Here is a 288,358-nt window from a genome sequence, read left to right on the forward strand (position 1 = left end):
TAACGCAGTGTTGAATCGCAAAAAATGGCCTGGTCATTAGGGGGCAAATCCTTCCAGGTCCAGAACTGGTTAAACACTATATAAATATAGGGACACTGTGATGGGGACACCTGATGTAAGATGGCACTGTGATGGGGACACCTGATGTAAGAGGGCACTGTGACGGGGACACCTGATGTAAGAGGGCACTGTGACGAAGACACCTGATGTAAGAGGGCACTGTGACGGAGACACCTGATGTAAGAGGGCACTGTGACGGGGACACCTGATGTAAGAGGGCACTGTGACGGGGACACCTGATGTAAGATGGCACTGTGACGGGGACACCTGATGTAAGAGGGCACGGTAATGGGGACTCCTGATGTAAGAGGGCACTGTGACGGGGACACCTGATGTAAGAGGGCACGGTGATGGGGACACCTGATGTAAGAGGGCACTGTGACGGGGACACCTGATGTAAGAGGGCACTGTGACGGGGACACCTGATGTAAGAGGGCACGGTAATGGGGACTCCTGATGTAAGAGGGCACTGTGACGGGGACACCTGATGTAAGAGGGCACGGTGATGGGGACACCTGATGTAAGAGGGCACTGTGATGGGGACACCTGATGTAAGAGGGCACTGTGATGGGGACACCTGATGTAAGAGGGCACGGTAATGGGGACTCCTGATGTAAGAGGGCACTGTGATGGGGACACCTGATGTAAGAGGGCACTGTGACGGGGACACCTGATGTAAGAGGGCACGGTGATGGAGACACCTGATGTAAGATGACACTGTGACGGGGACACCTGATGTAAGAGGGCACGGTAATGGGGACTCCTGATGTAAGATGGCACTGTGACGGGGACACCTGATGTAAGAGGGCACGGTAATGGGGACTCCTGATGTAAGATGGCACTGTGACGGGGACACCTGATGTAAGAGGGCACGGTGATGGGGACACCTGATGTAAGAGGGCACTGTGATGGGGACACCTGATGTAAGGTGGCACTGTGATGGGGACACCTGATGTAAGGTGGCACTATGATGGGGACACCTGATGTAAGATGGCACTGTAATGGCCCAGTTCATTGGCCCTTCAATGTGGCAAAGTCGGCCTTTACCTTTAGCAGAGAAACAGCCCCAAAGCATCAGGTTTCCACCTCCGTGCTTGACTGTAGGGATGGTGTTCTTAGGGTCAGAGTCAGCATTTGTCTTCCTCTTCCTCCAAACATGGAGGGTTGAGTTAATGCCAAAGAGCTCAATTTTGGTCTGCATTATAACATTCCCAAAAATGGGGGGAAGGCCTGCGCTCTGTCCTTGTCTTCATCCCGCACTCAGTAGGTCAGCAGTGGGGACTTTTTACTTCTCTTCACCAGGAATCCTTTAGGCATTTCTGTGGCAGAAGCGGTGCAGACTTTTTACAGGGCATCAGAGCGGCCCAGGGGGCAATTGCCCCCCTGCCCCCTGGCCCAGTCCTCCCATAAAGCTCATTATTCAAAGTAGATGTAAACCCTGATTTGATTACATTTAGTTTGCTTAAATACTCTCTATCGCAAACAATCACCATTTTAATTTTCTTTAGGAAAAAAAAGATTTTCACAGTTTTTCTCATTTTTATGTTTGTATATCTAAGTGCTGCTGATCCCCTGCAGCCTCTTTCAGCCAAGTTCCTTTCTTTATGGCCTCATTCCAACATTGGCTGCATGTCATTGTTCTGGACTGACTTCCTGATAACAACAGTGCACCATGCCTCCCCAACGTATGCCGGCACAGCTGCTTTTACTCTGCACCAGGTAAGCATTTGACAAGGTGACACCGCAGGACAGCCATTGTGGGACATGGCGGGAGTGTTGTCCCCCTCTAACAGGAAGGCCCAGAACCTGGATCTTCACGGCAGAATCACCAGGTATTATTTTAATGAAAGCTGCACATTTAAAAAAAGACTGAGAATGACTTTAGATATATCTTTAACCAATTCAGCTCTGGAAGATTTACCCCCCTTTATGACCAGGCCATTTTTTGCGATACGGAACTCCGTTATTTTTACTGACAATTGTGCGGTTGTGCAACAATATACCAAATCAAAATGTATTTCCTTTTTTTTATTGGATTTGATCATCTCTGCAGTTTTTATTTTTTGCGCTATAAACAAAAAAGGACCAACAATTTTGAAAAAAAAAACAATATTTTTTACTTTCTGCTATAAAACATGTCCAATAAAAGTGTTAAAAAATAAAATTTCTTCATCAATTTAGGCCAATAAAAGCACCACTCCCGCGAACTGACGTACCCTATACGTTGAGCCTGCCGCAGTATACGGGTGGTCGGCAAGCGGTTAAAATTAAAAAATCTAAATTTTTCATCATTTTAGACCAATATGTATTCTGCTCCATTTTTTCTGTTGTAAAAAAATCCCAATAAGCGTATATTGATTTGTTTGCGCAAAAGTTATCACATCTACAAACTATGCAATATTTTTATTTTTTTAATTTTTGTTTATTTTTTACCAGTAATGGTGGCAATCAGTGACTTATAGCGGGACTGTGATATTGCGGCAGGACACTATCTGACATTTGACAATTTTTGGGGACCAGTAACGCTAAGGGCTTATGCACACTGCAGCTCAAAGAAGCGGCTCCTTCAGGATTTTGAGCTTTAATTTTTTTTCTTCTTGGAAACTCCCCTCATGTTAGCCAATGTGTCCATGCACACTATGGATTTTTCAGGAGTTTAAAGGCATATGCTCTTTCCGGCAGAACCCCCCCCCCCCCCCCACCAAATTTTAGAGCTGTCTAAGTGCCCAAAAACTTGTGAAAAAGCGCAAATGAGCATAAAATTAAGCTCAAAGAAGCTTGAAAACACACAAACAAAAAAAAAAAAAAAAAAGAAAGAAAGGAAAAATTAACTGAGGGGAAGGGTTTATGAAAAAAAAAAAACGCTTATGCTCAAAAAAGCTCAAAGGAGTTCACTCTCTATTGTATTCAACCAATATGTATGACTATACTGTATGTAACATTATTTACATTCAAGTTCATGTACCTTTACTTAAAGCGGAGTTCCACCCTGGTTATACATTTTTTTATAAAAATACCCCCGGGACAGTCAGGGCTAGCACATTCCACAATGGATAGCCTCTGATCTGTCCCGGGTTGCACTTACCTTTTGGGAGAAATACTTACCTTGAAAAGGACTTGTCTAGGGCTGCCATCTCAGGTGTGGGCAGCTTGAAGCCAGCGCGACCCTCTTCCGCGTCCTCTTCCGTCCTCTTCCTTCTTCTTCGGTCCCACGATGCACTGCACCGGCCCCGACGTCACTTCCGGTGCGCGCGCGTCATCCCTCCACAGCTTCTGGGCATGCCTAGAAGCTGTTTAGAAGGGAATGACGCGCGCGCCCCGGAACTGACGTTGGGGCCGGTGCAGGCGCAATGATTCCTGGGAGCGATGACGTTCAGCTCCCAGGAATCATTGCAAAAGCCAGGAAGTGACGAATCGCCGTGGCCGCCGAGGGGAGGAAGAAGGAAGTAAGGTAAGTATATTTTCTCTACGATGTAAGTAAAAAAAAAAAAAAAAGTTGCGATTATCCATTTGTTTTTCAGGTGACCCGGAGCGAGAAGATGGAGGTAAGTATCAATTTAGGGTGGAACTCCGCTTTAAAATTCCAATAAAGCCTTGTGAAAAAAAAAAAAAGCTCAAAGGAGCTCAAAGAAGCTCAATAAAAACGTGCAAAAGAGCCCAAAAAAGTACAAGCTCAAACAAAAGCTCAAATGCCTGTAAAAGCAGCTTTTTTTTGTGCATGGGCCCTAATACAGTGATCAGGGCTAAAATAAAAAATGCACTGTCACTGTACTAATGACACTGGCTGGGAAGAGGTTACCATCAGGGGAGATCAAAGAGTTAAATGTGTGCCTGCCATGTGCTTTACCACTGTGAGGGAGGTGCTTGTACTAGGAGAAGGAAAAAATCGGTGCTCCTGCTTAGCAGAGACTCAGGATCCATGTCTTCTGTAGTGACAGAACAGTGATCTGCCTTGTTTATATAGACAGACCGCCGTTCTGTCAGTGTATGGAGGCATCGGCGGGTGCCGGCGGACATCGCATCCGCCGTACCAGCCAATCAGCTCCCACTGTGTTTAATCACAGCGGGAGTGGACCGGCGGCAGCGCGTGTGCGCGCCCCAAGCCCGGATGTGCAGGATCACCTACTAGGTACATGATCCTACGCAGGAGAGCCACCATGCTGCAGTATACGGTCAGCAAGCGTTTTAATGGTGGGGTAATGTTAGCAGGCATGTAACCATTTTATTACCGACTATTTCTATTTTTTTTTTTACTCCACTTATATTAATAGACAAAAAAAGGCTGTTTTTACAAAGCGTTATTCTTACAATGGGTGACCACAGGAAGGGGATGTGCATATCTTCAATGTGCTATAAAAAAAAAAAAAAAAGGTAACAGTATTCGCAGGCTCAAAACCTCTAAGAGGTCTAAAAATAGTATATAGAACACTTAAAATTAAAACTGTCACATAAGGCCCTCATAACCACAAACAGCGCCCTGCCTTGTTTATGCTGACCCAGAATTCCAGTTTGTGAATGGAAACCAGAGTCAGTTAAGTGAGGCCTACAAAATAATTAAATAAAAAAAATAAAAAAATAAAGCTACATAGTTACATAGTTAGTCAGGTTGAAAAAAGACACAAGTCCATCTGGCTCAACCAATTAAAAACAGTAAAGAAAACCCAACCATACAATCCCTTATACACAATCCTATACCCAGAGGAAGGCAAAAAAACCCCAGCAAAGCATGATCCAATTTGTTACAGCAGGGGAAAAATATTCCTTCCTGATCCCCAGAGAGGCAATAGGATATTCCCTGGATCAACTTTACCTATAAATATTAATAACCATTTATATAATGTACACCCAGGAAAGAATCCAGGACTTTTTTAAAGCATTCTACTGAGCTGGCCAGAACCACCTCTGGAGGGAATCTATTCCACGTTTTCACAGCTCTTACTGTGAAGAAACCTTTCCGCATTTGGAGACAAAATATCTTTTCCTCTAGACTAGGGATCCTCAATCTACGGCCCTCCAGATGTTGTGAAACTAAGCATCCCATGAGGCATTGTAAAACTCTGACATTCACAGACATGACCATGCATGATGGGAATTGTAGTTCCCGAACAACTGGAGGGCCATAGTTTGAAGACCCCTGCTCTAGACATAAAAGGTGCCCCCTTGTCCTCTGTGATGACCTTAACCACTTTCAGACCGGAAGGATTTTGCCCCTTAATGACCAGGCCCTATTTTGCGATTCTGCACTGCGTTACTTTAACGGACAATTGCGCGGCCGTGCGACACTGCACCTAAATAAAATTACTGTCCTTTTTTTTTAGAGCTTTCTTTTAGTGGTATTTGATCACCTCTGCGATTTTTATTTTTTGGGCTATAAACAAAAAAAGAGTGACAATTTTGCAAAAAAAATATTTTTTCACATTCCGCTATATAACATTCACAAAAAAATAAATAAAAAATCTACCTTTTTTTTACATTTTAAGCCAATTTGTTTTCTGCTACATATTTTTTGGGGAAAAAAAAGTGCAATAAGCGTATTTTGATTGGTTTGCGCAAAAGTTATTGCGTCTACTAGCTACGGGAAAGATTTATGTCATTTTTATTGTTTTTTTTTTTTACTAGTAATGGCAGTGATCTGCGTTTTTTTGTGGGACTGCGACATTGCGGCGGACAGATCGGACCCCTGACTGAGATTTTTGACACTTTTGGGGATACCAGTGACGTTACTACAGTAATCAGTGCTAAAAATATGTATTGTTACTGTAATAATGACACTGGCAGGGAAGGGGTTAATACTATGGGTGATCAAGGGCTTAAATGTAAGCCTAGGGTAGTGATTCTAACTGTGGGGGGGGGGGGGGGGTTGGGCTTGTGAGATAACCATAGAGACATGTGATCCTATATAGCAGGATCACATAGCCTCTGTGATCATCCGAGGGAGAAGAACGGACGGCTGTGTTTAGATCAGCCGTCCGTCCTTCTCTGTCAGTGGGGGGAGATCGCCGATGTCAGGCGGCAATCAGAGCCACCTGGCTCCCGCACTGGCTTCCCCGCTGCCGATCGGGGGCGGGAGCGCACCGCTGGTGGCGCGCGCTCGCCCCCTAGCTCCTTCCAGGCAGATGACGTTTATTAACATGATTCTGCCTGGGGCTGCCACTTTGCCGACGTAAATGTACAGTGACTGGTCGGCAAATGGTTAAAGAGGTTGTAAACCCACTCTTATAACTTGTACCTATAGGTAAGACTTTAATAAGGCTTACCTATAGGTACTGCAAATATCTCCTAAATTTGCACCGTTTAGGAGATATTCACATTGCATGCAGCCAATGACGTCATCGGCGCATGTGTTTTGAAGGAACAGCTGCCCATGCCGTTCCTTTAGAGCCTTGTGCTGTGAACGGTGGCTTCCACGTGCATGTGCGGCAGTGATGTCATCGCGCCTCAGGGCAATCAGATGGCCGGAGGACGTGAACCAGGAAGCAGGACGCCAAACATGTCGACCGTGTCACCCGTGAGCGGGCAGCACTGCGGTGGCTTCGTTCTAAGGTAAGTATTTCATAATGAGCTAGTATGCGATGCACACTAGCTCATTATGCCCTTGTCTTACAGGGGTTTTTTTTATTTATTTTTTTCTGAGGTTTACAACTTCTTTAAAGCGAAGTTCCACTCAAAAGTGGAACTTCCGCTTATCTGTCTCCCCCCCCCCCCCTGGGGCCACATTTGCCACCTTTTGGGGGGGAACGGGCACCTGTTTTTCACCCACTTCCGTTGTTTATTGGGACTGCGATATTGTGGCCGACGTTAGAGCACTAACTGTCACTTTTTGGGGACCAGTGAGACTAGTACAGTAATCAGTTCTAAAAATATGCACTGTCACTGTCCTAATGACACTGGCTGGGAAGGGGTTAACATCAGGGGCAATCAATGGGTTAACTGCGTGCCTAGCCAATGTTTTATTACAGTGTGGGAGGTGCTTTTACTAGGGGAAGACATGGATTCTAGTCCCTGCTTGGCAGAGACACAGGATTCATGCCTTCCCTACTGAGAGAACAGTAATCTGCAGACCGCACCATTCTACCTCTCTGCTGGATCATCGGCGGGTGCCGGCTGACATCATAACTGCGGTACCCGCCGCTGGGCTCCTGCTGTGTGTGATCAGGAAATAAATACTTACTTACTGTGATCATCAGCTCCATCTAGTGGCCACCATGCCGCATGGTCTTGATTCACTCTATTTTATAAGAAGGAAAAACATCCCGCCTTGCAAGAAAATAGCCATTTTGGTCTAATTTCAAACAACTAAATCACCCAAGCACTCACTCCAATGGGGAGTCGTGCCGCTTTCCTCAGGCTGGGAACTCCAAACATAGGTACATGAAAGAGAGAAGGAGGTGCAAACATTGGTGCATTACCCTTGGACACCTTTAAAAAGTTTATCAAATTGTCAAAAACATACTCACAAACATGAAGAGTAATAATCGCATACAGAGAATCCACCGCATGTGGAATTGGACATGTCCCTGTATTTGGACCGTTGACACGTTTCAGGAGTCACGCTCCCTTCCTCAGAGCCTTGTTCATATTTTGGAATTCCCTTCCTCTCTTTAAAATTTTGGTCTAATTCCCCTAGAGCAGGGGTGGGGAACCTATGGTTCGGGGGCCGTATGCGGCCCGCGAAGTCATTTGGTCAGGCCCCCTGTGCAGCTGAGTCTGTGTCTCTCTCAGCTGATCTGTCAGAACAGAGCCAATGCTTCCTGTATAGTTCCTGCTTCGTTATGACAGTCTGAGTGAGTCACAGGCGGAGTGATATCAAATGCACTCCGCCTGTGACCAATACAAGAAACATCACCTCTTCCTCCAGCGTGGCACTGCTACACTTCTCCTAGCCAGCATTTCCCTCCAGCAGCACACACAGCAGTACCAGCCAGAGCCAGCAGTACTCACAGCGATAGCAGCCAGAACTAGCAGTACCCACAGCAGTACCAGGCAGAGCCAGCAGTACCAGCCAGAGCCAGCAGTACTCACAGCAGTACCAGCACTACTCACAGCAGTACCAGCACTACTCACAGCAGTACCAGCCAGAACCAGCAGTACTCATAGCAGATCCAGCAGTACCAGTCAGAGCCAGCAGTACCAGCCAGAACCAGCAGTACCAGTCAGAGCCAGCAGTACCAGCCAGAACAAGCAGTACCCACAGCAGTACCAGCCAGAGCCAGCAGTACCCACAGCAGAACCAGCAGTACCCACAGCAGAACCAGCCAGAACAAGCAGTACCCACAGCAGTACCAGCCAGAGCCAGCAATACCCACAGCAGAACCAGCAGTACACACAGCGGTACCAGCCAGAGCCAGCAGTACTCACAACAGTACCAGCCAGAGCCAGCAGTACCAGCCAGAGCCAGCAGTACCCACAGCAGAACCAGCCAGAGCCAGCAGTACCTACAGCAGTACCAGCCAGAGCCAGCAGTACCCACAGCAGAACCAGCAGTACCCACAGCAGTACCAGCCAGAGCCAGCAGTACCCACAGCAGAACCAGCAGCACCCACAGCAGAACCAGCAGTACCCACAGAAGAACCAGCCAGAGCCAGCAGTACCCACAGCACAGTACAAGCCAGCAGTACCCACAGCAGTACCAGCCAGCTGTACCCACCAGCAGTACCAGCCAGCTATACCCACCAGCAGTACCAGCCAGCATTACCAACCAGCAGTACCCGCCAGCAGTTCTTTTCAAAACTTACCACCACACAAAGTCGACTGCGCTCCAGACTGACCAACGCAAACCTGGAAAACCAGTTGCGAGTAGCAACATCATCAATACCAGCTAACATCACATACCTCACCAAAGAGAAGAAGTTGCAGCCATCACATTAGGGGTGAGTTAATTAAATGTTTGACCAAATATAACAGGCTAATTTTTAAGTTGATAATTTTGTACGGCCCCCGAATGATTTTATAAATACCCGAAATGGCCCTTGGCAGAAAAAAGGTTCCCCACCCCTGCCCTAGAGCGAATGTACATGCAGTTTCGCAGCACGAATAGCTCTGCACTTTTTTATAGATACGCCCCAAAGTATGCAGTCATTTACAAATCAAAATGATTGAATAACCATGTTGAGTTCATCCCAAGCATTTCCGATGAGTGTGTGGTTATGCGCAGAGTCTTCTACTGGACCTCCTGAATGGAGAACGCCATGCGTAGTCCCTAGCAAGGTATCTGATTCCTCAATGTATTTTCTGACTTGCACCAAAGACACAACAGCTGGAGTCCAATGAGATAATATCCATTCTGTCAGATACCTCCAGAGCCTGTGGCCCAGTGCGTGGACAGTATTTCCTGCGTGTCACCACATGGGACCGTACCCGTTGCTGATTTGATTGCCAGTATCGGAAAATTTAGGTGGAAACCAAACAGAAAGGTGAGACGGATAGCTTCACTAATATCTGACTGGCGGAATTTAATGATTGCTCCATCAGCAGAAAATGTCTCTTGAAACTTCAAAAAGGGAGGCATTTATCGCAAGCACCCTGGAAAGAAATCAGTGGGGCCGGGGTATGTGTAGGCTGTATTTGAACACTCTGCAGTCACTTTAACTGGTTTTTAGGCAGTTGCTTTAACCCTTTCGCTGCCAGTGCCATTTTTGCAATTTTTTTTTTTTGTACACATGTTTAACCACTTTGAGACCGGAAAGGATTTGCCCCCTTAATGACCAGGCCATATTTTGCGATTCGGCACTGTGTTACTTTGCGCGGTCACTGTACCTAAATAAAATTGATGTCCTTTTTTCCCCCACAAATAGAGCTTTCTTTTGGTGGTATTTGATCACCTCTGCGATTTTTATTTTTTGCGCTATAAAAGAGCAACAATTCTGAAAAAAAAAATATTTTTCACATTCTGCTATGTAACATTTAAAAAAAAATTTAAAAATCAAACTTTTTTAACATGTTAGGCCAATTTGTTTTCTGCTACATATTTTTGGTAAAAAAAATATCAATACGTGTATATTGATTGGTTTGCGCAAAAGTTATCGTATCTAAAAACTAAGGGAAAGATTTATGTCATTTTTATTGTTTTTGTTTTTACTAGTAATGGCGGCGATCTGCGATTTTTAGCAGGACTGCGACATTGCGGTGGACAGATCGGACCCCTAACTGACATTCTTTACACTTTGGGGGGGGGGGACCAGTGACATTACTACAGTAATCAGTGCTAAAAATATGCACTGTAACTGTAATAATGACACTGGCAGGGAAAGGGGTTAACACTGTAGGTGATCAAAGGGTTAAATGTGAGCCTGGGGGAGTGTTTCTAACTGTGGGCGGGGGGGGGGGGGGTTTGTGAAATGGCCAGCTCTGTGATCATTCCACATAATGTGATTTATTTTGTGCACAATTCCACCTTATATGTGTTTATTTTTTATGATTATTTGTTGCAATATTGTATTTTTTGCACATATTTATTTGAACACTTATTTCTTTGAAGTGTTTTTGCGCAGCTCGTGGGAGTTTATTTTTCACACTTTTTTATATTGATATTGTTTTTTAAGCTGCAGCATATGTCTTTATACATCATTTAATATTGAATATTTATTTGATCCACACACTGGTATTACATTTATATTTTGTTTGATTTAGCGCGAGAGCTATCCTATTATCATAAAATAAAGAAATGCTTGAAATATATCACTCTGTGTGTATTGCATCTATATAAAATATATGAGTTTACTTTTTGAATGGAATTACTGAACTAAACTAACTTTATGATGATATTCTAATTTTATGCGATGCGCCTGTATAACTTGCGGCAGACATCACACAATGGGGGACAAGCAACAAGCAAACATCCCCTATAAACATGGTAAAATTAAGCATATGTTGCCATTACAGAGCTTTTAATAAGAGTAAAGAAAAGCCACTAAGCTGCACTGGACTTCACAGTTCCGGGCAGCAAGCTAGCATTATTCTATGACTCAGCCGCATTTGTATTGAAACGCGTCGATAAAGTATAAGCAGGGTCTGGCAGAGAGCTATGTGCTTTGGCTTGCTGTGTGCCAATAAAGCTTTTTGAAAGGTAAAAAAAAATTGATGGCAGTGCAGCTTTTTTCATCTAAATGCAAGGAAGACAGGGCAGCCATGTTCCTTGTATTAATTTAGCAGTAATCTTTCCTGGCACCATCATGACAGCATACTACCACATGTATGCTGCCATGGATTGGTGCCAGGAATGGAAAATATGCTGATTATTTGATACAATTTTCCATTTCGTTGCCCATATGAAAGCCACTAGCGCTCACAGGTTCTCGCTTTTAGCTGTCAATGTGTGTTGTATCTGATGACTGCAGTTTTTACTAACAATGGGGGAACCAATCAGTGTGATTTCCAATTATGCAATCATTTGTAATCTGTCTAGATTGGTTACATATTGTTTACAAATATAACATTTGTCCAATGATCTCCTTCCTTCGGGATCCCCTGGGTGGTGGCGGACAGTCTGGCTTCATGTTCACTATGATGCGCAAGGCAAGAGGGCAGCACCCAATGAGGGGATTAATAGAGACGGACTGAAGCAGAGTTTTGGACCACTAATCATGCACTGGTGAGTTGTTTATAAGCCAAAAAAAATTGTATTTGGCAACAGTTTTTTAATCACTTCTGGACCGGAAGATTTTACCCCTTAATGACCAGGCCATATTTTGCGATTCGGCACTGCGTTATTTTAACGGACAATTGCGCAGTCGTGCGATGCTGTAACCAAATAAAATGGATGTCCTTTTTTTCCCACAAATAGAGCTTTCGTTTGGGGGTATTTGATCACCTGTGCAATTTTATTTTTTTGCGCTATAAACACAAAAAGAGCGACAATTCGGAAAAAAAACCCAATATTTTTTACTTTCTGCTATACAACATTCTCAAACAAAAAAAATGTAAAAATCTAAATTTTTTAACATTTTCTGCCAATTTGTTTTCTGCTACATATTTTTGGTAAAAAAAATCGCAATAAGCGAATTTTGATTGGTTCGCGCAAAAGTTATCGCATCTACTAACTATGGGAAAGATTGATGTCATTTTTATTGTTTTTTTTACTAATAATGGCGGCGATCTGCGATTTTTAGCGGGACTGCAACATTGCGGCGGACAGATCGGACCCCCTAACTGACATTTTTGACTGTTTTGGGGGGACCAGTGACATTACTGCAGTAATCAGTGCTAAAAATATGCACTGTTACTGTAATAATGACACTGGCAGGAAAGGGATTAACATTGTGGGTGATCAAGGGGTTAAATGTGAGCCTAGAGGAGTGTTTCTAACTGTAGGGGGGCGTGGCTTGTGAAATGATCATAGAGACATGTGATCCTATATAGAAGGATGATCATTCCAGGGAGAAGGGTAAACACAGCTGACCGTTCTTGTTTCTCAGCAGGGAGCAATCGCGGGTGTCAGACAGCAATCGGAGCCACCTGCTTCGTGCATCGGATTCCCCGCTGCCGAGTGGGGGCAGGAGCGCACCGCCGGCGGCACGTACTCGCCCTCTAGCTGCAGGTACGCGTCCGACGTAAGTCTACGTCGGTTTTCGCAGGGGGGCCGCACTGCCGCAGTAAAAATGCAGCGGGTGGTTGGGAAGGGGTTAAGCATTGGCATAGGAAAGGGTTTATGTTTATTCCCAATTTATTTTACATTTAGTTTTGGAAAGGTGAAAGGTAAAGACCTCTATCAGTTTTAGACACGGAAGCTGTTTTACCTGCCAAAGGATTTGTATTTCTGTCCATCCAGTCCTGAGATTTACACAGCTCTGCCGCACATCACAACTGTTTCTGGCAGGGGAGGAGAACGTATCTTTCTCTGCTGCCGTTTCACTTTCACTTACAGGTCCCCTCTCCACCTCCACACAGTGACTGAACAATGAAGGAAAAAGCAGTAGACTGATGAGCTCTACTCTCTCTTCCTATCAGCATGCTCCAGGTACTTTACTTGTTGTATGATGATGTATTGTTGATTGGATTTTTGCATTCGTTTGTATCTTTTAGGCCTCTTTCTCACTTGTGCGACTTGTCATGCAACTTTGGACATCAGAGTTGCACGACATGTCGCTCCCCGTGTTTTCCAATGATACCCATTCATGTATGCACAACTTAAAGTTGCAGCAACTTTAACCCCGGAAGATTTTACCCCCTTCCTGACCAGGCCCTATTTTGCGATTCGGCACTGCGTGATTTTAACGGACAATTGCGCGGTCGTGCGACGCTGTACCTAAACGAATTTGACGTCCTTTTTTTCCCACAAACAGAGCTTTCTTTTGGTGGTATTTGATCACCTGTGCGATTTTTTGATCATGCGCTATAAACAAAAAAAGAGCGACAATTTTGCAAAAATAACAATATTTTTCTAATTTTTTTATATGAAATTCCCCCAAAAAAAGCAGGGAAGGGGTTAACTTTATTGGAGAAGGAGGGGTTAAGTGTGTCCCTAGGGGCGTGCTTCTAACTGTGAAGAGATGTGGAGATACGTCACTTTGCCTGCACGGGGCTGACCGCCGCAGTATATGTACTTGCGGCGGTCGGCAAGCGGTTAAAGTAGTTCATGCACTACTTTGGTTCGACTTTCATGCAACTTGAGACTTCAATGTTAACCCTCAGAAATTGCATGCAAGTCATACCTAAATGTTATACAATGCAACTTGTGTGCAACAGTTGTCCATTAAAACTGGTCAAAACCAAAGTCGTATCCAACAGTGACGTCCTGTCCATTAGTAGGGGCGCCGCCCCCTCTATCCAATCGAATCTACATGCAGGGCAGCGGATGCAAAGATTCCAATGGGGATTTTTTTCTTTGTGAAGCAAGTGATTAGAGCCAGAGGCTCTAATAGGCTTCAAAAAAAGGGTGGGCTTGAGGCGCAGAGCACTGCGCCCTGAACCCCCCCAGTTGTGTGACAATAGCGAATGAATATTCGCTATTGTCACATGGATTCTCCTCCTGGCCAATCAGGAAGCGGGTCCTGAGACCCATTTCCCGATTGGCCGAAAGGAGAAGCCATCCTATTGGCGAAGGAGGAGGAGGGAGGAGATGCAGGGGAAGCCCGACCAAGGAAGAGGGACACGGAGGAGACTGAGGGGGAAGCGCCACCGCCGCCTCCCTATGTCAGTCCAGGGGCAGCACAGGGGGAGTGAGCCGGCGACCGGGGGGAGTATGGTGTGCAGTGCAGGCTGGAGCTGGTGTGGTCTGTGGTCAGGTCCGTCTGCTGCCCATCCCTGACCCATGGAGCGCCAGCCGCCACTGGTATCCAAGATGCACCCATCCAAAGTTGTGCCAAAGTTGCATCAAAGTGGCACCAAAGTTGCATTCCAAAGTCGGCGCAACTTTGGAGTCGTGCAAGTGTGAAAGGGGCCTTAGTGCCGGTTCACACTGATCCGACTTGTCAGGCGACTTGGTCGCCTGACAAGTGGCTTCCAATGCTGTGCAATGGAACCGTTCTAATCAGAGCAACTCAAGTCACTCCGACTTAGAAAAAGGTTCCTGCACTATTTTTTTGCAAAGTCGGAGCGACTTGCATTGACTTCCATTATGAGAAGTCGTTGCAAGCCGTGCCGAAGTTGCGGTACACGGGCGACTTCATTAGTCGCCCGAAGTCCGGGCGACTTCCAGTCGGATCAGTGTGAACCGACACTTATATCTACCTGGCGTTCAGCTTCAATACTACTTTAGTACAGGCATATTTTAACCCTTGAATGCCAAGATAACGCAAATTTTCATCCTTTCTACTTCAAAGGGTTGTACTGGGGTAAAGCCTGCAGCTGTAAGCATCAGTACCATTTTTTTAGAGCGGACAATCGGCTTTCTTGTAATAACAACTGATGCCATTATCACAAGCAGCAGGAAGGGATGCATCCCCCCCTCACCGCCTTCCACTGCTCAGGCCCGGTTCTCCCGTCCTCCTGGGAAACCCGAGCGTCCAGCTGGCTCATCCCCTGGCTGGCCAAAGTCCCAAACAAAGCCAGATTTGGCTCTGATTGGGTCTCTGATGTAGAAACCCGGAAGGGATGTCATGACATCACTTCCAGTTACTGGAGCCTTCAAGGCGCAGATTACAAAAAAAAAAAATGACAGCATTCAAAACAGCCAAACTTGGTCTTTTTAAGGCCCCTTTCACACGGCTCTGTTCTGTCGACGGAGTCCATTCTGCTCAGCAGGGGATCAATCCGCCGAACAGACGGATGACAGCTCTGTCTCCGCGCTGTGTGCAGAGATGGAGCTGTCATCCCCGCTGTTCTCTATGGGGGAATTGGATGAGAACGGTCCGCATGTGTCAAAAGGGCCTTATGCTTTTAGGTGCAAAGGAGAGATTTGGGGTCTCATAGACCCCAGATCCCTCCATAAAGAGTGCCTGTCACTGCCTATTGAAAGTGATTAAAAAAATAAATAAAAAAAAAGGTAAAGTGTAAAAAAAATAAAACAGTAACATAAATGAAAACAAAAAAGTAAAGTGCCCCATCCCTCCGTGCTAGTGCGCAGAAGAAAACGCATACATGAATCACGCCCACAAATATAAACACAGCTTCGGCCCCGGCAGATGTAAACACAGCTGTTTTTTTTGGCTGGGAAGCTGAGATCCTAATTTGTTTTTTTCATCTCAGGCTTTCCAGTCTAAAAACGAGATCTGGGGACTTACAGACCCCAGATCTCACTGTAAAGAGGACCTGTCATGTCCTATTAATATTACAAGGGATGTTTACATTTCTTGTAATAGAAATAAAAGTGTTCAAAAAATAAATAAACAAAATTAAGTCCCCGTTCACACTAAGGCGACCTGTGAGGCGACCTGGTCGCCTCACAGGTCGCCGTAGGTCGCCTTCCATAGGGAAGCTGCGGACCCGTTCTAATAGGAGCGACACAAGTCGCTCCGACTTAGAAAAAGGGTCCGGAGCTTCTTTGGGGCGACCCGGAGGCGACCGCCATAGACTTCAATGTTATGAAGTCCGTGGCGGCCGCTCCGAGGTCGCGGCGCGCTGCTCGCACCGCGACCTCGGAGGTCGCCCCCCCCCCAAGTCGGATCGCGGCAATGTGAACGGGGCCTAAGGGTAAGTGTAAAAAAATAAATAAATAAATAAATTATAAAATAAACAATTAAAAAAAAATAATAATAATTAAAGCGCCCCTGTCCTCTTGTGATTGCACACAGAAGCAAACGCATATGTAGGTCGCGTCCACATATGTAAACAGTGTTCAAACCACACATGTGAGGTATTGCCACGATCGTTAGAGCGAGAGCAATACTTCTATTACTAGACCCCCTCTGTAACTCTAAACAGGTAACCATTAAAATCATAACTATGGAGATTTTTAAGTACCATAGTTTGTTACCATTCCATGAGTGTGCGCAATTTTAAAGTGTGACATGTTAGGTATCTATTTACTCCGCCTAACCTCATCTTTCACATTATACAAAAAAATTGGGTTAAAGTTACTGTACTTTTTTTTTAATTCATGAAAGTGTATTTCTTGCAAACAAAATTGCATTTGAAAGACCGCTGCGCAAATACTGTGCTACCTAAAATATTGCAAAGATCGCCATTTTATTCTCTAGGGTCTCTGAAAATATATAAAATGTTTGGGGGTTCTAAGTAATTTTCTAGCAAAAAATACTGATTTTAATTTGTAAGCAACAAATGCCAGAATAAGGCCCAACTAGGCATGAAGGGGTTAAAATATAGTCAATATGCAACATGTTACTCAAGAGAAAGCATTCTCTCTTGTGTGTAGTATAATGTCTGATATACTATTTTATTATTCAATGCTGCCCCCTACTGGAAAGTAGAGAAACTGCATAAAAAGGTAATGTTTTAGCATATTTAATACAAAGTATAGGAGATGTATCGGTTTAAGCAAAGGTTACCCTACCTTATACACTTAGTCCCCGTTCACACTGGGGCGACCTGTCAGGCGACCTGGTCGCCTGACAGATCGCCGTAGGTCGCCTTCCATAGAGAAGCTGTGGACCCATTCTAATAGGAGCGACACAAGTCGCTCCGACTTAGAAAAAGGGTCCGGAGCTTCTTTGGGGCGACCCGGAGCGACCTGCATTGACTTCAATGTTATGAAGTCCGTGCCGGCCGCTCCGAGGTCGCGGTGCGAGCAGCGCGCCGCTACCTATGAGGTCGCCCCGGCAAGTAGCGTCGCCTCAGTGTGAACGGGGCCTCACTGGCCACTTTATTAGGTAAACCTGTTCAACTACTTGGTAACAAAAATTGCTAATCAGCCAGCCATAGGGTAGCAACTCAATACATGTAGGGTATCAGAGGCATAACTAGAACCTTCCGGGCCCCGGTGCAAGAAACCAGGAAGTGCCCCCCGGACCCATGGCCGGAGCCCTTCCCTTCAAGCCTGGGGCTCTTCCCACTGATCCTGGGGGCTTTTACTTTCATTGCGGGGTCCTTTATTATGGCCCCGCAGCGGGCCCCCTTCCTGCCATCTTGGGGCCCATCATGGTGGTGGAATGCCAGGGCCCGGTTGCAAGTGTGACCTTTATGATCCTGGAAGTTCACCCTCTGGTGTCAGTACTTTTTATTTTTTTGGTATTTTAATTGTAATAAACTTTTTTTTATTATTTAATTTTTTTACAATGTCACTGACTATGACTCTGTCCAAAAGGAAGTAGCTGGTGAATTACATTTTTACCGACCCTCTTCCTGGTTTCCTGTGTTTTGAATGTGGGAGGAAACTTACGCAGGCACACGGAGAACATGCAAACTCTGTGCAGGTTGTGCCTTGGTTGGGATTCAAAACTGACGACCCCAGTGCTGCTAGGCCAAGTACTGCCAAGTACTCCCAGTGCTGCCTTATCTTCTGTATACAGTGCCTTGAAGAAGTACTCATACCCCTTGAGATTTTCCACATTTTGTCATGTTACAACCAAAAACTTAAATGTATTGTATTGGTATTTTTCGTGATAGACCGACACAAAGTGGCACATTATTGTGAAGTGGAAGGAAAATGATAAATGGTTTTCAAAACTTTTTACAAATAAATATGTGAAAAGTGTGGTGAGCATTTGTATTCAGCCACCATTTACTCCTGATACCCCTAACTAAAATCTAGTGGAACAGAGGCGTAACTAGAGCCTTCAGGGCCCCGATGCAAGAAACCATGAAGGGCCCCCCCAGATCCCTGGCCGGGGCCCTTCCCTTCAAGCCCAGGGCTCTTCCCACTAATCCTGGGGCTCTTTATTCTCGTTGCATGGCCTTTTATTACGGTCCCGCAGCAGGATCCTTTCACAAGTTCTGCAGTGGGCTCCCTTCCTGCAATCTTGGGGCCTCCCCACAGTGGTGCAATGCCAGGGCCCGGTCGCAAGTGTGACTTTTGCAATCCTGGAAGTTCACCCACTGGTTTGCTACTGGGCCCCCTGGAGCATGGGGCCCGGTAGCAATCGCAACCCCTGCAACCCCTGTAGTTACGCCCCTGTAGTGGAACCAATTGCCTTCAGAAGTCACCTATAGGTAAAGGTTGCAGAGGAGGGTTTACTTCCTCTTTAAGTTCCAAATAAAGTCAGCACCATCTAGTGGGCGTAATTTGGTATTTTTTACATTTACACATTCAAACATCAGAGAATAATACCTGGGAACTTTAGATTTTGCCTCATTTGTACAGAATTAATTGACATGCAGTTTCAATAAAGGTTTTCAGGCTATATTCTCTGCAATTTGAATGCATAAATGCTGCTAATACTGCATTATGATCACTAGATAGTGCTAAGGAACATATTAAAGCGGAGTTCCACCCAAAAGTGGAACTTCCGCTTTAGGGAGTCCTGACCCCCCGACATGCCACATTTGGCATGTCATTTTTTGGGGGGGGGAGCGGGTACCTAGTTTTGACAGGTACCCGCTCCCACTTCCGCTCGGAGCGCCGCGGCGCCCTGAGCGGAAGTTCTCCTCTCCCCCTCCCTCCCTGCAATCTTCTGGGACACGTCAGAGGTCCCAGAAGATTGCCGGCCAATCACGGCGCGCAGCGCGACTCGCGCATGCGCAGTGGGTACCCGGCTGTGAAGCCGCAAACTGTAACAGCCGGGTGCCCACAGCAGTGATGCCGGCGCCGAGGGAGAGGATCGAGGCTTCCGGCGGCCGCATCGCTGGACCGTTGGACAGGTGAGTAAATGGCTGGAACTCCGCTTTAAGTTCCAAATATAGTCAGCACCATCTAGTGGACAAAATATGGTATTTTCGCATTGACACATTCAAACCTCAGAGAATATAGACTACAAAAAGGAGTGCACCGCCATCACGTCACCAAGGTCCACACAACCCGGGACCAGGCTTTTGGCACGAATCGATGCCTGAAGGATGGTAACTAGCAAGATATGTATGTTTACCAACTGATGTTTTCTGAGTGACTTTCTCATCCAAGCAGTATATGACGTTTTGGGAAACCTTTCTATTCAGCAAACCCTCATTGTTTGCCTCCAGTTTACTATTACCTGTTCTTACCGGATCTAGCTACCCCGATACGGGACCCCATACCTTTACATCTATTCACCCCATGTGGTGACCTCCCTTAGGTGGGACTGTATCTGCTAAGAACTTTTCAACGACCTTATTAATTACTGATTACCGGCATTGGGACTGTGCAATTCACTCCTTAGCCTCATCTGCTACTACATATCATTATTGCTCCACTATTTATTATTACTAACTCTTGCATTCAACCCGGGTTGCTGTTCCTCCTTTGGATGTTGCCTTGCTTTTATCCTGTTTTTATCCATGCTATGCCTCACCTGTTCACACTGTTTTTTGTTTGTACTGACATATGTGCCAAATAAAGTTATCACTTTTTGAATTTCATCCAACCGGTGTCCCTAGTTGACTCCTCTTGGGGGGATCTCAGGTCTCCCTACCCTTTTTGTAGTCTACATTGTATATGGTCAATGGCCACCTCAGTTGGATTTATTAGCCTGGGCTCACCTACTCCTCCATCTAGGCCCTTTTCTATTGCAACCTTTGGGAATTCACTTTAGTTTTATTAATACTCAGAGAATATAGCCTGGGAACATTTGATTTTGCCTCATTTGTACAGAACTAATTTACATGCAGTTTCAATGAAGGTTTTCAGGCTATATTCTCTGCAATTTGAATGTGTAAAAGCTGCTAATACTGCATTATGGCCAATAGATGGTGCTAAGGAGTATATTAACTTCCAAATATAGTCCGTACCATCTAGTGGGCATAATGGGGTATTTTTCACATCTACACATGCAAACCTCAGAGAATATAGCCTGGGAACATTGGATTTTGCCTCATTTGTACAAAACGAATTTACATTCCGTTTCAATTAATGTTTTCAGGCTATATTCTCTGCAATTTGAATGCATAAATGCTGCTAATACTGCATTATGACCACTAGATAGTGCTAAGGAACATATTAAGTTCCAAATAAAGTCAGCACCATCTAGTGGGCGTAATTTAGTATTGTTTACATTTACACATTCAAACCTCAGAGAATATAGCCTGGGAACTTTAGATTTTGCCTCATTTGTACAGAACTAATTGACATGCCGTTTCAATAAAGGTTTTCAGGCTATATTCTCTGCAATTTGAAAGCGTAAAAGCTGCTAATACTGCATTATGGCCACTAGATGGTGCGAAGGAACATATTAAGTTTCAAATATAGTCAGCACCATCTAGTGGACAAAATATGTTATTTTCACATTTACACATTCAAACCTCAGAGAATATAGCCTGGGAACATTTGATTTTGCCTCATTTGTACAGAACTAATTGACATGCAGTTTCAATGAAGGTTTTCAGGCTATATTTTTTTGCAATTTGAATGTGTAAAAGCTGCTAATACTGCATTATGGCCAATAGATAGTGCTAAGGAGTATATTAACTTCCAAATATAGTCAGTATCATCTAATGGGCATAATGGGGTATTTTTCAATTCTACACATGCAAACCTTATAGAATATAGCCTGGGAACATTGGATTTTGCCTCATTTGTACAAAACAAATTTACATGCAGTTTCAATGAAGGTTTTCAGGCTATATTCTCTGCAATTTGAATGCATAAATGCTGCTAATACTGCATTATGACCACTAGATAGTGCTAAGGAACATATTAAGTTCCAAATAAAGTCAGCACCATCTAGTGGGCGTAATTTGGTATTTTTTACATTTACACATTCAACCCTCAGAGAATATAGCCTGGGAACTTTAGATTTTGCCTCATTTGTACAGAACTAATTGACATGCAGTTTCAATGAAGGTTTTCAGGCTATATTCTCTGCAATTTGAATGCGTAAAAGCTGCTAATACTGCATTATGGCCACTAGATGGTGCGAAGGAACATATTAAGTTCCAAATATAGTCACCACCATCTAGTGGACAAAATATGGTATTTTCGCATTTACACATTCAAACCTCAGAGAATATAGCCTGGGAACATTTGATGTTGCCTAATTTGTACAGAACTAATGAATAAACAGTGTTGCAATTTTTTTTTTTTTTACAAATGCACCCCTTAGTCATTAATCCAGTTTTGCATTTCTGTGGTCAGATCAAAGCAGGAAAACTTCCGCTTCCCCAACCCAATCCTAGTTAGCGCATGTATGTGTGATAGCTTCAGCAGATTACGCCCCACTGACGCGTTTCGTCCCACCCATCGAGGCTTAGTTATGTAGTCAGACCAAGCACATGCCCAGTGTACATCTGTGCAGGTCTGATCCACAGATCAGGACACAGGCAGACATCGGACCTGTGCAGATGTACAATCAGGAGTGCTTGGAGATCCATGCAGCCGGTTGGCTGTCATTTATTTGGACAGGCTGCCTGCACGGGTCTGCGTGGAACAACTGTGCATCCTGTACCGGTGAAGATGACCCTTCACAGGGGTGTACAGATCGATATGCCTGTCAATATGACCTTAGGGCTATGTCACATGGGTGTTTCTGCTACCGCTAATTCCCTGGCCCAGGACGCTGCTGAAACCCCCTCCAGGGGTAGTGAGGAAGAGTCATCTGACTCTACAGCCAGCGAGGGAGCCACTGTATAACCACAGGTAAGTGATCTCTTAGAGATTGCTGATAAGAAATGGCTCGTAGCAGATAAAATATCACTTCTCAACATAAAATATAACAATAACAAGCAGATAAAGACTTTTCAAACCAATTCTGAATAATCACTGTGTATGAATCAGCCATAACTGCCTTTAATTACCGCGCAATAAATAACAGATAGACAAAATTCCAGCAAATCAGCCTGCAAATCAGCAAGCGCACAGTGATTTTCTTCTTCAAATGAATTTGTGTCATCTGATAAGTTGATTTTATAAAAGGTGAATCACAGTTATGAAGGAAATTGCAGGCTCAGCCCACTTCCTGGTGTAAATCAATAAGACAAAATCCAATAGATTCTCTAGTTTGGTACTATTGCGGAGGAGTATTAAAGTTACACAACAATCAGCGGAAAACGAGAGAATATCCGATTAAATTCAACAGAAGTTAAAGCTGAACACCAGGCAGATGTAAAAGACACACGCAGAGCTTTGTATTCAGTAATACATCATCAAATGTATTTTTTAATGCAAGCAGTGTATTGCAATCCACTGTACAGCAGAGCTCAGAAATGGAGAAGGAGAGGTAGCACTAGGAACATACTGATAGGAGGAGATAGCAGAGTGACAGAGAGATGCACTCATCAATATTCTGCTTCTCTCCAGTGACCGGCTGGGGGAGGGACGAGACCTGTAAGGGATACTGAACTGAAGTTCCCGTCCGCTGCCAGACAGGGATGCGCTGTGTCAAAGCTGTGTTAATCTCAAGACAGGATGGACAGAAATACAAATCCTTTGACAGGTAAAGCCGCTCTCATAGTCGTTAATATATCTTTAAATGGGTTCTAAAGGCTCAAAGTTTTTCACCTTCATGCATTCTATGCATGAAGGTGAAAATCCTTCTGTTTGCAGCAGCAACCCCAGCCACCCTCATACTTACCTGATCCATTGTGATCCAGCGATGTGCACAAGAGCCTTGACTCTCCCTTCTCATTGGCTGAGGCAGCAGCAGGAACCATTGGCTCCCTTTGCTGTCGATCACATCCAGGGAGCCAATGAGAAGAGAGAGGGGGGCGATGGCTGAGATGTGGCTCTGTGTCTGAATTTACATACAAAGCAGTGGTTTGGCTCGGGTGCCCCCACAGCAAGTTGTTTGCTCTGGGGGGAATTGGCAGGAGGGAGGGTCCAGAAGCGCCAGCGGGTGACCCGAGAGGAGGAGGATTGGGGCTGTTCTGTGCAAAACCAACTGCACAGAGCCGGTAAGTATTACATGTTTGTTATTTTTTTTTTCTTAAACTTGCCTTTATGATCCCTTTATATTGATTTTTTTAATGCAAGCTGTGAAGGATCCTGAATTTGACAAGGAATCAACCTCTTAGAGTAGCACTGTACAGCAAAGCTTAGAATGGGAGAGAGAGAAGCAGCACAATCAGGTGTGCTGTGGTGCAAAGAGCTAGCTGATAGGAGGAGAGATTAGAGTGACAGAGTGATGAGTCCATCAAGGGTGCTGCTTCTCTGTTCACCTCCGTGACCTGTCCAGTCACAGGTCAGGGGAGGGATGGGATCTGCCAAATTACAGCCCCCCCCCCCCCCCCCCCCTTCAAGATGTATGGGCATTATGTGTCAGCAAAAATCTCCCCACAGAAACACTGTGCACTAATCTGTATGCTTACCCCCCTAAGCATAAATTCCTCCTCCTCCCAGTACAAATCCACCCCCTGCCGAAATCCCCCATCTCTTAAAAAATATTTCTCCCCCCCCCCCCCATCCCCCAAGCTGAAATTCCCCTAAAAAATTCACCCCTCCTAGCACAAATCCTCTACACCAAGGGTCTTCAAACTATGGCCCCCCAGTTGTTCAGGAACTACAACTCCCATCATGCCTAGTCATGGCTGTGAATGTCAGAGGTTTACAATGCCTCATGGGATTTGTAGTTCCACAACAGCTGGAGGGCCATAGTTTGGGGATCCCTGCTCTACACCTACAATTTCCCCTATTAGTATACACCCCCCCCCCTCCCAGCACAAACTCCCCCTAAATACCCCCACCTATCACAAATCTTCTTCCCCCTCCCAACACAAATCTCCCTAAATCACCACTCTTAGCACACCCGTCCCCCTTTCAAATTTCCCCTCCTAGAACAAAACTTACTGCAGTCCCCCAAATTCCCCCTTCCAACACAATTCCCCTCAACCCCAATCTCCTTGTGGTGCCCCCCAACCTCACATGACACCACAGTGCCCAGGGCAGCTATGCCTTCTGCCCACCCCTTGTCCCAGCCCTGCCTGTAAGTGTTAAATAAACTGCAGCAGAACAAAATCAGGTCTCATGCCCTGCCAGACAGGGCTATGCTGTGTGGCAGAGCTGTGTAAATCTTAGAAATGCATGGACAGAACTGCAAACCCTTTGGCAGCTAAAACCACTTCCAGATATGCATTTCATCTGTGTGTTTAGCTGTTTGGCTGGGGTTTAACTTTAAAGTGAACCTAGACTCAAATATTAATATGTTAGATGTATTGCCAGGATGGATAAAGTAATACAGGAGCTGAAAGGCTTCTCTTACCAGGAGAAAATGCTGCTTCAACTTGCCACTGCTCATATAACCAAACCCCACACATCCTCCTAAGAGAAACATTGGGCCTACTGATATGTAAGCAGCACTGAAGGGAGTCTGCATTACATACAAATACAGATATATACAGTAAATCCAGTCCCATCATACAGCGCACCACTCTGAAACAAACAGAAAATCAAGAATGCAATAACTACAAATATATATTTATATATATACATACATATATATATATATATATATATATATATATATATAGAGATATATACAGTATATATGTGTGTATATATAAATGTTTCTTTATTCCGAAATGGCTGCCTAAAAGTCAAGCCTTCTCAATCGACAAGTAAAAATATTAAAATTGTCCCCAGCTATGTGCTCTCTGAGTGTAACCCTTGCAAAATATTTAATAAAATGTAATATTTAAAAATTAAAAAAATATATATTAAAATGTATTATTAAACAAACGGGGCATCTGAACAGCAGATTGAATATTTCCACCCCTATTTTTGACCCCCTAGGCTCAATGGTTTCTAGCAGCCAGAAACTTGTTGGAGGGGCAGAGACACAAGACTACCGAGGGGCAGGGCTGAAACAAGGGGCGGTTTCCCTGGGCCCGGTGGTAATATGGGGGGTTGTGCTAGAAGGGGTGATTTGGAGGGGGGGATTTGTATTAAGAGAGTAAACTTCTGTTAGGTGCATTACTGTTCCTGTGCATTGTCTGATATGAAACAAACAGAAAAAAGAATGCAGTAAATATATATATATATATATATATATATATATATATATATATATATATATATATAAAATTGTTATATATATAAAAAAAATTCTTAATTTCAAAATGGCTAAAAGTCAAGCCTTCTTAATCGACAAGTAAAAATATTAAAATTGTCTCCCAGCTGTGTGCTCTCTGAGTGTAACCCTTGCAAAATATTTAATAAAATGTAATATTTCAAAATTAAAAAAAATATGTATTAAAATGTATTATTAAACAAACGGGGCACCTGAATTGCAGATCAAATATTTCCACCCCTATTTTTGACCCCCTAGATTCAATGGTTTCTAGTAGGCAGAAACCTGTTGGAGGGGCAGAGACACAAGACTACCGTGGGGCAGGGCTGAGACAAGGGGTGTGGAGAAGGGGCGGTTGCCCTGCGCCCGGTGGTAATATGGGGGGTTGTGTTAGAAGGGGTGATTTGAAGGGGGGATTTGTATTGAGAGTAAACTTCTGTTAGGTGCATTACTGTTCATTGTGCACTGTCTGATATGAAATAAACAGAAAATTAAGAATGCAATGAATTTATATATATATATATATATATATATATATATATAGATATAGATATCTCTCTCTCTCTCTCTCTCTCTCTCTCTCTATATATATATATATATATATATATATATATATATATAGATATAGATATAGATATAGATATAGATATAGATATAGATATCTATCTACAGTATATATCTCTGAGTGTAGCCCTCGCAAAATATTTAATAAAATGTAATATTTCAAAATGATTAAACCAATGAGGCATCTGAACAGGAGATCGAATATTTAGAGGAGAGGATTTGTGGAAAGGGGCCATTTAGAGAAGAAGAGGATTTGAGCTGGGAGGGGGAATTTGTACTGGGAAAAGGTGATTTTTTGTTTAGGGAGAATTTTGGCTCGCAAGAAGAATTTATGCTTTGGGGGGTAATGCCCCATACACACGTGCAGATTATCTGCAGACTTTTGTCTGCAGACTTACCAAAACCATATAATATGAGGTCAAACCTAAACACTTTCAATTTGTATGCAATCCGGCAGGCCCTTGCACTACATAGAAAAGGTAAGTCTGCAGACAAAAGTCTGCAGATAATCTGCACGTGTGTATGGGGCATAAGTGTGAATATTAGCACTCACGTTTTTTTTTATTGTTTTGGAGGGGATTTTTGCTGACACATAGGGGTTGATTTACTAAAACTGGAGAGTGCAAAATCTGGTGCAGCTGTGTATGGTAGCCAATCAGCTTCTAACTTCAGCTTGTTCAATTGAGCTTTGACAAAAAAAAAAACTGGAAGCTGATTGGTTTCTATACAGAGCTGTGCCAGATTTTGCACTATATAGTTTTAGTAAATCATTCCCATAGTGTTCATACATTTTGGCGAGGGAGCCATTTTGTCATCTGGCGCCCTGGACGCTAGATGACCTTGTCCCAGAACTTCCGAGGAATGTCACTGGTGGAGTTTCCAAGAGATAAAATAAGTCCCCTGAAGTTGGACTTAAAGCGGAGTTCCGGCCACAAAAAAAAATTTCAATGAACATACCCCCGGGACTTACTTTTAAAATTTCTTCTCCAGCGCTGCCATCTCAGGTGTGGGCAGCTTGAAGCTAGCGCAATCCTCTCCCGCGTCCTCTTCCGTCATCTTCAGTCCCACGATGCACTGCACCGGCCCCGCCGTCATTTCCAGGTCTGCAGCGTCATCCCTGCACAGCTTCTGGGCATGCCCAGAAGCTGTTTAGCAAGCTATGACGCGCCTGCACCGGAACTGACGTAGGGGACGGTGCAGGCGCATTGATTCCTGGGAGCGATGACGTTCAGCTCCCAGGAATCATTGCAAAGCGGAAGTGACGGCGCGGCCCGAGCGGCCGAGGGAGGAAGTGGAAGACAGGTGAGTATTTTTTTTTTCTGCAATTACAAGGTAAGTAAAAAAAAAAATCCTAACTACCCATTTCTTTTTCAGGTGAGCTATAGCAAGTGGATGGCCCAAAATCGACTGTCGATTTTGTGGCCGGAACTCCGCTTTAAAGCCAAACTCCAGGAAAACAGCTAAATAATCATGGCCAGGACACTATCTGCATGGGGTCTGCATGTTCTCCCTGTGCTTGCATGGGTTGTCTCTGGGTACTCTGGTTTCCTTGGGAGGTTAATTGGCTCCTTTCTAAATTAGTCCTAGTATGTGTGTATGCATGTTAGTTAGGGACCTTAGACTGTAAGCTCTTGGGGGCAGGGACTGATGTGAATGTACAAAATGTAAAGCACTGTGTAAACTGCAGGCGCTGTACCTGTAATAAATTATATATACATTTGTAACCAGGCTTCTAAGTATTGATGCCAATAATACTTCCAGCTGACAACCAGCCAGACACCATGCCCCATGGATGATCGTGGACACATTTAAAGGCAAGTCTGTTCCAACAATACCATGAGTGGCGATTTTGGCTCTGAGGAAGAGGGTCCTCCCTCGAAACGCGTAAGCCACATCAGGTTTTGAGGACGCCATCACGCTATCCAGCAGTAGAGAAGTGTCCTGGAAGTGAGCGGTGCCCATTTCCTATATGCTTGTTCATATGCTACGTTTGTGAGTATATTGTACGCTACCCTTCTTTGATTTTAATAAACTTTTAAGTGGTAATGCACAAGGTCGGTGCGCCCTTCTCTTGTTGCTTTCCAACAATATCATGGCCAACAGCGCTAATATGGGGCTTGGGGGTATACCAAGGCCAACCAATCAGATTGAACAGTTAATTTAGCCTTATATATGGATTGCAATGACTTTATGGCTGATCATTATCAAATAATAAGGTCCTTGGCAACCATGCGGACTGCAATTTAAAAAATATATTTAAGCAAATATTCGTTTTAAGGTTGATGCTGAAAGCCCAAATATATAAAATTGATTATCATCTTTGGTTATCAGTTTGAAGCACATACAAATCCAGAAGTTGAAATGAAAGGATGTTTGTGAAGTGACTTCACAAGACTCTCTTGCTCTCAGGTGGCTATTTTTTCTTTCTGAGCACCTATAGAGCTCTACACATAAATGTAGGCTCTGCACGTAAAGCAGATATCATATTGCCTGCAATAGTCCATTCAGGTTTTAATTACTTTTCATGGTTACAGAAGAGGTGGAATTTGCATGATTGGTGCCCTTCACATAAGCCGGGGGCACAAGTCAGCAGGTTCACACTATCAGCAGCTGCATACCAACTAAATTCTGAAGTTTTAAAGCTGAACTCCGAACAGATATGAAAGACACGATTTATTGCCATTCTGTATTCATTAATACATCACTGACCTCTGACTTCCGGATCCCGCTGGCTCTTTAATGGGTTCTTAATGGCAAAATAATTTCCTAGACTTCCTGACCATGTGATCACTGTGATTGGCTGTCACTCAGATCACCTAATCAGAAGCCCATCCTACCAGCTCCCAATTGGTGACAGTGCAGTCCCAACACAGAGGGGTGCAAGAATGAGTGTGTTCCCAGCACCAAACAGCCATGACAACTGTACCCAGTGAAAAGCTCACTGTTATGGTGCCACATACACTATATTGCCTGCCTTTACACACACATGGAATTTAATGGCATCCTATTCTTAGTTCGTAGGGTTCAATATTGAGTTGACCCACCCTTTGCAGCTATAACAGCTTCAACTCTTCTGGGAAGGTTGTCCACAAGGTTTAGGAGTGTCTATGGGAATGTTTGCATTCTTCCAGAAGCGCATTTGTGAGGTCAGGCACTGATGTTGGATGAGAAGGCCTTGCAGTCTCTGCTATAATTCATCCCAAAGGTGTTCTATCGGGTTGAGGCCAGTAAAGTTCCTCCACCCCAAACCTCCTCATTCATGTTTTTATGGACCTTGGTCCAAATCATTTGGTGGAGGGGGGATTATGGTGTGGGGTTGTTTTTCAGGGGTTGGGCTTGGCCCCTTAGTTTCACTGAAGGGAACCAAGACATTTTGGACAATTTCATGCTCCCAACTTTGTGGGAACAGTTTGGGGATGGCCCCTTCCTGTTCCAACATGACTGTGCACCAGTGCACAAAGCAAGGTCCATAAAGACATGGATGAGCGAGTTTGGGATGGAGGAACATGACTGGCCTGCACAGAGTCCTGACCTGAACCCGATTCTCTTTCTGTATGTAATTGGGATGGAGGCTCAGCACTTATGGTGCCTCGGATGGCATCCTGTTTTTCTGTAGTATTGGGTGGAAGACACCCTGGTCGTTTGGTGGTCTGTCGCACCATACAATATCTGGTCAGAGCCACTTGGCACAATGGGGAGCCTAGGGTGTCTATACACGTGCCTGGGGTGTCTACACACGTCCCTGGGGCCTACATATGTTGGGTATTGGTTCCCCCTGCCCCTTTATCTTCCCTGACCTTTATGTTATACTTAATCCATATTAGGTTAACATTTCCTCCTCCCCCTGACGGCAGCTGTGGATGCTGGGGTGCCTTGGGCTCTTCTGCCCCAGGGGCTGCGATGCGCTACTGGTTGGGCCCCCCCTCCTTATTCCCCTTTCCCCAGTTGGTTTGGGCGGTGGGTGTGGGGGTCCCCGGCGGTGCATCGACACCATGTCTTCACGCCCAACACATGACGTCATTTACATCATGGCGCCAAGGTGATCTCTGGTTTCCATCTGACACCGCCGGGTGAAAGACACGCCCCCTGGTTTCTGGCACTACTGCCAACCAGCCATGGGTGTCACTCCTCCCCACATTCCACACCATTGGCACGCACATGGCATTGGCGGTGGGCCCATTTCTTACCTCTGGGCTTGGGTGTAGGTGGCACACGATGAGCACCCCATGTCTCTTTGTCTCTCACAACAATGGACATGACAAACCTCTACTCACACCAAGGACATGTAAGATTCTGTGGGATCTTTTCTGTCTCTACTTTTATTTTGAGCACATTTATTTCTCTGACCACTTCGGTCAATTCACGCTTATCTTTCTGAATGTCATTCTCTTTGTTTCTATTCTCTCTATCAGTCACATAATTTCTTCTTTGGGTTTGGTTTTGTTACTCTGTTTCTCTCACTTACCATGTCACCCTATACTAGGGATTGTCAAACCCATAATACATAGTTATTTAATGAATATTTCACAGATCACTGCTGGCTATTAGGTAGTGATCGACCGATATCGTTTTTTTATTGCCGATACCGATATCGATATTTTGGTCATCACGTATCGGTATCGGCAGATTTTTTTTTTTTTTTTACACAGGTACTCTTGAGGAGGGATATGGGGGTCTAAAAGACCCCAAACCCCTCCTCTGCACTTAAAAGCATTCAAAACGCCAAGTTTGGCTGTTTTGAATGCTGTCATTTTTTTTAATTTGGCGCCAAGTACCCGGAAGAGATGTCATGACATCACTTCCGGGCCAAATGCGGCTTTGATTGGGTCTTCGGCGGCCGTGCAGGCAGGATGCCCGGGTCTCCCGTTGGGACGGGAGGCCCGGCGAACGGCGGAAGGTGGCGGGGAGGGGGGGGGCGTCCCCTCCCGCTCCTTGTAATGACAGCTGAGCGGCTTCTCAGCCGCATCGGTTATCATTACAAGACAGCTGACCATCGGTTATAGACACCGGTACCGGGGTGATGCCTCTAGCTGCAGGTATCACTCCAGTACAGCACTTTCCCGAAATATCGGTACCCTCAGGGGCCGATTCCGATATATCGGAGAAAGTGCAGATTGGCCCTCGATATATCAGCTTTGCAGATAATCGGTCGATCCCTACTATTAGGCCATTACTCTTGCACAGCATTTATGGACTCATTTGGACATGGATGCCTGGTCTGCTCCTCCTCCGTTCTTTGTGAGTTTCTTTTTAGTCTTGCCACCTCAGCCCCCAGGGTAAACATTCCCTGGGGCCCCCCACCTGCAGGGCTGCCAGATTCTCACTCCCCCCTAAATTGAGCTGACATGTAAGTACTAGGGCTTCAGCCCTTTTACTACCTCCCTTTAAGGATATATCCACTACATATATGATACTACTTTGATCCCTTTTTTACATCTTTCTAGACTCTGTTTACTGCATCTACTCCTGAAGAAGTGGAGATCAATCCACGAAACGCGTAGAGTTACAGGATGCACAGAAATGTTTGGATTACTATATCATCTGCCATTTTAATTGTTTGGTTACGCTATGTAATGTTATTACCATCATATGAACATACATACAGTTCCATGATAATCACGATGATCATCTAGTAAGATGCAGCTCAATTAAATGTTTTTTACCTATACGTATCTCTTGTAATAAATTTGCTATCATGCACACTGTTGATTTTTTGAGTGATTAGCCTCATCCAAAGTACCCTTAATCAATGTTTTTCTCTTTCTGTATATAATTGGGATGGAGGCTCATCACTTATGGTGCCACGGACCGCATCCACTTTTTCTGACCTCAACCCGATAGAGCACATTTGGGATGAATTAAAGCGGAGATTGTGAGCAAGGCCTTCTCGTCCAACATCAGTGCCTGACCTCACAAATGCACTTCTGGAAGAATAGTCCAACATTGCCATAGACACACTCCTAAACCTTGTGGACAGCCTTCCCAGAAAAGTTGAAGCTGTTATAGCTGCAAAGGGTGGGCCAACTCAATATTAAACCCTATGGACTAAGACTGGGATGCCATTAAAGTTCATGTGTGTGTAAAGGCAGGTGTCCCAATACTTTTGGTAATATAGTATATATGCATATGGCCGATGACAACATTTTTGAAGATTTTGAAATGTAATTGAGTGCCTATATCTGACCTAATATCTGTGTATTGCAGTCCATATTTAGCAGGGCTGAGGGCAAGAGTAAAAAGCAGTACAAGGAACCAATCAGTTCATATGACAATAAGCATGCACTGAGCACTGCATTGTAGTTACAGAAGCGGATGTGTCTGTACTCTTCATGGCTAAGAGTTTCCTATGAGCTCTGATAGAATTCTGAAGACTCTTGACCATCCAAGATGTCCTTATGGTGCTACATGTCCGGCAATGTCCCTAAAACTGAATCCCAGGCATATATAAAAGACACAAAATAATGCAGCCCTGTATTTATTAAAGTGGAAATCCTGCCTAACCATAACTATTCTTAAAAATGTCCCCCCCCCCCTCTTTGATACCAATCCGGCCCAACATATGTAAAAAAAAGATCTATAAACTTACCTTTTTCAGCCTGCTCCGGCCTGGTCACGTGACCCCACAGCTCTGGTTCCCCTGTGTCACTGAGCAGCCAGCTGCAGGGGAGAGGAGGAAACGCCAACAGCGGAGGGGCTATGGAAGCCTATGAGTGACGTCAGCTCTTCCAGAATTCCCAGCTGCGGGAAACCAGAGCTGCAGGACTGCGTGACCTGTCCAGAGCAGGCTGAAAAACAGCAATTAAACATAGGGTGGGCAGGATAGGTAGCAGGAGGGGGGAGGGGCCATTTTTAGGAATTGTTATGGTTAGGCAGGAATTCCACTTTAATACATCATTATTTTTTTTCTTTAATACAAAAAGTGTAAGTCTCTGAATTCGACTTGATATCAGCCTTTTGAACGCCCCTGTACGGCAGATCTCAGAGAAAGGAAGAGAGAAGCAGCACAAAATGCCCATCAAGTGTGTTGTAGTGCAAGAAGCCTGCTGATAGGAGGAGAAAGCAGAGTCATAGGGAGGTGAGTACATCACTGTGCTGCTTCTTCTTACACTGTCCAGTCACAGAGTGCAGAGAAAAGCTGTAAGTGAAAGTGAAACTGCAGCAAAGAAAAACAAATTAGGTCCCCTGCACTGTTAGTCCAGGGAGCTTTGTAAATATCAGGACTGGATGGACAGAAATACAAAACTTTTGGCAGGTAAAGCAGTTCATCTGTGTGCCTGGAGTTCAGTTTTAATTTACAATTTTTTTTTTTTTATTCTTCAAGTAAAGTAAAAGCCAAGTCTTTTGTATTTTTGACTGGAAATAAAGAAATGAAGTATAATCTCTCCAACCACTTTAATCTTTTTTGCCATAACGCTAAGGAAAAAAAAAAAACACAGCGAGAAGAACAGATACATCCCAATCTAGCCATATAACTTCATTGCTTATAATCCTGCTTAGTATGAAATTAATGGCTGGTGGGTGGCGCAGCTTTATTAAAGTGAATCATTGAATTGAATATTTAATATTCCTTCTTAAAAAAATGTTAACAGTGTGTACATTGTAAGAAATACATAATACAACCATGTCAGTCCAATCTTACACCCACTAGTCCATCATTTTGATTCATTAAAGATAAACAGAGCATTAGGTAAGATTCATAGATGATATTTTTTTTTCTGTCAGTTAATCATTTATCGAGAAAAGTTCTATTAAGCTCAACTTTGATCCCACTGAAAATCAAGATACAGGCCTAAAATGAAGGGCTGTAAAAAATCACAAAATGCAAATAATTTACACTTTTAGACTCCTAAAAAGGGGGAGATAATATGTGGAAAATGTTGTGTCCATGCCTTCCCCCTCGTCCCCTCGTCTACATCATACAGCTAACATAGAGCATAACATTAATACACTATTATATTACGAGAGCTGACCTTCATTTTTTACCTAATTGTGTCCCGCATAGATTTGACATGCCAAGGAAAGACCTCACACAAGACCTAGGATTCAGATCTCTGCACATGTAACTTTCAGCTAAAGTTAAGAAAGTTAAAGTAAAAGAAAAAGAAAAAAGTTAGGTAAATAAGGCAGCCGTTCTCAGCCCAGGTTCAGTGGAACCCTAGGGTTCTTCCAGAGGTTGCTAGGGGTTCGCTGAGTTTTGGCTGATTGACCTCCTATTTCATGTTGCCTACAGAGTTCCAGGTCCAACGCCAATTGGCAAACCAGCAGCATGGCACTAATATTCTTTTTCATATGTTTAAGGATGGCATTCTGGCCATCACTGTTAAGGGTATATTTTCCTACTGACCACCAATCTAAGTGGTATTTTTCCCATTAAGACCAGTTCATCTGGGGTTCCCTAGAACCTTAAAAATTATTTTAAGGCAGGATCTGGCGTAAAAAGTTCACCTTTTTCCAACGTCCAGGGAGCCCCAGGTGACGCACACTTTTCGTTTTTTAAAATGACTGTTGGGTGGTAATATGTGCTCATTTTAGATACAAATAATGCTTTTCTTTTTACCAAATTAGGATAAGTGCACTTTTTAAACACATTGGTTCCTTTATTGTAACTAGGAAAATTAGTGATTTGCGGCTTAACGTACAAAGCTATAATGATCGTTATTTGCCATAATTGTTATTTTTTCAGCAATGAGACCAGTTCATCACAGCTCAAAAACAGTGCTCATGGCAGATATCACATGTGGTATTATAAAATTGTACATTAAGACTATAATCACCTAATTTATGCCCTTTTCTTCTGGTCCTTTGAGAGCTGTCCTACTAGCTTAAGTTTTCCTTGGTTTAAATTAGCCTGCCTTTAGACATGTGCAAGAGATCCTAACCTGTCTATGTATTGAGTTATCACAAAGAAGGCATCTCTAGAACCTCTGGAGCTAGCTCCCAGTTGGCTGCCGGGGTTGTCTCTGGAATTAGCTCTTAACTGACTGGTTCTGCTGGGGTTCCCTTATTGTTCACCTTCAAAGAGGACATCTCCAGAACCTCTAGAGCTATCCCCCAACCTGCTGTCAGGGTTCATCTGGGGTTCCCTTTTTGTTTACCTTCAAAGAAGGCATCTCCAGAACCTCTGGAGCTACCACCCAATTTCCTTTCAGGGTTCACCCGGGGTTCCCTTTTTGTTTACCTTCAAAGAAGACATCTCCAGAACCTCTGGAGCTATCCCCCAACCTGCTGTCAGGGTTCATCTGGGGTTCCCTTTTTGTTTACCTTCAAAGAAGGCATCTCCAGAACCTCTGGAGCTACCACCCAATTTCCTTTCAGGGTTCACCCGGGGTTCCCTTTTTGTTTACCTTCAAAGAAGACATCTCCAGAACCTCTGGAGCTATCCCCCAACCTGCTGTCAGGGTTCATCTGGGGTTCCCTTTTTGTTTACCTTCAAAGAAGGCATCTCTAGAACCTCTGGAGCTATCCCCCAACCTGCTGTGAGGGTTCATCTGGGGTTCCCTTTTTGTTTACCTTCGAAGAAGGCATCTCTAGAACCTCTGGAGCTACCACCCAATTTCCTCTCAGGGTTCTGTTGGAGTTCCCTCTTAGTTTACTTTCAAAGAAGACATCTCCAGAACCTCTGGAGCTAGCTCCTAACTGGCTGTTATGATTCTGCTGGGGTTCCCTCTTCATTTTTGCTCACTGTACTTCCTAATTCTACAAATATGTGCCATACAGAATATTAAACTTAAAGGCTGACTTTCTTATCAAGGGTTCTGTGAAACATTTGGGTTCTTCCAGAGGTTGCTTGGAGGTTCCTTGAGCAGTGAACAGAGATGGAATAACCTCCTGCCTAATGGTGCCCTAGTAGTTCTGGCATCAATGCCATTTGGCAGAGCTAGAAATATGGGACCATTGAGGCTTTTTCTTTTGTTTCTCATGTAAGTGACCCCTGACACTAATGATTATGTTAGTTTCCTGTGGGGGGGGGGGGGGTTATTCTTCCTAATGACTTCTAATGTAGGGAACATTCTTTCCACTGTCCTGCAATGCATGGGGGTCCTAGACAGACAACTATATTAATGGGCATTCTTCCCATTGACCATCAGTGTAACAGGGTACTCTTCTTATTGACCACTAGTTTAAGGGAGCCCTTCTCTCACTGACCACCTTTGTAGTACGGCCATTGTACCATTAGGTTTAGCTACAATAATTTTAGCAGGTGTTCCCTGAAAAATCAAGGGTTCCTCTGAGGGAAAAGAGTTGAAAAAGCTGCTTTAAGGACTCCTGGCACTAAAGTAATCAGACACGAGGAGCAATATAGTTTTCAAAGCTGAACTCAATCTGGTTATAGCCTTGTGAAGGATCAAACATTTTCTCAGGTAAAATGATCAAGTTGTAGAGTTTAAGGTTAAACTAACCCATCAAATGTATTTTCAAAAGAAAAATGTTTTTACATAGCTATAGATATATAATAAGAAATACTGATATTTAAGAAAGCATTAATTTTCTCTAATCTGCCCAATACTATATATAGATATAGCTCAAAAAAAGTGGAAACAATCTTTATGCAGAACATTTTTGTTATGCCTCTTCTTATATTTTTATTCCAAACACTCACATATAGGTATCATAGAATCAAAGGGTGACCAGTAAATTAAAATGGTAAAAGGTTTCTCTGTTTCTTCTGTTCTCTTTCAGCTGTTGTGTTTCTATCTCAGCTTCCAAAAAATGGAGACAGTTAATCATAATACAAAAAAGTTCTGTCAATTAAATTATGGAGACTGTTACTTAGAGGCAACCCTTCAGCTGTTTCGAGAGACAAGTTTTCTCAGAGAAGTGTAAATTTCCGAATATTTACAGCTAAGCTTATTGCTGCATTGGTTTCTTTTATTTATTAAGTATAAAGCTATATTTTATGGCAGATTTAGCTACAGCTCCCTATCTGCTCATACAATTTTTTTAATTTTTATTTTACATCCAAAAATGCTATTTTGAGAAATGATGTGTTCATGTGTAAATTATAAGACCTATGCAAAAATTAAAGAAATTATCAACATGCATACCGTCATATAAACTGTATGCATGTACATTGAGAATTAAAAAGTATACTTGCAAAAAATAAAAAACAGTATACATGCACATTATGCTAAATCTGCAATTCAATTATTTGCGATAAACAAATATCATAAATCACTGGAGAATATGCAGAAATAAATATTTTTTTTTCTAACACATAACAGACTCCATGTCCATTTAAGATTGGACTGATTTATTAAAAAATAATTAAAATGTGGCAAGCACAAAAACTGAAAGCTTTATGGGACCAACAAATTCAGCAATCTTTCAAGGTCTTCTTTAAACATGATAAAAAAAAAAAAAAATCACAAAATCTATTAATATTATTTATCCTGATTGTCCACAATCAGAAATAAATATTTACTCTTACATATTAAGAGTCATAAAAAAATCCAAGCTGTTTCATTAAGAGATGAAAAGCTATTCTTTACTAAGAAGCATGTCCTTAACACGTGACATTCAACAAAACAATTTTGTAATGTCATGTTTTGTTTTATTAATCTTTCCGTTTATTTTTTTTCTACATGAGTACAACATTTACCAAATATCGCCGTTGGGTGAACAGGTATTTCTTTCATACTCTGCTCTCGGCGCCACGTGAAACCAGCAGGCCGAGATCGACATCCTTTTAAAACGTTTACAACAATTCATTAATGCAGGCAGAGAATGCCAAAAATTCGATAATCTATATTTAACAACTTTTGTATGTAATAATTCTGACCAGCAGGGATTGAAAAAAAAAAAAATGTTTCTGTGCATTAAATTGGCGAGCCCATCCAAGGAACAACTGTTCTGTCAAGACCTTCCAGCAACGATTCTTTTGCCTTCCAAGAGAAATAGGTGTGCTTCATCTTCTTTTTGTGCTCAAATTGTCGTAAGAAACAAGTCTGAATGTAGCTGACTTCAATGGAGAAAGCTGGTTTTTAAGACAAGTCATCAGCCAGTTCTATTCGTCGTTGTTTTTTTTTTTTTTTTTTTTTTTTTGTGAAGAAAAACTCCAAGCAAGTTTCGGCCGGTGCTCACAAAGCAAACCCCGGAAATGGCACACTAGAAAAGGTATGAGGCAGTAAGAATGAAAGAGGCTCCATTGTGTAAGGCCATCTTTGTAATCCTTGAAGTCTTTCCTTACTGGAAAAGCCGGGATCCACAGTGAGAAAAAAAAATAGTCTGTTGCCAGTCCGATCAATGGACTTGGGATCCCAGAATCTTTTTAGCCCTCGTGAAAACTAAAAAGAAAACACGAACGTTCCAGATCTTGTCATACCCATTCTTGCACCGGCCGTTTGTAATAGGTCACGTTTTGTTGCACCCCTTTGTTCTTAAACTGAAAAATAGTATATACCAAGACCAAGATGCACAGGGACAAGATACAGGGAATGACCACCGCTATAGCGTTGACGGTGCTGGGAACGTCATTTATTGTCACCATAATATCCACATCGTCATGCGGTAAGTGGCGGTCTTTGCTGTTGTCCACTTCTTTTTGGTTGCAGCCCATCCAGTCTTTGACAATCGACCTTGGGTAACCCATTTCCACTAAAAGCTTTTGATTATCAAACTTCCAGTATTCCTTTCCTTTGTAGAAATATGTGTAAGCTGTGAAAGACAAAAAATTTAGAATTATGCAGTGAATTAAAGCCCAAATCCAGACATTTTTTTATTATAATTATTATTATTAAATTAGACTCCTTGGAGTTTTTAAAGCTGCTATACTCACCCTAAAGCGGTTGTAAACCGCTGAGTGCCTATTTTTTTGCAAGGTAAATAATGTGCTAGGATGCATCACATACTGGCACATTATTTAAAATTTACCTGAAAACGAGGCATTCCAGTGATGCAATGTCATCGCTGGAGGCCGCTTCCATCTTCACCTGACTTCCTTTCGGGTCTGTTAACTGGCCAGAGCCCCGATTACGTCAATTCCACGCATGCGCAAGGGAGCCGCCATTTATGGCACAGGATTCTGAAGGAATGGCCCGGGTGGCCGTTCCTTCAGAACGCATGAGCCGATGATATCATCGGCTGCATATATAGTAAATATCTCCTAAACAGTGCACATTTAGGAGATATTTACAGTACCTAAAGCAGGGGTGTCCAAACTATGGCCAACCAGCTGTTTAGGAACTACAATTCCCATCATGCCTAGTTATGTCTGTGAATGTCAGAGATTTACAATGCCTCATGGGAACTGTAGTTCCTGAACAGCTGGAGGGCCATAGTTTGGACACCCCTGACCTAAAGGTAACCCTAAAATAGACTTACCTATAGGTACAAGTACAACATTGAAGTTTATAACCACTTTAAATCCGTAGCTTCCCCTGCAGTACTTATATTTGACTACAAGATGTCCTACAAGATGTTATTCTGGGTTGAATGACACCCAACATCACACTGAGGAGATACTTTGAATGTAGGGCATCATAGCCTTGACTGCTTGGGGGGTATCACTATGGTGCCCTTCATTCTTGGGTGAAGAATGCAGTAAGCTGACATGAGGACGTCAGCACTGCTAATCCAACACCACCCATAGCCAGGAGACGATTGGGAGAGGGAGAGGACCCTGCTTGGCCTGAAAACATCACAAAATAAAGCAAAAAATAGTAGAGTTGGAAGGCATTGGATGGAGGGAAAGTTTGCACTTTGTGGAAAAGTGGCATTGGGTGACCCCAGAGTTAGGCTTTAATAATACGCTTTTTTACTAGCAATGGCATACTGTAAGCCACCTGTATAGGAAAGAATTCTCTACAGTAAAAAGGCTTTTACTGCAAAGTACCAACATCAAAACACAATTGTAAAAAAATGTTAGATGGTTTCTTATAGTATCCATAGTTAAGATTGATAAAAGAGAATATGGTTAGATTTTAATTAAGGGATTTGATACGAATATCTTTGAGGAGTCAGGAAGGGATTCTTTTACTCCATAGTGTGGAAAATGCAGTCACTGCTGCTTTGAGGGTTTTGTTTTGTCTTCTTCTTGTGAAATCTACTGGACATATTGTGTTATCTAAAAGTTACATATCAGATTGTCTTTAATCCTGAAACATCATCGATCTGTAGATCACCCTTCTTGGGTAAGTTCCTTATGCCAGAAGAACATGAATTTATGTTCCAGCAGTGAACCAGGTCTCTGACATTCAAAAGACCCCCAAATAATGATCAGGAACCAATCAGGATAGTTCCTGATCACATGATCATAATATCAACCGATCATAGTATTTACCTGCAAGCTGGAGAAGTAGCCTACACATGACACAGTGACTCTCTCTGTACACTGTGTCCCTCTCTCTCTCTCTCTCTCTCTCCCTCTGTACATAGTATCTCTCGGTATTTACGTAGAATTTTTATGGGCACCAGCAGCCCCTGAGCATGGTGAAGGAAGCAGACATATTAAGGTGAAGCACAGTGTAGATCTTACTTTGAATCTGTTTACAGTTCAATTTAAATATACAACTCAGAAGTGTCCATATTTCCACCCTAACAGATTTCCTTTATGTCACGCTTACCCCTAACCCAGGTAGTAAGACACTATAGCTTGCTTCTGTGTTCTTCTTAACTATAGCAGCCCCCTTTCAAATAAGGCAAGCAGGCCTACCGGTACTCGGGTGCCCCCAGGACTTATATACAATGCTATAATGCCTGGCCAACACGCCAGTGCATTCATGAACTCAGTGAAGTAAACAGGTACTTGCGGTTGGCAGACAGGCAAGGTTTAAAATAGTCAGGGTCAAAATCCGAAGACAAAAGGTAGGCAGAATTCAGAGAATAGTCGATATCCGATCCAAGGTCGTCAACAAGGTAATCCAATCTAGCAGAGCAGGGCAGACAAACAGGTAGCTTGATCAGATATTACACGCGCTATCGCAAGCATAAAACTGCAGGCTAGGCTGGCTTAAATCAGGTTTGGTCTCCACCCAAGGGCTAACCACATCAATCACCTTGCAGGTGGACAGGCAGACAGGGATGTATCATAGTTAAGTCCAGGGTGCTGGAATGAGACCAGCAGCTATCAAAAAACAGGAACATTTAAATGCTCCTGACATCACCCCCTTTACCCCCTCTGAGCAGAGACCCCGGCCCCTTAGAGGCATTCTGGACATCGGGCACCAGATCATCAGGTTGGGCATCCAGCACAGGACGATCATGTTGGACAATGGTCAAATAATCAGCAAGGTTAGGTTGGTTAGCAGGTGACATGTCACTGGAGTCAAGCTGGATAGCTGGAACACAGGCTGGATGCAGAGTGGTCTGCAGAAAAGGTTGAAGGCCCCACCCAGCCGAATGAGGCAGTCTATTCAAAGGATGGATGGAACTTCTTAGACAAGTTTGAGCAGATGTAGTTGCAGTAGGCTGAGACTCAATTGGCATGGGCTGGACCAGAAAAACTAGTGCAGAGGCAGACTGGGCTACATCAGCAGATGTAACGACAGATTGAATCACATCGGCATTTATAAAGGCTGCAGAACTTGAAGACAACTAAGCCTGGATGTGCGTCCAAGAGCATCTAAGGACAGCAAAGGCGGGGGTAATCCAGACGGCTTGGCTTTTGCTGAGTACAGGTTTTGCAAGCTTTTACATGGGGTCAGGAGTCCTTATTGAGAGAGGGCCACTAAAGCCCACGAGAAACCAAAGAAAAAGTTTTAGTAATCCCTGGGTGCCCGGCTGTCATAGCATCATCATCTTCTGAAAGCACGTTAAGCCTAAGGTGGAGGGGAAAAAAACGCTTTCCAGGGGGTAAATTGGGGGGAACACTAGACTGAGCCTTTAAATTAGAGTCCAATTGGTCAGGGGAAAAGACCCCCATAACTTGTGCTGGAGGTAAGATACTGTGAAACTTAGAGGAAATTTCCAAACAGGGCTCAAAGCTGCGGGACAGCGGGTAAGTTTAGACTCTAGGAGGAAAATATTTAGACTGGCAATTGGCTTGAGAGGTGGCCTGTAGAGGATTCAATAAACTTGTCAGTGGCTTCCGGTACAGCAGAGTCATAAAAAGGCAATTGGTTAAGTAGAGTCACAATTGTAAAAGTTGTCATGATGAAGACCTGAATAGGACTGTAATAAAGGCAAGTATCTGTCATTGGCCACAAAAGAGTTACAAATGGGCCACTGGTTAACACTTTTAATGCAGTTCTGGAGGCAGGTCTAGGACCAGGACAAAATCTTCCCTGTAGCCCAATCTATGTGCGGGTTATAAAGTTTAAGCCAACGATAACCTAGGATAAGAGGATAAGTAGGAGTTGATATCAAGTAGAGGCTGACTGTCTCCCTATGAAATTCCCCAATGGTCAGAGTAATAGGTACAGTGCATAAGGTAACCAGCCCCATGGACAAAGGAGAGTTATCAACAGCTAAAACTGAAAAGGGTTTGTGCACATTAGTCAAGGGAATCTGTAGAAGGTGTGGTAGGTCCCTATCAATGAATTGATGAAAGCTGAGAGGTGACGAGAAAATGTGGTAGAACTAGGTTGTGTAGAAACAAAAAGTTTATCTCGGGGGGAACCTGGCACTGTATAGTCTAAAGAAGCAGGCCCCACCCGCACTAGACTCTTGGTGTTTCCCGGCCTATTGGGGCAGCTAGCGACAAAGTGGCCGTGGTTCCCACAGTATAAGCAGAGTCCCTGGGATCTGCTTCCAGCCTTATACACAATGCTATAGTACCTGGCTACAATGCCAGGGCATGCACGAACTGAGCAAAGCAAACAGGTATTTGTGGTTGGCAGACAGGCAAAGGTCAGAATAGTCAGGGTCAAAGTAAAAAGGCAGGCAGAGAGAATAGTCGATACCCGATCCCAGGTCATCAACAAGGTAATCCAATCTAGCAGAGCAGGGCAGACAAACAGGTAGCTTGATCAGGTATTACACACGCTATCACAAGCATGAGACTGCAGGCTTGGCTGGCTTAAATCAAGTTTGGTCTCCACCCAGAGACTGACCACATCAATCACCTTGCAGGTAGACAGACAGACAGGGATGCATCATAGCCAAGACCAGGATGCTGGAATTAGACCAGCAGCTGTCAAAGCACAGGAGCATTTACACGCTCCTGACACTTTAACTGGGAACGTTAATGGTTTTGAGCCAGTAGACGCTGTTTTGTAGAGCATTCTGGGTTTTCTAAAGATAGATCACAACAGAAGCTTCTCCCTTTCTGATTGTGCCACAATAACTGATTTTTTTGTAGGTGTAAACAGGAGCAGTGCGTTGGGATAATGGGGAAACACATTAACTCATTTACCTTAGCATGTCACCTGAACTGACACTTTTTGGCTCTGTGGACAAATTGCAAATTGCCTTTAATAATATCAAACTTTGTTAGTTTTAAATGGATTGTGGAAGGGTTAATATGGATTTCTATGTACTGGAGGGGGGTGGAGATTCACTCTCATTATTTGCTATGTGTTTCAGAGCCGCCTGGCCAGGCTTGAGAAAGGAGCCAAGCAGCTCCGAAACACATAGCCACGCCTCTTTCTGCGTATGACATCACTTATGGCCGGCTCTGTATTCTACAGAGGTCCCTGCTTCCTGGCTCCAAGGCTCTTCCTGACTACACTTCACTACCCAGCCAGCGGTGATGATTCAGTTTCCTGCTGATACGTATATGCATACCCCCAGATGGCAGAGTTGCCAGCACTAACATTTTGATAACAAGTGCTGTTTCTTATTACCTTTATCTGAGTTTCCATTGTCTCTCTCTTTATTAGGGTTTTTTTTTAATGCCACCCTTATTCTGGCATCTTCTGGTTTTCCCATGCATTTTACAGAGATTTCTTTAGTCTTTTGAGGTGCTGCAGCAAGCGTACCAGGATGAAACAGATAACCATTTATGAAATTTGATGGACATAATGAGCTCCTGTTTTTCCATCCCTTTATCACTTTCTTTTTATAACTCCCATTTTTAGTTGCACTAAATCTATCTTCTACGCAAATCTTTATTTTAATACTCCTGTTCAATGTCTGCATCCTCTGACTATCTATTTTAGAATACAGTACCTGCAGTCCCTGACCATCTCTTGTAGCAAAGTTATAGTCTCAGACCATATTCTGATCCATATCTGACATCTCTATAGTCTCTATCCATCTCCTGTTCAATGGCTGCAGTCTCTGACTATCTCCTGTTCCATGTCTGCAGTCTCTGGCCATCTCCTGTTCCATGTCTGCAGTCTCTGACTATCTCCTGTTCCATGTCTGCAGTCTCTGGCTATCTCCTGTTCCACGTCTGCAGTCTCTGACCATCTCGTGTAGCATAGTTATAGTCTCAGACCATATTCTGATCCATATCTGACATCTCTATTGTCTCTATCTATCTCCTGTTCCATGGCTGCAGTCTCTATCTCCTGTTCCATGTATGCGGTCTCTGGCCATCTCCTGTTCCATGTCTGCAGTCTCTGCCATCTCCTGTTCCTGGTCTGCAGTCTCTGGCCATCTCCTGTTCCATGTCTGCAGTCTCTGGCCATCTCCTGTTCCATGTCTGCAGTCTCTGACCATCTGTTGTAGCATGCCTATAACCTCTGACTATCTTCTGTACCATATCTGTAGTCTCAGACCATCTTCAGTTCCATGTCTACAGTCTCTGTACAGTCTTATATTATGTGCTGACCTTTGGTGATGTCAGGGACTGAACTTGAGTCCCAACACTTCCAGTAAGTTGACCACCACTGTATTAAAGTATCATCAGAATAAAATCTGTACTTACTTCCTTCTTTGCTCACAAAGGCTCCTTGTGGTGCTTCTGGGATTCCTTTCCAAACGGTTATAGATTTTGGGTATCCGGGATCGGCCGTTTTCTTTTCTTCATTGTATCTCCAGTATCGGTCCCCTTTAAAGAAGTAGGTCTTGCCAACTGACTCCCATCGTAGAGCTGTGTCGATTCCCTCCCGTGGTAGACAACTTCCCAACTCAACCAAGCTATGTGGATAACCTGGTTCTGCTGTCACTTCCTTAAAGACCCAATATTTGTCACCTACAGTAAAAAGAGAAAATGTTTTCACAAAGCATTGCTACATAATATTTTTCACTTCCTGTTGTGCAATAAGGCTTCATTCACATGGGCAATAAAATGTGCTGTTTAGGAGATATTCACAATTTTAGCAGCCGGTGTCATCAACGATGTATGCTCTCTGCACTCTGCATTGAGGACCAGTGCTGGGACAAGGTCATCTAGAGCAGTGGTTCTCAAATCCGGTCCTCGGGACCCACTAACAGGCCAGATTTTAAGTATTACCTTGGGGGATGCAGACTAGAATACTGCAATCACTGAGAAGCAAATGAGATCACCTGTGATGTAATTTAGTTATCTTGCAAACCTGGCCTGTTGGTGGGTCCCGAGGACCGGATTTGAGAACCACTGATCTAGAGCAGTGTTTCTCAACTCCGGTCCTCAGGGCACACTAACAGGCCAGATTTTAAATATTACCTTAAGGAGATGCAGACTAGAGTACTGCAATCACTGATATCACCTGTGAGCAGCAAATGATATCACCTGTGATGTATTTCAGTTTTCTTGCAAATCTGGCCTGTTAGTGGGCCCTGAGGACCGGAATTGAGAAACACTGATCTAGAGCAGTGGTCCTCAACTCCGGTCCTCAGGGCCCACTAACAGGCCAGATTTTAAGTATTACCTTGGGGAGATTGCAGACTAGAGTACTGCAATCACTGAACAGCAAATGATATCACCTGGGATGTATTTCAGTTACGGTATCTTGCAAATCTGGCCTGTTAGTGGGCCCTGTAGGCCAGGGTTGAGGACCACTGATCTAGAGCCCTGGGTGAATATATGCCAAAAACACTGAGCACTAATCTGCATGCTTACCCTCTTAGCATACATTTCCCTTCCTCCTAGTACAAATCCACCCCTGCTAAAATCCCTCCTTTCAACACAAACCCCCCCCCCCCCCCCCGCCACAAAAAAAGGTTTACTACTTCTAGCACAAATCCTCTACCCCTACAATTTCCCCTACTAGTACACATCTTCACCACCCCCCTCACTTTAAATCCCCCTCTCCCAGCACAAATTTCCCCCAAATCCCTCCTCCTTGCATAAATCTCCTCCCCCCTCCCAACACAAATCCCCCTAAATCACCACTCTTACCCCCCTTAAATTTCCACTCCTAGAGCAATATTTATCCCCTGATGCCCCCCTCCCCCAAATACCCACTTCCAACACAAACCCCCACCCCCAATCTCCTTGTGGTGCTCCCCCCACTTCACGATACAACAGTGCCCAGGGCAGCTACCACTCCTGCCCACCCCTTGTCCCAGCCCTGTTGGGGACACACTGAGTGCCTTCAATTCAGAGCCATGTGCCGTAAACATGACTCTTGTGCACATGTGCGGGAATGACATCATCACAGCTCTGCCTTTCAATGGCCAGAGTGCATGAACCCAGAAGGAAGATCGGATGAAGATGGAAGTGCCAGCAGCGGTGACAGCGTGGAGGGCTTTGTTTGAAAGGTAAGTCTGCCATAACGTGCTAGTAAGTCGTACATACTAGCACATTATGGCATTAACCTGCAGGGGGACCAGATTTTTGTCTTTAGACTTTACTACCTCTTTACCTGACCCAGGGGTCTCTAGTCCCAAAGCAGAAAGTTGCAAAGTGACCCCACTGGCTGGCAGATACTAATTCAAACTTTTAATAAATAAGCAGTGATACATATAAAAACATATGTCTGTAAATTGTGTATTTAGCTGTTTGCCTGGAGTTCTACTTTAGCAATGGTACAGATATATATATTTTGCAAGTGCAGTTGCTCCAGAGCTTAGAAAATGAGGTAGTGGGGTTGATTTGCTAAATGCAAAAAGACTGTGCTCTTCTCGAAGAGCAGTTGCTCCAGAGCTTAGTAAATGAAGTAAAGCTTCACTTTGCAAAGAATATCCAATCAGGTGCAAGGAAAAAAAAAAAAACTTATTTTTTGCTTGCACATGATTGGATGATGGAAGTCAGCAGAGCTTCTGCTCATTTACTAAGCTCTGGAGCAACTGCACTTGCAGAGTACAACTGCACTTTGCAAAGTGCACAGTCTATTTGCCTTTAGTAGATCCACCCCCCAAGCCGCACTTTGCAAAGAACAACCAATCACATGCAAGGAAAATAAAAAAAACTGCATTTTTGCTTGCACATGATTGGATGATGGAAGTCAGCAGAGCTTCTGCTCATTTAATAAGCTCTGGAGCAACTGCATTTTCAGAGTACAACTGCACTTTGCAAAGCGCACAGTCTATTTGCTTTTAGTAAATCCACCCGAAGCTGCACTTTGCAAAGAACAACCAATCACATGCAAGGAAAATAAAAAAAACTGCATTTTTGCTTGCACATGATTGGATGATGTAAGCCAGCAGAGCTCTCCCTCAATTACTAAGCTCTGCAGCAACTGCATTTCCAGGGTGCAACTGCACTTTCAAAAGTGCACAGTCTATTGCCTTGTGTAAATCAACCTTTATAGGGGTGAATTGAAGCAGAGGGACAGTCTGATACACATTCTAAGGGAATAAAAAAAAAAAAATACCTTTGAAGAAGACAAATTTGCCATCGGATCGCTCATACGCTGCATCTATTTTAGGTGGCAACCCTTTCCAGAACTGTTCAATCTGCATTGGGTATCCTTCCTGGACTTTATTATTACGAAGCCGCCAGAACCACCGATCCTTAAAAAGGAAAGTAAAATGACTTATTAATGATCTTAGCCTGTTTGCTTCTAAGGCCCCATTCACACTGGCACTACTTTGTTTAGCTTTTCTAAATTCAGGAAAACTCACCTGAGAAGTATAAATGACTTCAATGCATCCCAAATCACTTTTTTCTACACTTAGATGTTTTTTCTTAGCCACGTCTAGGTACATTTATTTTTTAATTTTTTTACCATACAGGATGTCTTTATTAAAAGACAGAAAAGCAGTATATGGGTCAAACAAGGTGGTATTATATGGATAGAAAGAGTATATTAACCACTTAACCCCCGGAGGATTTGGCTGCTAAAGGACCAGGGGTTTTTTTGCGCTTTTTTACTGCGTGACTTTAACGGACAATTGCGCGGTCGTGCGACGCTGTACCTAAACGAATTTGACGCCCTTTTTTTCCCACAAACAGAGCTTTCTTTTGGTGGTATTTGATCACCTGTGCGATTTTTTGATCACGCGCTATAAACAAAAAAAGAGCGTAAATTTTGCAAAAATAACAATATTTTTCACATTTTTTTATATGAAATTCCCCAAAAAAAAAAGTAAAAATCAAAATTTTTTAACATTTTTCGGCCAATTTGTTTTATGCTACATATGTTTGGTAAAAAAAATCGCAAAAAGCGTATTTTGATTGGTTTGCGCAAAAGTTATCGCGTTTACTAACAAAGGGAAAGATTTTTGTCATTTTTGTTTTTTTTTTTTTAACGCGTAATGGCGGCGATCTGCGATTTTTTTTTCGGTACTGCGACATTGCGGCGGACAGATCGGACCCTTGACTGACATTTTTGACACTTTTGGGGTTACCAGTGACATTACTGCAGTAATCAGTGCTATACATATGCACTGTTACTGCAAAAATGACACTGGCAGGGAAGGGGTTAACTTTATTGGACAGGGAGGGGTTAAGTGTGTCCTAGGGGCGTGATTCTAACTGTGTAGGGACATTCCTATTGGTGTAAAAGCAAAGATCAACCGTTCTACATAGTAGAACGGTCAGATCTCCACTTTTACACAGGGAGAACTGACAGGCAGCTTGTTTACACAAGCTGCTCTGTCTTTCTCCCTTCACAGGAGCGATCGCAGTGTGACTGGCGGACATCGAGTCCGCCGGTCACACGCACTGACTTGCCTGTGAACGAGCCGCGGCGGGCGCGCGCCTCGGCGGGCGCGCGCCCGCCCGCGATAGGCTCGCAAGTCAGTGACAGGCGAGTGACGTACCGATACGTCACTCTGCCTGGCCGGGGCTGACCGCCGCAGTATATAGTCGTGCGGCGGTCGGCAACCGGTTAAGACACAATCCAGAAGTGCCGGTTCACACATATGCGATGTCAGGCATCGCATGTGATTCGCAGCGCACTGCTCTGATAATCACAAGCAATGTCAGTGCGTTGCAAATTCAGCCATACAGATTGCATGGCTGAATTCGCATCACATTCAGACCAAAGTCGCACAGGACTCTTTTTTTGGTCCTCACCAGAATCGGATCGCATGGGTGTTCACCAAACCTGCGCCCTGAGAGGTGATCTTCATGCGGCTACCAGAGACCTTCTAGGGCAGATACAAAATATGATCATCGGATGGTCCTACTGGGACCTCCAGGGTAGCCAGTATCATACCTCTAAGCACAATTCTGGTTAATATGTATCATCTTATGTAGAGGTAAAGGAGCATTAATCATTGATTCCCAAGACGGCACGTTTAGTAGCGTTTAGGTGCATTTAGCTGCATTTAGAGTGTGTCAATCCTGAATGTACAGAATTCTATTTTCCCTAAGCAAAAGCAAACTGACCGCACCAAAACACAGGGAAACGCACAGTGTGAATGGCATCATTGAAAAAGCATGACATGCATTTATATGCATTTAGAAGTAATAGAACCTGAGTCATATTTCACTGCGTGTCCTCAATAGAGAGATTTCTCCACATTCTCTATCCCAGGAACCAGACAGAAAGTTAGGGTATGTTTGCTCCCAGTGGGGAGAAAGACGGGAATAAGAGCATGGCAGGGGTTCTAAGTAGTGATTGACCGATATCGTTTTTTTAACACCGATACGATACCGATATTTTGGTCATCGGAATCGGCCGATATTGGCCGATATTTTCGGACATTAAAAAAAAAAATTAGTTTTTTTTTTTTAATGTCTACAGGTACTCTTGTGGAGGGATCTGGGGTCTAAAATACCCCAAACTTCTCCTCTGCACTTAAAAGCATTCAAAACGCCAAGTTTGGCTGTTTTGAATGCTGTAAGTTTTTTTAATTCGGTGCCGTCAGTACCTGGAGGTGATGTCATGTCATGACATCTCTTCCGGGTACTACTACCGGGTACTCGGCGCCAAATTCAAAGAAATGGAGATCGGGTCTTCTCATCAGCGGCAGCGACGGTGCAGGTAGGATGGCGGGGGGGGGGGGGACGCCCCCTCCCGCTCCTTGGAATGACAGCCGAACGGCTTCTCAGCCACATCGGTTGTCATTACAAGACGTGGACGCCGGTTCCCGGGGTGATGCCTCTAGCTGCAGGCACAGAATTTTCCCAAAATATCAGCAATATCGGTAAATCAAAAGGCCAATTCCGATATATATATATGGAAAAGTGCAGATCGGCCCCCCGATATATCAGTGTTGCCGATAATCGGTCAATCTCTAGTTCTAAGGCTCTATTTACACCTATGCATGTTGTTTTTGAGCGTTTCTGCTGTGCTTTTTGCAATTTTGTCGCAATTTGCGTTTTGCATTTTTTTAAAAATGTTTAGGCAAATTTGTTGTTGGCAGATCTAAATATGCAAATTGTGGAAAAAACGCTGTAAAAATGCGGTATAATGCACTACATGCTTTTCTGCAGCTTCTCCATTGAAGTCTATTGAACCAAAAAAATAATAGTTTTGCGTCCAGTCACCCTGCACAAGAAGTGAGAACCTCAGTGACCTCAGTGACCGATCTTTATTTCAGGAATCTGCTGCACAAAAGCAAAGGCTACTACAAAGTGCACCAAGATTTAAACAAGCAAACACATCCCATTTAGATAATATTTGCTGTTCCTAGAGTTTGGCTTTAAAATGATTGTAAACGATCACCTTGTAAAACAACTCATTTCGTTTAAAATAGAAATGAAAGGCAAAATGTTTGTATAGATATAAAAAAAACATTAATGCTTTTTTTCCCCCTTTTTTTATAAGTGATCACATTCCCTCTGTTCTCAGCTGCAAAAGAGCTAGGTGGGGGGAGGAGGAGAAGCAGCAGTACGCTGTGAATGGCTGTGTCAGCACAAGTCTGATCATTGGAGGAGAGCCCACTGAGTTCCCAGCATAGCTAGAGAACTAAAAGAACTAGTGTGCTCTCCTGCTTAGTGTGGTCAGTTTTTAATAAGAAAACAGGGGGGCTAGCAGGAACACCAGGGATTTCACCTAAAGGAAGTAATACAAAGAGAACAGGATATTTTCTCATACCAGTACATGGTACAGTGGGCACATATCAGGAATATGAAATGTTGCGGCAACAAATGCTTTAAGGCTCGGTTCACACATATGCGATGCAGGAACCCTGCGAATCCACTGCGGGTTCCCGCATCACATTTAAATCACAGGCAGTTCACACTGCAATATGCAATGTCTGCAATATGCAATTGTAAACAGCTGACCGTTCTTCTCTATGGAATGATCAGAGAGCCCCTGTGATCCTTCTGTATAGGATCACATGTCTCTGTGATCATTTCACAAGCCACGCCCCCCACAGTTAGAATCACTCCCCTAGGCTCACATTTAACCCCTTGATCACCCACGGTGTTAACCCCTTCCCTGCCAGTGGCATTAGTACAGTAACAGTGCAAATTTTTAGAACTGATTACTGTAGTAATGTCACTGGTTCCCCCAAAAGTGTCAAAAATGTCAGTTAGGGGTCCGATCTGTCCGCCGCAATGTTGCAGTCCCGCTAAAAATCGCAGATCGCCGCCATTACTAGTAAAAAAAAAAAAAAAAACAATAAAAATGGCATAAATCTTTCCCGTAGTTGGTAGACGCGATAACTTTTGCGTAAACCAATCAAAATAGGCTTATTGAGATTTTTGTTACCAGAAATATGTAGCAGAATACAAATTGGCCTAAAATGTTAAAAAAAATTGATTTTTAATTTTTTTTTGGGAATATCATATAGCAGAATGTGAAAAATATTGTTTTTTTTTTCAGAATTGTCGCTCTTTTTTTATTTATAGCGCAAAAAATAAAAATCGTGATCAAATACCACCAAAAGAAAGCTCTATTTGTGGGGAAAAAAAAGGACATCAATTTTATTTAGGTATAACGTCGCACGTGTGCAATTGTCCGTTAAAGTAACGCAGTGCCAAAGCGCAAAAAATGGCCTGCTCATTAAGGGGGGGCAAATCCTTCCGGTCCAGAAGTGGTTAAATGAGCTCTGTTCTGCGTAATGCTGTGACTCTGTAAACTTGTAAAAATAAGAAGTGACTCAGAGACTTCTGGAGCCAGGCCCACAGACACTAGAGAGTAGGATGTTCCTGGCACTGACACTGATATACCTCCTATGTGTAATTAGTAAGGGAAAGAGCGGCCTCACTATACCAGATGAATAGCAGCACTGTAATTATATCATTATGCAAATATATTCAAATAACTTGCTTTCCATAAGCTCTATGAGTAACTCTTCAGGTGGTAGGAGACGCAGTTATGTAATATAAAACATTCGAGAAGTAAAATACCTTAAAGACAAACATCTCGCCTCTGAACAGAGCCACGGTATTAAAGTTCCCATCACATATATTCGGCCTGTTGCCTGGGTGGGCGGGCTTTTCTCCGGATGGGGGGCGGGGTCTTGGCTGCCTCTCGTGCTTTCTTTCGGACGTCGACTGTATCCTGCGTGGTGGAAGTGTAGGCAATGGGCGAGTAGGCTCTAACGTTTCCGCAGGGGGACCTTGAAATAAAAAAATATAAAATGTAACATAAACTATGGAGGAAGGCTTTGGCTGTCATTGTGGGAGGAGTTTCCCCATTGAACGTGCAATATATACAGTGGGTACGGAAAGTATTCAGACCCCCTTAAATTTTTCACTCTTTGTTATATTGCAGCCATTTGCTAAAATCATTTAAGTTCATTCTTCTTCCTCATGAATGTACACATAGCACCCCATACTGACAGAAAAACACAGAATTGTTGATATTGTTGCAGATTTATTAAAAAAGAAAAACTGAAATATCACATGGTCCTAAGTATTCAGACCCTTTGCTGTGACACTCATATATTTAACTCAGGTGCTTTCCATTTCTTCTGATCATCCTTGAGATGGTTCTACGCCTTCATTTGAGTCCAGCTGTGTTTGATTATACTGATTGGACTTGATTAGGAAAGCCACACACCTGTCTATATAAGACCTTCCAGATCACAATGCATGTCAGAGCAAATGAGAATCATGAGGTCAAAGGAACTGCCTGAAGAGCTCAGAGACAGAATTGTGGCAAGGCACAGATCTGGCCAAGGTTACAAAAAGATTTCTGCTGCACTTAAGGTTCCTAAGAGCACAGTGGCCTCCATAATCCTCAAATGGAAGACGTTTGGGACGACCAGAACCCTTCCTAGAGCTGGCCATCCGGCCAAACTGAGCTATCGGGGGAGAAGAGCCTTGGTGAGAGAGGTAAAGAAGAACCCAAAGATCACTGTGGCTGAGCTCCAGAGATGCAGTCAGGAGATGGGAGAAAGTTGTAGAAAGTCAACCATCACTGCAGCCCTCCACCAGTCGGGGCTTTATGGCAGAGTGGCCCGACGGAAGCCTCTTCTCAGTGTAAGACACATGAAAGCCCGCATGGAGTTTGCTAAAAAACGCCTGAAGGACTCCAAGATGGTGAGAAATAAGATTCTCTGGTCTGATGAGACCAAAATAGAACTTTTTGGCCTTAATTCTAAGCGGTATGTGTGGAGAAAACCAGGCACTGCTCATCACCTGTCCAATACAGTCCCAACAGTGAAGCATGGTGGTGGCAGCATCATGCTGTGGGGGTGTTTTTCAGCTGCAGGGACAGGACGACTGGTTGCAATCGAGGGAAAGATGAATGCGGCCAAGTACAGGGATATCCTGGACAAAAACCTTCTCCAGAGTGCTCTGGACCTCAGACTGGGCCGAAGGTTTACCTTCCAACAAGACAATGACCCTAAGCACACAGCTAAAATAACGAAGGAGTGGCTTCACAACAACTCCGTGACTGTTCTTGAATGGCCCAGCCAGAGCCCTGACTTAAACCCAATTGAGCATCTCTGGAGAGACCTAAAAAATGGCTGTCCACCAACGTTTACCATCCAACCTGACAGAACTGGAGAGGATCTGCAAGGAGGAATGGCAGAGGATCCCCAAATCCAGGTGTGAAAGACTTGTTGCATCTTTCCCAAAAAGACTCCTGGCTGTATTAGATCAAAAGGGGGCTTCTACTAAATACTGAGCAAAGGGTCTGAATACTTAGGACCATGTGATATTTCAGTTTTTCTTTTTTAATAAATCTGCAACAATGTCAACAATTCTGTGTTTTTCTGTCAGTATGGGGTGCTATGTGTACATTCATGAGGAAGAAGAATGAACTTAAATGATTTTAGCAAATGGCTGCAATATAACAAAGAGTGAAAAATTTAAGGGGGTCTGAATACTTTCCGTACCCACTGTATATATATATATATATATATATATATATATATATATATTATAGAGTATGGAAAGATAGCAACCCTTGTCAAGTTTTCCTTGCTATATATTTGGGTTTATAGTGCGGCTGTTTTTAGGGTGTTTTGTATAAACATTAGCAGACTGAGATTAGAAAATCATCATTTATTAGTTTACAATATTAAAACCATTCCATTATAAAATCATACATATTTGTTACATGCCCAATAAATAAATGGTTGAACAGGTTGAACTGGATGGACTATTGTCTTTATTCAACCTCAACTACTATGTAGCTATGTAACTAAATGCAAAATAAATAATGCAGCACCAAAGGTTAAAATAACAATAAGTGAATATTAATCAATGATATGTCATCAATCATAAAAATCAATCAAGTAATCTAATTTATTTATTTGTGATTACACTGATTTTTATTATATTTATTTCTGTCTTTTTGTTCTCAATTTTTATTTCATGGTCTTGTTGTTCTCAATTTTACAGCGGTATGACAGTAGAAACTCCCAACATGTTTCGCCCTGTGGGGCTTCTTCAGGGAAATAATAACCGCTAGTGATTTGAAAGCCAGAGTCAGGGGTGTCAAACTGGTGGCCCTCCAGCTGTTGCGGAACTACAAGTCTCATCATGCCTCTGCCTGAGGGAGTCATGCTTGTAACTGTCAGCCTTGCAATGGCTCATGGGACTTGTAGTTCTGCAACAGCTGGAAAGCCGCCACTTGTAGTAAGGAAAGGGATGGTCAGCACTCAGGATGACATCCAAAAAGTATTTTTTTTTTTACTAAAGTGATTGTAAAGTCTCGTGTTTTTTTTTTAATAACAAACATGTTATACTTACCTGCTCTATGAAATGGTTTTGCACATAGCAGCCCGGATCTCTCAGGTCCCCCTTTGCTGCTCCTTGCCCCTCCCTCCTGTCGAGTGCCCCCATAGCAAACAGCTTCCTATGGGGGCACCTGAGCCGAGCTGCAGCTCCCTGTATTCAGACACGGAGCTGTCATTCGGCCCCGCCCCCTCTTTCTCCTGATTGGCTAACCGACATTGACTGCAGCAGGAGCCAATCGCGCCACTGCTGTGTCTCAGCCAATCAGGAGGGACAGTTCCGGACCACCGAGGGACTCGTGAACATCGTTGGATAGAGATGGGGTTCAGGTGAGTATTAGGAGGTGCTGGGGCCGCTGCTACACACAGAAGGCTTTTTATCTTAATGCATAGAATGCATTAAGATAAAAAAAACCTTCTGGCTTTACAACTCCTTCGTACATGTACAATACTGTAAAACACCCTACGTGTTTAGTCATGACTAAAGACTAACATCAGAAATGCATAGGATGTTTTACAGCATTGTACATGTTTACTTAATAAAGTAATACTTTTTTGGTGTCATCTTGAGTGCCAACCATCCCTTTCCTTACTCTGGTATATTGGAGGTGTCAGCAGCCTCAAGGTCTGAGCACCGGGCAGAGTTTTATGTGGGAAGCTTGTGGTGTCTATACATCTTTTGTCCTCTGAAGTTTGACACCTGTGCCTGAGTCTACAATTTCGTTAATCAATGGACGCTTTCCTACAGGATGTCAAACATCAGGTTTGCGTGTGACCACAGGAGGCATAAAAGGACCAGAAATGTGTAATATTACGAAAAACCACATTGGGGGCGGGGGGTGCCTAGTCACTGAAGAAGAGGATTGCAACCAACTTTGTGCCAACTTCAAGAAATGTCCACTCTACAGTATATGGATTGCCGGAGCCACATGGGCAGCCTACATGAAGAGTGGACACTTCTTGAAGTTGGCACAAAGCTGCTTGTCATCCTCTTCTTCAGTGACTAGGCGCCCCCATGTGTTTTTTTCGTAATATTATACATTTCTGGTCCTTCTATGCCACCTGTGGGCACACGCAAACTTGGTGTTTGACATTGTGTATAAAAGCGTCTATTGATTAATAACGATATTGTGGAGGCTTTCAGATCACTAGTGGTCATCATTCCCCTGAAGAAACCCCACAGGACGAAACATGTTGGGAGTTTATACTGTCATGCCACTGTGAAAATGAGAGCAACTTTCCTGGAGCTGAGGTGGTTAAAGGCCCTAAAAATCAGATTTTAATGAACTTGTTTTTTACTGTTTTTCTGCAACCATGTGCAGTGAATGTTAGTTGCAATGATGTGCACTCCTCTATGCACACTATAAATCCCATACATCGCCCATCTCGGGAGCGAGCAAGGACAGGAAGTCAGATCACAGACGCAAAAACAAAGATATTTGGAGATTTAGAGGAGGCTGGGAGTAATAGAAGGACTTTTTTGAGTTACCATACTTCAACCAGAGTTTAGTGTCACTTTAATAACTGTCAGTGCAGTGAATTTCCATTTTACTTTTAGTTTTTATGCTTATTTGCTGCAGAAACAAAACCCTGCCAGGACAATGTGTGGTGTTTTGTTCCTGATTTGTGAGTCAGACGGGTTGGTAAGGCTGGCTGCGTTGGCAGTCACGTTGGATTACATGCGAGGCATACGACGGTGCGTGCCCACCAATGCAACTACTGAAAGTGCCAGGCTTCCCAGATCTGGAAGTAGTAGGAAATAAGAAGCAATGCTGCCAACGTAATTTTTTTCTCCGATATCAGTATTCCGATACGATTTATGTGCATTCACCTATGTCCCATGGCATTCCCGAAGAACTACTGCTCAGTAAAAAAAAAATGCTAAACACATCAATTCAAATTACAATTACTGCTACCATTGTTGGTATTGATCTTCTATAGTGCTATACAATGTGGGGACACACAGGATAAATACAATAACAATACGACTGACAGCCCTGACCAAAAAAGACCCTCAAGCAAGGCTTTACCCATAACAACTTGATAAAAAAATAATGTTCTTTAGCAAGGAACATACATTCCACATTTTAAACCGTTAAATCATTGGGTTTAGTCCTGCTTTAGGATTTACTGCTTCTCAGGGGTTCTGGGCTTCAGCAAAATGGCAGCCTCCAGCAAGAAGAAACAGGAGCAATGCAGGAGGCAATATACAGCACACACTTATTTTGGTGGCATAAAATAAGTGAGTGCTGTAAATTGCCTCCTGCATTGCTCCTGTTTCTTCTTGCTGTAGGCTGCCATTTTGCTGAAGCCCAGAACCCCTGAAAAGCAGTAAATCATAAAGCAGAACTAAACTCAACAATTTTAAGGTTTAAAAAAATTGTTTCATTCCTGGAATGCTGGGATTGCTAACTGTCACATTTGCTTGTGTCCTCAACCAAACTGTCAAACCATCAAATGGCTGGTGTCATAACTGATCACATGTGCAGCACCATGGTAGTTACAGATCCAACAAAAGCAGCTTTCTTGGCTGTAAAGGATAGGAGAGTTTAATTCTGCTTTAAGCCCTCGTTCACACTGAGGGCGGGTTTAAAATCGCTGAAATCACACAATTTCAAACCGGCTTTTTAGTCTTCTGGGGCGATTTCACAGACATCTGTGGAAATCGGTGCGGCGCAGCAAAGTCAGTGGGTTGGAGGGCGCCGTTGCCGGCAATGGGCTCCGATTTGGCATGCGATATGACATGTCAAATGAGCCCGATGTGAACAACGGCTAAAGCTGTCAGCCAATCGGCCTCTACAAACTCAGCAGTGCCTAAAAATGGAAAGCAACTGAGCATGTGCAGAGCAGGGGGAACCCGTGTATTACTGGATTTTACACAGTACAGGCGCTTATTTTTAATGTTTTACATATCTATACCTGCAGAAGGGGCCAACCTGATGTGATCCAGCAGGACTTCATTTTCTGACTAAAGTTCCACTTTAATCACTTCCAGACCTACTATAGCAGATACTATAGCCATAGCAGCCTACGAGGCCCTACAGTATATATTAGCAGATACTATAGCCATAGCAGCCTACGAGATCCTACAGTATATATTAGCAGATAATATAACCATAACAGCCTACGAGGCCCTACAGTATATATTAGTAGATACTATATCCATAACAGCCTACGAGGTCCTACAGTATATATTAGCATATACTATAGCCGTAGCAGCCTACGAGGCCCTACAGTATATATTAGCAGATACTATAGCCGTAGTAGCCTACGAGGCCCTACAGTATATATTAGTAGATACTATAGCCGTAGCAGCCTACGAGGCCCTACAGTATATATTATTAGATACTCTAGCCATAGCAGCCTACGAGGCCCTACAGTATATATTAGCAGATACTATAGCCGTAGCAGCCTACGAGGCCCTACAGTATATATTAGTAGATACTATAGCCATAACAGCCTACGAGGCCCTACAGTATATATTAGCATATACTTTAGCCGTAGCAGCCTACGAGGCCCTACAGTATATATTAGTAGATACTCTAGCCATAGCAGCCTACGAGGCCCTACAATATATATTAGCAGATACTAAAGCCATAGCAGCCTACGAGGCCCTACAGTATATATTAGCAGATAATATAGCCATAGCAGCCTACGAGGCCCTACAGTATATATTAGCAGATACTAAAGCCATAGCAGCCTACGAGGCCCTACAGTATATATCAGCAGATACTATAGCCGTAGCAGCCTACAAGGCCCTACAGTATATATTAGCAGATACTATAGCCGTAGCAGCCTACGAGGCCCTACAGTATATATTAGCAGATACTATAGCTGTAGCAGCCTACGAGGCCCTACAGTATATATTAGCAGATACTATAGCCATAGCAGCCTACGAGGCTCTACAGTATATACTGTATTAGCCAGACTTGTATAAAGTACTCAAAATTTCTACTTGAGTAAAAGTACAAGTGCTCGCAGAAAAAGTTACTTAAGTAGAAGTACTAAAGTATTCAACATTTTTTTTACTTAAGTATTGCAAGTAGTTTTTTCAAAACATTTGCTACTTAAGTACTAAAAGTAAAAAGTACCAGTAGTTTTGAAAAAAAATTCTACTCAAGTACTGAAAGTAGAAGTACAAGTACTGTGTTATGTAGTTATTAAAGAAAGAAGTCAAAAGTTTGAACATCATATTGTTTTTTATTATTTCAAATGATTTATTCAAATGATTAACCTGTGTTTGTTAGTAGTTTCTTGATGCACTTTAAGCGCTGTAGCACCATTTATTTGTTTGTTTCATATTTTCTTTTTATTGGAAAGATTTGGTATAGCAGCTTTTATTATACACAGCCTTTATTTTCGTATGCGCTGATTTACAAATGACATTATACACATTTTTTTGAGCTTTATGTAACCTGCCATCTACTGTTCTGGCAGTGGTAATTTTTTTAAAAGTAACGAGTAACTATGCAGCACAAAAAAAAATACTTGAGTAGAAGTATTGAAATCATCGAAAAAATGTAGTGAAGTAAAAGTAGAAGTAGGAGAAAAAAATTCTACTCTAGGAAAGTACAGATACCGCATTTCGGTACTTAAGTACAGTACTTAAGTAGTTCTACTTCGTTACTATACATCTCTGGTATTAGCAGATACTATAGCAGTAGCAGCCTACGAGGCCCTACAGTATATATTAGCAGACACTATAGCCGGAGCAGCCTACGAGGCCCTACAGTATATATTAGTAGATACTATAGCCATAGCAGCCAACGAGGCCCTACAGTATATATTATTAGATACTCTAGCCATAGCAGCCTACGAGGCCCTACAGTATATATTAGCAGATACTATAGCCGTAGCAGCCTACGGGACCCTACAGTATATATTAGCAGATACTATAGCCGTAGCAGTCTACAAGGCCCTACAGTATATATTATTAGATACTCTAGCCATAGCAGCCTACGAGGCCCTACAGTATATATTAGCAGATACTATAGCCGTACCAGCCTACGGGACCCTACAGTATATATTAGCAGATACTATAGCCGTAGCAGCCTACGAGGCCCTACAGTATATATTAGCAGATACTATAGCCGTAGCAGCCTACGAGGCCCTACAGAATATGTTAGCAGATACTATAGCCATAGCAGCCTACGAGGCCCTACAGTATATATTAGCAGATACTATAGCCATAGCAGCCTACGAGGCCCTACAGTATATATTAGCAGATACTATAGCCATAACAGCCTACGAGGCCCTACAGTATATATTAGCAGATACTATAGCCATAACAGCCTACGAGGCCCTACAGTATATATTAGCAGATACTATAGCCATAGCAGCCTACGAGGCCCTACAGTATATATTAGCAGATACTATAGCCGTAGCAGCCTACGAGGCCCTACAGTATATATTAGCAGATACTATAGCCGTAGCAGCCTACGAGGCCCTACAGTATATATTAGCAGATACTATAGCCATAGCAGCCTACGAGGCCCTACAGTATATATTAGCAGATACTATAGCCATAGCAGCCTACGAGGCCCTACAGTATATATTAGCAGATACTATAGCCATAGCAGCCTACGAGGCCCTACAGTATATATTAGCAGATACTATAGCCGTAGCAGCCTTCGAGGCCCTACAGTATATATTAGCAGATACTATAGCCATAGCAGCCTACGAGGCCCTACAGTATATATTAGCAGATACTATAGCCATAGCAGCCTACGAGGCTCTGCAGTATATATTAGCAGATACTATAGCCATAACAGCCTACGAGGCTGCTATGGGGCCTGGGGTGAAAGCTGCTGAGTCAAATTAAACTGTGAAATCTGCAGTGTAGAATCATCAGGATAAAGGAAGGGAAGCTCTGTTGACTTCAATCCAATCATGTGCAAGCAAAATGCGTTTTTTTTTTTTTCCTGCACGTGATTGGGTATTCTTTGTATAGTAAAGCGTTATCCCATTTACTAAGCTCTGGAGCAACTGCACATGCTATTTGCCTTTAGTAAACCAGCCCCTTTATGTCAGGATCGGTGATGGTATTGTCACAGTGGCACTGCTACAGATAGAGGACACCGGGTGGTCACATCAAACTTTTGCCACAGGGCCCCATGGTCCCTAGTTATGATCTGTATATTAGAAATAGTACCCTGAACAGTGTGTTGTGAACTATTGCAAAATTATTATTACATTTTGCAGCAAGTCCCATAGACACACAGATAGGCAGAAATTGTAGGCGAATGGTTCAGAGCATATTTGCATGCTGTGTATATGTACACTAAGGCTGGGTATAGACGGTTCATTTTTTCTTTCATTCAGCTGGTGGGCTGGAAAAAACAAACAAAAAAACAATTGACTCCCCCATCCGCACAAGCAAGGTGGACGGAGGGAAGGTTTCAAACTTGGGTCTGTAGGTAGACCATATTTTGCTGTAATTCCTTGCAGGGCCACAAGAGGTCTCACTTTCCTACGCTGCATTTTTCAACGAGTAATAACTAACCTAAATAGGCTTAGGAAAATATAATTATTATTATTATACAGGATTTATATAGCGCCAACAGTTTGCGTAGCACTTTACAATATGAGGGAAGACAATACAGTTACAATACAATTCAATACAGAAGGGATTAGAATTGATATATATAAATTAGAGGGCCATGCTCCTTAGAGCTTGCAATCTAGAAGGGAATATAAAAAAAAATATATATATATATATATATATATTTATATATATATACATACATACATACATATATTGATATATAAATATAATCTAAAACTAAGATATCATACCAAATCATATCAACAAAGATAACACGATATCATTTTCATGTAAATTATTGTATCTTCTCGTTTCTAAGCATCATTTTTAGGTAAAAGGTTCTGCATATTTGTTCCAAGTCAGGCTCAGAAAGCACTGAAGTCAGAGGATCAATGTGACAGCCAGGCAGTTGGCATTTTCACAAGGAGAGATTATTATTATTATTACACAGGATTCATATAGCACCAACACAGTGGCGTCACTAGGGTTGGTGTCACCCGGTGCGGTAACTCATATAAATGTCTGGGGAGTGGCCCTTGCACACAGAGGAGGAACAGCAAATTCACACTGACACTAAGGGCCCTTTCACACTGTCCGTCCATCGGACGGACTCAGTTTATCTCAGCAGGGGATCGATCTGCCGATCCCCTGCTGAGCAGGAGGATGACAGCTGTTCTCCATGCTGTGTGCGGAGACACAGCTCAGGGCCGGATTAAGAGCATCATGGGCTTGGTGCTGAGGATTTTGAAGGGCCTTAAGGGCCATGCCTTGGCATGCACCCAGAGGAGGAAGGGTGCAGCCATGCATGCCTAATTCAACATGGGATGCTGTCTCTGAAGCCCATAAACACATCCATGCATCGGCAACTGTCCCTCCTTGTCCGGCCTTCGTGCTGTGTGGGGAGGTTCTGAGGGAGCTGCCTGGGGAAGCGAGCATAGAAGCCAGACTTCTGTGTTTACAAGTGACAGAAGAGCGGTAACAGTGAATATGGCCAACCCGGGGCCTATATTAAGGTAGGGGCCTGGAGCTGCAGCTCCAATAGCCCCTATGTTAATCTGGCCCTGACACAGCTGTCAGGTCCCCATACATCTCTATGGGGAAATCGGATGGGAACGGACCGTCGCTCAGTTCTCATCCGATCCGATCCACTGGAAATAGGGTTTCCATCTGCCCAGATTTGATGGATCGGATGTCAGCGGACATGTACATCCGATGCCCCATAGGGATGCATGGGGGGTCCGTTCAGATCCGCCTGTCCGTTTTTTTGGCGGATCTGAACAGTCCCCCCATGCATCTCTATGGGGCATCAGATGTCAGCAGAGACATGTCCGCTGATATCCGATCCATCAAATCTGGACCGATGGAAACCCTATTTGCCATCCATCCAGCGGATCGGATGAGAACGGACCGACAGTCTGTTCCCATCCGATTCCCCCATAGAGATGCATGGGGAACTGACAGCTCTGTCTCTGCACTGCTGTCTGTCATCCTTCTGCAGGGGATCGGCGGCCTGGGAATAACGCAGAGAGACGGTCTGGATGGCATTTTTTATATTTCTCTCCCCAGTGCATGAAAGATGAAACAGGGGGGACCCACTAGAAGGACATGTATACTGTCTGTACTCAAAACACAGGGGGTCCTTGCAAGCCCAAATCTGTCTGGGGAGTGGCCCTGGGCTGGGCCCTGGCTTGCACACACAGAGCAGAGGAGGAGGAATACAGTTACTTCACATGACTGACACTGTCTGTTGAGAGAGTGAGAGTGAGACAACAAGCACTATGATGATGATGATGATGATCTGCTGCTAAAACATACTGACCGGTGAGTGACCAACATAATGAAGTTCAAGGTAAGGCAAGCTGCCATCATTTATGGCCATAATCCATCCGATCTGTGATCTGCTGTGTTCAAGCACTATGATGATCTGCTGGCTGCTGCTAAAACATAGTGACCAGGTGAGTGAGTGACCGACATAATGAAGTTCAACTCAAGACAAGCTGCCATCATTTATGGCCATAATCCATCCTATCTGTGATCTGCTGCATATTTAACCACTTTAACACTAGCCACTGTGCTGCTACTGCGGCACAGTGGCCCGTTATCGTCTAGCGACGTAGACCTACGTCGCTAGACTCCTCCCCCTGTAGGCGGCGCGTGGCCGGAGGTGCGCTCCCGCTGTTTTCATTCACAGCAGGAGTCCGGCCAGGGGAGGAGAGGCGGCGATCGCCGCTGCTCTGCCCCAATCATCGGGGAATCGAGTTTGGAGATCCGCCCGCCTGTGTAAACAGAGCGGGCGGATCTCCTAAGTGACAAGGAGTGACAGATCGGAGTGTTCAGCATAGCTGAACATCCGATCTGTCCCTGGCTCACTCAGTCACCTCCCCCCCCCCCCCCACACGTTAGTAAGCACCAGGCATACATTAACCCCTCCCTCTCCAATAAAATTAACCCCTTCCCTGCCAGTGTCATTTTTACAGTAACAGTGCATTTTTATAGCACTGATTACTGCAGTAATGTCACTGGTACCCCCAAAAGTGTCAAAAATGTCAGTCAAGGGTCCGATCTGTCTGCCGCAATGTCGCAGTCCCGCAAAAAAAATCGCAGATCGCCGCCATTACTCGTTAAAAAAAAAACACCAAAAATGACAGAAATCTTTCCCTTAGTTAGTAAACGCAATAACTTTTGCGCAAACCAATCAAAATACGCTTATTGCGATTTTTTTTACCAAACATGGGTAGCAGAAAACAAATTGGCCAAAAATTTTAAAAAAAATTGGTTTTTACATCTTTTTTGGGGGGAATTTCATATAAAAAAATGTTAAAAATATTGTGGGATATATACTCAAAGTTTTATTTTTTTATACTACTAATAGTGGCGATCAAGAAGTCATAATGGGCCTGCAATAGTGCAGTGGAAAATCTGACACTTAAGCCCCGTACACACGTAACGATCGTCGGCCGAACGATCGGCCGTCTTTTGTCCGAGGGCTGTCGTGTCTGTTGAAAACTGCAAAAGACTGCACACGAATTTTGTCGGCCAACAACAGCCGACTGCAGAAGTGATGTCATGTGATGGTTAACTTTCCTTGTCTTTTTTCTTTTCTGAGCATGCCCAGTCTTGCTAATCTGCTGTCTGTCGGCCGAAATCTGTACTGACTGAGGAACAATCGGCCGTTCTGGTGGTGGCCTACAAAAATTTTAATGCTTGCACGACAGATTCTGTTCGGCCGAAAGTGCGCTGTCGGAAACATCATACTAACAAGCCGAAAATCGGCTGATCGGTCGTCGGCCGAATATTTACGACCGACAGTCGGTACGTGTGTACGGGGCTTAACTGAGGGGAACTGATTAACTGATACTGACCTCACCAGCGACAGAAAAAAAATAAAAAATTTGCCATATTTGCATTTCAGGAATCTAGGTTACATTTGAATCGGACCTGAATTCAAATTTCACTAGCTGGGAGTAAGGGAAGGGGGGGGGGGGGTCATATGAATTGAACTGGACCTGAATTCAAACTTCAGTAGCTGGGAGTAAAGGAAGGGGGGGGGGGTTACATGCCCCCCATACCCAGGTAACAAGATGAATGGAGAAGCAGGGGAGTGCAGTGAAGGGGAGAAGCAATAAAGGCAAAGCGAAAAATTTCATTAAGGCTCGGTTCACACTGCTGCAATCCCAAAGCCGTGCGACTTTGCATTGTGGCTTGTTTGTGACTTCAATGCGACTTTCGTGTGACTTTGATGTTTTGCGACTCATAACAATACAGAGTGTGACGCATATAACTGAACTAACAAAACCCTCTGAAGTCGCAGCCAAAGTCGCAAAGTTAGGACTAAGGGGTTGATTTACTTCCACTCAATTTTGTGTTTATTAAAAGTCAGCAGCAACAAAAAGTGTAGCTGCTGACTCTTAATAAACACACAACTCACCTGTCCCACGATCCAGCGATTCGCCCCCCCCCCCCCCCCCAAAGCCTCGCTCCTCTCCCTCTCCTCTCGGTAGCGCCGGCATCTCTAGTATGGGCGCCTGGCTGTGACAGCTGGGTGCGCACTGCGCATGTGCGAGTCGCGAAAGGCCGGGCAATCTTCTGGGACCTGTGACGTGTCCCAGAAGATTGCATGGAGGGAGGGGGAAAGGGGAACTTCCGCTCAAGCCGCCTAGGAGGCCCGAGTGGAAGTGGGAGTGGGTACCCGCTCCTACCCCCCCCCCAAAAAAAAAAAAAAAGACATTCCAAATGTGGCATGTCAGCGGGTCAGCAGTATTTAAAGCGGAAGTTTCACTTTTGGGTGAAACTTCGCTTTAAGGCAAATAGATTTTGAACTTTTGCAAGTGCAGTTGCCCCAGAGCTTAGTAAATGAGCAGACGTCCATCATCCAATCATCTGCAAGCAAAAATGTTGTTTTCTTTTATTTTCCTTGCATGTGATTGGGTATTTTTTGCAAAGTAAAGCTTTACTGCATTTAGTAAGCTCTGGAACAGCTGCACTTGCAGGATGCAACTGCACTTTGCAAAGTACACAGCCTATTTGCCTTTAGTAAATCAACCCCTCTGTGTCACTCATGTCGCAAGGAAGATGAAGAAAAATAGTGCAGGAACTGCTTTTTTTTTTCTATTGCTGCGGCTTGATTTGCAGCAATTAAGACGGCACCCATTAAAATGAATGTGATTTGACGTGTCATGCGACTTTATGTCGCAGAAAGTCGCATTATAAGTTGCAGCAGTGTGAACCAGGGCTAACTCTCATTGGCTGATAAGTAGAAAATAAATAAAAATAAAGCAATTGAAAAATAGGTTAGCTTTCCATCAAAGGTGGAAAAGTGGCAGCTAGATTCTGATTGGTCGTGAAGGGCGAAGCTTTCTAAATCTAGTTTAGTGCAACAAGGTGTTCTGTGAACGCGGTTTGGGCCTGGAATGAGCTGTACACATCAAGCGTTGTCACATAATCTACAGGCTACCTTTCTGTACAAATTTTGTTCTGTATCCTTATAAGCCTAATAAATAATTCATAAGGGGAGATGCTTGAAAAAAAAAATTAGGTCAGAGTTCCTTTAATTTAGTGAAGAATTACAGCTCGGCTCTAGAAGTTTGCAGAACATCACATTTTTAATGCCGGGCTTCTGACAGCAGATGTTGGAGTGGGAGCAGCCTGGCAATTAGCTGCCACCCAGACAGCTCCGGTAACACTAAACCCTTTAGAAAATGTCACCTGCAGCCGCCACATTCAGACGCCACTCAGACTTTATTGAGGTTTTCAAATTAGCGCAGTTATCAGCTTAAAAGCAAAGATTGGTGCAGAAATCCGGCTGACAGGAGTGACAGGTAAAGAGCACCGGTGGTTTTGGAGCAGATGTCCCTCGCCTGGTAGAACAGTCATGGTACCAATTATACAAACACGTATATGCATGAGCATACACATATATATACGTATAATTTGTGAATATATGTGTGTGTACACATAGGCGTGCGCACAGGGTGTGCCAGGTGTGCCTGGGCACACCCTAATCACTCTGGGTGGCGCAGATTCCCCCTGCTTAAACCCCTGATATTTTACCAAAGTCCCCTAATGGGCCCCATAAAAAATGTGTAAAAATTAAAAAAAAAAAAAAAAAAGGGTAAAAAAAGAATAAAAAATAAAATAATACAAATAAAAAATACACCAATCTCTGCCTTACTGACACTGTTCACTGCTTTACTGACACCATCAGTATATATATATATACATATATATATATATATATATATATACACATATACATATATATATATATATATATATATATACACACATATGTGTTTGAGCTTTGAGGTGCACACCCTAATGCAATAGGCTGTGCACACCTATGTGTATACATTGTCCACTCACATATTTATTTATTATCAAGTAAGGTTTTCTCCAGTCCCATATTATATTATGTTCTCATTATTAGTGACTATGGGTACACTCCATTTTATCTAATACTTCTTATTAATTCTTAGTATGTTTTATTATTATATTTTTCGTTTTTCGTCCATTATATATTTTATATTTATTGTTAATTATATTCTTTATTTTAATTTATTTTATATATATTTTACAAAAAAAAAAAAAAAAAACAGCGCTAAAGACAGTGCAAGAAAATATTAAAGTGAAAATCCAAATAATATATCTTACTTCTCTTAAGTACAGACACTATTGAGCAATGGTGAACAAATTGATTGTATCTTCCCAGTGCCGAAAAATAAGTGGATAAATGTGCTCCAATTTTTTTTCACATTTTTTTCACATTATTTTATATATATATATATATATATATATATATATATATATATATTTTCTATATTTTTTTTCTATATATTTTTTGTATGTACAGTAAAACCTTGGATTGGGAGCATAATTCGTTCTGGAAACATGCTTGTAATCCAAAGCACTCTTATATCAAAGCAAATTTCCCCATAAGAAATAATGAAAACTCAGATGATTCCTTCCACAACCATTTATTCATAAGTCCTTCAGTTTATAGTCCATATTAAAAGATTATAGCAATGGGATAGGTTGTGTAACCAAAAAATGTCCATCCACAAAAGGCGCCTCCACAAGGGGATTAGAAGCAAAATCCAAGCATATATTTGTATGAGCATTTAAGTGTCGGTTCACACTGATCCGACCCGACTTCGGGCGATTAATGCCGTCGCCCGTGCACCACGACTTCGGCGCGGCTTGCAACGACTTCACATAATGGAAGTCAATGTAAGTCGCTCCGACTTTGCAAAAAAAAGGTGCAGGAACCTTTTTCTAAGTTGGAGCGACTTGAGTCGCTCCTATTAGAACGGTTCCATTGCACAGCATGGACTGCTACTTGTCAGGCGACCAAGTCAGTTAGATTTTTTTTTTTATTTTAATTAAAATAATTACAGTGCCATCATCCATATACAGAAAGAGAAGGGGTAATGTAAATGAAACAGTGTGTGTTTAGTATCACTTTAACCTCCCTGGCGGTAATCCTGAGCGTGACTCGGGATGGATTTTTTAGTCCAGGATCGGTATCCCCGAGTCACGCTCGGGGTAGATGTGCAGAGATCGCAGCGGTGTCTCTTACCTTCTCCTGGCGATCCAGAGATGATCTCTCATTGCTGTGACCGCCAGCCGAGAGTCCCGGCCGCTCGTCTGTCGGTCTGATGACTTCCTAGTTCCGTTCCCTGCAGCAGCAATTCTGCATGGGAGCGGAACTAGGGAGGGAAATTCAAACTTACGTTGCACAAAACACAAACACAAACACATAACACATTTTATATTATATTATATATATATATATAAAATTATATTATTGATTCGATTATAATTATATATTATATATATATATGTATACACACACACACACACATATATATATAATATATAACGCATGAATTATAATCTAATCAATAATATAATTTTATTATATATATTATATATTATATAATAAAATAATATTATTGATTCGATTATAATTCATGCGTTTGTGTTTCAAATTTATCACATCTGGGATGTCTACTAGAGTCTTGTTTTGGTCAGATTTAAGTCAGTAATTACTAAGAATTGTAGGCCTATAATACATAACGCCAAATTTCCATGAAAAAAATTGTACCGCTTTTGGTATGTAATTCCTGACATAATCATACCGCCAGGGAGGTTAAAGGGTTAAATTGTCCAGAGCAGATAATTCAGTGTTTGGAGCCTAAAGCTGGATACACACTATTTTTATTCATTTATTTCAGGTACGTATATAGCGCTGTCAATTTACGCAGCGCTTTACATATACATTGCACATTCACATCAGTCCCTGCCCTCAAGGAGCTTACAATCTAAGGTACACTATGCAATTTTCTTTCGATTTTTTCCTTTAGACTTACCAAAACCATATAATATGAGGTCAGACCTAAACACTTTCAATTTGTATGGAATCAGGCAGGCTCTTGCACTATATAGTTGAAGGTAAATCTAAAGGAAATCTAACAACAAAAGTTGTATAGTGTGTATTCAGCTTAAAGCCCACCCAGACTGATCATACAGCCCTAGGCATGAGAAAACGGTCTAACGATCTAACAACCTCAAGTTTGAAAAGACAGTCAACTAGTTACCTAGATAATCACAAGCTTAAGAGGATAGTTGACTGATCAGACAGCCCTAAGCTTGAGAAGACATTTAACTGATCAGAGAAGCCTAGGTTTGAGAAGATGAAAGATCAGACAACCCTAGGCTTGAGAAGACATTTGAATTATCAAACAAGTCTAAGCTTGAGAAAATGGTCAACTGATGAGGCAACCCTAAACTTCACAAGACATTTGAATCATTAGACAACCCTAAGCTTGAAAAGATGGTCAACTGATGAGACAACCCTAGAATTCAGAAGACAGTCGACTCATCAGACAACCCTAGACTACATAAGATAGTCGACTCATCAGACAACCCTAGACTACATAAGACAGTCGACTCATCAAAGAACCCTAGACTGCAGAAGACAGCCGACTCATCAAAGAACCCTAGACTGCAGAAGACAGCCGACTCATCAGACGAACCCTAGACTGCAGAAGACAGCCGACTCATCAGAAAACCCTAGACTGCAGAAGACAGCCGACTCATCAGACTAACCCTAGACTGCAGAAGACAGCCGACTCATCAGACGAACCCTAGACTGCAGAAGACAGCCGACTCATCAGACGAACCCTAGATTGCAGAAGACAGTCGGCTCATCAGACGAACCCTAGACTGCAGAAGACAGCCGACTCATCAGACGAACCCTAGATTGCAGAAGACAGTCGGCTCATCAGACGAACCCTAGATTGCAGAAGACAGTCGGCTCATCAGACAACCCTAGACTGCAGAAGACAGTCAGCTCATCAGACAACCCTAGACTGCAGAAGACAGCCGACTCATCAGACGAACCCTAGACTGCAGAAGACAGCCGACTCATCAGACGAACCCTAGATTGCAGAAGACAGTCGGCTCATCAGACAACCCTAGACTGCAGAAGACAGTCGGCTCATCAGACAACCCTAGACTGCAGAAGATAGGCGACTCATCAGACAACCCTAGACTGCAGAAGACAGCCGACTCATCAGACGAACCCTAGACTGCAGAAGATAGGCGACTCATCAGACAACCCTAGACTTCAGAGGTTAGTAAATTGATTAGAGGAATCTGGGCTTCAGAAAACAGTTGGCGCACTGGACAATAAATAAAAGCAGAGGGCGCACCAGCCTTGCGCATTACTTTGTGAAAGCTAAATTTGGCCAAATGGCTCTGAGGAAGAGGGGACCTCCCCTCGAAACACGTCAATAATGTAAAAAAAACTCACCATAAATCTTTTGAATTCCCTGTAAGTCATCTTGTGGAAGCTTAAAGTTGTGCGTTTCCATATACTGGTAGAATGGCGCCATAATAGCGCTGGGGTCATTAGAATGTTCCAACCCCAAGGCGTGACCGAGTTCATGGACAGCAACGAGGAAAAGGTCGTTACCTGCAGAAGGAAAAAAATACAGAAAATGAGACATTAGTCAGTCGTTACCTTATCATATGTTTTAACCTCAGCGAACATTGAAGCAAAATTGAACAGGAGGCAGCTATTTGGATAATAAAATGTGCATATTCAAGAAAAATAAAAATACTTGAAGGCACTCGTGTGGGCTTGGTCATTGTACAGCTTGTATAACAGTGTAAATGTGCTTTCCCCTCAAAATGACTCAACAAACAGCCATTAATGTCTAACCCGCTTGCAACAAAAATGAGTACACCCCTAAAGGGCCCAATTAGCCATTTTCCCTCCCCGGTGTCATGTGACTCGTTAGTGTTACAAGGTCTCAGGTGTGAATGGGGAGCAGGTGTGTTAAATTTGGTGTTATCGCTCTCACTCTCTCATACTGGTCACTGGAAGTTCAACATGGCACCTCATGGCAAAGAACTCTCTGAGGTTTGGAAAAAATAATAATTTTTGCTCTACATAAAGATGACCTAGGCTTTAAGAAGATTGCCAAGACCCTGAAACTGAGATGCAGCACAGTGGCCAAGACCATACAGCGGTTTAACAGGACAGGTTCCACTCAGAACAGGCCTCGCCATGGTCGACCAAAGAAGTTAAGTGCACGTGCTCAGCATCATATCCAGAGGTTGTCTTTGGGAAATAGACGTATGAGAGCTACCAGCAATGTTGAAGGGGTGGGGGGGGGGGGGGATCAGCTTGTTAGTGCTCAGACCATACGCCGCACACTGCATCAAATTGGTCTGCATGGCTGTCGTCCCAGAAGGAAGCCTCTTCTTAAGATGATGCACAAAAAAGCCCACAGTTTGCTGAAGACAAGCAGACTAAGGACATGGATTACTGGAACCATGTCCTATGGTCTGATGAGACCAAGATAAACGTATTTGGTTCAGATGGTGTCAAGCGTGTCTTGCGACAACCAGGTGAGGAGTACAAAGACAAGTGTGTCTTTATTTTTTATTTTATTTCAGGTTCTTATATATCGCTGTCAATTTTACGCAGCGCTTTTACATATACATTGCACATTCACATCAGTCCCTGACCTCAAGGAGCGTACAATCTAAGGTGTGTCTTGCCTACAGTCAAGCATGGTGGTGGGAGTGTCATGGTCTGGGACTTTTATTGTGTTTTTTTGATATATGACAAATTACATTAGTTGCATATTGCACACAGAGCGGCACCAAAACCCAATTTTTCCTCATCCTTTTCTCTTTACATTTTAATCCCCTGGATTGGTATCAGGACAAGCCTGCACCCCATGTTCCCCCATGTCCCATCTGGAACACAGGGATATGCTTTCACCTCTACTTTGAGTGGTGCCATAAGCAATCAAACAGGTCGCATGTTTCCAGTTTCGTATTATCTTCTGTATTATATCCCCGGCCAAAAATGTAGCAGGTCCACACTCTCTGACCCTCATTTCCTCTATTAGGTCTGCACTTTCTGACAGTCCTCTCAAGCATTACATATATTATTATGTTTTTGAGGCCCCCTTTGGCTCATACATTGGCAACCACTAGCTTAGAGGCTAGGGAGGGGGCTGAGGCTCTTTGGATCTGCCTTTCTCTCCTGAACCGGTACCACGTTGTTCCTGTGCATGGTTCCTGCTCCGTAGCTGTCCTAAACCCCTAACCCCGGTCTCTTATACTAACCTAACATATACTCAAAACTAAGATCTAATATTAAACAAACTCCTTTCTCTATACACTTTTTTGGTCCTGCAAAGGGAGCAACTGTGCCAAATTCTCACACTTCTGCTGACAGCTCTGCTTCTACAGATATTACCACGGAGAATTCATCTCTGATTAGTGGCTCCAGGCACTTATTTTTACATTGGTCCAGGTTTCATAAATATGCTTCAGTCTACTGAAATGTCAGAGCTTTGTGAGAAGCACCTGAAGGATTACCAAGAGTGCTGTACTTGTCAGTGTTTCTATGAATCAGTTTTGTCTCGATGTTTTATTTTCCCAAGGAGGAAAAAAGGAAATGTGCAATAAGTTTCAATAAGTTCTTCTCATAACAATGAAATTTTGATGTGTGGGGTTTTGTAGCAGAGAAGAAGAGTGGAGCGATTATTGTTGTTGTCACTAATTAAAGATCCCCGCAGACAAATACATAATGAAATATTTTGCAATAGAGATGCAGCACGAGAAGTGACACTATATCTCAACCAAGATTCAGTTCCCACAGGGCTATACCTTCTCCTACTGGAGGAATACATGAAGGTGAGACTGAGATTCGCCATGCATTGGCTGAGTCAGAGGGGTTAGGAACTTAGTCCTTAAGATGTATAAAAACCCAGTAATTGGCTCTTACAATGCTTGTTTATCGATATCACATCCTCAGAGGCTGTCTGCTTTATTGCTTCCTCTGGGGCTGTCTTGGACCCACCCCTAATTATCAGCCTGAGTAATACTGCACTGACCAGTGTAATGATTGTGGGCAATGTCCAGTGTAGTGGATCCCCAGTAAGGAGCACTCCCTACCACTGCAGAAGACAATAATGGACCTGTGATGTTATAACACTGGCCATAAAGATTTTGAAAATTATATATATGTAACAGCAATAAAAATAATATTTTACATTGGTTGCTGGCGCAAACTGGGTACCTAGGAGGATACAACACTGTAAGGCAGTCAGGTACCCTGCATTATAATTGCCGGTAAGGAAAACGCTGACAAGGAGAGAGCAGAGAGATAGCAGTCTCCGCTGCTCCTTTACTCTCCAATCACAGGCTGGGGCGGGTGAGGTGATCAAGCTGTATTCCTTAGTGCTTTTCTTTGCTGATACCGATATTTTGGCCAATGCATATCGGTATCAGCTGTTATGCGCCGATATATTTGTACATTTAGAAAAAGAAAATTGTTTTTTTTTTTTTTTTTTGAGAGGTACTCTTGTGGAGGGATCTGGGGGTCTAAAAGACCCCAAACCCCTCATCTGCACTTAAAAGCATTCAAAACGCCAAGTTTGGCTGTTTTGAATGCTGTCGTTTTTTTTAAATCTGGCGCCAGTACCCGGAAGTGATGTCATGACATCACTTTTGGGTTTTTGCATGGAGACCCAATCAGAGCCGAATGCGGCTTTGATCGGGTCTTCGGCGACTGTGCAGGCTGGTTGCCCGGGTCTCCTTGGGGGATGGGAAACCCGGGCGAGCTGTGGAAGGCGGCGGGATGGGGGGGGTACACTCCTTGTAATGACAGCCGAGTAGCTTCTCAGCCGCATCGGTTATCATTACAAGACAGCTGACCGTCGGCTATGGACGCCGGTACCGGGGTGATGCCTCTAGCTGCAGGCATCACTCCGGTACAGCACTTTCGCGAAATATCGGCAATATCAGTAGCCTCAGGGGCCGATTCCGATATATCAGGGAAAGTGCATATCGGCCCTTGATATATCGGCTTTGACGATAATTGGTCGATCCCTAGTATTACTTAACTGCAGCAGTTAAGCAGTGCAGCGGGCAAGTCAGGCCACTAGACTGGTTATTCTGTCTGGCACAGCTAAATCAAAGGCAGGCCATGGATGGTGCAAATTTATTTCCTGCAACAACGGGTTGCAGGAAAGAAACTTGCATGATTCCCCTATCAACACAGACAGCGCTGACAGGGGAATTCCTCCTGCCAAACAATTGTCGAACAATTGATGGGCGGGGGAAGCCGTCCCTGCCGGGAGAAGACAGTGTTGCTAGAGGCTATAGCAGCTGCTAACAATAATCACAAGTGACTCTGGCAGGCTGCTTGTACCCAAGTTGATCAATTGATCAACTTGGTACATTCAGCCTGCCCACACATGGTTTGAAACCCCAGTTGCTGCTGAACCGTTTAGGGCTGGCCTTAAACCTAAAGGGGCAAAAATACAATTTCTTTTGCAGGTAAAACAGCTCTTGTATATGTACATATTTAGTTTGTGTGTTTACCTCTTTGCCCAAAGTTCAGCTTTACCTTATGCGGCTTCTATTTTTTGCAAATGATTCTAGGAATAGATAAGACCCTTTCAAACTTTAAAGCTTTCCGTGTGATGATCCAGAAATCTGTCAAATGCCAGAAAGATTGTTGAAGGTGTGGATACTGGAGGATACTGAAGAGCTTACCATCATGATTGGAGTTCCCGAGGGTCCAGGGTTCATCCGAATCAAAGTGAGTGTCGCCTCCTATTCCTGGGCCAGGGAAGTAGGCATGTGCTAAAAATCCCCCCTCCCCATCAAATGGGGAGCTGTCTCCATGAAAACCAGAAGCGAAAAATATCATAATGTCTGCATCTTTCCGCTCGTTTTTAATTTCGTGGTACGGAATTTCTTCAAATGTCAGAGGAGTCACCTTCTGCCACACATCAAAGGCTTGACGAATCGCTTTCCTAGTGTCCAGCTCCCCCACCTTGGGAGTGTAGTTGTGTATGCTGAAAAGTCAGGAAAAAGTAATTAGAAAGTTATAGGAGATCAAAGGAAAAGAAGTTGAAAAATCATCACACAATAAATATGAAAATATCAAAAAGATGTATTTTTTTTTTACACACGTCACTCTAAAATTACCATATAAAAGCCCAAAGGCAAGATCATAATAACCTTCATGATGAATCACCACAACTCTAAATGCCAAATACGTAAAAAAATAAAATGAAATTGTATTGCTTCGATTTGTGTGGACTGTAAGAGATGAACAGGTATGAACCAAAGAGAAAAAAAATATATAAAAATTAAACAATCATCAATCCCACTGCAAGATAATTTGGTAAAGCATAAAGAGTGACTCTACCAGAAAATTATATTTCAGTGTCTGATAGATGCTGGGTTATATCCTTTGTACAGGATGCCAGGGATAGGTCCTGGACAGGAGATATATAGACAATTTGGGTCCCTTTATGGGAGAGTTCAAGGGAAAATGTTAGTACTTAGGGATTCTCACCCATGCAGGGTAAGGGGTTCTGGGACAGCAATACAAAAACTGAAGGACAGTTGGGCTTTAAGGCAATATAGTAATTTTGACATGGGTGCCATTGATTCAAGTGAATTGTAAGTATGAATGAGCCCAGGTTTGGTCTCAACTTATGTTCAGACCAGGGTCAATTTGGTTGTTTTGCAGGTTGGCTGGTAAGTGCTCTTTTGTCTGTTTGTGATGTGCATTGGCCTTCCATGTGCACCCTGCTGCAAAGCACAGTTATAGACTGGGGTGGTTGCCACTTTTTTGTATGTTCAGACCGATCCCAGAAGGAAGTTGTCACTATAGGCCACTAGTGTCCAAGCGGGCAGGGCATTCCTCACCCAGCAGCTAAATGTATACAAAATGGCAGGAATGCTTGTGACCTAGCTGACCTAAAATGGCCACATGGTCATGTTGGGTCAACTTCACTGAAGTCATGAGCATCCCCACACCTTTGTGTATGTGTAGCTGCAGGGCGTGGAATGTAGCTTGCGGTTCATTGGGCTGGAGTGAAAACTTCCTTTCCGGGTTCAGTGTGTATTATTAAAAAGCTTTTTATGGGATTTTCTTTCATCCAGGGGTTTTAGAACCTATAGTGGTTTTGCTGTTGGGAGATGTCTGCCCCTTGTAAATCTGCCCCCAATAGGAGCACTGAGAGCTCATTAACACTACAACATGATTTATGATAACCCATGGTAATTCATTGTATACAGGTATGCCCGTTGTGGCGCATTGCCATTCCTTTTTAATTGCACACCAATAGGTGCGTATGCAGTGCATACCTACTCTACAGTACACCCCAGCGCATGCTCTTTGGTTGTTGTGTTTTGAAGAGCAGGGCCTATTTTATTCATGTCTTCGGTTGCATTTAGAGCTTGATTCAACATGCCTCAATGCACCAAAATGCACGCTCTCTGGTGTGAATAGGTGGCCCTTTATAGGCAGAATGACACCCAGCAAGAGGCCTTGAGGCAACCAAACAATACTAACAAACTGACCAATGCCCTGCGTCAGAACACACCTGTATGTTATGTGTTTCTGTCTCCACTTCTGTCCTGTTAGTGCATATCTTTTGTTCCTTCTTCTATGGCTTAAATGAGGAAGGTCAGGAACCCCACAGCGAGGCTTCTTCATCCACCTGCATGACCATTACAGAAAAAAGAGAATACATCATGGTTATCATTGATCTGCAGAGCAGAAATAATCACATCACAGTTATTATCTGACATGACCAAGCACTGCTGATCTACCATCAGAGTCAACATCAACTGTAGCTTGCTTGACGCCCCTTTCACACAGGCGGACCGTTTTTTTTGCCGAATCTGAACGGTCACCCCATGCATCCCTATGGGGCATCGGATGTCAGCGGAGACATGTCCACTGACATCTGATCCGATCCGTCAAATCTGGACGGATGGAAACCCTATTTTCCATCCATCCAGCGGATCGGATCGCATGGGATCGGATGAGAACGGACCGACGGTTCGTTCTCATCCGATTTCCCCCATAGAGATGCATGGGGAACTGACTACTGTGTCTCCGCACACAGCGTGGAGACACAGCTATCATTCTCCTTCTCAGAGGGGAATCGGCAGATCGATCCCCTGCTGAGGAAAGCGGAGTCCGTTTGACGGACTACAAGTGTGAAAGAGAAGTGTTAATGATCCTGAGATAAGAGGAGAAAAGACAGATTCATGCCTTGTTTATGACTGACAAGGGTTGGGCCACTCATATAACCTAATAATCAGATGTTTTTAGGGGCCATGAGTGCCTGCAAATTATCTTTAAAATGCACTTAAAGACCCTAACACTAGCCAAATGCACTTTTTAGTTTTGGAAAGGACGAGAAGTCAGGTTTTTATTTTAATATACATATCCATAGAGCACCGGACCCTGAACTTCACTGATGGGGAGTGCAGGGCTACCAGTGATACCATGTTATAGCTCAAAAACTAGAAAAAGCCTCAGCTGTTCATTGAGGATTCAACAAAACATGTTCACCCACCAATGTTTTGAGGCCCTTTGGGGCAAAACTTTTACCTTGAGAAAGGAGCCCTGTAAGGCCCTGAAATGTTGGCGGGGGAACAAGTTTCGTTGAGTCCTCAAGAAGCAACCAAGGCCCATTATGGAAGAGGGGGTGCGCCTGGCACCCAGCCTGCTATGAGAGCACTCAGAAGTGGGGAGGAGCCAGGAGCGCCGGCAGAGGACACGGAAAGAGGAGAAATGGGGCTGATTTGTGCAAAACTATTGCACAGAGCAGGTAAGTATAACATGCTTTTTTATTTTAAAGAGAAAAGTAATGTTTAGAATCACTTTCACCTTTTAATATGCAGTTTCTGCTCACTCACTGCCCTGGTCTCATAAATAATGCTTTTTTGAATAAATGTGCATGTTCATGAACTCAAATAAGGTTGATGCTGTGATCCCAGGACACATCCCTGGACACTGCATCAGAAGGACAGAGGGCCAAATGCAAGAACCTCCTGGAAAATCAGGGACAGTTGGTTTCTATGGAAAGGCGTCACTTTCATTTAGCCTGAGTCTGATCTACTTTGTATTTTCTATCTATATCTCTTTTTGCTGCTTTCAATCTTACGTGAATCCACCAAAAAAGCAACATTGATGTTTAATGCCTGGACAGACATTGAGGCCCCTTTCACACAGGCGGACCGTTTTTTTGCCGGATCTGAACGGTCCCCCCATGCATCCCTATGGGGCATCGGATGTCAGCAAAGACATGTCCGCTGACATCTGATCCGATCCGATCCGTCAAATCTGGACGGATGGAAACCCTATTTTCCATCCGTCCAGCGGATGTGGAATATACATCTACACGAACCCTTGCTAGAATAGTACTTACTCAATTGTGGTTTGGTCCAGCACACCCGTCACCGGGATCCGGTAAAACTGTTGCATTGTTGCAATTGCTGACTGCATAGCTGTTCCTGAATGTAAAGCTGAAACTCGGATGTCGTAGGGGAGCAAATAGCCATATGTCTTCAACCACCTCTGCAAAGAAAACAGAAAGACGCCCTTGAGTTACACCTTCAACTTTCCTAAAATCCCATCTTCAAAGTGGACCTGTCATTGAAATTCACACTTCACACAGGCAAAATATCAGCTTTACAATTTACAATATTACGAGTTAGCTGGACATAAAACCAATCGCTATATTCTCATATAAAGTTGCAAGTTAACGTATAGTTATGTTCAAACCAGTTACATCTACAGCCCTCTTTAATAATTGGTGAACCTGCCATGAAGATCCTTGTTCAGACACTTCCTTTAATGGCATGGCAATTTTATCAAAATTGTGCTCCAGTGTTGTCGCCCTGTCACATGCATCTTTGGGTGGAGACTATTAGCGGCAAAACTGAAACACACTGCACAGACATGGTCTGCCGTTGTCATGGTATGGAAGCCAGTCCAGAGCAAAATGTGCAGCCAACATTGGACCAAGTGCATGTAGACATGAAATATACTAATGGTGCTGTGAAAGATCCGCAGCAGATGGCGTCAGTTGTGACGAAACGTGTCGGTGGAGCTCAGTGGGTATGCTCAACCGAGCGTCAGTTGCACGTTTCATTCATGTGTTGTATTGCATGCTTTTACATGCGAGTACCTTTCTTTTACAAATAAATGGTTCACCATACATACCTTTGCTTTATACCTCATAGTGGGTTTTAAATGGTTTAAATCCAGGGGGGTGGCAGGAAGCTGGGATCTCCTATTGGTTGGGGTCTGAACCTCTGGTAAGCTGCTATGATGTGCTCTGGGAGGTGGAACACTGAAGCTTGTCACTGAAGATTGACTTTAGCACTTTTATCTTTTTGATGATTTTACAGTTAACTTTTTATGGACACTTTTGTAGGACACTTCTTAAGTGTTTCTTGAATATATAACAGTTTTACACAAATTGACTTACATTTTGTTATCATGACACTATATGCTTGAAGGGGATATCGCAACACGTTTTGTTCTTCTGTATATTACACACCTGACCACTGCATTCATTGTGTTACTCATTTCTGACGCCCACACTCTGTACATTGCAAACCTGACCCTGCATTCTGTGCATTACCCACGCCTGACCCCCACACTATATACATTACACACCTGACCCCTGCACTCGTTGAATTACTATTTTTTGACCCCAACGCTCTGTACAGTACACACCCGACCCCTGCATTCTGTGCATTACTCACTCCTGACCTCCACACTCTGTACATTACACAACAGATCACTGCACTCTTTGCATTACTTACTCCTGACCCCCACACTCTGTACATTACACACCCAATTTCTGCACTCTTTGCATTACTCACTCCTGAGTCCTGACCCCACACTCTACAGTAGAGACCCGACCACTGCACTTTGTGGATTACTTACTCCTGACCCCCACACTCTGTATGTACATTACACACCCAATTCCTGCATTCCTTGCATTACTTACTCCTGACCGCCACACTCTGTATATAACACACCTAACCCCTGCACTATGTACGTTTTTCACCCCAGACCCCCACTCTCTGTACATTACACACTCAATTCCTACACTCTTTGCATTACTTACTCCTGACCCCCCACACTCTGTACCTTACACACCTGACCATTGCATTATGTACGTTTTTTTACCTCAGACCCCTGCACTATTTATGATTTTTACCCCAGACCCCTGCTCTATGGAGGTATGCTTCTGCCATCTGGCCTCTGTACATAGGCTCAAAACTCCTCCCGCAAATTTAACCATACTCCCCATTCACTATGCTCCCCTCCGTCCCTATGTTCAGGATTTCTGATTTTTCAAAGATCTCCGGTATGTCTAAAGCAGGGAGTGAATGAACAAGGACCTTCATGATCTGATGACCAGGTATTCATTTACTGAAAGCTGGAGATTTCAAAATAGAAAAAAAACTACTTTTAGGCCGCACACGGAAGCAAAAAAAACTCTAAAGCAGAACTCCCATCATTTTCCTGCACCTGGGAAGCCGCCATGGCTGTACTCACAGGGTAATGCTGAGGCAGCAATTATGCTTACAGCACTCTAATGACCCGAAGTGCCACCTGCAATGCCCTGGTTGCGGAAAAACATCAGAACTTGCAAACATACCCTTAATATTACATTATCATGTTGGAGCTTGTATGAGATTTTAGAGATTGGGTTTATGTATACTTTAATCCTGCTTTTTGTGAACTTTAAAGCACCTCTACCTAACTCTGGTGAAAATGTTCTACCAATATTTTCCATTTTCCTTCCCGCTGGGCTGCAGAAAGCTTGGTAATTTTTCTCATTTAGTCATATAGCCTTATGTCAGCAAAACAGATTTGCATATTCATGTAAGACGTGGAGTCTAGCCCTCCCACCCAGAGGCTTTTCACATAAAGAGATGGGAGAGGTGAAAAGTTCAATGCAATGGCTGTTTCCATTATTCTTCCTACAAATAATTACAGTATACTTCAGCCTGCTGTGCCTTCATATAGCTACAGAATCATGTGATAGTATGATAGTGATACAGTATCCCTGAAGAAAAGCACCGTCTTCTGCCAGGCCAATAGGAACCATTGCATCTCAGCGCTACTGATCTCCTCTGTCCACAAGGTCTTCAGCGATGGCTGCAAGGGATTTCTACGGATGGGTTTTCTGATAGTGACATCACAACACAACTATGCCTGCTCACTATCTTTTTAAACAGCCACTTAATAGGGTGACAACACAAGAGCCCAATTGGGAGCCAGGAACAGAATGTTGTCACCAGGGCAAAGACAAGGGGTGGGCAGACGGGAGGGCTGCCCTAGGCACTGTGGTTTCATGTGAAGTGGGGAACGTTGTGATGAGATTAAGGGGGAGGAGATTTGCGTTAGGAGGGGCAATTTGGGGGGGGGGGGTAAGAATTGCTAGGAGTGGTGATTTAGGGGGAAGAGTTGATATGGTGTAGGAGGATGGAGAATTGTGTCAGGAGGGGAAATTTTTGTTGGGTGGGGGGTATCTGTGCTAGGAGGGGAAATTTGGGGGATGGATTTTTACTGGAAGGGGGGATTTGGAGTGGGGGGAAGGATATGTACTCAAAGGGGAAATTTGAGGGGTAGAGGATTTGTGCTAGAAGGGGCGATTTTCTTGAGGGGGTGCATTTGCATTGGGGGGATGGGGGCAAAGATTTGTGCTGGGAGGGGGCATTTCAGCAGGGGTGTGGATTTGTACTGGAGAAATTTATGCGTAGGGGGTAAGCATGCAGATTAGTGCTCATTTTTTTGGGGGAGGGGGGGATTTTTACTGACACATAATGTTCATATACCTTGAGGGGGAAGCGCATTTAGGCATACTCATCCTGGGCATTGATGACCTTGCCCAAAGATGCTGCTCATTGAGCCCGCGCTGCCCAGAAATAGTTTTTCCGGCCAGGGCGGACTGACCATTTGGCTGGAGTCAGCTGGTGGCCACATGTCCTCCCCTCCCCCGGTTCCTAAGATCTCCTGCCATTGCAGCCCAGATGATGCCTGCTGCGGCTTCCTGATCTCCTCTCTAGGATAGGCTTCAGTCAGGCAGGCCAGTCTGTTCCGATACATTGAGGACATGCATGAGCTGGTGATCATCTAGAGGCTGGTCCACTGGAGCCTCAAGGAGGTACTGCATAATCTCATCCATCCGACAATGACAACACCCCCTTATTACGCCCCCTGACCAAGGGAGTCCCAAAAATCACCGCTGCCAGGCGCTTGTGATGTGACATACCCATAAGTGATGATATGTATGCCATTCCACCAGCAGATGATCCACCTATTGACCCCCTGTCATCATTATCCTTACCATCATCCATCTGTACCTGGCATCCCCACCCCCTGTCATCATCATTATCCTCACCATCATCCATCTGTACCTGGCATCCCCATCCCCGTAATCATTATCCTTACCATCATCCATCTGTACCTGGCATCCCCACCCCCTGTCATCATCATCCCCCCTGTGGCCCACTGCTGACATCCTACCACCCCACCCCATGTCATCATCATTATCCCTCTTCCCTGAACCCCACTGCTGACATCCTACCACCCTGTCATCAACATCTCAGCCTCTAAACCCCAACTCTGCCACCGTCAACTTAAACTGCATCCTGCCATCCAACCAACTGTACCCCAAAAACGGCATTACACACACCACAATACTGTCCTGCCCCCCAACTATCAATAACAGTGACAATAAATTCCATCTAACTGACATCTTGGTATTCCAGTAGGGGTATGGGGGCTGGCCATGTATTGGGGGTCTTCCATTAGAGTGGGGTACATATAGAAGTAAAATTATGATTCCCAAAACTTTACAGTGGCCATCCCCCATGATTTATTATTAATATTATTATTTAATATTAGTATGGTATTTGTTTATTATCACATGGAATCACTTCTCCATCAGTAAACAATGATGTGCAGTAAACTCTAGCAACCAATCAATATGCGGTAATAATGTGCAGTAACCCTTAAAAACCAATCAGTGAGCAGTGAGGATGAGCAGTAACCTCTAGAAACCAATCAGTGAACCTGAACCAATCGGTGAGTGTGAACCAGGCCTTAATGTTTACATTATTAATGTTGTTTTTAGAAAAGTCTATGTGTGTGTGTGTGTTTGTTTTTTGGGATGTTGGGAAGGAGAGCAAAATGTCGGGGGGGGCTCCAAGAAAATGTTTGCCCAGGCTGGATTAGGATTCCTGGCCAGCAGTATCTGCATCATCAGTCAAAACAATTATTATGACTGCTGATGCAGATACTGCTGGCCAGGAATCCTAATCCAGCAATCAGCTTCCCAGCACAGGTTCAAACAGAAAAGCCTTACTTTAAGTCCACTCAAGGTTCTCATTTTTAACTGAAGCCCTGATGAAGGGGGAGTTCTGTTGAACCCGAAAAGCGTTCGCTGTCTTTTAACACAAAATCAAGAAAATTAATTTGAACTCTTTATCTTTTGGTCTAGTGCTCCTTCCATATATCCACGTCTTTTCCTGGTAACCTGCTGGAATACCAACATTAGGGTAGCCTTGCCTGTTGTGAGCAGCCTAACCTGGGTCAGTGGGCTATCCAAATGTTTTTTGCCCTCTCGCTATCTTGCTTAACCACTTAAGCCCCAGCCCTATTTCGGACACTTTTTGTACACAAGTTAAAACCAGTATTTTTTCATAGAAAACTACTTAGAACCACCAAACATTATATATATTTTTTTAGCAAAGACTCTGGAGAATAAAATGTCGGTCATTGCAATATTTTTTGTCACGTGGTATTTGTGCAGCGGTCTTTAAAACTCAATTTTTTGGGAAAAATTTTGAAAAATCACATTTCACTGCATTTAAAAAATACTAATCAGTAAAGTTAGCCCATTTTTTTTGTATATTGTGAAAGATGATGTCACGCCGAGTAAATAGATACCCAACATGTTACGGTTTAAAATTGCGCCCCCCCCCCCCATGGGATGGCGACAAACTACGGTCAATAGAGATCTCAATAGGCGACGCTTTAAATTTATTTAACGGTTACCAGTTTAAAGTAAGAGTGTAGCTCTTTTTTTTTAAATTATTGCCCACGCTCTGGCGATACCTCACATGTGTGGTATGAACAGCGATTTCATTCGCGGCTCGACTTCCGTATACTTTTTTTTTGTGCACGAGCTAACGGTGACAGGGGCAGCTAAAATTTTTTTTTTTTTCTCCTATTTATTTTATTTTTTTTTTAACTTTATTACAGGTTTTTTAAAAAAAAAAAATCTGATCACTTTTATTGCTGTCACAAGCAATGTAAACATCCCTTGTGACACCAATATGTAGTGACAGGTACTCTTTATGGAGGGATCGAGGGTCTAAAAGACGCTAGACCCCTCCACTACACTTCCATGTATGCAAAACGCTGAAAACTGCGTTTTTGCATACAGCCGTTTTTTAAATTTGCCACTTTTTGCAGCACAGTAACCCGGAAGTGACGTCATGGACGCCGCCTCCGTGTTACGCTATCGGAGACCCGATCTATGCTGTTTCCGGCATTCATCGGGACTCCATCCAGCTGGCGGACGTGCCGGCTGGGTGCTCGGGGCTACCGGTGGGACGGGAGCCCCGAGCAAAGTCACGGAAGGCGGCGGGAGGGGGGTCCCCTCCCGCTCACCCGGGTAACGATCGAGCGGCTCCCAGGCCGCATCGGTCGTTACCGATGGAAAGCCGACCGTTGGCTGTTAACCACGGTACCGGGATGGTGCCTCTAGCTAGAGGCATCATCCCGGTATACTACCGCAAAATCTGCGACGTAGATCTATGTAGATATGCGGTAAGTGGTTAAACTCATAACAATGTCCCAGCGCCTCTTAGATGCCCTTTTTTCATTGAAATTATAGAAAGGCCACCTTAAACTGGTGGTCAGTGTGAAGAGTGCCCATTGATATGGTGGTCAGTGTTGTGCCACCAAACATTGAGGGACAGTAGGAGGAAGTTTCTCTACATTAGTACTCATTGGGAAGAGGGGCCCATTTCAGACAACCAATATAATCATTAGTGTCAGTGGTCACTTATGTGGGACACAAGAGGCGAAGCTTCAATGGTCCCATGCCTCTGGCTCTGCCAAGTGATGTTGGTGCCAGAACTATGAGGGCGCCATCAGCTAAGAGGTCAAAACATCTCTGCTCACTGCTCAATTTGAGAAACAGGAGAAAATTCACAAGTCCCATGCTTCTGGCCTTTCCAAGTGGCATTGGTGCCAGAACTACGAGGGGGGTCAATCCATCTCTGCCTACTGCTCAAGGAACCCTAAGCAACATCATGAGGATCCTTAAGGTTCCACAGAATTGGTTGAGAAAGGCAGCCTAAACATTTTTCCCAGCCTGTAGTAGAACAAGTCAGCTCTACCGTCTGAGAATACAGAGTTAAAAAAAATGGAAAAGAAAAATCCTGTAATGGCCGGAACTACTCAGTGTGCCGCTGTTTCTAAATTAATAGTAACTACCTGTGAAGTATCTAACAGGCTAAAAATATCTTTCAGTTGCTACACAATTCCCGCAGGAGAGAAATAGGCAAGAAGCGAGCATGTTCAGCTGTGTAGCGGGATCAGAACGATATCCAACCGCTTTTCCCATCGCTATGTGACAGAGCTTCATGTTATATTTTATCTGTTTTTTTTATTTTATTTTTACGTCTCTGGCAAAGTGTTGCGGTATAGTCCATAACCCTCCAAATCATTATTTTTTTTTTTTAATCTATCTACTGTGGATACCTGAAATTAGTATTTACAGTAAAGCTTCACACACCAGCTGAAAACTGAAACCAGGCTGCCTATGGTAGTGCCTGCTATGGGTGGGAGGTGGAGCTTATGTCTGAAAGAGATCAGGATGGGCACTACAAGAAAAGGCAGTGAAAAATCCAAAATCTAACCATCAAATCAATATTAATTGGTTGAATGAAGTAGGGAGAGTTCTGAGTGGCACTTGTGGGCTGACACACCCTTTGGTCTTGGGTGGCTGGAGTCAGAAACCCATGAACTGAACTCCCACAAATCATCATTGAGAGGTATGAGAAGGCTGTAGGTGTGTCAACTGAAAAAGGGATACATCCAGGCCCAGGACAAGAGGTGGGCAGGAGGGACGGTTGCCCTGGGCGCGATGGTTTATTGCAGGGATGGGGGGGGGGCGTCTTGACCCTAACCCCAAAGGAAGGGGGTGGAGTTTGGCATCCTTGCCCTGGGCGCTGGATTACCTTGTCCCGGCACTGGTTATATCGGATTTGATGTGATAACACCTTAACGAGTTGATTCTAGATAAATAATGCAACATGGATGCCATTGTATTTGCCTATTGTGTAAGCACATTCAATTTCCTACTTGGTAGTATTGCACATTGACTTAACGTTATGGGTCCTCTTAGTGCAATTCTATGAGGTAGGTCTAACCTGGTCTATGAGGTAGGTCTGACATGGTTTAAAACAACTGACTACCTATACGACCAATTAAGCTTATTTATATAGTCTATAAGAAAACCTGTGCTTTGTCCATTGAAGAGCATGTGACTTAGTCCCCTTCCTGGTGATTAACCCAGTGCTGTTACAAGGAGGGGCAGTCCTCAGCACTGTGTAAACTCAGACTAGAGCCACTCAGAGCTTACACAGGGTTTCCTCTCTGCTTTCCTAGTGGCTAAGCAGAGTGTCAAGTGAGTGCAGGAAGGATGAGTATATATACTGATGGTGATGGGGAATTAAAGTAAACCTTTTAGAAGAAAAAAATTGAGAAGTTGGGACTTTAAATGAGAGACATTGCAAGGCTGTTTGGACAAAAAATGAATACATTTATTGATGCATACATACATATATAATAATATAAAATACATAATGATATGGAAACTGGTAAGTGGTCCCCAGATCCAGGTACATATCAATCAACAAGGCAAAGATTCCAAAGGGTAAAAAGTATTATGATACAACTCATGACATCATGGGACTCGACGCGTTTCGTGGACTGTGTATGCCACTTCTTCAATAGTATATGTATGATATTGATCTAATTGCCCAGGTTAAACTCCTTCCTTGTTTCCTTTTTCCCAATTTGGAGCTTTTATTTTTTTAAAACATTTGTCCTATACATACCTTTTTTCCATAGGTTATCAGTCCACCTTCACAGATCGTCTTCCTCTACTTATCCCTCTGGCGGTGGGCAGTTCTGAATGGTGTAAAGAATGGCGCCCTACAATTACATGTCCTTACATAGGGCAAATTTCTCCAGTATCTTCCTGTGAGCCCAGGGTAACGTAAAGATGAACCCCTCCCAGGGATGATTATTTAATGCCCTGGGCTCACAGGAACTGAGCTGAATGACTCTGGATCACCTTCTTCAACTAGGACAAGGAGTGGTGGTGAATCACATGTTGAAATGAGAGCTTTTTTTTTTTTTTTTGTTATAATTTTTCCTGAGGATTGTATTCTTTTTACTTTTCTTGAAATCTGGAGTTGGACTTTAAAAACACCAATAATGCCCGAGTATCAAACTAATAAAAGCGACTTCAGCCCAACTTCATCCAGGCTACACACTCTCAACATGTTTCTCCTCACCCATGGGGCTTAGTCATGGAGGTCTATGTACCTCTATGACTAAGCCCAGTGGGTGGGGTGAAATGAGTTGGGTACATGGCCTTGATGGAGCCGGGCTAAAGTTGCTTTCATTCATTTGATACTTGGGCATTGTGGGTGTGTGACAATTAGTTTTTTCTTTTCCTCTTGAAACCTGGAGTTGGACTTTAAAAAAAAAAACTGCATTGGCCTTATAAAGAGTCAATTGTTTGAGGCCAAGTCGGGTCTATCCCATAGATTTGCAGTGATATGCAGTAAAGCAAGTCAGTCTGTCCTCTTAATATCACAGATCTTCTTCCTCTACTTATCCCTCCGGCAGTTCTGATTGGTGTAAAGAATGGAGCCCTACATGTCCTTACAAAGTGCAAATTTCTGTAGTATCTTCCTGTGAGCCCAGGGTAGCCTAATGTTGAACCCCCTAGGGTTGATTCTTTATTGCCCTGGGTTCACAGGAAGTGAGCTGAATGACTCTGGGTCACCTTCTTCAACCAGGACAAGGAGTGGTGGTGGATCACATGTAGAAGTGTGAGTTAGTGTTTTGCTAACTATTGCTGGGGATTGTGTTTACATTTACTTTTCTTGAAACCTGGACTGAGAAAACATTGAGTGCCGCTCCAGGTCCCCATTCCTAACTCTGGTGACTCACACAAAAAGGTACTGGTGCAGAGAGAGCTCATCCTGGAAAAGAAAAACCAAATCGTAGTACGCCATCAAGGCCCGAGTATCAAACTAATGAAAGCGGCTTCAGCCCAGCTCAATCCAGGCAACACAACCTTAACACGTTTCACCTCTCCCATGGGGCTTAGTCATAGAGGTCCAAGGACCTCCATGACTAAGCCCAGTGGGTGGGGCGAAACTAGATGGGGACTTGCACATTGTGCGTGTGTGACAATTTGGCTTTTCTTTTCCTCTTGAAACCTGGAGTCTGACTTTAACCACTTGCCAACTGCCCGCCGCATATATACTGCGGCAGGCTGGCTCAGCTGCGTGAATCGCCGTACCTGTAGTCTCCTGTACCTCTAGAATCACCGTAGTTCACAGAAGCGCTCCTGGGGGGCGAACGCACGCCGCCGGAGGCATTCTCCCACCCCCACTAGGTGGCGGAATGCCGCCGGGCACTCGCGATCACTCCCTGCTTAGAGAGAACGACGGTCTGCCGTTGTAAACACAACGGTCGACTGTTGTTCTCTCTGAAATGAACACAGAGTGCCTGTGATCCTCCTATTTAGCAGCACAGGTCTCTGTGTTCATTTCACAAGTCCCTCCCCTGTACAGTTAGAAAACACTCCCTAGGCTCACACTTAACCCTTTGATCGGCCCTGGGTTAACCCCTTCCGTGCCAGTGTCATTATTACAGTAACAGTGCATATTTTTAGCACTGATTACTGTAGTAATGTCACTGGTCCCCACCCAAAAGTGTCAAAAATGTCAGTTAATGGTCCAATCTGTACACCGTAATGTCGCAGTCCCGCTAAAAATTGCTGATCGCCGCCATTACTAGTAAATAAATAAATAAAAAATAAAAATTACATAAATCTTTCCCCTGGTTTGTAGACGCACACTTTTGCACAACCCAATCAAAATACACTTATTGGGATTTTTTTACCAAAAAATATGTAGCAGAATACAAATTGGCCTAAAAAGATGAAAAACTTGATTTTTAAATTTTTTTTTGGGAATGTTATATAGCAGAAAGTGAAAAATATTGTTTTTTTTTCAGAATTGTCGCTCTTTTTTTGTTTATAGCGCAATAAATAAAAATTGGAGAGGTGATCAAATACCACCAAAAGAAAGCTCTATTTGTGGGGAAAAAAATAAATAAATTAAATTTAGATAAAGCGTCGCACAATCGCGCAATTGTCCGTTAGAGTAACGCAGTGCCAAATCGCAAAAAATGGCCTGGTCATTAAGGTGGCAAATCCTTCTGGTCCAGAAGTAGTTAAAAAAACTGTAATGGCCTTATAAAGAGTCTGAGTTCTTTTGAGTTCTTTGAGTTCTCTTGAGTTCTTTGAGGCCAAAGTCAAGTGTACCCCATAAATTTGCACTAAGATACGCAATAAAGCAAGTCAAAATGCAATACTACTTAGTAGAAAGACAAGCCTGCATACTCAAGCAGGCCATGACAAACAGATGGCTAGCAGAAAGAACAATTACATATCTATATATGACATAGAATCATTAAAATGGGGAACATCGAACTACTGAAAATGTCAAAATGACTTTTAGTCTAAATGTTATAATAACTCAAAAGTGCACTCTGTGAAAACAAACTAGGGATTCGCTTTATACAATCTTATCCTGCCTTTACCTCTCTATCTGTAGAATTAAAAAAAAAAAAAAAGGCATTGCCATTTGGCAAACAACTAAAAATTTCAACCTGCATGTCCTGGCCGAACCCGGCTTTTAAACTGGGAAACGGTGAATTACTGTACAAATTTGCTAAAGTGAAATGCTCTTAAAAACCCTTTAAAGAAAGCTCATAAATCAGGGAGCACGCTGTACTTTAAGTCTTTCAATAATTAAAAGACCCGCTCGAATGCAGATGCAATAAATCATTTTTCCCTGCTTCTTCGGTACAAAAAACAATACAAAGCTGTAGGAGAGGCATTCATCTAATGTACTCAATTATGGCAATTTTCAGACAATCCACATCTGTGAATAGGAATAACCACGACTACCAATCAGAATTCATCCTTTATCGATACCTTTGTGGCACACTGGGGTGTGATAAACTCAATAAACACTGCTTATTTTATGTTTCACTGTCCAAATAACCCTTTCATTACCAGAGGTTATTGATGCCTAAACGCCCATCCCAATATTGGCCATCGTGCATCGGTTAGCTTGAAGAATCACTCTACGAATAATTTGCATTCCAAAATTATTATGCAAGTATCTTTTAAGGAAATATAGGGATTTTATGTGCTAAAAAATGTTCAAAAATGTAAAAAAAAAAAAGATCTATTTCATCTATTTAAAAAAAAAAATTATTGTTTTCACTAATGTATGAATTTTTTTTTAAATATTGTAATTGTATCTAACAATTACAATATTAAATAGATGGCACTACAGATACCACTACAGTATAAAGATTGATAGTGTTTAACTGGCATAGCTGACAGAGTGATCCCGTTATCAGGAACCGCTCTGCATGATTCCCAATCGTTAGTGGATAATACTACAAAGGAGCAGTGAGACAGATTATGGCCCACATTTACTATACGGTCACTGCTTGACTGATAATTTTCTCACTTTGCAGCTCTAAACTAGCAATAAAACATTTCCCTGAACATTTCTTAAAGTGGGCTTTTCAGTAGTGTTACAAGTCTACATAACGTAAATAAGCTCTTGACAGCGCCTTTGGAAGGAGGGCATTTTGTCGCAAAAAAAAAGCCAAATGGGCCTAAATGCTTAAGCAATAGGTGCATGTAGTGCTTGAGTGTTCACCCATTTGAAAGGCCAGAATTAATATCCTGGCCAACGACATAATTAAATGCCGAAAACACTTGACGCATTTGCATAAATGTAGCTTTAGGTGCATTTTTAATGCTGCTTTCTCCTGCCAGGAAAAGGAATTTAGAAGAGTTGCAGTGTCCATTAGACATGTACAATTCGTTGTGGTCCGAATGTAAATTCTGAAGAATTTTTGGTTACTCGGAGATTTAAATATATCCGAATCTCCAAATAAAATAGTAAATTTGTTTAAATTTGTTTTCTAAAGAATTCCAATTTTCTGAAACGATTCGAATTCAGATCAGTCGACTGATTCAAATCCTGTGTAAAGAATAACTGGTTAAGAAGTGGGCTGGGAAGCCGGCCGCTGCGTCCTTAACAACCAATGATTCATCAGATATTAGCGGGCTTCCCTTCTGAGAGCTGAAACGTAAACAAAAGAATGTTGGCAGTAGAAAATTCAGAAAATAAAGAAGGTGGGGGGCACCCACCCCCCAAAATCGATACCAGACCCTTATCCAGGCTGCAGGCCAGGAAAGGTGGGGGATGAGCGAACCACACCAGGCCACATGCCCTCAACATGGGGGGGGGGGCTTTGGGGCAGGGGAGGCTGTGGTCATTATGATAAAGTGTATAATGGAACATATTTTTGGGGGGCCTAAAAGACCAACAGGCTTAACGACTGATCTGTTTCTGATTTAAGGAATTTTTTTCTCCATTATGTTAATTTAAGTTTAATATTGTTAATAAAAGGCTGCTGTGGCCATTTTCACTCCATTCCTTGTGTGGTCTCCGTTATTGGGATAGGTAATGTGAAATGGTTGGGGGTGATCTGAGAATGGCCTTTCAGCCAGTGAGTAAGGTAGAAGACACCTGACACCTACTATACTGGTCAAGCATCAAAAAGACACCCCTAGACTGTTTACTGAGCCAGAAAGAGTGACTGTAGCTGCAGTGGCGGCTGGTGCTCGGTAATTCGGGGGGGGCAAACCAATGCGCAGGCCCCCCCCGGGTCGGTCAGTCAGTCGGTTTGTTGTTGGGTCAGTCAGTCAGGCGAAACATTCCTCGCCCCCCCCTCTCTGTCTCCTTACCTCCTTTCTCCTGTCGGGAGCCAGGGAGTGCTGGATGGCTGAGTCGCTGTCCTCCTGCCTCCTCCAGCTGCCGTGTGACTTCTGCCTCTTCCTGGCCACTAAGATCGCTTCTCTTTTCAGCCAATCAGGAATGGAGTCTCACAACCCTCTTCCTGATTGGTTGGGAGGAGAGTCAGTGTGACAAAAGCGAATATTCATTCGCTATTGTCACACAACTGGGTGGGCTCGGGGCGCAGTGCTCTGCGCCCTGAGCCCACCCTTTTCTGAAGCCTATTAGAGCCTCTGGCTCTAATCACGTGCTTCAAAAAAAATTCCCCTATTGGAATCCATGCGTCCGGCATCCTGCATGTAAATTAGGGGGCTGGACGCATGGATGGGGGGGACGGCGCCCCTGCGCCCTCAATGGACGGGCCGCCCCTGTGTAGCTGTGTGCCTGGCTGCCACTACACCCACAGGGGAAAGGAACTGGGGGCAAATCAGCAGGGCCCTTCGGAGGTTAGTATTTGGCTTTAATTTTGCCTTCCCTCTTGACTCCAATGTATTTCACGAAAAGAGTGAAATTTTGTCAAAATCTCTTGATTTTAGGTGATATTTTTTTTAGAAATAAAAATTTGCTTATCACTTATCCTTACATATCCTTTTTCAAGGTACCATCCTTTCACCTCTATGTTTTGTTTCCCCTCTAATAGCCTCTGTTCCTTGGTGAGAACATTTTGTTTCATTCGGGTAGATGTCTTTGTTCTGCTCATTGACCTAGACTTTCTTGAATGGCAATAACTTCCGCTGTTTTGTCTGGTTGCTAGGTGACTCACATAGGTGCGCGGCTCGCTGGAATTGTCTTTATTTTCAGCGCGGCACGTTTGGTTATTTCATCTTGTCATTTCTTCCTTTGTGAATAACTTACCAGCAGTCAAATATTATCAAAATACTGACTCCTGGCAAGAACGCTCCGCTTCTCTCTGTCCCAGTGAAACTCCGGTCTGTTTCCTCAAAATTCATTTGGAAGACCTGGAAAGTGTCAGAATGTAATCACGAGATTTAGGCCCCTTTCACACTGTCTGCTCCGTCGGAGGACTCAGTTTTTCTCCCTCCCCCTTCCTGCCCTACCGGGCTGCATGCTCGGATAAGGGTCTGGTATGGATTTTGGGGGGATCATCCTGATCCGACTTGCGGTGCGCCTTTCATTCAAATCAATAGGGAACCATTGATTTTGAATGGAAGAAAAAAAACGTATAACGTGGCTGAACGTACGTTCATCACGTTCGGTCACGTTTGGTCATGTTCGGCCGCGTTTCTGCGTTTGAAACGCCGGGAAACACACGTTCGAACGCAAATAATTGCGTTCCAAAAAACGTCCCTGAACTCAACTGCCTGCAAATGACTGTAAACGATCCTGTGTACATGGACAGATAAGATAACATGTAGATGGGTTCAGGGGCTTCTGAAAAAAAGGCCCAACTGCTCCTAAACAGCCATTTACAACGTCCCGTGTACATGGAGCCTTAGACTTTTCTGCAACTTTATCCCTGACCTGTCAGGTGTGTTCCTTGGCCATCATGGTGCTGTTTATTCTCTAACAAACCTCTAAGGCCCCTTTCACACACGGTAGTCGTCGTTTTTCTGAGCAGGCGCATGGCAGTTCCATCTCCGCTCTGTGTGTGGAGACGGAGCTGTCAGGTCCCCACTGTCCTCTATGGGGGAATCGGATGAGAACGGACCGCCTGTCCGTTCTCATCCAATCCGATCCGCCAGAAGGATGGAAAATGGGGTTTCCATCCGTTCAGATTTGACAGACAGGATCGGATCGGATGTCAGCGGACATGTCTCCGCTGACATCCGCTGCCCCATAGAGATGCATGGGGCATCCGTTCAGATCCGCCCAAAAAACTGACAGGCGGATCTAAATGGTCCGCATGTGTGAAAGGGGCCTTTGGGTTTTAAAGTGTTACTAAACCCCTGCATTCACTATATCTGATCTACCATAGTACACAGAACACGGAAATGCAATTCTTTTAGTAAATTTTAACTGCTAAATACCTTTTCTCACCAGCAGTATAAAGCAGTCTTGTGAATTCTATCAGTGTCTGGCAAAATCTTGTAGGAGTTTACATTCTCCTCTGACTGTCCTATGAGGCTGCAGGACCCTTGACCCTCTATCTCATGGATCCTCAAACTATGTTCCTCCAGCTGTTGCGGAACTACACATCCCATGAGGAATTGTAAAACTCTGACATTCACAGACATGACTAGGCATGATGGGAATTGTAGTGCCTGAACAGCTGGAAGGCTATAGTTTGAAGACCCCTGCTCTATCTGAACTGTGCTAATAGGCCCTGTGCTAATCACATGCACCCTCCCAAAAAAATATATATATATTTAGCAATACACATCAAACTGAGCGTGTGCAGGGTGCCCATAAGGCTCTGGACTACCAGGAGATTGATTGAGGACAGTGGAAGAAGGGATGGATCAGAGAAAACAGGATCAAACAGCCTTTTTACACAATGCGGAGGATCAGTCTTGGTCATTTCTGAATTCTTTCTGTACAGGTCTCCTTCAGCCCTGGTTCACATATAAAGCTTGTAGGAGGAGTTTTCATTCTCCTCTGACTGTCCTATGAGGCTGCACGACCCCTGACCCTCTATCTGGACAGTGCTAATTGGCCCTGTGCTGATCACAATCACCGTCCCAAGAAAACAAAAAATCTCTAGCAATACACACCAAACTGAGCATGTGCAGAGTGCCCCCAAGGCTCTGGACTATCAGGAGGTGGATTGAGGACAGCAGAAGAAGGGATGGATCAGAGAAAACAGGATCAAACACCTTTTTTCACAATGCGGAGGATCAGTCTTGGTAATCTCTGAATTCTTTCTGTACAAGTCTCCTTCAGCCTTGGTTCACATATATGCGATGCGGGAAACGCAGTGAATCCTGTGCGTTTTCCACACTGCATCGATATCGCATGGCGTTCATGCAATCTGCTGCGGATGACAATGTTAAAGTGTTACTAAACCCAGGAGCCTGCATTTACTATGTCTGGTCTCCCACAGTACACAGAACATGGAAATGCAATTATTTTAGTAAATATAAACTGCTAAATACCTTCTCTCATCAGTAGTATATAGCAGTCTTGTGACTTCTATTAGTGTCAGGTTAAAGCTTGTAGGAGGAGTTTTCATTCTCTTCTGACAGTCCTATGAGGCTGCAGAACCCCTTACCCTTAGGCTGGACAGTGCTGATTGGCCCTGTTCTTATCATATGCACCCTCCCAAAAAAAACTCTTTAGCAATACACACCAAACTGAGCATGTGCAGAGTGCCTTTAAGGCTCTGTTCTATCAGGAGATGAATTGGGGAGAAGTAAAAGAAGGGGAGGATCAGAGAAGACAGGACTAAACAGTCTTTTTACACAATGCAGAGGATCAATCCCTTAGGTTCCACGGTGAGTATTACAAGCATGCTTTACTGCATATACAGACTGTGTTGTGGGTTTAGTAACCCTTTAGATTAACAACACCACAAAACAGCTCGCAAAACATAGTATGTTTGACTGAATTGGTTAACATGGGTGTTCACACTATTCCGGTGCAGCAAAAAAAAAAAAAAAAAAAAGGGTCCTACACCATTTTGGGGGGTATGCGGTGCGACCTGAGCCATACAAAATGAATGCCTCAAATCGTACCACGCCGACATCGCATGTGATTTACACCGGAGATCGGCGCGATTCTTGTGTGAATCACATGCTATGTTCCGCATTGCGGCAGTGTAAACCTAGGCTCATAGTGCACCCGTACTGACTTCAATACTAAGGGCTTATTTATAAGGCTGTTCAAACCAGTGGGAAACCGGTGGTGATGCGGAAAGAAAAAGTGCAGGGTCCTTCGCTAACTGAAAGTCAGTAAATTTTTGGGGTTTTACAGTGAACCTCTGTCCAATATGGCTGCAGTAAACGGAAGGACCAGAACATTTGGAGAAGAGCACCAGTCTCCTCTCCACACCTCCAGCAAAGGTACGGGCTTCGCTGACCATCTTATGAATCTTTAAAGGTGGAATTTTTGGTGTTTCGTGCAGATAGATGTTTTGTAGGAGAATTCTCAGTTAACTTTTAAATATCTATAATAAAATTATGTGATTTTATGAATAAATCTTTGGTATTTTATTGTAGGCACCTTAAAAATCCCATATTCTATGTTTAGATATTTTCATTAAAAAGGTATGAAAATGTAAAAAAATATATAATTTTATCACTATGGGGGAGATTTACTAAAACTGATGCACACAGAATCTGGTGCAGCTGTGCATGGTAGCCAATCGGCTTCTAACTTCAACTTGTTTACAGGCATACCCCACTTTTAAGTACACAATGGGACCAGAGCATGTATGTAAAATGAAAATGTACTTAAAGTGAAGCAATAGCTTTTTTCACTTCTCAATGCATGTAAATACACTAGCTTTATAGGAAATCTTGGTCAGCTTGACATGGCACTGCTCCCACACCATAAGTGACAAGGACACCAAACTTGGGGAGCATGTTAAAGCGGAGTTCCGGACACAAAATCGACCTAATCGATTTTGGGGCCATCCGCTTGCTCTATGTTACCTGAAAAACAAATGGGTAGTTACGATTTTTTTTTTCTACTTACCTTATTATTGTAGAAAATATACTCACCTTTCCTTCCACTTCCTCCCTCTGCAGCCGCGTCCCGCACCGTCACTTCCTGTCCCGCAATGCGTCCTGGGAGCTCTTACTCATCACTCCCAGGATGCAATGGGCAGTGACGTAGGTGGCCGGCCGCTCCTCTCATCGCGTTATTTACAAACAGGAAATAACGCGATGATAGGCATCCCTATACTATGCCGATTGCATAGTACTGGGCATGCGCGAGATTTCGCGCTGCATTCACCGGCCCCTCTCTCGAACCAGGAAGCAGGGCATACATTAACACACAGCGGCTTCAGGGGAACCCGAACAAAGATGGCGGCGCTCAGGACATATTTTATAAAGTAAGATTTTATAATTGCCAATCGATTATTACACTGTAAAAAACAGGATTAGTTGATGTATGAAGGGGGGGGGGGGGTGACAGTTTGGGAGGTATTGATAAAAAAAAAAAAACGATTCTGTGGCCGGAACTCCGCTTTAAGGGGGAACCAGGACTATGACAGGGTAGATTACCTAGGCAAGCTGGCCGACCACAAAATCGGATATGTTGTAGTCCTGGGTCCCCTCTCGATGCTCCCTAAGTTTGGTATCCCTGTCACTTATGGTTTGGGAGTAGTGCCATGTCAAGCTGACCAAGATTTCCCATAGACGCCAATGTTAGAAATCGGGAGTAGTGCAATGCCAAGCTGTGTCCGTACTCGCGAGTGTACGTAAAGTGAGTGTACGTAAAACGGGGTATGCCTGTAATTAAGCTTTGAAAATCAAACCTGGAAGCTGATTGGTTTCTATTCAGAGCTGCACCAGATTGTGCACTCTCCAGCTTTATTAAGTCTCTCACTATATATTTTATTTCTACAAACACTGGAATTTGGTGACCTGATATGTCTTGGAGCCAGGAAGATTTCCAGCGTAGAACGCCGGACCTTAGAACTTTGCTAGCTAAAGGAATTTCAGAACGTGACCTACTTATGAAATGGGTGGTGGGGAGGGATGCATGTGGAAAGAAGTGCTAGACTATAGTGTCTTGTTAATCATAGTGAATGTACGTCAGCAAAGCTTTAACTGAATGGCTTTCTAAAAATACCTAAAGACTCATTTAGTTATATCAACTGTTGGGTAACATTGAGTTAAAAAAAAAAATGCCGGTGAAGACGCAGCCGCTTTCCTTCCCATGCTCCTCTGTGAAGTGAGAAAACAGAATAGGCCATCTGTTGCAATATCAATATGATGTTAATGATTCCAGATCATCTTATACAGCCAATGCCCCAGATGTCAGGAGATAGAAAAGCTAAGTATTTATTTTGTTGTTTGCCGTGATCTATGTACAACTTGGCATCGCTACTGGCCAAGAACATTTATGTAATATAAAATGATGACGGATTAAAGCCCAACAGAAATGGTTATGCAGTCAGATAGGAATTGTACTAATGGTTTCCATTTGTATAGTATTAGCAATTTCCTATGGTAGCAGCTGTGCTGGGTGTCTAAATATGACTGTGGGTTTCAGGCATTCTATTTATAAAAGATTCACTTTGAAATTCACACATTGACATATTTACTGATATTAACCCAGTGTGATTAGAAGACACTCGCCTGGTATTCAACAATCACAATTTATTGAGTGAAAGTGCACCAGGTGAGCCTGCACCAATTTTGGTCTCATCTGACCAGAGCACCTTCTTCCACATGTTTGCTTTTTCCTTCACATGGCTTCTCGCAAACTGCAAACAGGACTTCTTATGGCTTTCCTTCAACAATAGCTTTCTTCTTGCCACTCTTCCATAAAGGCCAGATTTGTGGAGTGCTCGACTGTGGACAGAGTCTCCCTCCTGAGCTGTGGATCTCTGCAGCTCCTCTAGAGTTACCATAGACCTCTTGGCTGCTTCTCTGATTAATGCTCTCCATACCCGGCCTATCAGTTTAGGTGGGCGGCCATGTCTTGGTAGGTTTGCAGTTGTGCCATACTCTTTCCATTTTCAGATGATGGCTCTGTGAAATGTTCAAAGTTTAGGATTTTTTTTTTTTTACCCTAACCCTGCTTTAAACTTCTCCGCAACTTAATCCCTGACCTGTCTGGTGTGTTTCTTGGCCATCATGGTGCTGTTTATTCTCTAACAAACCTTTAGGCTTCTTTCACACGGTCCGCCTCCGCAGGCGGATCCGTGTTGCTCAGCGGGGATCGATCAGCGATCCCCGCTGAGCCGGGCGGATGACAGCTCCGTCTCCGCTTGCAGAGCGGAGAGGGAGGTGTCTCAGCACCCGCTGCCCTCTATGGGGGATTGGAGGAGAGCGGACCGCTTGTCCGCTCTCATCAGATCCGCTCCGCTCCGATTACTGAACGGATGGAAAAATAGGGTTTCCATCCGTCCAGATTTCAGCACAGGATCGGATGCGGATGGCAGCGGGTGTCAGCGGAGGTGACCTCCGCTGACACCCGCTGCCCCATAGAGTTGCATGGAGGATCCGATCAGATCCGCCTAAAAAACTGATAGGCGGATCTGATCGGACTGCCCGTGTGAAAGAGCCCTTAAGGCCCCTTTCACACACGGTAGTCCATCAGCGTACTCCGTTTTTCTCAGCGGGGGGATCGATCTGCCGATCCCCAGCTGAGCAGGCGGATGGCAGCTCTGTATCCGCGCTGTGTGCAGAGACAGAGCTGTCAGGTCCCCGCTGTTCTCTATGGGGGAATCGGATGAGAACGGACCGTCTTTCCTTTCTCATCCGATACGCCCAGACGGATGGAAAATAGGGTTTTCCATCCGGACGGATTTTGACGGACATATCTCCGCTGACATCCGATGCCCCATAGAGATGCATGGGGCATCCGTTCAGATCCGCCTGAAAAACTGACAGGAAGATCTGAACGGTCCGCTTATGTGAAAGGGGCCTAAGAGCTTCATAGAACAGCTGTATTGATACTGAGATTAAATTATACACAGGTGGACTCCATTTACTAAATAGGTGACTTCTGAAGGCAGTTAGTTCCACTAGATTTTAGTTGGGGGTATCAGAGTAAAGCCCCGTACACACGTACCGATCGTCGGCCGAACGATCGGCCATCTTTTGTCCGAGGGCTGTCGTGTCTGTTGAAAAGTGCAAAAGACTGCACACAAATTTTGTCGGCCAACAACAGCCGACTGCAGAAGTGATGTCATGTGATGGTTAACTTTCCTTGTCTTTTTTCTTTTCTGAGCATGCCCAGTCTTGCAAATCTGCTGTCTGTCGGCCGAATTCTGTACTGACTGGCGAACAATCGGCCGTTCTGGTGTCGGCATACAAAAATTTTAATGTTTGCACGACAGATTCTGTTCGGCCGAAAGTGCGCTGTCGGCTGTCGGAAGCATCATACTAACAAGCCGAAAATCAGCCGATCGTTCGGCGGCCGAACATTTTCGGCCGACAATCTGCACGTGTGTACGGGCCTTTAAGCCTCGTACACACGCAACGAATTTCCGCCGACCAGTCGTCCGTCTTTTGTCCAGAGTGGTGTCTGTTGGTTGGAATGTGCTCTAGACTGCACACGAATTTTCCCGTACAACAGAATTCTACTTCAGAAGTAATGTCATGTGTTGGATTGCTTTCTATGTGTTCTTTCATCTCTGAGCATGCCTAGTCTTGCTCATAAGATTTTTCCCCATCAAAATCTGTACTAATGAGACGAAAATCGGACGTGTTTTGACGGAGGACAAAAATTTTATAGCCTGCACACCACGATTTTGTCAGCCAAAAAGTCGGAGTCGGCTGTCGAAAACACCATACTAACAATCCGAAAATCGGCAGATCAGTCGTCGGACGAAATTTCCCAGCCGAATTTCTTATCGTGTGTACGGGGCTTTAAGGTGGCTGAATACAAATGCTCACCACACTTTTCAGATATTTATTTGTAAAAAATGTTGAAAACCATTTATCATTTTCCTTCCACTTCACAATTATGTGTCACTTTGTGTCGGTCTATCCTATAAAACCCCAATAAAATACATTTATGTTTTTGGTTGTAACATGACAAAATGTGGAAAATTTCAAGGGGTATGAATACTTTTTCAAGGCACTGTACAGTATATATATATATATATATATATATATATATATTTCCCAACGTGTTACATTTCAAAGAGAATTCAAGTCATCTTACAAGGCCGGTGGTTTGGCAGACGGCTGGCGTGGGGGAAAATTCATACCACGTCGCCGTAATATGCTGCGGTGCTGATAGGACTATCAGTTTGTAGAAATTATTCGGGAGAAATTAACTCTGCAGGAAGCCAGAAAAAAAGCTGAGGCAGAATCTATCTGCGGAGGAGAGGAGCAGTTATACCGAAATCGTCTCTCGTATGCATTTTTTTACAGCGTTTTTTAAAAAAAATCCATATACATACATCAATTTAATGGTCTGTTAAAGCAAAGTAAAGCCGAGGTCTCTTCATTTATAAGTTAGCACACCAAACTTTTCTTCAAAGTGTACGCCGCCGCAGACAAGAGTACCTGTTCAGGCGCCATATCAGTTTGTCGTATTTTACCATTATAATTGTTTTTCTTATTTACTGTATGTGTTTTTTGCTTTTATTGCTGATTTAATTTTATACTTCTCTTTTTATTTGTTACTATTGTTTTTTTTTTCTTCCCCAAATAAACTCATTTGTGTGTTTATTAAGAGCCGGTTCACACTGAGGCGACACGACTCCTTACTACTTCGGGGGCGACTTGTTCATTCCCATGCACCACGACTTCGGAGCGACTTGCAGGGACTTCACATAATGGAAGTCTATGCAAGTCGCTCCGAGGTCGCCCCGAAGTAGTACAGGACCCTTTTTCTAAGTCGGAGCGACTTGTGTCGCTCCTATTAGAACAGGTCCTGTAGCGGTCAATGGACCGCGAGGGATCGCGACTTTTCAGGCTGACAAGTCGCGCTAGTGTGGACCGGCTCTAAAAGTCAGCAGCTACACTTTTTGTAGCTGCTGACTTTTAATAAACACACACTAATCTGTCCCAGGATGCAGCGATGTGACCGCCCAAAGCCTCGATCCTCTCCTCTCAGCGGCGCCGGCATCTCTAGTGTGGCAATGCGCATGCGCAAGTTGTGCTGCGCGTTGTGAATGGCCAGGCAATCTTCTGGGACCTGTGACGAGGCCCAGAAGATTTCAGGGAGGGAGGAGGAAAGGAGAACTTCCGCTCGAGCCGCCTAGGTGGCCCGAGCGGAAGTGGGAGCGGGTACCTGTCAAATCTAGGTACCCGCTCCCCCCCTCAAATAAAATGACATGCCAAATGTGGCATGTCAGGGGGTCAGCAGTATTTAAAGCAGAAGTTCCACTTTGGGGTGGAACTCCACTTTAAGATGGGATTTTAAAGCTGTTGATGTACAATTTTTAAAGTCCAAGTTCATGTTGGAAAAGAAAAAAAAAAAACTTGCAGTACCCCCTCTGCACTTGGCACTGCATTAGGTCTAAAGAGGAGGACTGAAGGGGCTGCGTTACTTACCTTCCCCCTGTTACAGCCAGCTCCAGTGCTCTCCTCCTCTTCCTCCTGCTCCCCAGCTATGGGCAGTCCTGATCATCGGGTTACTAAACCCTCCTATCATTTTCAGCAAGCAAGCTGCCATCTTGGCCTTTGTTTAAGCCTCAGCTGCCATGAAGCTGCACATGTGATCAGTTATGACACCAGCCATTGGATGGCTTAACAGTTTGGTTGAGAGCACAACCGATGTGATAGTTACATTCACGGCACGTGCCAGGATTGTAACTGTTTTTTGAAATAGTTAAATTGATGGGTTTAGTTCCGCTTTAAAGCAGAAGTAAATCCATCAATTTAACAGTTTCAAAAAACAGTTACATTCCCAGCTTTTGGGATGGAGAAACTTGACTGGCCTACACAAAGTCCTGACTTCAACCCAAAAGAACACCTTTGGGATGAATTAGAGCGGAGACTGCAGGCCAGGCTTTCTCATCCAACATCAGTGCCTGACCTCACAAATGCACTTCTGGAAGAATGGTCAAATATACCCATAGACACACTCCTAAACCTTATGGACAGCCTTCCCAGAGGAGTTGAAGTTGTTATAGCTGCAAAGGGTGGGCCAACTCAATATTGAACCCTACAGACTAAGGGCTCTTTCACACAAGCGGACTGTTCAGATCCGCCTGTCAGTTTTTTTTACGGATCTGAACGGTCCCCCCATGCATTCCTATGGGGCATCGGATGTCAAGGGAGACATGTCCGCTGACATCCGATACGATCTGATTCATCAAATCTGAACGGATGGAAACCCTATTTTCCATCCGTCCAGCGGATCGGATGAGAACGGATCAACGGTCCGTTCCCATCCGATTCCCCCATAGAGTTGCATGGGGAACTGACAGCTTTGTCTCCGCACACAGCACGGAGAACAGCTGTCATCCTCCTGCTTTAGAATAAAATGGCATGTATTGCAATTTTTTTTGTCACAGGGTATTAGCGCAGTCGTTTTTTTAAACGCAATTTTTCTGGGAAAAAAAAAATTTTTATGAATTAAAAAAAAAACAGTAAAGTTAGCCCAATTTTTGTTGTATAATATGAAAGATGATGCTACACCGAGTAAATAGATACCTAACATGTCATGCTTTAAAATTGTATCTGCCCCTGGAATGGCGACAAACTACGATGCCTAAAATTCTCCATAGGCGATGCTTTAAACGCCTTTACAGGTTACCTGTTTAGAGTTACAGAAGGTCTGACTCTGGTACTAGAATTATTCCTCTTGATCTGACATTCGCAACAATACCTCACGTGTGGTGCGATCACCGTTTACATATACATGCGGGAGGAACGTATGCGTTCGCATTTGCACGTAAGCACGGTGGGACGGGGATGCTCTACATTTTTTTTTTGTAATAACTTTATTGCTATGACAAGGGATCAACAACACCCCTTGTGACAGCATGGGCCGTGTCAGGTCCTCTTTATGGAGAGATTTGGGGTCTATTAGACCCCAAATCTCTCCTCTGGTTTCCCATGCAGCCGACCAGACTGAGATCGGTCCGATCGGCTGCTTCTCTGGCCGCTGGTGGCCAGGTAAACAAAGGGGCGAAACCGGAAGAGACGAATACTCATCGCTACAGGTTACCAGGGCTACAGGGAGAGAGGAACGACGTCAGTTCCTCTCTCTCTGTACAGGGCAGCCATTGCTCCCTGCCTCCACGATGGGACCAGAGAGCCCGGGAGAGGCGGCAGCGGCAGGAGAGGAGTGGGACCCCCTTCCGCCACCCACAGAAGTGATCAAGTGGCTAATTAGCCACTCAGATCAGTTCTGCATTGAAGAGAATTGCTGGCTGCAAAAAATGATACCGGGATGATGTCTGTAGGTGCAGGAATCATCCCGGTATTGCCACTGAACCCCAAGGACGTACGGGTACACCCATTGGGGGGGGGGGGGAGTGGTAAAAGTTCATGTGTGTGGAAAGGCAGGCGTCCCAATACTTTGACAATATAGTGTACAACTCTATAGATCAGACCAAAATGAGGGACAAATGAGGAGGAAAGAGGGACAGAGGGACTTTGTTCCAAATCAGGGACAGTCCCTCTAAATCATTTGGGAGCTTTGGGCGTGTTCAGTCCAACAGATGTACCCCTTAAAGACTTAACCACTTTAATACCGGAAGGATTTGCCCCCTTCCTGACCAGGCCCTATTTTGTGATCCGGCACTGCGTTATTTTAACGGACAATTGTGCGGTTGTGCGACGCTGTACCCAAACAAAATTTATGTCCTTTTTTTTCTCACAAACAGAGCTTTCCTTTGGGGGTATTTGATCCCCTGTGCGATTTTTATTTTGTGCGCTATAAACAAAAGAAAGACAATTTTGAAAAAAAAACAATATTTTTCACATTCTGCTATATGACATTCCCAAAAAAAAAAATGTAAAAATCAACATTTTCTAACATTTTACAAAGATTGTGCTCTTGGCATACTTCCTTGGTGAGTGCCACATCCCTAGGTATTTGGAACAAATCGAAAAACAGTTCCCCTATTGGTGGGACTTTGAAGGCACTTGAAAGAAAAATTGATATAACATCAAAAAATTGCATAAAAAAAATTGTATTCAATAAACTATTTTTTTATGCAATTTTTTGATGTTATATAAATTTTTCTTTCAAGTGCCTTCAAAGTCCCACCAATAGGGGAACTGTTTTTCGATTTTCTAACATTTTAGGCCAATTTGTTTTCTGCTACATATTTTTGGTAAAAAAAAAAAAAAATCGCAGTAAGCGTATTTTGATTGGTTTGCACAAAAGTTATCGCGTCTACTATCTACGGGAAAGATTTAGGTCATTTTTATTGTTTTTTTTTTACTAGTAATGACGGGGATCTGCGATTTTTTGTGGGACTGCGACATTGCGGCGGACAGATCGGACCCCTGATTGATATGTTTGACACTTTTGGGGGTACCAGTGACATTACTACAGTAATCAGTGCTAAAAATATGCACTGTTACTGTAATAAAGACACTGGAAGGGGTTAACCATGTGGGTGATCAAGGGGTTAAATGTGAGCCTAGGGGAGTGATTTTAACTGTGGGGGGGCGTGGCTGCTGAAATGACCACAGAGACATGTGATCCTATATAGAAGGATCACAAGATCTCTATGATCATCCCAGGGAGAAGGACGGTTGTCTGTGTTTACAACAGCCGACCGTTCTTCTCTCTCAGCGGGGAAGGATTGCAGGTGTCAGGTGGCAATCAGAGCCGCCTGACACAGGCATCGGCTTACCCGCTGACGCGATTCGCCCAGGAGTGGCTGCCTGCCGCAGTACATCTGCGGCGGGCGGTCGTAAAGTGGTTAATGGCTAACTCCACTTACGTGGGGAAAAAAAATAGTAAATAAAGAAAGAACAAGCGTATACAGTTGCGACACAAATCATATTGTGATTGAATGTTATACAAAATTAGAGGACAGAAAAAAGTGGGGCTTTACGGGCCAATGGGAGGAGAAGGATCACACCAAAACCAATATATATATAAAACAATATTGTGATTGAATGTTATTAAAAATTATCTTTCCTTTTCAATCTGCAGCTGTTGTGATTTTCTGAAAATGCAATATGGCTACCTGGAGGTGTTCTGTACACAGAATGTATACTGACCACACCCCCAGAAACATCATTTCCTGCTTGTGTGATTGGCTCACCAATTTTCCCAGAAGTCTGCACTAAGATACAAGTCAGATTTCTGGCATCCCCTGCAACAAAAATTTCATTTTTGGTGGGATACTCCCAATAGGAACACGTCTAAAGGGATGCAGGCCCAGCAGATTTCCTCATTAGAGCCCTGCAGCTGCCACAGCTGATAGATAATTATGAAACCACTCCCATTAGACCCACTCAGCACAGAGGAACAAACAATGATTTTTTTCAGAATAACAAAAGATAGGAATCTGCAACAAAGTTTGTTATAATCCTTGCAATGTACAGAGATCACCCAGAGGGGAATGTGGAAGTGAAAAGTGGAGTTACGCTTTAAGATGTACCCCCTGAGGCCCTGTGCACTAAGCAATGCAGCCATGTTGCGGCCTGTTGGAAGATGCAGAGAGGCAAGGAAGAAGGAATGGCGGGGGGTGGGTGATCGAGAGGTAGGGGGGGTGAACGCATGCTCAGGCTGCGTGTGAGAGACTAAAATAAGTTACCTCTTGCAATATTTATCTCCCTCTCTAGAAATATCTTCTGTTTTTCTCCCTCTTCACATCTGTCTGTAGAAGCGCACAGGGAAGGGCTCCGCATTATCATTAATTGTTAATCAGCGTAGAGGCATTTCTTTGGACGTTACTAGGATGCCGGGCCAGGGAGCGGATTGCATCATTGCCACTTAATGGTGCGCCAATGTCGTGTCAGTTCTTGTTTGATTACAGGGAATCTTAATAGCAAGTGAACTCTAAAGGCTATACGGTTTAGGCCTCGGTTGTCAGAAACGGCGGAATTGCGGAACTGAGGCAATTAAATGTGATGGAAAGAGCGGGCATCCAGTCCTCCATCACTGTGTCTATCAAATTAACACCTACCTAATAAGACTCGGCTGAACCGCCAAAGACACTTGGAGGGGGCGTGCTAAATTCTGGCTTGACAGTACGCAAATCTAGCTGTCAGTCATCACAGCTAGGATAAGAAACACAGAATGGATTCATTATTTACTAGAAATACAGTATGTTAAAAGTGTAAACATGCTAACGCTCCATTCACACCTATGCAGGTGCGACAGTGTAAGTAAAAAAAAAAAACAACCAACAAAAATTCCCATTTAAATTAGGAATCGACGGATTATCGGCAAAGCCGATATATCGAGGGCCGATATGCACTTTCTCCAATATAACAGAATCGGCCCCTGAAGTTACCGATATTGCCAATATTTCGAGAAAATGCTTGTACCGGAGAGATGACTGCAGCTAGAGGCATCACCCCGGTACCGGCGTCCATAGCTGACAGTCGGCTGTCTTGTAATGACAGCCGATACGGCTGAGAAGCCACTCAGCTGTCATTACAAGGAGCGGGAGGGGACGCCCCCCCCCTCCCGGGGACGTCTTCCGCGGCTCGCCCGGGTTGCCTGTCCCACCGGGAGACCCGGGCAACCAGCCTGCACGGCCGCCGAAGAGAAGACCCCATCAAAGTCGCATTCAGCTCTGTTCGGGTCTCCATGTAAAAAACCCAGAAGTGATGTCATTACAAGGAGCGGGAGGGGCCTCCCTTCTGCGGCTCGCCCGGGTCTACCGTCCTACCAGGAGACCCGGGCAACCAGCCTGCATAGCCGCCGAAGAGAAGACACGATCAAAGTCGCATTCAGCTCTGATCGGGTCTCCATGTAAAAAATCCGGAAGTGATGTCATGACATCACTTCCGGGTCCTCGGCGCCAAATTCAAAAAAATTACAGCATTCAAAACAGCCAAACTTGGCATTTTGAATGCTTTTAAGTGCAGAGGAGGGGTTTGGGGACTTTTAGACCCCTAGATCCCTCCACAAGAGTACCGGCACTAAAAAAACGACATTGGTCGATCACTAGTCTAAAGGCCAGCATCTTTTAACCCACTTCTTTCTAGCCCAGGTCATCCCGGACCAGCCCCCAACCTGTGAGTGGGCAGTGAAAGGAGAAGCAGCGCAGTGATGAGCTCTTCTCTCTATCACATTGCCGATACCGATACTCAATGACCAAAATATTGGTATCGGCAAAAAAAAAAAAAGGATATTGGTCGATCACTAATTTAAATAGTGCTAATCCCTCGCGCTAAAATATATGAATAAATATTGTGCCAATCCTGTGGCAATTTGTCTTTAAGTGCTGCAACTTATATAAAAATGATTGCTAAATTAGTGTACATACAAACAAAAATCCTACACCAAGGTACGCAATTTGGTGTAGGATTTTTGTTTGCATGTACACTAATTTAGCAACAAAAATTCCCACCTCACTTACCAGCCAGCCTGCCACAAACCAAATTAATACCACTTCAGCTCCAGAAGATTTACCCCCCTTCATGACCGGGTTTTTTTTTTGTGATATGGCATTATCTATTATTATTAACTATTTTAACTAACAATTGCACGATCGTGCGACGCTGTACCCAAATAAAATGTATGTCCCTTTTTCCCCACAAATAGAGCTTTCTTTTGGCGGTATTTGATCACCTGTGCGTTTTTTATTTTTTGCACTATAAACAAAAAAAAAAGCCACAATTTTGAAAAAATATATATATATATTTTCTGCTATATAACATTCCCAATAAAAAAACTAAAAATCAAATTTTTTCATCCTTTTAGGCCAATTTGTATTCTGCTACATATTTTTGGTAAAAAAAAAATCCAAATAAGCGTATTTTGATTGGTTTGCGCAAAAGTTATTGCGCCTACAAACTAGGGGAAAGATTTGTGTCATTTTTATTTATTTCTTTTTTTTACTAGTAATGGCGGCGACCTGCTATTTTTAGCACGACTGTGACGTTGCAGCGGACAGATCGGACCCCTAACTGACATTTTTGGGGGGACCAGTGACATTACTACAGTAATCAGTGCTAAAAATTTGCACTGTTACTGTAATAATGACACTGGCAGGGAAGGGGTTAACCCAGGGGCAATCAAAGGGTTAAATGTATGCCTAGGGGGTGTTTTCTAACTGTGGGGGGGGGCTTGTGGAATCAACACAGAGACCTGTGATCCTAAATAGGAGGAACACCGGCGCTCTGTATTGATTCCTGAGAAAACAACGTTTTGCTGTGTTTCCAACAGCAGACCACCGATCTCTTGCCACGGGGAGCGATCGCGGATGCCCAGCAGCAATTGCGGCCACCAGCCCCGTGAATCAGCTTCTCCGCTGGCAAATGAGGGTGTGCACGCGCCTCCGGCGGCGATGGGCACCCCCAGGATTGCTTCCGCGGATCGCCATACAGGTACGGCGATTCGAGCAGCCGAGCCAGCCTGGCGCAGAATATATATAATACAGTATATATAATATATATAATTAAACTGCATTGCACTACAGCCCATAAATCAAAAAGTTACCATGCATTGTAGTGCGGTTTAACGCATGGCTGGTGCCTTAGAGTGCCATTATGACTAGGTTCACGCTAGCCCGTATGTTAAAACATAGTTTTAGGCCCCGTTCACATAGGGGCGACGCGACCTCGGAGCGGCCGCCACGGACTTCATAACATTGAAGTCTATGGCGGTCGCCTCCTGGTCGCCCCAAAGAAGCTCCGGACCCTTTTTCTAAGTCAGAGCGACTTGTGTCGCTCCTATTAGAACGGGTCCGCAGCTTCCCTATGGGAGGCGACCTGCGGCGACCTGTGAAGCGACCAGGTCGCCCTAGTGTGAACCGGGACTTACTATGCAAGCTAGCAGCACGTCGGCTTCGGCAGGGGGCTGGGCTATGTAATGAGCATTTCATGTGACGTGCTATCCAGTGCGGTGAGGAATAATACAGACATGAAGCATTCTCCACACTGCAATGTAGCTCGTCAGAGCATAAATTGCCCATTGCTCAAGGAACCCCTAGCAACCTCAGGAGGAACCCCAGGGTTCCACAGAACCCTGGTTGAGAAACCCTGCTCTAGGATCTCTGCTAAAAAATCAATATATAATGTTTGGGGTTTCTAAGTAGTTTTCTAGCAAAAAATACTGATTTTAACTTGTAAGCAACAAGTGCCAGAAAAAGGCTTAGGCATGAAGGGGTTTACAATCACTTTAATGCCTTTCGCCCAATGTAGGGGCTTAATCATAGATGATCGTAGCTCTACAATAAAAACTCTACATTAGGTGAAATGCGTTAGTGTTCTCCAATGAGAGCCACAAAGAAATAAAGGCTCACTCTATGCTGAGACAGTGTGCGCACGGGCGCCATTTTGAGGTGGCCCCAAATGTGCCTGACGAGCCAGTATCCAGCCTGGCCGGCACCTGCAAACAGCACGACCAGTTGCCTGGAATAACAAACAGGAGCATTTGAGCTGTATCTTTTTATTTTGTGAAAAATTGCAGGTCGCTGCTAGGGCACATAATAAAGTTGTTTTCTCTGCGCCCTAGAAGTGACCCGCGTCTATCCAAAGCGGAAAAACTGAGGTCACTGCGCATAGCATGAATGAGCAATAAGAATAAATGGTACCGCTGTGCATCTGGCAGAAAATAGCGTGTCTTCATGTATTGTGGGAACACGTGGGACAACAAACATTCCTGAGTTGCGTAACTGTGAACTGGGCCTACAGCGCAATGCTGCATTCCCCCCCCCCCCCCCAACATAATAGACCCCACACACCCGCTCAAGTATTTTATGCTTTTTTTATTCTTTCCATTTCCATATCCAGTTGTAGTAATCATAACCAGTCAGGAGGCTTGGGCCTTCCCCTACTTACAAAAGCCTTTTACGTCTATCTGTGTTATTATTGGAGATTTGCCCTCACTTCCTGTCAGGTAAAAATGTTGTCACTGGGGCAGCTTTGTGTCTCAAAAAATGACTCGTGTGTTCCATCTTCTCTAGTATATTAACCACTTGACCTTGATTTGAAAATGTACCCCCCTTCATGACCAGGCAATTTTTTTTACGATAAGGCATTGCGTTACTTTGACAAATCCGCACTCGTGCAACGCTGTACACAAATACAATTGATTTCCTTTTTTCCCCACAAATAGAGCTTTCTTTTGGTGGTATTTGATCACCTCTGTTTTTTTTTTTTTTGCGCTATAAATAAAAGAAGACCGACAATTAAAAAAAACAAAACAATATTTTGTTACTGTCTGCTATAAAACACGTCTAATAAAATAACATACAAAAATAAAATTTCTTCATAAATTTAGGCCAAAATGTATTCTGCTTACAGCGACCCTTATCACAGCGATTCTGCCCGTGATCCGGAAATCATTGCAAATCGCGGGACGCCTGTGCGCTGCCCGCAATTTGCAATGGCACCCCAAACGCTGTGCGATGTTGCCGCAATTTCCGCCTGCCGTATCACGGTAACATCGTGCAAACAAAATCGCAGGACGAATGACGCCCCAAAGAAGCTCTTGTAACTTTTTTGGGCATCATGCGTCCCGCGATTTTGTTTGCGCGATGTTACCGCGATTCGGCAGGCGGAAATCGCGGCAACATCGCACAGTGTTTGGGGTGCCATTGCAAATCACGGGCAACGCACAGGCGTCCCGCAATTTGCAATGATTTCTGGATCGCTGGCAGAATCGCAGTGATTCTGCCCGCGATCTGCTACGCCCACATGTGAACGTAGCCTTACTATGTGATCAGCTGTGTCCAATCATAGCCCTCACAGTGTAAACAGACTCCATTCCTTTGCCGATTATCGGCTCTCCTTTCCTCACACAGAGACCATGTGTGAGGAAAGGAGAGCCAGATCTGTGAGGGGCACAGTAAATGCAGCATCATCATCAGTGTCCTGATTATCATTGCAGCGCCATCAGTGCAGTTTATCAGTGCCGCCTCATCAGGGCCCATCACTGCCACCTCATGAGGGCCCATCACTGTCACCTTATCAGGGCCCATCACTGTCACCTCATCAGGGCTCATCACTGCCACCTTATCAGTGCAGCCTCATCAGGGCCCATCAGTGCAGTCTCTTCAGTGCTGCCTCATCAGAGCCCATTATTGCGACCTCATCAGTGCACATCAGTGTCACTTCATCAGTGCATATCAGTGTCGCCTCATCAGGGCACATCAGCACCGCCTCATTAGTGCCGCCTCATCAGTGCCATCTGTGAGGGAAGGAGAGCCAGATCTGTGAGGGGCACAGTAAATGCAGCATCATCATCAGTGCCCTGATTAATATTGCAGCCCCATCAGTGCAGCTTATCAGTCCCACCTCAAGGCCCATTGCTGCCATCTCATCAGGGCACATCAGTGCCGCCTCATCAGTGTACATCAGCGCTGCCTCATTAGGGCACATTAGTGCCGCCTCATCAGCGCACATCAGCGCGGCCTCATTAGCGCATATTAGTGAAGAAAAATTACTTATTTCCAAAACTGTATAACAGAAACTAAAAAAAAATTTTTTTTTTTTTTTCAAAATGTTTAGTCTTTTTTCATTAATTTAGCAAACAATAAAAAACCCAGTGGTGATTAAATACCAAAAGAAAGCTCTAATTGTGTTTAAAAAAATATAAAAATGTTATCTAAGTACAGTGTTGCATGAATAATCATCATTCAAAATGTGATAGCGCTGAAATCTAAAAATTGGCCTGGGCAGGAAAGAGGTGAAAGTGTCCGGGATGGAAGCGGTTTAAGCCCCGGTTCACACTTCTGCGTGTGCGGGGTTCGCATGTAATGTCGGAGCGCACTGCTCCGACATTACATGCGATCGGCTGTGCGGTGCGAGTTTAGCCATACAGTTTGTATGGCTAAATTCGCATCGCACCCGCAGCAAACACGCACAGGAGGTATTTTTGCAGCCGCATCAGGATCGGATCGCACAGCGGTTCACACTTGTGCGATCCGATCCTGTGCGAACTGCACGATCGCACTGCGATATGCGATTAAACTGGGGGTGTCGTTAAGATTACATTGACACCCCCAGCGTATCGCATATGGCAGTGTGAACTGCCTGGGGTGCGTGTGCGATGCGGGAACAGGCTGCGAATTCGCAGCCTTCCCGCATCGCATAAGTGTGAACCGGCACTGTGTTTTTTTTTTTTTTTTTTTGCTTTTTAATGCATAGGTATAATTTTTAGGCTGGGTTCACACAGGTCTAGCTGCGGTTTGCACTCCGGTGTCCTGTGCATTTGTGTTCACCGGTTCAGGTGCAAATTTTTCCCTAAATGTGCACCTGAACTGGACCGAAAAAATGCACAGAATCCTTTTCACATGGCCACCCGGACATGTGTGAACCGGCTCAATTGTGCGCTGATGAGGCGGCACCGATGTGCCCTGATGAAGCGGCGCTTATGTGCCCCGATGAAGCGGCGCTGATGTGCCCTGATGAGGCAGCACCGATGTGCCCTGATGAGGCGGCACTGATGTGCCCTGATGAAGCGGCGCCAATGTGCCCTGATGAAGCGGCGCCGATGTGCCCTGATGAAGCGGTGCCGATGTGCCCTGATGAAGCGGCGCTGATGTGCCCTGATGAAGCGGCGCTGATGTGCCCTGATGAAGCTGTGCTGATGTGCCCTGATGAGGCGGCGCTGATGTGCCCTGATGAGGCGGCGCTGATGTGCCCTGATGAAGCGGCGCTGATGTGCCCTGATGAGGCGGCGCTGATGTGCCCTGATGAGGCGGCACCGATGTGCCCTGATGAAGCGCCGCTGATGTGCCTTGATGAGGCGGCGCTGATGTGCCCTGATGAGGCGGCACTTATGCGAATTTGGATGTGGTGTAAAACGCATCCAATTCGCATATATGTAAACCCAGCCGCAAAGGTAAACTAGCCCTATAAAACAATTGACTCCTCCTGACTAGGCAGATTAAAACTGACATCCTATGCAGGAAGAGAGAGGGTATACCCCCAGGGACTGCCCACAGGTGTAGCCAGAAATTCTTTCGGCCTAGTGTCCTACTCCTGTAGGGGGCGGTATTACCCTACTGATATGTATCAGAAGACTGCGTCTGACAATGAATGATAGAGAAAATAAAAATGTTTTGCAGGAATTACACATTAACATTAATATGCACAGTCTATACACAGTGCCGTGCATGCGTGGACATTCCATAAAAACCCCCAAAATCTCATTACACAAAGACTCCTAAGTGTCCTTGTCATTATATCCTGCTATATGTCTTGTCTTTTATTACAACCTCAATTACATAATATATGCAAGTGACACTGATCTCCTGAACTCATGCTAATGAGGTGTTTAGAGATGATTTAAATATTCCCTGACGGTGAGCAGATAGATAGGAACCAAGCAATCCTTCATACATAAGGTGAAATGTCCTCTAAACCTTACAATCTCCCATATGTCTGCCATTTCCCTGTAGCCATGTCTCTCCTTACACTGTTCCAGACCTTCATGTTCAATTGTCTCTGCCGGCTCCACAGACAATAGGAACAGGAGGCATACGTATCGGTCAGTAAATATTAATCACATTAATAGGGAACGCTCCAGCCCACGGAACAGGTGTAATAAGGATTCTCGTACATGCATTATACATGTAGCGTTCAATCGCGGAGAAGAGAACAATGATCATGGGGCACAGAATGATAAAAATAACTGAACTACTGACACTGAGGTAAAGATGAACTCCAACCACACATAAAACACACCAACTAATGCAGTTATGTGTTCATCAAGAGTGTAACTATAGCCAGAGCAAACCATACAACTGCTATGGGGCCCCCGAAGCACAGCGGGCCCAGAGCTCTCTGGCTATACCAGGGGTAGGGAACCTATGGCTCGCGAGCCAGACGTGGCTCTTTTGATGGCTGCATCTGGCTCGCAGGCAAATCTTTAGCAAAGGGGGGCGGGTCCGGACGTGAGCCGCGCTGGACGTGTAGTCCCAGAGCTCCGCTGCGTCTACCACTCAATCCAGTGCCATCCGCGTAGCTGTGCCCAGTGCCAAGGAGATTTCTGCACCCATCGACGGTATACTTTGTGGGCTACCCACCACTACCGGATTGCCACGCTACAGACCCCGCGGCCTACTCGCGGTACCGCCGCCGGCTCGTGTGCTGTGCATCTGAGGGCCTTGGCAATCACCGCCCTGTAAGGAGACCTGCCATCTGCTCCCTGTGCCCCAACAGACATAATCTCCTTCCCCTTTGACACCCGGGAGCTGCATCTCACATCCACTTCTGAGGCCTTCAGCGGTCGGCCGCCATTTTCTCAGGGACTATACTCACCTCCATCACTCGCAGGCCTGCAGGCGCTTCACCACTCCGGCCTCATTGCATACCTGCCTGCTCTGCTCTCTTCCTGACTGGGCTCCAGGCACTTTCACACGGCTCCATCTACTCACTGTATAGCTGCGGCCCATGAATATGAATATTAAATAAAGGTTCCCGACCCTGAAATATAGTGTATGGCTCTCACGGAATTACATTTGAAAATATGTGGTGTTTATGGCTCTCTCAGCCAAAAAGGTTCCTGACCCCTGGGCTATACAATTATTCTTTGCGCAGCCATCATGAATAATCCCCCTAATATTTCCTAATATGCTTATTTCCTATGATCAACAGCTCCATCTAGTTGCCATAATGCAGTATTTTCCTGATTGAGATATTTCCGGAAAATCATGCACTATGACCATAAGATGGCGCTGACTGACAATCATAGGAAATCAATGTATTGGACAAAATAAAGTGTTTCTAACGGCAGTTTTTTCTTTTTTAATCTATTCTATGCATTAACCACTTCAGCTCCGGAAGGTTTTACCCCCTTAACCACTTGCCGACTGCCTAACGCCGATCTACGTCGGCAGTCAGCCCCTCACAGGCAAAGTGATGTAGGGCTACGTCACTAGCTTGTGAGGGTCTAGGGAGTGAGCGCGCGCCCCCGGAGGCGCGCTCCCGCTCCCGCGTGGTCACGGACCCCCCCCCGCGCGTGTGACCAGCGGACCCGATGTCCGCCGGTCACTCGGCGATCGGCGGGGGAGAAGGAGAATGTCAGGCAGCTTGTGTAAACAAGCCACCTGTCATTCTCCTCGCTGTAATAACACTGATCACACGGATCTACTATGTAGATCCGTTGATCAGTGTCCTTACAGCTCAAGCCACAGCCAATCACAGTAGAAAGCACGCCCCTAGGGATACACACAGCCCCTCCCTTCCAAATAAAGTTAACCCCTTCACTACCAGTGTATTTTTACAGTAACAGTGCATATGTATAGCACTGATTACTGTAGAAATGTCACTGGTACCCCCAAAAGTGTCAAAAATGTCAGTCAAGGGTCCGATCTGTCCGCCGCAATGTCGCAGTACCGAAAAAAAAATCGCAGATCGCCGCCATTACGCGTTAAAAAAAAAAACACCAAAAATGACAAAAATCTTTCCCTTTGTTAGTAAACACGATAACTTTTGCGCAAACCAATCAAAATACGCTTTTTGCGATTTTTTTTACCAAACATAGGTAGCATAAAACAAATTGGCCGAAAATGTTAAAAAATTTTGATTTTTACATTTTTTTGGGGGAATTTCATATAAAAAATGTGAAAAATATTGTTATTTTTGCAAAATTGACGCTCTTTTATTTGTTAATAGCGCGTGATCAAAAAATCGCACAGGTGATCAAATACCACCAAAAGAAAGCTCTGTTTGTGGGAAAAAAAAGGACGCCAAATTTGTTTAGGTACAGCGTCGCACGACCGCGCAATTGTCCGTTAAAGTCACGCAGTAAAAAATCGCAAAAAAACCCCTGGTCCTTTAGCAGCCAAATCCTCCGGGGCTTAAGTGGTTAAGTGGTTAATGACCAGGCCATTTATTTTGCGATTCAGCACTGCGTTACTTTAACAATTGCATGGTCGTGCGATGCTGTACCCAAATACAATTGATGTCCTTTTTTCCCCACAAATAGAGCTTTCATTTGGTGGTATTTGATCACCTCTGCAGTTTTTTTGCGCTTTAAACAAAAGAGCGTGAATTTTGAAAAAACGCCAATATTTTCTACTTTCTGCTATAATACATTCCCAATAAAAATGTTTTAAAAAATCTAATTCTTTTTATCAGTTTAGGCCAATTTGTATTCTGCTATAATAATTGGTTTGCGCAAAAGTTATAGCATTTATTAAATACAGGATAGATTTTTGGCCTTTTTATTTTTTTTTTTACTAGTAATAGCGGCGCTCAGCGATTTTTATCAGGACTGCGACATTGCGGCGGACAAATCTGACACGGGAAGTGACACTTTTTGGGGACCAGTGACATTAATACAGTAATCAGTGCTAAATATTATGCATTGTTACTGTATAAATGACACTGGCAGGGAAGGGGATTAACACTGGGGGTGATAAAGGGGTTAACTGTGTTCCCTATATGTGCTTTTTAACTGTGGGGGGGGGGGGGGGGGTGGATTGAACAGAGGCAGAGAGAGATCTGTGATTCAGCTTAGGTAAATCAGCTTAGCAGAGAGAGACCTGTGATTCAGCTTAGCTAAATCAGCTTAGCAGAGAGAGATCTGTGATTCAGCTAAACTGGATCACACAATCTTTCCCTGCCTCTCTGACAGGAGAGCTGTCTTGCATTGTTTACATTCCAGACGGTTCTCCTGTCAGTATTGCCGAAGATCGCGGGAGGGTGGCGGCGATCGAGCCCGCTCCTCCTGCGGTCTGCCTCCCGCTATGTGCCGAAACCGTGTGCACATAATCACGTAGATCTACATGATTATGCTCAGCCGATCCGCCCTGCCACAGTAAATCTGCGTGGGGCGGTCGGCAAGTGGTCAAATTTTAGAAATGGATGGACAGAAATACAATTCCTGTAGCAGATAAAACATCCATTTTTTTCCAGCTATAAAATACAGTATTTACAGTGCATTTCTAAAATGTAAAATTATCATTTACATTTTTAATTCACACATGCAGTGTGGTAACACATGCTAAAATGTATTTGGTACAAACAAGACGTCATCACATTGGGATGATCATTGCCATAAGCCCATAATGAATGCAAAACTAAGAGCACGCTTTTCATAACCATGTGACTGTATAATAATTGTGTCAAGATATGTACTATGGTTTCTCTCTGGATCTGTTAAAATACAGAATTGATTCATTTCCTTAAGCCAAATGCCAGGCAAAGAGATAAATATATAGATGAGATGTATACAGTATATAGGGAAGCTGTTTTAAAAAAAAAGTCTCCTTGTTTTTGTTTTTTTATTTATCAAGCCGCTGGTCTCTGCTGAATTGACCAAATTTCGAGCCACCTATGGTCAACTTACATACTTGATTTTGACCTGGTACCAGCCTCTTGCAGTTCCTTTACAGCAGGGCTGGAGTGTTAGAGGAAGAAGCAGCACTAGGAACCAATCAGTCTATGTGCTGACAACAAACATGCTGTTTGGAGGGGAGAGCAGAGTGACAGGGAGATGAGCTCATCACTGTGCTGCTTCTCCTTTCACTGTCCATTCACAGGTTGGGGGCTGGTCCGGGATGGCCTGGGCTAAAAGATGCTGGCCATCAGACTGAGGACATCCAGTGGCAGAAAAAAGGATTGCACAGGAAATCTCTGGATTGAAGGTGAATATTGCAGCAAAAGCTGGTTTTGTTATTCTATCATACAATAGGTTATTCATTTTATCTTATTTGTGGATGGAATTGTGCTATAACCATAGTTCCAACCCTCAGGCAAGATTTACACTTGTGCAGGTTGGTAATGCGCACAATTTGGTAATCCGCAGGCAAACGCGCCACGTTTGCCAATGCGTAGGGATGCTATTAAGAAGTAGTGGCTTTCCCGCTCATCTACTAAACAGCAGTGCGTTTTGTTTTGGGTCAGGTATGCATGTGATTTTGCGAGTGTTCCCTGTACGCACAAGCGATAACCTAGTCTAGGGGCTCATTCACAAGTGCAGGCACTGCCACTTCACGGAAAAGGGATCTACAATCAGATCAGAGGTGTTTGCCAGGCAGTGAGGAGGCGAAATGTTGAACCTCCCCACTGCTTGATATAATCCAATAATTGCCGTACTATCTAGTCGTAATCACATGCATTGCTTGCGGTTGCTTTACAGTTACAGAGCAGCCCCATAGAACTGAAATATTTGCATTCAGCAGCGGCATCGCCCTCCAAAACCCACAAACTGGTAAAGTTTTGCCATGGCCATGGAGCACAGCATCGCAGCCACTGCATGTGTACAGTCGTGAGTGAGACTTCATGTGGGTGCTTGTGGGGGAGTGGGTTAAAACTGTGGCTCAGATGACTTTTATCACCCCAAAAGGATGACAGGTCTCTCCTTTACCTTTACAATGTATTTTTTTTTCTTTTAAAGCAAAATATCACATTTCTTTTTGATCTTTTGCTTTAAAAAAAAAAAAATCGGTTCTCGGGCGTGTCGGCAACAATGGTAAGCACAAGAAACACCGGTGTTTCTAAAAGCGATCCGGCGGCTAATGAGCCACTCGGACCATTTTCTTGAGAAAACCAGCCACCGGCTGAAAAGAAAAATGAAATATTGGGTAACCCCAGTAAACCACTTGCAAATCACAACGTATATATACGTATTGCGGTCAGCAAGTGGGTATAGTGTTACCAAGTCAACCTAAAGGTTTTAACACTTACAGGTTATAAGTCTGTAAGTGATCTGCTATGGTATCTGTGACAACTAACACTCACCTCCCTAACCTTCTAACTAACTGCAATAAAACTTTATAAAGCCATGGAAATGGGGGGAAATGTTAGCATGCCCCTGCCCCTGGAGGTGCTATCCTGCCTTTGGGGGGATAGAATGGTGCAACATATGTATTCCACTGTTAGTCTCATCCATAAATTTTGGCTGAAAACTAACAAATTGGATTTTGTACATTTGTTATAAATCCTCCCTTTTGTCTTATGTATTAACACTGATGAATATATACTCTTTGTGCAGATTGTCTGCATTGTATTTTTCCGATGTAGTCCATCCACCTATGATTGAACAAAGGATTTTTCTTTGATTTAACCTTCTAACATCTTTCCTGATCCTTGCCGGTAAGTGAATGCAACTTTGGGTGCTGAGCCGTGATGGTGATAGTATTTCCATCTGTTGGGAGGATCATTGGACTGAGCATAAATTTCCTGCCTCCATTACTGTTACCCATATGGGCACCCGCGGTGCCCTACTTTATTTCCAGGTATTTCGGTCCGACCTGGCTAGTAGAGGCACTGCCTCCTACTCCCAGCCCGTCCCCCATTGGAACCCTACAATATCCATTTCAATAGATTTTTCCCTTTTTCACTTGTCAAATGAGTGAATAGATTAATGATTTTTTATTTTAATATTCCTGCTTTGGATTTTTGTATGTGATGGAGTTCCTATAAAATCCTCTATAGCATTCATGCATTCCTGTTGGAATATAATTGTTGGCATTTCTTCCACGTTTTAACTTGATCTGCCTTGGACGGCTTGGCCCAGTTGGAGGAGTGATTCTCCTCTGCTCTGGCCCGTATTCACTTCTGTGTACTTTCTTGCTTACAGCACTTAACATGGTGGCCGGACCAGATGTTGTCATCCTCGACTTCCGGTTTCCGGTTATGACCATGTGATGCCGTCGCGCCGTAATGACGCACTTCCTCTTCGGGTTCCGATTGGTCGACTGGGTGTGTCTTGCTCTCACTCCCTCGGTGACGTCAGACGCCGAGGGAGTGGAGGAGATGTACAAATGCCGGCGCAACATGGTCAGTATCCCACTAGACCACCGGGGAACAGGACACTTGTTTGGAGACACATGCGGTAATGGAATCCTTCTTTCTAGACCTTCTCTTCACCCTTTGATGATTGAATATGGCGTTCTAATCGTCTTTTTCTTATATATTCTTTTTTGCATCTTGCGCAGCCTTCATACTGGAGCGCGCTACTTGGAGACCCTCGTTGACTGGGCAGGTCCCCATAGATATCTGTGCATGGAAATTTTGATGTGTACAACACTGGATTACCAGGGTAAATAGCATTTTTTGATACAATCAACACAATATTGGCAGTTCTTCCCTAGGGAAGATACATATTTACAACATCCTTCTTTGTTGTTTTAAAGGGATATTTGTCTCTTTGGATTTTGCGAGATAACCTTTCCTCCCTCCACTTACTATTGGGGTACCCTCTGAGGTATTTTTACCCCTGAACTAAACTGGTAAATATATTAATGTTATCAAATTTGATACCTACTCCCTAATAGGAGATCCATGCAATTTATATCTTCCAATGTATTCCTATATTGCAGTCTCTCATTACTATACGTGCTATACTTGGCTTGGCTATCATCTTCTCTATGGGTCAACATTAAAAGGTCAGGTGTCTCAGTCCCCTCCTCTCCACTCACCCCGGTTTTTGCACCTTCGTTGTTTCCACTCCCGGCAAACGAAAAGGTTCAGGTCTCTTTAAGGTACATTTTGTCATTAGCTTTAGAATTATGACATTTATTTGGGCACTCAATATAGGACTATTGATACATGCCCCATTGTAATTATATTTGTCCTATTCTTCATGTTTTCTCCTTTTGCAATTTAGAAATGTTCATTCTCGAGAAATATCTATCAAAACTCCTGAAGAAGCTATTATGAAGATGGCGAAACATGTACAGTTGATATTATCGAGTGCATTTTTGTGCTTTTAACATTTTAATCAATGTTGTGTCTTGTCCTAATCTTATATGTTTAATAAAATGTGTATTGTTTGAGAATTCAGATTTTTCTCCATCATTTGCACCTTTAAAGTCCCACCTAGCCCCCTCTATTGTAGTTATCATATGTATTCCAGCAGCATCAGGATTTGTGGGTGGCTGTGTACTGCCCTTAGTAGACATGCCACCTAGCCCAAGGCCTATGTTTGATACACAGGAAGCTATCCCTAGGCAAATGGAGGGAAGTCCATAGATTTACCCCATGCACATAGCATCAGAATCTGAAAAATCTTGCAAAAAGTCACTTTTACGACTTATATGATCAAAGTGCGAGGCTTAGAAACAAGGCATATCAGACTAAAGCCGATCTGATTGTACCATTTTGTTTAGATCTACCAAAGACCATGTGTTGGTAGGTGGCATAGGCAACTTCCATTGGTTGTTCAGCAGAGAGGGGGGGTCATCTTAGGCTGATAGCATTAGAAAGAGCGACAGGGCAAGACTGGTCGGTAGCAGACCCTGTCTCCAGTGCTGCGACACCAGCCTTTGGGTCCATAAGAGGCACTGTGGAGGGTCACGTGGTTATAAAAAGGTGTTAGGCTCGCCGCAAGTTACAGTCAGATTGTACAATTTTGTGGTGGTTGTAAACCTCTGCTTGTCTCAATCCAGTGCACTAAGTGTCACTTTTGTCTGCTGTTTTGCTCCTCTGCTATCAGCATGAATCACTTCTGAGAAGTTTTCCTGACACCAAGAGAATAAAGGTGAAAGGGGAGGGATCTCCAGCACACAGCCTGTGATTGACAGCCTCAGCTCTGTTCCTGTGTGAAGGGTGTGTGTCCCTTCCCTCCAATCAGCTCTCACTGACCTCTTCAGTGTGTAACTTCAGCTCATTGACCCCCTGCTTTCTGAAAGCTCAGACAAGCTGTATAAATTGTGCACTTTGAACAAATGAAGAGAAGAGAAGACAGATAAAGGTACAACTTATGTAGGAGGATTTGTTTCATCTCTGTGTGAGGCCAGTCACTTCGCTGGGTATATGTTAGGGTTTACAACCACTTTAAACCTACCAACAACTACGTAAATGTGTATAGCCCAAAAATGGTTATTGACGGTGCCACATCACGGAAGTGAAATGTAGGAGAAATAGCCAGGCAACAGGGGGCCTTATAGGCACCAAACAAGATTTTTAAAAAGCATTACATTTTTTATTGATAAAGTATACAAAACACTGTGCATATAAAAAGACAGTAGTTTTTTGGTCCATCAAACATATAAAAACCACCATGAAATACTCAAGCATAAAGAAGGCTGTGTTTCAAGCATAACTACTGTCTGCCATTCACCTGTTCAAAAGGTTGATGTATTGTATATAATAATAATAATAATAAAATCCACACACGGGGATAAGAGTAAAGTTGGATATCAAAACTTGGGAATTCAACTGCAGAAGCAGACAAAAGAGGACATCTATGAAGATACCTTTTAGGTGCAACCGTGTCCCCATCTGTGGACATAGAAAAATAAAGGTAAAATAAGTAAAAACTATTGGGAATATCAAAAACGAATATAATGGGGGAACCACGCTGCACCAATCCCCTTCAAAAATCACATAAGGCCCACAAAAAAAGGGGACCTACCAAAGAACAGGGGGCACACGTCAAAGCATCCAATGCCTTCTGTTCTTACTCTCCGCAAAACAGGCACACATTGGACAAAAGGTCAATAAGAAACAGGGCAGACAACCTGGGCAAATCCTAGAATAGCACCAAAACGGCAAACATTGTGGTGTTCCACCCTAAGGAGAGAAGGAGGAACATGTCCTAATTCATCGGGAACTTCACCCCACTTCCAGGGGGCGGTTGTGTCACTCACTTCTAGCATCAAGCGGCACCATCAAAAGATTATGTCTGACCTGACCGAAGGGGTACCGGCACGGCCAGAGCCGTTGCCTACCAACACCCAGCCAGTAAAATGACGTGAAATAGATGGATAAATCGCAATCGCTATGGCGTGAATAAAGGAGGCAAAAAAAGACCACGCCCCAAAGCAGAAAAAGACCCCCGCCCTAAGCCCAAAAAAAGGGGCGAGTGCGGAGGCTGCACATGCTGGGCACCCACAAAAACCAACAACTACGCAGTGCAGTGGCCTGTGTGATTAGATACAAAGTGATTGGCTAGATTAGCGGGGTCCTCATAATCAATAGTTTACAAATAGTGCCAAAACGGCAAACATCGTGGTGTTTCACCCTAAGGGAAGAAGGAGGAACATGTCCTAATTCATCTGGGTCCTTCTCCCCACTTCCGGCGGGCGGTTGCGTCACTTCTAGCATCAAACGGCGCCATCAAAAGATTATGTCTGACCTGACCGAAGGGGGTACCGGTACGGCCTGAGCCGTTGCCTACCAACAACCAGCCAGTAAAATGACGTGAAATAGATGGATAAATCGCAATCGCTATGGTGTGAATAAAGGAGGCAAAAAAAGACCACGCCCCAAGGCAGAAAAAGACTTCCGCCCTAAGCCCAACAAAATGGGTGAATGGGTGCATTCTGGGCACTCCCAGATGGAGCCTTTAAAAAAAAACACAAAAACCAACAACTACGCAGTGCAATGGCCTGTATGATTAGATACAAAATGATTGGCTAGATTAGCGGGGTCCTCATAATCAATAGTTTACAAATAGTGCCAAAACGGCAAACATCGTGGTGTTTCACCCTAAGGGAAGAAGGAGGAACATGTCCTAATTCATCTGGGTCCTTCTCCCCACTTCCGGCGGGCGGTTGCGTCACTTCAAGCATCAAGCGGCGCCATCAAAAGATTATGTCTGACCTGACCGAACGGGTACCGGCATGGCCAGAGCCGTTGCCTACCAACACCCAGCCAGTAAAATGACGTGAAAAAGATGGATAAATAGCAATCGCTATGGCGTGAATAAAGGAGGCAAAAAAAGACCACGCCCCAAGGCAGAAAAAGACCCCCGCCCTAAGCCCAACAAAACAGGCGAGTGCGGAGGCTGCGCATGCTGAGCACCCATAAAAACCAACAACTACGCAGTGCAATGGCCTGTGTGATTGGATACAAAGGTCCTCATAATCCATCGTTTCTATGTTAACATGTATGGTGATCCCAAGACACGAACCACTGAGGAGAATTGTTTTTGTACCCCCTCTGGCGTAAAACAGGGGAGTATTTGTGAATTTTTGATGTTTTACTAAATTTGATGAGCCATCTGCAGAGCTCAGTGTATGTAACATGATCCCGTATTGTTTGTGTGCCATCTTGGCACAAGCTTCTAATCCACTCAACATCTGAAGCATGGCCTTATGGGAGGATGACTTAATGCACTTACTCATATCAGCAACAACACATTCTGTTCCAGTATTCTGAGCCACAGGTCTACTGCAAATGTTTATTGTTTTGTTTCAATGATTCCAAGGTACACTCCAGAAAATTGCTGGATTTTGACTCAATCCATTAGTAATAGTGCCTACCGCTAATATATCACGTTCCAATACTTAAAGGGTAAATTCACCTTTTCCCGAAAAATGAAAGGGTGAACTAAATCCAAATATCCTGGCCACCCCCTCTGGACCCCGCTGCACATAGCAGCCACGATATCCCGTGCTGCCAGTGTATCGGTCTGTATGCTGCAATACACAGCCCCGTAGTGAGTAGCCATCATAGTGCTTGCAAGCACTCCCTGATCAGCGCAACAGCATGACCAATGAGAAGCTCATCTGAGACTTCTTCATCCAGTAAGATGTCCCGGAAGAAAGAAGCTCTTCTCATTGGTCAGTGTGGTAACATAATCTTTTTTACTTTCGTAAATGTATTTATTTTATTGCACGCAATCTCCAAGATACGTCCCTTCCTAATCAATGATACCACAAGGCTTCTAATCCACTCCCTGGTTATCTCTCGTCTCGATTACTGCAACTCCCTTCTCATTGGCTTACCTTTAACCACTTGCCGACCAGTCACATTGACTGTACTGCGGCAAAGTGGCTCGATTCCGTCCAGCGACGTAGGCCTACATCGCTGGACTCCTCCCCCTGTAGGCGGCACTCGCGCGCCGCCGGAGGCTCGCTCCCGCTGTTTTCAGTCACATCGGGAGTTGGGACAGGGGAGGAGCGGCGGCGATCGCCGCTGCTCTTCCCCGATCGTCGGGGAATCGAGTTTGGAGATCCGCCCGCTTGTGTAAACAGAGCGGGCGGATCTCCTAAGTGACAAACGGTGACAGATTGCAGGGTTCAGCATAGCTGAACATGCGATCTGTCCCTGTGTCACTCAGTCACCTCCCCCCCCACACGTCAGTAAGCACCAGGCATACATTAACCCCTCCCTCTCCAATAAAGTTAACCCCTTCCCTGCCAGTGTCATTTTTACAGTAACAGTGCATATTTATAGCACTGATTACTGTAGAAATGTGACTGGTACCCCCAAAAGTGTAAAAAATGTCAGTCAAGGGTCCGATCTGTCCACCGCAATGTTGCAGTCCCGCAAAAAAATCGCAGATCGCCGCCATTACGCGTAAAAAAAAAAAACCACCAAAAATGACAGAAATATTTCCCTTAGTTAGTAAACGCAATAACTTTTGCGCAAACCAATCAAAATACACTTATTGTGATTTTTTTTTTACCAAACATAGGTAGCAGAAAACAAATTGGCCAAAAAAATTTTAAAAAATTTTGATTTTTACATTTTTTTAGGGGGGAATTTCATATAAAAAAATGTTAAAAATATTGTTATTTTTTCAAAATAAACGCTACTTTTTTGTTTATAGCGCAAAAAGTAAAAATTGCACAGGTGATCAAATACCACCAAAAGAAAGCTCTGTTTGTGGGAAAAAAAGGACGTAAATTTAGTTTGGGTACGGCATCGCACGACGGCGCAATTGTCAGTTAAAGTCGCACAGCGCCGAATCGCAAAAAGTGGCCTGGACGTAAGACAGCAAAATCCTCCGGTGGTGAAGTGGTTAAAAAGGCTATCCCCTCTTCAGTCCATGAACGCTGCTGCCAGGCTCATCCACCTTGCAAACCGCTCTGTGTCTGTTACCCCTCTTTGCCAATCCATCCATTGGCTGCCACTCAACCAACAAATTAAATTCAAGTTACTAACCATAACTTACAAAGCCATCCATAACTTGGAGCCCAGCTACATCACTAATCTGGTCTCAAAATACCAACCAACTCGTTCTCTTCGTTCCTCCCAGGACCTCCTGCTCTCTAGCTTCCTTTTCCCATGCTCTCCTTTAGGACTTTTCCCGAGCCTCTCCCATCCTCTGGAATGCTCTACCCCAATCTGTCCGACTATCTCCTACTTTGTCTACTTTCAGACAATCCCTGAAAACACATCTCTTCAGAGAAACCTATCTGGCATCCACCTAACAACTGTACTTTTATTTTCTCCATCAGCCCATCCCCCACAGTTATTACCTCTTGTATCTCTTGTCCCTCCCTCTTAGATTGTAAGCTCTAATGAGCAGGGCCCTCTGATTCCTACTGTATTAAAGTGTATTGTATTTGTACTGTCTCCCCTCACAAGTTGTAAAGCGCTGCATAAACTGTCGGCGCTTTATAAATCCTATATAGAAATAATAATAATATTGCACGCAATGTAAAGGTGCCCATAGATAAACCTTTTTTTTTTAACAGAACTAGAGGAATTCTCCCCACTAGGACATTTTATTCTAACAGCGGGGCTCCTCCACTGTCAGAATACATGTATCAGAGGCTGCAGCTGCTAATCCAGAAAAGTTTTCTAACATTCCCATTCAACAGAAGTTGAACAAAGGATTAACTATTGTCGAACAGGGGCAGTCATACATGGAACTAAATCTGGCTGGTCTCTGCTGAATTGGCTGAATTTCAATCCATCTATGGTCATTTTATGTATCTGAATTTGACCTGGTATGAGCCTCTTGCACTCCCTATCCAGCAGGGCTGAAGTGTTAGAGGAATAAGCAGAACCAGGAGTCAATCAGTCCATGTGTTGACAACAAGCAAGCTAATAGGAGGAGAGAGCAATGTGATAGGGAGATGAGCTCATCACTGCGCTGCTTCTCCTTTCAATGTCCACTCACAGGTTGGGGGCTGGTCCGGGATGACCTGGGTTAGGAAGAAGTGGGTTAAAAGATGCTGGCCTTTAGACTAGTGATTGACCGATATCGTTTTTTTTAGTGCCGATACCGATATTTTGGTCATCGGATATCGGTATCGGCCGATATTGGCCAATATTTTTGGACATTTAAACTTTTTTTTTTTTTTCACACATACTCTGGTGGAGGGATCTGGGGGTCTAAAAGACCCCAAACCCCTCCCCTGCACTTAAAAGCATTCAAAACGCCAAGTTTGGCTGTTTTGAATGGTTGCATTTTTTTAAATTTGCCGCCGAGTACTCGGAAGTGATATCATGACATCACTTCCAGGTTTTTTACATGGAGACCCGATCAGAGCCGAATGCAGCTTTGATTGGGTCTTCTCTTAGGTGGCCGTCGAGGTAGGATGCCCGGGTCTCCTGGTGGGACGGGAGACTCGGGCGAGCCGCAAAAGGCGTTGGGAGGGGGGATGTCCCCTCCCACTCCTTGTAATGACAGCCTAGTGGCTTCTCAGCCGCATAGGTTGTCATTACAAGACAGCCAACCGTTGGCTATGGAAGCCGATACAGGGGTGATGACTCTAGCTGCAGGCATCACTCCGGTACAAGCACTTAATATCGGCAATATCGGCAACCTCAGGGGCTGATTCCGATATATTGGGGAAAGTGCATATCGGCCCCCGATATATCGGCATTGCCGATAATCGGTCGGTCTCTACTTTAGACTGAGGACAGTCACATGCAGTGACACAAAAAAGTACTGTAGGGGAAATCTCTGGATTAAAGCTGAATTATGCAGTAATGGCTAGTTTGGGTATTTAAACTTTCAATAGGGTAATCATTTTATCTTTTTTTTTTTTGTGATTGGAGTTGTGCTTTAACCATCACTTTAACCCTTAGGCTAAGTTCACACTTGTGCGGGTCAGGCATGTTCACCAAATTGTGTGTGTGTTTCCAACCTGCTGGCAAACCACGCTGCTCTTTAGCAGATGAGCGAGGGTGCAATTAATTCTTAACGGCACCCCCATGCATCGGCAAATATGCCACGTTGTTGCACACGTCAAATTACACAGTGCTACAGCACCATGAGACTCGGACCAGCGCAATAAAAAAGAAAAGGCAGGGTCTTCTTTCCCTGCATTTCTAAGGGTAGGGTAATGACATGAATGGGCTGCCTACAGGAAAAACGCAGGTCGCAGAGATGTAAACCTAGCCTAAGGGGTAATTATACAGGTTTTGGATTAATTAATTTATACATTTTTCAATCAAGAAAAACATTTAACATTTATAGAAACGTACAAAAAAGGAAATAAGTACTATTTAAAAAGGTGAATATTATGTAGCTGTAGTGTCAACTTTTCCAATAAGGTAGAGCTCCGCTGAAGATAAACTGGAAAGTGTATTTGCTACCAGCCAGCATCACTGCAATCCAGCCTAATGCGGTAGGCAGCCAAGAGCGACCATGATCCATATTTTCAGATCTGTATTAACAGCACTTTAGAGACAGACTTTGTGTACTAAATTGATAGTATCGCATGACACTTTTTTGGCATATTCCCCCGACAAACTGACGTCAGCCCCGCTCCTGTGTACGTAAGTCAGTGCAAGTTCATTAAGGCAGCGTACAGCTCCAATGCAAATCTGCTGCATAATGCAGCTATTGTTAGATATGAAGTATAGCTATGCCTTTTTACATTCCTCTTCTCCGCATACTGCTTGACAAGCACATTATATAAGTCAGGGTAATTTATGATGTCATCTGACGCCCTATGTCACTGCCATGTGACTCACTCGCATGGAGCTAAAGAGGCCCACCGCTACTGCAGAAGAATGACATTATAAGAGTCATTTATAAAGGTTATCTTTACTGTATACAGCTCACTAACTACCTACCACTATACACAGCTCACTAACTACTTACCACTATACACAGCTCACTAACTACTTACCACTATACACAGCTCACTAACTACCTACCACTATACACAGCTCACTAACCACCTACCACTATACACAGCTCACTAACTACTTACCACTATACACAGCTCACTAACTACTTACCACTAAACACAGCTCTATAACTACCAACCACTATACACAGCTCACTAACTACTTACCACTATACACAGCTCACTAACTACTTACCACTAAACACAGCTCACTAACTACTTACCACTATACACAGCTCACTAACTACCTACCACTGTACACAGCTCACTAACTACCTACCACTATACACAGCTCACTAACTACTTACCACTAAACACAGCTCACTAACCACCTACCACTATACACAGCTCACTAACTACTTACCACTATACACAGCTCACTAACTACTTACCACTAAACACAGCTCACTAACTACTTACCACTATACACAGCTCACTAACTACCTACCACTGTACACAGCTCACTAACTACCTACCACTATACACAGCTCACTAACTACTTACCACTATACACAGCTCACTAACTACTTACCACTGTACACAGCTCACTAACTACCTACCACTATACACAGCTCACTAACTACCTACCACTATACACAGCTCACTAACTACCTACCACTATACACAGCTCACTAACCACCTACCACTGTACACAGCTCACTAACTACCTACCACTATACACAGCTCACTAACTACCTACCACTATACACAGCTCACTAACTACCTACCACTATACACAGCTCACTAACTACTTACCACTAAACACAGCTCACTAACTACTTACCACTAAACACAGCTCACTAGCTACCTACCACTATACACAGCTCACTAACTACCTACCACTATACACAGCTCACTAGCTACCTACCACTATACACAGCTCACTAACTACCTACCACTATACACAGCTCACTATATACTTACCATCGTACACAGCTCACTATCTACTTACCACTGTGCTCACTATCTACTTACTACTGTACACAGCTCACCCTCTACTTACCACTATACACAGCTCACTATCTACTTACCACTGTACACAGCTCACCCTCTACTTACCACTGTAGACAGCTCACCCTCTACTTACCACTGTACACGGCTCACTATCTACTTACCACTGTACACAGATCACCCTCTACTTACCACTGTAGACAGCTCACCCTCTACTTACCACTGTACACGGCTCACTATCTACTTACCACTGTACACAGATCACCCTCTACTTAACTCTCCAAAAGGAGTAGGACTTCATACCATAGAGCACAGACAGTAGCAACCCAATGCCTTGACGCATTTTGCATCATAAGGTTTGAATAGTCAGGGGGACTGTGATTATTTACCTATAGTCTCATGCTTAGCTCCTACACGTGCTTCATATACATGTCATAGTACATAAGCTTTCATTACCTGGTATGACACTGCAGATAAAGCAGCCAGGCTTAGCAAGAAGGGGCTCTGCAGCGCTGTGGTTGTGCCATGTTCATAAATGCCTTTAGACATTTCATCTCTATGCCAAAAGCCTTTGCTGTCACAGTGGAGCAGTGCAAGGAAGCTAACATTAACTGCTAAAAAACAAAATCTGAAGATAAAACCTCAAACCACAATATAAAAACCACCACTGCTACCACCTGGATGACCAAACTGTTTCAACCTAACAAAAAACATAATGTAAAGACCGGAACATATGTAAAAATATATCAATTATAAATAAGAAGCCATACGCTTATTAATAATGAATAAATATAATCTTCAGTGCAGTGCTGAACAACCATAATATTTAAGGCCATAGGATTAGCACAACGTTGTTCTATATATAAAAAAAAAAAAATAATTCAATAAATACAAAAGTAGACAAACGACTAAACATTAACCATAAGATTCTCGTGGGTCAGTGCCTATAGAGCAGGTTAGAAGAAGGCAGCGCCAAATCTTAAAATCTACAAATTGTTAAGACTTTTTCCTTATTTTATTTCCTCCACTGACAATCTCTGGAAATTTTTGGATAAATTATTAAGATCAAGATAATATTGTATGTGGAGGGCATTCAGGGAATGCTGAGAGGAGTCACAAGACTCGATATAGTCCTGGAAATATGAAAATATCTCTTTTTTTTCTCTTGTTTGTTGGCCTGTGTATTTAAAAAGCAGTCCTACATATAAAGCAGATTGTATGTTGTCTCCAATAGAGCATTCCAACCAGTTTTTACGAAAAAAATCACATGACACAAAGGGCCGGGCTGGTACAAAAGCCCCGTTTATTAAGGTTTGAAATACAATATATATAGCCCTGGTAAAAATTTAATTTTCCAAAAACCAATATCTCTTTTGCGTTTGAGTGGTATGCGGGAAGATGAATGTTCTTGGCGGTTTTATGACACAAATGAAGTGGTCTTGCTGCCCCCCTCAGGACCAAGGGTATCCAAAAGGCACTACAAGAAAACAACAAGAGAACGGCGCACTGATTTGTGCATTAACACTTAAAAGTTTATTAAAATCAAAGTGTGCAAAATCAAAGTGTACAATATACTCACACACGCAGGATATGAACAAGCATTTAGGAAATGGGCACCGCTCGCTTCCAGGACACTTCTTTACTGCTGGATAGCGTGATGGTGTCCTCAAAACCTGATGGGCCTTCCCCTTTTCGAGGGAGCACCCTCTTCCTCAGAGACAAAATCGCCACTGGCGAGGGTTCTCCTTTGAAACGCGTAAGCCACATCAGGTTTTGAGGACACCATCACGCTATCCAGCAGCAAAGAAGTGTCCTGGAAGCGAGCGGTGCCCATTTCCTACATGCTTGTTGATATCATATGTTTGTGAGTATATTGTACGCTAGGGCTGAACGATAGTCGATATGTTATCGACTATCGTTCTGCGGGCGTGGGCGATATTCATATAGCCGAAGACGCGATATTTACCATTAGGCAGGGAGCCAGGGAGAAGTCGGGGGGAGGAGGACTCACAGTGCTGGCAGCCGTCCCACGCGTTCAGCGGTGAGCAGCGTGCCGTAAGCCGCTGCACAGCTAACCAATCACACGTGCCTGCACATCTGATTGGTTCCCTGTGCCGCTACCACGTGATTGGTTCGCTGTGCCGCACTCACCGCTCCGTCAAGAGAACTAGCTCCAGGGCGGCGGAGGGAACGTGTGGGACAGATGTCACGTCGGGCTGTGTTTTTCTACCTCCTACCACAACTGTAAGTCCCGACTCTGCCTAATCCGTCTTCTGCATTAAACAAAGAGAAATATCGCGATATTTATCGTTGAAAACGAAATATCGCAATGTTCTTTTTTCCCCAATATCGTGCAGCCCTATTGTACGCTACCCTTCTTTGATTTTAATAAAGTGGTAAGGCACAAGGTCGGGGCACCCTTCTTTTGTTGTTTTCTTTAAAAATTTAGTTTTGTATGCATATAATCAGACCAACCTTTAATCAGACTACTGCTGGCCATTGTAAGCCATCAAAAAATTCACTTTGGTGTTCATATATTGTAAACCTGCCTTTCTCAACATGTTTACCCAAGAGGAACACTTGAAATAATTTTCAGCTCTAGTGGAACCTCTTTTAAAACCAAATCATTGGTGGTCAGTGGGAATAATGTGCCCGTTATAGTAGTGGTCAGGATGCCACCCTTACAAACAGCTTTGGTGTCATGCAACTGGCTCTGCCAAGTGTCATTGGCCCCAAAACTATGCAGGCATCATCAAAGGGGAGGTCAATAAGCCACAACTCAAGGAACCCCTAGCAGCCTCTGGAGGAGCCCTGGGAACTAAATCAACTGGGTTAAATTGCTGGTCTAAACCAAAATTTAAAAGATTTAAAAGAAAATGTAAAAAAAATCATTGGGTGTGTAGTAAAACACACATTGCTACGTTGATCATTTTTCATTTTTATTTTTAGTTGGACTTTTAAACTGCATAAAGTCACTTTTTCTGGTGTCCATGTACCTACATGGGTGACGTGGAAACTTTCTATTGGTTGCCCAGTTGGCGGGGTCCTCTTAGCCTTTACAGGATTGTAGCAACATGATAGCATATAAAGTGGAGCAGCACAAGAGTGGTTGGCAGCGGATCCAGTCTACAGTGGTGGAACACCAGTCTTCACTTCCAAAATAGGCATTGTGGAGAGTCAGGCCCCATTTACACCTAAGAGTTTTGTTGCTGGAAGCTCCAAATTGCTCAACATACAAAATCTAATGGTTTGCAAAAGTGTATATTCACACATAAGGTCACCAAAGCTTGTAAAAGGTACATGAGCTTCTTTTGAACTACAAGCTTCGGGTGTTTTTGCCCCCAACAGACATTAATAGGAGCACCTAAAAAACATGTAAAAATATATGTGAAAATATGCGCAATAATGCCCCACATGATCCAATAGGGGAGCATGTTGGACAGTGGAGGAAACCCAGCCAGTGACACACAGGCTTTTGTAACTATCTCTAAAAGTTACAATTTTAACAGACTGTTGCTATGGGTAACCCAGGGGAATCCAATCTCAGCAGCTCCCTATTGGGCAGTGCTACACTAGCTTCCCATTAACTAAAAATAATAAAAAAAAAAAGTGCTCAAACCTTGGATGCCAGAAAAAACACACAAAAATACCTGTATAAACACTCAAACAAAAAGCATGCATAGCAATCAAAGACGATCAGCTATAGTGGAAATGCAGCCTCATATCAGTATAAAAAGGTGTTAAGGGGATTTTTTTCCACTGTGAACTGGTGGAAGAGGTTGGGGCAAGAGTTTGGGGGGTCAACTTCTGCCTATAAACAGATCCATAAAATAGGCTGTAACCAAACAAATTTGATGTCCTTTTTTCCCACAAATAGAGCTTTCTTTTGGTAATATTATATCACATTTGCGGTTTTTATTTTTTTTGCGCTACAAACAAAAAATACCCGACAAGTTAAAAAAAATACATTTTTTTTACTTTCAGCTATAAAACATATTCAATAAAAAAATAAAATTTAGGCTAATATGTATTCTGTATGGAAGAGCCCTGGGGCCATCGTAAAAAAAAATTTAAAAGATTTCTGAGTTTGAAAAACATTTTTTTTTTTTTTTTACAGAATTCTGAGTTTGTATGGAAGAGCCCAGGGGCCATCATAAAAAAAATTCAAAGATTTCTTAGCTTGAAAAGTTTTTTTTTTTTTTTTACAGAATTCTGAGTTTGAAAGTCAGAATTCTGAGTTTAAAAGGATACTATGATGCTATGCATATAGATTTTTTATCTTGTACCAATAAAATATAGTTTTGTTTTTTTTTATAAATTTTTGAATCAGCACTTCCTAATATATTTTTCTGGTATTGCAACGTCCCTTTCCCGATCGCCAATCCCGTTTGGGATTTTTCCAAATAAAAAATATTGTTTTTTTTTTTCAGAATTGTCGCTTTTTTTTGTTTACAGTATAGCGCAAAAAAAAAAAAAATTGCACAGGTGATCAAATACCACCAAAAGAAAGCTATATTTGTGGGAAAAAAGGACATCAATTGTATTTGGATACAGCGTCGCACGACCGCGCAATTGTCAGTTAAAGTAACACAGTGCCAAATGGCAAAAAATGGCCTGGTCATTATGGGGGGAAAAACCTTCCGGTCCAGAAGTGGTTAATAAGTTTGCAAGTGTACTAAAAAGTAACAGGTCAGCTTTAAGTACGCCACAGATGCAATTTGGAAAAGCCAAAGTGCGGGCGGTTAAGTGCGATATAAGTGACAAAAATTTTGAACGGCCGCCAAGCAAAAACAACCAATTTAAAAGTGTAGCTTTTAAATGACCAGCTTATGACTCTGGTCCACGGGCCGCGTCTGCTGCCAGGAGGCGAGAGTGAACTGAAACTCCGCAGCTCGTGCCAAGAGACGTGCATGGCTGTAATGTAATGTCATAAATCTGACAGAGCAGTCTTCCTACAGATATTACATAGCAGGAGCCGCCAGGATTGTGAATCGCACTGTTCTCCAAGATCTGTAAGGGAAACAGTTCTTTATGTTCTTATTCTTAGTAATCAGAAAACCAGCCTGCAAGTCATTTATACCATTTGTTTCCATGCATGCTGTGCCATTTTTTTACCCTTTCACAGCTGCAGATATCACTATTACATCAGCAGATACACCCGGCCGCTATAGCTTCTAGCTGCTGCCTTTCTGGTAGAAGTAAAAGCCTCCCGATCTCTTCTATATGTACAGTAATGTTGCCCCCTGTCTAAACCTCCCCTGCCGTGTGTCCTGGAGTCACCTGCCCCTCCAGGGTGCCTAGGTGTTCCATGGTGGGTTTCAGGATGGGGAACAGCAGGAGATCAGGAAATAACTTGCATACATAGTAGGGATAGACTGATATAGTTTTTCCAGGGCCGATACGGATACTGATATTTTGGTCAGAAAGTATCGGTATCGGCCGATATGTACAGATATTCTGCATATTTAATCACACATCCAATGCAGAGTGACCAGTGCACCCATCCAATGCAGCAGAGTGACCATTTCCCCCATCCGATGCAGCAGAGTGACCAGTGCCCCCATCCGATGCAGCAGAGTGACCAGTGACTCCATCAATGCAGAGTGACCAGTACCCCCATCCAATGCAGAGTGACCAGTGCCCCAATCCAATGCAGAGTGACCAGTGCCCCTAACAATGCAGAGTGACCAGTGCACCCATCCAATGCAGAGTGACCAGTGCCCCCATCCGATGCAGCAGAGTGACCAGTGCCCCCATCCGATGCAGCAGAGTGACCAGTGACTCCATCATTGCAGAGTGACCAGTACCCCCATCCAATGCAGAGTGACCAGTGCCCCAATCCAATGCAGAGTGACAAGTGCCCCCAACAATGTAGAGTAACCAGTGCCCCCATCCAATATAGAGTGACCAGTGCCCCCAACAATGCAGAGAGACCAGTGCCCCCAACAATGCAGAGTGACCAGTGCCCCCATCCAATGCAGATTGACCAGTGCCCCCAACAATGCAGAGTGACCAGTGCCCCCATCAATGCAGCAGATTTACCAGTGCCCCCATCCAATGCAGAGTGACCAGTGCCCCCATCCAATGCAGAGTGACCAGTGCCGCCAACAATGCAGAGTGACAAGTGCCCCCATCCAATGCAGAGTGACCAGTGCTCCCATCCAATGCAGAGTGACCAGTACCCCCATCCAATGCAGAGTGACCAGTGCCCCAATCCAATGCAGAGAGACCAGTGCATGGGGATTAGAGCGCTGCCTGATTACACAGAGCAGGGTTCTTCTGCTTTCCTGGCGTGGGCGCTGTCATACAAAGTCCCACCTTCTGGACCGGCTGCTATGATAGGCGTCACCAGTGTGCTGTCTATCATAGGTAGGAGCCAGTCCAGGAGGCAGAACTTCATATGACGTGTGCTCTAATCCCCATCCCCACCCCCCCTTCCCCTCCGGAGGCAGCCCAATAGGCCCTACCTTAAGAAAATATCGGTCATATCGGCCAAGTTTGTGGCCGATACCGATACTTTCAAAAAAGTAAATATCGGCCTCCGATTATTGGCCAAACCGATAATTGGTCGATCCCTAATACATAGTTACTGTACATAGTAGTTGAGGTTGAATAAAGACAACAGTCCTTCCAGTTCAACCTGTACAGGTGTGCGTGTGTGTGTGTCAGTGGCCTGATCATTTCCCATAACCCTGAATGTTGTGATCTGTGAGATGCACGTCAAAGAGTCTTTTAAAAGTAGTCATACTCCCAACAGTTACCACCATTTGTGGAAGAGAGTTCCACATGCTCACCGCCCTTACAGTGAAAAAACCCCTTACGCAGCTTAAGGTTAAACCGCCTCTTCTCTAATCTTATTGTGTGGCCACGTGTCCTCTTACACTTCATGAAACTAAATCTTTTTTTTCCTATGCTGGGATCACCATTGAGGTATTTGTAAATCGCTATCATGTCCAATCCCCTGATTAGTTTAGTTGCCCTTCTTTGGACTCTCTCCAGTACCAGCACATCCCTTCTGAGGATTGGCGACCAGAACTGGACAGAATACTCCAGGTGTGGCCGGACCAGGATTTTATAAAGTGGTAGGATTGTAGCTTTATCTTTGGAATACATCCCCTTCCTTATGCATGCTAATATTCCAAGCATGAACCCGGAAGCACTCAACTCTGATTACTTCTGGGTTCAGAGCTGTCAATTCTTCTTGCCTGGACAGAAGTTTGAGCATAGTCAGTATTTAACAAGCCTCAAATGAGGTGGCATTGGAGGACTATTAGACCCCTGACATCGCCTTAACCACTTGCCTACTAGGCACGCTTAGCCCCTTCCTGCCCAGGCCAATTTTCAGCTTTCAGCTCTGTCGCACTTTGAATGACAATTGCTCAGTTATGCAACACTGTACCAAAATGAAAATGTTTAAAAGATTTTCACACAAATAGAGCTTTTTTTGGTGGTATTTATTCACCACTGGGATTTTGTTGCTAAATAAATGAATAAAGACTGAAAGTTTTTTTTTTTTTTTTTTTAAAAAAAAGCTTTTTCAGTTTGTTAAAAATTTTTGCAAACAGGTAAGTTTTCTCCTTTACTGATGTGTGCTGATGAGGTGACACTGATGGGCACGGATAGGCTGCTCTCATAATCAGGACACTGATATTCAGTGCCCTGATTATAAGTGTAGATGTCCCTTTTAAAGAAGCCGGTTATCGGCTCTCTCCTCCTCTCCAGATGCTGCCAGCATGAGGAAAGGAGTGCCAATAACCGGCTTCTATTTACATTCGTGATCAGCTGCGATTGGACACAGCTGATCATGTGGTTTAGAGTCGCTGATTGGCTCTTTACCTCAATCTGTGATTAGCAGTGTCCTCCGGGCACTGTGATCACAAAGCGTGCCGCCCGCGCCTTCACAGCAGGTGTGCGGCGGGCGCTATCACAGGATGACAGACTCCCAGGGCAAGTCAGCCACACAGTAGCCAATATTCTGTTATAGTGTGGTTAGCAAGTGGTTAAAGTTATTCTAAAGGTAAGCATTAAAAAAAACGTACCTGCTCTGTGCAGTTCGTTTTGCTCAGAGCAGCCCCGGTCCTCCTCTTCTGGGGTCCCCTGCCAGCGCTCCTGGCTCCCCCCCCCCTGTCGAGTGCCCTCATATCAAACCACTTGCTAGGGGGACACCCATGCGTGCCCATCCCTGTGCCGGCTCTGTGTGTCCATTGACACACAGAGCACAGCTCAGGCCCCCACCGCTCCCTCCTCACTGGCTCCTATAGACGGCCACCAATGTCTCCTGTTGCTGGCTCTTTGTCCAATAAGAAGAAAGAGAAAAACGGGAGATCAGAGATCGAGATCAGACTCAGCTAATTATTTAGGGGGGCTGGGGGGGAGCTATTACAGAAGGTTTTTTACCTTATTGCAGAGAACCACTTTAAGATCTTTGCGTTTTGAATACTATCAAGTGAGAGGAGGGGTTTGGGGTCAAATAGACCCCAGATCCCTCCATAAAGAGTACCTGTCACTGCCTATTACTGTCACAAGGGATGTTTACAGCAATAAAAGTGATCAAGAAAAAAAATTAAAATTAAAAAAAGGGACAGAGTTTAAAAAAAAAAAAAAAATTAAATCAAAGTGCCCCATCCCTTCATGCTCATGCGCAGAAGCGAACGCATACATACGTCGCACCCGCAAATGTAAACAGTGTTCAAACCACACATGTGAGGTATCACCGTGATCATTAGGAGCGAGAGCAATAATTCTAGCACTAGACCTCCTCTGTAACTCTAAACAGGTAACCGTTAAACATTTTTAAATCATCCCCTATGGAGATTTTTAAGTACTGTAGTCTGTTGACATTCCACAGGGTGTGCGCAATTTTAACCAGTTCTGGCCCGGAAGGATTTGCCCTCTTAATGATCAGGCCATTTTTTGGTGATTCGGCACTGCATTACTTTAACGGACAATTGCATGGTTGTGCGATGCTGTACCCAAATAAAATTGATGTCCTTTTTTTCCCCACAAATAGAGCTTTCTTTTGGTGGAATTAGATCACCTCTGTGATTTTTATTTTTTGCGCTATAAACAAAAAAAAAGAGTGACAATTCTGAAAAAAAAAACAATATTTTTCACTTTCTGCTATATAACATTCCCAAAAAAAAAAGAAATTTAAAAATCAAAACTTTAACATTTTAGGCCAATTTGTATTCTGCAAAATATTTTTGGTTAAAAAAAAAAAAAACACGCAATAAGCGTATTTTGATTGATTTGCGCAAAAGTTATAGCATCTACAAACTAGGGGAGATATTTATGTCAATTTTATTGTTTTTTTTTTACTAGCAATGTCGGCGCTCTGCGATTTTTTTGCGGGACTGCGACATTGCGGCGGACAGATCGGACCCTTAGGCCCCTTTCACACTTATGCGATGCGATTTTACAGCGATTTTGCGACACGATTTTGATGCGACTTTGCCCCGATTTTGAGAAATTGGCTCAGGGCTACATACCTCAAAACGCATTAACCGCTTGCCGACTGCTCACAGTATATTTACTGCTGCAGTCAGCCCCTCACAGGCAGAGTGACGTAGGTCTACGTCGCTCGCCTGTGAGGCTCTGGGGAGCGAGTGCGCGCCCGTGGAGGCGCGCTCCCGCTCCCCCGCGGTCACGGACCCCCCCGCGCGTGTGACCAGCGGACCCGATGTCCGCCGGTCACTCGGCGATCAGCGGGGGAGAGGGAGAATGTCAGGCAGCTTGTGTAAACAAGCCACCTGTCATTCTCCTCGCTGTAAAAACACTGATCACATGGATCTACTATGTAGATCCGTTGATCAGTGTCCTTACAGCTCAAGCCACAGCCAATCACAGTAGAAAGCACACCCCTAGGGACACACATAGCCCCTCCCTCCCAAATAAAGTTAACCCCTTCACTACCAGTGTATTTTTACAGTAACAGTGCATATATATAGCACTGATTACTGTAGAAATGTCACTGGTAGCCCCAAAAGTGTCAAAAATGTCAGTCAAGGGTCCGATCTGTCCGCCCCAATGTCACAGTACCGCAAAAAAAAATCGCAGATCGCTGCCATTACGCGTTAAAAAAAAAAACACCAAAAATGACAAAAATCTTTCCCTTTGTTAGTAAACGCGATAACTTTTGCGCAAACCAATCAAAATACGCTTTTTGCGATTTTTTTTACCAAACATAGGTAGCATAAAACAAATTGGCCGAAAATTTTAAAAAATTTGGATTTTTACATTTTTTTGGGGGGGGGGAATTTCATATAAAAAATGTGAAAAATATTGTTATTTTTGCAAAATGTACGCTCTTTTTTTGTTTATAGCGCAAAAAGTAAAAATCGCACGGGTGATCAAATACCACCAAAAGAAAGCTCTGTTTGTGGGAAAAAAAGGACGCCAAATTCGTTTAGATACAGCATCGCACGACCGCGCAATTGTCTGTTAAAGTCACGCAGTGCCGAATCGCAAAATACCCCCTGGTCGTTTAGCAGGAAAATCCTCCGGGGCTTAAGTGGTTAAAATCGTGCCAAAGTAGTGCAGAAACTACTTTGAAGTCGGTGCAACTTCAAAACGCACTGATATGAATGGGCTTCATTGAAAATAATGGAAAACGACTTGTCATGCGATTTTGCGGTCCAAAATCGCGAGACAAGTCGCACTAGTGTGAAAGGGGCCTAAACTGACATTTTTGACACTTCTGGGGGGACCAGTGACATTACTACAGTAATCAGTGCTAAAAATATGCACTGTTACTGTAATAATGACACTGGCAGGGAAGGGTTGTGTTTACAACAGCTGACTGTTCTTCTCTCTCGGCGAGGGAACGATCGTGGGTGTCAGGCGGCAATCTGAGCCGCCTGCCCCTTACATCGGTGTCCCCGCTGCAGAGTGGGGGCGGATCGGCACGCACTCGCCCCCTAGCTTCAGGCGCGCGACCGACGTAGCCCTACGCCAATTCGCGCAGGAGGGCCAGCCTGCCGCACTATATCTGCGGCGGGCGGTCCGGAAGCGGTTAAGTAATCTTTAGACTTAAAATGTGCATTTTAACGTGTGCCAAAAATGGAAAAAAAAAAAAAAAGCTCAGGCAGGGAAAGGGTTATATCACGTGTGTGCTCCCTCTAGTGGATATTTGTGCTGCAGACAGTACAGTCAGTACCTGTGTTGGACAGCTGCTTCAAGAAAACCAATTACAGGATAATACTAATAGAAGGATACATAGGTTTTAGCAGACTAACTAGATAGAACTGTAAACGTATTGGCAGGTAGTTCTCCTATGTGAATATTACTCGTCATTTCAGCTCTTAGTTCAGTCCTTATTACAATATGATCTCCAAGGTTTGTTATGAACACATTGCTAGTCCCTCCTCTATATTATGCCATGTAATTAGCAATGACGATCATCTCTGGCTCACAGCAGATAATGGGATGCAGCGATAATTCCTCCGGAAGAGAAAGTCACAGCTTTACATCTTACTACAGAAGATCACAATCATGCGATTAATAAAACAAAGATTAACTGACAGGTTGACACGGAGAGACGTAAAATTCAATATACACAATGCCGATGATTGGAGGGGTGGCGGTTTGATTAATTTTTCATGAACAGAAAAGTGATAATTATTATAACAAAGGTAAAAGGAAATAAAGGAGATGTAAACGCTGAACGGTGTGCATGGTGCTAAAGCACTTTGTCTTAATAACAGTTGCCATTTTTCAAAAATATGAAACTTATTATCACCTTTTTTTTCACCCAATACTTTCTCAGTGTTGTTGATCTCTTGCAGCCTCTTTGCACCCATTTCCTGTCTACATGCACTCCAGAGATAGCTGAATGCAGGGCCAGGACAAGGGGTGAGCGGGGGGGGGGGGGGGGGCTGCCCCGGGCACTGTGGTATCGTGTGAAGTGTGGGGGGGGGGGTCACAAGGAGATTGGGGGAGGGGATTTATGCTGAAAGGGGGAATTTGGGGGGTGAGAGTTAGTAAGTATTGTCCTATAGGATTGTTCTAGGATTTAGGGGGATGTGTTGGAGGGGGAGGAAGATTTGTGCTAGGAGGGAGGATTTGAAGGGGAGGGAAGGATTTGAAGGGGGGGATGTGTACTAGGAGGGGTGAATTGTTTTTTTGGGGGGGGATTTGTGCTGAAAGGGGGAATTTGGGAGGTGACAGTTGGTAAGTATTGTCCTAGGATTGTTCTAGGATTTAGGGGGATGTGTTGGAGGGGGAGGAAGATTTGTGCTAGGAGGGAGGATGTGTGCTGGGAGGGAAGGATTTGAAGGGGGGAGATGTGTACTAGGAGGGGTGAATTTTTTTTGGGGGGGGGGGGGATTTCTGCTGAAAGGGGGAATTTGGGAGGTGACAGTTGGTAAGTATTGTCCTAGGATTGTTCTAGGATTTAGGGGGATGTGTTGGAGGGGGAGGAAGATTTGTGCTAGGAGGGAGGATGTGTGCTGGGAGGGAAGGATTTGAAGGGGGGAGATGTGTACTAGGAGGGGTGAATTTTTTTTGGGGGGGGGGGGGATTTCTGCTGAAAGGGGGAATTTGGGAGGTGACAGTTGGTAAGTATTGTCCTAGGATTGTTCTAGGATTTAGGGGGATGTGTTGGAGGGGGAGGAAGGTTTGTGCTAGGAGGGGGGTTTTGTGCTGGGAGGGAAGAATTTGTGCTGGGAGGGAAGGATTTGAATGGGGGGAGATGTGTACTAGGAGGGGTGAATTTTTTTTTGGGGGGGGGGGGGATATGTGCTAAAAGGGAGAATTTGGGGGCTGACAGTTGGTAAGTATTGTCCTAGGATTGTTTTAGGATTTAGGGGGATGTGTTGGAGGGGGAGGAAGATTTGTGCTAGGAGGGGGGTTTTGTGCTGGGAGGGAAGAATTTGAAGGGGGGGAGAGATGTATACTAGGAGGGGTGACTTTTTTTTGGTGGGGGGCATTTGAGCTGGGGGGATTTGGAGGAAGAGGAAGGGGGTAAGAATTTGTGCTAAGAAGGGGGATTTCAGCAGGGGGTGGATTTATACTGGGAGGAGAGGGAATTGAGGCTTAGGGGGTAATAATGCAGATTAGTGCTCAGTGTTTTTTTTTTTTTTGGGGGGGGGGGGGGGTGTTTGCTGACACATAATGCTCATACATCGGTGGGACGACAGTTTGGCATGTTCGTCCTGGGCTCTAGTGGACCTTGTCCCGGCACTGGCTGCATGGCCTTTTCTAGGGTCGGCTTCCTGAGAGTAACAACATGTGGACCATCTCTGTATAATGCATGTTGTAGCATCCAGCAGAAGCCCTTATGAAAGGGCGACAACGCAGAAACACAGCTGCAAAACAAGGACAGTATGTTGTCACCCTATAGTAAGCGATTGTTCACACTAGAGGTGGGGGGGTAAAGTCCCAAGGCTGAGCTGCGCTCTTATCCCCCTAAACCCCTTTAGCTGCAGAGGCAGCAACTGGGGGTGTATACATGCCGCAGCAGGAATTATGCCCCCTGTCTCTTTTGGCATGTGAATGAGGCTGCTCTGCAAGAGCTCCGTAACTGTGTGCAATGGTGGCGGCGCACTAGTGCAGTAATCAAGAGGTTAAAGTGGGTGATAAGAAGGCCTGCGATACAATGCCTCCTCACCCCCCTATGAAATGCTTTCTGATGAGTGACCTGAATGTGGATCGCTCTTCGGAGTGTAAAGGAGCTCTAAGTGTCCATGGCAGAATCACCAAATATTCGTTAAAAGTGTATGTCAACCTAAAACATCTTTTGGATACAGTGGAGAAGGGTTGGAACCCCTGTCAGGTTTTAACTGCTACCTGGAGCTCCGCTAGGGTCCTTTCACACAGGCTTTCTGCCCAGGGGACTCCGTTTTGCTCAGCGAGGATCGATCCGCCGATCCCCACTGAGCAGGCGGATGACAGGTCCATCCCAGCTTACTTTGCAGAGACGGAGCGGTCAGATCCCCGCTCTCCTCTATGGGGAGATCGGACTAAAATGGACCGCCTGTCCGTTTTCATCTGATCCGATCCTCCAGACGAATGGAAAATAGGGTTTCCATCTGCCTGGATTTCACAGACATCCGGATAGCAGCGGGTGTCAGCTGACATGTCTCCACTGACATCTGCCGCTTCATAGAGGTGCATGGAGCATCCGATCAGGTACACCTGAAAAACTGACAGGCGGACCTGATCGGAAAGCCAGTGTGAAAGGGGCCTTAGGGAGATTTACCCTCACTTCCTGTGTAATCCAGGAACCTTTGCCCGACACCACAGCCAGGACCTCTTTGAACAATACACTACAGTTACACGACCATAAAAATGGTCGGAATGTAAAAAATCGGCCAAATGTGTATGCGATAACGCCATCATTGTATCAATAGATGTCACCCAATTATCTACATATTATCAATCGAGAACAACATAAACAGTACATTTTTCTTCGATCGATTATTCAATCAACGAAAATTAGGTCCCACGCTTCAATACAGTATGTGCAAGTTGTTCAAGTTGCCGATGTGAAGGAAAAGTCACTTTGGCTGGGGGGGCTCATGGAACCCAGATTACTTTAGAGAGATCAGGAAACTCCTTGTCCATCTTCCCCGGCCCCTCTTATGTGTAAGTCACCCTGTGTCTATTAGGGGCACAGGGTGACCAAGAACCCCAGTCGGGTCTGCACTTATCAGACTCGCTGTACAACCACACTGGACTCAGCATTTCGGGTTACCCCGGTTATGTGTGGTTTGTGTTGAAAGAATGAAGGGCCTATTTCACTTGGGACAATAATATTTCTGAACAATATCCCACTGCTGCCACCAATGTAACAGAACCGCAACTCACACTGTACTTGTGGACTTTCGTCAGTATACGGCTTCCTCCCAGTCGGGAACATAGATATCAGATTTTCCCAGCCGCCCCCCATACAAAGCTAGCCGACAACTTAGCTTGTACTGGAATCTTCTCTTTATTGAACAGTCATACACAGTTTTTATACAGCATGGACATCCCCCTCCTGATCAGATTACCACACACAGGTCAGGGGTTGCCTGATTACATTATCATATGCAGATGAAATTGTATACAGAATTATAATTAACAAATCTAAGGAAAAACCAACACAAACAGTATACTATTTCTACTCAGCAACTAATAGATGACAGCGAATCAATCAACCTGAGCCAATTAACTAGCAGACTTTCCGTCCTCGAGCTCCTGCAATACAATGCACATTATCATAAGTGTAAACACTGAGAACCCACCGTAAACAATAGGTGAGCAAATCAGCATAATTTACAATGTGTGGAAGACAGGTGGTTGAGCTGATGATATTCGCATCTGCTAGGAGTCTGACTGTGTGAAGACTTATTGGCAATTGGCAGCTAGGCCTAGAGTCCTAGAGTCTTCAAATATTCTTTGAGATATATTGTTGACAAATATTACTGTCCCGTTTGAGTAATCCAAACCATATTCTGTGCCCATTAGGTCCCGGTTCACATTTGTGCGATGCGGAAATGCTGCGAATATACAGTGTGTTCCCGCATCGCATCCGCAGAGGAAACCTCTCCAAAGTAAGGAAATGCATGTTTAGCCAGTTCTCTCCTGTATGCAGCATTATACTAGACGGATTCCCAGATCTCCACCTGTCAGTGTATGTATACAGCAAGGGGGAGATTTACTAAAACTGGTGCACACTGAATCTGGTGCAGCTCTGCATAGTAACCAATCAGCTTCTAGGTTTTATTGTCAAAGTTTAATTGAATTTAAATGAAACACGTTAGAAGCTGATCGGTTACTGTGCACAGCTGCACCACATTCTGTGTGCACCAGTTTTAGTAAACCCACCTCAAAGTGTTTAATCTATCTATGCATATCTATCTTGCCATCCTTACAACCATCCACTCATCCATCCATCCTATTCAGCCATCCAACCAACCAGCCATCCATCCTAGTTATCCCAACTATCCATTCAACCAACCATCCTACCATTCTTCCATCCATCCTTATTATCCCATCCATCCAACCAACCAGCCATCCATCCTAGTTATCCCAACTATCCATTCAACCAACGAGCCAACCATCCTACCATTCTTCCATCCATCCTTATTATCCCATCCATCCAACCAACCAGCCATCCATCCACTCATCAATCCATCTTATTCACCCCATTCATCAATCCAGCCATATATCCTACCATTTAACCAGTCATCAATCCAACCAACCATTCATTCATCCATCCTATTTATTCCATTCATCCATCTTATTCATACCATCCATCCATCCCATCCATCCATCCATGGATCCATCCAACCAACCAGCCATCCATCCAACTAGTCATCCATCCAACCATTCATTAATCCTATTTATCCCACTAATCCATCCTATTCATACCATCCATCCCATCCATCTATGGATCCATCCAACCAACCAGCCAGCCATCCAACCATTCATCCATCCAACTATTCACTAATCCTAATAATCCCATTGATCCATCTTATTCATACCATCCATCCATCTATCCATCCAACCAACCAGCCATCCAAACATTCATCCACCCAACTAGTCATCCATCTAACCAACCAACCATTAATTTTATCCTATTTATCCCATTGATTCATCCTATTCATATCATCCATCCATCCTATTAATCCCATCCATCCATGGATCCAACCAACCAGCCAGCCATCCTAGTTATCCCAACTATCCATTCAACCAACGAGCCATCCATCCAACCATTCTTCCATCCATCCTTATTATCCCATCCATCCAACCAACCAGCCATCCATCCACTCATCAATCCATCTTATTCACCCCATTCATCAATCCAGCCATATATCCTACCATTTAACCAGTCATCAATCCAACCAACCATTCATTCATCCATCCTATTTATCCCATTGATCCAGCTTATTCATACCATCCATCCAACCAACCAGCCAGCCATCCATCCATCCATCCATCCATTTATTAATCCTATTTATCCCATTAATCCATCCAATTCATACCATCCATCCCATCCATCTATGGATCCATCCAACCAACCAGCCGTCCTTTCAACCATTCATCGCGACATGCAACCATTCAATAATCCTATTTATCCCATTGATTCATCCTATTCATACCATCCATCCATCCAACCAACCAGCCATCCAACCATTCATCCACCCAACTAGTCATCCATCTAACCAACCAACCATTAATGTTATCCTATTTATCCCATTGATTCATCCTATTCATATCACCCATCCATCCTATTAATCCCATCCATCCATGGATCCAACCAACCAGCCAGCCGTCCATTCAACCATTCATCCAACCATTCAATAATCCTATTTATCCCATCGATTCATCCTATTCATATCATCCATCCATCCTATTAATCCCATCCATCCATGGATCCAACCAACCAGCCAGCCATCCATTCAACCATTCATCCAGCCAACCAGCCATCCAACCATTCAATAATCCTATTTATCCCATCGATTCATCCTATTCATATCATCCATCCATCCTATTAATCCCATCCATCCATGGATCCAACCAACCAGCCAGTCATCCATTCAACCATTCATCCAGCCAACCAGCCATCCATCCAACTCTTCATTCATCCTATTCATCCATGCAACCAAACATCCAATCCATCCTTCCCATATCCATTTAACTATCCACCCATTCAACCAACCAACCAATGCCAATGCCTGGCACATATGCTACACAAAGTGAAAACCTATTGCGATACGCAGTGTATGATGACACAAATTGTACAGTCCAATGTTGTCACCATCAGGGAGCCGGTTCCAGAGCCGTGGTGTGCAGCCAATGGTGGAGCAAGTGTGTGTAGACATGAGAAGTGTCTAAAAGCGGCTGGAGGAGATAGGCAGAACTCCGATACAAAAAAAGTGGAAAAAATAATGGAAAAACTATTTTATAAAATAAAAGTCATCTGTTTATGAGAAACACTGCCCTAGCAAACTAGATGTCATCCTGGTAGGATTGAGCTCCCCTTACCATGGCACACCGCCCCCTCCACTGAATGGGATAACTACTTCTCTGCTGAGAGTGGAAAGTCCCTTTAAACAAAGTCAATAAACATCACGGCTCCATCAGCGTTTCATATCTCATCTTCTCCTCATTAAATATGAGACGTTTAAAGCATCATGATCATCTCAGCAGCTCATATTAAACCACAACTATTAGGCGTAATATTTATGGCAACCTTAACTGGCTCTAGGCTGGCTGTCTGAGTGATAAAAACCTCTTCACAGATTTTCCCTTCCATGTAATTATTGGAGGAATTCAGCGGAGGGAGATAAAACGTTTCCTGCATGCAGGCAAACACAAACATTGTATTAGCTAAATGATAGAGCAAAATAATCCCTTTCTTCCAGTTAAAGGGTCAGTCCAGCCAACAATGATAGTCTGGTCGTAGATCAATTTCCTCCTACGTATTACAACCAGAAGAGTCTCATTCCTCCTGCCATAATCTTTCTAATGTACAGCTGAAGACAAATTCAATAGGACATTATGACCACTAATAGGTAGAATGAATAACATTAACCACTTCAGCTCCGGAAGGTTTCACCCCCTTAACCACTTTACCCCCAGAGGATTTTGCTGTCTTACGTCTGGGCCACTTTTTGCGATTCAGCACTGTGCGACTTTAACGGACAATTGCGCGGTCGTGCGACGCCGTACCCAAACGAAATTTACGTCCTTTTTTTCCCACAAACAGAGCTTTCTTTTGGTGGTATTTGATCACCTGTGCGATTTTTACTTTTTGCGCTATAAACAAAAAAAGAGCGTAAATTTTGAAAAAATAACAATATTTTTCACATTTTTTTATATGAAATTCCCCCCAAAAAAAATGTAAAATTCAAAATTTTTTAAAATTTTTGGCCAATTTGTTTTCTGCTACCTATGTTTGGTAAAAAAAATCACAATAAGCGTATTTTGATTGGTTTGCGCAAAAGTTATTGCGTTTACTAACTAAGGGAAAGATTTCTGTCATTTTTTTTTTTTTTTTTTTAACGAGTAATGGCGACGATCAGCGATTTTTTTTGCGGGACTGCGACATTGCGGCGGACAGATCGGACCCCTGACTGACATTTTTGACACTTTTGGGGGTACCAGTGACATTACTACAGTAATCAGTGCTATAAATATGCACTGTTACTGTAAAAATGACACTGGCAGGGAAGGGGTTAATTTTATTGGAGAGGGAGGGGTTAATGTATGCCTGGTGCTTACTAACGTGTGTGGGGGAGGTGACTGAGTGACACAGGGACAGATCGCAGGTTCAGCTATGCTGAACCCTGCAAACTGTCCCTGCCTGTCACTTAGGAGATCCACCTGCTTTGTTTACCAAGCAGGCGGATCTCCACACTCGATTCCCCAACGATCGGGGAAGAGCGGCGGTGATCACCGCTGCTCCTCCCCTGGCCTGACTCCCGCTGTGACTGAAAACAGCGGGAGCGAGCCTCCGGCGGCGCGCGCTCGCCGCCGAGAGAGGGGAGTGTCTAGGTCTACGTCGCCAGACGATAACTAACCACTTTGCCACAGTAGTGCTCGAGTGAGCAGACGGCAAGTGGTTAATGACCAGGCCATTTTTTGCGATTCTGCACTGCGTTAATTTAATTTAACAAAAAATTGTGTGGTCGTGCGACGCTGTACCCAAGTACAATCGATGTCCTTTTTTCCCACAAATAGAGCTTTCTTTTGGTGGTATTTTATCACCTCTGCGATTTTTAGATTTTGCGCTATAAACAAAAAAAAGCAACAATTTTGAAAAAAACGCCATATTTTTTACTTTCTGCTATAAATCATTCCCAATAAAAAAAATTGAAAAAATCTAATTTTTTTATCAGTTTAGGCCAATTTGTATTCTGCTACATATTTTTGGTAAGAAAAAATCCCAAAAAGCGTATTTTAATTGGTTTGCGCAAAAGATATAGCATTTACAAACTTCGGGATAGATTTTTGGACTTTTTATTTATTTTTTTGTTTTTATTAGTAATGGCGGCGATCAGCGATTTTTATGGGGACTGCGACATTGCGGCCGACAGATCGGGCCCCTGACTTTTTTTTTTACACTTTTTGGGGACCAGTGACAATAATACAGTAATCAGTGCTAAATATTATGCACTGTTACTGTATAAATGACACTGGCAGGGAAGGGGTTAACACTGGGGGTGATCAAAGGGGTTAATGTGTACCTAAATGTGATTACTAACTGTGTGGGGGAGGTTCTGTGACAGGCACAGAGAGATCGGGGTTTCAGCTTAGCTGATCTCTCCCTTCCTGTCTGACAGAAGACTCTCCTGCTTTGTTTACATAAGCAGGCGTGTCTTCTGTCAGTTTATCAGATGATCGCGGGATCAGGTGATCGCGGGAGGCCGGCGGCGATTGCCGCCGCACCTTCCACGGCCCGCCTCGCGCTGTGTCTAAATAGAGCAGGAGCGCAGCACCGGCAATGCGCGCGCGCGCCGCCGAAAACTCGTGTACGAAATCACGTAGTACTGCATGATTTTGCGCAGCTGAGCCGCCCTGCCACAGTAATACTACAGTGGGCGGTCGGCAAGATCTTAATTTTCTCATTACAATGCTATCTGAAAGTGGCTGGAATATGTTAGGCAGCAGGTAAACATGTTGTCCCTGAAGTAAAAAAGGTGTATCTCTGCATTGTGGTGGGGTGGCAGCTGACACAGATAAGTAATATACCAAACTTATAAATAATCATAAGAAAATGTGTGTAGCGCCAAAAATGAATGAACAACAATGAAATGTGAATACTGTGTTATAAATAAAGTCCAAAAAAGTGCTAAAGTAAAAAAAAAAAAAAAAAAAAATTATATATATATATATGTCCAATCTTGAATGAAACTCAACAATAAAAAAACAATATAGTGACAAATATAGAAAAGCTTGCTGCCGTTACAGCAGCAAACACGCACTCAGTGTAGATCGGCCATCTTTTGTGGGGAAGGCAGTTCAGCAACTTGCACCATCCATATGTAGCTGTGGTAAATGAAGCTCACCGGGAGCCAGATGAAGTCTCCGTAGTGTAGTATTTATTGGATTTGTATGTTAACCACTTAAGCCCCGGAAGATTTTACCCCCTTCCTGACCAGGCCCTATTTTGCGATTCGGCACTGCGTGACTTTAACGGACAATTGCGCGTTCCTGCGACGCTGTACCCAAATGAAATGGATGTCCTTTTTTTTCCTACAAACAGAGCTTTCTTTTGGTGGTATTTGATCACCTGTGCGATTTTTACTTTTTGCGCTATAAACAAAAAAAGAGCGACAATTTTGCAAAAATAACAATATTTTTCACATTTTTTTATATGAAATTCCCAAAAAAAAAAAGTAAAAATCAAAATTTTTTAACATTTTAGGCCAATTTGTTTTCTGCTACAATAAGCGTATTTTGATTGGTTTGCGCAAAAGTTATTGCGTTTACTAACTAAGGGAAAGATTTTTGTCATTTTTATTGTTTTTTTTTTAACGAGTAATGGCGGCGATCTGCGATTTTTTTTGCGGGACTGCAACATTGCGGCGGACAGATCGGACCCTTGACTGACATTTTTGACACTTTTGGGGGTACCAGTGACATTACTACAGTAATCAGTGCTATATATATGCACTGTTACTGTAAAAATGACACTGGCAGGGAAGGGGTTAACTTTATTAGTGATCAAGGGGTTAAATGTGACCCTAGGGGCGTGCTTCTAACTGTAAAGGGGCGTGGCTAGTGATGTAACCACAGAGACATACGATCCTACATAGAAGGATCGTATGATCTGTGCTGTTACATCAGGGAGAATGAAAGACGGCTTTGTTTACATTAGCCTGCCTTTCTCCCTCTGCACCGGGAGATTGCGGGTGACCGGCGGACATCGGAATCGCCGGTCACTCGCGTGCACATGTCAGGGAACGAGCGGGGGGCGGGAGCGCGCCTCCGGCGGCACGCGCTCGCCCCCTAGAGGCTCCTAGGCGAGCGACGTAGTACTACGTCACTTTGCCTGTTCGGGGCTGACCGCCACAGTAAATTGTCGTGCGGCGGTCGGCAAGTGGTTAAAAGCCAAAATAAAATGAATCATAAAACCATATGACAATGGGTGCCACTACCGACCCGGTATCGGAAAGTGACCTGACGTCAACACTAGTGTCTCCTCCCAGACGCGTTTCATCCAATAGGACGTTATCAAGAGGTTCAAGCACGTGTTTGCTGCTGTAACGGCAGACAGCTTTTCCAGTAAGTGTCCATTTCACAAGGATGCGGTGGATGATTCTGGAGCACTGTAATGGATGACCACTAAATTTTATCCACTGAACTTTGTACTTTCACCAATAAGTTTATATTGCTGATCCTATCATGGGACGGTGCATTTAAATTTATATTTTTCACTATATGGGTTTTTTTATTGTTGATTTTCATTGTACTTTTTTTTTTTACTTTAGCACTTTTTTGGACTAAATTTATAACACAGTATTCGCATTTCATTGATGTTCATTCACTTTTGGTCCTACACACTTTTTCCTAATGTTGTCCCCGAAGTTGAGGTGTTGAAAACAGAAAAATTGGGCAAGCGTAAGGATTTGAGTGACTTTGTCAAGGGCCAAATTGTAATGCCGAGATGTCTGCTGACCCAGGCAGCTCCAAAACTGCAGCTCTTGTGGGACGTTCCCGGTCTGCAGGGGTCAGGGCCTACCAAAAGTGGTCCACGGATAGAAAACCAGGAAGGCAGCAGGGTGATAGGCAGCCAGACCTCATTAATGCACGTGGGGAGCGAAGGCTGGCCCGTGTAGTCCGACTCAATAAAAGAGCTACTGTACCTTAACGGCTTGCCGACTGCATAATTTAGTTATATGGCATCTGAGCGGCTCTCCTGTGCCGGATCACGTACCTAGTATGCCATACACCACTTCTAGGTAGAGGGTGTGCGCACTAGGGATCAACTGATTATCGGCAAAGCCGATTTATCGAGGGCCGATATGCACTTTCCCCGATATATCGGAATCAGCCACCAAGGTTACCGATATTGCCAATATTTCGGGAAGTGCTTGTACCGGAGTGATGCCTGCAGCTAGAGGCATCACCCTGGTACCGGCGTCCATAGCCGTCGGTTGGCTGTCTTTTAATGGCAACCGATGCGGCTGAGAGCCTGACAGAGGATGCACGGGTGTGGGTTGTGGGTGGTCATGCCCGTGCATCCTCTGTCAGGCCCCAGTGGGAGGGGCGAAAAAGCGTAAAACAGAGGACTGACGTCAAAACACCTGACGTCATTTACGATAGTTGGAACGCACGCCATGGCGGCGGTCACCATGAGATTTTACAAGCTGAGCCAGAGAGTAGTGGTTAATGATTCTTCCTCTGAATGCTCTAAAGTTATCAGTGGTGTACCCCAAAGTTCAGAGTTGGAACCCTTACTTTTTAATATCTTTATAAATGATATAGGGTCTGGGAATAAAAGTACCATTTCAGTCTTTGTAGATGACACCAAGCTTTGCAGTGGAATAACTTCTTTACAGGATGTCTCCAACTTACAAGCTGATCTCAATGCACTCTTTCATTGGGCAACTATGTGGCAAATGAGGTTTAATGTTGATAAATGTAAAGTTATGCACTTGGGGGCTAAGAATATGCATGCATCATACATACTAGGGGGAGTAGAACTGGGGGAATCCATAGTGGAAAAGGATCTGGGTGTTCTGGTAGATCATAAGCTTAATAATAGCATGCAATGCCAAGCTGCTGTTTCCAAAGCGAGCAAAGTCCTTTCTTGTATTAGGAGAGGTATGGATTCCAGAGAGAATTGCCCCTGTACAAATCATTAGTAAGACCTCATCTGGAATATGCAGTTCAGTTTTGGGCACCAGTTCTTAAAAAGGATATCAGGGAACTGGAGAAAGTGCAGAGAAGGGCAACCAAACTGACAAGAGGCATGGAGGAGCTCAGCTATGAGGAAAGATTAAAGGAACTGAATTTATTCTCTCTTGAGAAGAGGAGATAAGGGGAGATGTGATTAACATGTCTAAATACAGAAGGGGTCCATATAGTGAACTTGGTGTTGAGTTATTAATTTTAAAGTCATCACAGAGGACAAGGGGGCACTCTTTACTTCTAGAGGAAAAGAGATTTCATCTCCAAATATGGGAAGGTTTCTTCACAGTAAGAGCTGTGGAAATATGGAATAGATTCCCTCAAGAGGTGGTTCTGGTCACTTCAATAGATTGTTTTAGGAACAGCCTGGATTATTTCCTTGGTGTACATAATATAACTGGGTTCGAACATTTATAGGTAAAGTTTATCCAGGGAATATCTGATTGCCTCTTGGGGGATCAGGAAGGAATTTTTCCCCTGCTAGAGAAAATTGGATCATGCTTTATTGGGGTTTTATTTGCCTTCCTCTGGATCAACTGTGGGTATAGGATTGTGTGTATATATATATATATATATATATATATATATATATATATATATATATATGTGATTGTATGTATGTGTGTGTATATGTGTGTATGTATGTATATATATATATATATATATATATATATATACAGTATATGTGCGTAAACAATTATATATATGTGTGTGTATAAATATAGTCCATCTAGTTCAATCAATAGCGGAATAAACATTTATTTATATATATATATATATATATATATATATATATATACACACACATGTTTATTTCTCTATTGGTTGAACTAGATGGACTTGTGTCTTTTTTCAGCCAGACTAACTATGTAACCTAAGGACCTCCTATGATGTCTACCTAAGGTGGTTGTTATACCCAGTCTTGAAATCTGACCAAACCACATAGTAAATCTGTAGTGTTTACTTATCTCTCTCTAAAGCTCCGAGTGTTGTTTCTCTCTGCTGCTTCATTCCTCTGTTATCAGCATGTCCCGACACAAGATAAATTTTGTGTTGGGGAGAGAGATAAGCACACAGCTTGAGTTTTCAGAAAATAGCTCTGCATGTTCCTTTGTTCCTCTGCCTATGCGGAGGGAGGGATGTGTGTCTCTTTCCTCCAATCAGCTCCCAGATAGTGTATAAGAGATGTAACTGCAGCGCTCCAACCCTCCTCTGTACTCTTCACAGATGCGTGAGGATTTTATCATGAATCTGCACTTTTAAAGGGTTGTAGACAAGAGAAGACAGCAGATAAACAAGTAAAACTTATGTAGGTGGATTTGTTTCATGTCTGGGTATCATCTGAGGCTGTTCACTTCCCCGGGAATATGTTAGGGTTTACATCCACTTTAAGTGGTTAATAATGGCGTCCATGGCCTGGGCAGCTGCAGGGTGCAGCAGTGTGAAGCCGGCCTAATATAATAGTGTAATCTTGCTTTATCGCCTAACAAATATTGCGCTCTCTGAATGCGACATCATCAGAAATGATGAGGCAAATGTAAAAAAAAAGAAGGAAATAAAAGAAACAAAAAAAAAAAATCCTGATCTATAAGGCTGATCACGGCTGCTCTCCCCCATCAGCAATAAGTTAGGAATTCAAAACCCATGGAGTCCAAACCCTTTGGAAATTGATTTTGTTTATTTAGAAGTACACCCGATCATTGTTTATTCAGCACGTTCCACGAGCGGTTCAGTTTCATCGTCTGAAAATTTGATGGTGCGGGATTTGAGCAGTCACCGTCTTGGCTGCCGAGGAAATGCAGAAGATCAATTTGTGGGATGTCATGGGTATACCTAGGCGATGAATTCACCGGCTCCTCTGAAGAAGACTTTAACAAGATGAATACGTTTTTATTTCCTCAACAGTTCACTGCGTCCATCACACTAAGAACAGCGCAAACAGAGCTGAGTAGGTTTCTCCAGACCCAACAACAGGAGAAAATAATCTTTTTTTGTTTTGTAAAGTGGAAAATTGTATGAATACATTCACTGCAGTGCGAGGGATAAGTGGCGTAGCCATAGCCATAGCAGTCCATGCGGTGCCTAGGGGGCCTGGGGTAGGAGGGGCCCCCATTCGGGAGGCTGTTACAGAAAATTAAACTGTAAAGCTTCCAGTATAGAAGGGCTGAAATCAGACCTCAGGATTGTTACTGGTCACTAGAAATGGGCTGAACACCCCCTTGTTCGCTTCGCACCAGAACTCACGAACGGGGAAAAAGTTCTGACCCGAACGGCGAACCGTATTAAAGTCGATGGAACCTAAACTTGAGAAATCAAAAGTCCCCATTTTGAAGGCTTATATGCAAGTGTTTGGCCATAAAAAGGGAATGGGGGTCAGTGTACTGCCCTGGGGGACATGTATCAATGCAAAAAAAGATTGGTTTTACAGGAGCAGTGATTTTAATGGGCAAATGACCTGCCAAGCCGCCCTATATACTCCCCAGAGAGAATGCACCACCCACACCGGTACTTCATCAGCTGCGTGGCACTCACCCACAGTTCAACCACGTATGCGCAAGATGGCAGAACACGCATGCGCAGAAGAACAGATGACTGATGCCGCCATCTTAAAAGAGGGCAGGGTGGCGGCATCCATGCTCCAGGCACTGGAGCCAACAGGGAAAGAGGAACAACCTGTCTGCACAATCCCGAACACCCAGGCATCCAAAGAGATTGAGGGGTCACAGGAACACCTGTCAAAGGAAGGAACCGGGGAGCAAAACCCACACCAGACCCCACCAAGCTCCCCCTTGTGGTGGAGGACTAACAGAAAATAAGAACTAAATACACGCATACCCCACTTTTAAGTACACAATGGGACCAGAGCATGTATGTAAAACTAAAATGTACTTAACGTGAAGCAATATCTTTTTTAACTTCTCAATGCATGTAAATATGCAATCTCTATAGGAAATCCTGGTCACCTTGACATGGCACTCCTCCCAAAACATAAGTGACAAGGACACCAAACTTGGGGAGCATGCTAAGGGGACCCAGGACTATGACATGGCAGATTACCTAGGCAAGCTGGCCGGCCACAGGAATAGGTCATAGTCCTGGGTCCCCTCTCAGTGCTCCCTAAGTTTGGTGTCCCTGTCACTTATGGTTCAAGAGCAGTGCCATGTCAAGCTGACCAAGATTTCCCATAGATGCCAATGTTAAAAACTGGCAGCAGTGTGATGTCAAGCTGACCAAGCTGTGTCCATACTCGCGAGTGTACATAAAGGGAGCATGTTAAGGGGACCCAGGGCTATGACATGGCAGATTACCTAGGCAAGCTGGCCGGCCACAAGAATATGTCATAGTCCTGGGTCCCCTCTCAGTGCTCCCTAAGTTTGGTGTCCCTGTCACTTATGGTTTGGGAGCAGTGCCATGTCAAGCTGACCAAGATTTCCCATAGATGCCAATGTTAAAAACTGGCAGCAGCACGATGTCAAGCTGACCAAGATTTCCTATAGACGCCGATGTTAAAAACCCGTAGTAGTGCCATTACAAGCTGTCCAAGCTGTGTCCATACTTGCGAGTGTACGTAAAGTGAGTGTACATAAAGCAGGGTATGCCTGTATACAAAACCAAAAAAAAAAGTTAACAAATTACGACAGGGACTACTGTAGGTCAAGGTCAAACAGAACAAACCAGCTGTGGCTGCACTCTAGGCGGCTGCCTAGTTTGCCTAGGCCCCGGCCCTGGGCAGAGGGCAGTAAAACCACAGCTCAACTGCCTGTGTTTATCGCCCCCCATGCCCATGTGAACGAGCCTTAAGAGATCATTATTATGCCATGTAGGTTTGAATGGTGAGAGGCTTTGCTTGTTTCTTCCTATATTCTGTATTGGGTGAGAGGTAGCGAGACATAAATTGAGATTAGATCTTCTAACGTGTCCTCAGCTCAACCCAGACTGTCACAAGACGCAGCCGCAGTGCAATCAGCGGATGAATCACACCGACAGGTTCTAAGAACTCACTTCAAAGCAGTTCCAGAGATGAAGTCATTGTACATATGCAACAAAATATGTCTGTACCCGAGACGTACAAGAATCCCCTCGAACAGTATGCCAGCACCGCTGATTTCTCATAAAAGTAGATCTAAACATGGGTGACATTTTCTTTGGCTAAAGCACTGTGTATCAAAAACTATTGCCGTGTGTGTTTTTTTCCATAAAATACTTATTTTTTTAATCTTTCTTTTATCCCTGGGTTGCTGATCTCCTGCAACCTATTTGTAGCCATCTCCTGTCCAGGTGAACGTGCTCCAATGGCCGTGGCATGGCATCTCTCAGGGTATTTAACATGCCTGAGAAAAAGTGTATCAAGTTCTGCTTAAAGTGTAAGTCAGGGCAACATAATTACACGTATACATGTATATGTCCTCATGTTTTCATCTCTTTAAAAATTCTGCAAGTATGGAAAAAATACCTGTTGATCTGCCAGAAATCCAGTGTGCTCTTAACTTCCTGTTCAGGCTGACAACACAGTGCCTCTGCTGCACTGAATTCCCAAGAAGAATTGTCAGGTCTACCCATTGGCTAGGGATGAGCTCAGGTGTCTTTGGATCAAAGTCTGAACCCACCTTACCTATCCAGGCCTGTAAGAGCTCTGTAGCTCAGCACAAGGGATGAACTCAGGTATGGCTGAATCAGAGTCCAAACCCACCTAAACTATCCAGGCCTGTAAGAGCTCTGTAGCCCAGCACAAGGGATGAACTCAGGTATGGCTGAATCAGAGTCCGAACCCACCTAAACTATCCGGCCTGTAAGAGCTCTGTGGGCCAGTAGTAGGGATGAGATCAGGTATGGCTGAATCAGAGTCCGAACCCACCTAAACTATCCGGCCTGTAAGAGCTCTGTAGGCCAGTAGTAGGGATGAGATCAGGTATGGCTGAATAAGAGCCCGAACCCACCTAAACTATCCGGCCTGTAAGAGCTCTGTAGCCCAGCACAAGGGATGAACTCAAGTATGGCTGAATCAGAGTCCGAACCCACCTAAACTATCCGGCCTGTAAGAGCTCTGTAGCCCAGCACAAGGGATGAACTCAAGTATGGCTGAATCAGAGTCCGAACCCACCTAAACTATCCGGCCTGCAAGAGCTCTGTAGCCCAGCACAAGGGATGAACTCAGGTATGGCTGAATCAGAGTCCGAACCCACCTGAACTATCCGGCCTGTAAGAGCTCTGTAGGCCAGTAGTAGGGATGAGATCAGGTATGGCTGAATCAGAGTCCGAACCCACCTAAACTATCCGGCCTGTAAGAGCTCTGTAGGCCAGTAGTAGGGATGAGATCAGGTATGGCTGAATCAGAGTCCGAACCCACCTAAACTATCCGGCCTGTAAGAGCTCTGTAGCCCAGCACAAGGGATGAACTCAAGTATGGCTGAATCAGAGTCCGAACCCACCTAAACTATCCGGCCTGCAAGAGCTCTGTAGCCCAGCACAAGGGATGAACTCAAGTATGGCTGAATCAGAGTCCGAACCCACCTAAACTATCCGGCCTGTAAGAGCTCTGTAGCCCAGCACAAGGGATGAACTCAAGTATGGCTGAATCAGAGTCCGAACCCACCTAAACTATCCGGCCTGCAAGAGCTCTGTAGCCCAGCACAAGGGATGAACTCAGGTATGGCTGAATCAGAGTCCGAACCCACCTGAACTATCCGGCCTGTAAGAGCTCTGTAGGCCAGTAGTAGGGATGAGATCAGGTATGGCTGAATAAGAGCCCGAACCCACCTAAACTATCCAGCCTGTAAGAGCTCTGTAGCCCAGCACAAGGGATGAACTCAGGTATGGCTGAATCAGAGTCCGAACCCACCTAAACTATCCGGCCTGTAAGAGCTCTGTAGGTCAGTAGTAGGGATGAGATCAGGTATGGCTAGATCAAAGTCCGAACCCACTCGAGCTATTCAGCCTGTAAGAGCTCTGTAGTCCAACGTAGGGATGAGCTCAGGTATGATTGGATCAGAGTCGGAACCCACTTGAGATATCCGGCCTGTGAGAGCTCTGTAGTCCAACGTAGGGATGAGCACAGGTATAATTGGATCAGAGTCTGAACCCACCTGAGCTATCCAGCCTGTAAGAGCTTTGTAGTCCAGCAGTAGAGATGAGCTCAGGTATGTCTGGATCAGAGTCCAAAACCACCTGAGCTATCCCACCAGGAAGCGGTCACTGTACTGGGTCAATAGTAAAGGGCCAATCCATTCCCCGCAGCAGGATGTATACATGGGGTGTGTCTATGTGCAGCTGTGGGGCAGGGCATGCCGTGGCCGCTTACCATTGCCTCTGTACAGTGAAAGCTTCTAGGTGGGATAGCTCAGGTAGGTTAAGACTCTAATCCACACATACTTGTGCTCATCCATACTGCTGGACTACGGAGCTCTTACAGGAGGGATACCTCAGGTGGATTCTGACTTTTGATTCAAACCCGCCTGAGCTCATTCTTGCTACTGGACTACAGAACACCTCCTCTTCCTCACCCCTCTCTATCACATTGCACATATGTTCTTCCATTTCAATTGTAGCACCCTTGTCTTAAAGCAGGGTTGCTATTAAAATTTAGTTTGCTGGGCAGTAACTAACTTGGCTGATATTAATACTGTGGTAAATTGGACTTCCTCTTAATGTGGGTTTGGCTGTGATTCTCCCTTCCGTCAGTAGGTGGCACGGTTGCCTCTGACATTAGAGTGAGGAATACAGTTAAACAAGCTATTAATATCTATGTCTCTCTTAGCCAATTACAGTGCGGCTGAGGCATGCTGGGAGAGTCTATTTAACTGATGGGAGGTCTCTTGCCGCCCGGCCCACCTTGGGGTGGGTGTGTGCTGCTATGCTGCTGCTGGCTAAGCATAGAAGTGACTGGCGCCCATCGTTTCTTCTACTTGTATCATTACCCACCATGCCTGACAATCCACACCCACAGGAGGTATGTAGGCCCTCTCTGCCTCTGAAGGTAACCACTAGGCCCTAGGGGGTTTCAGGGGTTCGCTACACTATCTAATATCAAAAGTTTAGTGAAAGTGGAGATTTCCTTTAAGGTGGATTTTATGGGTTCAACAAAGCATTACGATTTGCTAAATAGCATTAGCCATTCACTCATTTATCCTAACACCTTTGACTGTATTTAATAGAAGATTGTACACTGTGTTTGTAAACCCTTACATTGACACAGTGATGTGACTAGCCTTAGGTGAAACAAATCCTCCTTAGACATAAGAAATATTTGTTTCGTTTCGAATAGATTCATTATGTTACTAATTTAGTTTCGTTGGTTCATTTTGGAGTTTTCGCTTTGTTTTTTACATTTTCTAACGAATTTCAAATTTACGGAACGATTCAAATTTGGATCGGTCAAAAAATGATTTACTCATTCGAATGTCAGAAGAATAGCTGGTTGTTAAGGAGTTGGCCGGGAACAACTGATGATTTGTCAGCTGTCAGCGGGCTTCCCGCTGACAGATGAATGTAAAACAAAAGAATGATGGCAATGAAAAATGGTGGGGGAAAAAAAACAACAGTGTGCCACCCCAATCCATACCAGGCCCTTCGGGACTAGTATGGATTTTAAGAGAAACCCTACGGCAACATTTTTTTCAAAAAAAGGCGTGTGGGCCCCCACCCCAAAATCCATACCAGGCCCTTATCCGAGCATGAAGCCAAGAGGGCCAGGAAAGAGGAGGGGGCGAGCGAGTGCCTCCCCCTTTTCCTGAACCATACTAGGCCACATGCCCTCAACACGAGAGGGGTTCAGCCCCCCCCCTCCCCAAAGCACATTGTCCCCATGTTGATGAGGGACAAGGGCCTCTTCCCCACAACCCTGGCCAGTGGTTGTGGGGGTCTGCGGGCAGGTGGATTATCAGAATCTGGGGGCCCCCAGATTCCACCCCCCCCCCCATGTGAATGAGCATAGGGTGCATAGTACAAAGCCGCAGACCAGTGCGATTTGCACCTCCGATTTTATTGCGGCTTACGGCTTTGTTTAACAGAAGTCTATGCAAGTCGCACTGAAATCGGAAAAAGTAGTGTAGGAACCTTTTTCAAAGTCGCTGCAAAATGAGTTGCGGAAGTTCGAACGGCTCCATTGCCGACAATGGGGTGCGGTTTGTCATGCGCTTTGGAACTGTCAGATCCTACCAGTGTGAACAGGGGCTTAGTGCTCTTAATTGAGACAAGTACACACTATAGAGGGTTATGCTTTGTTTAGATTTAATGTCTGAAGTTTACAACCACTTTAGGAGAGCCCTTCCACTTAGTGAGTGCCACTATCCTGGCACGTGGCAGCTCTCCCCGCCATTGGCGCTGGTTGTAGTAAGCAATAATATTACCCCCAGTTATAACGCCACAGGAAAAAAAAGGCTTAAGCCATCAGCACTAAGCGAATACCCCTGCTCACCACAGGCTGGTTTATTATGTTAATTTTGGGATTTAGCAATGACTCACGGTGCTTATTAATTCTATCACAAGCTTGCCAGGTTTTCCTATATCCCAGGGTTTGATGGCACTCTGATTTTGGAGCTTATCACAAAGTACTATTTGTGCCTTGAATATGCAGGAAATTTCAGTATCTGCTCCTTACAATCAGTCCCATTTATGAATGTGCCAAGTGACTCTGATTTCCATCACACAAGACTTTGCATGCATGGACACATGAATGAAAGGGTTACTAAACCTGCAACAGTAAAATCAGTCTGTATATGCAGTAAAGCACAGTCTATGCCAGGGATCTCCAAACTACGGCCCTCCAGCTGTTGTGGAACTACACGTCCCATGAGGCATTGTAAAACTCAGACAATCACAGACATGACTAGGCATGATGGGAATTGTAGTTCCTGAACAACTGGAGGGCCATAGTTTGGAGACCCCTGGTCTATGCAATCAGCAATCCTAGGAGATGCCTACGCCCACCCTCTATCACACAACAGATGATTGACAGCCTCAGCTGTGCATGTTTCCCTATGAGACTGGGTAGGTGTGTCCTTTTCCTCCACTCACATCTCAGATTATACTCAGCTCCCAGCAATATGCTGTGAATAACCCTTTGTTAGAAATAAAGGGTTACATCCATTAAAGAGTTCATTGAGGTGCATTGGCAGTTCGCTCATGATGAACGGGCTGTTCTGAAGCAATGAAAATGACATGTGGTGGAATGTGCGTTGACAAGTATCCACAACAGACCATAAATGGGCCTTTTAGACCCCATTCAGACTAGCGCGACTTGTCAGGCGATTTATCAGCATGACAAGTCGCGCTCGGTCGCTCGCCATTGATTAGCACAGGACCCGTTCTAATAGGAGCGACACAAGTCGCTCCGACTTAGAAAAAGGGTCCTGTACTACTTTGGGGCGACCTAGGAGCGACTTGCATAGACTTTCATTATGTGAAGTCCCTGCAAGTCACGCGAAGTCGCGGTGCATGCTGTCGGATCGCGCCAGTCTGAATGGGCTGTAAGTGTTACTAAACCCACAGCATAAAAAACTATCAATAAATGGTGTATTCCATGCTATTCATACTCAATCAGTAACCACCATGCGATCCGATTCTGCTGCGGACCCAAAAAAGGGTCTTGTGCGTGTTGTGCCTGAATCCGATGCAAATTCAGCCATACAGTCTGTATGACTGTTTTTACATCGCACAGACATCGCATGTGATTTGCAGAGCAGTGCGCTCCGAATCACATGCAATGTCTGTCATCGATATAGAGTGAACCGGGACTAAAGGTGATGGGGAAGAATATGAGATTGCGACAGAATGCTCAGATCCACAACAGGTTGGCTCCAGGAGGGTGGAAGGGGAGAAGGTAAAGGAAAACGAGAAACAAATAGAACAGCAGAGAGGCAGAGAAGAGGTAAAAGAGAGAGGGGATTAATAATGCAAAAGTCATTGCAGAGGGCAAAAGACAAAGTCCTCAAGAGCTGTGCAAGGTATTGCGAAGACACAAAAGACGAGCGACATGAAATAATGATATGCTCCCTCCGAGGAACAATAGAACAGATCACAGCACACATGTACAGAGAACGATGGAGGATTCTGCAAACATGTCATCTATAATATTCTACCTCCAATGTAAATGAGCGCCCTTAGCGTGCTTCCTTTACCCCATTACTGAATAAAAATCGCATCCCCTTTCCAAGTGGCAAAGGGGTTAATACAGAATTATAAATAATAAGCAGCGTCTTCAGTCACCCGCTCGGATATGACAATAACGCATTCCACCATACAGCGAGATCAATAATCATCTCTAATGGGAAGATTGGATGCTGAATATTAGTTTTTCACTGTTTCCATGTGTGACTAATGAAGGCGACATAAATACTTTGTAAAAATGAAATGCATACGGCTGGAATAAACTCTGCCTACGAAGAGAATATCTTCATCTCACTCCGTAAGGGAGCAAAAGAAGTATGATATATTTTTATGTGCTGTGCGCAACTAATCAGGAGTCTGGGGCAATTAATGCCACCATATAATCCTATGCTTACAGCAGTGGCGTAGTGTTACATAGTTACATAGTTGAAAAAAAGACCATTTGGCTCAACCAACAAAAACCAAACCAACCAATAAAAAACAAAAAACAGTAAAGAAAACCCAACCATACAATGCCATATACACAATCCTATACCCGCAGTTGATCCAGAGAAAGGTGAAAGACGCCAGCAAAGCATGATCCAATTTTGTGGCGGCCGGTGCTCCATCAGTCGGGGGGGGGGGGGTGTGCGCAGGGCCATCTTACCGAGTGGCCATGCTGGGCAGTTGCCCAGGGGCCCCATTTGCTCAGGGGACCCCACCTGCCCAGCGACCCAGCCAAGCATTAGTCCCGATTCCTGTGTGCATCCTGCCGTCGAACTTAGCAGGTAGCAAGCGCCTGTCGAGCCTGCGCTGCTGTCAGGCCACTTGGACCATGGAGGAGGAGCCCCCAACTGCAGGAATGCCTGTCCAATGCCTGTCCAATGCCGGGGCCCTTTAGTTCTCTTAAGATGGCACTGGGGGTGCGGTGGGCAGCAGACAGACCTGCCACCCCCCACCCCATATCACTCCAGCCTGCACCACCACATCTCGCCCGCCAGCTAGCCCGCCGGTTTACTTACCTTGTTCCTCAGGAATGACAGGCAGCTGCTTCCCCCTCAGACTCCTTCATGTCCCTTCTCGGCGGCCGTCTCCTCCCCCCTTCTTGGCCAATAGCATGCCTCCTTCTTTCAGCCAATTGGGAAACAGGTTTCAGGACACGCTTCCTGATTGGCTGGGAGAAGAATCAGTGTGGCAATAGCGAATATTCATTTGCTATTGTCCCACAACTGGGTGGGCTCAGAGTGCAGTGCTCTGCGCCCGGAGCCCCCCTTTTTTTGAAGCCTATTGCATCCGGCGCCCTGCATGTAGATAAGGGGGCCGGATACATGGATGGGGGGGGGGGGCGGCGCCCCTGCGCCCCCAATGGACGGGCCACCGCTAAGCCAATTTGCTGCAGTAGGGGAAAAAATTCCTTCCTGATCCCCTGAGAGGCAATCAGATATTCCCTGGACCAACTTTACCTATAAATATTAGTAACCATTTATTTTATGTACACCCAGGAAAGAATCCAGGCCTTTTTAACCGGTTGCCGACCGCCGCAAGTACATATACTGCGATGGTCAGCCCCGGCCAGGCAAAGTGACGTATGGATACGTCACTAGCCTGGGAGCCAATAGCGGGTGGGCGCGCGCCGCCGGAGGCGCGCTCCCACCTCGGCTTGTTCATGGACACCTCCGTGCGTGTGACCGGCGGACCGCGCAATTGTCCGTTAAAGTCACGCAGTGCTGAATCGCAAAATACCCCCTGTCAGAAAGGAGGTAAAATCTTCTGGGGCTTAAGTGGTTAATGCATTCTACTGAGCTGGCCAGAACTACCTCTGGAGGGAGTCTATTCCACATTTTCACAGCTCTTACTGTGAAGAAACCTTTCTGTATTTGGAGACAAAATCTCTTTTCCTCCAGAGTGCCCCCCTTGTCCTCTGTGATGATCTTAAAGTGAATAACTCAACACCAAGTTCACTATATGGACCCCTTATGTATTTATGCATTGATCATATCCCCCCTTATCTCCTCTTCTCAAGAGAGAATAAATTCAGTTCCTCTAATCTTTCCTCATAGCTGAGCTCCTCCATGCCTCTTATCAGTGTGGGGTGCCAGTGCCCAGGGCAAGGCAAGTAATGTACCCCCTAATCTATGGACCATTAGCACTCTCTGAGTGGTCCCTTCCATCAGCAACCATGTTGAAGCCTCAAAATAAAACTTCATCACTGTGTATTCATCTTTCAAGACCCATGAGTGCCACTCTATCCTATGGATTATACAGTATATTGCCAAAAGTATTGGGACGCCTGCCTTTTCACACACTTGAACTTTAATGGCATTCCAGGCTTAGTCCATAGGGTTCAATATTGAGTTGGCCCACCCTTTGCAGCTATAACAGCTTCAACTCTTCTGGGAAGGCTGTCCATCAGGTTTAGGAGTGTGTCTATGGGAATGTTTGACCATTCTTCCAGAAGCACATTTGTGAGGTCAGGCACTGAGAAGGCCTGACTCGCAGTATCCGCTCTAATTCATCCCAAAGGTGTTCTATCGGGATGAGGTCAGGACTCTGTGCAGGCCAGTGAAGTTCCTCCACCCCAAACTCGCTCATCCATGTCTTTATGGACCTTGCTTTGTGCACTGGTGCACCGATTAGTACACGGAGTGAATTTTCTGAATATGGTTCACTTCAGTGTTCTTTGGATAGAATATGATCAGTTCAAAGATTCGACTTGTTACCAGGAACAGGGACATGTTTGGGATAACCTCACCCTTGAATCGTGACCCATCAAAAACTAAACTCCTAATGGGGAGCTATACTGAGCCCAGCAGCCAGGAATCTTCACATATTCCATATAAGGACAAGATTTCCCGGAATAATATATCTACAGTGCATCCGGAAAGTATTCACAGCGCTCAACTTTTTCCACCTTTTTTTTATGTTACAGCCTTATTCCAAAATTGATTAAATTCATTATTTTCCTCAAAATTCTACAAACAATCCTCCATAATGATAACCTGAAAGTAGTTTGTTTGAAATCTTTGCAAATTTTTAAAAAATAAAAAACTAAACAAAATCACATGTACATAAATATTCACAGCCTCTGCCATGGCGCTCAAAATTGAGCTCAGGTGCTACATATTTCCACTGATTACATGTGAGATGTTTTTACAACTTGACTGGAGTCCACTTGTGGTAAATCCAGTTGATTGGACATGATTTGGAAAGGCCCACACCTGTCTCTTTAAGGTCCCACAGTTAGCAGTGCATGTCCGGGCACAAACCAAGCCATGAAGCCCAAGGCATTGTCTGTAGACTTCCGAGACAGGATTGTATGGAGGCACAGATCTGGGGAAGGGTACAGAACAATTTCTGCAGCATTGAAGGTCCCAGTGAGCACAGTGGCCTCCATCATCCATAAAAGGAAGAAATTTGGAACCACCAGGACTCTTCCTAGAGTAGGAGGCCAGGCCAAACTGAGCGATTGGGGAGAAGGGCCTTAGTCAGGGAGGTGACCAGGAACCCGATGGTCACTCTGACAGAGCTCCAGCGTTTCTCTGTGGAGAGAGGAAAACCTTCCAGAAGAACAACCATCTCTGCAGCACTCCACCAATCAGGCCTGTATGGTAGAGTGGCCAGACAGAAGCCACTCCTCAGTAAAAGGCATGACAGCCCGTCTGTAGTTTGCCAAAAGGCACCTGAAGGACTCTGACCATGAGAAACAAAATTCTCTGGTCTGATGAAACAAAGATTGAACACTCTGGCCTAAATGGCAAGCGACATGTCTGGAGGAAACCAGGCACCGCTCATCACCTGGCCAATTCCATTACTAGAGTAAAGCATGGTGGTGGCAGAATCATGCTGTGGGGATGTTTTTCAGTGGCAGGAACTGGGAGACTAGTCAGGATGGAGGGAAAGATGAATTTAGCAATGTACAGAGACATCCTTGATGAAAACCTGCTCCAGAACGCTCTGGACCTTAGACTGGGGCGAAGTTCATCTTCCAACAGGACAATGACCCTAAGCACAGCCAAAATAACAAAGAAGTGGCTACGGGACAACTCTGTGAATGTCCTTGAGTGGCCCAACAAGAGCCCAGACTTGAACCCCAATGAACATCTCAGGAGAGATTCCAAAACGGCTGTGCACCAATGCTCCCCATCCAATCAGATGGAGCTTGAGAGGTTCTGCAAAGAATAATGGGAGAAAATGCCCAAAAATAGGTGTGCCAAGCTTATAGCATCATACTCAAAGACTTGAGACTGTAATTGCTGCCAAAGGTGCTTCAACAAAGTATTGAGCAAAAGCTGTGAATATTTATGTACATGGGATTTTATATTTTTAATACATTTTCAAAGATTTCAAAACAAACTTCTTTCACGTTGTCATTATGGGGTATTTTTTGTAGAATTTTGAGGAAAATAATGAATTTATTCCATTTTGGAATAAGGCTGTACCATAACAAAATGTGGAAAAAGTGAAGCGCTGTGAATACTTTCCGGATGCACTGTAAAACAGCGTGATAAATGTTTCAAAGCCTTGATGAAAGGAAAAGAAAACTTCTGATATTTTTACCATCCTTACCTCCAGAGGAGCAGATATGTCACACTGAGCCGCAGAACTGTGCCATGAGTTTAATTAAATCGGCTGTCATTGACTGGGTCAAAAACCTGAATATAAAAGGACAATCTCCATCACCCAGGGCAGGATCGCCGGCCTCCGCTCTCACAGCTGGTGACCTGTCTGTGGACTGTTAAAATGCATGAATAATGTTCAGGCACTTCACCCAGCATTATTAAAGATCTTCACTCGCTATGCAGAACATTTTGTCCTTTCACTACTACAATATGGAACTCACACTGGGTTGTAGCGGCTCGATACACCCTCTACATACTGCGTTGAGCACGAATCTCTGGCCTAAATACAGCCATAGTCTATTCATGGAAGCATAATATTAGTCAGATAGATAGATAGATAGATAGATAGATAGATAGATAGATAGATAGATAGATAGATAGATAGATAGATAGATAGATAGATAGATAGATAGATAGATAGATAGATAGATAGATAGATAGATAGATAGATAGATAGATAGATAGATAGATAAAGAAAGAGAGAGAAAAGAAAGAAAGAAAGAAAGAAAGAAAGAAAGAAAGAAAGAAAGAAAGAAAGAAAGAAAGAAAGAAAGAAAGAAAGAAAGAGAGAAAGAGAGAAAGAGAGAAAAGAAAGAAAGAAAGAAAGAAAGAAAGAAAGAAAGAAAGAAAGAAAGAAAGAAAGAAAGAAAGAAAGAAAGAAAGAAAGAGAGAGAAAGAAAAAGAGAGAGAGAGAGAAAGAAAGAAAGAAAGAAAGAAAGAAAGAAAGAAAGAAAGAAAGAAAGAAAGAAAGAAAGAAAGAAAGAAAGAGAGAGAAAGAAAAAGAGAGAGAGAGAGAAAGAAAGAAAGAAAGAAAGAAAGAAAGAAAGAAAGAAAGAAAGAAAGAAAGAAAGAAAGAAAGAAAGAAAGAAAGAAAGAAAGAAAGAGAAAAAGAGAGAAAGAAAGAAAGAAAGAAAGAAAGAAAGAAAGAAAGAAAGAAAGAAAGAAAGAAAGAAAGAAAGAAAGAAAGAAAGAAAGAAAGAAAGAGAGAAAGAAAGAAAAAGAAAGAAAGAGAGAGAGAGAAAGAAAGAAAGAGAGAGAGAGAGAAAGAGCGAAAGAGCAAAATAACTCAACACAGTCATTTATGTCTAAACCGCTTGCAACAAAAGAAAGTACACCCCTAAGTTAAAATGTCCAAATTGGACCCAAAGTGTCAATATTTTGTGTGGCCACCATTATTTTCCAGCACTGCCTTAACCCTCTTGGGCATGGAGTTCACCAGAGCTTCACAGGTTGCCACTGGAGTCCTCTTCCACTCCTCCATGACGACATAGGTCTGGAGACATGCTTGGCCAGTCGATCACCTTTACCCTCAGCTTCTTTAGCAAGGCAGTGGTCGTCTTGGAGGTGTGTTTGGGGTCATTATCATGTTGGAATATTGCCCTGCAGCCCAGTCTCCGAAGGGAGGGGATCATGCTCTTCTTCAGTATGTCACAGTACATGTTGGTGTTCATGGTTCCCTCAATGAACTGTAGCTCCCCAGTGTCGGCAGTACTCATCGAGCCCCAGACCATGACACTCCCACCACCATGCTTGACTGTAGGCAAGACACACTTGTCTTTGTACTCCTCACCTGGTTGCCGCAACACATGCTTGACACCATCTGAACCAAATACGTTTATCTTGGTCTGACCACAGGACATGGTTCCAGTAATTCATATCCTTAATCTGCTTGTCTTCAGCAAACTGTTTGCAGGCTTTTTTGTGCATCATCTTTAGAAGAGGCTTCCTTCTGGGACAACAGCCATGCAGACCAAGTTTATGCAGTGGGGCGTATTGCCTGAGCACTGACAGGCTGACCCCGCCACCCCTTCAACCTCTGCAGCAATTCTGGCAGAACTTATATGTCTATTTCCCAAAGACAACTTCTGGATATGACGCTGAGCATGTCCACTTGACTTCTTTCATCAACCATGGCGAGGCCTGTTCTGAGTGGAACCTGTCCTGTTAAACCGCTGTATAGTCTTGGCCACCGTGCTGCAGCTCAGTTTCAGGGTCTTGGCAATCTTCTTATAGCCTAGGCCATCTTTATGTAGAGCAACAATTCTTTTTTTCAGATCCTCAGAGAGTTCTTTGCCATGAGGTGCCATGTTGAACTTCCAGTATCCAGTATAAGAGAGTGAACAATAACACCGAATTTAACACACCTGCTCCCCATTCACACATGAGACCTTGTCACACTAACGAGTCACATGACACCGGGGAGGGAAAATGGCTAATTGGGCCCAATTTGGACATTGTCACTTAGGGGTGTACTCACTTTTGTTGCCAGCGGTTTAGACATTATTGGCTGTGTGTTGAGTTATTTTGAGGGGACAGTAAATTTACACTGTTATACAAGCTGTACACTCACTACTTTACATTGTAGCAAAGTGTCATTTCTTCAGTGTTGTCGCATGAAAAGATATAATAAAAACGTGAGGGGTGTACTCACTTTTGTTATATATATATTTTTTTTTTTGTATAATAACAGAGTACAAAAGTATTCCCTCCTGGGGCCATGCTTGGTCATGAATCTCACAAATGACACTTCTCCTTCTATTCACGATGGGCCCACCATTGTTATCGCTGCCCCAGATCCAGTTACTTTATGAACCTGCTGCAGAGTTACAGAAAAAGCTGCTTCTGTTCATTCATAAAACTGGGATTGTAAATATCAGTGTGGGTGAGTCACATCCGATGGCAGTCAACTGATCCAGCTGTTACTCCCAACACCTGGAACGGTTGTGTTTGCAACAGATATGGCAAGTCATGCGGTCCCATTCACAGCTCTCTGCAGGCGGTGCTGACGGATGTTATGCTTTATTCCTAACAAGTCATCTCTAGTCTTAGTTCTGCATGTGGGTCACAAGTCACTCCAACACTGTCGGAAGGGTGATTGGCTGCTCAGGCACTGGACTGTGTAAAGGCAGGAGATGTCACGTGTGCTCCATATCCAACTGTACCATATATTTCCCAGGGCTCTGATAGCAGATGAGGGCAGATGATAAATTAAAGTGGCTTCTCAGCTTCTCCAGGCACAACATATTTTATTCAAATATATTCCACAATAACCACAAATGGTATTTGTATGCACAAAATGCCTTGGAAAACCCAGATACTGCCTTGTAAAAGTAGCAGTGACATCATCACTGTGCTGTTCATAGCCTTTGCAGAGAGCTATGGGAGGGGCCCAGCAGACACCACCTGCAGGCTACCTGCAGAAAACTACAGGAGTGGACACAAGACCAATTACCCTGAACACAGAGAAAAAGTAGTCCAGGACCTCTAATAAAACAGCTGTACCTGTTTACCTTTGGACTGTCCCTTTCTAACTGATACACCATAGAGAGCCCTAGACATAGACAGGGGGTGTGTCCTCCCTCTGACGCGTTCAGAGGCATATTTTCTGAAGCAAGCTGAACATCAGGAGATCAAATGACACTCTTGACAGCAACGCCATAAAGAAAGGTAGAAACTGCAAAAAAAAAAACTGCTGCCAGGGCTGGCTCCTGCTAATAAATGAGCAGCTGTTTTCTTTCAGTCCTTAAAAGCTGCTCAGCTGTTGGTTAATTACCAGCCACTTGTTGTTACCACAGTGACTCGCCTGCTTACTATTACCCTGCTTCATTGGTCCAGCCTACAGCTAGCCCCCTTTTTGCTATTTAAGCAGCTTAGCTCATTTCCTCCTTGCCCTTGCGTGGTCTATGATCTCTAGGTGCGTTCCTTCCTTCTGTGTATGACTTGGCCTGGCTGACTTCCCTTCCTATTCCTGTTCCTGATTTTTGCTCCTAACTAAGCTGACTTCAGGTTTCCGGACCCCGGCTCCTCTGATTACCCACTCTGGCATCCAAACCCTGGCTTCTGTTTTTCGACTACGTTTCTCAACTGTGCTATTTTTTCCATTTCATTAAAGGTGTGATTTTAACTGCACTTTCTGTCTCTGTCTGGTTTATGGTTTTTGGAAACTGCACATAGCTGACTTAAGAACTTCACCCACCCCCCCCCCCCCATCCAAACGTAGTAAATACTGACACTGTGTTCCCAGATCCTGTCAGATCCTCTAAAAAAATGGTCCAGCTGTTTACTTTTGGACTATAGCTAATTGATTCTACATAGAGAGCCCTATGAACAATAGACAGGGATGGGGGAGTGTCCTCCCTCTGACTCCTTCAATTGAGTATGTTCTGAAGAGAGATGAACATCAGGAGATCAAATGACACTCTCTTGACAGCACTGACATAAAGAAAGGTAGAAACAGCAAAAAACTGCATATAGTTGACTTATGAGCTTCACTTGCCATCCAAACATAATAAATACTAACTCTGTGTTTCCAGATCATCTCAGATCCTCTTATAAAAACAGTCCAGCAGTAGCTGTTTACTTTCAGGCTATCACTTGCTGATTGATTTTACATAGAGAGCCATATGAACAATAGACGGGGAGAAGGGGCATATCTTCCCTTTGAGTCTTTCAGTTGTATGTGTTCTAAAGAGAACTGAATGTAAGGAGATCAAATGGCACTCTCTTGACAACATAGACATGAACTGTAAAAAAAACTGCAAAGAGTTGACTCAAGAACTTCACCTGCCATCTAAACGCAGTAAATACAAAATATGTATAACGAGCTAAAAACTGGGCATTATATAAATACTATAATAAAGAAAGAAAATGGGTACAAAATCATTATATACAGTATGTCACAAAAGTGAGTACACCCCTCACAATTTTGTAAATATTTTATTATATCTTTTCATGTGACATCACTGAAGAAATGACACCCCGCTATAATGTAAAGTAGTGAGTGTACAGCTTGTAAATTTGCTGTCCCCTCAAAAAAACTCAACACACAGCCATTAATGTCTAAACTGCTGGCAACAAAAGTGAGTACACCCCTAAGTGAAAATGTCCAAATTGGGCCCAATTAGCCATTTTCCCTCCCGGCGTCATGTGACTCATTAGTGTTACAAGGTCTCAGGTGTGAATGCGGAGCAGGTGTGTTAAATTTGGTGTTACCGCTCTCACTGTCTCATACTGGATATTGTAAGTTCAACATGGCACCTCATGGCAAAGAACTCTCTGAGGAGATATGACTAAGGCGTAATGGCCGAAACACGTTTAGGTATTTTATCCTGTACTGACAATGTAGCTAATAAAACTTGGAAGATATCAAGTTGCTGGCTATCCTAATATGCATGCTGTAACGGTGAAGGTGTGGAGACACTGCAGCCTAGCACACCAGTTTTCCCTTCTTCCTGACTGGTGGATTGGATTTGTTTTGTGGACTTCCCTCTTTCAATCTAAATGTTGCTATGCAAAAGAGACTAAAATCAAGTCAAATTCAGCTATTTAACCTTATGTGCCTTTTACATTTTTTGTTTTGTTTTTTAAATATAATTATTTAACTGTATTCATTGGTGGATTTTTTTATTATCTGCCCATTAGTGTAAAAAAAAAAAAAAAAAAGTGGCGATCACAAAGTCAGAAACCGCCACTGGGAGCAGTCCAATGCCAAAGCAATTAACCTCAATTTACAGTATTTCAGAATAAAGGACGAGTTTCTATAGGAACTGCTTGGGTGAAAATGATTTCACTTATCTATTCCCCATTCCACTTTTCCGAAATAAACAAAGAAGCTCTATGAAGTGCGATTAGCAAGGATCTAAAAACCGGCCCTTCTGAATACTTCTTGGAAGATAAATTAGATTATCAAGCGTTTGTTTGCAAAGCAGGCAATCCAAGCACATTTAGTTATGAATACAACATGTTTGGGCATTTTCACTCAAAAGAAAAGTATAATATTGGAAATAATTTGCAATGTCAACATCTAATACAACTGTTTAACCACTTCTGGATCGGAAGGATTTGCCCCCCTAATGACCAGGCCATATTTTGCGATTCGGTACTGCGTTAATTTAGCGCACAATTGCACGGTTGCACAATGCTGTACCTAAATAATATTTACAGTATGTCCTTTTTTCCCCACAAATGGAGCTTTCTTTTGGTGGTATTTGATCACCTGTGCGATTTTTATTTTTTGCGCTATAAACAAAAAAAGAGTGACAATTCTGAAAAAAAAACAATATTTTTCACATTCTGCTATATAACATTCCCAAAAAAAAAAAAATTAAAAATCAAAATGTTTTAACATTTTAGGCCAATTTGTTTTCTGCTACATATTTTTGGTAAAAAAAAAAAAAACGCAATAAGCGTATTTTGATTGGTTTGCGCAAAAGTTATCGCGTCTACTAACAACGGGAAAGATTTATGTAATTTTTATTTATTTATTTATTTTTTTTACTAGTAATGGCGGCGAATGCGATTTTTAGCAGGACTGCGCAGTCGTGCGACGCTGTACCCAAACAAAATTTACGTCCTTTTTTCCCCACAAATAGAGCTTTCTTTTGGTGGTATTTGGTCACCTGTACGGTTTTTATTTTTTGCGCCATAAACAAAAAAAGAGCGACAATTGTAAAAAACAATTGTAAAAAAAAAAATATATATATATATTTTTCACATTCTGCTATAACATTCCCCAAAAAAATGTAAAAATCTAAAATTTTTAACATTTTAGGCCAATTTGTTGTCTGCTACATATTTTTGGTAAAAAAAAAAAAAATCGCAATAAGCATATTTTGATTGGTTTGTGCAAAAGTTATCGTGTCTACTAACTACTGGAAAGATTTATATCATTTTTATTGTTTTTTTTTTTACTAGTAATGGCGGCGATCTGCGATTTTTAGCGGGACTGCGACATTGCGGCGGACAAATTGGACACCTAACTGACATTTTTGACACTTTTGGGAGGACCAGTGACATTACTACAGTAATCAGTGCTAAAAATATGCACTGTTACTGTAATAATGACACTGGCAGGAAAGGGGTTAACACTGGGGGTGATCAAAGGGTTAAATATAAGCCTAGGGAAGTGATTTTAACTGTGCGGGGGCAGGGCTTGTGAAATGATCACAGAGACCTATGATCCTGTATAGAAGGATCACAGGCACTCTGATCATTCCAGAGAGAAGAACGGTCAGCTGTGTTTACAACAGCTGACCGTTACTTTCTCTCAGCGGGGAACGATTGCGGGTGGCGGGCGGCAATCGGAGCAGCCTTACCTGTGCATCGGAGTCCCCGCTGCCGAGTGCCCTAGCTGCAGGCGCGCAACCGACTTAAAGCGGAGTTCCAGCCATTCACTCACCTGTCCAACGGTCCAGCGATGCGGCCGCCCGAAGCCTCGATCCTCTCCCTCGGGGCCGGCATCACTGCTGTGGGCACCCGGCTGTGACAGTTTGCGGCTTCACAGCCGGGTACCCACTGCGCATGCGCGAGTCGCGCTGCGCGTCTTGATTGGCCGGCAATCTTCTGGGACCTCTGACGTGTCCCAGAAGATTGCAGGGAGGGAGGGGGAGAGGAGAACTTCCGTTCAGGGCGCCGCGGCGCTCCGAGCGGAAGTGGGAGCGGGTACCTGTCAAAACTAGGTACCCGCTCCCCCCCAAAAAAAATGACATGCCAAATGTGGCATGTCAGGGGGTCAGGACTCCCTAAAGCGGAAGTTCCACTTTTGGGTGGAACTCCGCTTTAAGTCTATGTCGTTTCACGCAGGAGGGCCGTCCTGCCGCAGTAACAAGGCGTCGGGTGGTCGGGATCTGGTTAACCACTTGCCATCCCAGGCAATTTTGCCATTTCTTACATAAATTTTAATAAAGCCTTTTTTTTTTCTGGCTAGAAAATGACTTAAAACCACAAAGCATTAAATATTTTCTGAAAGCAAAGGCCCTGGATAATAAAATGGTGTCTGTTGCAATTGTTTAGGTTACATGATAGTAAAATTTACACCTAAAATAATTTGAGTGTACCTAAACACAATATAAATACCCAGTTTTTGGTAAACTATAAAAGATGATGTTGCATTCAGAGTCGGTTCACACTACCGCGACCTGAAAGTCGCCTCATAAGGGGCGACTTTCAGCACGACTTTCAGAGCTAGTTCAGCGCGACTTGTGAATTATTTTAAGCGACTTATATGATAGACGACTTTGTACGACTTTGTATTTAGCCAATCAGAATATGATGTGTTGTGACCTAATTCCCCTTTTCTGTTTTTTTTTACTCATTTCCTCATTGCCCACCAAAAAAAAGTTCTTAAAAATTGTCGTTTTTGATAGAGAGCCAATTATTGAAAAAATTATAAAAAAAAAAAAAAAAAATGAGATTTCTTTGGATTTAGTGTCTGGGGGGTGTAAAAAGTGTACCTGTGAAGTTTCAGCTCTGTAGCATGTCCGGAACCAGAAAAAAAAGATCATTTTTCTTAGAATTTTTATTAGCGCAGGGATTGGGTTCCGCTCCTGTCACACCTGGGCGTTTTTGTTCCAGGCGTTTATTGGGCATTTTTTGGGCGTCTTTGGAGGCAGGCATGACATCTGAACTTCTGTATAGGGGTATATATATACACACACACACACACATATATATATATACACACATACACACATACTGTATAGGTGTGAAAGGAGCGGAACCCTATCCCTGCGCTACTAAAATTATTTGCAGAGATGGTGTTACCCTCCTTTCACACCTATATGTGTGTATGTGTATATATATATATATATATATATATATATATATATATATATGTGTGTGTGTGTGTGTGCGTGTGTGTGTGTGTGTGTGTGTGTATATATATATACCCCTATACAGAAGTTCAGATGTCATGCCTGCCTCCAAAGACGCCCAAAAAATACCCAATAAACGCCTGAAACAAAAACGCCCAGGTGTAAAAGGAGCGGAGCCCCATCCCCACTCTACTAATAATTCTAAGAAAAATTATCTTTTTCTTATGGCGGTCACCCTGACATGGATGAGTTCTGTCACCCTGGCATAGCAGTCAGAGTCAGTTCACCCTAAACTACACTACGGTCACCCTGACACTTAACACTTTCCCTACAGAAACTAGATTATTGAATCTAAATATAGTGGTATATAGTACCCTAACTACACTGCATATCCCTTTCCTCACACTAAGTGTCCACCAGTGCCACGTATCAGTGCCACGTATCAGTGCCACGAATCAGTGTCCACCAGTGCTACTGCCCACCAGTGCCACGTATCAGTGCCATGAATCAGTGTCCACCAGTGCCACGTATCAGTGCCACGTATCATTGCCACGAATCAGTGTCCACGAGTTCCACGTATCAGTGCCATGAATCAGTGTCCACCAGTGCCACATATCAGTGCCATGTATCAGTGTCCACCAGTGCCACGTATCAGTGCCACGTATCAGTGCCTCGAATCAGTGTCCACCAGTGCCACATATCAGTGCCACGTATCAGTGCCACGAATCAGTGTCCACCAGTGCCACGTATCAGTGCCACATATCAGTGCCACGAATCAGTGTCCACCAGTGCCACGTATCAGTGCCACGTATCAGTGCCACGAATCAGTGTCCACCAGTGCCACGTATCAGTGCCACGAATCAGTGTCCATCAGTGCCACGTATCAGTGCCACGAATCAGTGTCCACCAGTGCCACTGCCCACCAGTGCCACTTATCTGTGTCCACCAGTGCCACTCACACAGACCAGGCAGAGATAATGGTATATAGGAACTGTAGGCATGGCTGCAATGTGGGGAATGCCTGGTTAATTTTCCTTCTTCTTCCTGGAAAGTCGGATCACAAGTCGCTTGACAAAAGATAAGGATCCGACTTGGAGGTGACTCCCATTGAAGTCTATTGGCACAAGTTGAATACAAGTCGCCTCAAAGTAGTACAGGACCCTTTTCTGAAGTCGGAGCGACTTCAGTAGTGCATATTAACATGGCTCTCATTGATTTACATTGGATTTGTTATGTCAAGCGACTTGGGGCAACTTGAGGGCACACAAGTCGCCTGACAAGTCGCGGCAGTGTGAATGGAGTCTCAGAGTTAAACGTGAGCTCTAGCACTAGAATTTTTGCTCTTATTCCGACATTCACGCCGATATCTCACATGTGTGATGCAATCACTGTTTACAAAGGGCTGTTTGGATTTGCACATGAGCACAGGGCAACAGGGGTGCTTTCATTAATTTATTTTTTTATTCAACCACATGCTTACTGGGCACTTATTCCCCCTTCCTGCCCAGGCCAATTTTTAGCTTTCAGCGCTCTCACACTTTGAATGACAATTGCACAGTCATGCAACACGGTACCTAAAATTACATTTTTAATATTTATTATTTTCACACAAATAGAGCTTTATTTTGGTAGTATTTAATCACCACTGGGGTTTTTTATTTTTTGCTAAACGTACTGAGCCCTAGACCTCCTCTGCAACTCTAAACTGGTAAAGTGTAGACATTTTTTGTCACCTATGAGGATTTTGAGGTACCAATGTTTGTCGCCATTCCACGAGCGTGCACAATTTTGAAGCTGGGTATTTATTTACTCAGCGTAACATTATCTTTCACATTATAGAAAAAAATTGGGCTAACTTTACTGTTGTCTTATTTTAAAATTCAAAAAAATGGATTTTGTCTAAAAAAAAAAAAGCGTTTGTAAGGCTGCTGCGCAAATACAAAAAATACGATCTCCATTTTATTCTCTAGGGTCTCTGCTTAAAAAAATATATATATATAATGTTTGGGTTTTTTTAAGTAATTTTCTAGCAAAAAAAAAACAGATTTTATCAAGTGTCAGAAAAAGGTCCGGTCCAGAAGGGGTAATCTCGTCACACGCATGGGGCGTAAAATAAACATTTAAAGGACTACAGCTTCCTTTTAATCTTCCCGATTTTCTTTCTGCTGCTTTACTTAGATTTCATTAGCCCGCTCCTGATGTAGCTGCATTTTCATTCCTCCTTGCCTGATGGATAAAACTCAGTAAAAATAGATGTTTCAAGCTGAAAGCCACATTCACAATTCGTCCACCACTTTAATGTCAAGGATGGTAGATCATTTGAAGTTCAGACATTTCCCTTTCTAGAGCGTTAAGGGGATTTGCAGTGCCGGAGCTGCAGGCCTTACAGAATATGCTAAATTATGTATAAAACCTCAGATAGAATTTCGAAATATATCTAGTCGGGCAGCTACATGGTAGATTTCAAACCGCCGCATGCGTGCGCGTATATATATAAAAAGTCGAATACTAAGTTTTATCTTCAAAGGACGTGTCTTGGCAGTCAAAGTTTGACTTTTTATTGACATATTTTCTTTTTTTTAATAAAAATTATGATAGAAATTTTCCAGAGTCAGTTTTAGTAAATACCCAGCCTGTGCAAGACGTGATAAGGCTTGAAAGGCCTGGTAAGAAATAAATAAAAAGAACAAATTAAATTTGTGCAAAGATTTATGACAATATACCGCATAGAGATATTTTTTTTTTTTTTTTATCCACCAAAAAAAAATGTAAATGAAAAGCTGAAAGTGTTATCAGCTGAAGCGGCTAATAATATAATGTCATTTTATCCTCTTACATATTTATAAAAAAATAAATAAATAAAAGTACATTATTTTAAATGCAGCTAATACAAATACTGGAGTTAGACATATGCCGGTTTTCGGTAATTCGATATATCGCGGTATTGCATAGCCACGGTATTGTTATTGTGGCATTTTTAAAATACCGAGTTTCTCTGTCAAGTCTGCCTGACTTGTGAATTGATACATTTCAGTGAGCTGGATGACTCATTCACTCACACAGCTAACCCCTTTCAGCATTAAGTCTCCTAACTATAAACAAAAATGATTACATTGTATCTTTTCCTTCCCTCTGCCAGGGAGAAAGGAAGTTTAACCTCTTAAAGACTGGATCTTTTTCTGACACTTGCTGCTTGCAAGTTAAAATCAGTTTTTTTTTTTGCTAGAAAAGTACTTAGAACCCCCAAACATTTTATATATTTTTTTAGCAGAGACCCTACAGAATAAAATGGCGATTGTTGTAATATTTTATGTCACACTGTATTTGCGCAGCAGTCTTTCAAACGCAATGATTAGACTTTAATGAATAAAAAAAAAAAAAAAAAAAACGTAACAGTAAAGTTATCCCAATTTTTTTTTTTTTTGTTACACAGAGAATCGTGAGAGAATCGTGATCTTTATTCCAAGCTAAAAAATCGTGATTCTCATTTTGGCCAGAATCGTGCAGCTCTAATAAATATATATATACACACACACACGCCTAGCAGCCCACATTACATTATTATATAGCCATCAAGCAGTGTCTGGCCTACCTGGTGATGACTGGTCCTGGCGCTCTGATCCGATGGCCTGGTCTTTAAAGGGGCAAATCCTTGCGATCCAGAAGTGGTTAAACCTGCAGGAGGACCGGTGTTTTTATCTATTAATGACTTTACTATTGCTTTAGGCCTGGTTCACATGTATGCGGGTTGGTGGTTCACATGTATGCGGGTTGGCGGCCCACATTTGCACAGGCATAGCAGCCCATTGATTTGAACGGGCTGCTATGCCCTCATTTTCCGCAGAAAAAAGGTGCATGCAGCATTTTTTTTAAATTCAGTGGCCTTGAAATCCATCCTGCTTTTGCACCATGCGACTAACCTGCAGTTCCTGCTCTGGCAAGCTTTCTGCATTTTTTGTATACGTGGGCACGGCATTTAAAAATAAACAGTTTGCGTGTTCAGCAACGGCAGGTAAGTCGCATGGTGCAAAAGAAGGATGGATTTCATGGCCACTGCATTTTTTTAAATTCTGCATGCACCTTTTTTCAGCTGAAAACGCAGGCATAGCAGCTCAAGCCCATTCACATCAATGGGCTGCTATGCCTGTGCAAATGTGGGCCCCCAACCCGCATACATGTGAACCACCAACCCGCATACATGTGAACCACCAACCCGCATACATGTGAACCAGGCCTAAAGCAATAGTAAAGTCATTAATAGATAAAAACACCGGTCCTCCTGCAGGTTTAACCAATTAATGACTTTACTATTGCTTTAGGCCTGGTTCACATGTATGCGGGTTGGGGGCCCACATTTGCACAGGCATAGCAGCCCATTGATGTGAATGGGCTTGAGCTGCTATGCCTGCGTTTTCAGCTGAAAAAAGGTGCATGCAGAATTTAAAAAAATGCAGTGGCCATGAAATCCATCCTTCTTTTGCACCATGCGACTTACCTGCCGTTGCTGCACACGCAAACTGTTTATTTTTAAATGCCGTGCCCACGTATACAAAAAATGCAGAAAGCTTGCCAGAGCAGGAACTGCAGGTTAGTCGCATGGTGCAAAAGCAGGATGGATTTCAAGGCCACTGAATTTTAAAAAAATGCTGCATGCACCTTTTTTCTGCGGAAAATGAGGGCATAGCAGCCCATTCAAATCAATGGGCTGCTATGCCTGTGCAAATGTGAACCACCAACCCGCATACATGTGAACCACCAACCCGCATACATGTGAACCAGGCCTAAAGCAATAGTAAAGTAATTTATAAACAACACCTCCTTCAGGTTTAACCACTTCTTGACCACAAGGATTTGCCCTCTTAATGACCAGGCCATCGGATCGGAGCCGAGCGCCAGGACCAGTTATCACCAGTTAGGCCAGACACTGCTTGATGACCTATTTTAGGCCTGGTTCACAGAGTCTGTACTGACTGACTATATAATAATGTGCATAAGTGAACCAAAGCCCCTAAATTCAGCAATGAAATTGAAGTGAGGTGGAAATTTAATAATTTAAATTTAATAATAGAATACCGTGATAATACCGTATACCGTGGCAAAACCTTAATCAATTAATCGCAGCATGAAAATCTGATACCGTCACAAGCCTAACTGGAGTTTACCTTTATATTAGCTCCCTGTAATCCTCTGCACAGCAGAGGATTACAGAGAGGGAGGGGCAGCACTGCCAGAGGGAGGGGCAGCACTGTGCGCAGACAGTGCTGTCTGTCTAACACTGTAAACTTACTGACAGTAAGTTTTTGAGGCCGGAACTCCGCTTTAATAACGCTTTAACCCTCCTCCCTCACAATAACCCTGTTGTAACTGTAGCACACCCATTAAGGAGCCACTAAGTGAATAATCCCTCTGAGACCAATCTAGTATATAGACTAGCAGTATTACCACTTTAACAACTCTCACACACCCATACTCAATGAGTTAGATAACACAAAATGGAGTAGAAGCTGAAGTTCTATTAATGTCAAACAGCTCAGGTGAGAATAAAGTAACACAGCCAATGAACAAGAGAATGCAATGATCCTTAACACTATACAGAGACCTTCCATGCTACAGATGTTTGTGGACAATAAGGCAAAGAGTAATCTGGCCCGGGTTTCACCAGACAATAAGATCAGCTTAAACTGTAACAAAGTCACAAGGGGTGCAATAATGGCAGCTAAATATTATAGTACCAATCCCTCTGTGTAATGGAGACCATGCCATAATTGGACCCCTGGACTATGTTCAAGTCTGCCTGCAGGACTTTACTGTATACACATTGAACTATCCCCCAGTCAAAGAGCAAGGCCTGGATAATAAAGTCTGTAGGGGGCAGTGAAAATGGAAAGAATTTAGTTTTGCCGGCTTGGTTGGGGCCCTTGCGGTGGTGCACAATGGTGGAGTTCAAAGGTTCTCACTTGCTTGAAGTCAGGAGGACAACTTTAGTAAAGATGACTGTAGGGGATTTAACTTGAGATAAAGATCAAACCAGTAATAAAGCTACTTGGGAGCTGTTGTTTCTTATCAAAAAAGAGTAGTTCCCCCGAAGCATCATGGAACCCAAGGTTCTCTTTGGCATTCGTCCTCCTTGGCATCCAGTCCTGGCCAATCAGAATAGAATAGTGAAAGTCAAAGGGGATCACAGTATAAAAAGATGCTGGGACTTGCTGTTCGAGAACAGTTTGGGGTAGATCCACTAAACTTTGCTTAACTACTTCCCCCAAATGGACATACCCATACGTTCTTGGGGTTCAGTGGTAATACCAGGACGATGCCTGCAGACATCATCCAGGTATCATTTTTTGCAGCGGGCGATTCCGACTCAGGCAGAAGTGATTTGAGTGGCTACTTAGCCCCTCCATCACTTCTGTGGGTGAAGAAAAGGAGTCCCACCGCTGCCACCACCTCTCCTCTCCCATCTGCCTGGTATAGAGAGAGAGGAACTGACGTTGTTCCCCTTTCTCTGTAACCCCAGAAACCGGGAGCAAGGATAATTGGTCACTTCCGGTTCCGGTTCCGCCCCTTTGTTTACCTGGCCACCAACAGCCAGAGAAGCAGCCGATCGGCTGCATGTGGGGCCAGACGAGAGATTTAGGGTCTAATAGACCCCAAATCTCTCCATAAAGAGGAACTGTAACGACCCATGCTTTCACAAGGGATGTTGTTCATCCCTTGCAATAGCAATAAAGTTATTACAAAAAAGAATAATAATTTTAAAAAAAGTGTAAAAAAAAAATAAAATAATCTTAAAAAAGTAAAAAAAAAATAATAATAATAATAATATATATATATATATATATATATATATATATTTTTTTTTTTTTTTTTAATAAATAGAAAAAAAAATTGAAAGCGCCCCCATCCCACCCTGCTTACACGCAAATGCGGACGCATACGTTACTTTCACACGCATATGTAAATGGTGATCGCACCACACATGTGAGGTATCGCCACGAATGTCAGAGTGAGAGCAATAATTCTAGCACCAGACCTCCTGTGCAATTCTAAACTGGTAACATGTAAAGGAGTTTAAGGTATCACCTATGGAGAATTTTAGGCGCCATATTTTGCTGCCATTCCACAGGCAGAGGCAATTTTAAAGCATGACATGTTAGGTATCTATTTACTCGGTGTAACATCATCTTTCACCTTGTGCAAAAAAATTGGGCTAACTTTACTGTTTTTTTTTTTTTTTTATTCATGAAAATGTTATTTTTCCAAAAAAAAATAGTGTTTGAAAAGCCGTTGTGCAAATACTGTTTGACATAAAAAAAATTGCAACACACACTATTTTATTCTATAGGGTCTCTGCTAAAAAAATATATATATAATGTTTGGTGGATTCTAAGTAATTTTCTACCAAAAAAATGTTTTAGGGCTCTTTCACACGGGCGGTCCGATCAGATCCGCCTGTCAGTTTTTTAGGCTGATCTGATCGGATCCTCCATGCAGCTCTATGGGGCAGCGGATGTCAGCGGAGACATGTCCGCTGACACCGGCTGCCATCCGTATCCGATCCTGTCCGTGAAATCCGGACGGATGGAAACCCTATTTTTCCATCTGTTCAGGGATCGGATCAAATCAGATGAGAGCGGACAGGCGGTCCGCTCTCATCCGATCCCCCATAGAGAGCAGCGGGAGCTGTGACACCTCCCTCTCCGCACTGCAAGCGGAGACGGAGCTGTCATCCGCCGGCTCAGCGGGGATCGCGGATCGATCCCCGCTGAGCAGCACGGATCCGCCTACGGAGGCGGACCGCGTGAAAGAGGCCTTACACGTAGGAGCGAAGTGTCAGAATAGGCTTGGGAAGGAAGAATTATGCCAGTTCCTGGCTACATAACCCTAACATTATCCCTCTTACTAACCCTTCTGGTGACCCTAAGGGTCCTTTTACACTGACTTTCCGCTTGCATAGCGGGGATCGGTCCGCCGATCCCCGCTGAGCACGGACGACAGATCCGTCTCCACTTACTATGCAGAGATGGACCTGTCAGATCCCCCCCTCTCCTCTATGGGAGATCGGATGAAAACAGACCGCCTAGCCGATCTGATCCTCCAGACGGATGGAAAATAGGGTCTACACTGACATCCACTGCTCTATAGAGGTGCATGGAGCATCCAATCAGGTCCGCCTGAAAAATTGACAGGCTGACCGGATCGGAAAGCCCGTGTGAAAGGGGCCTAAGGAAGCCGGGATCCCTGGTTGACAAAACATTCCAGCATCAGGATGTGGACACCAAGGTTTTCCTGTTTCGGCCTCCGTTTTTGGCCAGGTTTAGCTCTGCGCAGAGCCATGCAGTGACTGCAGACACGCAGATAATACTTTGCTACTATGAGCAATATAAGCCTGATGGCTCTCCAGGCCAAAAAGCAGCAATCAGTAGTGTAAGTGTATCTGCATCATAATGTAATGAATATTACCAGACCAATGCACAGAGGCCGTATAATATTTACGTTAAATGTATCTAATGCATTAGTCAACAGTCATTTTTTTCTGGTAAATGACTTTATGATCTGTAGCTGGAGACCTAGGCAGCTGAAGTCATGCATCGATCGGTGATTTCATCTTATCATTGTTTGGAAATTTTACCCCCAGAACGAAAAAGAAGATGCATCTTCATTTTCACGTCATTACTAGCGAACTTTCCCTGGCAGTTGTGGGAGATATGGTTACATAATTGGGATCGATACGGTCTGAGTAGGCTTAATGGTCAAAAGTCATGTGTGGATGGCTGGATACGTCAAGGCAGTGATGGGGGGGAAAATATGTTTGGCTACGGCACATTTTATGATTTGTTTTATATTATGCATTCATATGGTGCTTACAGTTTTATTTTTTCAAAGGTTTAACCACTTAAGCCCCGGAAGATTTTACCCCCTTCCTGACCAGGCCCTATTTTGCGATTCGGCACTGCGTGACTTTAACGGACAATTGCGCGGTCGTGCGACGCTGTACCTAAACGAATTTGACGTCCTTTTTTTAACACAAACAGAGCTTTCTTTTGGTGGTATTTGATCACCTGTGCGATTTTTACCTTTTGCGCTATAAACAAAAAAAGAGCGACAATTTTGCAAAAATAACAATATTTTTCACATTTTTTATATGAAATTCCCCCCCCCCAAAAAATGTAAAAATCTAAATTTTTTAACATTTTTGGCTAATTTGTTTTCTGCTACATATGTTTGGTAAAAAAAAATCGCAAAAAGCGTATTTTGATCGGTTTGCGCAAAAGTTATTGCGTTTACTAACTAAGGGAAAGATTTTTGTCATTTTTGTTGTTTGGCGGCGATCTGCGATTTTTTTTGCGGTACTGCGACATTGCGGCGGACAGATCGGACCCTTGACTGACATTTTTGACACTTTTGGGGTTACCAGTGACATTGCTACAGTAATCAGTGCTATACATATGCACTGTTACTGTAAAAATGACACTGGCAGGGAAGGGGTTAACTTTATTTGAGAAGAAGGGGTTAAGTGTGTCCCTAGGGGCGTGCTTCTAACTGTGATTGGATATGGCTTTACATGTAACAGCAGAGATCAACGGTCCTACATAGCAGGACCGTATGATCTGTGCTGTTACACAGGGAAGAATGACAGGCGGCTTTTTTTACATTAGCCACCTGTCTTTCTCCCTTCACAGCGGACAATCGCGAGTGACCGGCGGACATCGGGATCCGCCGGTCACTCGCGTGGAGGTGTCCGTGAACGAGCCGGGGCGGGAGCCTGTGTAAAAGCACAAATAGAGCTTTCTTTTGGTGGTATTTGATCACCTGTGCGATTTGCATTTTTTGCGCTATAAACAAAAAAAGAGCGACAATTCTGAAAAAAAAAAAAAAACATTATTTTTTACTTTCTGCTATATAACATCCCCGCCCCCCCCCCCCCCCAAAAATGTAAAAATCGAATTTTTTCATTATTTTAGGCCAATTTGTATTTTGCTACATATTCTTGGTAAAAAAAAAAAAAATCCCAATAAGCGCATTTTGATTGGTTTGTGCAAAAGTTATCGCATCTACAAACTAGGGGAAAGATTTATGTCATTTTTATTATTATTATTTTTTTTTTTTTTTTTTTGTAATGGCGGCGATCAGCGATTTTTAGCGGGATGCAGCACTAATATTCTGGTAACACTTTACAATCTTTAAAGAATACATTTTATAGATAAGTGAAAAATATAAATGCAATCCTATAATGTTATTATATAGTAATAATACAGGGGGGGAGGGGGGGTAGTCATATAAAATATCACGATAGCCCAGGATGGCATATTGTGGGCAGCCTCTGTTTGGGGGGCGGTAATAGGAGAGCAGCTTAAGACACAATAGAATAGTGTTTGCAGACACAATGAGAGGACTGCCGGCTGCCCCGAGTCTAATAGCATCAGATTTATCATACAATGACCTCAATATTTTACTGGGAACGCTTAACCTGTATATGGTTTACTTAACCTGTATAAATATACACCCACCACCCACTTTATTATGTACACCTGTTCAATTGCTTGGTAACACAAATTGCTTATCAGCCAGTCACATTGCAGCAACTCAATGTATTTAGGCATCTAGACTTGGTGAAGATGACTTGCTGAAGTTCAAACAGAGCATCAGAATGGGGAAGAAAGGGGATTTAAGTGACTTTGAACGTGGCATGGTTGTTGGTGCCAGATGGGCTGGTCTGAGTAATCTTTAGGTAATCTGGCCAGCATATGCATGCACAGGGTGTGTGCCAGGTGTGGGCCCAATTCCGCCATTCCTCTCCTACATGTAAAAATCATCATATTTTTGTTAGAAAATTATTCAGAACCCCCAAAAATTATTTATAAATATATATTTTTAGCAGGGACCCTAGGGAATAAAATGGTGGTTATTGCAACTTTTATCGTATTTGCGCAGCAATTTTTTAAACGCAATTTTTGGGAAAAAAAAAAAAGTTTCATGAATTAAAAAAAAAAAAGAAAAACACTAAATAGGTAGCCCGATTTTTTTGTATAATGTAAAAGATGATGTTACGCCGAGTACCACTCATGGAATGGTGCCAAACTTCAGTACTTAAAAATCCCCATAGGCTACACTTTAAAAATGTTTACAGGTTACATGTTTAGGCTCCGTTCACATGTCAGCGTATGATCGCGGGCAGAACCACCGCGGTTCCGCCCGCGATCCGGAGATTTATTGCAAATCGCGGGACGCCTAGCGTTGCCCGTTGATTTGCAATAGCCCCCCAAACGCCGAGCGATGTTGCCGCGATTTACGCCCGCCGAATCGCGGCAACATCGCGCAAACAAAATCGCGGGACGCAATACGCTCCAAAAAAGTACAAGAGCTTCTTTGGAGCGTATTGCGTCCCGCGATTTTGTTTGCGCGATGTTGCCGCGATTCGGCGGGCGTAAATCGCGGCAACATCGCTCGGCGTTTGGGCGGCTATTGCAAATCAACGGGCAACGCTAGGCGTCCCGTGATTTGCAATAAATCTCCGGATCGCGGGGGGGAACCGCGGCGGTTCTGCCCGCGATCATACGCTGACATGTGAACGGAGCCTAAGAGTTATAGAGAAGGCCTAGTGCTAGAATTATTGCTCCCGCTCTAATGTCCGCAGTGATACCTATGTGGGATTTAATGCAGTTTATATGCGCGGGAGCGACGTACGTATGCGCTCGCTTCTGCATGCAAGCACATAGGGACAGGGGTGCTTTTAGTTTTTTTTTTTTTTTTATTGTTTATTTTTATAATTTATTCTTTTTACACTTTCCCTTTAACCGCTTCCATATCAGGCCAATTCCGGCATTTCTCTACCACATGTAAAAATCACCATTTTTTTCCTGGGAAATTACTCAGAACCCCCAAACATTTATATATATATATATATATATATATACACACACATACACATACACACACACCAGTATATATAAATATATATACATATATATATATATATATATATATATATATATATAGAGAGAGAGAGAGAGAGAGAGAGAGAGAGAGAGAGAGAGAGAGAGAGAGAGAGAGAGAGAGAGATAGAATAGATAGAAATAGATATATAGATATATATTTATTCATTTTTTTTTTTTTAGTAGAGACCCTAGGTAATAAAATGGCGATCATTGCAAATTTTTTATGTCACACGGTATTTGAGCACCAATTTTTTAAACGCAATTTGTGGGGAATAAAAACATTTTCATGAATTAAAAAAAACAACAAAACCAATTTTTTTAAAATTTTTTGGAATAATGTAAAAGATGATGTCACGCTGAGTAAATAGATACCTAACATGTCACGCTTTAAAACTGCGCACACTCGTGGAATGGTGCCAAACTTCAGTACTTAAAAATCTCCATAGGACACGCTTAAAATTTTTTTTTTTCTAACAGGCTACCAGTTTAGAGGAGGACTAGCACTAGAATTATTGCTCTCGCTCTGATGTTTGTGGTGATACCTCACATGTATGGTTTGAACACCGTTTACATATGTGGGCGCGACATATGTATGTCTTCGCTTCTGAATGTGAGCACAGGGGTGCTTTAATTTTTTTTTTTTATTGTTTATTCATTTATTTTTTTACACTTTACCTTTAATTTTTTTTATCACTTTTATTTCTATTACAGGGAATATAAACATCCCTTATAATAGAAATAGGGCATGACAGGTCCTCTTTACAGAGGGATCTGGGGTATATGACCCCAGGGACCCCATGTCTCTCCTCCAGGCGGAAAAACCTGAAATAAAAAAAAAAAAAAACGATCTCAGCCTTTCCAGCTAAAAACACAGCAATGTATACATCTGGCGGTGCCACTGACGTCATAATGTTGCGCCCGCATATGACGTCATAACGTCGCGCCTGGCCTCCAAAAGGTCATAGAGATGGCTGGGGGCCATCTGGTTCTCGAACAGCTCTATGGTAAACTTCCACCTCTGGTCGCACGGGTGAACCGGTAGAAGAACCAGAGGGTAGTGAGAGTGAGGGGGGGGGGAGAGGGGAGACGTCCCCTCCCACCACCTGTAAAAACAATCAAGTGGCTGAACAGCGGCTATGATTGTTTTTACTTTGCAGGGAATCACCGGCAGAAAAGAATGACATCTTAATGAAGCCTGCAGCTGCACCCATCGTTCAGATATCTCCACTGAAAGCCCATATGACGTCCTACGGGCGGGAAGTGTTTAATTGTGAAAGCTGATTGGTTACTATGCACAGCTGCACAATATTCTGTGTACACCAGTCTTAGTAAATCTCCCCCACAGCAAGGTGGATTTGATTTAAATCATAATTTTTAACCACTTTACCACCGGAGGATTTTGCTGTCTTACGTCCAGGCCACTTTTTGCGATTCGGCACTGTGCGACTTTAACTGACAATTGCGCGGTCGTGCGACGCCGTACCCAAACTAAATTTACGTCCTTTTTTTCCCATAAACAGAGATTTCTTTTGGTGGTATTTGATCACCTGTGCGATTTTTACTTTTTGCGCTATAAACAAAAAAAGGGTAAATTTTGAAAAAATAACAATATTTTTCACATTTTTTATATGAAATTCCCCCCCAAAAAAATGTAAAAATCAAAATTTTTTAAAATTTTTGGCCAATTTGTTTTATGCTACCTATGTTTGGTAAAAAAAATCACAATAAGCGTATTTTGATTGGTTTGCGCAAAAGTTATTGCGTTTACTAACTAAGGGAAAGATTTCTGTCATTTTTGGTGTTTTTTCTTTTAACGAGTAATGGCGGCGATCTGCGATTTTTTTTGCGGGACTGCGACATTGCGGAGGACAGATGGGACCCTTGACTGACATTTTTGACACTTTTGGGGGTACCAGTGACATTACTACAGTAATCAGTGCTATACACAAGCGGGCGGATCTCCACACTCGATTCCCCGACTATCGGGGAAGAGCAGCGGCGATCGGCGCTGCTCCTCCCCTGGCCCGACTCCCGCTGTGACTGAATACCCCGCTGTGACTCCCGCGCGCCGCCAAGAAAGGGGAGTGTCTGGTGATGTAGGTCTACGTCGCCAGACGATAACGAACCACTTTGCTCTAGTGAGGCAAGTGGTTAAAGAGCAACTGTCATCTCTGTCCCGTAGTGGCTCCTCCTCGGACCCGCTGTTGACTCACCGGCTGTCCCATTCACTTGAATGGGACGGCTGGTGATGCGGCAGTGACACAAAGAGGTGAGGGACGTGGTGGCAGCAGGTGAGTGAATACCCCCTAACAGGCGCTGCCATGATGGATCTGAAATGACAGGGGCTCTTTAAATGTAAGGACTCTTGTGGGTAGTTAGTGTGTCAATGCAGTGCGTGTTATCTCAGCTTGGATTCATTGAATGAGTTTACCAAAAATGTAAATATTGCAGAATATACAGCCTCCTGCTACATAACTAAGCTCCATTTCATGCTGAATAAACTAAAGTACTAATGTATGTTAAATAGAAAACTATTTTTGATAGATTTTTTCTCCAAAAGTATTTTATTAAAAAAAAAAATTGATAAAAATTAAAAATTAAAAAATTGATTTAAAAAAAAATCAGATAAAAAAAATCATTGTTTTTTCCACTCTGCCCAACAGTAACATCATCACTGGGTCTCTGTTCTTCTCTATGCAATGCAGGCAGATTATGGCTGGTGGGAGGGGCCAGCAGAGTGTTGTACATGGCTTCCTGAAAATATCACAGCGCCCCCTGCCTCAGTACTCCTCTGCATTGATGCAAGCAGTGGTATGGCCCTTAGGAGGAGTTATGCAAATATCAAATGTGTGAAAGTCAGTCTGGAGGTGTGGGCGTTCATTTGCATGCAGACCAAGGCTAAAAGTACAGAGATTCAATGAATGAAAGGGGTGGGACAGGGATAAGGGGTGGGGCAGGGATGAAGGGGTGGGGCAGGGATGAAGAGGTGAGGCAGGGATGAAGGGGTGGGGCAGGGATGAAGGGGTGGGACAGGGATGAAGGGGTAGGGCAGGGATGAAGGGGTGGGGCAGGGATGAAGGGGATGGGGCAGGGATGAAGGGGATGGGGCAGGGATGAAGGGGATAAGGCAGGGATGAAGGGGTGGGGCAGGGATGAAGGGGTAGGGCGGGGATGAAAGGATGGGGCAGGGATGAAGGGATGAGGCGGGGATGAAGGGGATGAGGCAGGGATGAAGGGGTGGGGCAGGGATGAAGGGATGGGGCAGGGATGAAGGGGTAGGGCAGGGATGAAGGGGTGGGGCAGGGATGAAGGGGTAGTGCAGGGATGAAGGCGTGGGGCAGGGATGAAGGGGTGGGGCAGAGATGAAGGGGTAGGGCAGGGATGAAGGAGTAGGGCGGGGATGAAGGGGTAGGGTGGGGATGAAGGGGTAGGGTGGGGATGAAGGGGTGGGACAGAGATGAAGGAGTGAGGCTGGGATAAAGGATTGAGGCAGGGATGAAGGATTGAGACAGGGATGAAGGATTGAGGCAGGGATGAAGGGATGGGGCAGGGATGAAGGCGTGGGGCGGGGATGAAGGAGTAGGGTAGGGATGAAGGGGTGGGGCGGGGATGAAGGGGTGGGACAGGGATGAAGGGGTAGGGCAGGGATGAAGGCGAGGGGCAGGGATGAAGGGATGGGGCGGGGATGAAGGGGTAAGGCAGGGATGAAGGGGTGAGGCAGGGATGAAGGGATGGGGCAGGGATGAAGGGAAGGGGCAGGGATGAAGGGAAGGGGCAGGGATGAAGGGATGGGGCAGGGATAAAGACGTGGGGCAGGGATGAAGGGATGGGGCAGGGATGAAGGGGTGGGGCAGGGATGAAGGGGTGGGGCAGGGATGAAGGCGAGGGGCAGGGATGAAGGGGTGGGGCAGGGATGAAGGGGTAGGACAGGGATAAAGGGGTGGGGCAGGGATGAAGGGGTAGGGCAGGGATGAAGGGGTAGGACAGGGATGAAGGGGTAGGACAGGGATGAAGGGGTGGGGCAGGGATGAAGGCGAGGGGCAGGGATGAAGGGGTGGGGCAGGGATGAAGGGGTGGGGCAGGGATGAAGGGGTAGGACAGGGATGAAGGGGTGGGGCAGGGATGAAGGGGTAGGACAGGGATGAAGGAGTAGGACAGGGATAAAGGGGTAGGACAGGGATGAAGGGGTGGGGCAGGGATGAAGGGGTGGGGCAGGGATGAAGGGGTAGGACAGGGATGAAGGGGTGGGGCAGGGATGAAGGGGTAGGACAGGGATGAAGGGGTAGGACAGGGATGAAGGGGTAGGACAGGGATGAAGGGGTGGGGCAGGCATGAAGTGGTAGGGCAGGGATGAAGGGGTGGGGCAGGGATGAAGGGGTGGGACAGGGATGAAGGAGTAGGGCAGGGATAAAGGATTGAGGCAGGGATGAAGGATTGAGGCAGGGATGAAGGGGTGGGGCAGGGATGAAGGCGTGGGGCAGGGATGAAGGCGTGGGGCAGGGATGAAGGGGTGGGGCAGGGATGAAGGGGTGGGGCAGGGATGAAGGGGTGGGACAGGGATGAAGGAGTATGGCAGGGATAAAGGATTGAGGCAGGGATGAAGGGGTGGGGCAGGGATAAAGGAGTGAGGCAGGGATGAAGGAGTGAGGCAGGGATGAAGGGATGGGGCAGGGATGAAAGGGTGGGGCAGGGATGAAGGGCTCTATCTGACTTATTGCAGCTTCTAATGCACACTGTGTGTAGTTCACAGCCTGCAGTGAGAATTGTCAGTACAGGAGAGGAGTCGGTACACCTGTGCAGGTGTGGACTTGAACCCGGCGTGCCGTGCTGGGGGATTACAAACAATGTGACTGAATGATCATTTATTTTGCTCAACAACAACAAGGACTCGTTATAGCACATTCTCCCCAACGCCGAATGCTTGTCTAGCAACAAATGATGCTGATCCGTGACAATCGCTGCTCTCAGCCAATCAGATCTCCTCCTCCTTCCCTGCTCCTGCTTCCGTCTATTTATACATCGTCTGTTGGAATATCTATTTTTGGTAAAGCCTTCTCCCTATCCTGTAGGTCCGGAGTGCACTTTTATTTTTATTTTCCTCCCTACAATCTGTCACCTAGATCCGGCTCCAGAAATATTCGTCACCGTTCCCCCCGGAAAGCCAAATCCCTTCACCAAGCCACCACCGTACAGCCAAACAAACCACGCTCCATCACGTAGGATCCAGTGTACGCAATTCATCCTGGCACACGCCGTGCCATCATCACCGCCTGGACCGCACATTTCTATGCCACACATCCCAGGAACATCAGCTGTGCAGCTCCAGGCCGATCCCCATTGTCACCGAGAACCCAAAGAATACGTCACGTGTCCTCATCCCATTATATACATGGAGGAACAAGACAAACACCCTCCTCTATGGGGGGAGGGGAGGGGGGGCTCACCCGAATGGGGTGAGAAATATTCACCTCTAATAAAAATCATATCCGGCATCTCCATCCCTGAAAAACCCAAAGAAAAGAATTTCCACAGGGATAGCGCTGGAGGTTTTGGAGCAAGGATGGGCTTTCTACCTTCACCACTACTAATTATATTAATAATATACAATATCATTTTTATATATTATTTTACAAAAAAAATAACATCATATCCTTTACATATAATAATATACAAAATAAAAAAACATAAAACTTGGAACCGTTAAGGCGGGTCCAATTTTTATAAATAGTATACAAACAATATTGGGATCATCCAGAGTCCAATAAAAAACAACAACTCCTAATACATTATTAATATATCCACAATTTAATCTGGATGTCCTAGACCTAGAGTCATTACCTAAAATAATAATATAGCAATCTATAACAATACAATAATAATAGTAGTAGTAGTAAAAATCTTATTATTGTTGTTGTTATTTTTGTTAATAATAACAGCAACAATAATATGATTTTTATTACTACTACTAATAATAATGTTAGTAGAAGTAGTGATAATAATAATAATCAACAACAATAATACGATTTTTACTACTACGAATAATAATAATATTAATAATAATAGTAGTAGTAGTAGTGATAATAATAATAATAATAATAACAACAATAATATAATAATAATAATTAGTAGTAGTAGTAGTAGTAGTTGTAGTAGTAGTGGTAGTAGTAATAATAAAAAAAATATTATTATTATTATTATTATTATTATTGTTAATTGCATTAGTGGTAGTAGTAGTAGTAAAAATTGTATTATTGTTGTTATTTTATTTATAATTATTAATAATAACAACAACAGCATGTTTTTTACTACTACTAATAATAATAATATTAGTAGTAGTAAAAATCTTATTATTGTTGTTGTTATTTTTGTTAATAATAACAATAATATGATTTTTACTACTACTACTAATAATAATAATAATGTTAGTAGAAGTAGTGATAATAATAATAATCAACAACAATAATATGATTTTTACTACTATGAATAATAATAATAATATTAATAATAATAATAGTAGTAGTAGGGATAATAATAACAACAATAATATAATATTAATAATTAGTAGTAGTAGTTGTAGCAGTGGTAGTAGTAATAAAAAAAAAATCTAAAATATAAAAATGTGTTGCGCAGAATAAAAATCTATAAAATATGTCATATTTTATAGATTTTTATTCTGCGCAACACATTTTTATATTTTAGATTATTCACACTTTTTATGAGAAGTGAGGTGTTTGCGGCATTTTAAAAATCTAATATTGAGAGGTAGCTCGCAGGAACTCTTTGTCTTTTTAATAATAAAAAAATATTCTTATTATTATTAATTGTATTAGTGGTAGTAAAAATTATATTATTGTTGTTATTTTATTTATTATTATTAATAATAACAACAACACGTTTTTTACTACTACTACTACTACTTATAATAATAATATTATTAGTAGTAGTAAAAAAAAATGTATTATTGTTGTTGTTATTAATAATAATAATAATAAAAAATAAAACAACAACAATACATTTTTTATTACTACCACTAATAATAATATTAATAGTAATAATAATAATAAAAATAGTTTTATTATTAGTGGTGGTGGTAGTAGTAAAATCGTATTATTGTTGTTGTCGTTGTTATTTTAATTTATTATTATTATTAATAACAACAACAATAGTATTTTTACTACTACAAATAATATGAATAATAATTAGTATTATTATTATTATTATCATTGTTAGTGGTAGTAGTAGTAAAAATCTTATTATTATTATTGTTGTTGTTATTTTAATTTATTATTATTATTAATAACAACAACAATAGTATTTTTACTACTACAAATAATATAAATAATAATAATTATTATTATTATTATTATTATTATCATTATTAGTGGTAGTAGTAGTAGTAAAAAATCATATTATTGTTGTTGTTGTTATTTTAATTTATTATTATTATTATTATTATTATTATTATTATTAACAACAACAAGATTTTTACTACTACCAATAATAATATTAATTATTATTATTATATAATTAAAAATGATATATATATTTTTTTATTAACCAATGCAAAAACCACAAAACCAAAAAAAAAAAAAAAATGTATAATGGATCAGTTCATTTATTACAAATAATTATCATTTCTTTCTTGTTTGTTTGTGGTTTGCAATGAAATAAATAAAATATTATTGTTATTTATTATATTATTATTATTGTTGTTGTTGCTGCTAATAATAACAACATTATAATACAATAAATATAGTAAAAATATTATTACTATTATTGCTGTTATATTAGGTATTTATTCTAGGACACCCAGATTAGATCTATCCCTATGTTTGGGGTAAAGTCTAGGATATAGAATAGATATTAGTAATGAGAAGTATTAGTATTAGATCTGATAATAATAACAATGGAAGAGTGAATCATTTATGTGCATTTTTTACACCAGAAAACGCCCTTTATGTCCTCTGATTACCGATTATCGCCAGATTTACCAATCACAATTCAGCATTACCTAATACAAGGAGTCTGCATTTAAAGGGATCCTGTGAAGACACAGAAATGGGAGCTGCCATTGCAGATTTCATCTTTAAAGATGCAGATTCCTGATTATTAGGCAGCAAAGCCTGCAGCTTTAAAAACAAAAACAAGTCAGCAGCAGGGGCTCCCTGTATACTGTATTTATATCCTTAATCTGACCATACACTATACAATCTGATTGTACAATCTCTTTTTGATCTACTATCTACTATGTAGAACATGGGCCTGTCTGATGGGATACAAATTGAATGGATTGTTTAGGCTTGTCCTCAAATTACATCTAAAGGACACTGTACAGAGATTGTACAATCTGATTGTATAGTATATGGCCAGCTTGAAACATCCCCTTTAAATACTATGAATACTAATACTATAAATAATAATATTACACATACTAATATACATATTAATAATATAAACACTAATACTATAAATACTAATATTTTAAATATTAATCAAATGAATACTAATATTATAAACACTAATAAAGGTACTAATATTATAAATACTAATATAAATATGATTATAAATATAAATATTATAAATACCCATGCTGTGAATACTAATAATAGGAAGGCTAATATTATAAATACTAAAAAGATAAATATCAAAACAATAAAAATAGTAATATAAATATTAATATTATAAATACTAATATAATAAATATTTATATTATAAATACTAATATAAATAATAATAATATTATACATACTAATATAAATATTAATAATAATATTATACATACTAATATAAATATTATAAATATTATAAATACTAATATAATATATATTTATATTATAAATACTAATATAAATAATAATATTATACATACTAATATAAATATTAATAATAATATTATACATACTAATATAAATATTATAAATATTATAAATACTAATATAATATATATTTATATTATAAATACTAATATAAATAATAATAATATTATACATACTAATATAAATATTAATAATATTATTATAAATATTAATATAATATATATTTATATTATAAATACTAATATAAATAATAATAATATTATACATACTAATATAAATATTAATAATAATATTATAGATACTAATATAAATATTATAAATATTATAAATACTAATATAATATATATTTATATTATAAATACTAATATAAATAATAATAATATTATACATACTAAATATAAATATTAATAATAATATTATAAATATTAATATAAATATTATAAATATTATTATAAATACCCATACTATGAATACCAATATTCCAATGATAACTTTGAACACTAATACACTAATTACTAATATGATAAATAATAATACAATAAATATTAATATAAATGCTAATATTTTAAATATTAATATTATACCTACCCCTACTATGAATACCAATAATATTGAAATATTACTACATTTAAATATCAATAATACTATAAATACTAATATTCTAAATATATTAATGATTATCCATATTAATAATGCACATACAGTATAAGAATGACATGCCGCTAACGTATGTTTTATGTAACTCAACTGAAAAGCGATAGGCGAAATCCAGTCACCCCCAGCAACCAACCAACATCCATTTCCCATTCTGACTGCCCTAATTTAATAAGAGCCAACAGCTGATTGGTCGATATGTCTTGCCAGAGTTTTTTGTGAATCTGATGGCATGTAAAAAACAAAAAGGAATCTCTGGGATGGAAATGGTGAATAAGAGGTGTCAGCAGGTGACGGCAGTGAGGAGTGTGGGTGCGGACCCCCCAGGTGTGTGTGGATGAGGCCCCCCGGGGGCGCAGGGTTTCCAGCACACAGTAGAGATGCTGGGCCCAGGCCAGCCTTGTACTGGGAGGGGGGGGGGCGCCAGACTGCAGGCCTAGGAGACAATACACAGCCAGCCGGCCGGCACTGGCAGGTATGGGGGGATGCAGGATGTGTATGGATAGGGGGGTGCAGGATGTGTATTGGGGGTTCAGGATGGTTATGGGGGGGGGTGCAGGATGTGTATTGAGGGGGAGAAGGATGTGTATTGGGGGTGCAGGATGTTTATGGGGGGAGGGTGCAGGATGTGTATTGGGGGGTGCAGGATGTTTATGGGGAGTGCAGGATGTGTATTGAGGGGGAGAAGGATGTGTATGGGGGGTGCAGGATGTTTATGGGGGGAGGGTGCAGGATGTGTATTGGGGGGTGCAGGATGTTTATGGGGAGTGCAGGATGTGTATTGAGGGGGAGAAGGATGTGTATGGGGGGTGCAGGATGTTTATGGGGGAGGGTGCAGGATGTGTATTGGGGGGTGCAGGATGTTTATGGGGAGTGCAGGATGTGTATTGAGGGGGAGAAGGATGTGTATGGGGGGTGCAGGATGTTTATGGGGGGAGGGTGCAGGATGTGTATTGGGGGGTGCAGGATGTTTATGGGGAGTGCAGGATGTGTATTGAGGGGGAGAAGGATGTGTATGGGGGGTGCAGGATGTTTATGGGGGAGGGTGCAGGATGTGTATTGGGGGGTGCAGGATGTTTATGGGGAGTGCAGGATGTGTATTGAGGGGGAGAAGGATGTGTATGGGGGGTGCAGGATGTTTATGGGGGGAGGGTGCAGGATGTGTATTGGGGGGTGCAGGATGTTTATGGGGAGTGCAGGATGTGTATTGAGGGGGAGCAGGATGTGTATGGGGGGTGCATGATGTTTATGGGGGGAGGGTGCAGGATGTGTATTGGAGGTGCAGGATGTTTATGGGGGTGCAGAATGTTTATGGGGGGATGCAGGATGTTTATGGGGGTGCATGATGTGTATTGGGGGGATTCAGGATGTGTATGGGGGGTCCAGGATGTTTATGGGGGGGTACAGGATGTGTATAGGAGGGTGCAATATGTGTATTGGGGAGTGCAGGATGTGTATTGGGGGGGGGGGTGCAGGATGTTTATGGAGGGGATGCAGGATGTGTATTGGGGGGTGCAGGATGTTTATGAGGGGGTGCAGGTGGTGAAGTATGTGTATAGGAGGGTGCAGGATGTCTATGGGACTATGCACTCCCCATGCAGGGATAAGATCGTGTGGGGGGTGTATTGGTATTGTATGGATGAGGGGGGGGGGGTGAATGGAGTTGTATGTTGGGGGGTGCAGGATGTGTATGGATGGGGGGTGAAGGGTGTGTGTATAGGGGGGGGTGTATGGAGTTGTATGGATGAGGGGTGGGTGAAGGATGTTTTTTTGGGGGGTGCAGGATGTGTATGGATGGGGGGGGGTGAAGGATGTGTATAGGGGGGGTGCATGGAGTTGTATGGATGAGGGGTGGGTGCAGGATGTTTTTTTGGGGGGTGCAGGATGTGTATGGATGGGGGGGGGGTGAAGGATGTGTATAGGGGGGGTGCATGGAGTTGTATGGATGAGGGGTGGGTGCAGGATGTTTATGGGGGGGGGGTGCAGGATGTTTATGGGGGGGGTGCAGGATGTCTATGGGACTATGCACCCCCCCATGCAGGGAAGTGATTGGGTGTATGGAGTTCTATGGGAGAGGGGGGGGGTGAAGGATGTGTATAGGGGGGGGTGGGTGCAGGTTGTTTATGGGACTATGCACCCCCCCCCCCCCACATGCAGAGATGTGATAGTGGGGGGATATATAGGGGGGTGTATGGAGTTGTATGGATTGGGGGGGTGAAGGATGTGTATGGGGGGGGTGTATGGAGTTATATAGATGGGGGGGTGCAAGATGTGTATGGGACTATGCACCCCCCCCCCATGCGGAGATGTAATAGTGGGGGGGTGCAGGCTGTATATGGGGGGGGTGTATGGAGTTGTATGGATGGGGGGGTTCAGGCTGTATATGGGGGTGTATGGAGTTGGATGGATGGTGGTTGGGGGGTGCAGAATGTATATGGGATGTATGGAGTTGTATGAATGGGGGTTGGGGGTTGGGGGGTGCAGGCTGTATATGGGGTTGGGGGGGTGCAGAATGTATATGGGGGGGGGGGGTGTATGGAGTTGTATGGATGGGGGTTGGGGGGTGCAGAATGTATATGGGGTTGGAGGGTGTATGGAGTTGTATGGATGGGGGTTGGGGGGTGCAGGCTGTATATGGGGGGGGGTGTATGGAGTTGTATGGATGGGGGTTGGGGGGTGCAGGCTGTATATGGGGTTGGGGGGGTGTATGGAGTTGTATGGATGGGGGTTGGGGGGGTGCAGGCTGTATATTATGGGGGGGGGTGTATGGATGGGGGGTTGGGTTGGGGTGTGCAGAATGTATTTGGGGGGGGGGTGTATGGAGTTGTATGGATGGGGGTTGGGGGGTGCAGGCTGTATATGGGGTTGGGGGGGTGTATGGAGTTGTATGGATGGGGGTTGGGGGGGTGCAGGCTGTATATTATGGGGGGGGGTGTATGGATGGGGGGTTGGGTTGGGGTGTGCAGAATGTATTTGGGGGGGGGGTGTATGGAGTTGTATGGATGGGGTTTGGGGGGGTACAGAATGTATTGGGGGGGGGTGTATGGAGTTGCATGGATGGGGGTTGGGGGGTGCAGGCTGTATATTATGGGGGGGTATGGATGGGGTTTGGGGGGGTACAGAATGTATATGGGGGGGGGTGTATGGAGTTGCATGGATGGGGTTTGGGGGGGGGGTACAGAATATATTTGGGGTGGGGGGGGGTTGAACCATGACCTACCTCCACAATGAAGGTCCTCTCCTCCCCGCACACAGCCCCCACCATGAAGTGTAGAACACAGGTCCGGATACACAGCCCCAGCACATCACATCTTCCTCTCCGGGGGCCAGCAGTCCCAGCCATCACGGAGGCTCTGCGGGCAGCGGCGGCTCCTACATGGGCTTCATGGCACACCCAGAGCGAGGAAGGCACGGCCCCCCCCTGCCAGTAGGGGGCTCTTCTCTATGGGGGGAGGATGAGGATGGGGTGAGGGGGGGGCCGCTATCCTGAACACATCACACTCCGGGAGAGAAGATCGGCGGGCGGCCAGGTGAGGGGCCCATCCCCGGGACAATGAGCGGGGAGGAGGGGGGAGGGATCACATTACACCGCTCCCTCCCTATAGTACAGACAGGAGGATGGAGCCTTAGTAACAGGAGAGGAGTCACTGCGTGCCGGCCAATGGGAGAGAGAGGGGGCGGGGCCAATGGAAGGATGCAGGAGGAGAGGAAGATACCCAGCCTGGACCACTGGAGGAGGAGGAGGGGGGGGAGCGGGATGTCATCCTCATCCCTGGGGGGAAACTGACCTGGAACAGTCCAGGTGTCAGAGGCTAGGAAGGATGAGGATGACAGCCTGCAGGATATTTCTACTGCTGGACCACCAGAGGAGGGAGAGTGGAGCTGTCACTGCTGATCTGGTTTTAAAGGTGAATGCTGCAAGGCTGTCATCCTTATCCTTGGGGAGAGATGGGGAGTCACTGACCTGGAGAAGTCCTGATGTCTGGATAACCTGAAGGTTCAAAGACTAGGAAGGATGAGGATGACAGCCCTGCACCCCTCTGCTGATGGACCATTGGAGAAGGGGAGCTGTCACTGCTGATCTGGTTAAAAAGCTGAATCCTGCAAGGCTGTCATCCTTATCCTTCCTAGTGTCTGAAACCAGGACTGCTCCAGGTCAGTGACTCCCCATCTCTGCCGAAGGATAAGGATGACAGCCTTGCAGGATTCAGCTTTTTAACCAGATCAGCAGTGACAGCTCCCCTTCTCCAATGGTCCATCAGCAGAGGGGTGCAGGGCTGTCATCCTCATCCTTCCTAGTCTTTGAACCTTCAGGTTATCCAGACATCAGGACTTCTCCAGGTCAGTGACTCCCCATCTCACCCCAAGGATGAGGATGACAGCCTGCATCCCTCTGCTACTGACCACTGGAGAAGTGGAGCTGTCTCTGTTGATCTGATTTTAAAGGTGATTGTTGTAAGGCTGTCATACTGATCCCTGGGCAGATATTGGGAGATACTGACCTGCAGCAGTCCTGGATGCAGGCTGTCATCCTCATCCTTTTTTAGTCTTTGAACCTTCAAGTCATCAGGGCATTAGGACTGCTCCAGGTCAGTGACTCCCCATCTCACCCCAAGGATGAGGATAACAGCCTGCATGATACCTGTCACTGCTACAAAGCTGTCATCCTGATCCTTGAGATGAGACGAGGAGTCATTGACCTGGAGCAATCTTGAGACTGAGACTAGGAAGGATGAGGATGACAGCCTGCATCCCTCTGCTACTGACCACTGGAGAAGTGGAGCTGTCATCCAGTGCTGCAAGGCTGTCATCCTGATCCCTGGGCAGAGATGGGGAGTCACTGACCTGGAGAAGTCCTGGATGCAGGCTGTCATCCTCATCCTTCCTAGTGTCTGATACCAGGATTGCTCCAGGTCAGTGACTCCCCATCTCACCCCAAGGATGAGGATAACAGCCTGCATGATCCCTCTGCTGCTGGTGACATGTCACTGCTACAAAGCTGTCATCCTGATCCTTGGGGTGAGATGGGGATTCACTGACCTGGAGCAGTCCTGATGTCTGGATTACATGGAGGATGACAGTCTTCATCCCTCTGCTGCTGGACCACTAGAGGGGGGAATGTTACTGCAGTCCTGGATGCAGGCTGTCATCCTCATCCTTCCTAGTGTCTGATACCAGGACTGCCCCAGGTCAGTGACTGCCCATCTCTGCCCAGGTATCAGGATGACAGCTTAGCAGCAGTCCCAGGTGCACCCCCCTTACTTTGGTGGTCCAGTAGCAGAGGGATGCAGGCTGTCATCTTCATCCTTCATGTAATCCAGACACCAGGACTGCAACTCCCCATCTCTCCCCAAGGATAAGGATGACAGCCTTGCAGAATTCACCTTTTAAACCAGATCAGCAGTGACAGCTCCCCTTCTCCAATGGTCCATCAGCAGAGGGGTGCAGGGCTGTCATCCTCATCCTTCCTAGTCTTTGCATCTTCATTCCATCCAGACATCAGGACTTCTCCAGGTCAGTGACTCCCCATTTAGCCCCAGGGATCAGAATGACAGCTTTGTAGCAATGACAGCTCCCCTCCTCCAGTGATCCAGCAACAAAGGGATGCAGACTGTCATCCCCATCCTTCACCAGGACTGCTCTGGGTCAGTGAATACCCATCTCACCCCAAGGATCAGGATGACATCTTTGCAGCAATTACTTTTAAACCCAAATTAGCAGTGACAGCTGCACCCCCCCCCCCCAATCCAGTGGTGTAGCAGCAGGGAGGATCATGCAGGCTGTCATTCTCATCCTTCCTAGCCTCTGACAAGTCAAGTCATCCATACACTCAGACTGCTCCAGGTCAGTGACTCCCCATCTCATTCAAGGATCAGGATGACAGCCTGGTAGAAATGGCAGACTTCTTCTCCCTCCTCCAGTGGTCCAACAGCAGAAGGATGCAGGCTGTCATCCTCATCCTTCTTAGTCTCTGACATCAGGACTGTTCCAGCTCAATGACTCCCCATCTCACCCATAGGATCGGGATGACAGCCTTGCAGCAGTGACAGCTCCACTCTCCCTACTCTGGGGGTCCAGCAGCAGAGAGATGCAGCTTTCACAGCTGAATGAATTGAAGGGTCAGACTAGGAAGGATGAAGATGACAGCCGGCATCCCTCTGCTGCTGGACCACCAGAGTAGGGAGAGTGGAGCTGTCACTGGCAAGGCTGTCATCCCGATCCTATGGGTGAGATGGGGAGTCATTGAGCTGGAACAGTCCTGATGTCAGAGACTAGGAAGGATGAGGATGACTACCATCCTCATCCTTCACTAGGACTACTCTGGCTCAGTGAATACCCATCTCACCCCAAGGATCAGAATGACAGCTTTGTAGCAATGACAGCTCCCCTCCTCCAGTGATCCAGCAACAAAGGGATGCAGACTGTCATCCCCATCCTTCACCAGGACTGCTCTGGGTCAGTGAATACCCATCTCACCCCAAGGATCAGGATGACATCTTTGCAGCAATTACTTTTAAACCCAAATTAGCAGTGACAGCTGCACCCCCCCCCCCCCAATCCAGTGGTGTAGCAGCAGGGAGGATCATGCAGGCTGTCATTCTCATCCTTCCTAGCCTCTGACAAGTCAAGTCATCCATACACTCAGACTGCTCCAGGTCAGTGACTCCCCATCTCATTCAAGGATCAGGATGACAGCCTGGTAGAAATGGCAGACTTCTTCTCCCTCCTCCAGTGGTCCAACAGCAGAAGGATGCAGGCTGTCATCCTCATCCTTCTTAGTCTCTGACATCAGGACTGTTCCAGCTCAATGACTCCCCATCTCACCCATAGGATCGGGATGACAGCCTTGCAGCAGTGACAGCTCCACTCTCCCTACTCTGGGGGTCCAGCAGCACAGAGATGCAGCTTTCACAGCTGAATGAATTGAAGGGTCAGACTAGGAAGGATGAAGATGACAGCCGGCATCCCTCTGCTGCTGGACCACCAGAGTAGGGAGAGTGGAGCTGTCACTGGCAAGGCTGTCATCCCGATCCTATGGGTGAGATGGGGAGTCATTGAGCTGGAACAGTCCTGATGTCAGAGACTAGGAAGGATGAGGATGACTACCATCCTCATCCTTCACTAGGACTACTCTGGCTCAGTGAATACCCATCTCACCCCAAGGATCAGAATGACAGCTTTGTAGCAACGACAGCTCCCCTCCTCCAGTGATCCAGCAACAAAGGGATGCAGACTGTCATCCCCATCCTTCACTAGGACTGCTCTGGGTCAGTGAATACCCATCTCACCCCAAGGATCAGGATGACATCTTTGCAGCAATTACTTTTAAACCCAAATTAGCAGTGACAGCTGCACCCCCCCCCCCAATCCAGTGGTGTAGCAGCAGGGAGGATCATGCAGGCTGTCATTCTCATCCTTCCTAGCCTCTGACAAGTCAAGTCATCCATACACTCAGACTGCTCCAGGTCAGTGACTCCCCATCTCATTCAAGGATCAGGATGACAGCCTGGTAGAAATGGCAGACTTCTTCTCCCTCCTCCAGTGGTCCAACAGCAGAAGGATGCAGGCTGTCATCCTCATCCTTCTTAGTCTCTGACATCAGGACTGTTCCAGCTCAATGACTCCCCATCTCACCCATAGGATCGGGATGACAGCCTTGCAGCAGTGACAGCTCCACTCTCCCTACTCTGGGGGTCCAGCAGCAGAGAGATGCAGCTGTCACAGCTGAATGAATTGAAGGGTCAGACTAGGAAGGATGAAGATGACAGCCTGCATCCCTCTGCTGCTGGACCACCAGAGTAGGGAGAGTGGAGCTGTCACTGGCAAGGCTGTCATCCCGATCCTATGGGTGAGATGGGGAGTCATTGAGCTGGAACAGTCCTGATGTCAGAGACTAGGAAGGATGAGGATGACTACCATCCTCATCCTTCACTAGGACTACTCTGGCTCAGTGAATACCCATCTCACCCCAAGGATCAGAATGACAGCTTTGTAGCAACGACAGCTCCCCTCCTCCAGTGATCCAGCAACAAAGGGATGCAGACTGTCATCCCCATCCTTCACTAGGACTGCTCTGGGTCAGTGAATACCCATCTCACCCCAAGGATCAGGATGACATCTTTGCAGCAATTACTTTTAAACCCAAATTAGCAGTGACAGCTGCACCCCCCCCCCCCAATCCAGTGGTGTAGCAGCAGGGAGGATCATGCAGGCTGTCATTCTCATCCTTCCTAGCCTCTGACAAGTCAAGTCATCCATACACTCAGACTGCTCCAGGTCAGTGACTCCCCATCTCATTCAAGGATCAGGATGACAGCCTGGTAGAAATGGCAGACTTCTTCTCCCTCCTCCAGTGGTCCAACAGCAGAAGGATGCAGGCTGTCATCCTCATCCTTCTTAGTCTCTGACATCAGGACTGTTCCAGCTCAATGACTCCCCATCTCACCCATAGGATCGGGATGACAGCCTTGCAGCAGTGACAGCTCCACTCTCCCTACTCTGGGGGTCCAGCAGCAGAGAGATGCAGCTGTCACAGCTGAATGAATTGAAGGGTCAGACTAGGAAGGATGAAGATGACAGCCGGCATCCCTCTGCTGCTGGACCACCAGAGTAGGGAGAGTGGAGCTGTCACTGGCAAGGCTGTCATCCCGATCCTATGGGTGAGATGGGGAGTCATTGAGCTGGAACAGTCCTGATGTCAGAGACTAGGAAGGATGAGGATGACTACCATCCTCATCCTTCACTAGGACTACTCTGGCTCAGTGAATACCCATCTCACCCCAAGGATCAGAATGACAGCTTTGTAGCAACGACAGCTCCCCTCCTCCAGTGATCCAGCAACAAAGGGATGCAGACTGTCATCCCCATCCTTCACTAGGACTGCTCTGGGTCAGTGAATACCCATCTCACCCCAAGGATCAGGATGACATCTTTGCAGCAATTACTTTTAAACCCAAATTAGCAGTGACAGCTGCACCCCCCCCCCCCAATCCAGTGGTGTAGCAGCAGGGAGGATCATGCAGGCTGTCATTCTCATCCTTCCTAGCCTCTGACAAGTCAAGTCATCCATACACTCAGACTGCTCCAGGTCAGTGACTCCCCATCTCATTCAAGGATCAGGATGACAGCCTGGTAGAAATGGCAGACTTCTTCTCCCTCCTCCAGTGGTCCAACAGCAGAAGGATGCAGGCTGTCATCCTCATCCTTCTTAGTCTCTGACATCAGGACTGTTCCAGCTCAATGACTCCCCATCTCACCCATAGGATCGGGATGACAGCCTTGCAGCAGTGACAGCTCCACTCTCCCTACTCTGGGGGTCCAGCAGCAGAGAGATGCAGCTGTCACAGCTGAATGAATTGAAGGGTCAGACTAGGAAGGATGAAGATGACAGCCTGCATCCCTCTGCTGCTGGACCACCAGAGTAGGGAGAGTGGAGCTGTCACTGGCAAGGCTGTCATCCCGATCCTATGGGTGAGATGGGGAGTCATTGAGCTGGAACAGTCCTGATGTCAGAGACTAAGAAGGATGAGGATGACAGCCTGCATCCTTCTGCTGCTGGACCACCAGAGTAGAGAGAATGGAGCTGTCACTGCTGATCTGGTTTTATAAGTGAATGCTGCAAGGCTGTCATCCTGATCCCTGGGCAGAGATGGGGAGTCACTGACCTGGAGCAGTCCTGGTCTCTAGGAAGGATGGGGATGAAAGCCTGAGTTCTTCTGCTTCTGGACCACTAGAGGGGGATGTTACTGCTGCAAGGCTGTCATCCTGATCCTTGGGGTGAGATGAGGATTCACTGACCTAGAGCAGTCCTAATGTATGGCTGACCTGAAGGATGAGGATGATAGCCTGCAAACTGCTGATCTGGTTTTAAAGGTAAATGCTGCAAGTCTGTCATCCTCATCCCTGGGCTGAGATGGGGAATCACTTACCTAGAGCAGTCCTGGTGTCAGACACTGGGAAGGATGATGAGGATAGCCCGCATCCTTCTGCTTCTCGACCACTAGAGGGGTCTGTTCCTGCTGAAAGGCTGTCATCCTGATCCCTGGGCTGAGATGGGGAATCACTTACCTAGAGCAGTCCTGGTGTCAGACACTAGGAAGGATGAGGATGATAGCCTGCGTTCTTCTGCTTCTGGACCACTAGAGGGGGCTGCTACTGCTGAAAGGCTGTCATCCTGATCCCTGGGCAGAGATGGGGAATTAATTACCTGGAGCAGCCCCGGTGTCAGACACTAGGAAGGATGAGGATGATAGCCTGCATCCTTCTGCTTCTGAACCACTAGAGGGGGCTGCTACTGCTAAAAGGCTGTCATCCTGATCCCTGGGCAGAGATGGACAGTCACTTACCTGGAGCAGCTCCGGTGTCAGACCCTAGGAAGGATGAGGATGATAGCCTGCATCCTTCTGCTTCTGGACCACTAGAGGGAGCTGCTAATGCTAAAAGGCTGTCATCCTGATCCTTGGGGTGAGATGAGATGAGTCATTGACCTGGAGCAGGCCTGGTATCTGGATGAGTTGAAGGATGAGGATGACCACCCGCTTCTCTCTTCTGCTGGACTACTAGGGGAGGAGGGCTGTCACTGCTACAAAGCTGTCATCCTGATCCTTAGGCTTTGATGGGGAGACACTAACCTGGAGCAGTTCTGGTACACTAGGAAGCATGACACTCTCCTCCAATGCTGCTGGACCACTAGAGGAGGGAGAGCGGAGCCGTTACAGCTGATCTGATTAAAGATGATTGCTGCAAGGCCGTCAGTTAGATGAGGAGTCGGTGACCTGGAGCAATCCTGGTGTCAGAGACTAGAAAGGATGAGAATGACAGCCTGCATCCTTCTGCTGCTGAACTATCAGAGGGGGGCTGCCACTGCTGCAAGACTGTCATCCTGATCCTTGGGTTATATGGGGACTTGCTGACCTGGGGCAGTCTTGGTGTCTGGAAGGGTCAGAGACTAGGAAGGATGAAGATGACATCCTACAATGCCATCCCCTTATTAAATTATACGTGAAATCAATCACTAAGATCTCTTGTCATGTGTTGATGTCACTTTAAAAGTCATTTCCAAGATTTTAAAATCTGCAGCTTCCCTTTAGGGCCCGTTCACAGCAAAAAAAAAAAAAAGAGCGAAAATTTTGCAAAAATAACAATATTTTTCACATTTTTTTATATGAAATTCCCAAAATAAAAAATGTAAAAATTTAAATTTTCTAACAGTTTAGGCCAATTTGTTTTCTGCTACATATGTTTGCTAAAAAAAAAAATCGCAATAAGCGTATTTTTATTGGTTTGCGCAAAAGTAATCGTGTTTACTGACAAAGGGAAAGATTTTTGTCATTTTTGTTGCTTTTTTTTTTTAACGTGTAATGGCGGCGATCTGCGATTTTTTTTGCGGTACTGCGACATTGCGGCGGACAGATCGGACCCTTGACTGACATTTTTGACACTTTTGGGGTTACCAGTGACATTTCTATTGTAATCAGTGCTATATACATATGCACTGTTACCGTAAAATTACACTGGCAGTGAAGGGGTTAACTTTTTTGTGAGGGAGGGGCTATGTGTGTCCCTAGGGGCGTGATTCTAACTGTGATTGGCTGTGGCTTGATGTGTAGGAACAATGATCAACGGTCCTACATAGTAGAACCGTATGATCACTGTTTCTACACAGGGGAGAATGACAGGCGGCTTGTTTACATTAGCCGCCTGCCTTTCTCCCGCTGTACCGACGATCGCCGAGTGACCGGCGGACATGGGGTCCGCCGGTCACACGCGCGGGGGGGTCCGTGACCGTGCGGGAGCAGGAGCGCGCCTCCGGGGGCGCGCGCTCGCTCCCTAGACCCTCACAGGCTAGCGACGTAGACCTACGTCGCTCTGCCTGTGAGGGGCTGACCGCAGTAAATAGTCGTGCGGCGGTCGGCAAGCTGTTAAAAGTCAGAAGCTACAGGATTTGTAGCTGCTGACTTTAATTTTTTTTCCTGGGAGGCGGAGCTCCTCTTTAAGCACTTCAGTACCAGGCACTTTTACACACTTCCTGCCCTGGTCAGTTTTCAGCACTGTCACGCTTTGAATGATAATTGCTCAGTCATGCAACACTGTACCCATATTTAATTTTTTATAATTTTTTCACACAAATGGAGCTTTCTTTTGCTGGTATTTAATCACCACTGAGATTTTTACTTTTTGCTAAATAAATGAAAAAAGGCCAAAAATGTAGAAAAAAAACACGTTTTTCTTTGTTTATGTTATGAAATTTTGTAAATAAATAATCTTTCTTCAGAAATTTAGGTCAAAATGTATTCTGCTACATTTCTTTAGTAAAAATAACCCAAATCAGTGTAAATTATTTAGACTGTTGGAAGGTTAGAGAGTCCACAAACTATGATACATACAGTATCTCACAAAAGTGAGTACACCCCTCACATTTTTGTAAATATTTTATTACATCTTTTCATGTAATAACATTGAAGAAATGACACTTTGCTACAATGTAAAGTAGTGAGTGTACAGCTTGTATAACAGTGTAAATTTGCTGTCCCCTCAAAATAACTCAACACACAGCCATTAATGTCTAAACCGCTGGCAACAAAAGTGAGTACACCCCTAAGTGAAAATGTCAAAATTGGGCCCAAAGTGTCAATATTTTGTGTGGCCACCATTATTTTCCAGCACTGCCTTAACCCTCCTAGGCATGGAGTTCACCAGAGCTTCAGAGGTTGCCACTGGAGTCTTCTTCCACTCCTCCATGACGATATCACGGAGCTGGTGGATGTTAGAGACCTTGCGCTCCTCCACCTTCCGTTTGAGGATGTCCCACAGATGCTCAATAGGGTTTAGGTCTGGAGTCATGCTTGGGCATTCCATCACCTTTACCCTCAGCTTCATTAGCAAGGCAGTGTTGTCTTGGAGGTGTGTTTGGGGTCGTTATCATGTTGGGATACTGCCCTGCGGCCCAGTCTCTGAAGGGAGGGGGGGTCATGCTCTGCTTCAGTATGTCACAGTACATGTTGGCATTCATGGTTCCTTTAATGAACTGTAGCTCCCCAGTGCCGGCAGCACTCATGCAGCCCCAGACCATGACACTCCCACCACCATGCTTCACTGTAGGCAAGACACACTTGTCTTTGTACTCCTCACCTGGTTGCCGCCAAACACGCTTGACATCATCTGAACCAATTACATTGATCTTGGTCTCATCAGACCACAGGACATGGTTCCAGTAATCCATGTCCTTAGTCTGCTTGTCTTCAGCAAACTGTTTGCAGGCTTTTTTCTGCATCATCTTTAGAAGAGGCTTCCTTCTGGGACGACAGCCATGCAGACCAATTTGATGCAGGGTGCGGCGTATGGTCTGAGCACTGACAGGCTGACCCCTCACCCCTTCAACCTCTGCAGCAATGCTGGCAGCACTCATACGTCTATTTCCCAAAGACAACCTCTGGATGTGACACTGAGCACGTGCACTTAACTTCTTTGGTGGACCATGGCAAGGCCTGTTCTGAGTGGAACCTGTCCTGTTAAATCACTGTATGGTCTTGGCCACTGTGCTGCAGCTCAGTTTTAGGGTCTTGGAAATCTTCCTAAAGCCTAGGCCAGTGATGGCGAACCTTGGCACCCCAGATGTTTTGGAACTACATTTCCCATAATGCTCTAATACACTGCAGAGTTCATGAGCATCATGGGAAACGTAGTTCCAAAACATCTGGGGTGCCAAGGTTCGCCATCACTGGCCTAGGCCATCTTTATGTAGAGCACAAACTCTTTTTTTCAGAATGTTGAACTTCCAGTGACCAGTATGAGAGAGTGAGAGCGATAACACCAAATTTAGCACACCTGCGCCCCATTCACACCTGAGACCTTGTAACACTAATGAGTCACATGACACCGGGGAGGAAAAATGGCTAATTGGGCCCAATTTGGACATTTTCACTTAGGGGTGTACTCACTTTTGTTGCCAGCGGTTTAGACATTAATAGCTGCATGTTGAGTTATTTTGAGGGGACAGTAAATTGACACTGTTATACAAGCTGTACACTCACTACCTTACATTGTAGCAAAGTGTCATTTCTTCAGTGTTGTCACATGAAAAGATATAATAAAATATTTACAAAAATGTGAGGGGTGTACTCACTTTTGTGAGATACTGTATCTGAAAATCGATCGATCTTAATGTACTACCCGTCTTTCTAATTTCTTGAGAACGGAAAACAGGACAGTACAGATATCCCCCAAATGACCTTTTTGTAAAGTAGACAGCCCAAGGTATTTAGTAAGAGGAATGGTGAGTTTTTGAAGTTGTCATTTTTTGTCACAATTTTTTGAAAATTTTTTTTTTCACTTTTGTTTTTATTTTTTACATACTGTCACCAGTGCAGTACAGCATCATCATATAACTGGTGTGGCGATGACCAGGGACACTGACAGGTGACAGGTTGTTAAAAAAAATATAATTTTTTTTTTCAATTATTTAAAATATTTTTTCTTTTTTTTCCTTTTTTTACATTTCTTTTACATACGGTGACAAAGGAGCTGCAGGAGATCAGCAGCACTGGGATGTAAAAAAAAAAACAAAAAAAAAAAACAAAGGAAAGCAAAAGGGTACCTTGTTAAAAAATATAATACTAGGGATTATCTCCCAGAGTTCCAGGAGTTCATCTTAAATGTGGCCTTTTCAAATGTACAGTGACAAATAGCAATTAATCAAAAAAAATGTTACGCGCCCTCTACGCATTACTCCTCTATATTTACAGTACCAACAAAATTTGCAAATCCTCTTCCCCCCCCCCCCCCCCCCGGGTAAGATTTGCACCACAGCAGATATACCTCCCCTCCAGTATCCATGAAATCAATGTGATCTGCAGGTCAGTACATGCTTCACCCCCAGAACCCAAGTCCCAAGTGAGATCTGCAATACAGCACAGTATCCATTGCACAAGACCTGACCTACAGATCATTTATTACAATTTATGCAGTGCTTTACATATATATATTGCATATTTAAATTAGTCCCTGCCCTCAAGGAGCTTACAATCTAAAGCCATATCATTCAAACACATACTAAGGTCAGTTTAGGCGGAAGCTGGATAACCTACCAGAATGAGGAAACCCACACAAGCACAGGGAGAACATGCAAACACCCTATAGGTAGTGCCGTGGTTGGGATTTAAACCAATGACCCTACTGTTGCTAGGCCAAAGCACTTACCATTTAGCCGCTGTGCTGCCCATTTACACCTTAAGCCCCGTACACACGTACCGATTGTCGGCCGTAAATATTCGGCCGACGACCGATCGGCCGATTGTAGGCTTGTTAGTATGATGCTTCCGACAGCCGACAGCGCATTTTCGGCCGAACAGAATCTGTCGTGCAGGCATTAAAATTTTTGTTGGCCAACACCAGAACGGCCGATTGTTCCTCAGTCAGTACAGATTTCGGCCGACAGACAGCAGATTAGCAAGACTGGGCATGCTCAGAAAAGAAAAAAGACAAGGAAAGTTAACCATCACATGACATCACTTCTGCAGTCAGCTATTGTTGGCCGACAAAATTCGTGTGCAGTCTTTTGCAGTTTTCAACAGACACGACAGCCCTGGACATAAGACGGCCGATCGTTCGGCCGACGATCAGTACGTGTGTACGGGGCTTTACTCTCCAGTATCCATGAAATCATTGAGATTTGTCCTACAGTACACACCTCGCTCACCATTATTCATTTCACCAATGAGATTTGTCCTACAGCACACACCTCACTCACCAATATCCATGTCACCAATGAGATCTGTCCTACAGCACACACCTCACTCACCAATATCCATCTCACCAATGAGATCTGTCCTACAGCACACACCTCACTCACCAATATCCATGTCACCAATGAGATCTGTCCTACAGCACACACATAGCTCACCAATATTCATCTTACCAATGAGATCTGTCCTACAACACACAGTTCACTCACCAATATCCATCTCACCAATGAGATCTGTCCTACAACACACAGTTCACTCACCAATATCCATGTCACCAATGAGATCTGTCCTACAGCTAACACCTCACTCACCAATATTCATCTCACCAATGAGATCTGTCCTACAACACACACCTCACTCACCAATATCCATGTCACCAATGAGATCTGTCCTACAGTACACACCTCACTCACCAATATTCATCTCACCAATGAGATCTGTCCTACAGCACACACATAGCTCACCAATATTCATCTCACCAATGAGATCTGTCCTACAGCACACACCTCACTCACCAGTATCCATCTCACCAATGAGATTTGTCCTACAGCACACACCTCACTCACCGGGATCCATATCATCAATGGGATCTGTCCTGCAACACACATAGCTCACATCTCCGTATCCATGCTGTCAGTAAAATCCTCAACAAGCAATGTTTAAGCTTTGACTGCAAATGAGGTATTATACTGCATATACCATGGCAGTCCCTCTACCACAGTAAATAGCCAGTGAGTGACATATAGGATATTTCAAGGGGTTAAATAAAGCTTATAGCGGTTGTAAACCACTTCACTTTTTTTTCTCTTACCTGCAAGGCAAAGGCATAATGTGCTAGTATGCATCACATACTAGCCTATTATGTGAAACCTACCTGAAAATGAAGCCTTCCAGCAATGCGATGTCATCGCTGGAGACAGCTTCCATCTTCACCCGCCTTCGGGCTCACAGACTCCGGATCTGTGACTGGCCGGAGCCGCTATGACGTCACTCCCACGCACGGGGCTCCGAAGGCATGGCACGGGTGGCCATTCCTTCAGAGGGCATGCGCCAGTGATGTCACTGGCTGCATGTACAGTAAAAATTTCCTAAACGGGCGGCTTACCTATAGGGATCATTGAAAGATGGAAGTTTACTTCCTCTTTATGGCTGCAATGACAGTGGAAGGATTTAGATCCCTATTAGGTGCCCTTTCTTTAAATTCCTGATATCCCTGCAGTGCTAGCCCCTTAGCCTATTGAAGAGCCACCAGTCAATCCAACAGTGTCCCACAGTGCCTCCCAACCTCCCACAGTGCCCTCCAGTCCCCCACAGTACCCCTAAAAAGCCCCCCCCCCCCCAGCTCCCTCAAGAGGCTAATAAACCACACAGTTACCTTCAGCCCCCTCCACAAACCTCATTGACTACAGGGCCACCAGGTCTACTGCAGAGTGCCTTAACCCCCTTCAGAATCCCCATTCCCCCAAGGTGACACCCAACCCTATCCAGAGTCTTTTAGCATTTCAGTACATATTTTCAAGATACTTTTATTGTGGGATTATAAACTTTTTTGTTTACTGTTGGGGAATAGGAGGTTTTGGAAGAGTTTACCAGGCCCTAGTCTAAATATGGTTGAGAATCACTGAATTACTGTGTAAAAATATATTCATGAATATGTAAAAAAAATTCATACAACACTTAAGCAGCAATGATGTATACGTAGCACACGCCAGGTAGGTGCTGCAGATAAACAGGGACAACCCCAAACCTGCACAACCAGGCACACCGAATCTTCTCAGGCACGCAGACTCAGCAAACAGTCCGTAGCTTTGTTTTTGTTGTTTATTAGGGGGTTAACAACTTGAATAGGGATAGGAAGTTATGGGATGCCCCTTTGAAAGCAACAATAACTTCAGGGACATCTTGCTTCAGACAATGCTAGCCCACCCAGCTGCATCTGCCTCTTAACCAGCCCTCCTGACTCTCTCCACCAGTCCACCTGACTGAATCTTCGCCAGCCCCCCGGCTGACTCTTTGGAGATATCCCAAGACAAGGACAAGACTTAAGCTCACCTCTGTCTTCAGGGGGGACTGGCTACATGTGGCAGTCTCCCCCCCCCTTTATTAGTCCCTAACAGTGTTGAATTACTCACTCTGTCCTCTCTTTTATCCCATGCCTCCAGGAAGGCCTCCTCCCTTTTGTTTCAGTGACAGGATCCTTCCAGCAACCGAACCCCGACCCATGGCAGGACACCCCCCGACCCCCAGACTAGCGGGTACCTCTTAGGGCCAACAAAAGCCTCCTCAACACTGCAGCTCCATCGTCCACCTACCCCTTGTTGGCTTGGCCCGTGTCCATTTATGGGGTTTTCTCTGCCCCCTTGCCAGCCCACCACTGCGGTTTGGCTGAGGCTCCATAAATATTAATGCTAGCTTCTTCTAACCCCGCCGTCTGATTCTAGACGATTCTCCAACCTTCCAGACATCAGGGGGAGGCACCGGAGAGCTGCCAGGATAAGTCACCCAGCCCTGAACTCCATTGAACCCTGACCCAATTAGGACCCCCAGACTATAACATGAGTCAGGTACATTTTCCTACTTTGCCTCTACTAGGAGCTCATACTAGAGGGTGCTACACATATAATTTATACTTTCATGTAGGATAGATGAAAATTTTTCACTTTGTAACATTTTGATCAACTCCAGTTGATATATATTTTATAGATCCAAATTTATACATATAACCTTGACTGTAGCTGATAAATGCTGTGGAACTTCTTACATTGTTGCTGCTGTATTATCCTACAGTATAAACAGGGTTACACTGAATATTCATTAATGTAGAAGTGCAGCAGCCGTCTTTAACCTCCTTCATTCTGAGTGGATGGAGTTTCGTCATTCTGAGTGGACATTCCTGTACGTCCCTCAAAATGAGCGCCTGCCCGCGCCCATGAGGCCGCGCGGCGGCACGATCCCGTGAAGGCTGTGATCACAAGACGCAGCCAAGACGAGATCAGGATATGGGCACTTTGATTGGCCCTCCCGCTCACGTGACAGCTGTGTCCAATCACAGCCTTCACAAGGAGGGGGGGGTTGTTATACCTGAAGGGTTTCACATGTACTGTTTCTTTAAGGCTGGCTCCACCCAGGAGTGATGACAAGGGTCAAGGGGCAGAGTGGCCATCTTAGAGACATGTAAGAGATGCATTGATATACAGAGCTGTCCTGTAATGCATGTTGTAGTGTACAGTGAATCCTGAATAAACATCCGTTGTTCCAGACCAGAGTCCTGTGTCTCTCACAACACAGAGAATATAACAGTGGCGACGAGGATGGGATTTACAAGGTTACTATCCGTGTGAGAAAAGAAAGAAAGAAAAAAAAACAAAAAAGAAACTCTGGATTGTCAGCTGGATACAAACACCCACAGAGCCCAGCAGGAAAATGTCATTGATTGGGACATTAAGTGAATTTGATGGAGAACAGACAACCTGGGGTTCCTGGATTGAGAGACTGGAACAGTATTTCAGGGCAAATGCCATCCCAGACGATAGGCAAGTAGCAGTATTTCTGACACTGGTTGGTGCTAGGACATATGACACCCTTAGGGATTTCCTTTTCCCTGAAAAACCAGCAACTAAGACTTTGGCAGAGCTCCTGACACTGTTAGGGAATCACTTACAGCCTAAACCACTAGAGATTGCAGAAAGATTCCGGTTCTATCAGCGGCAGCAGCAGCCAGGTGAAGATATTAAGGCTTATGTGCTTGCCCTTCGCAGACTAGCCTCAACCTGTTCTTTTGGGGAGTACTTACCGACTGCACTGAAGGATAAGTTTGTCATGGGACTAAATAGTGAGTCTAGCCAAAAGAGACTGTTAACAGAGAAAGATCTTACCCTTACAAAGGCAATTGAGATAGCTTCAGTGATGGAAATGGCTGTGAAAGAAACAGAGGCATTGAACCCCCAGAGCAGAAGGGAAGAGGTTAAAGGGGAAGTTTTCAGAACAGCAGTCAAGCCAACAGCAGATAACTGTAAATATAGACCCTCACCAAGTCGGGAGTCAGCTTGCTAACGTTGTGGGAATACAGACCATGATCACAAAGTCTGCTGGTTTAAGGATCAGCTCTGTCATAATTGTGGTAAGGCAGGCCATCTGAAACGAGTCTGCCGTAGTAAGAAGGTGCGAAATAAACAACCTCTGAACAACAGGACAAAGGCACATATGGTGGGAAGATATACATCGTCATCGGAATCAGAGGATGAGGAAGTGCTCCACAGATTGGACATAAATCATATGCATTCAGCACCCTCTGCAATGACTGTAGAGGTAACCGTGGAAGGAAAGAAACTCAAGATGGATGTAGACACAGGAGCAGCAGTTTCAGTTATCACCCAGAAACAATGGAGAAAACTTCTGATCCGAACAACTGTCCGTCCAACACCAATCAAACTGCAGACATACTCAAAGCAGATACTCCACCCACTGGGGTACGTGAAAGTACAGGTATCCTACAAGGGTCAGACAAAGAGAATGCCATTATATATCCTAGAACATGGGGGACCCCCTCTCTTTGGGAGAGACTGGATTGCTCACTTTGGCATGCCAGACATCGCCATTAACCCCTGCAACACCGTGACCATCCCATCAGGGGATGAAGAGGGATGGGTGGAATCCCTGAAACGGCGATTCCCACAAGTCTTTGATAACCATTTGGGGAAAATAAAGCATGACTGTGTGAGACTCAGGCTGAAACCCAACGCCCAGCCTAGGTTCTTCAAAGCTCGGACTTCGAGCAGGTGTGGAAGCTGAACTAAGCCGGCTGGAGGAACAAGGTGTCATCTCAAAGGTAGAGCACAGCGAGTGGGCATCACCAGTTGTACCAGTAAAGAAAGCGAATGGGGACTTACGTATTTGTGGCGATTTCCACGTGGCACTAAATTCTCAACTGGAGATAGACCAGTATCCCCTACCCAGAGTAGATGACATTTTTGCCTCTCTTGCAGGAGGTCAAAAGTTCACCAAGCTTGATCTCAGGTGGAGCAGGGGAGTCTGCAAGATCTGTGACCGCTCCGTGTGTAAGGATTATTTTACACACAGGGCTGTCAAAGATCCCCCACAAATAGTACACCAAGCACCACTGTCACCCCTGTCCCCATACGCATCTGTCAGTGTCCCCATAAAACATCTGTACCAGTGCACAAAACATCTGTCAGTCCCCCATCACATCTGTACCAGTGCACAAAACATCTGTCAGTTCCCCATCACATCTGTACCAGTGCACAAAACATCTGTCAGTTCCCCATCACATCTGTACCAGTGCACAAAACATCTGCAATAGTACATCATTGTGACATCAACATCTATCAGTGTCCGCCAGTGGCTGATCAGTGTACCAGTGAACATCTGTCAGTGTACCAGTGACCCACCAATAAATAAATAAAACATTTAAAGTGTGTAAAGGCGGAAGCACAAGTTGGTCCCGTGCCTATACGTAAACAGCAATAACACTACTCATGTGAGGTGTCGCCACAAACATCAGCGTGAGAGCAATAATTCTAGCACCAGGCCACCTGTGTAAATCTAAACTGGTAACCAATAAAGGCTTATAAATCGTCACCTATGGAGATTTTCAAATACAGAAGTTTGGCGCCATTTCACTAGCGTGCGCAATTTTAAAGTGTGATATGTTTGGTATCTATTTACCCAACGCTAGGACATATTTTATATTTTACCAAAAATTTGGGTATTATATTGTCTCTTTGTGCATTGAGATTTATTAAAATGTGTTTATGCATTAGTGTGTAAAAGTGCGTCAGAAGAAAACCTCGCAAATACCGTGTGACATAAAAATTAGAAAAACCCATTATTTTATTCTCCAGGGCCTCTGCTACAAAAATATTTATTGTTTGGGGATTCTAAGTAATTTTCTCGCAGAAATACAGATTTTTCCTTGTAAATAAAAAGGGTCAGAAGAAGGCCTGGTCTTAAAGTGGATTTTGGCTGAAGGTGCTATTTGGATGTTGCACTTATCTATGTGGCCAGTCTGTGAAAACGTCTCACATTTGTGGTTTTGCCATACTCAGGAGAAGTAGCAGAATGTGTTCGGGGGTTTAGTTGCAAGTATGTTTATACAGTGTGTGGGAAATAACTTGTTATTATGACATTTTTGTGAAAAAAAATTATAATAATTTTTAAAATTTTCCAAAGAATTGTGGGAAAAAATTACAGCTTCCAAAAACTCGCCATGCCTCTTACTATATACTCTGGACTGTCTACTTTCCAAAAAGGGGTAATTTGGGGGTATTTGTGCTGTCTTGGCATATTAGGGTCTCAAGAAATGAGATAGGCCATCAGTACATCAGTGTCAATTTTCAGTGATTGGTACCATAGCTTCTAAACTCTATAACTTTCACACAAACCAAATAATATACCCTGATTTGGGTTATTTTTACCAAAGAGATGTAACAGTATAAATTTTGGTCAAAATTTTCAGAAGAGAAATTACTTATTTGCAAAATCGTATAACAGAAACAAAGAAAAATTCATTTCTTTTCAAAATTTTCCGTCTTTTTTAATTTGTAGCGCAAAAAAATAAAAACCCCAGTGGTGAAAATAAACCACCAAAAGAAAGCTCTATTTGTGTGAAAGAAATGATAAAAATGTAATATGGGTATAGTGTTGCATGACCGCGTAATTGTCATTCAAATTGTAAGAGCGCTTAAAATTGGCCTGGGAAGGAAGGGGGTCAAAGTGCCCTGTATTGAGGTGGTTAAGGAGAATTATTTGCAATGCTCATTTATGGAGTGTCTCCAGTGCAGGGGGCAGCCATCTTGGTTGGGTTTGGAGGACAGTGATTGGCTGATGCAGCAGTGTGCATCAGAAGTGTGGTATAGAGGCTGCTGAGAGTGAAGGAGTGAAGACAGTCCTAAAGTTAGAGAGGTATGAAAAAAGACTGCTGACTGAACAGAAGTCTGCTATAGCTGACCAAAATCGGGTGGGACCTTGGAGAAAGAAAGAGACTGCTCATTGCGCAAAATCTTGCATCAGAGACTGGGAACCTTCTCCCTGGGAGGGTGTGATCAGACTGTACTAGAGAGCACTTCCACCACTTGTAAGGAAGGAAAAGAGGGACTGTCTCAACCGGATGGAAAGAGAGAGAACACAGCAACTTTTATCCCTGTCTGACTTGAGCTTAATTTTTACTGAATCAGATCACATGTCCGGAGTCCTGGGAAGAGGGTGCCCTGGGTCTAGTAAGAGACTAACATCATACAACTCAATCTGTTGTTTGCTGAGAACTGGTGTGCTTTATTCAAGGGCTTCACCATTTCTGACCAATATATATATTTTTTTTTTATCGTTCACTGGCCAGTGTGACAAAATGTGACTGTTATAACAAGTTAGGACTGCCTTCTGGTGAAATAGCTACATAACCAATAGAAATCAATTCCAATTTTTACTCTCTGCCAAAACAGTTGAAATTGTCTACAATCCGACAGTCAGTTGTGGTCTTTTTTTACCGCTAGTGACCATGAAACCCGAGAAACCAGTCTGACACCAGTAAACTGAACACAGCTCTGAGTTATTGCACTACGTCACCACTGCTCTCTGGGTGCCTTATTAAATAAGCCTGATGGTGGATACATATGATGAATCCTCCAAACAATTTGTTAATGCTTTTAGCTGCCATTGATTTCCGGAGAGTAACCATATTTGGAGTCAGTGATCATGTTGGCCTTCATCTCCAGTGACTCAGACCCTACTGATACCATTTACTCCTCATCTGTTTTAAAATGTCATTTTCCAGAAAGAATTTCATATGCAACACATATGCTGCTGTATTGTTAAGTGTTATTGATATTGAAGACAAATCACATAACCAATAATGAGTCATACAAAAAATATATCACTTTCCAAAGGACCGCTCACAGTACATTCGAAAAGACGCATTAAAACCTGCAATGCACTGTATTGCAAAGTCTATGTGTATTGCAGTGCGTTGCTATTCATTATTAAAGTGTATGCATAGCCAAAATTAGATTTTTCAGTTATGGACAGAGTTAAAGCTACACTAAAGCCCCGTACACACGCGTCGAAAATTGTCAGGGAATTTTCTTCCGACGACCGATCTGCCAATTTTCGGCTTGTTAGTATGATGCTTCCGACAACCAACTCCGACTTTTCGGCTGAAAAAAATCTGGTGTGCAGGCTATAAAATTTTTTGTCAAAACACGGCCGATTTTCGTGCAGTCAGTACAGATTTCGACAGGGAAAAATCTAATGAGCAAGTCTGGGCATGCTCAGAGAAGAAAGAACACAAAGAAAGCAAACCAACACATGACATCACTTCTGAAGTAGAATTTTGTTGGGCGAGAAAATTTGTGTGCAGTCTAGGCACATTCCAACCAACAAAACACAACTCTGGACAAAAGACGGACGATCGGTCGGCCGATAATCATTGCGTGTGTACTAGGCTTTAGTTACATAGTTACATAGTTAGTCAGGTTGAAAAAAGACACAAAGTCCATCTGGGCTCAACCAATAAAGAACAAAAAAAACAGTAAAGAAAACCCAACCATACAATCCCATATACACAATCCTATAACCGCAGTTGATCCAGAGGAAGGTGAAAAAACCAAGCAAAGCATGATCCAATTTGCTACAGCAGGGGAAAAAAATCATTCCTGATCCCCTGAGAGGCAATTGGATATTTCCTGGATCAACTTTACCTATAAATAATAGTACCCATTTATATTATGTTCACCCAGGAAAGAATCCAGGCCTTTTTTAAAGCAAGCTAGTGAGCTGGCCAGTACCACCTCTGGAGGGAGTCTATTCCACATTTTCACAGCTCTTACTGTGAAGAAACCTTTCCATATTTGGAGATGAAATCTATTTTCCTCTAGACGTAGAGTGCCCCCTTGTCCTCTGTGTTGACCTAAAAGTGATCAACTCAACGCCAAGTTCACTATATGGACCCCTTATGTATTTATATATGTTGATCATATCCCCCCCTTAATCTCCTTTTCTCAAGAGAGAGCAAATTCAGTTCCTCTAATCTTTCCTCATAGCTGAGCTCCTCCATGCCTCTTATCAGTTCGGTTGCCCTTCTCGGCACTTTCTCCAGTTCCCCGATATCCTTTTTAAGAACTGGTGCCCAAAAGTGAACTGCATATTTAAGATGAGGTCTTACTGATGATTAGTGCAGGGGCAAAATTATATCTCTGTATACTGCCAATAGTATTGGGACGCCTACCTTTACACACACATGAACTTTAATGGCACAGTCTTAGACCGTAGAGTTCAATATTGGGTTGGCCCACTCTTTTCAGCTTTAAAAGCTTCAGCTCTTTTGGGAAGGCTGTCCACAAGGTTTAGGAATGTGTCTATGGCAATTTTGGCCATTCTTCCAGAAGGGCATTTGTGGGGTCAGGCACTGATGTTGGGTGAGAAGGCCTGGCTCGCAGTTTGCGCTCCTATTCATCCCAAAGGTGTTCTATCGAGTTGAGGTCAGGACTCTGTGCAGGCCAGTCAAGTTCCTCCACCCCAAACTCGTTCATCCATGTCTTTAAGGACCTTGCTTTGTGCACTGGTGCGCAGTCATGTTGGAACAGGAAGGGGTCATCCCCAAACTGTCCCCACAAAGTTGGGAGCATGAACTTGTCCAAAATGTCTTGGTATGCTGATGCCTTAAGAGTTCTCTTCACTGGAACTAAGGGGCAAGCCCAACCCCTGATAAACAACTCCACACCATAATCCCCCCTCCACAAAATATGTATTTCCAGTTATAGACAATGCTGAACCAGAAGCATATATTGCTCTATGAAGAGTTTGATGAATGTTCTCCCAATTTTTCAGGTGTCATTCTTTCTATAAATGAAGGGATTGTGTATTTTTGTGAGGCTTGTTTGTAACAATTCCTTACTTGAAGATACTGCTGTTGAATAAACACTTTGTGATGATCCAAAAGCAGCAGAAATAGTGTTTCTGGAAGGAGAACTCTGGAGGGAAAAGCTACTCGCACTTTCATTCTGGTCCTCATCATTTCATTTTATAAAGTATTTGTTAATGTCTTTAGGGCACCTCTGGCATGCAAGGAGGAGTTTTGTCATCCTTGTAGCATTTGGAAAAGAACATTTCTTCTCACAATATTTGAAAACCGCAGCTTTGCTCTCAGCAGAATCTGTGCTTTGGAAATAAAAAGGAAAAATAGGAGCCCTCAGGAGCATGCCACCATCCTATTAAGTAACAAAAAAAAAAAAAAAAATCCACAGGCTCTTTGAAAAAGAGCCCCTGTGTATAGAAGTGGACTTTAAAGCAGAGTTCCACCCAAAAAAAAAAATTTTAACAAAAAATTCCCCTAGGACAGGGCTAGTGCATTTAAGCAATGATAGCCTCTGAACTGTCCCCTGTTTAACTTACCCATAAGAAGAAAAACTTACCTTGAAAATTTCTTGTCCAGCGCTGCCATCTCAGGTGTGGGCAGCTAAAGCCGGAGCGTCCCTCTTTGTGTCCTCTTCCATGATGTCGGAGACCCAGAATGCCCTGCTCGTCAGTTCCGGGGCAGGCGCGTCATCCCGCAGCTGGTTCTGGACACCGGTGCAGGCACATTGACTCCTGGGATCGATGACGCTCATCTCCCAGGAGTCAATGCAAAGGAGGAAGTGATGTCGGGGGCCGCGGCTGCAGAGGGAGGAAGTGTTAGGAAGATAAGTTAATTTTCTGAAAAAATAAGGTAAGTGAAAGAAAAAAAAATAATAACTATCCAATTCTTTTTCAGGTTATTTTATGCTAACAGAAAATGCAAAGTTGAAAAGTAGGCCGGAACTCCGCTTTAAGGGCACAACATGAGACACTAATACAAAATAGTTAATAAAAAAGTTTTTCGTTTTATTGAACAAGCGGTATAAAAATATATAATTTACATATTAAAAACAAGAAAAAAAAAGGAGGGGTAGATCATCTGGTCATGGCCATCCCCTAAAAATAGGTTCTGCATATATATCCCCCACAGATAACCCATAGATGTGAGAAATATACTACAGATGGTAAATGTACATATATTACAAGAGGCCCCTTATGGAACTGCTAGATAAATCCACGATAGATTAAATTGTACAACTATTTTGAGGGTTCTGAGTAAGTCCACCTTAATATAGCTACTGTATATACATTTAAATAAGAAAATAATGAATCCCACGACATATATAAATTCAATGTATTTGTTTTCTCTCTTCCATTCCTCCATGACAACATCACGGAGCTGGCGGATGTTAGAAACCTTGCGCTCCTCCACCTTCCGTTTGAGGATGCCCCACAGATGCTCAATAGGGTTTAGGTCTGGAGACATTCTTGGCCAGTCCATCACCTTTACCCTCAGCTTCTTTAGGAAGGCAGTGGTTTTCTTGGAGGTGTGTTTGGGGTCTTTATCATGTTGGAATACTGCCCTGGGGCCCTGTCTCCAAATAGAGGGGATCATGCTCTGCTTCAGTATGTCACAGTACATGTTGGCATTCATGGTTCCCTCAATGAACTGCAGCTCCCAAGTGCGCAGCACTCATGCAACCCCAGACCATGACACTCCCACCACCATGCTTGACTGTAGGCAAGACACACTTGTACTCCTCACCTGGTTGCCGCCACAAATGCTTGACACCATCGAAACCAAATAAGTTTATCTTAGTCTCGTCAGACCACAGGAGATGTTCCAGTAATCCAACCAACTTCGTTGGTCAACCATGGCGAGGCCTTTTCTGAGTGGAACCTGTCCTGCTAAACCGCTGTATGGTCTTGACCACCGTGCTGCAGCTCAGTTCCAGGGTCTTGGCAATCTTCTCATAGCCTAGGCCATCTTTATGTAGAGCAACAATTATTTTTTTCAGATCCTCAGAGAGTTCTTTGCCATGAGGTCCCATGTTGACCAGTATGACAGAGTGAGAGCTATAACACCAAATTTAACACAGCTGCTCCCCATTCACACCTGAGACCTTGTAACACTAACGAGTCACATGACACTGGGGAGGGAAAATGTCTGTTTGTTGAGTTATATTGAGGGGGCAGCAAATTTACACTGTTATACAAGCTGTACACCAACTACCTTACATTGTAGCAAAGTGTAATTTCTTCAGTGTTGTCACATGAAAAGATATAATAAAACATTTTACAAAAATGTGAGGGGTGTACTCACTTTAGTGATATACTGTATATATAAGCATACACATATATAAACACACACACATGTATGCACACACACACACATACATACATGCACACATATATATAAATCCACATATGCACACAGATATAAACACACACATACACACATATATACATATATATATAAACACACACATGTAGGCCCCTTTCACATGGGCTTTCCGATCAGGTCCACCTGTCAGTTTTTCAGGCGGCCCTGATCGGATGCTCTATGCAACCCTATGGAGCGGCGGATGTCAGCGGTGACATCTCCGCTGACACCCGCTGCTATCTGATCCGATCCTGTCCGTGAAATCCAGACGGATGGAAACCCTATTTTCTATCTATCTGGAGGATCAGATAGGATCTGATGAAAACAGACAGGCGGTCCGTTTTCATCCAATCTCCCCATAGTGGAGAGTGGGGCTCTGACAGGTCCGTCTCTGCACAGTGAGCCGAGACGGACCTGTCATCCACCTGCTCAGTGGGGATCGGCGGATCGATCCACTGCTGAGCAAAACGGAGTCCGCCAGGTGGAAAGCCCGTGTGAAAGTACCGTTACACACACCTGTACACACACACATACATTCGCACACATACATGTACACACGTACATGTACACACACACACATGCACACACATACATATATAAATGCACATACATACAGAAAGTACAGAAAGCCTTTTAAAAAATTGCAGAGTACTGCACCTTAACTTCCTGCTGGGTATTGCACTATAGGGGGAGGCAGACAGCACAGCACACAGTGCCGATTTACAATTCGATCAGGGAGCTCGGTCTCAGCCGCCCTTGCCACTCCTCTTTCCAGGCATACAGGGGGCCCACACGGGCTCCCTGCAGCATGGGGCCTGGTTGCGATGGCGACTCCTGCGACCCCTGTATGTCCACCCCTGGATCAGAGTAAGACCTGACAGACAGGGGTCTGATGTCAAACATTGCACAGCATAGAGCTGGGAGCCGAGTGTTGTCTGAGATCTGAGTGGAGAGAATAACACACACCCCTCTACTTTGTCTCATAGGGAAACATGCACAGCTGAGGCTACCAAACACCTGCTTTTGGGGGGGGGGGGGAGGCACATCCTAGGATTGTATGGATTTTCTGGTGTCAGCACACAGTGCTCAGCATAAATGAGTACGCCCCAACAGATTTGTCAGCAAAACTTTACTTTCCTTTTAGAATCAACATTTTCTATGGGACACTATACTACAAAGTACTCCCACAAATGTGAACCATTGAGTGCAACCAAGATTTGTTAATTTGCACACACAAAAAAAGTATTATTTCTAACAAAATAATTCAAGACCATGTTGCAAAAATGAATAAACGCCAATGAAAGTCTTAGGAGCATAGCTAAGTTGAAGGCTGGGTTCACACCGGGCCGGCTTCAAAGTCACCTGACTCTTAAGCCGCCCCGTGCAGCACGACTTCAGCGGGGCCTTCATACGAGTTCTCTAATAGAAGTCAATGCAAGTCGCCCCCAAAGTAGTGCAAGAACCTTTTTCTAAGTCGGAGCGACTTGAGTTGCTCTGATTAGAACGGTTCCATTGCACTGAATGGAGCGCAACTTGTCAGGTGGCTAAGTCGCCTGACAAGTTGCCCCAGTGTGAACCGGAACTTAAGCTGGATACACACTATGCAACTTTTGTGGTTAGATTTAAGTTAGATTTACCTTCAATTACCTTCAAGACCATGTTGCAAAAATGAATAAACGCCAATGAAAGTCTTAGGAGCAAAGCTAAGTTGAAGGCTGGGTTCACACTGGGCGGCTTCAAAGACACCTGACTCTTAAGCTGTCCCGTGCTAAGTCGCCTGACAAGTTGCCCCAGTGTGAACCGGGATTTAAAATGAAATGAAAGTCTTAGGAGCAAAGCTAAGTTGAAATGAAAGTCGTAGGAGCAATTAACTGTCCTAAGGAACTTAGGAAAGTTAAATGAAAGTCTTAGGAGCAAAGCTAAGCCAATGAAAGTCTTAGGAGCAAAGCTAAGTTGAAGGCTGGATTTACCTTCAATTACCTTCAAGACCATGTTGCAAAAATGAATAAACGCCAATGTCGCCCCCAAAGTCGCCCCCAAAGCAGTGCAAGAACCTTTTTCTAAGTCGGAGCGACTTGAGTTGCTCTGATTAGAACGGTTCCATTGCACTGAATGTAGCGCAACTTGTCAGGTGGCTAAGTCTGACAAGTTGCCCCAGTGTGAACCGGGACTTAACCTGGATACACACTATACAACTTTTGTGGTTAGATTTAAGTTAGATTTACCTTCAATTACCTTCAAGGCCATGTTGCAAAAATGAATAAGTTGCCCTGACAAGTTGCCCCAGTGTGAACCGGGACTTAAGCTGGATACACACCATACAACTTTTGTGGTTAGATTTAAGTTAGATTTACCTTCAATTATGTAGTGTGGGCCTGCCTGATTGCATACAAATTAAAGGTGTTTAGATTTGACCTCATATTATATGGTTTTGGTAAATCTAAAGGAAAAAATTTAAAGACAATTGTATAGTGTGTATGGCCCATTAGACAACAAAATCCTAATTAACAAGAATTCAACTACAGGTGAGTCTAATTTTTCATTAAACATGTGTCCAGCAGAGAGTTGACTATACAAGGATATCACTTAATAAAGAAAACCCCTTCCCATTTCATGCTACCAGCAATGGCACTATATGGAAGAGGAATGTTACAAGACCTGAGAAAGAAAATCATTTCTTTACACAAGTAAGATGAAGGTTACAAGAAGATCAGCAAAGCTTTACTTATCAGTCAGAAAACTGTAGCAAAAGTGATACAAACTTTAACAAAGATGGAACTGCAAGCATCTCACAGACATCCAGGCCATCCATGGAAGTTAACACCTCGACAGGAGCATCTTCTGATGAAAAGGGTTGAAGAAAATCACCATGCAAGTTTACTACAGTTAGCTAAATAAGTAGAAAGCCAAACTGGGGTGATTGGATGATTGTTTCCTATGACACAATGCGGTGTACACTGCAGAGGAATGGCATGCATGGGTTTCGTCCACGAAGGAAGTCTCTCCTAAAACCCATGCACAAAGAAAATCCTGCCTAAAATTTGCAAGGGCCCATGTTGAAAAAGAAGAAGACTACTGGGACTCTGTACTCTGGAGTGATGAGGCTAAGATAAATGTTTTTGGAACTGATGGCTTCAAAACTGTATGGTGTCGCAAAGGTGAGGAGTAAAAAGAAAATTGCATGGTGCCTACAGTGAAACATGGTGGTAGTGTCTTTCTGTGGGGCTGCATGAGTGCTGCTGGTGTCGGGGAGCTGCATTTCATTGATGGTATCATGAATTCACAGATGTACTGCTTTATATTGAAAGAGAAGATGATACCAACACTCCGTGCCCCTGGTCATCCTGCACTTTTCCTTTTACTTTTTCTAAAGCTACTGTTGTATTTCTGAAATAGAACAGGGTGAAAGTGATTCAGTGGCCAAGTATGTTTCCTGATCTGAACCCAATCCAACACCTATGGGGAATTCTAAAGAGACAAATTTAACATCACTCTCCATCCAGCATCCAGGCTCTAAAAGAGGTAGTTCTTGAAGAATGGAAAAAAGATAGATGTTGTAATATGTCACCAACTAGTTCATTCCATGCCTAGAAGACCTGGTGCTGTCCTTACAAATCATGGAGGTCATACAAAATACTAGATAGAGTAGTTTTTGTTGTGGGGTGTATTCGTTTTTGCATTAACTAACGAGTAAAAGTGAAGATTTTGGAATCTACGTTAGATTATTAACCTCACTTTCATGTAATGAACTAAACAAATGTTCTATAAAACTCAGATTTGTCAAAATTTTAGAAATTGTTCTTGTGTTCACTGAGATATTGAATAAAAGCCTACTTTTTTAAAAGGGGTGTACTTATTTATACTGAGCATTGTCGATTGTCAGTGGTGACTCATGCAGATAGCAGGGGGAATGAAGGACAGATATCTCACTAAGGCCCCTTTCACACATGCTGTCCGTTTTTATGTTTTACATACATCCCGTTCACGGATGAAAAACGGACATCAATGCATTCCTATGGAAAAACAGATGTAAATGGATGATTGTTGATTTACATCTGTTTTCATCCGCTTCCATCAACATCCGTTTTTTTGAACGGATGAAAGCCCTATTTTTCATCCGTTAAATAAATGGATTGGATGAAAAACTGATGAAAACGGATGAAAAATGAATCAAAACGGATGAAAACGGGAAAAAAAACAGATGACAATGCAGTGCCATCTTAAAGCGGAGTTCCAGCCTAACCGCACACTCACCTGTCCCACGGTCCAGCGATGCGCCGTCTTCTCCCTCTCTGCTCCGCGGCGCCGGCATCACTGATGTGGGCACCTGGCTGTGACAGTTTGCGGCTTCACAGCCGGGTACGCACTGCGCATGCGCGAGTTGCGCTATGCGTCGTGATTGGCCGGCAATCTTCTGGGACCTCTGATATGTCCCAGAAGATTGCAGGGAGGGAGGGAGGGAGAAAGGAGAACTTCCGCTCAGGGCGCCGTGGCGCTCCGAGCGGAAGTGGGAGCGGGTACATGTCAAAACTAGGTACCCGCTCCCCCCCCCCCCCCCCAAAAATGACATGCCAAATGTGGCATGTCAGGGGGTTAGGACTATTTAAAGCGGAAGTTCCACTTTTGGGTGGAACTCCGCTTTAAGAGCATTAAAGGGCCCCGGGCAATGCAGTGCACTGGGGCCCTGTCTACACAATCACCCATCAGAATAAAACTGCAAATTATCGATAAGGCGATATTTATTGGTACAGCAGTGCCAGGCTAAGGACAGCTTCCAAGTTCGGCAGCTGGGTCCGGAGAACACACACAAAGACGGCAGTCAGACTTGACTGTCCTGTGTGGGCCTGTTCCCATGGAGGTGGACAGGCATTCCTGCAGTTGTGGGCTCCCCCGCCACGGCCCAAGTGGCCTGACAGCAGTGCAGGGCCGACAGGCCCTTGCCACCTGCTAAGTTCGTCGGCGGGATACACACAGGAATCAGGACCAATGCTTTGTTGGGGCTGGGTCACTGGGCAGGTGAGACCCCCGGGCAACTGCAACAGCATGCCCATTTGGTAAGATGGCCCTGTGACAATGGATGAAAATGGATGACAACGGATGAAAAAACGCATGATAATGGATGACAAAGGATGAAAAACGGATGACAATGGATGAAAACGGATGACAACGGAATACAACGGATGAAAAATGGATGAAAAACGTATGACAATGGATGACAAACAGGTGACAATGTATGACAATGGATGACAATGGATGACAATAGATGACAATGGATGATAAACAGGTGACAATGAAAGACAACGGATAAAAAATAGATGAAAAACGGATGGCAATGGATGACAATGAATGACAACGGATGAAAAATGGATGAAAAACGTATGGCAACGGATGACAATGGATGAAAAACAGATGACAATGGATGACAACGGATTAAAAATGGATGACAACGGAAGAAAAACTGATAACAAAGATTGGAAAACGGATAAAAAAAATGATGACAAAGGATGAAAATTTGATGTTGACATAAACTGATGACATAAAAACGTGACGGAACTGATGAAAGGAACGATCCCTATGTGTGAAAGGGGCCTAAGTGATTTGGATTAGGGCAAACATACACTATAGAAGAATATGCTTGTTCATTTTTCATTTCAGGGGTATACAACTGCTTTAATGTTTGGAATAAACGTGCATTAACCCCTGAGCATAAACACAACGCACCCCAGCGGAAAACATGAACCTAGCTTTTAAGTATATAAACAGACATCAGCACAGCTACATAGAAATCTGGAAAACCCTTGGCAGTTGACTAGCTGATTGGACTTTCTGCCTGGAGACCCCCCCATCCCCTTCCCCTTGAGGTCAGAGGAGCCGGATGTCAGGTAAACTGCTGAAAATTGATTTCTTTATTGACAGCAACAAAGTACAGAAAATTGTAATCCACAAAGTTATTCTCCAGGGTTACACAACTTACTGTACATACCTCGCCTTAGAGCGAGTTATCGATCCAAACACACAGCTGGAGTAATTAAATTACCTCCGAAAAAAAGGAGGGCCGGTGTGCCAGAGATATCCTTCAGTACAGATTGCTTTCCACCCCAAATTATTTTAGAGGCACTGTTAAACAAAATGTTTGCTAAGCCAATGTAAATGAACTCTGGTTTTGTTCAGAAAGACAAACAATCCCTTCCAGACATGTATACAAGTCAAGAAATATTATCACATATTTTGTGCAGATTCCTAAGAGCCGGTTCACACTGCCGCGACCACTAAAATCGCCTCATAAGGGGCGACTTCTAGCGCGACTTTTAGCGCGACTTCAGCGCGACTTCGGTGCGATTTAGCGCGACTTTGGCGCGACTTCAGCGCGACTTGTGAATTATTTTACGCGAGACGACTTTGTATGACTTTGTATTTGGCCAATCAGAATATGATGTGTTGTGACCTAATTTTCCTTTCCTGTTTTTTTTTTGCTGGCATTTACCGGGCATTTTTTGGAAGTCTTTGGAGGCAGGCATGTCTTTAGTGTCTGGGGGGTCTAAAAAGTGTACCTGTGAAGTTTCATCTCTGTAGCATGTCCAGAACCAGAAAAAAAGAGCATTTTTCTTATAATTCTTATTAGAACAGGAATATGGCTTCTCTCCACCTGGCCGTTTTTCTTGCAGGCATTTATCTGGCATTTTTGGAGGCAGGCATAACTTTTTTTGGATTTAGTGTCTGGGGGGGGGGGGGGGGGGTCTAGAAAGTGTACCTGTGAAGTTTCATCTCTGTAGCATGTTCAGAACCAGAAAAGAAAGAGCACTTTTCTTATGATTTTTATTAGAACAGGAATATGGCTCCTCTCCACCTGGCCGTTTTTCTTGCAGGCATTTATCAGGCATTTTTGGAGGCAGGCATGACTTTTTTGGGATTTAGTGCCCCCAGACACTAAATCCAAAAAAAGTTATTGAAGTATATGGGACAAGTCGGATCACAGGTCGCCTCAAAGTAGTACAGGACCCTTTTCTGAAGTCGAAGCGACTTCAGTAGTGCCAATTAAGACGGCACTGATTGAGTAACATTGCTTTTGTTATGTCAAGCGACTTGGGGCACACAAGTCGCCTCACAAGTTGCGCTAGCGTGAATGTCCAACCAAATCGGATATTTTAGTTATAGGTGGAGCATGATGAGTCAGCCCTGATCTTCTTATATGCCTTGGATACGCCACCAATAAGATCTCCATGCCCTTATTCCTCACTTTATAAGGACTTATTCATATGTGCAGCTATAATGGCCATGATGGATCGCTGTTCAGAGGGCATTTGGGCATTTGACAGATGGTGAGGAACGCAATATGCTGCCCCTTTACTTCCTGTTTAACCCTTAACTACTTTAGCTCCGGAAAAATTAATTACCCCCCTTCCTGAGCAGGCCATTTTTTGCTTTTTGGCACTGCGTTACTTTGACAATTCAGGAATGCTGTATCCAAATGAAATTTATATCATTTTTTTTTTTTTACACAAAAAGAGCTTTCTTTTGGTGGTGTTGGATCACCACTGTGTTTTTTATTTTTTGCACTATAAACCAAAAAAAAGACAGATATTTTGGAAAAAACAACAACAATATTTTTGACTTTCTGCTATAAAACATATCCACTAAATACATTTAAAAAATTGGAATTTCTTTATAAATTTTGTCCATTATGTTTTCTGCTACATATCCCAATAAGCTTATATGTATTGGTTTGTGAGGGAGAGTGTAAAGCGCAGGGAAAGGTTCCTATGGAGTTGGGACAGCTCGGAGCAGGCTCCTTGGCCAAAAAATGAAAAAATTCCAATAAAAAAATTGGAATTTCTTCATAAATTTTGTCTATTATGTTTTCTGCTACATATCCCAATAAGCTTATATTTATTGGTTTGTGAGGGTGAGTGTAAAGTCTAGGGAAAGGTTCCTGTGGAGTTGGGACAGCTTGGAGCAAGCTCCTTGGCTATTGCTGGTACTTCGGTGTTCGGAGAGGAGGAGTCGGTGTAATGTGCTACTTTAGCCTAAATACCTCTTCTTATGGAAAGCAACCTTAGTTAGCCAAAGCCATTCTCTGGTAACACAGTTGGTGAAAACAGTACTCTACATTGCTGCAACGCTCTGCATATTCTGTATAAATGTATATATCTGCTTGCTTGGGTGTATTGCACAATAGCAAGTCCTCATATAAAGAATGCTCTGCTTTTTACAAACTGTGGCTGATTCCATCATGGCCCCATTCACTTCATTGAGTCCCGTTTGGCAGTGGCACCAGCATGCCATTAAATTTAGCTGTGGCATGATTACAGCTGCATTGCTATGTTTAGTTGGGTAGTCGGGGGGGGGGGGGGTTGACCATCTGCGTTTTACCCCAGGACACCCATGTGTACAAACTCCTCCTGTTACATGCTCCATTATATACTATAAAATAAGTATAAAAATTCAGCAAGCTTTGGGGCAGTGGTTCTCTTGGGCTGCCCCCCCCCCTGTCTTTGGGCTCCCCTAGACTTCGGGGACCCTATAAGGTTAGCATTACTGATGTGGGAGAAGGGCATGTATGGCCTTTCAGCCAAGGAATATAACTAATTTAGGCGCCTGAGTTTTACTTTGCATGCCCCTAAACCCTTCATGTTCTGCATGGCAATTGGTTTATGCATTCATTGACTTTGCTGTACTTTTTGTTTGAATTACTGTTGCCTATGCTTAGGCATTGTTGTACCTCCTTGCAAAATCTGTCTAATAAACATATTGAAACAAAAAAAATAAAAATTCAGCAAGGATAGTGGGAGCTGCTCCTACTGAGCACAGCAGTTATGCATGTAGGCAGGTGATCTGGCTAATAATTAAAAAAATAATCTACGCTTGGTGTCAAATGATTATTAAAAAAAAATAATAAAATAAATAAGAAACAATAAAATAAATTAAAACTGGCTTAATTAACTAACTCAACTTAACTAACTATGTGTTAAAAAAAAAAAAAAAAACTCCAAATGCTAAAGTGCTTAGAAAAAAAAATAGACAAAGCCATTATTTATAACTTGGAACTGCGGCACTTGATGATATAGAATATACTGTACATATCTTAAACCAGAAAAAGAAAGAACATTTTGCACTGTCCTTTTAAATGACACATGCATAAAAAATTAATGTGAATAAAAATGAATATAACATACAGTGAAAATTGAGCTCAGACACAAATGTGATCAAATCCAGGGCATACATTGGTGCAATAGTAATCCTTGGTTTTTCTTTTGTCCACCACCTCAATACACAAAGTAGCTTACCAGAAGCCTAGACCTCATAAATAAAGAGGTTTCAATGCACTTGATTTTACAAATAGAAGGCAGGCAGCACAGATGTAACTTCATCCCCTCTCCAACCATATGAGGCCAGGCAGAATGGGGGAGAGAAGGGAAGACTCCACAGTGTAGTAAAATGCTTCAACTTATTTAATATGAAGCTGAGGTACTCATAAGATAAAATACAGACATACATACATATATATATATATATATATATATATATATATATATATATATATATACATATACAGTGGGTACGGAAAGTATTCAGACCCCCTTAAATTTTTCACTCTTTGTTATATTGCAGCCATTTGCTAAAATCATTTAAGTTCATTCTTCTTCCTCATGAATGTACACATAGCACCCCATACTGACAGAAAAACACAGAATTGTTGACATTGTTGCAGATTTATTAAAAAAGAAAAACTGAAATATCACATGGTCCTAAGTATTCAGACCCTTTGCTGTGACACTCATATATTTAACTCAGGTGCTTTCCATTTCTTCTGATCATCCTTGAGATGGTTCTACACCTTCATTTGAGTCCAGCTGTGTTTGATTATACTGATTGGACTTGATTAGGAAAGCCACACACCTGTCTATATAAGACCTTCCAGATCACAATGCATGTCAGAGCAAATGAGAATCATGAGGTCAAAGGAACTGCCTGAAGAGCTCAGAGACAGAATTGTGGCAAGGCACAGATCTGGCCAAGGTTACAAAAAGATTTCTGCTGCACTTAAGGTTCCTAAGAGCACAGTGGCCTCCATAATCCTCAAATGGAAGACATTTGGGACGACCAGAACCCTTCCTAGAGCTGGCCGTCCGGCCAAACTGAGCTATCGGGGAGAAGAGCCTTGGTGAGAGAGGTAAAGAAGAACCCAAAGATCACTGTGGCTGAGCTCCAGAGATGAAGTCAGAAGATGGGAGAAAGTTGTAGAAAGTCAACCATCACTGCAGCCCTCCACCAGTCGGGGCTTTATGGCAGAGTGGCCCGACGGAAGCCTCTCCTCAGTGTAAGACACATGAAAGCCTGCATGGAGTTTGCTAAAAAACACCTGAAGGACTCCAAGATGGTGAGAAATAAGATTCTCTGGTCTGATGAGACCAAAATAGAACTTTTTGGCCTTAATTCTAAGCGGTATGTGTGGAGAAAACCAGGCACTGCTCATCACCTGTCCAATACAGTCCCAACAGTGAAACATGGTGGTGGCAGCATCATGCTGTGGGGGTTTTTCAGCTGCAGGGACAGGACGACTGCTTGCAATCGAGGGAAAGATGAATGCGGCCAAGTACAGGGATATCCTGGACAAAAACCTTCTCCAGAGTGCTCTGGACCTCAGACTGGGCCGAAGGTTTACCTTCCAACAAGACAATGACCCTAAGCACACAGCTAAAATAACGAAGGAGTGGCTTCACAACAACTCCGTGACTGTTCTTGAATGGCCCAGCCAGAGCCCTGACTTAAACCCAATTGAGCATCTCTGGAGAGACCTAAAAATGGCTGTCCACCAACGTTTACCATCCAACCTGACAGAACTGGAGAGGATCTGCAAGGAGGAATGGCAGAGGATCCCCAAATCCAGGTGTGAAAGACTTGTTGCATCTTTCCCAAAAAGACTCTTGGCTGTATTAGATCAAAAGGGGGCTTCTACTAAATACTGAGCAAAGGGTCTGAATACTTAGGACCATGTGATATTTCAGTTTTTCTTTTTTAATAAATCTGCAACAATGTCAACAATTCTGTGTTTTTCTGTCAGTATGGGGTGCTATGTGTACATTCATGAGGAAGAAGAATGAACCTAAATTATTTTAGCAAATGGCTGCAATATAACAAAGAGTGAAAAATTTAAGGGGGTCTGGATACTTTCCGTACCCACTGTATATATATATAGAGCAAAGAAACAATGTTCCGCACCTGCCAACAAGCAAGCCTAATGACGTCAACGCTGAAGCTAGTCCTAATGCGTTTTGTCACAACTGACGTTGTCAAGGGGCACAGGCCTGTAGGTGAAGGTGACATCATTGAAAACCTGACAAAGGGTCTAACTCTGCCCATACACCATCCATAATTAAAAAAGAAAAAAAAAATTGAGCTTTTTTTTGTATATATAGATGTAAATCTATAAAAGATGAAAACTATTGTAGTTCCTTTTTAAATTCTAAGTACACTTTTGTCAGTTTAATATTTTAAGGTAGAGCAGAGAACTAATTTTTATATAAAATATTAATGATGTTGCTTTTTCTTTTTTCAAGTTTAGGACAAGTTTAGAATTTTAGATCATACCATGGTAAAAGCTGCAATGTCCACAAAACGTACTGTGTCCATGGAATACCATTGTGATGACTCTCAGTTTGCATGAACACATCATTCTGTAGATACAGCTGTGTCTATGGATTACTCTTGTGATGACTCTCAGCTTGCATGGACACATCATTCTGCTGATACAGCTGTGTCTATAAATTACCCTTGCACAGGGGAGGACTGGACCAGGGGGCAGGGGGGCAATTGCTGGCCATGTCCTGAACCTGGATTTGGGCGGTGAGTAGAGAGTACCTGGAGCAGAGCTTCACCTTAGAATGGGGGTCATGAGGAGGCCGGGAAGAGGGAGATTGGGAGGGGGGCCGAGTCGCTGCACCATGGGCCTCTGGTTTGCACTTGCCCCCCCCCCCCCCGGGCCGAAAGTTGCCAGTCAGCCCCTGCCCTTGCAGATAATCAGTTTGCAGGAATTCCCCATTCTGCGGCTACATTTGTGTCTTTGGATTACCCTTGTGATGAATCATCTCACTTTGCATAGACAGAGTACTCTGCAGATCCTGATGAGTCTATGGAAAACCCTTGTGACAACTCTCAGTTTGCATGGGCACATCATTCTGCAGATCCAGATGTGTCCATGGAAGCCCCTTGTGGTGACTTTCAGTTTACATGGACACAGTGATCGTGTGATGACTCTCAGCTTGCATGGACATATCATTCTGCAGATACAGCTGTGTCTAAAGATTACCCTTGCAGATAATCAATTTGCAGGAATACCGCATTCTGCGGCTACATTTGTGTCTTTGGATTACCCTTGTGATGAATCTCGGTTTGCATAGACAGAGTGTCCTGCAGATCCCGATGAGTCTATGGAATACCCTTGTGACAGCTCTCAATTTGCATGGGCACATCATTCTGCAGATTCAGATGTGTCCATGGAAGACCCTTGTGGTGACTCTCAGTTTACATGGACACAGCATTAAAATTCTGCTTTTTATTCTCTCACCTTTCGAAAAAAAAAAGTATTTGTGAAAAAAGTATATGTGAACCCTTACCTTGTAAAACCACCCATTCAATTTAAAATAGAAATGAAAGGAAAAATGTTTGTGTCCATAAATACACTGCTCTTAAATGTTGGAGATCGCGCTTGACTGACTTCCTCAGTTGAGGGTCTGTGAGACGGTGATAGTGGGGGCGGGTTGGGAGAGTTTGCTTAAAAGTAATCCGGCTTAACTTAGCAGAAAGGTGGTGGTGAGCCCTTTTCAGGGGCTTGGGCTGCTACCTCTGGGTACGGCCTCAAGGTCGTTTCCGCATATACTTGTAAGGGTAGGCAAAAGGAGCGTCCGGTATCCAATTAAAAGCAAAGTGAAGGTCAATATGTAGTCGTTTGAATAGGGCTATGCTGTCACCGCCAGAGTAAACAGCAACTTTCCCGATTTCCATGTCACAGACACACCAGTTTGGGCTACATCTCCACTCATCATAGCCTACTGCAGCAGCTCTGAAGAAGGAGGAGTCCTTGTTTCCCCCGAAACGCATTGGCTTTATCATGTCTTGCTACTTTTTACAACACGACTACATATTCACCTTCACTTTGCTTCTAATTGAATACCGGGCACTCCTTTTACCCACCCTTAGAAAAAAATGAAAGGAATACTTTAAAAACACATTGGATCTCAATAGGGAAAAATGTCACGCTGGATATCTATACTGATATGGACTGGATAATGTGTTAGGAATGAAAGGATGCCACATTGTTTAATGGAAATGAAAAATACCAACCTACAGAGGGCTGAATTCAAAGACACCCCGAAAATCAAAGTGAAAAAATAATGCAGCAGGCTAGTTCATTTTGCTGAAATTTCATTGCAGCAACTCAGAATGGTTCTCAGTTTGTATGGCCCCCCGCGTACTTATATGCATACCTGACAACATAGGGGCATGCTCCTAATGAGACGACGGATGGTGTCCTGGGATATTTCCTCCCAGATCTGGACTAGGGCATCTCTGAGCTCCTGAACAGACTGGGGTGCAACCTGGTGGCATCAAATGGACCGAAACACAATGTCCCAGAAGTGTTCTATTGGATTTAGCTCAGACAAGCATGGGGGCCATTCAATGGTATCAATTGCTTCATCCTCCAGGAACTGGCTGCATACTCTCACCACATGAGGCCGGGCATTGTAGTGCACCAGGAGGAACCCAGGACCCACTGCACCAGCATAGGGTCTGACAATGGGTGTGTATGTGGTATGTGGGTATGTGTGTACATGTGTGTGTGTGTGTACATGTGTGTGTGTGTACATCTGTGTGTGTGTGTGTACATGTGTGTGTGTGTGTGTGTGTACGTGTGTGTGTGTGTACATCTGTGTGTGTGTGTGTGTGTGTGTGTACATCTGTGTGTGTGTGTGTGTGTACATCTGTGTGTGTGTGTGTGTACATGTGTGTGTGTGTGTGTGTGTGTGTACGTGTGTGTGTGTACATCTGTGTGTGTGTGTGTGTACATCTGTGTGTGGGTGTACATGTGTCTGTGTGTGTGTACAGGTATGTGTGTACGTGTGTGTGTGTGTGTGTGTGTGTACATCTGTGTGTGTGTGTGTGTACATCTGTGTGTGGGTGTACATGTGTCTGTGTGTGTGTACAGGTATGTGTGTACGTGTGTGTGTGTGTGTGTGTGTGTACATCTGTGTGTGTGTGTATATGTGTGTGTGTGTGTGTGTGTGTGTACGTGTGTGTACATCTGTGTGTGGCTGTACATGTGTCTGTGTGTGTGTACAGGTGTGTGTGTGTACGTGTGTGTGTGTACGTGTGTGTCTGTGTGTACGTGTGTGTGTGTACATCTGTGTGTGTGTGTGTACATGTGTGTGTGTGTGTACGTATGTGTGTGTGTGTGTACATGTGTGTGTACGTGTGTGTGTGTGTGTGTGTGTGTGTACATCTGTGTGTGTGTGTACATGTGTCTGTGTGTGTGTACAGGTGTGTGTGTGTACGTGTGTGTGTACATCTGTGTGTGTGTACATGTGTCTGTGTGTGTGTGTGAGCTGTTCACAAAAGCTCTCCATCCAACCTCACTGAGCTCGAGCTGTTTTGCAAGGAGGAATGGGCAACAATTTCAGTCTCTCAATGTGCAAAACTGATAGAGACATACCCCAAGCAACTTACAGCAAAGGGTGGCGCTACAAAGTATTAACTTAAGGGGGCTGAATAATTTTGCACGCCCAATTTTTCAGTTTTTTATTTGTTAACAAAGTTTGAAATATCCAATAAATTTCGTTCCACTTCATGATTGTGTCCCACTTGTTGTTGATTCTTCACAAAAAATTACAGTCTTATATCTTTATGTTTGAAGCCTGAAATGTGGCAAAAGGTCGCAAAGTTCAAGGGGGCGCCGAATACTTTCGCAAGGCACTGTATATATATATATATATATATACTTTATATTGGGGACAGAAGTATATCTGTCTCCTTGTTGTTATCTTACATGCACTATATCAGATGATTAAAGTATAACTAGTATAACTGAAGGCAAATTTCTTTTTTTTAGTTTTTGATAGGAGGAGAGGGATTAAAAAGTGTGTCAGTTTTTATTGCTGTCTGTGCCCCCTCTCTATTTGTCTTGTTTACCATTATCTTTCAATGGGGACACTAGTTCTGGTGATCTGGGGGTCTCCAAGGAATTGCCTTAACTTTCAGGGATTTCCTCTCACTTCCTGTTTGGCTATGGGACAAGAAGTGAAGGGAGATCTCAGCAATGGGACACAGATGGCGAAAAAAATCTGAAAAAAAAAAAAAATCTGACAAGGAGCTGTCCAACATCTCAGTTTGCACAGCGAGAAGAGACACAGGCAGAAACAGAAACACCACAGTTTCTTCTGAGGAGAAGCGGTGTTCCAGGCTGGTTGAAAGATCTCCCCATCACTGCTTATCATGTATTAAGGTCTCTGACACAAAGACAGTCATCCTCAGGGGCCGCTGCAACAGCCATCTGGAGGTTTCTCTATTGATAGCTATATATACCTCGATATACACTATATCACAAAAAGTATTGGGACACCTGCCTTTACACGCACATCATTTTTAATGGCATCCCAGTCTTAGTCCATAGGGTTCAATATTGAGTTGGCCCACCCTTTGCTCAACTTTAACTATTTCTGGGTAGGCTGTCCACAAGGTTTAGGAGTGTGTCTATGAGAATGCTTAACCGTTCTTCCAGAAGCGCATTTGTGAGGTCAGGCACTGATGTGGACAAGAAGGCCTGGCTCACAGTCTGCGCTCTAATTCATCCCAAAGGTGTTCTATCGGGTTGAGGTCAGGACTCTGTGCAGGCTAGTCAAGTTCCTCCACCCCAAACTCTCTCATCCATGTCTTTATGGACCTTGCTTTGTGGACTGGTCCAAATCATTTGGTGGGAGGGGGATTGCGGTGTAGGGTTGTTTTTCAGGGGTTGGGCTTGGCCCCTTAGTTCCAGTGAAGGGAACTCTTAAGGCATCAGCATACCAAGACATTTTGGACAATTTCATGCTCCCAACTTTGTGGGGACAGTTAGGGGATTGCACCTTCCTGTTCCAACGTGACTGCGCACCAGTGCACAAAGCAAAGTCCGTAAAGACATAGATGAGAGGCATTTGACTGGCCTGCACAGAGTCCTGACCTAAACCCAATAGAACAACTTTGAGATGAATTAGAGGGCAGACTGTGAGCCAGGCCTTCTCCCCAACATCAGAGATGGGGTCCCTTTCCCTCGGGGAGATGGGGTCCATGTTGCCTAGGGAGATGGGGTACCTGTCCCCAGGGGAGATGGCTCCTTTTCCTTACTGGAGATGGGGTCCATGTCCCCAGGGGAGATGGAGTCCCCATCCTCAAGGGAGATGAGGTCCCTGTCCCAGAGAGAGAGATGGGGTTCCTGTCCCCAGGCAAGATGGGGTTCCTTTTCCCAGGGGAGATGGGGACCTGTCCCCAGAGAAGATAGATTGGGGTATGGGATGGTGTATGGGGGAAATGGGGTCATCTCACTCACCATGATCAAGCTGCAGGGTCAGGTGAATGGAGTGAGGGTACTACTAGGAACCATACAGCCCTGTGGCCAGCCACCCTCCAAACACTTATCCATGGTCACCTGGGCTCCCTCCAATAGCAGCACAGATCAACATGGGAGGCCACATCTCCCATTCCATAGGCTCTCCAGACTCCGAGGGAGATCTGTGTATGATGGGGGGAGGAGGGGGGCTTGAGACAAGCCCAAGGCCATCCTACCGAATGGGCCCACTGGGCCCATCTGCCCAGTGACCCAGCCAAGCATTAGTCCCGATTCCTGTGTGCATTCCCCTCCCGAACTTAGCAGGTGGCAAGCGCCTGTCGGCCCTGCACTGCTGTTAGGCTACTTGGGCCGTGGAGGGGGAGCCCACAACTGCAGGAATGCCTGTCAGCCTCCACGGGAACAGGCACACACAGGACAGTAGAATCTGACTCCCGTCTATGTGTGTGTTCACCGGACCCAGCCGCCGAACTTGGAAGCTGTCATTAGCCTGGCACTGCTGTACCAATAAATATCACCTTATCCATAATTTGCATTTTTATTCTCGTAGGTGATTGTGTAGGCGGGGCCCTAGTGCACTGCATTGCCCAGGGACCTTTAATGCTCTTAAGATGGCACTGGAAAAGCCTGCAATGTCTTACGGGGAGCCAGTTCTCATATGGTTGCAACTGTTTGCTGGAAGTTCATTTCTCCGGGAGAAGTGTGCACCGTAGGGCTCTGTACAAAGAAAGGGATGGAGATGATTTGGAGGGGCTCGGTACTTTTGCGGGAGGACACTGGACTGTGCAGTGCTCTATTGGGCAGAAGAGAGGGGCCGTACACAGGTGGGGAATTTAAAACTGAATAGCAGCCAGTGCAGAAGGGCGGGGAGCTCTGCTACCCACCCCCGTCCTCCAGTCACCCGGGCGCTGGTACTTGTCACGTACCTAATCCAAGGCCAAAGGGCTAAGAGGGCTCCCCTTGCGGCTAAGTGTGACACACCCCTGAAGGTGGTACAGGAGGTGAAGCACCCAAAGAAGCGCAGGTTGCCAACCAACAGGGTGCTGAAGAGCTGGGCCCGTGAACACCGGTGGATGTTGGGGATGACAGGATACACAGCAAGACAGATGTCTCTCGGGAACTCCAGATGTACTTGACAAACTTGTGCACACAGGAAGCAGTAGGAAAAGCCAGGCTGAGGATCAAGCATGGGTAGTCAGTCCGGGGAACAGGCAGGAATGGGGACCGGAACTTGGCCAAGGTCATAGCAGGAGAGCAGGCAAGTAGTAATAGTAATGTCCATAATGTGAGCTAGAGTCATACACAAGAAGACAGGCAGGCAAGTATTAGGGGAGTTTGTGAGGCAAGCTGGGGTCATACACAGGTAATCAAACAGGAGAAAGCTAGGTAAGCAAGCCAGAGGGTCAACGCCAGGAGAAGGAGATAAACAGGTCAGCAACAAGCCGGGTCACAACTGTGAATCCAAGGGAAGTACACAGAGGCTAAGGAACACAGGAAGGCTGTGTCACGGTCTTACCTTGCACTCCTGTTTGCAGCCATCTTGGACATGTGCAAACTGCTGCTTCCTATAGACTCTGATTGCATCATCACTTGCCTGCTGCCTGGGCGTCGCACAGTGATGATGCTGCACACCTGACTACATCTATCACCTGATAGGTTGCATCTCTGCTAGCTGTCTTCTGTTCTCCGTGTCCTTCCGTGTATGACCTGGCTTGGCTGACGACTCTCCTGGCTCTCGACCCCGCATCGGCAGACGACTCAGCAACAGCAGACTACCCGCTTCTGGACTTGACCCCGGCTTGGATGACTACCTGCTTCTGGACTTGTCCCTGGCTTGTTTCTGCTCCCACTTCCTCACTCTTGCTGTGCGTTTATTGTTGTTTGCTCCAATAAACTGCTTTATTTAACCTGCACCACTGTGTGGTCTGGTTTCCTGGCACCCTGACAGTAAACAAGGGTCATGAATCCTGACGATGAAGGTGCTCCTACACTCCCCATGCTGGTTACCAGGCTCGATCAACAAGATCACCTTTTGGGTCAGTTCTTTCAGGCGTTACAGACATTGCTTGCACGCACAGCGCACCTTGCTCCTGGTGCTGCTAGGCCGGTGGTTCCTTCTGTTTTTGCACCTTCTGCTGCTCCTTTTGCTGCTCCTGCAGTTGCAGCTGGAGTCACTGTTACCAGTGGGATGACTGGTTCAGCCCCCCTCCTGCAGTGCTATGGGGGTGAACTGAGTCAGTGTTGAGGCTTCCTAAACCAAGTGGGCATTTATTATAAGATGGTTCCTCAGGCGTTCTTCTGACAGGTCAAAGGTGGGCTTCCTAATCTCGTTGCTCTCAGACAAGGCCTTGGCCTGGGCGAATCCCTTATGGGAGAACGATAATCCTGTGATACTCGATTACCTGAGTTTTGTTGCCCTCTTTTGTAGGGTATTCGATGTGCCTGCTCGCTCTGCCTCTGCTGCTAAGCTGTTTCTGTCCATTCAACAAGGTATACACACCATTGCCGAGTATGCCATCGAATTTCATACCCTGGCAGCAGAGGTGGGCTGGAATAATGAGGCTCTGGTGGCTCTCTCATGGTCTCTCCAATGCATTAAAGGACAAAATTGCGGCCAAGGATCTCCCTGAAAAGCTCAAGACTCTAATTTTCTTCCCGATTTTAAACAATACCAGGCTCAGGTAGAGAGCATTGTTTAAGGAGCGCTTACCAGATTGGCTCTTACGTTTTCTTTCCCACCCATTCCTCTCTCACCTCCCACGCCTCCTGGGGATGGTGCATCTGGCTGTGAACCCATGCAGCTGGGGTTCACTCGTCTTTCCGAGGCTGAGTGGGCCTTTAGGAGGCTGGAGGGCAGGTGCCTGTATTGCGGTCTTGGTGGGCATTTCCTGAAGTCTTGTCCTACCCTTCCGGGAAATGCTAGCACCTAAGGTCCTGTGGGGGCAGATCTTAGGTGGAATTTCCTTGTCCCCGGTTTTCCATAAAGATAAACCGCTAATCACAGTTGTCCTCTCCTAGGCAGCGGGTTCAGTGGTTACTCAGGCATTGGTAGACTCCAGTGCTGGCAGTTATTTTATTGACAGTACGTTTGCTACTACAAATTCCTTACCCTTGCAGTCTCATGTTTCTCCACTAGTTATCGAGGTGATTGATGGTAGACCTCTGCAACCGACACAGGTTACCCACGACTGGCGATAGGGGCTGTTCACAGGGAGTCGACCTATTTCCAGGTTATTTCGTCCCAACACTACTCCGTTGTTTTGGGGTACCCTTGGTTTCAAAAACACAATCTGACCTTTGATTGGCAGTCAGTCGAGATCCTTCCTTGGACTCCACAGTGTGGCGCTGTTTATATCCATGGGCTTGTTAAGGTACTTTATACCTCCTCGGATTCAGTGTTGCCTACATACCAAGCTTGACCTAAGAGCCGCATAAAACCTCCTAAGGATCAAGGAGGGCGATGAGTGGAAGAACGCGTTTAATACCAGAACCAGTCATTACAAATCTCTAGTGATGCCCTTTGGCTTGTGCAATGCGCCTGCTGTCTTCCAGGAGTTCATCATTGATGTCTTTCATGATATGTTGCATGGTAGACTACTTGGAGGAAATCTTGATTTACTCAGACTCCATTGAATCGCACTACCTGGATGTCAGACGGGTGCTGCAACGGTTACGTGAGAATGGGCTTTTCTGTAAGCTTGAGAAATGTGAATTCCACCTGTCTCTGGTTGCCGTCTTGGGCTACATCATTTCTGCTGAAGGGTTCTCCATGGACCCTCAGAAAGTTTCGCCTGCTCTACAATGGGCTCACCCCAGTGGTCTCCGTTCCATTCAGAGTTTCCTTGGGTTTGCCAACTACTATTGGAAATTTATCAGGAACTTTTCCTCTTTGGCCAAACCTATCTTAGATCTGACTAAGAAGGACAGCGATTCCCACAATTTGACGCCTGCTGCCATCCAAGCTTTCAAGGCCCTCAGGTCTGCTTTCACTTCGACTCACATTCTGTCTCATCCCAATCCTGGTTTGCCCTTTGTCCTAGAGGTGGATGTGTCTGAGGTGGGAGTAAGCACCCTCCTGTTTCATCGTCGGACACCTGATGGACCCTTACTTCCTTGTGGGTTCTACTCCAAGAAGCTGTCTCCAGCTGAATGCAATTACAAGATTGGAGACAGAGAACTTTTGCAATTATCCTGGCTCTCAAAGATTGGATACACTTGCTCAAAGGTTCTGTGGTTCCAGTTCTCATTCTCACTGATCATAAGAATCTGACGTATCTCTCAGAGGCCAAGAGATTCACACCTCGCCAGGCCAGATGGGTCTTATTCTTGTCTAGTTTTAACTATGTGGTCTCCTATTTTCCAGGTTCCAAGAATGATAAGGCTGATGCCTTGTCTTGCCAGTATTCTGAGTTGGCCAGGAAGGACTCTGTGCAGACACCGGTCATACCTTCAGATCATATCCTGGCTGCCATCTGCACCAACTTAACCTGTCCTCTTGGGGAACAGTTCCTGGCTGCCCAACCTGATGCTCCCACTAAGAGACCTGTTTGCAAATGTTTTGCACCTGAGGGGTTGCACATCAGACTGTTGTGCAACTACCACAATTCCAAAACTCCTGGTAAGAACCAGATATCCTGGGCTATTTCCCGTCAGTTCTGGTGGCCATCCCTCCGCACCTGACTTGGCTGCTGACTCTCCTGGCTCGTGACCCTGCATCGGCAGACAACCCGGCATTGGCTGACGATCCGGCATTTGCAGACTACCCGCTTCTGGACTTGACCCCGGCTTGGATGACTACTCGCTTCTGGACTTGACCCCGGCTTGTTCCTGCTCCCACTTCCTCACTCTTGCTGTGAGTTTATTGTTGTTTGCTCCAATAAACTGCTTTATTTTACCTGCATCCCCGTGTGGTCCATTTTCCTGGCACCCTGACAGGTTGACAACAATCCAGCAATCTGGTGGAGCCCACAGCAGTCTTTTATAGGCTAGAGAGTGGCTGCATCTTTCACGCATTGCATGCGCTATTGCGCACGCGCCTTCACCAATTCGCCCCGTTGTGCATTTGCGTTCGCTTATTCGCGGTTACTGCACCATAATGCACAGGGATTCGCTGGATGCATCCATTTCTTCTATTGCCAACATTGCCAGTTCTCCTGCGCCCATTTCCCTGACAATACTGCTACCTCATGCTGGTCCGACCCTGCGTACAGGGGGGCTTCATGGGGCAGGATCGTAATTGCGACCCCTGTAGCTACGTCCCAATTATAAACCAAGTCCACAGTTGTTATGTTCAAGGACTCCTGCTTCAGCTTTACAGAAAGGATTTCACTTTCCTCAATCTCAACCTTTCTGTTTTTGGACTATCCCACTCAATTCCCTCAACCCTATCCCCTCAACCCTATCCAAGTTCTCCAAAAATAAAAACAACAATAAAAAATACCCTAGACTAGCTGGGAAAAGTGTGCCTAAGATTGTGCGTAGCTGCGGGGCAATCCACAGGGGAAGAACTTGGGCAAATTTCCTATGGGATTGAGCACTACAGTGAAAATCAGAACACTTCAGTGAAGCTTCACCATCCAAAAAAATACATTTGGAAAAGTGAAATTAGGTGGTTTTGGTGGTCTTAATGGTGGAAGGGCATTTAATTAGGAATTAGGTTAGTCCCCTGATGGTTTGGCTTCGGCCCGAAATGTCTACATGGGCTTCGATTGCTCTACAGGGCTCCCAGGACGCGGGCCAGCACTAATAACTGTCCGAATCCTTCCTACTCCACTGTGGTACGTGGCAGGGCTGCCCATTGTCCCCCAGTCTGTTTGCCCTGGCTTTTTGAGCTCCTGGCTATTTAAATTAGGAGGTCTCCGGAGATCTGAGGTTTGCGAGTGGGGAACTTGGAGGAGAAGTTGTCCCTATTCGCGGATGATGCTTTGCTTTACTTAAACGATGCAGGCCCATCACTTCTGGCTGCCCTGGGGATCTTTGATGCCTTTGGAACCTTTTCTATTAAAATCAATTGGTCCAAGTTGCTTCTTTTTACCCTTGATGAGAGTGTGGTGTGTCCTTCTCCCTTGCAATGGGTGGATGAGTTTAGGTACCTGAGGGTTCAGGTGACTAGACAGTTGTCCATTTATTTTGATAAAAAACTTCTTCCCCTGTTCTAGACTTTACGGGTGCAGTGCTCTTCCTGGGCTGGCCTTCCTTTGAATCTCCTGGCACAGGTCAATCTCATCAAGATGATGATCTTGCCTAAATTCAATTATATTTTTCGTAATGGCCCAATCTGGATCCCAAACTCTTTCTTTTGCGTCATTGATACTGCTTGTGTTTTCGATTGCGACTCCTCAGTTGGCGAAAACCACCCTTTGGCTTTTTACCAGGCTAGGGGGGTTAGCCCTTCCCAATTTTCAGGTATATTTTTGGGCGGTGGTGTTAGTGTCAGTTTACGGGTCGTTTGTAGGATCCAGATCTAATGCAGCGACATGTTTAGAGGCGGCCTTCCTGGGATTCCTGTCTGATCTACGTAACTTAGTTTATAGGGAACCAAGGGCCTATGGGGGAATCCTACATGGAGGATCTGGATGGCCACCCGTCGTAGATTTTTGCGTCCTTACCAATGGTCGTCTGCTCAGCCTTTATAGGGTAATCCGTGCCTATCACATTTTTGCCCTATCCCAGATCCTCAGATTTGGGCACTCTTTGGCATCAAGACTCTGACAGATATTAGATCCTCTAATGCCTTTTTATCCTTCTCTTAACTTTCTCACAGGTTTCACCTACTGCCCTGGATTCAATTTCGCTATCTCCAGCTGCATCATGCTGCAAGGGACTCAGTTTCCCCAGTTGCCTCTCCTTCAGACTGATCCTATTGAGGAACTGCTGGCCCCAGGAGATTTAGATAAGCCTCTCTCGACCTTATATGGAGCGCTTTTAGGAGTCAACTCCTCTAGGATTGATTGTCTTTTGGAGCTGTGGAAAGTAGATCTCCCATCCCTGTATTTAGAAGACTAGAAGGACTGCCTGGAACAAGGTCCCAAACATGAATTCAAGTACAGTTTCTACATCGGGAATATTATACCCCCCTAAGACTTCACTGAATTTACCCAGATAGTGACCCTAGCTGCCCCTGATGTCAGTTGCATCTGGGATCATATCTTCATATGATCTGGGATTGCCCTATTATAATGTCCTACTGGACTAATGTCTAATTCAAAGATCAATCTGCGGTTGCAGCTGTCCCTGAAACTGATGTCCCTGCAAGTGCGGTTTTCCTATCAGTTTTCATGCAGTTAAGGTGTGAAGAATGAGTCCTTAATGTTAAAAATGTTAATAAACAAACATTAACATGTTCAGTAACAGATTTGTGTTGAAAATAGTGTTTATTTTGCAAAACTTTAAATGTACAAAATATCAGCCCATATCGGCCGATACCGATATGCAATGGCCAAAATATCGGTATCGGCAACTAAAAACCGATATCGGTCGATCCCTACTTTGCAGATGGCCTGGCCCTTTAAAAGGAGATATTTTCTCTTGAGGCAGAAAACAGCTCACCGAAATCCTAAATCCCCGATAAATACTTCACTGGCCTTAATATATCATCCTCAGGAGAAATGCTCAGGATATTAGGTGAATGCCTCTAAATCACAAGCTTTGAATTTCCACCTCCATCGGAATGAAGTTGAACGGCTGGAACTCAATTTCTATTTCAGCTGAAGCCTGCATTTATCAGCTGTCAATGTGTGAACCATTCGTTCATCTTCCTCTCTGCCTTTGATGAAAATTATATCCTGGCGCTATAAGAACTGTAAAGAGTTGCATCTGAAAAGGCCTCGCACATTCATCTTGGCTCTGGTGTCTCATCTGTCCAGATATCAGCTTCTTATTTTTACCCAGCTTAACCTATAGAGTTATCTGAGTCAAAAACCCTCAACGACCACACTGAGATTTATCCAGAAAACAAAAACTAAACTGACAACTTAAAGCGGACTGCCGGTACTGGACTGTGGAGGAAGCCAAGGGCAGTGCTGGAGCACAGGGTAAGTATAAAATTGGGATTTTTTTATACAGGTTGGGGGAGGGGGATATATCAGAGAAGACCTTTGTTTTAGTTAGGAATAAAACAATAATAATAATTATTATTTTATTATTATTATAAAATAAATTAAACTATAAATACAATTATAAATATTCTGCATTATCACCATATTCTCCACTAAGCTGCCAGCACCCAATACAAATGTATTTACAAAAAAATAAAAATAAAAAATATAGTGCAGTACTATCTCACCCACAAGAAAAAAAAAAAAAAAGAAAAACATATATTTGGTATAAACCAACTTTTTACAATTAATCATACAAGCATATAGCATGCTGAAAAAAAAAAGGTCTATATATATTTTTATCATCGAGTAAGAGTACCGATAGTTTTGGTCAAGTACCAATGCTGATACTTTGCTGTGTGATTTGCGTCCATACAAAATGAATTGGCTCAAATTGCCCTGCAAAGAATCGCATGCAGGTCAATCCCCTTCTCTTGAGGAAAAAGAATCTCATAAATTCCCCTCAGTGAACCTTAGTAAAAAAACATCAGATAAAGTTGGGAACACGGTTATTATGAATAATCATCACTATAAAAGCATGTGTTATAAAATATTGGGTAACAAAGAATGATATTAACCTGTTTCCATCTTGTCTATTGACACAATAAATAAAGAAATATATAGGCTAGTGGATAGGGCTTTAGAAGATGGAACTAGCACCAAAACCATTTGGGATTTTGGCAGAACTAAGTACCCAAATATTACAACATTTTATGCCCTCCTCAAGATTCATAGGAATCCAGAGGATCCTTCTGGCAGATCTTTAGTGTCAGGCAGAGGCCAGAGGCAGTATAATGGAAAATATTAGTCAGTTAACTGACTCACATCTCCAGCCACATGTCATCAGTCCATCATCTTTTATTAAGGACTGCATTAATTTCCTATAGATTATCGAAAACTTGCATATACCCCCTAATGCCTTTCTGGTTACCACCAATGTAGGGGCACTGTGCAGCTGTATACCCCATTCTATAGGGGTGCAAGCCTTGAAATTAGTCTTACACCAAAGGAGTCCTCATCGTCAGTGGCAGTATAACATGCTACATTTTGTCATGGCATCGCTATATTGATGACATCTTTGTCCTATGGGAGGGGCCATTTGACACACTCTAGTAATTCCTATCTACCATAAATTTCAATTAACAGAATTTGAAATTTACCATGTCTTAGAGCCAATAAAAAGTTACATTTCTTGATGTTGAGGTGCAGAGATAAGAGAGTGGCTACCTTGCAAATAGCATGTTTCATAAGGCTACAGCAGGCAACACCATTCTACATGCAGACAGCTTTCTCCCTGTTTCCAAAGTAAGATCCATACCATACAGTCAGCATTTAGAAACAAGAAGGAACTGTTCTAGCAAGGAGTTATATGAACAAGAGGCTTCTATACCTAAGTCACACCTCTTGGATAAGGGGTATAGTAAGTCCTGCCTCAAAATAAAGCCAACTTAAAAGCTTTACAACAGTCACAGGGGGGTCTGTTGTATATAAGCAAGAAAAAGACAAAAAAAAAAACACCACCACCAGAATAATTACCAGCTTCTCCAACCAGCATGTACATATCAGACACATTATCAATAAATATTGACACTTATTGACTTCCGAACCAGTGGTCAACCTATTCATAGAAAACAGGCCCCAGATTACATTCAGACAGGCCACTTCAATTTGCAATCACATTGTTCACAGCGTATACAAAGGGGACCAATGAGATAATCTGTACAAGGGCAAAGGGACATTCAGATGTGAAGGATGTGATTATTGCAGATTTACTGTATGAATACTTGTAAAGCTATAAGGCTGCCCAATGGGGAAATAATTTCAGCCGAAGCAACTGAGGGGATAATTTAATTTGTCTCTCTTCATGTGAATGACCACATCCATTTAATGCACCTGGGTGCCATTAATTTGCCTATTGGACAACATGTGGCATTTGTTCATAATTACAGGATCCCAAAGGTCAACTTTCTAGCCTTGGACCAAGCTCACAAAGGTACTCAGTATAAGGGTGCGCTAAAACAAAATACTTTTTAATTGTAACAACATCCTCGGGTCTCAATTATCAAGTTAGCTTTCAGTTATTCTTAGAGGGTTACATCTTAGATGAAAATGAACAGTAGGGCCATTTTATCTTGTATGATCAACCCTCTTTGGTTACTAAATTCATGGCCTTACTAGGTCTACTATGACATATCGGTCAGATTTAATCAACAATGTGCTATATTTATGCTTATGGTGGAGACATTAATGTGATGTTAGGTCTTATCATTCCTAGGGGTGGTGTATATTGTATGTCTGATGGCCAATCGAGGGTCTGGATGAAGCCAGCCCGGGGCAAGAGGATGCCTCCTCTTTATGCCTCTGCTGCTGACTGATCAGTCTCCTACTATGGAAATATAGGTCCCATCGTCCTAGCCCTCCTTTATGCATAACTTAGGGTTGAGAGGTGAGCATTCTGCCTCCATAAATAAATCCCTGATTGGCTGTCCTTTGGGAGACCGCAAGATACAGTCAGTGCGCCTGTGCTTGGCCAGCATGTGACTTCACTACAGTATGACACACAGTGGTGGGGGGAGCACGCTGCTCAGGCAGTGATCACTTAGCATTGCTAATTGGGTAGGTCACACTCATAGCATGTGGCCAGGGTGTGGGCTAGGATATGGTCAAAGTAAGGGCAGATATGACACTACAGAAAAGGAGGATATGACGGTGCCGCTAGCATGGGTGTGGCGCTCCACATTTTCATGTATGGACAAGTATAAAAGGGGATAGTGCCATAAGTTCCCAAGACAATTTTCCCATGTTATGAGAAATTACATCCTCCAATGCTAAGGTAAATCCAGATTTGGTTATATATTTTGTATATATACAGTATGTGCCTTGGTTAAAGTTTTTTCTTATTCAAGTTACTGCTTGTAAGGACATGTGTATTATAGACATTTTTCAGTTTATATATGACATTTTTCATATAAGCAACATACACTTTTTAATGTATTTTAATTATAATTCTTTGCGTATATACTATATATATATATACACACACACACAGTATCTCACAAAAGTGAGTACACCCCTCACATTTTTGTAAATACTTTATATCTTTTAATGTGACAATACTGACACTTTGCTACAATGTAAAGTAGTGAGTGTACAGCTTGCATAACAGTGTAAATTTGAGGCCCCCTCAAAACATAGCCATTAATGTCTAAACCGCTGGCAACACAAGTTGTTGAGTACAGTTGAGTACACCCCTAAATGAAAATGTCCACATTGGGCCCAAAGTGTTAATATTTTGTGTGGCCACCATTTTTTTTCCAGCACTACCTTAACCCTCTTGGTCATGGAGGTCACCAGAGCTTCACAGGTTGCCACTGGAATCCTCTTCCACTCCCCTATGACGACATCATTGAGCTGGTGGATGTTGGAGACCTTGCGCTCCTCCACCTTCCGTTTGAGGATGCCCCACAGATGCTCAATAGGATTTAGGTCTGGAGATATGCTTGGCCAGTCCATCACCTTTACCCTCAGCTTCTATCACGTACCTGGTGCTGGAGGCCAATGGAGAGAGAGGACTTCCCTTGCGACTAAGTTCAGGACCCCCCTGAGGATGAGAACAGGAGAGGTCAGGCCCAAAGTAGCACGGGTCGCCTGCTGGACTGTGTGCGGAAGGATCCAGAGTACAGCTGGAGTGCTGGAGTGGGATCAGCAGACAGGTGGCGCCCGTGAGGTGTTTGCAGGACCTGGATACTGCTGAGACTGGAACGTGGTCAGGTGGATAGCCAAGATCAGGAGCCAGGTGGATATCAGAGCAAGAGTAGTCAGGTGGATAGCCAAGATCAGGAGCCAGGTGGATGTCAGAGCAAGCGTAGTCAGGTGGATAGCCGAGGTCAAACACAGGAAGCAATCAGGAGACAGGTCGAGGACAAGCCGGGTCGGTAACAGGAAACAGGAACTGGAATATCACAAGGATAACACACTGGAGGAGCCGAAGATCAAGCAGCAACTAAAATCACTGGCAGGTTTCCTTAAATAGGCCCAGGTAAATTGCTGGTAGTGCTGCTGGGTCCTAAAGTCCTTCTCCTGCTAAGTTGCTGATAGCGCTGCTGGGTCCTAGAGCCCTTCTCCTGGTGTTTGTTCCCTGACAGCTTCTTTCGCAAGGCAGTGGTCATCTTGGAGGTGTGTTTGGGGTCATTATCATGTTGGAATACCCAGTCTGCAAAGGAAGGCAATAATGCTCTGCTTCAGTATGTCACAGTACATGTTGGCATTTAAGGCTCCCTCAATGAACTGTAGCTCCCCAGTGCCGGCAGCACTCATGCAGCAAAGCGTAATTTCTTCAGTGTTGTCACATGAAAAGATATAATAAAATATTTACATAAATGTGATGGGTGTACTCACTTTTGTGAGATACTGTATATATAAAAAATATATATAGATAACTTTTCCACGATACTATTTGCTGTGGATGATGTGTCCATACATTGGGCCTTCCTGCCCTCTAGTGGATGGAGAGGTAATGCACGCTTCCCTCTATATTTTCACATTATGTATTTCTTCATATACATTCTTATAGATTCGATGATTGTTTATTTGCTAACATATGAGGAATGGATGGCAGTTTGCCTATATTATTTACTATTGCAGTGGCCCATCCATCATCATGCACTCATGGGGTCCTTGTGGGGTGTCACTGCACCACTGGGAATGGGATTTTAATAATTTCCTTGGCTGATATGTACCATATGTCATTGAATCAAGTAAGGATCTTTAGTAAAAGTAGAGATGTACAATATTCAAAAAACAGACATATTAAGATATTGGTGGCTTTATTGTATGTGTTTTCTTCACTTCACTTCAACTTTCTTCACTTTCTTTACTTCAACGCACCTCCAGCCCAGATGAAGAAAATACTTTGAAACGTGTTGAGAGTCTACTTTGCAAAATGGGTTAATTTTTGTGTCTTAGGTAGACAGGAAATCAGATACAAAATTGATGCCTCTTGAAAGCCTGAAGGTGCTCCTTGGACTTTGGGTCCCTCAATGCGTCTCAGCAGAGATATAGTCTCACACATGTGGTAGTATTCTCATACCTGGGTGGAGTTGAAGAGAGGGTTTTGGGGTGTTGGGGTTTAATTGTAAGTATGCCCATGATGTGTATGAGAAATAACCTAATAATCCAAATAAAATAAATAAATAAAAATAAAATTACCTTAATCAATTAAAACTATAACTTTGTGGGAAAAAAATAAGTTGCATTTTATTTACTTTCTTTATTTTCCAAAAAATTGTGGCAAAAAAATTAAAAAAACTCACCATGCTACTGCACTGTCTACTTTCCAAAAAATGGGCCATTTGGTTGGGGCTTCAAGAAGTGAGATAGGCAGGCAGTCAATTCAATAGTGTATACCATCGTTTGTACACTCTGTAACTTTCACACATACTGTCATGGAAGGCATTTCCGTGGTACTGAAGGAGTTTCACAGCGCACACATATGCACATGAGTAGACAAGCAACTGGCAGAGCAGATGTGCATAGTCGTGCGCTTGGGAATGTGCAAATGCGTGCATATGCAGACTCATACTTGTGCATTAATGCTGGCAAAAGGGGGCTTTTTAAACAGGCTTCCCTATGGACTCATTGCTGTTTGGTCTGCAGCTTCTGTGTATGTTCTAGATACCTGACTTGACCTCTGATCCTGATCCGGCTTACTCCTGATCTACGTTTATCTACTACCTACCCTGACCTCGGCTTGTCTTGGTTTCTGCTTCCTGTCTTTGCTTGATTGGTCTCCCGTTGCTGACTCGTCTTGTGACCCCACCATCCTGTTGTCTGCTGTCTATTCCTGACCTGCCCGACCATTACCAACTCGGCTCGTCTGGCCCCGCATCTTGCTTATCCAGCCTGCTACAGCTCTCAGTCCGGCAAGCTCTCATCTGGTTCCTGCTTTCAGCTGCTTACTACAGTCTGCCAAGTTCTGTGCCAGCTCATCTACTACCAGCCTGACTGCTACCACATTCACCTGCTGCCATGCAGACTACTGGACTGATTACAGGCACTCCTATGCCGCCGTGCTCCTGTGGCTGCTTTCTCACTATCAGTGGCTCACAAGCCAGAGCTGTATAAGAGGCCCTCCTCTACAAGTCAGGCTCACTGGCCAGATAAGTGACAAGGGAACAATTTTTTTTCCAAAAATGTTGGTCTTTTTTTTATATATATATACAGTATCTCACAAAAGTGAGTACACCCCTAACATTTTTGTAAATATTTTATTATATCTTTTCATGTGAAAACACTGAAGAAATGACACGTTGCTACAATGTAAAGTAGTGAGTGTACAGCTTGTATAACAGTGTATATTTGGTGTCCCCTCAAAATAACTCAACACACAGCCATTAATGTCTAAACCGCTGGCAACAAAAGTGAAAATGTCCAAATTGGGCCCAATTAGTCCCCCCCAATGTCATGTGACTCGTTAGTATTACAAGGTCTCAAGTGTGAATGGCGAGTAGGTCTGTTAAGTTTGGTGTTACCGCTCTCACTCTCTCATACTGGTCACTGGAAGTTCAACATGGCACCTCATGGCAAAGAACTCTCTGAGGATCTGAAAAAAAGAATTGTTGCTCTACATAAAGATGGCCTAGGCTATAGGAAGATTGCCAAGACCCTGAAACTGAGCTGCAGCGCGGTGGCCAAGACCATACAAGAGTTTAACAGGACAGGTTCCACTCAGAACAGGCCTCGCCATGGGCGACCAAAGTTGAGTGCACATGCTCAGCGTCATATCCAGAGGTTGTCTTTGGGAAATAGATGTTTGAGTGCTGCCAGCATTGCTGCAGAGGTTGAAGGGGTGGGGGGTCAGCCTGTCAGTGCTCAGATCATGCACCGCACACCGCATCTAATTGGTCTGCATGGCTGTCATCCCAGAAGGAAGCATCTTCTTAAGATGATGCACAAGAAAGCCCGCAAACAATTTGCTGAAGACATGCAGACTAAAGACATGGATTACTGGAACCATGTCTTGTGGTCTGATGAGACCAAGATAAACTTATTTGGTTCAGATGGTGTCAAGCGTGTGTGGCGGCAACCAGGTGAGGAGTACAAAGACAAGTGTGTCTTTCCTACAGTCAAGCATGGTGGTGGGAGTGTCATGGTCTGGGGCTGCATGAGGGCTGCTGGCACTGGGGAGCTGCAGTTCATTGAGAGAACTATGAATGCCAACATGTACTGTGACATACTGAAGCAAAGCATGACCCCCCCTCCCTTCGGAGACTGGGCCGCAGGGAAGTATTCCAACATGATAATGACCCCAAAGACACCTCCAAAATGACCACTGCCTTGATAAAGAAGCTGAGGGTAAAGGTGATGGACTGGCCAAGCATGTCTACCCTATTAAGCATCTGTGGGGCATGCTCAAATGGAAGGTGGAGGAGCGGAAGGCTTCTAACATCCACCAGCTCCGTGATGTCGTCATGGAGGAGTGGAAGAGGACTCCAGTGGTAACCTGTGAAGCTCTGGTGAACTCCATGCCCAAGAGGGTTAAGGCAGCTGTGGAAAATGATGGTGGCCACACAAAATATTGACACTTTGGGCCCAATTTGGACATTTTGACTTAGGGGTGTACTCACTTTTGTTGCCAGCGGTTTAGACATTAATGGCTGTGTGTTGAGTTATTTTGAGGGGACAGCAAATTTACACTGTTATACAAGCTGTACACTCACTATTTTACATTGTAGCAAAGTGTCATTTCTTCAGTGTTGTCACATGAAAAGGTATAATAAAATATTTACAAAAATGTGGGTGTACTCACTTTTGTGAGATACTATAAATATACAGTATATATATATATATATATATATATATACCCAGAGATGATTAAGCACCACCAAAAGAAGCCTTCATCTGGGTTGAAAAAATTATTTAAAATTCGTTTGGGTACAGTGTTGCATGACTGAGTAATTGTCATTCAAAGTGTCATTCAAAATTTTGTAATAATAACAAGAAAAGCAGTACAGTACACCCCCAGCAGCAAAAGACCATTCCTAGCAACAATAGATTCCCTCAGCAACAATAGACCCCATTAGCAACAATAGATTTCCCAGCATTGGCCCAGCATCAATAGATTCTCCAGTAGCCACCAACAATAGACCACTCCCTCAACGGAAGATCCCTATAGCTCCCAACTGTCCCTGATTTCGAGAGACTGTCCCTGATTTGGAACAAAGTCCCTCTGTCCCTTTTTCCTCCTCATTTGTCCCTCATTTTGGTCTGATCTATATAGTTGTATATAAAATGTGCTTTTTATCTTTCAAAAAGTGTTTCCCAGTGTTAAACCTTTCATCCAATTTCCACATTGTTGCATTTGTAAATTCCAAAAGCCAATATAAAGGAAAATAATAGTGGTAAAAAAAAAACACTTGTGGATTTAACCAATATTTTTTTTTGTATAATTCTCCTTTAACCTCCCTGGCGGTATTCCTGAGTGTGGCTCGGGGTTAATTTTCAGTACCAAAAGCAGCACACACTCAGGATTACCCTGTAGTGATACTTGCCTTGTCCCTGCGATCCCCTGATGTCCTCCCGCTGTGTCCCCCGGCCGATGCCAGCATCCGTCATCCGGGTTCCCTTCTCCTGCAAGCGCCATGACGCAGGGGGGCAGAGCCCAGCGGGAAATTTAAAAAAAAATAAACAAAACATGACACATACACATTGTAATACATTGTAATCTGTTAGGATTACATTACTGTGTGAAACCATTTCACCTCAGTTTTGTTCCTAGTGATTTGTCCAGTGCCCTGCCTGCACTTTTATTCTTTCTGCCTGGAAACTTGAGAACGTCCATGATGTCCAAAAAACATTCCTTTAGGTCAAAAACGGTTTTAGACCAGCTAGAAAACAGCGATAGTGAATTGGAATTACTTGAAGAATTGAGCGATAGCGATTTGTGGGGAAATTAGTCATCAGACACTGAAAGTGACGACAGCGACGATTCTGCGACTGAGCTCAGCGATGTGCGAACTTGGTGCTCTATTGACTGCAGTACTGAATAGGCAGCGCCCCCAAGATTCCCATTTACAGGAGCACCTGGTATGAAAGTAGACGTTGACCATAACAACCCCTTGGCATGCTTACAATTATTTCTGACCGTTGAGGTTATTGAAAAAATAGTTACTGAGACAAACCGACACAAAGAGCAACAATTAGCTACTCTGCATTGGAAGTTTTCAAGAAGCAGAAAGTGGGAACCAGTGACCAAAGAGGACATTTGGAAATTTCTGGGCCTAATAATTCTTCAGGGAGTGGTGGGGAAACCTTTGCAGAAGTGGTATTGGACAACTAATACATTACTTGCCACTCCATTCTTTGGCACGGTCATGTCAGAGTACAGATTTTCCCTGATCATGAAATATTTACACTTCGAAAACAAAGAATTTGATGAAACTACTCATCCTGCACCAAAATTAAAGAAAATTTGGGAAGTATCTTAAATGATTATAAATAATTTCCAATGGAGCTATGTGTCAGAAAGAGATATCAGCATAGATGAAAGTCTAATGGCCTACAAGGGACGGCTCAGCTGGTACAATACATTGCATCAAAGAGGGCACGATTTGGCGTAAAATCCTACATGCTATACAAATCGTCAACTGGCTACATTTGAAATATACACTGGAAAAGGAACAAAATTCAATCCAAAATACAGCAACTATGGAATGGCAACATCTTCGTCCTTTCACTCATTGAACCATTGCTAAATCAGGGCTATTGCATAAAAACTGACAACTTTTATACATCTCCTAAACTTTATGAGTTTGTTCTGCAAAACAAAACAGATGCCTATGGAACCGTTAGGGCTAACCGGCGCAACATGCTGTCAACATTTGGCAATAAGAAGCTGAAGACCGGAGAAATGGTTGCCTGGCAGAAAGGCAAAATGATGGCACTGCGATGGAGGGACAAGAAAGATGTGTGCCTAATGGGTACAGTTCATAATACCTCCACTGTTATGGTACGCACGAAAGGTGGGAAAGAAATCATGAAGCCACAAGTAGTGATAGACTACAATAACACCATGGGAGGTGTGTACAGAGTCGACCAAGCAATGGCATTCTACCCAGCAAAGAGGAAACAGCAAAAGAAGTACTACAAGAATATCTTCAGACATTTTCTTGAGCAATGCTTGTGGAATGCCTACATTCTGCTAAAAAAAAAAGAGCGACAAGCCTGTGATTCATTCTGACTTCATTTGGAAAGATGCTGAATGTATCTTTGTGAACCTCAATACCTCAACAGTGATCTCAGCATAGAAAAAAAACTATTCAGTCGCAAGGAGTGTAAGAAGACACTAGGCCAAACAATGCGACTAGAGGAGAAGCGGTTTAACCTCAGGCTACGCAGGGTTTTTTTTACTGTAAGGTCAATAAGATTGTGGAACTCTCTTCCACAAATGGTGGTAACTGAGGGGAGTATGGTTACTTTTAAAAGACTCTTGGACCTACATCTCCAAGATCAAAACATTCAGGGGTATGGGAAATGAATTTGTCCACACACACCTACACAGGTTGAACTGGATGGACTGTTGTCTTTATTCAACCTCAACTACTATGTAACCACCATCATCAATGGCTGTGAATAGAGCTGGACGTCATGCTGGCCGTCACTTTATAGACTACATCCCACCAACTGAGAAAAAGTCAGCACCTACAAGGATGTGCGTGGTTTGTTGCTCGAAGCGAGATGACAGTGGAAGGAAAATCAGAAAGGAAACCAGGTTTCATTGTCCCGATGGTGGCGTTGGACTTTGTGCAGTCCCATGAACGCTTGCTTTTTATGCGGTTTATTCCAGCATTACAGCAGTGTACAACATGGTAAAATTGCTATGAGTAAGGCTACAGTCCAAAACGCGTTAGAATTTTACCATGTTGTACACTGCTGTCATGCTGGAATAAATTGCATCAAATAGAAGCATTCGTGTGCCGGCTTTTCTTATTACTTGGAAGCAATTGCATGCATCTGGACGCTGCAGCCTGAGCACCGACACTCAGTTCCACATTCATTTCACTATGCGGTAGAGCTAGGGTGAGTTTGCATCTATTCTATTTGTGCAGTCCCATGTTTCAAAATTTTTCATACCTGGGATGTTTACTAAACCAATATTCAGTGACTAGTATTACAGTGATAAGTAATATTGCACCCTTGTTTGGACAAATTTCAGTGTTTTTGGTTTGATTACATTATTGAATAAAATGTATTATTTCTATATTATAATTTATGATTTCATGTTTCGAACTTTATCATACCCCGGATGTCTACTAGACTCTTGTTTGGCCAGTTTTAAGTGAGTTATTCCTAAGAATTACAGGCCTACAATATAAAACAACACATTTCCATGAGAAACAATGCACCGCTTAGACATTCAAAAATACTGCCATAATCAGACCACCATGGAGGTTAAGGGGCGTGACAGGGGGTGTGTCCTATGCCTACATACTTTTGCTAATAGGTGTCCCTCATTCCCATCTTAAAAGTTAGGAGGTATGTATCCCTTTCAGCAACATAAGCCCAACCAACAACAATAGAGCCCCCACCAGCAACAGTAGACCTCCTTAGCAACAATAGACTGCCACGTAAAAATAGATTCTCCAGCATTAATAGATCCCCAACAGCCAGCTGTGACGGTACTCACCGTCACTGGGAGTGAAAGACAGATACTTAATGGATTGGATTGCTTCAAATGGGTTCTCTGTTTACTTATGATAATGTGTATTAAACTTCAATGTCAGAGACAGGCTCTCCCTATTGTCTGTGTAGGGAGACGATTATCCTGTTAAGCCTGTCTGTTCCATTGTTAAATGTTAATTAATTCACAATGTTTCTGTCCAGATGGCTAGATAATTAGTTCAGGTTATTTCTATTTCTGTATACAATTTCATCTGCATATGATAATGTAATCAGGCAACCCCTGACCTGTGTGTGGTAATCTGATCAGGAGGGGGATGTGCTCATGTGTGTATAAGTTGAGTGTGAAACTGTTCAATAAAGGAGAAGATTCCAGTACAAGCTAGGTTGTCGGCTAGCTTTGTATGGGGCAGCCGGGAAAATCTGATATCTATTTTCACGACTCGGAGGAAGCCGTATACTGACGGAAGTCTACAAGTACAGTGTGGGTTGCGGTTCCGTTACACCAGCAATAATAGACCCCTCCCTCAACAGTAGATCCCTTTCAGCAACAACGACCCCACCAGCAACATAAGCCCCCCCAGAAACAATAATAGACCTCCGCCATGCAAAATAGACCCCCTCCAAGAACAATAGATCCACCAGCAGCCAGCATCAATAGACTCCCCAGCACAACCCCAGCATCCCTTGCCATACATACGGTCAGTGCTGGAGGTGCCAGAACTGCGTTCCTGCTGAAAAAAAGTCCTGATAATATATATATAAGATGAGTTTGACTTCATGTCAGTAGTATTTATCATGATTCCCTGCCTTACCTGAGATGTAAATCTTTCTGCTGGATGTTGCTAGTGATTGCCATAGCAAAGTAATTCCAGAACACTTCATACTCTGCAATCTTTGTTTTCCCCATACAGTCACCCTTGAGTTCTCTCTAAGTTTTGTTTGTACAGTATGTCTTCTGGGGAATGCATGCTAATTTATATGCATCGTTCTGGTTTATTCAAGGCCATCTTTACCATTGTTCTTCCTTTTTTTCTTTTTTTTTTTTCCCTTACATAATTTTTTGTTCTTCCTTTTTTTCTTTTTTTTTTCCCTTACATAATTTAGTTTTATCTGCTAGATTTTGCTCACCGAGTCTACACTAACGCTATTAATAATTAACAGGAGAATTGACGAGGAGTCTTCACCTTCAAACAGTTTACTAAACAGACTGTACTGTAAATGAGAAAAAAAAATGAAGGTTTATTTATACCCCTCAGGCTTGTCTGCTTTTAATCTCTGGCTTTTTATTTGAACACAGTTCTCAGCCAACGCGCTTCAACCCGATCGTTCGATAAACTAATTTATTTTTACACTTTGATCATATCTAAAAAACATCGACGCACGGGTGGGTATTTTTAAAAGCTGTATTATTAACCACTTGTCTACTGGGCACTTTCACCCCCTTCCTGCCCAGGCCAATATTCAGCTTTCAGCGCTGTCACACCTTGAATGACAATTGCGCGGTCATGCAACACTGTACCAATAGGAAATCTTTATAATTTTTTTCACACAAATAGAGCTTTCTTTTGGTGCTATTTATTCACGGCTGGGGTTTTATTTTTTGTTAAACAAACGAAAAAAGACCAAACATTTTGAAAAAAAAAATGTTCATAGTTTGTTATAAAATTTAGCAAATAGGTAATTTTTCTCCTTCACTGATCTGCACTGATAAGCTGCACTGATGAGGCGGCACTGATGGGCACTGATGAGGCGGCACTGATAAGGCAGCACTGGTGGGCACTGATGAGGCGGCACTGATGAGGCGGCACTGATGAGACGGCACTGGTGGTCACTGATAAGGAAGCACTGATAAAGCTGCACTGAGAGGTGGCACTGGTGGACGCTAACGATGAGGCACTGGTAAAGCTGCACTGATAGGTGGCACTAATAGGCAGTGTTAGGCAACACTGATGAACTCTGATAGGTGGCACTGATAGGCGGCATTGATGGGCCCTGATAGGCAGCACTGATGGGCACCGATATGCACTGGTAGGCAGCACTGGTGGGCACTGATAGGTGACACTGATGAGGAGGCACTGAAGGGCACTTATTGGCAACACTGGTGGGCACTGATTGGCAGCACTTATAATCAGGAAACTGAAAATCAGTAGCAATGTCCCTTTAACACAAGCCAGTTATAGGCTCTCTTCTTCTCTACATCTCTAGAGGAGGATGTCCATGACACCAAGCAAGAACCTTCACAAATTTACAGTCACCTTGTCTCCCAAGATGCAACTCTTCGTGATTTTCACCATCATATTGAGGACCTAGATAACAAGGGCAGACGCAACAATATCAGGGTCCGAGGCCTCCCAGAGGTGACCCATTATGAAGACCTATCTGCTACTCTGCAACCTATCTTCAACAATGTATTGGGCCGCCCGCCTCACCAGAAAGTCAAATTAGATTGTGCTCACCGGGCCCTTCGTCCACGTAGTCCGGCATCTAGGCCACAAGATGTGATCTGCAGGGTCCACAATTACCCCCTCAAAGAGGAAATCATGCGAAAGGCAAGGTTTATGCGCTATATTGAATTTGACGGGGCCCCCATACAACTCTTTCCGGACCTTTCATGGATCATGCTTCAGCAACGCTGTTCTCTACAACTGCTTCTCACATTGCTGCGGGACCATGATTTCCGATACCACTGGGATTTCCCTTTCAGTCTGACTGCTAAGAAGATTGGGAGATCCATAACATTGCGATACCAGATCTTCAGTCTTTTTGCAAAGATTTGGATAGTCCTGTACCGGCCCCCTAGGCTGGGATCCTCTCATAGTCCCTCCTACACTTCCGGAGCCTTGGATTCAGGCCACTGAGAGGAAGCCCTCATGGCCATGTTCCTCTGCTGCATCTTCTCCACCATCTCATCATGGATGATTGTTTCTGGCACCCAGTGCACTCTTCTAGCCAGAGTTTACTATCTGGTCCCATCCCCTGAGTTTTTTTTTTTTTTTTTCGATTATGCGTTGATTGAACTCTGTACAATGATCTAGGCCTCTGTTACCCAGAGGCTACACTTATAGACATCACCCCGTAGACTAGTCACTTTTATTCTATGGGCACTATCTGTTTGACGATGATATGCTCCTCTATTAACAGTTGTTCTGACCTTCCCTCCCCCAGTCCCCATTTACGGGGTACCGGTGTAGGGGACATATTTGAACTTGGCTCTACAGGCCTCGAATCCCCCCCTTTCCCATTTTCATTTTATGAGTAGGTAATATTTTTCTTGGGCTACAGCTAGTTGAAAATAGCAGGTTCATTACTTAACTACTTTTATAGGCAGGCCCTAGAACGGACCCCGTGCCTCCCCCCCCCCCTTTAAAGTTTTCCGAATCGTTCCTTGTTCTATCCTCATTTTATTTTTTGTGTTCTCCTTTGACAGGTTTTTCTCCATTCCTGTCGGGAGGGACCAATTGGAGACCCTCGACCCGCCATCCCACCTGGGCAGGTTATATTGGAAAATGTTGAATGTATCTGTTTCTTTGTTACTTGTCCTGTTTTCTTTTTGCCTTTCTTCTCCTCTTCTCTGGCTTCTCTTCTCTCTTTCCACTTTTCTTAGCTACCAAATCGACCCCCACTGTCTCTGCAGTTCTACCTTCAACCGACTGATCCTGGTCCAGAACCTTAAATGGGACCTCCTTTGGCCACCTCCAGATTACCTGGACAGCTCCTAGACTGTTAAGTATGCTGCTGTACTCTCTCCTTCTGTGTCCACCATGATTGACATATTGTCATTGAATGTGAAAGGTCTTAACTTCAATATCAAATGCGGCCTGGCCCTTCGCGAGTTTAATGCAGACATTATTTTTGTCCAAGAAACACATTTGGATAAATCTGGCACTATGGTGTTTGCCCTCCAAAATGTCCCTCATATATATATATATATATATATATATATATATATACCTTGTCTCTAACCCACAGAAATGGGTGGGCGTAGCGATCTTCTTTAAACAAGGTTCCCCTTTCCAACTACATTCCTCATATGCTGATCCATTGGGACATTATGTTTTTCTCCGAGGCACTTGGAAAGGCTCTCATTTTTCTCTTTGTGCATTTACGCTCCGAATGTTCACCAAATTTCTTTTTTGTCAAAAGTGTATAATTTTTTATTCCCTTCTCCCGACATCCAGGCGATATCATGGTCAGATCATGCCCCGATCACACTCTCTTTAGCATTCTCCCTGGCATTCCTCAAAGCTTGTCACGAGTTTCTGACTAAACATACTCCCTCCAAAACGGAGTTGGAGAACACTCTAAAACTATACTTTGCAGAAAATAGCTCCATGTAAATATATTATGCTTCCTTATGGGAAGGTCATAAAGCGTTTTTTTGTGCCCAATGTATTTCTGTCTCTACCGTCTTAAAGCGAAACGCTAAAGTGACTTGTCAGATGCTAGTGGACAACATTCTGCGGTTAAAAGCACATTTGTTGTCTTCCCCCTCATTTTTCACCATCAGTCACCTAGAGCGGGACTGTGCGATATTGACCTTGCTAAGGTTGAGAAAGCCCTTGTCACGTACCTGAAGGGAGACTGAATTGACAAGGTCGGCCTCTCTTATATCTCCCACCCAGGCCCCACTGAGGATGAGACAGAGGGTGCCAAGGGACAGGAGGGACACGAGTGCCTGTGGGTATTGTTTGCAGAACCTGCAGCAGGGAATGTGACTCAGAGGAGGCTGTGGAACCAGAGAAGCAGGAACAGCAGTTATGTTCGGAGGACTGGTCCAGACTAAAGGGGCACTCCGCTTATGCTGCTGGTTCTGGATAGGCAGCTTGTCAGGATTCCAGAAGCTGGAACATACAGCAATGTATGGAGCTGGTGCAGCAGACAGCCAGGCAAGCACTTATTTAGCTCTGAGAGCCAGGATCAGAGGCAGGAACAGAGTCTCAGGAATAGCTGGGGTAATCAACAGTCATGTGCAGAGCCAAGGTCAGGAACGGAGCCGGGTCAAGGTTAACAGAAAGGCAGAAGCGGAATCCAAGGTCAAGTCCAGAACACGCCAGGTCAGCAACGGGGGAAGCATACAGGAACAATCAGGACACAGGGTACAGCTGAAGATCAGTCAGCAAAGGAAATGGTAATGAGCTCCCTTTAAATAGCCGGTCTGGCGCCAAGAGCAATTGAGCGTACGCCTGTTAGCCATTCTTCTGGAAATACCCTGCACATGCGCATATCCATGCGCCAGACGTCTCACAGGAATTCCCTGACAGCCCTCCTCCGGCTCCGACAAACCTATTACGATAAGGCCAAAAAACCTCACAGGTTACTGGCTAGTCAACTCAGCGAGCGTGTAGCTGCTACATCACCCACTTTTCTTAAAGATGCGATGGGTACCCTTCACTCTCATCCCTCCAAAATACTACAACTCCTTTATAATGACCCAACTGTGCTGCATAATCCCCGGTCTCCTGATCTTCTTCAGGATTTTCAATCTTATCTGAAGGATTGCGACCTCCCCACCATTTCTCCTTCAGACTTAGCCTGTCTTAACTCCCCTATCTTGGGTGAGAAAATAACTGCCAAGATTAAGTCTTTTTATGGACCTAAAAAATTTTACAAAACTTTTAGCAAATAGATTGAATACTCTTCTGCCATCATTAATTTATAAGGACTAGGTGGGGTTCGTTCCTCTCCGCCAGGCCGGTAACAACACCAGGAAAGTCATTGACTTTATAGAAGTGCCGAACAGGAATAACTTAGTCTGGACGCAGAGAAGGACTTTGACAGGCCATTTGGCTGGCCATTCATGTTTGCTACCCTCTGCCACGTCGGCGTTTGGGGTCTTTTTCTGCAAGCCATTACCCACTTATACTCATCCCCTTTAAAGTAGCTTGATGTAAATCTTACACCCTCTTACACTACCCTTTATCAAGCTAATTTCCCTCCACTATATGGAGTGGAAGCCTAAAGCCTCTTTTGCCAAGTGGAAATCCCAAAAGATTTTTCTTTTTGGTCACATTACGACCATTAGGATGGCAATCATGCCCACATTTCTCTATCTCATCGAGACACTGCCTATCCCTATCCCATCCTCACACCTTAAGAGCCTCCAAGACAAACTACTAAACTTTTTTTGGAACTGCAAAAGACATAGGATCGCTAGATCCGTCTAATAAACACCCCATGGTCAGGGTGGCCTCACATTCCCGAATGTGGCTAAGTATTACTTGGCTACCCAGTTGCATCCTCTCGCCTCCTGGTATATACTCCATGCTTATAATTGTTGGACACAGGTCAAAAAATTGTGGTTGGCCCTGTCCACCGGAACTCCATGCTGTGGAGTACTGACACCCAGCTTGACACCCTGCAACTGTTGGGACCTACGTTGCTTTTGCGCTCCCTTTGGCGATGTGTCCAGTTAATACACCCTCTCACCTCCACGGCCTCATTTGCAACTTCATTTCTGTTCACACCCAATGTCCCGGACAGTTTGACCTCGCAAATGTCTCACTTTTAAATGGAAAGGGCCTTGTTTCACTTTGGTCAGTTGGTGGACACCAGAACTAGAATACTATGGACCTTCTAGGACCTACAGGAAGCCTATGACCTGCCTACGCAAGCCTTTTTTAGCTACAACATTTTGCACAGTCCCTCGCGACTAACCTTCAATTTTTTCCTCTCACAGAGTTTGAAAAAATCTGCCTGGAGGGTTCTTCCTCCAAGGGTACGATTTCTCGTATTTACCAGCTCTTAATCACTGATATATTATCGCCCAGGCCTCGGCATGCCTATATGCGAAAATGGGAGCAGATCTTAGGTGAGGAGCTGCCTTTGAAAACATGGCAACCTATTTGCTCACAGGCACCTTAGAGCTCGATCTGTACCTTGTATAAAGAGATCCAATACAAGATTCTCTATCACTGGTACCAAACCCCAGACTTGCTTCATTCTGTATATCCCTCTGCTGATTGTCGATGCTGGCGCTGTAATAAAGACATAAGTACATTGTATCATATTTACCGGACTTGTTCATTGATCATCCCCTATTGGTGGATGGTTCACTCTCTCCTCCATTCCATCTTCGGATCCTGGGTGCCTTTCAATCCCAAAACCTTTCTCCTAGGTCTCCCACCCGCTTCTTTTTCTAAATCATCTAAAAAAAACTCCTTGCACATGTGCTGACTACCGCACAATGCTTAGTTGCTCTTAAATGGAAAAACGGGAGCCTCCCTCTTTGTTTGATTTGCACTTTAGAGTTACTCGCCACCAGTTGCCCCACCCAATCTTACCCTGTCCCGCCTATTGTTCCACCCCTAAACACGCCCTCTTAAATTATCTCATTAAATGACACTGTTAAATGTTGTATGCAGAATTTGGTTACAAAAATAAATCTTAACAACTTTAACATTAATAATATAAAGTATATAATATAAAGTGCTGGAAACTACACTTCCCAGCGTGCAGCGTGGCTCACAGAGCCCTCCATAGAGATGCCTGGGGAGGCGGCTCGTGCGGCTTGTCCAAAGCCGAGTAGAAGCGCCCCCCCACCCTATCCGAGCCGAGCGAATCCGCCACCACCTGAGCCAAGCTGGAACACTAGCCCTCAAATAAATTCCACTCGCCAAATGCGAGCAGGCGAGTGGAAATTTTGAGGGCTGGGGTATAGGAACTGTGGCATATTTTGGAAACTCCTCTAGCCGGACATTTCCCTAAAATAGGGACGCTGTGTCGGATGGTTACTCTGGATTTTGGTGGGGTCATGAGACAGGTGGATGTTTTTTTTTTGTTTTTTGTTTTTTTTGGTCTCCTCTTTTTCTCTCTTGTCGTTGTGTTTTGTTTTTTATTGTACTCAATACAGTGCCTTTTCCCACTGGGTTATGTATGAAAGTGTAGTCAGAAATACTGCGGCTTTGAGCAGCTATTACTAGGCTTGAAGTTAAAAAATGTTATCTCCCTCTGTAGGATTCATCCTTCTTAACCATGCCTTTCCGTTGTATGCTCTGTAAGTAGGCACTTTTTTGACTTTTGTCAATCTAATTGTGTTATATCTTTTTGCTTTACTATTGAAAAATAAAAATTGTCAGTTTGCAAAAAAAAAACGCTAGTATGCTTGGAGCCAAAAGTGGACTTTTTCGGTAACTTTTCAAGTATGCAATAATAAAATCCTGATATGTGCTAATATAGGGCAAAATTAAAATGTATTAAAAAAAGCTCTCTTTTAATTAATTGGTGTCTTAGGGTCCACTCTAGTGACTTTGCCTTGGCTGAGATAAGTCAGAAGGAAACATTTCTTTGGCCTCCTCTTCTCCATTGATGATGATGGGCATCTTCAGCCCAGAAGGTTCTAGAACAGAGAGTTCATGATGGAAAGAACCAGAGAATAAATGAGTATTGCAGCCGAATCTGCTTTTTTTTAGCAGCACTTTTATTTTCTTGCTGAAGCTGGAGTTGTGCTTTAAAGCCTGTTTGGGTCTAAACACTTAATTAACTACTCATTAATTTCAAAGATAATAAACACTATAAAAATCACGCTCAGACATTATAATTCAGTATAATTCATTACATCCTGAGGGGTTTATGCAAATTACACCCACAGGCAGTCTTCCAGCTCAGAGACCGACCCATCACTACTGAAGTTTAGATATGCAAACCGAAATTATGGGCAAAATATTGTATGAGCAAAATGCCCCAGAGGAGGCTATGCATTCACAAAACAAACACACAAGCAAAGAAAAATGAAAAGTAAAATGCCTTGAAGAAAGTAATCAGCAGGGAATCACTTTTTATAAATCAAATTGTATTAGTATTTGGCGTGCATCCCCTGAATAGAAAATATAGTTTCATGTAAATGTAAAATACCATACCTGCCTTTGTTTTTGTTGTATAACAGAAAGCAATCATAGTTTTTCACACACTAATGCAGTACAAGGCAGTCTTGCCTGACTATTTAGGGCTCTTTCACACGGGCGATCCGATCAGATCCGCCTGTCAGTTTTTTAGGCGGATCTGATCGGATCCTCCATGCAGCTCTATGGGGCAGCGGGTGTCAGCGGAGACACCTCCGCTGACACCCGCTGCCATCCGCATCCGATCCTGTCCGTGAAATCTGGACGGATGGAAATCCTATTTTTCCATCCGTTCAGTAATCGGATCGGATCGGATGAGAGCGGACAGGCGGTCCGCTCTCATCCGATCCCCCATAGAGGGCAGCGGGGGCTGAGACACCTCCCTCTCTGAACTGCAAGCGGATCGATCCCCGCTGAGCAACACGGATCCGCCTACGGAGGCGGACCGTGTGAAAGAGGCCTTATACTTTTTTTTGTTGTTAAAAATGAAGATACAGTATCTCACAAAAGTGAGTACACCCCTGACATTTTTGTAAATATTTTATTCTATCTTTTCATGTGACAACACTGAAAAAATGACACTTTGCTACAATGTAAAGTAGTGAGTGTACAGCATGTATAAGGCCCCTTTCACACTGTCTATCCGTTGGACGGACTCCGTTTATCTCAGCTGGGGATCGATCCGCCGATCACCCGCTGAGCAGGAGGATGACAGCTGTTCTCCGCGCTGTGTGTGGAGACACAGCTGTCAGTTCCCCATACATTTCTATGGGGGAATCGGATGGGAACGGACCGTCGGTTTATTCCTATCCGATCCCATCCGATCCACTGGATGGATGGAAAATAGGGTTTCCATCCATCCATATTTGACAGATCGGATGTCAGCGGACATGTCTCAGCTGACATCCGATGCCCCATAGGGATGCATGGGGGGACCGTTCAGATCCGCCAAAAAATTCTGAACGGTCCGCCTGTGTGAAATAGCCCTAACAGTGTAAATTTGCTGTCCCCTCAAAATAACCCAACACACAGCCATTAATGTCTAAACCGCTGGCAACAAAAGTGAGTACACCCCTAAGTGAAAATGTCCAAATTAGGCCCAATTGGCCATTTTCCCTCCCCAAGGTCATGTGACTAGTTTGTTTTACAAGGTCTCCGGTATGAATGGGGAGCAGGTGTTAAATTTGGTGTTATCACTTTCACTCTCTCATACTGGTCACCGGAAGTTCAGCATGGTACCTCATGGCAAAGACCTTTCTGAGGATCTGAAGAAAAGAATTGTTGCTCTACATAAAGATGGCCTAGGCTTAGCAGGGAATGAACAAACAACAAGATCCCTTGTCACTGAACACAGCTCTGTGTTGTTTAAATTCACTGTGCTGTGTTCAGGGAAGCTCAGAGCCAATCACAGATTGCCTGCTGTCAATCATTGGCCTGGACCTGGTGATCAGCATGTGCTGTGATGAACCACAGCACAGCTGGGCTGGTGGGCACGGGTGTGTGCCCCCTGCCCGAGCGTGCGGATCACGTACTAGATATATGATTCCCCGCAGGGAGGTGGCTTTGCCACCGTACATCCTCGTCCTCGTGATGCAGTTGGCAAGCAGTTAAGCTTCAGCCTGGAATGGGGGTCAAGAGGAGACAAGGAAGAGGGGGAGTGGTAGGGGGGCCGATTGCTTGACCATGGTCCTCTAGTTTGTATTTGCCACCAGGGCCGAAAGTTGCCAGTCTGCCCCTGGTCCTGAGGTCAGTTAACTGTGATACATAATAGACAATAAACTAATGTAGGGTGAAACACATTAACCACAATATATACCACCTGTCCTTTCGTAAACAGAACATAACTAGCCATTCAAGGTCTTGCCATGTGATAGACAGTGCTAGAAGGAACATGCTCCGTAGAGAGAGGAGCAGTACCTCCACCGGCATCTATCTCTTGGCTGACATTAGGACTTACAGATCCTCCAACCCTAATGTAGTGATAACTGCACACTAGACATTCACACCAGCTGATATGTGCATAACGAAAGGTTATTTTCGCATGTTTTCAGACAGAAAGGAGAAAAATGACAGTGTCCTAGAGAGTAAGAGAGAAGAAAAAAAGTGGGGGGAGGAGGACCACAGTGGGGTTTTTAAAGCTCTCATATGAATACGCTCAGCTATTTATGAGTAGAATAAATAGTCTTTTGGAAAGTGAAACATGTCCCCACTAAGTCAGCTCATATTGTGCTCTTCTGTCTTGTCTCTTAGACTGCTGTGAGGTGTTCCATTTGCTGAAAATCTTTCACTCTGGCAAACCATTGAGAGATAAGAGGAGGTGTTTGTTGTTTCCACATACTGGGAATGCATGCCCTGGCAGCATTCTGGAGATGCTTTAATAAGTACTTACGGTATCTCTTGCCTGACATAGGCGTCAAATGAGAAGGTATAGCAGCTGGGTTGTCAAATAGAGAGTAATCTGTGAGTTTGTGCACGATTTGCAAGACCTGTTGCCAAAATGGGCGAATCATGGGACAATCACAAAAGATGTGGATAAGTGTGCCATTCTGGGTACCACAACGCCAACAAAGAGGGTTTTGGCCGGGAAAAAGGGACGCTATCATTGACGGTGTATGATACCAACGCATCAAGGTTTAATAAGAGATCTCTTGATATTTACTGCAAAGGGAATATTCGTGTGCAAAAAAGAGTATCTGATTCTTTTGGTCCTCCGAGAATGTGGTATTTAGATCTCTTTTCCATTTGAGCAGATATATTGGGTCTTGCTGAGAGGTAGCTGCGAGTAAAATCACGTAGGAAACGGACTGGGATTCTCGAATCGGTCCCTCTGCTACACAGAGATCCTCAAATTACATTGGTTGTCTTCGAAACTTGGAAAGATCAGGAAGGGATCAGAAGAGTTTTGCTTTTAAAATTGTTATAACACAACATCTGGCATAATCATATATTGTTTCACTCATAAAATCCTAAATGTATATTGTATCACTTATACAATGTAATTAAAATTTTGCAGCTGTAGACCTGAAGGATTCAGAAAAATGGATCATGAACCGGTATTCCTGCAATATGGAGAAAATGTCAGACGATAAGGGGCTGAAACAAGGTGTTATTGATTTGCAGACAAACAAAGCCCTTAAAATGCAATTTGAAAGCAAAACTTTGGAAGAGTTTTGGTGTAAAGCACTAAAGATATTCCCAATACTTGGTGAAAAAGCACTCCATATCTTCATTACATTTGCAACAACATACTTGCCCGAATCCGGGTTCTGTTCTCTTTTTTCAATCAAGACAAATTCTAGGAATCGCCTGAATCCAGAGGCAGAACTGCTGATCACAGCCAGCAAGAGAAAGAGAGTTCCATGTTTTGACAAAATCATGAATGAGAAGCAAGAGCAAGCTGTTTATTTATTTATAATATTATTACTTATATATACATATCATTGGTGTGCGCAGCCCATTACATTAGGGTGTGCACCCCAAAGTTCAAACACACATGCGCGTGTGTGCATATATATATATATATATATATATACATTCTGTATATATGGCAGGAGAGCAGTAGACAAGACAGTAGGGCAGTGAACAAGTCAGTAGGGCAGTGAGCAGTGTCAGTAGAGCAGAGATTGGTGTCAGTCGTTTATTTTTTTTATTTTATTTTCTTTTATTTATTTTTTTACAATTTTACAATTTTATTTTTATTATTATTTTTTACAATATTATTTTTTATTATTTTTTTTACATTTTTTTTTTTTTTTTAGGAGCCCCACTAGGGGGCTTAGGTGAAATATCAGGGGTCTAAACAGAGACAGAGAAAGGGACTGAGAACAGAGTCCCTTTCTCTGCAGCCAGGCAGCATCTGCACAATATAAGGTGATTAGGGTGTAACCAGGCACACCTGGTATACCATGTGCGCACGCCCATAGTACATACACAATTGGGATTCATTTAACCTTTTCCAATTTTTTCAGAATAAATGAGAATCAAATTGCTCAATTTATATCTCCAGATTATGAAAGCTTATTTTTTTTTAAGTTTAACATGTTTACATGTGGTTCAAATGAGATGTCTACATCCTCAAATGTGAGGATGTGGGAGTGTGTGAAAAGGTTGGAAACCATATTTGCAATCAATATCGCACTTCCTAAAATATTCGTAAGCACAGGTAAAAATCTCAAACAACAATACAAAAATTCTATAACCTAATCCTCCTTAGTGGCTCAACATTCAAAAAAATAGAATGAAATAAACGTGGCAAACTAACTTAAGCCTTGTACACACGGGCTGAATGTCAATAAAAACCATCTGACATTTGGTTCGTGTGTAAGGCACCTGGTCCAACAGAAGCAGGGCCCGATCAGTGCTGATTGGAGTGTTCTGGCGGGGGGGGGGGGCACCTCCCTGTAACAATACAACAGCTCAGTGGGGGAGATCACTGTACTAACATTGGATCGTTAGTACAGCGGCTCTGACCGGAGATGTCAGTTTTTTGTTTTTTTTTGCGTTCAACCCCCTGGGCTAAACTAAAAAAAAACTAGTATTGTGTACCAGGCATTACTCTATCCAAACCTTTATAAAATTTTAATGTTCCTGTTAGGGACACAAAGCTAATGAACTGAGATTTTCGCCTACACAACCAAGCCCACTTCTACTGTTATGGGTATTACATTCTTTTAATTAAGGGTTATTATTAAAGGTTCACATTTTGTCAAGGCTCCCTGCTGGTGTCTCTTTTCTATATTATAGGGCTGCTGTTGCTAAGAAGAATCAATGACAGCTGTCAGAGAGATTGGAAAATCGTGTTTCAGTGGACGAAGTAACATCCAATCAAATTGCAGGCTTACATTTATATTTCTGTCATCTGGGTCCAATTTTGGTTTGGGACAATGACAGAATATCCTTTCTTGCCTGCCCAGAACATTGGTGCTCCTCAAAACGGTAGAACCAGTGATGCTGAGCAGTAGCTGTCACGTACCTTGTGGCAGAGCCTGAGGTGTAGAGGGAGTACAGCCCCGGCTCAAGGACCACTGGAGTTGCAACAGTGGTCTCGAGAGCACAGTGAGGTAGGAGTGCCTGCAAGATTCTCTTTGGCAGTAGCAGACTAGTTGCAAGACCGGACTGAAATGTTGAGCAGCAGATGGCATCAGGAACAGCGGATGCAGGTATACTGCGGATGCATGACAACATCACTGGAGCTACAAAGAGCTGGATGGCAGAAGACTGGTGCAGAGTCAGGTAAGCCAGGTCATACAGAGGCAATCAGATATCATGTAACGGCAGGCAGAGAATGGTCAAAATTCAGGCAGTGGTTGGCCACAGGGAATAAGGCAGATAAACAGATATAACAAGGTCAAGGCAAGCCGAGGTCAGGACTGGAGACAAGCAGCGTGGTCAGGAAGCCGGGTCAAAACTAGATCAAGTAAAGGCATGGGAACAGAACACAGGGTAAAGCTGCAGATCAGACAGCAAAGTACTAGTGCATATAGGCCAATTGGTGCCAGGATCAATGGCTAACACATGTGCACATGCGCATATGCGTTCACCTGTGTGTGCTAATATTTTTGCGCATGCACAAAGGCGTTCGCCTATGCCCGGCAAGATAGGCACCTGTAGGAGCGCATCTGTGCATGCGTATCCGCCTCTGCCTCGCAACTTTTGCTGTGCTATGACTAGCACGTCCCTGACATTGCCCAGCTGGCCTATTTTCTCTGGGTGGGTACGGAAAAAAAGCACAAATTAGCCCTCTTGCATGGACATTTGGTTCCGGTTCCCAGGAATTTTCCTCCGGCCTTTCTATTTAACCTTTCCATTTAATTTGGTACTGTAGCTGATTTCTTCATTTCCTACAATCCAATATAGCTTGTATTTCTTATTCCTCATCCCCATTTACAAGTATAGGTTCAGGTGGCCCTGACTCTCTTTCTGGGAAGGAATCTGGCACTGCAGGTTTTAAAAGTGAAACATGGAATACTGGGTGAATTCTAAACAAATCTGGTAATAACAATTCATGCGATACCTCGTTAATTTTCATGAACCTGGGTGCAAGTTTCTTCGAGGGACAAGCCAACTTGAGATTTGCTGTAGACAGCCACACTCGGTCACCCACCTGGAGATTCATTTCTCCTCTTCTCTTTCTGTCAAAAGCTCTCTTGTTATCCGCCTGCACTTTAGACATTGCTTCTTGCAATAATTTGTTATTGCAGTTGAGAAAGTCCACCATACTCTGAACAACTGACACTGTGGATTCAGGAACAAATTCAGACAAAAAGGACGGATGAAAGCCATAGTTAGCAAAGAATGGGGACTGCCCGTAGCAGAATGGCTGGCATTGTTATATGCAAACTCTGCCAATGGTAGTAATGATGCCCAATCGTCCTGGACGAATGATGTGAAACATTGGAGGTATTGTTCGAGCATCTGGTTAGTCCTTTTTGTCTGTCCATTGGTCTGTGTATATATAAGCAGAGGACAAGGATAATTTGATCTTCAAGACTTCACATAAGGCCTTTCAGAAGCATGAAGTAAATTGTACCCCCTGATCAGAGGCATACTCCTTACAATTCTTGCCCAGATCAGACCACCAGAATGTGCGTTGTACTAAATCAAGTGTTTTGTGAGATCCGAAGTGCCAAGGGGTGATCATGAAAAACAGTCACTCGTACGTTTTCTGGTACGGATATTTTATCTTCCTGCCACAGCAATTCTTCTTTAGGTACCAGTGTAACTCCATGAGGACTGGAATATTCACAGAGGCTTGTATAATTTGTGAGAGAAGATCAGTTTGTAATATTAGGAAATTACAGGATGGAGTCTAGCATAGATGGTTCTGTAGGGTGATCAAACATACGAGACAATGCGTCTGGCTTGACGTTCTTTGATCCAGGTCGAAAAGTGATATTGAACATGAATCTTGAGAAAAACAATACCCATCGAGTTTGGCGTGGCCTCAGGTGTTTGGCAGTTCTTAAATACTCAAGATTTTTATGATCAGTATAAATCAATATCGGGTGTGCTGCACCTTCCAGTAGATACCTCCATTCTTCCAGGGCCGTTTTGATGGCAAGTAGTTCTCGATCTCCCACATCATAATTCCTCTCCGACAGAGAGTTTGTGTGAGAAGAAAGCCACTGAGTGCATTAAGTCCTTGAGACTTTGGTGTTGTGATACAAATGCCCCTACAGCGTTTTCTGAAGCATCCACTTCTAGTACATATGACAGGGACAGATCTGGGTGACTTAAGATAGGTGCTGACGTAAAGAGTCTCTTTAATGTTTCAACTCGGCCTGGTAAGTTGTGTGATGGGGGTGATAATGGTGGAAAATCCTTTAATAAATCTCCTGTAGAAGTTTGCAAACCCCACAAAGTTCTGAACTCCCTTCTTGTCTGTAGGTGCAGGCCAATCTAGAATAGCAGAGACCTTTTGGGGATCCAGCTACACCTCTTCTGTTGATATAATAAACCCCAAGATTTGGATGCTCTGCTGCTCAAGTTCGCATTTCTCAGGCCTGGCATACAGTCCAAGGGACACAGAAAAAATTAGGATGTAATCGAAGTATACCATTACGAAAATGTCCAGGAAATCTATGAATACATCATTAATAAAATGCTGGAAGGTGGCAGGGACATTGCATAAACCGAAGGGCATCACCAGGTATTCAAAGTGACCCAATCTGGTACGGAAGGCTGTCTTCCACTCATCCCCTTCACGGATTTGGACAAAGTTGTAGGCCCCTCGCAGATCCAGCTTGGTGAACATGGTTGCAGACCTTAACCTCTGGAATAATTCAGGTACAAGGGGAAAAGGATAACGTGTTTTTTTAAATGTAATCTTATTGAGTTCTCGTTAGTCTACGCATGGACATAGAGAGTGATCCTTCTTCTGCACAAAGAATATTCCTGCCCCTGCTGGAGAAGTGGATGGGCAGATGAAGCCTTTTCCCAAATTTTCATCAACATATTCTTTCGGAGGCTCCTGTTCTCGTTCAGGAAGTGGGAAAATTCGCCCAAAGGGAATCTCGGCCCCCGGAAGTAGTTCAATCGGGCAGTTGTATGGCCGGTGTGGGGGAAGGGCATCTGCTCCCCGTTTGCTGAATACGTCAATGTATTCGTGGTATGGTTCATTTACCGATTGACATGTCTCGCTATCAGAATCCATACATAACAGGTAGGTAGATTGGAAGCTAATCTCTCCTGTATTCCAGTCAACTTGTGGATTCTGCGCCTGTAGCCATGGTAGGCCCAGAATAACAGGAAAAAAAGGAGATGAGATGGCATCGAGATTCAAAAGTTCTTCATGATTGGTGGGAGTAACAACAGGTAAAAGAGGTGTCCTTATTTAATGCAAGAGCCATCTGCCAGGTATACAAGAAAGTCCTTGAGTCTTTGGTTGTAATAAAATCTGTTGTTGTGCTGCGAAAGCAAAGTCAATGAAGCAACTGCATGCCCCAGAGCCAATAATTGCGGTGACTAAGATTGCTCCTCCCGGTACCTGAAACAAGATCAGGAGAAATAAGTGAGTTGCACTGGGAGATAACGGTGGCAGGATGGCAGAAGAAATAGACTGACACTTACGCATCTTTGCAGGACATGTGCGTACATAATGGCCCGGCAAGACAGGCACCTGTAGGAGCGCATCTGCTCATTCAGAAGGGAAGCACTGGGACAGGAGGGGGGCAGTGGGACAGGAGGGGGGCAGTGGGACAGGAGGGGGGCACCAGTCCTCCCAAATCTCACCTGTCCTGCAGTGGCTCCTCCAGATATTGTCAGTGTGTATCTGGTGTCAGGAGGGGAAGCTTTGCTTCAGGCATGCATAAGATCTCTGGCAGCAGCTGCAGCATAGAGTGGGAGGGGGGACTCTTTCACCTGACCTCCTCCTCTTCTTCCAATTCCTCCACAAACCCTACATCGGCACCCCTTCGTCTGCCTCCCCCCACCCCCGCACAGCCGGGTGCACTCCGCCATTCCTCACTGGAGCCAGAGATTGTATGACAGCGGGCTCTGACCACTCCCAGCAAATCTGTGCCCGTCCACCGCTCTGCCCTCCTGAAGACTGCCCACCTGCCTACTTCTCGCTCTGCCAGCAGCTACCGGGAGCAACGTGGAAAATGAAGTTTGCCTGCTGTGGGGCACAGTAGGCAGTGGCACCCCCGACTGATATGCGCTCTAGGCTGGCGCCTACTTTGCCTATAGGTAGCATGGGCCATGGGCAAAAACAACAGAAAAAATACTGTAAGTATTTACCATCTTCACTTACAGGTGTATCTTTGCTGGGTATGTTGGGTTCACGCACAGACCAACATCCATACATTGCAGCCGTGCTTAGATGATACCGTTTGCCTGTTAAATGCGTTTTTTTCTGTAAGTGCAATACCTTTTATTAAACAATTGGTTTATACAGTATAGCACTAGGTGTCTTCTTCCTTACTTTTAATATATACCACTGTGAGAGTCGGAAGCCAGAATCCACTTTGCTATATATAAGGTTCTTCGTTGAAAGAGCTGTGGCATCTATGGTATCCAAGCCGGGAATATTTTCAAAACGCTTATGATTTAATTTGCGATCTGTTGGTCCGGTAAGCAGCCTTTTGTCCATATTATTAAAAAAGAATAGCCCACACATGCAAAAGAAATGACTATCAAATATGAAGACAATCCATAAATAAAAATGGGGATTTGGTCCCACCATATGGCCATATCGTGCTCAAGCCCACCACTACGTCAAAGTACCCCATTGTCAGTGGGTCCTACACTATCCATAAAAAAGGATGAATCCAGCCTCTCTAACCCTTGGAGACAACACTCCTTGCTGGGAGAGATGTGCTAATGCACTACAAGGGACTCCTCCTATATCTACTTGATAGTGGACACTGATAGAGTACAGGTGTGTGTGTGTGGGCAGGTGTGTGTGTGTGGGGTGCTCAACTTCAGAAGTCTGGTCAGACCGAATACATAATAAACAAGCAAAAAGTTGGGGGAGCAAACCCTGAACATGTATTTCTAAAGCTGGTGCAGCTATGAACCAAGCGACATGCATATTAAAAAACAGTGGCGCACACATGCAAAAGAAATTACTATCAAATATGAAGATAATCCATAAGAAAAAATGGAAATATGGTCCCACCATATGGCCATAACGTGCTCAAGCCCACCACTACGTCAAAGTACCCCATTGTCAGTGGGTCCTACACTATCCATAAAAAAGGATGAATCCAGCCTCTCTAACCCTTGGAGACAACACTCCTTGCTGAAAGAGATGTGCTAATGCACTACAAGGGACTCCTCCTATATCTACTTGATAGTGGACACTGATAGAGTACAGGTGTGTGTGGGGGGGGGGTGCTCAACCCCAGAAGTCTATTCAGACCGAATACATAATAAATAAGCAAAAAGTTGGGGGAGCAAACCCTGAACATGTATTTCTAAAGCTGGTGCAGCTATGAACCAAGCGACATGCATATTAAAAAAGAATAGCGCACACATGCAAAAGAAATGACTATCAAATATGAAGACAATCCATAAATAAAAATGGGGATTTGGTCCCACCATATGGCCATATCGTGCTCAAGCCCACCACTACGTCAAAGTACCCCATTGTCAGTGGGTCCTACACTATCCATAAAAAAGGATGAATCCAGCCTCTCTAACCCTTGGAGACAACACTCCTTGCTGGGAGAGATGTGCTAATGCACTACAAGGGACTCCTCCTATATCTACTTGATAGTGGACACTGATAGAGTACAGGTGTGTGTGTGTGTGGGGGGGGGGGGTGGGGTGCTCAACCTCAGAAGTCTGGTCAGACCGAATACATAATAAACAAGCAAAAAGTTGGGGGAGCAAACCCTGAACATGTATTTCTAAAGCTGGTGCAGCTATGAACCAAGCGACATGCATATTAAAAAAGAGTGGCGCACACATGCAAAAGAAATGACTATCAAATATGAAGACAATCCATAAGAAAAAATGGGGATTTGGTCCCACCATATGGCCATATAGTGCTCAAGCCCACCACTACGTCAAAGTACCCCATTGTCAGTGGGTCCTACACTATCCATAAAAAAGGATGAATCCAGCCTCTCCAACCCTTGGAGACAACACTCCTTGCTGAGAGAGATGTGCTAATGCACTACAAGGGACTCCTCCTATATCTACTTGATAGTGGACACTGATAGAGTACAGGTGTGCGTGGGGGGGGGTGCTAAACCCCAAAAGTCTATTCAGGCCGAATACATAATAAATAAGCAAAAAGTTGGGGGAGCAAACCCTGAACATGTATTTCTAAAGCTGGTGCAGCTATGAACCAAGCGACATGCATATTAAAAAAGAATAGCGCACACATAAAAAAGGATGAATCCAGCCTCTCTAACCCTTGGAGACAACACTCCTTGCTGGGAGAGATGTGCTAATGCACTACAAGGGACTCCTCCTATATCTACTTGATGGTGGACACTGATATGTGGGGGGGGGGGGGGGTGGTGTGGGTTGCTCAACCCCAGAAGTCTGGTCAGACCGAATACATAATAAACAAGCAAAAAGTTGGGGGAGCAAACCCTGAACATGTATTTCTAAAGCTGGTGCAGCTATACTTATTAAACAATTGGTTTATACAGTATAGCACTAGGTGTCTTCTTCCTTACTTTTAATATATACCACTGTGGGAGTCGGAAGCCGAAATCCACTTTGCTATATATAAGGTTCTTCGTTGAAAGAGCTGTGGCATCTATGGTATCCAAGCCGGGAATATTTTCAAAACGCTTATGATTTAATTTGCGATCTGTTGGTCCGTTAAGCGGCCTTTTGTCCATATTAGCTCGGTGGGGACACGGAAGGATGTTTTTTAGGAATATTTTGACATAAGAGCACTTTTTGTTCTTTGCACTTTGATGAACTTAACCGATGAAAAAAAAAAAAACCCAAAGGACTTTTTTTCTTTGCATTAACTTTTTTTAATTACACTTTTTTTGGGGGTTTTTTTGGTACTTTTGAATTACTTTGGATTTTAATGTGAATTACACTGTTTATATATGAATCAATTATTCTCATTGTTGGTGGCAAGTTGCACTTTAAAAATAAGCACTGGTCAGTTTGGATATGTATATTGTTTATATTTGAATACTTCAATAATATGCACTTGGAAAGAGTTGGGGCATAAGGGGGATCATTTAGAATCATAGATACACTATATTACCAAAAGTATTGGGTCGCCTGCCTTTACATGCACATGAACTTTAATGGCATCCCAGTCTTAGTCTGTAGGGTTCATTATTAAGTTGGCCCACCCTTTGCAGCTATACCAGCTTCAACTCTTCTGGGAAGGCTGTCCACAAGGTTTAGGGGTGTGTCCATGGAAATGTTTTACCATTCTTCCAGAAGCGCATTTGTGAGGTCAGGCACTGATATTGGGCGAGAAGGCCTGGCTCGCAGTCAAAGCTCAAATTCATCCAAAAGGTGTTCTATCGGATTGAGGTCAGGACTCTGTGCAGGCCAGTCAAGTTCCTTGGACCTTGTTTTGTGCACTGCTCCAAATCATTTGGTGGAGGGGGGATTATGGTGTGGGGTTGTTTTTCAGGGGTTGGGCTTGGCCCCTTAGTTACAGTGAAGGGAACACTTAAGTTGTCAGCATACCAATACATTTTGGACAATTTCATGCTCCCAACTTTGTGGGAACAGCTTGGGGGATAGCCCTTTCCTGTTCCAACATGACTGCGCACCAGTGCACAGAGCAAAGTCCATAAAGACATAAATGAGTGAGTTTGGGGTGGAGAAACTTGACTGCCCTGCACAAAGTCCTGACCTCAACCTGATAGAACACCTTTGGGATGAATTAGAGCAGAGACTGTGAGCCAGGCTTTCTCTAAACCTTGTGGACAACCTTCCCGGAAAGGTTGAAGCTGTTATAGCTGAAAAGGGTGGGCCAACTCAATATTGAACCCTACTGACTAAGACTGGGATGCCATTAAAGTTCATGTGCGTGTAAAGGCAGGCGTCCCAATACTTCTGGTAATATTTTCAACAAAAACTTTGCAAAGCTTACTTTTACTTTTAATAAATCCCTGTGCAGATTAAAGCTCCCCTGCTAGAGTCATTTGGATTTGGAATTCCTGCGGTGTAGATAATTCACCTCAGGTGTGCATCATTTACAATAGCAGTGCTTGTTTTATTGTAAATTACGTGCATACATTTGTAAATGAGTTAAAGCAGAACTATCACCATAAACTATATTCTAATTCTCAACCTCCACAAATCTAACAAATCTCATTGTTTTATTATTTTTTGTATTTATTTACCTTTTATTTTTTATTTACAGTGCACCCGGCCCCCTGCCTCAATTCACGACTAGGGGAAAATGACATGTAACCCTATTCCCGCAGCCTCCTGAGATATCCACATTGCAGACCGTGGGAGGCATCAACTTCCCCACAGCACTCAGTAAGTCAGCTGCAAGAACCAGGAAGTGAAAGCTGGCTAGTGATAAACTCGGGCATGTTCAAGCTAGGATCCAAACCCATATATGCAAATCCACCAAAATGCTGTCATACGCCTGTAAATGCGCATAAACATAAGTGAAAAAATGCAAGATTAATGTTTTTTATCTGCATGCTTAAGTTATTTGCTGTATGCATGAGGCCTAAGAAAGGAAGATTGAAGCACGGGACTGGACGTGCAGAAAAGCATACAATTGGGCCCCAACGCTAGCCGACTGACGAGTTAGGACTAAAGACTTTCCATTTACAGCTGTTATACAGAGACCTTCACCTTTTGCTTATGCTAAGAGGTACCTCTCAGGGGACATTGCATCATATCCTAGCCATTCTCCTAAAGTGCACTCTAGACTAATTATAGTATTTTACTGTCAAGGTCTTACCTTGCCTTCCTGTTGGCAACCATCTTGGACATTTGCAGACTGCTGTCTCTTATAAACTCTGTTTGCATCATCACTTGCCTGCTGCCAAGGCATCGCTCAGTGATGATGTTGCACACCTGATGAAAGTCCTTGCCCTTGTGTTTGTGCTCCAAGGTGCATCACTGCTAGCAGTCTTCTGTTCTCTGTGTTCCTCCCTGCATTACCTGGCTTGGCTGATGACTTTCCTGGCTCTTGATTCCGCATCAGCTTATGTTCCTGCATTGGCAGACGACCCGGCATTGGCTGACTACCTGTGTCTGGACTCGACCCTGGCTTGGATGTCTACCCACTTCCAGACTCGATCCCGGCTTGGATGACTACCCGCTTCTGGAGTTAACCCCGGCTGTTCCTGAGTTCGCTCCTCTCTCTTGCTGTGCATTTATTGTTGTTGCCCTAATAAACTGCTTTATCTTACTTGCATCTTCGTGTGGTCTGGTTTCATGGCACCCTGACATATACATATTGTAGTTAATGTTTATATGCACTGTTTATTGCTGATTTTGCTGATTCGTGAGTTAATGCCAGTCCATTGGTACAGAACTCTAAGCTACCTTTGCTTAGTGATTATACTGTTTAGCGGACTGTGTCTAAACCTACCTTCTGTGTGTTCTGTTATGCTGAAACATCCATTTATTCAAACTCGAATTACGTTACCAATAAACAGTCTTGTGTCTATTCACAACTGAGTTAAAGGTATCTATACTTAGTTCTTATAAGTGCTTGCAGTAACTTTCATTTAAGGAGATTGGAAAAAAATTGGCAAAGGAGGTGAAAGTTCCTCTTTAATCTTCAGACCAGCGCCAGCTTGAATTAAGTAATTGCTCATAATAGCTCACTAAAAGATATTTAAAAAACGATTGGACTTTTACAATGTTTCAGAGCATTATGATCCTATTTCAAGAATATTCAGTCAGGAGAGGTCTGGGAAAGGGGGAATTTGTCTTTGCACCCCACCCTGGGCTATCATAAGTAATACATAATATGGCCAAACGTTTGTGGACACCTGACCGTTTCACCAAAAGGAGCTTGTTGGACTTTCCAATCCCAAACCATGGCCATTAATATGGAGTTGCTTCCCCTGATCCCACCACCCCTTTGACGCTTTAACAGCCTCCACTCTTCTGGAAAGGTTTTTCAAAAAGTTTACATCTACTTTACTATATTGTTAAAGTTTTTACTTTAAAGTGTAAGTTCAACTTTACAGAAAATCTGTAAGGTGAACTCACACTGGACACGCAACCCCCGGAATCCCGCTTCAGCGGTCCGGGGATTTGAAATCCCCGCGGCTTAATCACCTATCTGTACCTTTTAGCGTTTACAGATAATTGGTCAGCACTGGTCGCATGGACGGTGCTAACCAATCAGGCCCTGCCTAGCCCGTCCTATTAGCGCTGGAGGAGAGGAGAGAAATCCAGGAGGATTTCAAATCCTTGGACCACTGAAAGGTTTTCCAGGTGTCTGATAGCAGGGGATCTTGGGACTCTGGCACAGTGGGCATTGGGGAGATGGGGAGAGGAGTCCAGTGTAGGTTAATCTTGCAGATTTTCTGAAAATTTGAAATTGCCCTTTAAAGTAAAAACTT

The 288,358-nt window shown here is 43.9% G+C and overlaps 1 protein-coding gene across 1 annotated transcript; it reads right to left on the reverse strand.

The window, feature by feature from the left end:
• Positions 1-38,038: 38,038 nt before the first annotated feature.
• MMP24 (matrix metallopeptidase 24) lies at positions 38,039-203,319 on the reverse strand. The gene is made up of 9 exons (XM_082271749.1): positions 202,922-203,319; positions 79,059-79,207; positions 77,220-77,336; positions 75,373-75,677; positions 71,102-71,263; positions 52,462-52,673; positions 47,585-47,723; positions 44,773-45,039; positions 38,039-38,678 (listed from the first exon to the last, which is right to left on the reverse strand). Exons 1-9 carry the CDS (start codon positions 203,042-203,044, stop codon positions 38,341-38,343), a joined length of 1,812 nt encoding a protein of 603 aa, XP_082127875.1. The 5' UTR covers positions 203,045-203,319; the 3' UTR covers positions 38,039-38,340.
• Between the last annotated feature and the right edge of the window lie 85,039 nt (positions 203,320-288,358).

The sequence above is a fragment of the Pelophylax lessonae genome (assembly GCF_965119305.1).
Source record: "Pelophylax lessonae genome assembly, chromosome: 11".
NCBI classification, from domain to species: Eukaryota; Metazoa; Chordata; class Amphibia; order Anura; family Ranidae; genus Pelophylax; species Pelophylax lessonae.

Bases quoted from the DNA above. Each gene is read 5' to 3' on its own strand.
- MMP24 (XM_082271749.1), bottom strand. From the start codon at position 203,044: ATGGCTGGGACTGCTGGCCCCCGGAGAGGAAGATGTGATGTGCTGGGG. The intron at 79,208-202,921 runs GTAGGTCATGGT...TTTTCTTTGCAG, and splicing joins AGAGGACCTTCATTGTGGAG to AGGTGGTTGAAGACATATGG. The intron at 52,674-71,101 runs GTGAGTTTTTTT...TTTTATTTCAAG, and splicing joins GGGAATTCAAAAGATTTATG to GTCCCCCTGCGGAAACGTTA.